This window comes from Cervus elaphus, chromosome 23 (genome assembly GCF_910594005.1).
Source record: "Cervus elaphus chromosome 23, mCerEla1.1, whole genome shotgun sequence".
Classification (NCBI taxonomy): Eukaryota; Metazoa; Chordata; class Mammalia; order Artiodactyla; family Cervidae; genus Cervus; species Cervus elaphus.
In genome coordinates this window covers 77,016,390-77,287,024 of record NC_057837.1, presented here as the reverse complement: position 1 = coordinate 77,287,024, position 270,635 = coordinate 77,016,390, and the positions used below count along the sequence as shown (strand labels likewise).

Genomic DNA, 270,635 nt, shown 5'->3' with positions numbered 1-270,635 from the left:
GGGCTGGAGGGCTGGAGGGCGGGGTGTCCACGGAGCCCCTCGGGCCTCTCGCCTGCCGCCCTGAGAACGTTGGCTGTTCTCCAACTGAGCTGGGAGCAAGCCGTGGAAGGTGAGCGCAGAGAACAGGCATGACTTGGAACTCACACAAGGTCTTCATCCTCAGCTATTAAATGTTGGGGTCGGACTGTTCTTTGCCACGGGGCCGTCCCGGGTGCGAGAGGGCAGCTTGGCCGCACCCTGGCCGCCACCCACTGTCAGCTGTGACAACCAAAACGTCCCAAGACGTGACTGCGTGTACCTCAGGGGTGCTGGGCAGATCGCCCTGTCAGCCTGCGAGCGGAGATGGTCAGGGAGTGAGGACACCCGTGAAGAGGGGCTGCTGCTGGGTGTCGGGGAGCAGCCGTCGGTTCGGGGTCTAGCTGGAAGCAGGAGCAGGGAGCACGCAGCTGTGGGATCTGAGTGGGTGGGCGTGGAGCTGGGTCTGGACTCGTGGGTTCTGGGTGTCACTGGGCTGTGGGCCCAATGGGGTGGGGACTTCCCTGGTGGTCCAGCGGTTAGGACTCTGCCCTTCCACTGCGGGGAACGTGGGTTCCATCCCTGGTCGGAGAACTGAGATCCCAAAAAGTCCTGGAAACTTGCCACAACCTCTGCTTACGAAGCGTTTTGTGTTTACCCTCGTGATCGCATTTGATTCTCAAGACTGGCACCCTTGGGAGCCCCAGTTACTGATGAGGACACAAGGCCCAGAGAGGCTGCCTGACTTGCCTGAGGTCACACAGCCAGTCGGGCGTGGGGATGGAGAGGAAGCCAGCTCAACCCAGGGCCCAAACCCTGGTCTGTATCCAGGCCCCTGGTGACTGGCTGGGTGGGGGTGGGGAAGCAGGTTTTATTTTTCTAACTTTTTTTCCCCCTAAATTTTCTTTATTTTCTGAGGTTTCTGAAAAGAATGTGTTTCTCTTTTGTATTCGAAGAGAAACAAAACCCAGAAAGGGAGGTTTTGGCTTGGTTTTTCACCAGACACTCCTTGTGAAGCTATTCCCTGATTCCCCCACAGAAGAGCTGACTGGCTCCGGGTCCCGGGTTCCTAGTTAGCACCATTGCCGGTGGGCAGACATAAGGAAACAGTCTTCAGGGAGGGCAGATGAGCATGACTCTCAGAAGAGAAAATAGGCCTCCTCTAGGATTCTTCTAAGAGCTCATCATCTAGAAAATACTTGCCTGAAAAAAAACAAAAGAAAAGAAAATACTTGCCAAAGTCCCCGAAGACATGTATGGGGTTGGTGTCTACCTCAGTGTGGTCTGTGGTCGTGACAACAGGCAACAACCTAAAAGTTCATCAAGGGGAGCCTGGAGAATAAGCCAACATGCCTTCCCTGGGTGGAATACTACACAGCCGTGAAAAAGAACAAGGCCACAGGCAGGTTCCCGGAATATCATTGCTAAGTGAAACAGCGCAGTGCTGCGGTGTATGTCGTGCGTCTGTGCTCAGTCGTGTTTGACTCTCTGCAACCCCGTGGACTGTAGCCCACCAGGCTCCTCCGTCTACGGAATTTTCCAGGCAAGAATACTGGAGCGGGTTGCCATGTCTCCCTGACCCAGAGATCTCTTACGTCTCCTGCAGCCGCAGGCAGATTCTTTACCCCTGAGCCACCTGGGAAGCCCTTAATACTATTTGTAAAACAAAAACAAAATAGGAAAGAAGAAAGATGTGGATTTGTTTGTGGATTCCCAGACAATCCCTGGAAAGTACCGGAAGACACTCGTAACAGGGGCAGACTGAGGGTCAGAAGCAGGAAGAAGACTTGGCTTTTTCTTTTCTTTTTTTTTCCCCCTCCAGTTATTATTATTTATGAATACAAAATAGTTCAGGCCAACAAAGAAACTATAAAGAATAGCATCCCTACCACCCAACCCAAGAAAGAAAACATGGAGACGAGTGGGACCCAGCGAGAGAACATTCTTCCTGGCTCATCGGAACTGCCATCCTGAACCTGCAATTTATCCTTCCCACGAGTGTCTTCACTTCCCCACTCCCTTAGCGCCCCTTGACTTGAACTGAGTTTTGTGCTTTGTTTTCTGTGTCGGTTACCTCTCGCCCCAGGGATGCAGAAAATTAAAAGAAGTCTTCTTGCATTGTCACCCCTCCAGACTCCCTCGAAGCTCCCGGAGCTCCGGTTTCCTGGAACACGGGGGCTGTACCCTCCGTCTGGGCCCCCGGAGGCCCCGCGCAGAGCAGAGGAGCTGGCGGGAGGGCAGAGGCAGCCCTGGGCACCGCGGCCCCAGCCCACTCGCCGGGCTTCTGCAGGCCCGGGGCGTGGAGCCAGCAGGCTGGAGCCAGGCGGCCTCCCGGGCCTCCTCACAGCCGCTTTTGATAAAGCCCCTCTGTGCGCGGGGTGGGGGGGCCCCGGCCGGCTGGAGCCAGCTCACATCTGGAGGCCAGCACAGGCCCGGGGCAGCCGGCGCGGCTGACAGCGGCGCCACCCCGAGCCACACGCCCAGCGCCGGGTAAACAGCCCCGCGCCCACCCAGCAGCTCACCTTTCGCCCACAAGGCCGCCTTTCTTCTCGGACCCCGGGCCGAGGCCACCGCAAACATTCCTCCAGCACGAGGCAGAACAGGCCACTGACCTCCAGGCCGGGCCGAAATCTGAATCTAGGCATCAGCTGATGATGGAGAGTGGGGCGGGGCTGTGGGAAAGCACCTACTATGTGCCTGGTGCCCAGCGAACTCATTTCGGGCTCACTGCTGCCCTGGGAGGGGGAACAGGTGGTTGAGAGCATGTGCGTTGGCCCTAAAAGGCCAGGGTGCAAAGTCCAGCTCTAGCTGTGTGCACTTGGGCAAGGTACTCTACCTCTCTGAGCCTCCTCTGTAAAATGGAAATTATAAGAGTGCCTCCCCCAGACTGTTAAAGAAGTTACCCTGGGCGATTCCCGGCAGCCCAGGGATTAGGATTCTCTGCTTCCATTGCAGTTCCCCCTGGGTGGGGAACTAAGATCCCACATGCTGTGTGGCACAGGCCAAAAATTAAATGAAAAAAGAAGCTACCCTAAGTTAATTACTGAGGATTGTGCCTGGCCTGGCTTATACGTGATGGATCTTCTGTCTCCTCTGTCTCTCATCCAACAAAGCTGTACTCGGGGTGTTCTGCGCTGGATACCAGGATTAAGATGGGGGAAAACTGGGGGCCTCGGCCCTCCAGGAGCTGTGTCCCCGCTTAGCGGACAAGGCTCCTGCCCAGCCACCTGAGGGACATCTGGGGCCAGCCTGGGCTCCAGACGGTGGTAGGGGCAGACCATCAGGCCAGGGCTCCACACACACCCCTTTCTTTGGGGAGCATGACCCAGGACCCACCTGGGGCCTGCAGGCCTGGGTCCTCATCTCCTGTGCCAACAGGTGGCAGAAAGTGGCCAGGCTTCCTGACTTTGGGCCTGGTGAAGCCTCCAGAACACCCAGTTCTGCCTTTTCCTGGCGGTAAGCCCCTCACTGTGCCCTGCTGCCCCATGACCCCCATTTCTTCACCTGCAGGGACAAGGGCTGGGGACCCCAGCATAGCTACCTCCTGACTCTCGATTTCCTCACCTGCCAGAGCGGCAAATAGCACAGGTACCAGTAAAATGCCATGGGGCTGGGGAGGGCTACGTGACGGGCACAGAGCCTGGCACAAAGGGAGAGGTCTGATTCGAAGCCGGGGAGGCTTCCTGGAGGAGGCCACCATGCTTCCTGGCGGGAGTGTGGTGGGGGGAGAAGCAGGAACTGAAGGAGGCTCAGGGCGAGAGACAGACAGAACAGAGCGTCTGCAACATACACAGCCCATACTGCCCCCGAGGTCCACAAGAGCCAGGTCCCTGTTCCAGCAATTGCCAAGGTCAGTTCTCTGGCCATCCCCATTTCACAGATGAAAAAACCGAGGCTCAGAAAGCAGAAACAATTGATTCCCTCAGGGACTAAAAGTCAGAGTCAGAATTTGAGCCCAGGGGGCCAGAATGCCTCCCTCCTTCCCTCTCTTCTTCCCTGTTTCCTCACTTGGGTCTTCACTGCAGCCCCACTGTGCGCTGGACTCAGAGCCGAGCAGACCCAGGAGCCCCATCCCCACGTTGCTGTCCACCACCAAGCTGGGACCGTCCCTGGCCCCCTCAGGGCCTCGGTTTCTCCCCTCTGAGGAATGGGTTGAACTCCCACTCCTGGCCGGCTTGCTGCCTCTAGGCAGCCGGGCGGGCGGGCGGGGGTCCTCCACCTGCTGCGGCCCCCCAGTCCCCCGTGAACCTGCTCGCCAGGCTGGAGCCAGCCGCCATCTGGAGCGACGGGCTGTTTATGGAGCCGGGCGGCGGGGGCCCTGGCCCTGACCTGGCCAATCTGGAAGCGATTAGCAGCCCCGGGGCTGGGAGCGTTTGGAGTTCTCATCAGCGGGTCGGGACCACCCCCTCCAGCCCCCACACCCTGCACCACCCGGAGCCAAGGCCGCTCTGGGGGTCTCTGAGGAGCCCCGTTTCTTGCAGGGCACTCCAGTTCGGACCTGCTCCAAGGCCTAGAGCTCTGAAAACCAGGCGAGACTGGGCCACACACACAGGCCAGGACGCAGGGGTGGGTGGAGAGGGTGGGGGTGGGGAGCGCCAGGGCCTTCCTGGAGGGAACCTCAAGCAGAATTGCTTTCTGGCATGTTTGATTTTGAATATACATACAAGCACACAGAGGAAACACACACGGAACTCAGCACAGAGGGTGTAAAAGCATAGAGTGAAAAGTCAGAGTGGCTCTCCGCTCCCCGCAAGTCCACACTCCCTGCACCGAATCCAGGGCTTTCAGTGACTCAGATTTCCTTCTGAGAGGCTGCGAGCATCTACACACACAATTTAGTTGTTCTTGCCTTTTTCTACAACTGGCAGCCCACTTTACATTTGGTCCTGCCTCTTCTCCTTTGGATTAGTCCGTATTTCTACCACTAGGAGGTAAAGAATCTGTCTGCAATGCGGGAGACCCGGCTTCGATCCCTGGGTTGGGAAGATCCCCTGGAGGACATGGCTACCCACTCCAGTATTCTGGCCTGGAGAATTCCATGAACAGAGGAGCCTGGAGGGCTATAGTCCATGGTGTCACAAAGAGTTGGACATGACTAAGTGACTTTCACTTTGCCAAGGTATAATAACCATAATGTTCACAATAATAATAATGGCAGCAAAGTTTCCAGAGGATTTACTGTGTGCTGGGCATGGTTCCAGATGCTTTACATGGATCAATGAATGCATCAAAAGAGTGAAGTGATCCTATTAGAAGTCCTAATCCCCATTTTGTAGATGGGGAAACTGAGGCACAGAGTATCTAGGCACCTGCCCAGTGCCACACAGCTATGCCTGGCAGAGGTGGGATTCAGACCCAGGCAGGCGGGCTCCCAGGTCTGCGCTCCAAAATTCTTCACCATCCGGCCCCTCCCTCTGCTTTCTGGGTAGATGTGGTGGTTTGACGGGTGACGGGTGATGTACCACTGGGCTATCTCCGTCTTGGGCTGGTGCTGAATGTGCTGTGAACACCCTCGTGGGACGTCACACCATGTGGAGCCGCAGGGCGGTCCCATCTCGGAAGTGCCTGGCCAGACATGGGGTGAGCAGTGCAAGGGCTGACAGCCACTGCCCAAGTGTTGTCTTGGTGGTGATGCTGGAGGTGATGGTGATGATGCTGGAGGATGATGTTGGAGGTGATGCTGGAGGTGATGCTGGAGGATGGTATTGGAGGTGCTGCTGTTGCCTGATCCAGTTCCCCAGAAGGAGGGAGGAAGTCTCAGCTGCCACATCCTGGGCCTGTTTCCAGGGAAGATCAGGACACCCTGTTTCCGGGGTTACTTGACCTCCCTCCCTCCTGTTTTCTGATGGGTGGACAGGACTCTAAGCTCCCCTCCGGTCTGCCTGCCTCCAGCCACCATGCTCCCCCAGTCCCGGCTGCACGCTGCGGCCAGAGTGATGGTAAAACCTAAGTCAGGTCCGGCCTTTTCAGCACCCCCCGCCCTCTCTCTCCTCCCCCCATCCAGGCCAAGCCAGAGGTGGGTCCCCGAATTGCCATGCCCACTCCCCCACCTCCTGCAGGGGCCAGTCCTGACCGCTGGGACACCCCCCACTCTTCACCTGGCTTCCTTTCTCCACATCCCTCTGGTCTAAATGCACAGCCTTCCCCAAGTGCCCAGACTGAGGCAGGCAGGGCCTCCCCTGACCAACCCCCCCAACAACCTGGGCCCTGAGTATCAGCTTGACTCACACTGTCTCTGATGGCTATCTCTACTAACAGAATATCGACAGAGATTTTTGCCTGTTTTCTTCGTTTCCATATCCCTGCAGACTGGAGCATTAGTAGGTGCGCAAAATATTTGAGGGACTTCCCTGGTGGTCCGGTAGTTAAGACTCAGTGTTTCCAATGCAGGGGAGTTCCTGGTCAGGGAGAAGACTCGGTGTTTCCAATGCAGGGGAGTTCCTGGTCGGGGAGTTAAGACCCCACATCCTGTGGAGTGAGGCCAAAACGTTAAAAAAAAAAAAATTACTGACAGGGTGAAGGTGTGAACGAACGCGTGAGTCGGTGGGGAGCCAGGGTCTGGGGGCAGATCGCCTGTGCTGAGGTGGGTGGGGTCCGGGCTGCGGCCCCCGGGGAGCGGGAGAGGAGCACAGCGGGGAGGGGAGGGAAGACAAACGCTCCCAAAGCGCCTACTGCCTCAGGGCCTGCAAGACCCACTGTACAGATGAGGGAACAGCCCCCTTCACTCACTCCGTGCTTCAGTCTCCAGGCCCGGGCTGGGGGCAGGGCGACTCTGGGTTTTCAGAGCTGGCGGGAAAGGCAAACCCAACAGGAAGGGGGACGGAGTGAACCGGAACACCTGAGCGCCGCCACGCCACAGTCAGCCGCGGACGTGGCCGCTGGTACCACCCTGAGCGAGCCTGGCACCAGCGGCGGCGCCCTGTCCCCTCCTCTGGAGGCTCAGGGGCAGTAAGGACCAGCCGGCGCCTTCTTGGCGCCTACTGTGGTCCAGGCCCTCGTGGGAGCCTGACACTGGCAGATAGCTCAGTTATGCCCACCAGGCCTCCGAGGCAGGGAGCCCTCTCCCCCCGCCTTACATAGGTGAAGGGGCCTGCCCAGGGACGCGGGCCAGCCAGGCAACGCTGTGACGCCGCACACAGGCTCCCGAAGGCCGGGCTCAGGATGAAGGCCCCTTCGGAGGGAGGGCGCAGGGGACGCCCTGGGGGTCTCCCCGGGCCTCGGTGTGTTTCATTTCTCTCTTGGAGGTGGGGATACAGATGCTCATGCCCCATGCCTGAACTCCTGGTGCAAGCTGAAAACAAACCACCGCAGCATGCAGCCACGCGGCCCCACTGCCGAGAGTGACTCAGCGTGGATACGGGGCTGACCTTTGACCCAGTTCTGGCTGACCTGGGCCTGAAACCAGCCTGGGTAAGGGGGCTGCCCCCCAGCTTCTGGGCCCCCTGGCTCTCAGTGACGCAGCTGTGGTGGCGTTTGGCAACCCGGGCTGCCCGCAGTTACGACAGCCCAGCATCTGGCTGCCGGGGGGAGAGCAGGGCGGGCGGGGAGCCCCGGGCCTGCCCCTGCCTGCTCGGCTGACCCCTCCTCCTGGCAGCCCCTCTCTGGCTCCATCTTTCCTGCCCTTCACCAGCTGAGGTCACAATTGCTCAGAGACCAGAGAGTCTGCGCCCTGAGGGCAGGAACCTGTGCTGTCCGCACCCGCAGACAGCTGGTGCTCCATAAGTACTTGCTGAACGAGCAGATGAAAAGCTGGATAAACGAACTGCAACCCCTCCCTCCCTCCCTTCTTTCCTTCCTTCCTGCCTTCTCTCCACATATAGTTACTGAGCACCTACTACGTGCCGGGCAACCGGGACCCACTGGCGAAGGGAACAGGCCAAGATGCCCATCCTCGCGGAGCTGACGTTCTAGAGAGGATGCCGGTCATCCACGCGGTCATCCTGCAAACAGCAGCTGGGGAAGCAGCCACACACCTGCTGCAGGTGGCCGGACCCCCGGGGCTGGGAGAGGCCCCTGGGGAGGCGACCTGTGGCGGCTCCCTGGGGAAACACCGCTACTATTGCTCGTCCGCCGGGAGAGCCGGGGAGCGAGAGGCACGCACGGTAAACAAGAGGAAGCCCTGGGGTGCGGACCGGCCCTCCCAGCCCGGAAGGGTCCCTGAGGAAGTGACGCCCTGAGCACGGAGCCGGATCCCCGCGACCGCGAGGAAGCCGATTCTCTCCCCAGCAGGGGCAGCAGCCTGGCAAAGGCAGGAAGCCTGCCCCACCCTGGGAAGCTGGTGGCTCTGCACGGGATGGCCCACTCTGGCCTGGCTTTCTCCTTTGGCAGAAAGGGAACAGTCCCCCCCAGCAACAAACAGGGGAGTCGGAACGCTCTCTGGGAGCCTTTCAGAGGGCTGGGCGAGGCACTTGATATAAAGTTTTCTTTCCTTTTTTTTGCAGTATAGCTGCTTTACTATGTGTGTTAATTTCTGCTGTCCAACAAAGTGAGCCAGCCACACGTGTGCCTACATCCCCTCGTCCTTGGATTTCCTTCCCATTTCGGTCACTGAGGTGCCAGGTCAGCGTGAGCTGTATTCTCCCTGCCTCTCCCACTAGGCTGTGAGCACAGTGGGTGCTCAGGGCACTCCTGTGGGTTCAGTGAGCCAGTGAGTCTCGGCTTCCTCATCTGTGTGATGGGATGATGCTTTTGTGGACACAGGGAAGGAACGAACCGCTCTCTATAGCTTGCGTTGCCTCCTCTCCGCAGATCCTGGGGGTGGGTCAGGCCTCCGGGGACCCCCTCAAGTCCTGGAAGATGACCTTCTCTGCGGGCTGTGGGAGACAGAGATGAGAGGGTAGACCGCACAGCCCTCCAACTCTGGACGTGGAGGCAGGATCCTGAGTGCTTAGGAGGAAATGACAGGCCGCCTCATTTACAATGGAAGGAAACTGAGGTACAACAACAAAATAATAAAACCTAATGCGTGCGCGCTGAGCGCTTACAGTAAGCCAGGCACTGTGCTGAGCCCTTTGACCCAAGTTCTTTCATTTAATCCTTCCAACAACGGTCACCGTGGGAAGCTGAGCCTGGGACCCCTATTTTACAAGTGGGGAAAGGAAGACTCGGGAAGGTAAGTCAAGGCCATACCCTCTGTGAATGGAGGACCTGAGGTGGGCACACAGATCTGGCTCCAGAACCCAGAACCAAAAACCTGGGATGTCTTGGGGGAGGTGAAGGGACGAGATGAGGGAAGCCTGGCAGGGACGGAAGATAAGCCCTTGTCTGGGGGCCACGGGCAGCGGAATAAATGATTGCAAGAGTGAGGCACCCCGGATCAGTTCCACGTCCATTCTACCCTGGATGGCCCAGGGCAGTTTGCAGAAGCCCCAGTTTCAGCCCACCCCAGCAACCTAGAATCTTCTCTGCTTCATTCATTCACTCATTCATGCAATCATTCAATCAACCGAAGACAAAGTTCTGGATGACACAAACATACCCCTGTAAACAATAAATGTAAATGGCTTGAATGGGTCTATTAAAGCACAAAGACTCTAGTATGAGATCAAAAATCAAAATCTCTTCATTTATTCGTGGACCTAATATTTATTAGATGCCTAAAATATTCAAGGTCCGGTTTTAGATTCTAATGACAGAACCTAAAAATAAGATGTCTGCTGGTGGAAAAACACCGGGAAAAGGTGATCCAGGGAGAGAGACCCAAAGGTGCAAAAAACTGTGAGGCTGCGATGAGCTGGAGGAGGGAGGAACAGAAGTGGGGGCCCTTGTGGCCGGAGCGCAGCACTGGTGAGCACGGGGAGTGAAGCAGGAGAGGCCTGCCAGGTCGGGAACAGACAGCAGCGGCAGCAAGCAGGGCCCAGACGCAGAGGACCTGGGTCCTTCTCACAGAGAGCTCCCCCCTCTCCCGGCAAGCCCAGCTGGCTTCTCGACTCTTCCCATCTGGGAGCCCTCCCTGCCCCCCAGACGGGGCCAAGATGACCGGGCACAGCCCCCTCTCCAGGAGGCGACATTGTGGATTGGAGGCCTGTTGGGTACCAGGCTCTACCGTTTGGTGGTTTCCACACTTAATCAGTTCATTAAGTCCCACCACCAGGTTCGCATCCTCCCATTTTGCGGAAGAGAAAACTGAGCCTCAGAGAGGCTGGGTGGCCTGCCCGAAGCCACACTGCCAGGCAACGGCAGGCCCGAGGCTTGGACTCAGAGCATCTGACACCACAGGCGCCTCCGGCGAAAGGAAGTGGAGCAGCCTCAGCTGGCTGTGTCCTCACGTGGGTCTCCTGACCTCCTCGACCTCAGCCCTCCATCTGGGAAACCACGGGCCAGGTCAGTGTCAGGACTTTGATGACTCCCTCCCTCCCGGCAGGGGAATTCCCAAAGTGTTGAGTTAGCATTTCTGATTCCATCCCCACAATGACTCCATTTAACAGAGGAGGAAACTGAGGCTCAGAAGGGGCAAGTGATCCTCCGGGGTCACAGCCTTGGGACTCCCGAGGGCCTGGGACTTTCGCTGAATCTGTTCACTGGGACTCCCAAGGATGCAAAGACTCGGGGGTTGAGTGAGGAGGGGCGAGGAACAGGACACACAGACAGTGAGGGAGAGAAAGCCTGGAACACAGGAGCCCAGCTCCCAGCCTCTGCCCCTTACTGCATCCTGGGGAAGACAGGGGCCAGGCCCCTCGGTCCGGATTATTTCCTGAGAGCGGGGAGGGCCACGGGAAGTCTCCCCACTCAGGTCCTGCCCAAACAGGAAATGCCAGGCAGTTCCCCCACCCCCATCCCAGGGCCGTGGGAAAGCTTAGCCTGGGATTCCAGCACCTCCAGCAGCTCTGGCCCAGCCTCAGTGGGGAATCTAGCCTGTAACAGGGCCTGTGTGACCTTGGGCAAGGTCGTCCCCCTCTTGGGGCCTCAGGCTCCCGCTCTGTAGTCACAGAGTTCTGCCACCTCCGGGCCATGTGACCCCAGGATGGTGGCTGTGGCCCGCTGAAGTCGAGCTCCTCCTCCTGTAAGACAGGGGAAAGGGCACAGAGTGTTCCCCACCCACTGAGCCATCGTCACCCCAGGCGAGCGTATGACGGGGAGGCCTTCGGAAAGATCCCTGCAGCCCTCTGCGAAAGATGCCCTAGCTTCCTTAGGCTCAGCAACCGCAGCAGGAACCTCTCTGCACCTCACTTCCCAATTGGTACCCAATTTGTACAAGGGGCAGAGCCCTGAATCACAGGAATTGAATGTCAGGAGAACGGATCATGGGGGTGGAGGGTGGCGGTCATTGATTTCAGACCATGGGAGAAGGTAGAAGGAAGCAGATTCAAGAAAGATAGGGATGCTGGCTGGCGGGGTTAGAAGGGTGGCTGGAGCGTGTGGCCTGATTACTCACTCCTCTTTCCCACTGAGAAAAGACAGCCAGGGACTTCTCTGGTGGTCCAGTGGTGAAGAATCCACCTGCCGATGCAGAGGACACAGGTTTAATCCCTGCTCCGCGAAGATTCCACATGCCTGTGCCTGCGAACCAAAACTACCGAGCCCCTGCACCCTCGAACCCGGGGGCCGCAACCAGAGAAACCACAGAAATGAGAAGCCCAAGCGCTGCAAGTAGAGAGTAACCCCCGCTCGCCGTAGAGAAAGCCCACACATCAGTGAAGACCCAGGGTGGCCAAAAATAATAAATACATTTAAAAAAATTTTTTTTAAGGCTGTCAGAATAGTGGCGGATGGGCCCGGTGGTCAGGGCTGCACCCACCCCTTGGGGGCTTGCAGAGCTCTAACAGGGGGCCGCGGGGGAAGGGAGACGGGCCTGGCACAGGGGTGACGGTGGCTCTGTTACGTCCTCCTGGTAACAGGTGCTCCCAGCTGCCCGGCCTTGGAAGACGAGTCCTCGCTCCTTCCCAGCCCAGAGCCTCCTCGTCAGCAGCTGTGACTCCGTGGAGTCAGCCGAGGCCGGCAGCTCAGAGAGGCAGAGCAACTTGCCCTGGGTCACACAGCAGAGTTGCTACCACGCCTCCAGTCCTCCCTGGAGAAAACGGGAGTCCCAGCGAAGAACACAAAGGGAGCCCACGGGCCCTAAAGAGACTTAGGGAAACTAAGGCGCCAGAGAGGCTTTGAGGCGGTGAATGTTATGGGTTTCTGTATTTGGGCGTCTCCACCTCCCAGTGCCAGGCATGTCCCGGGACAGAAGAACCTGGGAAATGGGCTGAAACTTCCATTCCATCTTACAACCAGTGCCAAATCACCACATTTCCCAGAAGCGGGTTTCTTTGTGGTAAAGTATAATAGAAGGCGTGGTACAGGTGAAGGATCCCGGATATGGAGCCAGTGCCCAGAGCAGGGCTTGGTAAACTGGGGTTATTGTCTCTATTGTTATTAGAGAACTGCTACTTAATCCCTCTGAGCCTCGGTTTCCTCATCTGTAAAATGGGTTTAACCATCCCTACTAACAGAGTCCCATTGAGGATTCCAAGAGTTATCCCACATAAAGCACTTACCATGTGCCTGGCTTTCGTCTTCTACTATTTCAGTATCCCAGTGCCTGGCACATAGTAGGAGCTCAATATATCTTAGCTGGGTCATTATTATTATTATCAACCCGACTCCAGCTGTCTGAGATCTTGGGCAACTCACCCACTTCCTGCCTTGCTCAATTTCACTTTCCTCCTTCATAAAATCGAAATAACAATAGCGCCTGCCTCCCAGAGCTGAACAAGGATCCATTCACGCATTCCACAAACACTTATGAACCGTTTGTTTTTAGGAACAGGGGATATAACTGGGAGCAAAACAGAAAAAAAAAAAAAAAACAAAACCCTGCCCTCATGGAGCTGACATGCTCTCGGGGCAGACAGACAACATAAATCGGTATTTTATACAGTGTGTTAGAAGCTGATAAGAGCAGTCTGAACACAGGCTTCAGTAGTTTTATGTGGTGAGATTGGATGGGAATGAAGGGGAGGGTGGGGGAGGCCAGGCTGGGCCTGTGGGTTGCATGGGGTGGGGGTGCTCTCTGGGCGGAGTGGGGGCCCCAGAGGGTTCTGAGCAGAGGAAGGATGTGGTCTGACCCAGGTTCTCTGGCAGAGGGTGGACTGTAGGGGGATGCAGGAGGGATTCAGGGGGATGAAAGGGAATGCAAGGGGATGATGTGGGATGCAGGGAGCCCCGGATGAGGTCACTGTGATAATCCCGGCAGGCGGGGACCGGGCTGGACCAAGAGGGGAGCTGGGGAGACATGGCAGAATCCTGGGTCTGTTTTCATCCTCCAGGGGATTTTCATCTCTCTTTGTCTGCTGAGGAAAGAGAGCCTCAGAGAGCTGGTGAGACGCCTGGGATTCCAGAGCCAGGCCAGGCCCCAGGAGGCCCCGCCCGAGGCCTGGGAAGTGCTGCTTCTCTCGGGGTGGCTGGGGGGGGCGGGGTGCGGGCGGGGGTGGCCTAGACAAGCTGGGACTCCTCGCTTCTGGGGCCTCCCCTTGCCCAGACCCGTGCAGGAGGAGCGGTGGAGGGGCTCAGACCCTCACTCTCTGCCCCACAAACCTCAGTTCGACCTGCTGCCTGGGACACGGCTGCTCCACTGGGGTGCCTGAGGATTGTTACCATCATCTTTAGATGAGCAAGAAACTATCATTATAAATTACATCACTAAACTTCAGGCTCTGGGATGTTGAAGCAGCTAATATCATTGTGTGTGTGCATGCTCAGCTGCTCAGTCGTGTCTGACTCTGCGACTCCGTGGACTGTAGCCCGCCAGGCTCCTCTGTCCGTGGAATTGTCTAGCCAAGAGTCCTGGAGTGGGAGGCCATGCCCTTCTCCAGGGGATCTTCCCAACCCAGGGACTGAACCCGTGTCTCTTGAGCCACCTGCATTGCAGGCAGATTCTTTACCACTGTGCCACCCAGGAAGCCCAGATATGACCATTAACCCCATTTGAAAGCTGAGGTCTGAGTTGTCAGGATGGGGGCCGGGGGGTCACTGCCTGAGGTCACACAGTGGCAGGACTGGGGCTCGGACCCCCAGATCCTCGGTTCCAGGGGCTGAGCTCTTGTCAAAGACGCAGAACGAAACAAGCTGCTCAGAGGTTCCACTTAGCCCCGTGGATGAGGAAAGTGGGGGCAAGGAGGCCGGGACAAGCCCGGGGACCCATCCTCCGCCACACAGAGACCCTCGAGCAGGCCAGAGGCTGCTTCCCACCAGCTGGGCGGCTCTGGGCCCTACCGGAAGTCGCCGGAGCTAGGACAGGCCCGCGGCTTTGATCAGCTTTACGAGCCGTGGCTGTTTATGGAGGCCCAGGCCCCCACCTCCTGCCGCCTGGGACTGGGTCTTGTCACCAGCACTCTGGATATTGGCAGTCCCCCGAGAGGCTGCCCGCCGGGGGTCCTGGCCCCACTTCCTCCAGCTTGGCCCCTGCCCTGCCCCTTGGCCTCGACCCCTGGGAACAGGGCGGGAGGGTCCCGGAGGGTCCCCTCGGGCCAGATCCCCTCACACAGGGGCCTCCTGGTAGCTCCTCTGCAAAGGCCAAGCGAGCTCTGAGCTCTGGCCGCATCTCAGGCCCTTTGCCCCTGCCGTGGGGCCGGCCGCCCGGAGCCCACCAGCCCTCCTGGAGCTGCTCCTCCTCCAGGCCGCCCCTGCGCCCCGGTCACCTCCTCAGAGAGGCCTCCCTGGTCCCCGTCTAAAGCAGCCCCCACCTCGTCACCCTCTAACACAGCCTTCCTTTCATTCTTCATTGCCTGCATCACTGTCTGGAGGTGTTTTGGGCCCCAGCGTGGGGCTTGCGGGGAATCTGAGTTCCCTGACCAGGGATCGAACCCGCGCCCCCTGCAGTGGACGCAGGGAGCCTCAGCCACTGGACCGCCTGGGAAGCCCCTGAAATTTTCTGGCTCATTCTTTTCGCCTGTGGGTCTTCTGTCTTCTCCTCCCGGACAGGGCCCTCACGGGTCCCACCCACTCCCGTGTCCCCAGCATGGCTCTGGCACACAGTAGGTGCCCAGGAACGTTTTCTTCAGGGAAAGAATGATAAAGTCCATTAGGGGGCGGGCAGCCTGAGGCCCCAGAGCATTCCTCAGGGCCCCCCGCCCCTCACATGTGCCTGGAGGACTTTCGGGCACAGATGCTGCATACAGGGGGAGTTTCAGCCCTGCTTTACGGATGAGGAAACAGGCTCAGAGGACTGACTCGACTTCCCTGGCGTCCCCAGCCTGAAGGAGCAGGCCTGGGGTGCTCCGCAGGACCCCCTCCCCCAGCCCCTTCTTATGCAACCCTCAGGCCCCACCTCCCTCCTCCCATCCCCCCACCTCCCTCCTTCCCCTCCCCCCACCGCACCCCCAGCCTGGCTCACGTCTGTGATGGCTCCCGACAAAAGCATCAGAGGACAGGTGTCCGACCAGCCAGGCCGGTTCTGGGCAGACGTGGGGGCACTGCCCGCCCCCACTCCCAGCGATGCCGAGAGTGGACACCTGCTTCCACACCTGCTCCCGCTCCATCACCCTCACTCAGGCCCTTCAAGTCCCCTCAACGCCCATGACCATGGATGGTTTTGGAGGCCCCGGGGTGCCTGCTCCCCACCCCCCCAGCTCCCCATCTGTGCTCTATGACCTGGGGCAGGTGGACCCGTGCCCTGCCCGAGGAGAGAGCAGCAAATTCCCATTTTCCATCCTTCCAAGCACCCACACGCTCTGGCGGGCTGCCTCTCCGCTGACTCCAGCCAGCTGGGGAACCTCGGGGTGCTGGGGCGGGGAGCATGTGGTCACCTGCTGAGGGCAGCCCGGTTCCAATTTTCACACTTTACGAGGATTCCCAGCCACCCAGGAGGCAGTTTCTGATCATCCTTTATTCCAGCTGGGACAATGGCCGTCCGGGCTCAGAGAGGGCAGGGCGTTTGCCCAAGGTCACACAGCAAGCAAGGCTAGGACCCTGGTGTGTGTGCCTTTCCTGTTCTTCTACCTCGTCCCTCCTTGGGCCATCGAATATCACTACAGCCTTGGCTGAAAACCTATCAGGCATTTAGCAAGGTCCAAATTCATTGAAAAACACTTGTTCAGCAGATACAGATTTGTCAGGGCCTGGGCTGGGTCTGGAGATGGAGCAGAATGAGACAGACGCCAGTTCCCGGGGGATGATCTTCCAGTGAGAAGACAGAATTAACAAGCTAGGGAAGAAACCAACCCAATGATTCAGACATGATAAGGGTGACAGATGAAAGGGACTTCAGAGTGAGGTCAGTTGCAGGGCGCTCTGAGGAGGGGAGGTTTGGACTGAAACCTGGAAGAAGAGAGCATCCAAGTGGGGAGGAAACAGCGGGGAGGATGTCTGAGGGATGCGGGGGCCTGGGAGACGAGGAGGGAAGAAGGGGTGCTCACTACACAAAGCAAGATGGGCCTCAGTTTTCTCACCTGAACATTAGGCTGAGCTGCTCCTGTGGTCACAAAAGACCAGGGGCCTTTAAAGAGTGTGGAGCCTGCCCTCCTCTGTCTGCGGGGTCTTCAGACCCCCTCCTGCTCTGCGGGGAGCCTTCTCGTGCTTTTCCGTCTTATGAAGGGTTAGGCAGAGGGCAGGGCCTGAAACAGCAGGATCTGGGCTCTGGAATCTTGGGTGAGCAGATGGCCCTCTGGGAAGCTCAGTATTCCCATCTGTAAAATGGGCACAGCCCTGCTGCCCCACCTCCTGGGGCCAGTGGCCAGGTTTCAGAGGATGGACCCTGCACTCGGCAGCTGCTCCACTTAACAGGGCTCCGATCTCCTTCCTTGGGGGTGGGGCTGGGCACTGCTCAACCCAGTGGAAGCTCAGACCTGCTAGGCGGCCGGACATATGAGCTCAGGCCCTATCCTGCTCAGAGCTGGAAGGTTCTCAGCCCTGGGTCAGGCCCAGGGAGCCAGCCGCTCCACCTGCCTGCTGGGGTGAGTTGCCAAGTCTGGGGCTACCAGCGTGGCCACCCCTGAGGTCCAGGGTTGGGGGGGGGTGCAGGGCAGTCTCTACCCACCCAAACAGGGCCCTGGGAGAACCCGGATTCCCAGCATCTAAACTGCCCCGTCCTGCAGATGAGGAGACTGGGGCTCAGAGAGAAGTGACTTGTCTGAGGACTCAGAGAGACAGGGCTCTTGTCATGTAGCCCACAAATATTTATCAAGCACCTGCTATGTGCCAGGCCAAAATAAATGAGCAGGGATTAAACAGACAAGCTCCTCTTTCGTGGCCTTCAGTCCCATGAGAGAGACAGACACTGAGTCCTTCAACAGTGGTGCCCACCAGGCTTTGCAGAAAAGCCTGGGTTTGAACCCAGAGCTGTCACTTATTAGCTGTGTGACCTTGAGCAAAGGACTTAACGTCTCTGTGCCTGATTCCTCATATAGATAATGGGAGATAATAGTAAAATGCACCTCATAGCGTTGTTCAGACTCCCCTGATGGCTCAGACAAGAAAGAATCCACCTGAAATGCAGGAGACCCGAGTCTGACCCCTCAGTCGGGAAGACCCCCTGGAGAAGGAAATGGCACCCCACTCCAGTATTCTTGCCTGGAGATTTTCATAGACAGAGGAGTCTGGCAGGCTACAGTCCATGGGGTTGCAGAAAGTCAGACACAACTGAGCAACGGACATAGCATAGCTTAGGGCTATTCACAGTTCTTACATAGGGAAGATGCTATCTAAAGCTATTGTTTTCTGTTCTTTCATTTTACAAAAATTTATTGAGTGCCTACTGTGTACCAGGCTCTGGTCTGGGAGCTGGGAACACAGATGTGACCAAGATGACAGTCACTGATCTCAAGGGGTCTAGTTTGAGTCCAGGTGTCTGACTCCCAGGCCAGCAGCTTCCAGCCCCACCACCTCCTCCAGGAAGCCTTCCATAATGCCCCTGGCCTGCTGAGAGCTGCCATATTCTGGGATTCGGCAGACCAACTCCGACACCAGCCCCTCCACCCACGGGTGCCCAGAGCCACTCACCAGCAGCTGGCGCTTGCCTCAGGACGGAGGGCAGGGCCTGAGCGCTGGCAGGATGTTTTATCCATTAAGGTCCTGACAGATGCCAGGAGACGGGTGGGGTGGAGGTGGGGGTGAGAAATGACTTTTGCAGGCAGGACAGTGCCTCCCCTGTCCTGGTCTGGCTCTCCCAGGCGGTCCCAGGCCTCCACCCCATGTGTCCTCCCCTGGGCCCGGCCCCAGAGAACTGAACACACAGGGGCCTGGAACTTCTCTCGGACACACAGCAAGCTGCCCTCTGGCCTCAGCTGACAGACAGAGACGAAACACTGGGGGCCCTGGGATCAAGTCAGACCCACAGAGGGACAGAAGAGTCGTTTCGATTCCCATAGGCTTTGAAACAACGGCAATTCCTTGCCCCAGATTGCCGTCAAGACCCAGACTTCCCAATTCCCAGGGCAAGGGGCCTACCTTCCTGCAGGACAGTGAATCTGCCCACCAGCAAGCCCCCGTCAGGCCCATCGCCCGCCCTCTGCTCATTTCAGCACCTGCCTGTGCACTCACGTGTCTCCATGCACGTGTGTGTCGGTCGCTGCACACACACTTGTCCCTACATACGTGTGTCTGTCTGTCCTCGTGTGTCTACCCCGGAGCACTCACTTCCTCCTGTACACGCGTGTGCCATCTGAGCACACGTGAGCGCATGCTGTCTCATCCGGGGCTCTGGCTGAGCTACGTGCTTGTAATTGCCCCCACCGGGCACGCGCTAACCCTGGTCTGCCTTGCTCACGCTCCCCATGAGCCCCCCGGTTGCTCCAGCACCCCCACTGCCTGTGAAAGCCTGCTGTCCCCTGGCTCCACACCTTCCAGGCGGGCCTCTGACCCCATGCGGACACCGAGAAGCCTGGAGAGGGTGGGTGAGCTGAGCCCCAGCCCTCACTCTGGGGCCGAGGCCGCCTCCTGTGGCTCTGCGGCTATTTGGGGGACATGGAGGAGTGGGCTCGGGGCGGGGTACTCAGCCTCCTGCCCTGGGGATGAGACTCATCCCTCCCAGCCCCGCCTGTCTGCTCTGATGCAGGAACACGGCTGATGCTCTGGGGTGCGTCGGCAGGCAGGGTCCTGCCCATGGCCCCGCACCCACAGGAACCCAGACACTTTCACGGACCACATCACAATCACAGGAACACTCATCACATCCAACCCCATCAGACACACAGCAGACATACGACACTCAATACACACCTGACCCGGAACAGACATGACACATGTGACACATGACACATATGACATGTGTCACATATGACATGCGAACCTGCGCGTAAGCAATCACACCGAATCCCAGACACACCACACACACACATGCACACTGCAGAGGCACCAACAATGACAGAAGCACAAACAGCCCCAAAGGAGGCACACAACACAGATGCACAGATAGAAACATACACCACACCTGGACACACCCCAGGTGCTCACGTCGCAGACACGCACTCACACAGGCACCTGCTGTTCAAGGGCCCCCCAGCGGATCCAGGCTTCCACCAGCACCATGAGGAGCTCTGTCACTCCCGTCCTCCCTGCCTGGCATCAGCGTCTTCCAGGAAGCCTCCCTGGATGGCCCCCAGCCTGCCCATGTGACATCACCCCACAGCCATCCCTGCTCTCTCCTCCTCTCACAGTGGGTACCCAGGCTGTGCTTGCAGCATCTTATTAATTAAACAGTTTCTTTCACACCTAACAACAGGATGAACTGGACAATAAGGCCCCTCTTCCTACACCTGATGACCAGTGGGATGCCTTGGGAGGGCAGGGCTAGAACCTAGTACCCAAGGACAAAAAAGCCTGGTTCTGCCCATCCTGCTCCTTATGCCCCTGTGCCTTGACTTCCCCAGCTGTGAAATGGGGACAATCAGAGTTGCTATAAGAATGACTGAGCTGATTCCTGTAAAGGCTCAGAAAACAGATGGGCCCCAGGGGCTCACTGCTATGCTTAGAGTGAGTGTTACTTCCCTCTTCACAGGCAGCCTGTGCTTGCAGCTTTTTCTGGGATCTTTCACTGGGGCTTCTGAGCACCTCGGGGTAGGGACAATGTTTGTCTCCCGCCTCACTATTCCAGCTCAGTAAATGCTGGTGGAATGAATGGACACATGAGGGAAGGAATGAAGGAAAGAGTGAAGGAAGGGATGAACCAGTCCCAGGCCCTGTTACAGCTGGCCCAGCTTGGGAGGCAGCAGGAAGACCATTTGGCAGGATCAGGCCCCAAACAGCAAAGGCTTGGCCCAGAATACCGGCAGATGCATCTCTGACGGTGGGGGTTTGCTGCTATAAATCTGTTGGAGAAGGCAAAAATATTCTTGGAAATCCTTAAATTGCTTGAAATGCACGGAAGACTTGTTCTTCCACCCCGTCTCTCCTAACGTTCCCTTGGTTATCTGCTGTAGCCACACTGGCCTCCTGGCTGTTTCCGGAAGACATCGGCCACGTTCCTGCCTCGGGGCCTTTGCACTTGCTGTTCCCTCCACCTGGCATCCTCTTCCTGACCCTCAGGTAGCTAGGGGGCCCCTCTCCCTCACCCCCTTCAGGTCTCTGCTCAAATGGCACCCTCTCCGTGAGGCCAGTCCAGCCCGCACTCCAGCCCACCACTGAAGGCAGCCCCTCCCTGCTCAGCTCTGTTTTACAATGATGTCATTGGTCTCCCACTTCTCTCCACACCTCTCACCATAACCTGAGGCTGTTCTTTTGTTTGTTCCCAGGCTCAGTGATCAGGAACCCGCCCGCCAATGCAGGACATGTGGGTTCGATCCCGGGGTCAGGAAGATCCCCCGGAGAAGGAAATGGCAACCCACTCCAGTATTCTTGCCTAAAATCAGTATAGTATTATACAGGCTTCCCTGGTAGCTCAGTGGTAAAGAATCTACCTGCCAACGCAGGATTTCAGGTTTGATCCCTGGGTCAGGAAGATCCCCCAGAGAAGGAAACGGCAACCCACTCCAGTATTCTTGCCTAAAATCAGTATAGTATTATACAGGCTTCCCTGGTAGCTCAGTGGTAAAGAACTTACCTGCCAATGCAGGATTTCAGGTTTGATCCCTGGGTCGGGAAGATCCCCCAGAGAAGGAAACGGCAACCCACTCCAGTATTCTTGCCTAAAATCAGTATAGTATTATACAGGCTTCCCTGGTAGCTCAGTGGTAAAGAACTTACCTGCCAATGCAGGATTTCAGGTTTGATCCCTGGGTCGGGAAGATCCCCCAGAGAAGGAAACGGCAACCCACTTCAGTATTCTTGCTTGGGAAATCCCATGGACAAGAGGGGCCTGGCGGGCTACAGTCCATGGGGTCGCAAAGAGCCGGACACAGCTTAGCGAACAAATAACAAGTCTCTTTATGAACTCCTTCAGGCAGGATCTTGCTTTATTCAGAGTTGTAACTCAAGCACCCAGAACACTGTCTGGCGCATAGTAGGTGCCCAATATACATCTGTTGCCTGACTAAGCAAACAAGAGAGAACACAGGGGAATGGAAGGCCCTGGAACAGAGGGCCACACACAGAACACAAACAGTGTGTTGAAAGGGACAGGATGCACCTCGACAGCCCAACGCGCCACAGCAGAGGCAGGCTAACCCTCACGGCCTCAGCGGTGCCGGACAGGACCAACACCCCTCCTCAAGCCATCATCCAGACCCTGCTGCACTGGGTCTGGGGGTCTTAGCTCACCGCCTCCCCCCAGCTATCCTGCCCGGGGGGTTTTTCCGCCCACGTGGTCCCTGTTCCTGCCCAGCTGGACAGGTCAGGTGTGGTTTCTGGTCTGGGCACCAGGGCACTGGCTCCCGTCTGGGGTGATTCCTGCTGACTCACTGGCCGTGGCTCTGGACAGGATCCCGTGGGCCTGATCATGTTGGGGGTGGGGGGAGCCAGGGGCCAGAGGGATGAGACACGAAGTCTCTGCGTGTGTGTCTGGGTCGGGGTGGGGGGGCACGGCTGGACTGGCTACAGGCCGCTTCCCTCCCGCGCTGGTGGTTTCTGCATCACCTCTCTCCCCCGCAAGGCTCTGAAAGGCCCCCTCCACTGAGCCACCTCCCAGACCCGACCAAGGCCCTGGTTAGCCTCCTGATTATAAAAGAGAAGGTGAGGAGAATTAGGGTCGCCCCCGCCCCCCTGCCTAGGGAAAGGCTGACTGGTGGGAAGCTGCCCGCTGCCCAACACAGATTCAAGCCTGACCCTGAAAGCCCGGATTCCCTTGTGGGACCCTTGTGGGTCCTGGTCCAACGTTTGGGCCTCATGTCAGGGCAGGGGGGACGTAGGGGGACCCTGCCTGCCTGTCTGATCCCAACCCAAGCATTTTCCGGGCACCCCTCTCTCCCTAGGCTTCTCCCTAATGTGTCTCGGAGACAGGCCAGCTCTCCCCCTAAATCTACCTGGAGTCTGACCATATCACCCCACTTCTGCTGCCCTCTCTGCTCAGGACCCTCCTGGGGCTCCCCCCTCACTCGGAGCAAAAGCCAAATCCTTGCCATGGCCTGCTTACCTGCCCACCCCATCCCCTCACTGACCTCTTCCCCTCACACCTGTTCTGTCCCAGCCATACTGGCCTCCTTGCTGCTCCTTGGTTCTGCCAGCTACGCCCTGCCTCAGGGCCTTTGCACCTACTGTTCCCATGGCCTAACTTCCTTCAAATCTCTGTGGCATCACTTTCTGAAAGAAACCTTCCTTCCCCACCCACCAACACGGAGGCCACTCCCTCTGGCATCCTGGCTCCACCACCTGTGCCTGATTCTTCCTTCCTGACCCTTATCACAGCTTTTTTTTTTTTTTTTTTTTGGCTGCACCATGCAACATACAAGATCCTAGTTCCCTGACCAGAGATCGAGCCAGTCCCTTGGAGTGTTTGAGGCAGAGGAAAGAACAAGTGCAAAGTCCCTGAGGCTGGAATCTACAAAGTCAAGAGACAGAAAGAAGGGCTTCCCTGGGGGCTCAGGGGTAAAGAAGCCACCTGCCAATGCAGGAGACACAGGTTCAATCCCTGGTCCAGGAAGGTCCCACGTGCCGCGGAGCAAAGCCTACACAGCTACTGAGCCTGCTCCAGCGCCTGGGAGCCGCAACTGCGGCAGCTGCTGAAGCCCGCACGCCCTTGAGGCTGTGTTCCACAACGAAAGTCACGGCAAGGAGAAGCCCGTGCGCTGCACCAAGAGAAAAGCTTGAGCGGCAAGGAGGACCCAGCACAGCCAAAAATAACATTCATTAGTGAATTAAAAAAAAGAAACAGTAAGAAGTTCATGAAGCCACGTATAATATGTGCGCATATGGGGGGCGGGGATTAGGAAATTTGGGGATAGAGTTTGCTGCCCGTAAACCAGGGAGGTACGAGAATCTCGCCCTGACACCCCAGGACCCCCTTGTATCTGACTTGCTCCTGACAGAGGGTTTTTCCTCGGTCCCGCCCCGAGAAACGTCCAAACTGGGATCTCAGCTCTTGGTTCCCCCTCCTTCCCCTCCCCCGGCCCGCGGTGCTGGCAGAGCCGGGAAACGGTGACTCAGGAGTCTGGCGGGATGGGGCCTCCCTCCCCCAACGTCCGTCCGGGCAGGCGGCCGGGCAGGAGCCAGCCTTGGCCGACACCGGGGGGCCCTCCCGCCTGACGCCCGGCCAGCCGTGCTCTGGCCGGGGGAGTCCTCTCCGCCGCCGGGCAGACACTCCACGTGGACTCCTTCTGGCGGCGGCGGCGGCAGCCCCAACCATGTAACCCTCCCGGCAGCTTGTGGCGGGGGTGGGGTAGGGGGGCGGTTATCCCCACTTTCCAGGGGGAAAACTGAGGTGCAGAGAAGCTGTGACGCCCGCCAGAGTCACAAAGCGGAACTGGCACCCTGGGGACCCAGTGCTGGCAGCCGCAGTGCCCAGCTGGCGAGTCTAGGGCAGGAGGCTGGGTGGAGTGTAGACAGACCGCACATTCCCCGGGCACCTCCCAGGCAGGACGGACCTGGGCTGCAGACCTGACCTTGGATCCCAACATCTCCCTAGCATCAGAACCGGGGTCTCCCATCTCTCGCTAACCCCCCAGTCCACAAACACTCACCAAGAAACCACCAGGCCCAGCATCCAGGAAGGAAAATAAGGCAGCAAAAGGGACACTGGGTGCTTCCTGGGGTGCCTTTACCCCCCTCCCCATTTCCTCATCAACAACCTCCCACCCATCAGCCAGTGACCTCAGCCGGACACGGTCACTTAGTTGTGCAGAACACGAAACTTTTTCCCAGCCTTCCCCGAGGAAGGCAGTGGTGGGTCAGAGGGTAGGCTCCATCCGGTTCCTGACTGTCTGCACTCAAGCCCCAGCGTAGCCTCTTAGCTGTTCACCCTGGGGCTGGTGTCTCCACCTCTCTGGGCTTCAGCTTCCCCATCTACACAGAAAGGCGTATAATAGAACTGCCTCTTGGGGTCATTTTTCCTGTGGACTGAGGCAAGGGCTTAGCACACGTTCCCGTGGTTCTCCGAGTTTGCCAGCCCGAGTCTCTGCTGAGTTCAATCAAGAGGCTCAGGGACCCCCAGCCCCGAGCCCGCATTGAAAGCTCATCTGTGAAATTTCTCAGTCACCCCTTCCATCCCATTAGAGTTACATGTCCAGGTTAGATTTTTTATTCACTGGCATCCACATAATAAACCGAGTTATTATTATTTCTGGCTTAAAATGCGGCGTGGTTCTGGGGACGTAATGGACCCAGGCTATGTTCTCTTCTGATGAGGTGGCGTCCAAGCATTTTTGGAAAAGCGCATGCTGTTTTCCCATCCGAAACATCCAGCGTCACTGCGGACGTGGGACTTGAAGGTGGACGCGGCTTCCAGTCCTGGGCCCGGCACTTCCAGCCCTGGGGCGTGTTGCCCCCCGAGCCTCTCTGGAGAGGAGATTCTGGGAGTCCCCGACTCCCTTCTGCACCCCCCAGCCTCACTCAAACCAAGAGCATGAGATCTCAGGGCTGGAGAAATCTCTTCCCCGTGTGTCTGAAAAGGCATGAGCATCACAACATTCTTAATGGTAACAGCAGGGGTAGGCTTCTCCCATCCTTGTAGCTACCATCTGAGGGAATTTCTGCCCTAAACACCCCTGAATGGAGAAACAGAGGCCCAGAGAGGTGAGTCAGCTTGCCCTAAGACACACAGCCAGGAAGAACTGAGGGGGACTGGCATTCAAGCAAGTCCGACAGAGAAATGCCGCCCTTAACCGCTTTCCTCAGCTTCCTCTGTAGATGGACCAGAGACAGCCCTGGCCTCCCTCTCCTTCTGTCTCCCAGTTTCATCAGTTCTCATCAGTGTGAAGTTAGCTCATGATTTCCACTTTCTGAGCCTCAGTTTCCTCCTCTGCGGAATGGGGGCAAGGCACAGCCTCCCTCATTAGCTGGTTGTGAGGATTTCCCAAGGTCATGGACGCTTTAAAAACTGCTGAGCTGACGGTTCCTCAATAAATTAAACATGGAATTACCGCATGACCCAGCAATTCCACTCTTAGGTATATACTCAAAAGAATTGAAAACAGATGTTCAAATGAAAACTTGTACACAAATGCTCACAGTAACACTATTCACAACAGACAAAAAGTAGAAACAAATGTCCATCAGCTGATGAATGAGTAAACAAAACGTGGTACATCCATTTGTTGTTTGGTCGCTAAGTCGTGTCCAACTAAGACATGATTTAGTAACCCGCCAGGGTCCTCTGTCCGTTGGATTCTCCAGGCAAGAATCCCGGCGTGTGTAGTCATTTCCTTCTCCAGGGCATCTTCCCAACCCAGGGATTGAACCCGGGTCTCCTGCTTCGGCAGGTGGATTCTTCACCACTGAGCCACCAGGGAAGCCCGGTATATCCGCACAATAGACTATTATTCAGCAGTAAGAAGTAATGAAGTATTGATGCATGCTACAACATGAATGAATGTGTGAAAGGGGCCAGACACAAAAGGCTACACGTCCTATGAGACATTCGTGTGAAATACACAGAGAAGGCGAGTCCACAGAGACGGAAAGTAGGTTAGTGGTTTCCAAAGACTAGAGGGAGGGGGGAATGGGGAATGACTGTTTCATGGGTCCAGAGTTTCCTCTTGGAGGGATGGAAATGTTCTGGAACTAGATGGTGGTAATGATTGCACAACGTCGTGAATGCTCTAAATGCCACTGAACTGCGCACATTCAAAAGGTTAAAATGGTAAATTTATGTGTCTGTTGCCACTCACACAACATGCTGAGCCCAGTGCCTGGCGTACAGTAAGCACCCAGCGAAAGTTAGCCAGGATTATTATCTTATGTCAAGAGAATCTCGTCGTGCTCAGGGCTTGGGTTCCAGACTTGGCTTGTGAAGCTTAAATCAAGTCAAAACTACAGTCCACAAACCCCAGGGCCTGTGTTTCCTGCCATCCATCAGCGGCACCCACGCTCGGGTCCTGTGGCCAGATTTTCCATGCCACGTGATAGCCAGTAGGTAACGCTACCCAGCTGACATTGCAATTACGCTCAGAGAAAGACAGTGCGTCCCTATGCACCCGATACATAGAGACTCTGATGCCACAGAGCAGTGAGTGCTATGAGAAAGAATGAAATGAGGGCTAGCTTGGCCAAGGTCATCAGAGAAGGCTCCTTGGAGGAGGTGACTCAAGAAGACCTCTAACTGTGACCTGCTCGGTCCCACATGATTCATCCCCAACTCTCTCAGCCCCACCAGGCTCCCTCTGGTTCACTGCGTTCCAGCAACACGTTCTCTCACGGTCACCTGGCATGGTCTGTTCCCAGGACCTCTGCACTTGCTGATGGCTTTGCCAGGAGCCCTTTCCCCATTACTGTCTGGGACCTGCCGCTTCTCATTATCCCTGTCTCTTCTCAACTGTCACCTCCTCAGGGAGGTCCTCCTGGACTGCTCTGTCTCAAGGGGTCCCCAGCAGTCACCTTCTGTTGCTTCCTCCCGCTTTATCTTCTTCCTAGTACTCTTCCCACTTGAAACTATGTTTTTATGTGTCTACTATCTGTCTCCCCTGTTAAACCACCAGCTCCATGACAGCAAGGCTTTGGGTGTGTCTTATTTTCTGGTGTATCCCCTCATGGCCCATGCCTAGAACCGTGCCTGGCACAGAGTAGGTGTTCAAGAAATATCTACAGAAGTAAAGTATAAATAAATCAATGAGTGAATGTGTGAGTGAATGAATGCCTCTTTGCAGAGTAGATGGGGTTCAGCCCAAAAAGGAGCTAAGACTTCCCAAGGGCATGCGTTGGGGACAGGGTTGACTCCAGGGGTCCCCTCTCGGTTCAGGCCTCAGCTGGGGTGTCCATGAGTCCCTGCTTGTTGACTAGGGGCTATGGTCAATATAGCTCCAGTGGCCGCAGCCTGATCTGTCTCCCTCCTTCTTGACACCCATTCTGCCCACACAGTTTGGGGGTGCGGCCCATCCAGCTCCCCAGCCACGTCCTGGCCTTGACAGCCTCCAGCCCTGGGTGGCCCACAGGGATCCTCCCCAACAGGTGACATCTGGGGCAGGGAGAAAGTGCAGTTACCAATTTGGTCTTGTGTTCCTGAAACTGCTCTCCAGGAAGTGAGTAGGGGGTGAGCGGGTCAGTGGGGCTCTACTGAAGGCACCCCCAGCCCCAGTACTTGAGGCTGGGCCCTCATTCAGGATATCCAGCTGGACAGGCAGGTGGACACAGTTCTCTGAGCCTCCACTTCCTCGTGGGTGAACACAGGTGATAGCTCTCGCCTCACAGGGCTGTCTGAGAAAGAAACGGGGCATGTGAGTAAAATGCCTCACACAGGGCCTGCCATGGGGCTGCACGGGGTACATTTACCCTGATAGATAGCACACGGGATATACTTACCCTGATAGATGGCACGCGGGATAAACCTACCCTGATAGATAGTGCATGGGATATACTTACCCTGATAGATAGCACGCGGGATATACCTACCCTGATAGATACCACGTGGGATATACTTACCCTGATAGATAGTATGTGGGATATACTTACACCAACAGATACTGTGCAGGATATACTTACCCAGATAGATACTGCATGGGATATACCCACACTAAAAAAATGACTTGTTGCTTATCTGGAATTCAAATTTACCAGGGCGTCCCGGGTCTTTTGTAGCTGTCATGGATCTTGTTTTTGTTTGTGCTATATCTGGCCACCTTAGCCTGGCACGAAATGTATTCACCAATATTCAGTGAACGAATGAACGGAGCTAAAGTATATCAGCTGAAAGAATGAACAGCTGAAGCAGTGATTGAAACACACAGTCATTATTACTATGGTTGCCGTTGTTTTCTCACTAATGGCTCAGAAGTTCCTGCCTCTGAGAACATTCTAGGTCCTGTCCCAGGCCCAGGCCAGGGGGGGAAGTCGGGGCTTGCAGAGCAAAGTGACTCAGCCAAGGTCCTCAGGGCTATTGCTCCTGAGGCAGACCATCTGCACCCCATACAGCTCCCATCCTCCAAGGATGATAAAACGCACCCCAGCCTGAATCTCAGGATAACCCCACCAGGCTGGGACAGCTGCCCTCCCCCGCCACCGACGAGGAAACCGAGGCTCAGAGAGGCAAAGGGACTCATCCATGCTCCACCCCGGGACCCTTCTCTCCACACCGGGGGCAGAGCCTGGAGCCCAAGAGCCACAGCTGGCAAAGCTCCAGGCTCGGCTGGAGCTGGTGAGTCCCACGGCCCCGCGCCCGCCCTCCCTGCCGCCGCGGGCCGAGGAATTACTCAGCCCCAGCTTAACTCCATGAAGGAAATTCCTTCCCCTGGCAGGCTTCCCACAGATCCCCAGCTCCACGGCCGGGAACTGCCTCCCCGAAGGCCCGCTCACCTCCTGGCAGCACCAGCAGATGTGGAAACCCAGGCTTGGCTCTGAGCGGGCAGACCGTGGGCGGCGGGCGGGGCTTGCTCCAGACACAGCTCTGCCAACGCAGCCAGCGAGCTGGGCATTTCATTCAAGCATTCAGCAAACGGAGGGGCCAGGCGCCGGGCCCCGTTTTGGGGGTTGGCTGTGGGGGAAAAGCAGGGTCAGATGATGAGTGTTTAAAAAGCCCAACAGCACAGCAAGCGCTCAGGTATCTATCTGTGCTCCTCTTCTGAGCACCTACTGTGTGCTTGGCACTAGCTAGAGCCCCCTGTGGCCTGTGAGGGAGACAGGGTCACACCAGGGAATGAGAGCAATGAAGAGGCTAGATGGACTTCCCTGGTGGTCCAGCAGTCATGACTCTGCGTTCCAGGGCAGGGGGTCCACGTTCGACGGCTGGTCAGGGAATCGAGGTCGCGTGTGCGGCGTGGGGTGGACAAAGAAAAAAAGAGGGAGAGAGGCTAGGAAGCTGCTCAGACCGGCTCAGGATGTGGGGATCGGTGTTCCAGGGTTATCTCACGGGACCCTGGTGATAACCCTAAGTGGAGGACTGTTAACTATCCCTGTTACTCAAAGCAAGGCTCACAACAAGGGCTAGCGCCGGCTTTAACATCACCCATGTTGAGGGAGAGTGAGCCATCACAGAGCACCTTTCAGTGGGTCAGCTCCCTTCACTGGGTGTCATTTATTCACTCAACAAATATTTAGTGAGACTTACCACGTGCCAGGCAATGGGGACACAACAGTGAACAACACCACTTCAAGGTGGAACTTGAATCCAAAGCATCAAAGGACTAGGAGGGCCCCTCCTTCAGGGCCGCAGCCTCAGTCCGCTCCGGTTCAGAGGGGGGCAGCTCCCTAGCCCCCGCCCCTCTCCTGTAACTTTCAACCTTGACCTTCAAGGGCCTCCAAGGGCATCCTCAGGCAGTGTCCTATGAATTACCTGCATGTTCATCTCCACCCGCCCTGCCCGCCGTGTGCAAACACACCATGAAGTCCTGGGGTCCGCATTTGAATACGGGCTGCTGACGGCTGCTGAACCAGGGCCCTAATGCAGCCAACCAGGCCTGGAGCAGGACTGACGGAGGTCACCCAGGCAGAGGTGAGCAGTGGGCTGGAGTAAACAGTGTTTCATCTCAGACAGGAAGGAGGGGTGGGGGGAAGGAAGGAAAGAGGGGAAAGGAGAGGAAAAGGAAAAAAGAAAAGGGAAAGAAGGAAGGAAGGAAAGGAAGAACGAAAGAGAAGAAGGAAAGGAAAAAGAGAGAAAGGGAAAGAATCCTCATCTGGCCAAGCTTGCCCAAACTGAATGTAGGGCCAGACCACAGCTCTCATTTCACCCCTGATTTTTCTGCCAGAGGCAGGAAACATTCTCCCTCGGGATGATCAGAAATAGCTGAGTTCAAAAAACGAGGCTGGGTGAGAGAATTCCAGGCCAGGAGGAGGGACTGACACCAGGCTCCATGGAGTCTAGGGGTTCAGGGCACGGCCGCGGGCGCCGGTCGGCCTGGGTTCAAATCCCTGTCCTGCGCCTGCCTGGCTGTGTGACCCTGGCTTTGGCCTCAACTTCTCACCCACAAAGCGGGAACCACAATAGTGCCAGGCACGGCGGCACCTAGGTATTCCGTTTTCATCCTCAGCACTTGTTTTTTCCTCCATTTTTCCTGGCTTACTGTCATTCAAACTCTCTACTCGTAGAAGCAAGACGAACTCCAGGCTCCAAGCTTCCACTCAACCAGCCCCCCCAATAGAAAGCACTGCATTATTTTTGCTTCCAGCTAAAATCCCAGGCCTGCCTCTCATTTGCTGGGAGGATGCCGTGCTCTGATTGGTCACTGCTGGGTCACATGCCTTACAGGAAAGCATTGGCCCCGCCCCAAATCCCTGGACCCAGGATCAGGGAAGCCGAGTGGGTGCTGGTTTAGAACCAGCTATAAGCGTCCCCTAAGGGGCCCATAATGGATAACCATTCCAGAAAAGGCGGACTTTCTATGGCTGGCTCATGTTGATGTATGGCAGAAACCAACACAATATTATAATTATCCTCCAATTAAAAATAAAAAAATTTTTAAATGAATAACATAAAAAAAAGGAGTGCTTAACACATGTTGATCCTAAGTTTCCTGACAATCTCCTTTGAAGAATATCCCTTTGGGGAGGGGAACAGATGGGTCAAGGCTACCCAGAGCCAGCCTCAGCTCCCGAGCCCCACCCCCCGTGCCCCACCCCTGCCTCTCTCCCATCTCAGCCTCTAGGAGAGGAAAGGTAACAGGGATGACTTCCAGGGCACCTGCCTTGAGAACGGTCCTGTCCATTTCCTCATCTCTGAGCCTGAGGGGAGGGATCATCCCTTGAAGCCCAGAGAGGTTCAGGCACTTGCCCAAGGTCACACAGAAGGGAGGGGGGAGCCGGAGTCTGGACCTGGCGCTGCCTGAGGCCACGCAGGGCCCGGAGGCGAGGCTGGGTCCTGCCACTGGGCAGCCCAGGACAGAACAGGGCTTGGGGGAGACGGGCCCCCATGAAAGGTGGCCTGGTTTGAACCCAGCTCCGCCCCTTAACTCATGTGACCGCCCCCCCCCCAAGGTGAGGTGAGTGCCTTGGTTCTCTGGGTCTCGCTTGCAAAATGGCCCAAAGCCCAGGAGATCCACAACCCCCACCCCAACCCCGACGTTCTCAAGCTGCATGCTCACAACCGGCACTGTACTGAAAAGCTGTCCCCAAGCCTGGCTGCTGCGGTGAGCACCTTACCCAGATGAACCTTTGGGATTGCCTGGAAAAAGAGGTGCTGCGTCTGCTGCTGTTGTTGTTGTTACATTCCCTCCACTTTACAAAAGACAAAGTGAGGTACAGCGGGGCGTGACTGTCCCAAGGCCACACGGCCAGAAAAAGACAGAGCAGGGATTCCGACCCAAGCCAATCGGTTCTAGAGCCGCCTCCTCACCGTCTTCCAGTGTCCTGCTTGCCATCAAGTCTAGCTGCCATTACATTGGTATCTGCTTAACTTGCAGAAGTCGGGGTCCTGCCCTGACCCGAGAAACAGGGCAGGCAGCAAACTTCCCATCCTCAATGGCCACCCTGCTGGGAAAACTTTCCCCCTGGGAAAACGGAGGCACCCGAGGTTGCACGGCGCTGGGCTCAGCCACGGCTTCTCACGGCAGCCTGCCCCAGAGCCAGCATCTCTTGGGTCACTCCCCAGCTCACACACAGTCTCCCTCTCTCTCACACACACATGCACGCGCACGCACACACACACACACACCCTCCCCCGCCTCCCTCGGCTCCACGCTGGCTGCAGGACATTTGTTACTGTGTCAGTTCCAGCTCCCGCCCTGATGGGGGGCCGGCAGGCAGGGGGCTTCCTGGCGGCTCTGGGAGGGAAGAATGCGCCCCTGCCCCCCACCCCATATGGCCTGCATCCCGGCCCATCTGCTTTCCATTGCCTGGCGCGGCCACTGCGGGGCCGCCGGCACCCGCCCGCAGGGGTGCGAAGTTTATGTGGCCAGGCCTGGAGCCGGCGGTGACAGGGCCACACACGCTCACACAGACACACACCGGACACCCCCCGCCAGCCCTGATGTGTGCTCACACACACAATCCATCCCTCCATCCGCCTCCCAAGGCACGCACCCATGTTCTCATACACCAACCAAAAGCAAAGATCCCCGAACAGAACACTCCAGAGACCTCCAACTCCCACAGGGTCCCCCAGAAAAGCAACATGCACGCAATTCACTCCCAGAATTGACCCCCCAACGTACCCACCAACAAATCCACACACAGACTCACACATGCCATCCCTCTATACTCCCCACCCGCTGACACGCACACACCAGCACCCCCCCAAAGGTGTCTTCCACATACACACACACCTGCCCTAACCCCTATGACACCAACACAAATCAGTGACTTACACACAGACGCGGGTCCCACAGAGGCCCCAAGGCACAGAATGGCCACTCCCCTGTTTCACAGCCCGCTTCCCCCTCCTCTCCAGCATCTCCCTAACCTTGGAGGGGTTAGGAGGGCCCAGACCCTTGTGCTGGGCATCTGACATTTACTGCCCCGCCCCATCGTCCCTCCTAGAAGCTGCTGAATTTGGACCCAGACTCCAGGGACTCTGTATCCAATGCCTTCTCTAGAACACCTGAGTCTGTCCCCACCAGACTCACCTGGGCTCCCGGGTACCTGGACCATCTCCAGCAGACCTCATCACTCACCACTACGTGCAGGGGCCCACGGTGGAACTCAGGGACCCAAGAAATAGGACGGGGAAAGAAGGGCACATCGTTTTTTTTATAATCGTTTACTTATTTGGCTGCGCTGGGTCTGTGTTTCTCCGCTGCGGGGCTCGGGCTTCGCACCGCGGTGGCTCCTCTCCTTGCAGAGCACCAGCCGTGGGTGCGTGGGCTTCAGGAGCAGTGGCGCACGGGCGTAGCTGCTCTGTGGCCTGTGGGATCTTCCCGGACCAGGGATAGAACCCGTGTCCCCTGCATGGGCAGGCAGATTCTTTACCTCTGGACCACCAGGGAAGTCCAGAAAGGTACATCTTTATTAGCCAACTGAAATGTGGCATTTCCTGCCCGTACAGGTGGACTTGGGAAACGAACCTCAGCAGGACTGTGGCTTTGTCGCTCAAAACCACACAAAACACAAAACAAAACAAAAAAAAAAAAACGACAAAAAGAAGAAACCACAAACAGTTCCACATCCCTCTCCAGTATTGTAGAAATAGTCTTTATCCTCTTTTCAACTTCAAAATTACCCTAGTTATTAGGCCCCGTCTTATCATTAAACTCGTTAGCAAAGAAGTACGGCTGTCACCATATCAAACATTTGACTAGTTCAATATAACTGGCTTCCTTTTCATCCCGTACACTTTAATTTATAAATTGGAATCTAAATTTAGAAACAGAAACCAGGTCCACGGCATGAAAGCAGGCAAGAGCCCCTGAACCAGGTCCAGGGACTATATTATTTCACATTTTTATTATCATTGTACCTTGTTATGGTAAGGACTACAGTGAGCATGGGCAGCTTGCCCAGGCTCCCCCAAGCTCCAAACGGCTGAGCTGGGATTTGAACCCGGACAGTCAGGCTCACCTGGAGCTCTATGTTATCCTGTCTGTTGGAAACACAGGGTCCATGCCCCACTGCCAGGAAGAGGATCCCAGGGTCTTGGAGGCCCCACCAGATATACAAGCCAGCCTGGGGACCCTGGGAAACATCCGGCTGGCCCAGGGCGGATCCAGCCAGCCGCCCCAGCCAGAAGGGAGCCTAGCTGCCTTTACAACGTGTGAGATTTCTCACCAGTGGCAATGACAGCAGAATGGGCTCCCAGCTCCCAGCCCACCCCACTGCCACGGGGGCTGCTGCTGCAAGTTGAAAACGAGCTTCCCTCTGCAGGGCCCCAGCGACGGGAACAGCCGGTGGGCCCTGGAGCCCTCTGTTCACCTGACCCTCTGCCTGCCTGCAGCTCAGGAAACCTGTCCCCTACAAGCCAGAAAGAGTCACCGGAAACAAAGGGAAGGCTTTCTTGGTCCTCCACTGCCTGGCTCTGTCCATCCGTTCATTCAGTCCTCATTTATGGAGCGCCTACCTACTGTGGAGGAGAAGGGGAAGGCAGCGGATGAGATGGTTGTATGGTATCACCGACTTGATGGACATGAGTCTGAGCAAGCTCCGGGAGTTGGCAATGGACAGGGAGGCCTGGCATGCTGCAGTCCATGGAGTCGCAAAGAGTCGGACACAACTGAGCAACTGAACTGAACTGATTGTCCTTATTTATTGAGCACCTACTATGTGCCAGTCTGAGAGCAGAGGCTACAACTGTGAACAAAATCCCCATTCTCTTCCTGCTCATGGGGAGGTGGAAGGCTTAAGAGAAGAAACACGTGAGCCAAAAGGTGTAAAATACAATGGCAAGGCACAAATCAGGGCCAGAGGGCAGGGAGAAAGTGCTGGAAGTGGGTGTGTTTAGACAGCAGCCTGGGAAGGCCTGGCTAAGGAGGTGACCTTTGAGCAGAGGCTGGAGGAAGCGGGCTGAGAGCCGTGGAGTTGTCCAGGTGGAGGGAGGAGCAGGTGACAGGCTGCCGCCACCTGGCTGCTCTGAGCTCTGCTTTCCGCCTCCTTTGAGTCCCAGTCTGAAACTGGGCCTTCAGGAGCTTGCCCTCTTTGCAGTTACCCCCATTCCGGGGTCACCTGCTTCCCTTCCTCCCTCCCCCCCCCTCCTCCTTTCACCCTAAGGGCCCAGGGTATTAATTACATAAGCACCTGTGTGACTATTCCTCTCCCTCTTTCCAGGGAATCCCTTGTCTCCCCCAGGGGAGTGGAAGCCCAGGAGTCCGCAGGCTGGGGGTGGAGGTGGCAGCGGTCCTGCTCCCTGCTCTTCCCCAGCCTCTGGTCCAGGGCCTGCCCCGTGCCCATTTGACAAACGGGAAGACTGAGGCTTACAGCAACGCCTCGGCTGACTCTTCCGGGAGGCAGCTCTGCGGCTGGGCCCTCGGCTGTGTCAGACTCCAGGTCCTCAGCCCGTATCCTTAAGCTGACGGCCTCTTCTTCAGGGACGGCCCTGACTACAAGCCTGGCTCCGGTCTCACCGCAGGCGGCTGGAGAACAGCCCCCAGATCCGAAATGTGCAGCCCCTCCTGAATACCTCAGCCGCAACTTGTGGCCGATGAAATCATAAAGTTAATAGTACCCATAAATTACTAGCTCTGTCCAGGGCTTCCCATGGGCTGGACACCCTTGCATCTATCAACCCATTTAATCCTCTCCTCCCCCACCCCCACCCCATCCCCCGCCCAGCACGCGCAAGACAGGCAGGGCCCACTTTACAGACGGGGAAGTCGAGGCACAGAGCAGCAAGGCGCCGGGACGGGAGGGCCAGCGGGGCAGAAAGCGCAGAGCCCCAGCTCCCTCCACCTGCAGGCCGCCACGGCCACGGGCGGCGCGGTCCCGGGGGGCCCGGGGAATGCACGGGGGCGGAGGGCGCCCGCAGAGCCCGGCTCACGTTTCCGGCCAGGCCCGCAGCCCCCACCGCCCCCTCGCCGCCGCCGCTGCTGGCGGCCCCCTCATTAAGGCGCCTTGCCTTCCACCTCCGAATTTTCCACGCAGGGTTAGCCTGGCGACGCGCTGTCTGCGGGCCCCATAAAGGCCGCCGTGTGCTGCATTCGTCTCGCTGGGGGCCGGCGGGGGAGGGGGCCGCGGCCTGGAGGGGCGCCCGGCGGCCCGCGGGCGGGGCTGCGCCACGGAGGCCTGGCCGGCTCCTTGCAGAAAGGGCCCCCTTCCCGGGACGAAGCCTCGAGAATTCCACATTCATAAACATCCATTAAAAAGAAAACCAAACAACAACCAAAAAAACCCAGCCGGAATTGATGGAGCCCTGCTCACAGGGCCGAGAGAGCTTCAGAACCCGCCCATCCCCTGACACCCTCCTAGCAAACTCGAGGTGGAAAGGCTTCTCTGAGCCTCGTTTCCAAGAGGGGAAACCAAGCCCCGGGAGCTGAAAGAAACTGACCTGGGTCACACAGAAGGGTGTGGGGTCGTTTTAATGAACCTGTGCACTGCTCAGGGCTTCTCCGTGGAGCACCTACTATGTTTCAGTATTGTTCTAGAGACTGGGATAAGGCAGTGAACAAAACACAAAACGCCCCACCCTCCTGGGGCCGAAATTCCAGTAGGGGAGCCAGACATTGGCAAATAAACACCTAAAATAAAGTGTCAGATGGGGAGTGCTGTGGGGAGAAGTCAAGCAGGAAGTGGGGCTGGGAGTGAAGGTGGTGGGGAGGGGCTCTGTGAGGGGGGTGGGGAATGCATGAAATGGCTCATAATAGGATGGTCAGGAGAGGTCTCTTTGAAGGTTGGAGTCATGCGGACTTCCATTAGCTAATAGAAGGGTATTCCAGGCAGGAGAAACAGCATGTGCAAAGGCCCTGAGGCAGGAGCATGCTTAGCCAGCTTTTTTTTTTTTTTTTTGATCATTTACTAGAGGTGTCTCTCATGCATTATTTTTTTCCCATTCCTTCCAACCCCTCTGGCCAGTCCAGGAATTTACATAATTCTCCTTTTCTAGCTGAGGAAATTGAGGCTCAGAGAGGTTAAGAGGCCCCCCTCATGTCCCCCAGCAGGTTGGTGGCCAAGGTGGGATTTGAGCTAGGGTCCCTTACACCCGTAATGATGTGGTCCATTGATGTGACATGGGGCCAGCCAGGTCTTAATACCCATCTTCTAGGGCTGGGACTGGTCAGGGCAGAGGAGGGACGGAGGGAGGAAGATTTCAGAACAGTGTCTACCCGGCCCCTGTTAGTGGTGGGAATCCCCCAGTGGCTCCTCTCCGTGTGAAGATGCACGCAGTCACTAATACCTAGGTGGTCTCAGAGGAGGGCAGCGTCTGGACGAGCTTGTCTGAGCCGCCAGAGCCTGGTGCGCACAGGGTCAGAAGACAGGGCAGAACACGTGGCCCGTGAATCTCTGTCTGCCCGCGTGGTTTATATCCACGTTTGTTTCCAGGGCGCGCGCACACACACCACCACCAGCAGCCTGCATTTCTGTTGTCAGGCGGGTCGGGTGTCCTGGGAGGTTGGAGTTTCTCAGTCATGTCTGCATCTGAGGAGAGTGGGGTCCTCGCATGAGGAGGTCCCCCAGTCCTGACCCCTCAAACTGTGTCCGTCTCACCTAGTTTCTCCTCTCCAAGCATCTCGGAACCAAGAGGCAGCTGTTCTGCCTGCGACGACACCAGCCTCCTCTGCGTCGTTATCCCCTCCACTGCACGAGTTCACGTTTCCCTCCCATGCCGGCCGGGACGCCATCTGAGTCGCCTTGCTTTCCCCGGGATTCCCCCGGGCATTCTTCAGCCTCTTTGCGCAACAGTGTACCAGGTTTGGTTTTTACTCCCATCACTTAGGAATTCAGCCCCAGCCCTCCGAGAGCTGCCCCTCTCCCCCAGCTCCTCTCCAGCCTCTCCTAGGTTTCTGCATGAGTCAGTCCATCACTCAGGAGACCCTTGTGGGCTCAGACCCATTTATCTGCTCCCCCACTTATCAGGCAGTGCCTCCCCGCCCCCCGACATCCCTCAGCTCCCACGCTCATCTTTCCTGCCCGGTACACCTGGGGTCCCATCGCTGCACTCCATGATCGGCGTTTTCCTTCCAGCTGTGGTCACGGTTTGGGCCAGCGTGAGCCGGTGTCGGGCCTGTTTGTCCGTGTCCCCGCCACCGTCGCACACCCACCTGCAGAAGCGGTCTCTTCCATCCCGCCCTTACACACACCTGTGCTCAGAGGAGACGCAGCTGGTGGCCACCTTCACCGCCCTGGCCTTTCTCACCCTCCTCCGTGCGGCAAGACCCTCCTGCCTGCCGATGTCCTGGCTTCCGGGATCCAGGCCAGCGAGTCCGGCCAGCTTGGCCGCGTCCCCATCTGCCTGGTGTGCCCGAGTCGCTGCTGCAGCGACCCCCGTGCTTGCGCTTGTGTATGAGCAACTGGCATTAACAGAAAACTGGCATTAACAGAAAACTGGCATCTCTTCCTGCAGAGCGCTGGCTTCAGAAGTTGCGGGTCCCAGGCTCCAGAACTCAGGCTCAGTGGTCGCGGTCCATGGGCTTAGCTGCCCTGCGGCACATGGGATCTTCCCAGATCAGGAATGGAAGCCGGGTCTTCTGCAGTGCCAAGTGGATTCTTTACCCCTGAGCCTCCAGGGACGCCCTTATCAGTCCGTTTTATTATCACAGTGACTAGTAGTCCATTTTAAACTTCGAGCAAATTGGGAAGATCCAATTCTCTCTGCCGTCAGCTGCCCAGGGACTCCTTCCCAAGGGCACCACGCTGCAGAGATAGCCTCTCTCAGCAGATGCATGGGAAGGACAGTGGCTTTCTGGGTCCGCGGCCATGAATTCCCAGACACATTTTTCAGTAATATGTTCTCAAGATGGAGCTTTTACCCAGGAGTCATGATTTGGGCAAATTTAAAACGTCCTTCCTTTGCAGCTACTGAAGCAGTTGCATGAATAGCCAATAACTCCAGCACGTTTCTCGTAGGGCGTTGTAGCCTGAAGGCAGGAAATAGCATGGAAAGTATGTACCTAAAGCCCTCACAGGATGTCCACGGTTTTGAAGTTTGATTGGCGGGGACAAAGGGCCTTGTGGGTTCCTCATTTTCCCTAAATCTTCCCTCATTTTCTAAATATGCCCCGATACGATTTTTTTCCTAAAAGACTCCTGAAAGAGGAAATGAAATAACTGAAATACATTACATTCTCAAAGGTTAAATTCTTATTATGAATTTTATGATTTGTTATGAGAGCTAGCAAACCGCATAATGGTACAAGTATTAGAATTAATGTGACTGCTCTGTTACTGTCGTTTAATTATTTATAATCATTAGCTGAAGGAAAAAAAATGACGCTTCATCCAATTGTATTTGGATTTTGTATTAACCGTCAGTTTTATATGCTTCGTTTTGGTTTCTTTGAACTTTCTTGTTTTTAATACAGTTGGCCACATTCACAATAATTATTAAAATAGAACCATGTTTTACTCCTTTATAGTAAATATATGTGTGTATTTCAAGTGAGTGAAAGACTTTCAATCAACAGAGCCCACAGGAAGATATGCACTCAACTGCCCTGCAGGCTTTTGAGAATGTTTGATGATAACTTTGAGAAGCAACCAGTAAAGTGAAGCACAAACCTTGTTCATACCCCTGACGAGGTGTCACGGTGACAGCATGTTCACATACTGGCAGGTCAGGCAAGAGTGACTGAAAATACCTGAGAGAAAAGTGTTTAGTTCTTTAGGACAAACGGGGCCATTGTCAGCTTTTGCTTGTGTGTGAATGCATGACAGGAGTTTCTTAAAATAATTCTCATCTTTACTACACCACAGGGACACAGCTATGGTTTTCTCTATTCTGTATTCTGGTTTTAAATTTTATTTTATTTATTTACCTGCTGTGCAGTGTAGCATGTGGGATTTTAGTTCCCAACCAGGGATTCAACCCGCGCCCCCTGCAATGGAAGCTCAGAATCTTAACCACTGGGCCACCAGGGAAGTCCCCTATTTTACTTATTTTAAACAATGCTCTGTCTCACCTTTGATCATCAACCTCCACCCCATCCCCATTCTCACTAATATTTTTTCTAAGATTTTTTTTAATATGGAACATTTTTAAAGTCTATTGAATTTATTACAATACTGCTTCTGTTTTGGTTTTTTGGCCGCAAGGCGTGTAGGATCTTGGCTCCCCTGACCAGGGATCAAACCCGCACCCCCGGCATTGGGGGTCTTAGCCACAGGACTGCCAGGGAAGTCCCCACTCTCACTAATAGTTTGAGTCCCCGCGTGTCACCCCTTTTGGCCCCCAGTCGGCCACAACAGAGACATGACTCCCCCAGAACCTACTCCATGGCCGAGCTCTGATGTCGGTCCTCAGGAGTCAGGTGAGGCCATGAGGGACCCTGGCCTCAGCTCCTTCTCGGTCAGATGTGGTGAGTATCTCTGACCGCTCAGAGCTGCTGTGAGGATGAAGAAAGAGGACCCACGAGACGGGGCAAGGTGATGCTGGGACAGAGTCACCCCATTGTCACGTTTGTTCAGATCCAGACTGGCTCCCTCAGCTCCAGTAGCCACAACAAATCGAAAACCTGATATTCTATCGAACTTGTCTGACTTTGCTTAAAATAATAGTAATACCTAATTTTTTCCCAGCCTTTACTCCATACCGAGCACCTTACCTGCTTTAGAGTTTTCAACCCTCATATGAACCACGTTACAGATGGAGAGACTGGGACACAGACAGAAGTCCCATGCCCAAGGTCACAAGGCCCCGTGCCCAAGCCAGGGAGTGGCAGAGCTGGTTTGCATCCTAACACTTGCACATTAAGCCACAGGGATGAAATGATAGCAGTAGAACTGCCAGCCAGTGCTTCCAGCACATATTACAACTCTTTCTTCAGTCTATCTACCAAATGTATCTGATAGAGAACTTGTATCCAGAATATATAAAGAGCTGTCAAGATTCAATAAGAAAGGAAACCAATTTTAAAACAGACAAAAGATTTGACTGTTGTATATCTTCACTAATTAAGATCTAGGGATTGTGAATAAGTGTGTGGAAAGAGGTTCAGTGCATTCTAAAACCACGATGAGAAACCAGTAAACCGCAGCATGGCTAAAATCTAAAAGGCTGGCCTTGTCAAGTGTTGGTGAGGACGTGGAGGAGCTGGAACCCTTGTACACTGCTCCTCAGAAGGCAAATTGGTGCAGCTGCTTTGGAAAATGGTTTGACAGTTTCTGAAAAAGTTAAGCCAATGCTCATCATTCAGTCCAGCAATTACACTTTTAGTTCACCCAAGAGAAATTAACACAGATGCCCACGCAAAGACTTGTCCATGTCTGTATCAGTTCAGTTTGCAATCCAGCCCTCAGGTCTCTTCCATAGAGGCCACCAAACACAGGTGCTAACACATGTGTATTAATGCTCAGAATGTTCTAGAAGGGCCTCTCTACCTAGAGGAATTCTTTCTCACCTCATGGGGCCCCAATTTTTTTTTTTTTTTTTGGCCAACTTTTACATTTTAATTTTTCTGATAAAGCTTTTTATAATTTTATTTATTTATTATTTTTGGCTGTGCTGGGTCTTTGTGGCCGTGGGAGCTTCTCACTGTGGTGGCTTCTCTTGGTGCAGAGCACGGGCTCCAGGGCCCTCGGGCTTCAGCAGGTGCAGTTCCCGGGCTCTGCAGCACAGGCTTAGTTGTGGCTCACGGGCTTAGTTGCCGTGTGGGGTCTTCCTGGACCATGAATTGAACCTGTGTCTCCAGCATTGGCAAATGGTTTCTTTACCACTGAGCCACCAGGGAAGCCCCTGAAAAAGCTTTCTGAGGACAAAAAAAGATTAAATAAGGACCTATACAGTCAGACAGGTCTGGGTTCAAATCCTTGCTCGGCCATTATCACCCGAGGGGCAACGTTGGCAAATGCCTCCTCCCTCTGGGACTCAAGTCTCCTCATCAGCAAAGTAGGGATGTGATAGGAAGAGCCTTGTCTCCCAAGGGCTGTTGTGATAACCTTCACGGAAGGGCTTTAGAAGCAGTTGCTCCACCTCAGTGAAGATCCCCCAGAGCCTCTGCCCTTCCTCAGGCCTGGGTGAGGCGGGGGAGAGGGAGAGACCTCACCCTCCCTTCCTCCAAACTCCTCTGTGGCTCCCTAGTACCACAGTCTCCACCAAGGTCATCACAGCCTTCTTTAATTAATTCGCCGCCTCTTTACTGAAAGCCTGCTCTGTGCTGGGCCCGGAACCGGGTGCTAGCCCGCCCTCTCGGAGCTGGTGGCTGGTGGGGGAAACTCACTGAGGCGAGGGGAGGGTCCCCGGGGAGGCAGTTGCGGGGCTGGGTGGGAAGGTCCATAGCGCGCAGGGGGCTGTCCACTCGGTTGCTCGTGGGAACCATCGAGGTCAGGCCTCGGGCGGGAGGAACACGGGGGTGGGGCAGGTCGGGGGGCGCTCCGGCAGCGATGGCTGGGGGAGGCACCAACAAGAAGAGAGCTCTAAAGAATTCCTCCATCTTCTCTCCACCGGCCCTCTCTTCCAGCCAGTCGTGCCAGAATCCTTCTTCCGCCTTGTCCCCTCTTTCGGTCGCTCTCCGACCCCGCCTGGTCCAGCCCACGCGTAAACGCACCTCCCCCCGTTTTTCCTCAGCTGACTCTCCAGGCGGAAGCGGCTGCCTGCAGGTGCCTCCTCTTCTGTCTCCCGCTTCCTTTCAGGCCCCTCGATCTAGTTCCCACACACAGCCAAGGGGAAGTCTCTCCTCCGCATAAAATCCCCTGGCAGCTTCCCATGGCTTAGGATAAGATCCAAACACCTGGCCCACAATGCCCTGCGGGGTCGGTCCCCGCCCGCCTCTCACGCCTTCTCGCATCTCTCTCCCCGCTCCAACCACACTGAACCACATCATGAACACACCAAGCACGTTCTGACCCCAGGGCCTTTGCACTGGCAGTTCCTCCCGCTGCAACTTCCTCTTCCCACTCAAGTTCTGTTTGCCAGACTCACTCTTCTTTGCCATCTTGAGACACCTCCCCAGATACCCCTACCCCTAAGCTGGCACCCTCTTGCTGTCTCATGGCACGCTGCAGCCTTGCACTCCCCTCCCTTAGATGTCAGCTCCCTGAGAACAGAAGGCAGCCTCTCTGCCCCTGCAGCGGGAGAGCCTGGGCCGAGGCCTGGTACGCAGTAGGTGCTCTGTGCAGGCAGGACCGAGTTCCAGACCGTCTGCGGACCTGTCCTCTGCTGAGAAAAGAGACCCGGATGGCAGAGTCAGAGCTGAGGCCCACTGGGGACACCTCGGCCTCTGCGTCCCAAGGTGGCGGGCCCGACCAGCAGAAATCACCCTGGCCTTGGGGCAGGGCTGACCTCGGTTCAAATCCTGCTGCCTAAGCAGAATTACCACAAGAACCCAAACCCCTTTGCTTCCCACGAGATTAGCTTATCAAAAGGTGTACTTTATATTTGGCAGCTTATTACATATCAGTTGCATATACATATGCGTATTTATGCGCTGAAGTGGCAAAAATAACAAATGCATGTGTGCTCAATCATTTCGGTCATCTCTGACTCTTTGCAGCCCTATGGACTGTAGCCTGCAAAGCTCCTCTGTCCCTCTGTCCATGGGATTCTCCAGGCAAGAATACTAGAGTGGGTTGCCATGTCCTCCTCCAGGGGATCTTCCCCACCCAGGCATTGAAACTGCATCTCCCGCGACTCCTGCATTGCAGGCGGATTCTTTACACTTAGCCCCTGAGGAAGCCAAAATACCAAACAGAAACCAGTGATAACGAAACGCTGGCGAGGATGTGGTGCCGCTTGAACTCTCCCGTGGATTGCTGTGGTCCACACAAGACCTGCTGGGGAGTGTTCACAGCAGCCCTCTTCATTAGAGCCCCAAAGTGGAGACAACCCATATCCAGCAGATGAATGGTAAACAATATGTGGTATATCCATCAGTGGAATCTTCAGTTCAGTTCAGTCGCTCAGTCGTGTCCAACTCTTTGCGACCCCATGGACTGCAGCACGCCAGGCTTCCCTGTCCGTCACCAACTCCCGGAGCTTGCTCAAACTCATGTCTCTCAAGTAGGGTATTACTGGGCCATGAAAAGAATGAAATGCTGACACGCTACAGCATGGATCAACCTCAAAAACAGTCTGCTAAGTGAAAAAAGCCAGTCATGAAAGAACACATGCTGATTTGTATGATCCATCTGTATGTGTCGAGAATAGGCCATAGAGACAGAAAACAGATTAGGGGTCTCCAGAGGCCGGGGGAGGGAGAAATGGGGAGTGGCTGTTTCTTTTTCCGGTGATGAAATGTTCTGGGATTAGAGGGTGGGTTTGGTTGCACAACTTGGTGCATGTACTAAAAACCACCGAATTGTACCCCTTGGTGGATGAATTGCATGGTGAGTTGCAGCTCTATAAAGCCGTGGCAAAAAGAAAATCCTGGTGCCACCAGAGATCTCACAGCTGTATGTCTTTGGGAAAGTCCCCTGCACTCTTCCTGAGCCCAGGTTCGGCCTCTCTCATCAAAGGATTGAGCAACTCACGGCCGGTAAACAGACATGCAGGGTAACCATCCACGCTTTCGGGGAACAACGGCCCCACTGGGGCTGGAGGACGGGCTGCCCACAGACACACAGGATAAGTTCAGCCCACGGGCAGTGCCCGGGACGGGTGACAGCACTTAGCATCACCCTGCAGCCCTCAAGTAAGTGACAAGGTGAACGGGATCACCAAGCGTGACTTCCTTCACCCCGGGGACATCGCCAGCTATTGAATGCCGTTCTGTGTGTGGGTGTGTGTGTTCCTGTTCAGAAAGAAAAGCACATACTCGTTATAGAAAATTTTGAGATCTATGAAGAAAGGAATTGAAACCCCAGCAAACCTGCCATCCTCAGAGAACCACCATTGACCCCCAGACCACATCCGTCCTTCCCCTGTTGACCCCCAGAGCACATCCGTCCTTCTCTATGAAGGCAAAGACGGAAAAAGATGAAGGAACATTTTTGTGCATTGGCTCCTTTTCAAGTCAACTTGTGAACATCTAGTTTATCTGTGAAAATTTTGATTGATTGATTGATTGTAAATCAGGGGTCTTCCCTGGTGGTCCAGTGGCTAAGACTCCGTGTTTTCAATTCAGGAAGCCTGGTTCGATCAACGGTCAGGGAACTAGACCCCACATGCCGCAACTAAGACCCAGCACAACCAAATAAATAATTATTGAAAAAAGAGAGAGAGATGCTCACCAGGGAAACAACGATAACATGGCAGTGGAAAAGGTTAAAAATTATATAAAATAAAATGCCCTCCTCTTCTCCAGCACCTCAACCTACCCGCAGAGATGATCACTCTGGGCCATGGGTACACGTCTTATTCTTCTTTTTCTTTTCTTTCTCTCCTTCCTATCAACAGTTACTCAGTGAGAACTAACCACCCATGCATTTCTTCATCTCATCATTCAAGAAATATTTGAAGTGCTTGTCAGGTGTCAGACATTTGTCTTTCTCAGTCCACATGCTACCTACACAAGGTGTTAGTCCTTCAGTCACATCCGACTCTGCGACCCCATGGGATTCTCCAGGCAAGAACTCTGGAGTGGGTAAGCCGGTTCTCGTCTCCAGGGGAGCTTCCCGACCCAGGGATAGAACCCAGGTCTCCTGCATTTCAGGCAGATTCTATACCTTCTGAGCGGCTCGGGAAGCCCTACCTGCATAATACATAGTTTAATGATTGCATGGACATTTATAAAATCACTGCAAAGTTCTAAGGATACCACATGGACACCTTGTGCTGGCCACTGGGGTTCTTCACGGTGTACCGCTCTTTTGAAACGTGCAGGTGGAGTGTGTTTCTGTCCTTTTTATTTTATGATTGGGCCAGGAGTTGAACACGTTTTGCTGATGTGCAAAGGGGGAGTTCAGAAGGGCAGGGACTCATCTAGGATCACAGAGCGAGGCATCGTTGGCACTCAGACCCACAGGGCAAGGACTGAGCTTCTTAGGAAACCCCCTGCCCAGCCCCAGGTCATTTCCCCAAGGTAAAAATGGGTTTCCTTGGGGGATTCCCGCCCCAAGCATCCCCCTTAGGTGATACATGGCGCTCCTTTCTCCCTGCTGTTACCTTTCAGCACCGCTAAAATGTTTATTTCAGGCCATGTGCCTGTGTGTGCTCGGCCGTTGTGGTAACTCTTTGCAACCCCACGTACGTTAGCCCACCAGGTTCGTCTGTCCATGGGATTTTCCAGTCAAGAATACAAGAGTGGGTTGCCATTTCCTCTTTGGGGGGATCTTCCTGACCCAGGGATTGAACCCAGTCTCCTGCGTCTCCTGCATTGGCAGGCAGGTTCTATACCACTGAGTCACCTGGGAAGCCCATTTCAGGCCATAGCACCAGCTGAATAGAGTCAGATTTGACAGCACCTGTTGCCCTCACCGCTTCCCTTGTGGCTCACCTGAGGCCCTTGCAGACTATCCCACAGCGGGGTAGGGGACACAAAACTTCACAGAGGGTCTTCAGCTCCGCTGGACACTGCCTCCTGGCCACTCCAGGCTCCAGGCGACACAGGATGCCAGACCCTGGGAGTCAGGCCTCGGACTTCGGTGAGGGCCAGGAGATACAGAAGAGCCAGCTTTATTAGGATGATCCTCTATGTGACCTTTGGAAAATACTCTTTTGGAGCCTCAGTTGCTCTATCTGTAAAATGGGCATAATAATAGCCAGTGTTTACAGAGGCCTTTCTCTGTGCCAGGCCCCAGGCCAAGCAATTTATAAGTATTCATTCATTTAATCTGTTCAACAACCCCCAGAAGGAGGGGCTGTTCTTCAGATGAGGAAATGGACACAGAGAGGTTGAGCAATATGCTCTAGGTCACACAACAGGCAGGCCATGGAGGAGACATGTGAACCCAGGGAGTCTGGCTCTAGAACCTTATACCTGTATGGCCTAGGGTTGTGCAGATGAAACCAGGTAACCTGTGCAAAACAGATAGTGAACCATCATGAGATGTTTACTGGGCTTATTATTATCGTTGTTGTTGTTGTTATTTGCCTGACTGATTGCTCTTCGCCTCACTGAGTCTTTATTTCCCTCAGTTGCTGAAAAATCTAGACAAGGCTTTGTTCTTGTCCCCTACCCATTCCTAAATGTTTCTCCAATGCACCCTTTCCTTGGTCTCATCTACTACCCCCTCCAGGGGGTCTGTGCTGCTAGCTTTAACTTCCCATGGGATCTTCCCAAAGAATATATCCACTCATGTTTCTCCCCTACTCAGACCCTCCCATGCCCTCCTGACTGCCCTCAGGAGAAGTCCAAAATTCCCTCCTACCTGGCCCTGGCCCTAATCCCCGCAGACCCCACCCTCCTGGCGTCTAGTCCCTCTCACATGTCTGAGACCAAGGAAGGGCAGAGTTTTTGTCTAAAGACTTCTATTTCCCAAGAACCACAGAGACAAAAATCCAGCTCCCCAAATCTCTTCTCTAGGGTCCCCCTCCTCCAGGCCAGTTTCCCAACTCCCCCTCAGAGTTCGTTGGTTGAATAATAAAAAGAATAAAAAGTTCCCAGATTCATTCCAGGCCCTGAGAAAAACTCGCCACACCCTTGGCTGTAATCACCTGTCGGGAGTTAAATTGTATCCCCTCTCCACCAAAAAAAAAAGAGAGAGATGTTTAAGTCCCACCCCCCAGACGTATAAATATGACCTTATTTGGAAATAAGACTCTCCTCGTGGCTCAGATGGCAAAGACTGTCTGCAATGCAGGAGACCCAGGTTCGGTCCCTGGAAAAGGGAGTGGCAACCCACTCCAGTACTCTCGCCTGGGAAATCCCACAGACAGACGAGCCTGGCCGGCTGCAGCCCATGGGGCCACAGGATTGAACACCGCTGAGTGACTAACACTTTCACTTTCACTTCTTTATTCAGTTCAGTTCAGTCGCTCAGTCGTGTCCTACTCTTTGTGACCCCATGAATCGCAGCACGCCAGGCCTCCCTGTCCATCACCAACTCCCGGAGTTTACTCAAACTCATGTCCATCGAGTCGGTGATGCAATCCAGTCATCTCATCCTCTGTCGTCCCCTTCTCCTCCTGCCCCCAATCCCTCCCAGCATCAGGGTCTTTTCCAATGAGTCAACTCTTCGCATGAGGTGGCCAAAGTATTGGAGTTTCAGCTTCAGCATCAGTCCTTCCAATGAACACCCAGGACTTATCTCCTTTAGGATGGACTGGTTGGATCTCCTTGCAGTCCAAGGGACTCTCAAGAGTCTTCTCCAACACCACAGGTCAAAAGCATCAATTCTTCAGCGCTCAGCTTTCTTCACCGTCCAACTCTCACATCCATACATGACTACTGGAAAAACCATAGCCTTGACTAGATGGACCTTTGTTGGCAAAGTAATGTCTCTGCTTTTTAATATGCTGTCTAGGTTGGTCATAACTTTCCTTCCAAGGAGTAAGCGTCTTTTAATTTCATGGCTGCAATCACCATCTGCAGTGATTTTGGAGCCCAAAAAAATAAAGTCTTCACTGTTTCCATTGTTTCCCCATCTATTTCCCATGAAGTGATGGGACCAGATGCCATGATCTTAGTTTTCTGAATGTTGAGCTTTAAGCCAACTTTTTCTCTCTCCTCTTTCACTTTCATCAAGAGGCTCTTTAGTTCCTCTTCACTTTCTGCCATAAGGGTGGTGTCATCTGCATATCTGAGGTCATTGATATTTCTCCCGGCAATCTTGATTCCAGCTTGTGCTCCCTCCAGCCCAGCATTTCTCAGGATGTACTCTGCATATAAGTTAAATAAGCAGGGTGACAATATACAGCCTTGACATACTCCTTTTCCTATTTGGAACCAGTCTGTTGTTCCATGTCCAGTTCTAACTGTTGCTTCCTGACCTGCATACAGGTTTCTCAAGAGGCAGGTCAGGTGGTCTGGTATTCCCATCTCTTTCAGTATTTTCCACAGTTTATTGTGATCCACACAGTCAAAGGCTTTGGCATAATCAATAAGCAGAAATAGATGTTTTTCTGGAACTCTCTTGCTTTTTCGATGATCCAGCAGATGTTGGCACTTTGATCTCTGGTTCCTCTGCCTTTTCTAAAACGAGCTTGAACATCTGGAAGTTCATGGTTCACGTATTGCTGAAGCCTGGCTTGGAGAATTTTGAACATTACTAGCGTGTGAGATGAGTGCAATTGTGCGGTAGTTTGAGCATTCTCTGGCATTGCCTTTCTTTGGGATTGGAATGAAAACTGACCTTTTCCAGTCCCGTGGCCACTGCTGAGTTTTCCAAATTTGCTGGCATATTGAGTGCAGTGATTTCACCGCATCATCTTTCAGGATTTGAAATAGCTCACCTAAAAAAAAAAAAAGAAAGAAATAGCTCAACTGGAATTCCATCACCTCCACGAGCTTTGTTGGTAGTGATGCTTCCTAAGGCCCACTTGACTTCACATTCCAGGATGTCTGGCTCTAGGTGAGTGATCACACCATTGTGATTATCTGGGTCGTGAAGATCTTTTTTGTACAGTTCTTCTGTGTATTCTTGCCACCTCTTCTTAATATCTTCTGCTTCTGTTAGGTCCCTACCATATCTGTCCTTTATCGAACCCATCTTTGCCTGAAATGTTCCCTTGGTATCTCTAATTTTCTTGAAGAGATCTCTAGTTTTAAGTGGATGTAATGAAACTAAGATGATGTCGTATGGGGTTAGGGTAGGCTTTACCTCCGGTGACTGATGTCCTCAGAAGAAGGAGCGCGGCACACAGTCAAAGGAATAAAGGCACAGAAGTCCACGTGAAGAAGGAGGCGGAGATCATAGCCTTGCAGGGAGCCGAGGAGCCTCCTCCAGAAGCTGGAAGAGGCAAGGAAGGATGTACTCCCTCTAGAGCCTTTGGGCTTCCCAGGTGGCTCAGTGATAAAGAACCCACCTGTCAATGCAGAAGACCCAGGTTCCATCCCTGGGTCAGGAAGATCCCCTGGAGGAGAAAGTGGCAACCCACTCCAGTATTCTTGCCTGGGAAATGTCATGGACAGAGGAGCCTGCTGGGCTGCAGTCCACGGGGTCGCAAAGAGTCAGACTTGACTTAGTGACTAAATAGCAAGCGCCTTTGGAGGTATCATGGCCCAGGTGATGCGTGACTTTGCCCTTCTGTCTTCCAGAACTGTGGCAGAATAAACTTCTGGGTTCCCCCTGGGCGCCAGCCATCCCACACAGTATGTGGGCTCTTAATTTCCCAGCCAGGAAGTGCAGAGTCTTAACCGCTGGACCACCAAGGAAGTCCCAAATTTCTGTTCTTTTGAAGCCACCCGATTTGTGGTGATTTTTTATGGCAACCAGGCAGGCAGTCACTCAGGTGTGTCTGACTCTTTGCGACCCCATGGGCCCTGCAGTCCACCAGGCTCCTCTGTCCATGGGCTTTCCCAGGCAAGAATATTGGAGTGGGTTGCCATTTCCTCCTCCAGGGGATCTTCCCCACCCAGGGATCAAACCCACCTCTCCTGTGTCTCCTGCACTGGCAGGGGGATTCTTTACCACTGGGCCGCCTGGGAACAGTACGCCAGCCACAGGAAGCTAATGTATCTCCCGGCTGTGGGCACCCAGAGTGGGCCTCAGGCCCAGGGTACTGAAGGAGGTTGGGCCAAATAACCTCTTGCCAAGTGGGTGGTCCTGCCCTCAGGAGCTTCTAGTCTGGAAATTTTCCTGGTCCTCAGGGACCACACAGCACACGCCACCTCACAGGGCCCCGTGGAGACGGAACTCTTTTCCTGGTCCTAACCCGCCCACCCCCTCCATCTACACACACCTTTGAATATCTACCTGGCTGGAGAAGGATGTTGAGGTTTCTATTAATAGAAGACCAGTTAAAGCACAGAATGGGACCCTCTATTCGAGACAGTCTAGACAGGCAAGTGTAGTAAGCAGAGACCCACATGATGTTCCGCTTCCATTTGAAAAGTTTTAATTACACCCACCCAAAGGAAGAAGGAACAAAATGACCATGATAATAAAAGAACTCAGCGTTTGGGATTTCCCTGGTGGTCTAATGAGTAAGACTCCGAGCTCTCAACACAGGGGGCGTGGGTTCAATCCTCGGTCGGGGAACTGGAGCTAACACACAGCACCTGAAGATCCTGCAGGCCACAACTGAGATTCCACATGCCACAACGAAGGTGGACGACCCTGTGTGCCACGTCTAAGACCCAGCGCAGCAAAACAAACAAACACATACAAATCGATGTTTAAAAAAAAAAAAACTGTTTTAAAAAGAAAAAGAATCAGGGTGTCAATCCAAGCTCTGCCATTTGCTTGCTGTGTGACCCTGGACAAGTTACTTAACCTCTCTGAGTCTTGGTTTCCTTTTTCGCAAGTCCGTTGTGAAGGTTTAAGGATTCATTCTATGCGAGGTACTCGGCACAGGGTCATAGAAGTGCCCCATAAGGATGGTGGTAATGATGTATTTCCTGGGGACACACACATGTTCATCATTCACTCAGCACGGTTCCACTGGGCGTGCTCCTCCCGTAAGAGAGACATAAACACCAGAGGACTGGACAATGAACAAAGCAGACACCGTTTCCACTTGCATGGAGCAAATATTCTGGTGGGGAAGACAGTCAAAGGAGAAACTGTGACTAGAGAAATATATGGATTGTCGGATGGCGACAAGTGCTATGGAGAAAAATAAGAAAACAGGGCGGGGGTGGGGGCTGGAATGTAAGGAGGGGCGGGGGGTGGGGGAGACCAGCTATGTGGCTTCTCTGGGGGCTGAGTCCTCCTGGCAGAGGAACAGCAAGTGCAAAGGCCCTGGGGTGGCAGAGGGTCCCTCATGGCTAGAAGGAGGGGGTGGGGGGGAGGGGAGGGGTCTATAGATGGTGCAGTCCCCACTTGTGGGCCAAGGCGAGGGCTTTGGCTTTTCCTGGGAGTGAGATTGGAGCCATATGTACATGTGAATATATGTGTTTATTTGTTTAACCTAGAAAGATGTCAACTAGGCACTTCACAGAGTCACGATGGAGACAGTAAGGGCATCAGGGTAGGGTGTGTGAATCACACATCCCTTGAGCCTCATATCTACTCTTTTCACTTTTTTTAATGAAAGAATAAGTCCCCATAATATTTGTGCAATTGACCATTTGAAAGCAAAACAGCAAGGACCCAGATCTCTGTTCACCAGAGCACGGCCCCATCCCAGCTCGAGGGACATCCATGAGTAAGCCACTGGACCACTAATGGGGCCCAGATGTGCCCAGAGGTGGCCCTGGCCCCAGACCTGCCTGCCTGGACACTCACACGGAGTTCAGCTTTACAGCCAGTTTATTTCCTGGACTCGTTTTAAAGAAAAACCCAGGGGAGGATCTCGGGGCCTGGCCAGCCCCTGCTGTTCCCCACCCAAGCTCTCCCAACCCACAGCTCTGAGCTCCTGCCCAGAGGAGGGCAGTTCTTCCCTACAGTAGAAAGCCAACCAGTAAAAATAGAAGGAATGATGGAACTAGAAAAGTCACCATTTGGCAACCACCATAGTAATAATTGATTTAGGCAGAAATCACCAGTGAGGGCTAAACCTCGTGGGAGGAAGCTTGAGGAGTAACAGGATATTCACATGGTCCTGGAATGTCTCCCCGCAAGATACAGATTAAATACAAAAAGGGAGAAAGAGGAACTTTATCCACCTTAACCAAGCGGTCAAAGGGGACATCACCAGGAATGGGACAGGCTGACGTCATGTGCTGCGTGATAACTTGCCCTGGGAAGGGCACAGCCCGACCGCTGTGGTTCTGCCTACAGCACACAGCCGATTTTAACCACAGGGAAGCGTCAGGAAAGTCCAAACTGGGGGACATTCCATGAAAGACCTGACCCGAACTCTTCAAAAATGTCAGTCACAAAAGACCAAGGAAGGAGTTGTTCCAGAATAAAAGAGACCAAAGAGACGGGACAAGGAAACTTGAGGGGTGATCTGGCTCGCTCCCCACCCCCACCCACTAAAGTGCTATGGTGAACATCACTGGGACTTGGGGAAGCTTGATTGTGACTGTGGATTGAATAATAGCGTTGCACCAATGCTAAGTTGCCCAATTTTGATCATTAAACTGTGGTCATAGGAAAGAATGTTCCTGTCCTTAAGAAATATCCACTTAAATAGTTAGTGGTAAAAGGGCATCATATCTACTGCTTCCTCTCAAATGGTTAAAAAAAAAGAAGTGGGAATGTGTACGTGTGTATACAGAGAGAGAAAAGACAAACTTGATGTTATTTTGAAGAATCTGATGGAAAGATTTCAGTTCATTGTACTTTCCTTGCAACTTTTCTGTCAGGTTGAAATTATTTGAAAATAAAAAGTTTTAAAGAAATGTAAGACACCTGTCTCCCTTCTCTCTACTAATAGTCTCTATCTGCCCCATTTCACCCCTACACCCACCTAGAGACCTAGGCTTTGATGGCTTTATTGTAAATCCTCCCAGAGTTTCTGTAGGCAAATACAAACAAGAATGAAGACCATGCTCAATTCCACCCTTCTTCCCACAAAAAGGAGCATGGTCTGCATGTAATTTTTTCCCCTTAGCTAAATGTGGTTGAGTGGGGGCGGGTCCGCATCACGACAGAAGAACCGTCGCCCATTTGATCCCTAGTCCCGCCACCCGGTCCAACATCTCCTTTAAAAAACCCCCAGGAACTCACTCTCACCAGCGTTCAGGTGTGCCTGGCACAGGCCTAGACGCCCAGCCGTCACACATTCTTCGACCCAACCTTGCCCGAGGCCTCCACCCCTCTGGGCCGGCTCAGCGTCATCCCTCTTGCCTTGGGCCTTTCCCTGGCTCCCAGCTCTTGTTTCTTTCCTCTTCTGACTTGGCTAAGCCCATTCTCCACCAGGATGGGGGGAATCAGTGTCAAAGAAAAGCAGCCCTCAAGGCTCCTCCACTTAAAATGCCTCCATGCCTGCCCTGGGGCTCAACCAGGGTCTGATTCCTCCTCGCCACTGACTTGAGCACTGCAGGACACGGACCCTCATCAACCCTCTCGGCAGGAGGCCAAGCTCACTCCAGCCTCGGAGCCTCTGCACTTGCTGCTGGCTCCCGAGGCTGGAGGTCTCGCTTCCTCCAGGCCTCCCCTGGAACCGGCTCTGGGCTCGGCTCTCCCAGCCTTATCAGAGGGCGCCCCACCCCATGCGCTCCGGAGCACATGCTGTCTTTAATTCCATCTTGGCACGTCACTGTAGGAAAGCAGCTTGTTTATTTAGTCACTTGTTTGTTTTCTGTCTCCCCTACTAAAACATGAGTTCCTTGAGCCCAGGACTGTCTGTCATCTGTTCAGGGCTGTAACCCCGGGGCCTCGAACATGCGGGGCTCACTCAAACCAACTGAATGGACATCCCTTTTCTGTCTCGGGGGAGCAAGGCCCTATCATCACCCTATTTCAGAGGCAGAAACTAGAATGTCCATGGGTCTGAGAGGGCTAGAGCTTTGCTCCAGGGCCTACGAGCCAAGGGGGCGTGAGTCTGGCTCTTGACTCCCGGGATAAGGGGAGTCCGGTGCACCCCCGTTGAATGCCGGCTGGGGGTTCCCATGAGGCCCACCCCTCGGGGAGTGTGTGAGAACGGTTCTTCATCCCCCACGTGTCAGCACCTACTGTGGGTAGCTGGACGCCCCCCAGAGACCTGGGGCACAGTAGGCCCTCAGCACATTGATGCCCACCCCTCACCCACCCCCAACTCCTTGACTTCCCTTCAGGGAGGCCGGCTACAATTTGGCGATTGTTAGAGAACTTTTTTTTTTTCTCTTTTGGGAGGAAAGCTGCAAGTCATTAAGGGCTGCTCCCGGCCTGCGGGTCACCATTTCCTGTTTAGAAGAAAGAATCATCTCTCCTTTGGAACACGAAGCTCCCCCACCCCCGGCCTGGCTCTGGGGCTCCGGGGCGCCTGCGACGCCGGCCCCGCTCAGCTCCCCGCAGGAAACGGGCACCTTCAGCACCTTTTGTGCTTGAAAAGGACACTCATTTTCTCCTGGCCCCAGGAGGGCCCCAGAGGTGAGGTCACCATGCGAGCCAGAGGGGAGTGAATTATCTCAGTCCCGGGACGCAGTGCTGACCGCCTTCCCGTCCTGTCCTCGAGCAGGAAGTAGAATGACCCCTACCCTTTGGCCTGGCTTCTCACCCTCCCGGCTCCAGCCAGCCAATTTCCTCGCATCAAAGGCCATTTGGTACCCAGCAGCCAGACAGAGGTGTGGGCCTGCCAGGGAGGCCAGAGCGGGGCCCGGAGCCCTTGGAAACAGGAAGGACATCCTCTGTCCCTCCTCGCTCACCGCATTCCACTCTCATCTGGAGCAGCGGCCGCGCCCTCTCCAGAAGACCTGCCGGGCTGGGGAAGGCCCCACAGCAGGCCTGCTTGATAAGACCTGGGAGCCAGCTTCCTTCCCTGGGAGGCTGGTCGGCTGGAGAACAGAACAGGGCCACAGAGGATAAGAAACCTGCACGCACAGCCCTACCACCCACCAGCCCGCAGGTGTTTCCCGACCTCCGCATCGGACAGGACATCCACGCTCCGAGGAAAACCCACCTGCACAAACAAGGTCCCCCGGCAAACCCAGATGGCCAAAGCCAAGACCGCGGGCCGTCGGGAGCCCGCGAGCACCCTGCATCCCTGCCCGTCCTTCCTCCCTGAAGGCCCTTGAAAATACCCCCGCGGCGGTAAAACCAGGTAGAATTTTTATATATAAATTATATATAATTTATAAAACCAGATAGGTAAAGCCAGGTAGACTTTTTATATATAAATTAACCACTTTATTGAATATCAATAAACCGTACATATAACTATACAAAACGTTTCCTTAGTACAAAATGTCGCTTGCGATATAAATACCAGTGTACCTTTAAAAAATTGTAAACATCTTCCTCCCAGGCCCACCTGTCAGGCCCCGAAAATAGTTCTGGGAGACACAGTGGTGGGGCCAGAGCGCCCCACTCGGGCCCCCAACAAGGGAAGGCAATTATTCACAGTCCCTTTGGACACGTCGTTAAATTGCCCGAGAAACAGGTGCCACCATGACACACAGGAGGCTGAAATAGCTGCCCGGGTTCGCGGGCATCCTGGGGTCCAGAGGCGCTCCTGGCGTCAGGGGGCACCCCCGCGGGGCACCTGGGGGTGGCCACTTGCATAGTGAGGCGCACCTCCTGGAGGGGCGGGCTGGGGATCCCTGGAGGGCAGGCCGGGGCCCCCTGAGGGGCGAGCTCCGAGCAGCTGCGCAGAAAGGCCAGCTCCATGGACGCTGGAAGCAGCGGCTGCCAGGAGGGGTCCCTGCAGCAAGCCCCCCCCCCCCCCCCCGACAGGAAGCGCTCCCGCCCCTCCAAGCCTGGCAGGGCATCCAGAGGACCAGGAAATGGTCCCCAGGGTCCAGCCGGATGGCGGAGCTCAGGAGCGGATTCTGTGGCAGTGATGAGGAGGCAGGGTCCTCCCTTCTGGATCGGGGGGAGGCCGCTCCGGGCTGCAAGGAGGGCCCGGAGAGGCGGAAGGAGCCTGAGAGTCAGCGCGGCCCCCCTGAGCAGCCGGACTCTTGGTGCTTGTGGAGCAGGGACATTCGGGAGAAGGTTCTGGAACATGTCTTGCACTGGTACTTCTTGACATCCGAGTGGGTCTGGAGGTGAGCCCGGAGGTTGGAGCGGTCGGCGAAGGCGCGGCTGCAGTGGGGGCAGGAGAAGGGCTTCTCGCCTGGGGAGAGACGACAGGAGGGGTTGGTGGAGGCGTGGTCACTTGGGAGGACAGCTGACGTCTGCTGACATCCCCAGCCACCCCCAGCCTCTGCCACCCAGCTCACCCCAACCTTGAAGGGCTCCCATGACCCAGAGAAGCCAGAGGCCTGGATTCAGCTGGGAGCGCTGCCACTTCCCACTGTGTGGCCCTGAGCAAGTCAGCGGGCTCTGAGCCTCCGTTTGCTCATCTGTAAAATGGAGCCGTTCAGCCCCCACGCACAGGGGTTGGTAATTGAGAGAAGGCGAATCAAGTACTTTTCCTGCCCTGCCGGCAGGAGGAAGTGCTCAACAACGTGGCAGCAACAGCCGCGTGTTTGCTGAACGCTTTGTGCCAGGGAAGGTGGAAGCACTTCCCGCTATCTCATTGAACCCCACCTTCATCCTGAGTTGAGGGATGGAGAAACTGAGGCACAGGGAATATGCAGGGTCTCAGAAAGAACCAAGCAGCCCGACTCCAGCACCCTTGGTTTTAACTACTACAGAGACTGCCTCTTAATTAAGGAGGCTGAAATGGGTGTTTCTTATTATCACCCCTGTATTGCCTTCCTGAGGGGACAAAGCTTAGCTTAAGAGTCAGCCTAAAAACCCCCCTCCCCAGGTCACCCCTTTTCACTGCTTCCCCATCACTGGGATCACACTCAAGAAAAGTGTCAAGTCTGTCTGTCTCTCCATCAGAGAGAGCCCCACCCCGAATCCATTCCAAGCTTCCAACCCAATGCCCAGAACCCCCAAGGGGCTACAGAAATCTTTTAACCTTATGACTTTTTAAAAAAGAATCCCCCCTGAGGCCCTCATGCCACCTGCCCGGCCAGGCTGTATTGGGAAGAGTCTTGCACTCAGGGCTGGGAACACGGCAGGAGTGCAATAACTGCCTGGACAACAATGTCTTTTTTTTAAATAAATTTAAAAAAAGGTCTCAGAAGAGCCTGACTCCTCAATCACCACCAGACAACACCATTCAGCTTTTCATAATTCCTGTCCCAATCAAGAGACTATAACTCACATTCCAGAAACCTTACTGCAAATGCTGTTTCACTTTTCCTTGGGGCTGCGTTTCCCAAATAAAGCCAGAAGAGTAACTCATTAAATAAATACTAATCAAGCCTCTAACTCCACGCCAGGCACTGTTCTATAATACTGAATACTCTTTTCCCAGAAACGACATTCTCCTCCCCTCCCACTCCCCAGTGTCCCGAGGCCAAGGCCCCCTAGTTAAACCCCGGTGCTAGAAGTAAGAGCTGGGAATAAATGAATGCCGGCAGCCCCCCTGGGTGCCTGGGGGCACTGCGCGGTGCAGGGACACCAGGGACCGGGCCACCGGCAGAGCGGGGCCGGGGCCAGAGGGCTGGGGAACCTGCTCTGCCATGACAGGAGCGCCTCTGCACACCAGGCCCCAAGGGTCTGATGACTGCGTTCTACAAGTTCTTCCTCATTCACACCCTGCTCTGAGAGCTCCGGGCCTGGGCTCTGCAGACCTGTAAGAGCGGATGCAGTGCCTGGGTTCCCCGCTTCCCCTCGCCCCCCCTCGGGCGAGGCGCAGGAGCCCTGACTGCGGCCTATAAAGCTGGGACTTGGGCAAGTGGCGGCCTTCTCTGTGCCTCCGTTTGCTCTCCGCTGAGATGGGGGTCAGGACGGCCCAGCTCTCAGGGCGGCTGCTGGACTGACTGCCGCGACACAGGTGACGAGAGGGGCCCGGAGCACGTGCCTCTTTATGTTACGTGTGATTAGACACAAACCTGGACAAAGGGGCCGGCTGGATGGGATGGGATGGGATGGGATGGGATGGGTGGGTGGGTAGAGGTCTGTGTGCAGAAGCGGGAGGCCCCGCAGGCCTCCACCCCGCCACCCCGACCCGGCCACGTCTTTCTGGTGCTCCTGGCGTGTGAAATCGGCACCAGGCCGGCGGGGACAAAGGCCGCCGAGGGGGGCAGTGTACATGCGATACTCCCTGGATTAAAGGGGCCTGACACGCTGCGGGCCGGCAGCTGCGGCCCGGAACAGGTGCTGGGCACCGCTGCCCCGGGCACCTGCTCCAGCCCCCAGCCCCCGCCCCCCAGGCGCACCATTAAGGCGCACAATGGGAGGCGAGGAGGATGGTGCTGGTGCATTTCAACAGGCTTTGTGTGTCTGGGCCGTGCCTTTACATGAAAATAATGTCCGAAAGGGAGGGGAGAGAAGCTGGGAGGCTAAGGGGAGCATCGGAGGGCTTCCGCTGCCCCCAAATAGAGACCCCGTCGCTGGGCAGCCACTGAGGACACAGGTCAGGCAGTTGGGCCTTTACATGTTAAAATCAGGGCTTTTGTGCACCAAGGAAGACACTGCAGCCATGGGCTGCAAGCTCTGGAGGTTGCCTGCCTCCGCCCCCACCCCCCAGGAGGAATGACATCAATAATGCCTGCAAAATGCCAGGCTTCGCACACCACCTCACTGACCCTCACGGCTCAGAGGTCAACCCCTGGGCCAGGAAATGCCAGAACAGTCTCCAACCTGGCCAGGCTGACCCCCAAAACCAACAGTCATGACCCTTGAACCCTGTCTCTGAAGAGCAGCAGCCCCAAGCAGAGAGGCCTCCTCCATTCACACTCTGAAAAGGTGGAATGGTTACTTTTCTGCACTTCCGGAAAGCTAAAGGCTAGGATGGGTTCCATCTCACAAGTTTCTACACATTTAGCATTACAGTTTTTGAAATGCCAAGACATAATTGTGTTTTCTGCCAGCAAAGGAGTTCCTGGGTCTGCATGATGGGATTAAGTTTATCTGTTCAGCGGTGAGTGGGGGTGGGGAGAGCAGGTCTGAGAACCACCATGATCCTATAACAAGTTATTATCAAGTGAGAAGCAGCCACTGAATCCAGACTGCCCCCTCTACAATACTACCGTAACCCACTCTGTATGATTAAGTCAGAATCAGAGATGCTCAGAGTTAAATCCCATACATACATACACACACACACGGCGTGTACCAACGACCATCTTTGCGCCTGCTGGGCACGTCTCAAGCATTTTCCCAGGTGCTTTCTGTCCCAGGTGTCTCATTTAACCGGCACAAAAACCTCACAAAGTGTTCTTATGCTCATTTCACAGATGAGGATACAGAGGCTAAGGGAGGTGAAACACCAGCCCAAAGTCTGGGGAGGATCCCAAGGCAGGATTCAGAGCGGAGGCAGGTGGGCAGGCTGACAACATCCTGTCTGGCTGGGGTGGGGGTGGGGGTGGGCTGGGGGAGGGTGGAGCAGGGCGGGCCCCTTCACACCTGGCCCCAACAGCAAGGTGTTACTTATACCTTTCCCCTATCCAGCTCCAACCCATTTGGCTGAGAGGAACTGAGCCTGCTGAGGGACATGTAAAAGTTATCTACTCAGCCCAAGTGTTTAGCTGATGAATGATGGCATGTTTCTGCCAAACTTCAGAGTCAGGCCCCCCAAACTCTCGAGCTAAGAGTCAGGAGACGGCGGGGGCCTCGGTTCCCACAATCCGAAAGTAACAGCAAAGCCCATCTTACCAGCACTGGCAGGGAAGGCAGTGAGAATGGGGGCCGGGGGAGGGACTCACCGGTGTGGGTCCGGACGTGGCCCTGCAGCAGCCAGGGCCTGGAGAAGGCCTTCCCGCAGGTGCTACAGACGCAGGGCAGCGTGTGGCTCCGGATGTGCATCTTGAGGGCACCCAGGCTGAGGTACTCCTTGTTGCAGTATTTGCAGTTGAAGGCCTTGCGAGACTGGGGGTCCTTGGCCACAGAGAGCCCGGTCAGCTGCTTGGGCAACTGGCCCAAGCCTGGGAAGGCAGCATAGCCCTCGGCCTCCAGGGAGGAGGCTGAAGTGGACGAGAAGGACGAAGGAGCCGGAGAGGGTGGGCTGGGAGGCTGGGAACCTTTCCCGCTGTCCTCGTCGGACAGGGAGGTCAGCTCGCCAGCCTTGGGGATCTCCTGGGGCAGGAGAGAAGCCCAGCCAATGGGCTGGGCTTGGGGCGCCAAGAGAGAGTCCCAGATGAGCGTCGGCAGGGAGGCGGTGGGATTGAGGACCTCGGGCGGTGGGATGGCTGCCAGCAGGTGGGCTTGGTCGTAGGGCTGCTGGAAAGTGAGCTCTGAGCGGGGACAGAGAAGAGGGCAAGGTCAGGCGTGAGCTCAGTCAGCCAGCAGACATCAGCCTGATGTGGGCCAGGGGCTGAACGGGGCTGGTACTCAGTGCTTATCAGATGAATACCAGATTCACGACTAGGACCAGCAGTCTGAGCCCCTCTTCACCCTGGTCACCTGGTTCTCCCACTTCAACCGCCAGCTCTTCCCGGAAGAATCCCCCTTCCCTAGCTCTGACTCAAAGGGGTCATTTCCAGGTAGGTCTCTATCCTCCTGAGTTACCCAAGTACCCAGCTTGAGACCAGATGCCCAGCATCCTGGCCCCTCATCTCCCCAGCTGCCAAGGCACCACACCCCTGGGACCCCTGTCCTAGGCCCCCTTCCATACACATCTCTTCTCCCACACCCTCCCCCAAATCCTCTGGACTCTTTCGGAGCCCTCGGCCCGGCGTCTGTCCAGGTGGAAGCCTCCTCGTCTCACTTTTGGGAGGGGCGCCCCTCTTCTCGGCGGCTGGTAAGTTTCAGTTTCCTCAGCCCAAGACCACCGCCCTCCAAAAACCCTCTCCACATCTCCCGGATCCACCTGACCCGAGCTTATTCGCACCCAGGCTGTATTTTTTGACTCGACTCTGGCCCCTCGACTTCGTCCCCAAGCCCCCTGCTCCTCCAAGGGTTCTCCTCATGCAGCCTTCGCCTGCCTCCCCCAAACTCCCCTGGGGTCCGGGCACACGGTCCCCTCACCTGGAGAAGAGTCATGCAGCTCACTGTAATTGGGTCTCCGGCGGGAGCCGGCAGACTTCCTGACGAGGAAAGAGCGCGGCATGGTGGCCGAAGCAGCGGGCGGCAGGGGCGGGGTGGGGGGGCGGTTCTCGCCGGATCGCGCCGGGATCGCAAAGCCCTCCACCCGCGACGCCGTGCAGCTGCGCTGTGAGTGGAGACGGGCCGCCGACTCCCTTAAGTACGCCAGTCGCGGGTGGGCGTGGCCCGCATCGGTCACGCCCCTTTGTCACCCCCGCGCCAATCGAGACGCGCCTTCGCCAGAGGCCCCGCCCCGAGCAGGTGCGCTGGGGGCTGGCGGGGCTCGCGCCGCGTGGCGCTGGGAGCCGGGCGGGGCCGCGCGGACGCCGGGCCTCGGGCGCGTGCATGGGCGCCCGGCGGCAGGCTGCCGGGGGCGGGGCGCTGGGAACCCCTGGACGAGGCGGGACCCCCCTTCGGGACTCGGGCGCCCGGGCCGGCTCGGCGCGGCACGCTCTCCCGCCTCTGGCGCCCTCTGGCGCCGCGCGCCGCGGGTCTGGGCACCTGACTTTCGGAGACCGCCACCGCCTCGGAGTCGGAACGGGGAGGGGGGTGCCTTGGCCCGAAGGGTGCCTCGCAGAGAGCGTGGGATTGAACAGGCGCAGCACACAGTTCGGGGGTGGGGAGAAGCAATGGACCCCTCCACGTGGCTGCTGACAGTGTGCAATGCCACGGCCTTTTTTTTTTTTTTTTTTTTGCAAAGCTAACGGGCATCAGCTAGAAAAATGCACATACTGACTGTGCTCACTCACGAACCAGGCACCCCTCCCGGCGCTGGGGAGGATACAACCCTCAACAAAACACTCGGGGTCTCTGCTGAAGGGTCGCTCCCCCCCTGCCCCTCGTCAAGTGGAGGAGACAGGCGAAGTCAGACAATTCCAATGCAGAGGGAAGTGTGTTTCGAAGCGGGGGTGGGACCACAGGGCACTGTGACAGTCAAGAGGCAGGTCATTTGACCGGGGGTCGGGGCAGCCTCCCACAGGAAGTGAAGAGAATGCCGAGGGGAGAGGCCTGAGGTTAGAGGCAGTAACCATCTCAGAGCCATTGAGAGCTTCTCTCAGGATGGGGGTGGGGTGGGCAGGGCGGCGGGGTCAGGGACTGGAGGAGTCTGGACTTTGCCCCAGGGGCACTAGAGAGCCAACCAGGGACCTGTTTGGAGTTTGGTTGAGAAAGATTACTCTGGGCAGGTGGGAGAAAGAAGTGGACAAGGGCGGAGCTCAGGTAGTTGCCTCACTCCTCTGGGGTCATCGATACTGTGTCTAAAGAACCTGAGGCTAGGCTCCAAGGGGGGGACACTGACTGATTCAGCTGTGGGGTGGGCCCAGGGGAGGGACAGACACCTCACCCCCAGCTCTCCTCTGGGCCCACCAGCTGTGAGGGCCATGCCTGTCCTGGACTGGGGATGGGGTGCAGGCCTAAACCCGCAGGTCTCTCCAACGTGTTCCCACCTGTGAAAACCTGTTAAGTCCCTCCACTCACCACCTAGCATGAAAGCAGGGACAATTGTCTGGATCGTTAGGTGCTGTGAACAAAACGATCATCCTTACCCAGTTCTAGCTGGGGAGGGGCGGGGAGGCAGGGGAGACAGGCCACACACAGTCACTGCGAAGAACAGGGCCTCCTTACGTCTGTTTACTTCCCTTCGTGATTTTCCACCTACATCCAGAGGGAGGAGTAACGCCATGTCCCTCTGCTCCAAACCTCCTGTGTCCCTATCTTACACAGAGCAGAAGCCGAATTCTTCACCGCCGCCCTCCACCTGCTGACCTGACCTCTGCTGCTCTTATCTTGAGCCGCTCTGCCCCTCCCCCTGCACAACGATCCACCGCCTTCTTTCTGCTGCTCCACATCCCAGCCCTTGGCACCTGCCGTTCATCTTCCCTGCCCGGGAAATCTCTCTTCCACCCGATCTTCACCAGAGTCTCTTTTTGTCTTTGTTTCATCAGGAACTTCGTAACTGTTCAGCCTCATTAGTAAGGAGAGAAATGCAAATTAAAACCACAATGAGATACTATTTCACGCCCATCAGAAAGATAAAAAGTTAAAATTTGGTCATAGCCAGTGTTGAGGACGTGAGGGCAGGAGGACTTTGGCTCCATGCGGGCGAGAGTGTCATAGGTATGAGCCACTTCGGAAAAGTTTCGCATCAGTGAACAACAGGTGACTCTCCTAGCATTCTACGCCCAGGCCTGCTGCCTCCCAGGGGTTCTCAGCCCTGGCGGCAGATCCCCCCAGGGAACACCAAAGCCTGGCTCCACCCTTGCAGCCGTTCTGATTCAATCACTCTGGGTGGGACCCTCTGATAGTAGCGTTTTTGAAAACTCCTCAGGTGATTCTAGTGAGCAGCCAAGGTTGAGAACTGCTGCCCAGCCCTAATCCCAGAAGAAATGAGAATATTTCTTGCACCCTCATTCATAATAGAAAAAAAACAAAAAACCAAACTGGAAACAACCCAAATGTTTATCAACAGTAAAAAGGATTATAATGGGATACTATACAGTGATAAACTAAAACTCCATATAACAACAGGGATAAATCTCAAAAACATGTGTTAAGCAAAAAGAACCAACTCAAATACAGTTAGTTGGATTTACACAGTTCAAAAGCAGGTAAATGAAACCCTTTATTGTCTAGGAATGTACATGGAGGTGGTAAAACTATAAAGAAAAACAAGGAAATGTTTACTGCAAAATTCTGGAGGGTGGTTAGCTGGAGGAGGTGCTTCTAGAGAGGTTTTGATAATTTCTGGGGGTTTTTTTGAGGGGGTTAAAACTTTTTTTTTTTTTATTGGAGTATAGTTGCTTCACCATGTAACAGCAAAGTAAATCAGTCAGAAGCATACAGATATCCTCTCTTCCTTGGATTTCCTTCCCACTGAGGTCACCACAGAGCATTGAATAGAGTTCCCTGGTTCTCATTATTAGTTATCTATTTTATACATAGTAGTATACAAATGTCAACCCCAATCTCCCAATCCATCCCAGATAATGTTCTGTTTTAAGCACAGAAGATGTTATCATTAGTCTTGAAACTGTACAATAGGCGATTTAGATACTTGCTAAGAATGATATGTTTAACACATATTTTAAGTCACCTGAAGGGAAGCATCTCTGATAATCCTAGCCAAAGTATCCTGCCTTTCAGCATATCTTTTTTATTCCATTGCCTGCATGCTCAGTCATGTCCAACTCTCAGAGACCCCATGGATGTAGTCCCCCAGGCTTCTCTGTCCATGAGATTTCCCAGGTAGAGTGGTTTGCCGTTTCCTCCTCCAGGGGATCTCCCCCACCCAGGGATGGAACCTGTGTCCCGCACTGGCAGGTGAGGTATAAGGTGCCAGCGGGGCCTTTCTGCATCTGGGCAGTCCCTTCCCTTCCTGGCGCTTTATCCTGCCGGTTCGCCCACACGCCCCTCCCTCCCAGAGACGGCGACGTGGGAGGGGGCTTTGGGCGAGGCGAGGCCCAGGGGCTGCAGGTCAGCTCCCGGGGGTGCGGTCCCGGCCGACACTGGATGCTGCGGTGTCTGGGCCTTCCGGAAATGGACCAGCTCTGCCCACCGCCCCCGCTCCGCCCTGCGCCCGGGGCCGCGGCCCTGCGGCGCCCTCTGCTGGCTGTCCGGTGGGGCTGGACGCGCACGCCGTGGATGGGGATGAAAACTGGTCCGGCTGCCATGAAGAGCAGTCTGGGAACACTGCATAATATCAGGACGAGGTGGCCGAGTGGTTAAGGCGATGGACTGCTAATCCATTGTGCTCTGCACGCGTGGGTTCGAATCCCATCCTCGTCGGCTTGTGGTTTCCACACCTTGCCCCAGCTTGGGCTTCCCAAGTGGTAGCTGTGGCTTTTAAGAAAAAAAAAAAGCGTCTCCTGCATTTAAGGTTCCATCAGGAAGATCCCCTGGAGGAGGGCGTGGCAACGCACACTAGTATTCTTGCCTGGAGAATCCATTTCCCTCCGCAAAGGCAATTAGTTCCCCTGGAGGAGGGCATGGCAACCCACCCTAGTATTCTTGCCTGGAGAAGGCAATTATTTTTACCAGCGTCTTGTATGTCCTCCCAGAGATAGTCTGTATAGAGACAAGGATATATAGATATATATATATGTGTGTGTGTGTGTGTGTGTATATATATATAATATATGTATATATATATTTGTGGATGTTAATACCTACACCCCTTTTTATGTAACACAAACGGGAGCCTATACTTTACCTACTTGCTTTTACCTCTCAAGTAACTGCATCTGCATGTCTTCAAAGTTGTTCCATATCTTTATACTTAGCTCCCGTAACCCCTTGCAGGGCTGTAGACTCTTTCATTGTGTGGGTTATACCACAATCACACAGTTTATCTAACAAGGGGACTTGTGATAGGCATTTCGATTAGAATATAATTTTTTGCTACTACAAACAAGGGGGCAATTTCAGTGAATGTCTTGTATACACATCTTTGACCTGAAGTGCAAAGATATCTTATAAAAAAATATTGAGGGGATTCCTTGGCAGTGGTTAGGACTCTGGGCTCTCATTGCCCTGAGGGTCTGGGTTCAATTCCTGGTCAGGAGACTGAGATCCTGCAAATCATTTGACGTGGCAAAAAAAGTTGTTGATACATTTGTCCAAATGTCCTCTAACAAGCTTAAACTAAATTATACTTCCACCAGCAGGGAGTTGGGGGCCCTTTTTAAAACCTGGTGGAGGCAGGGTGTTGTCAAATGTTTTTTTAATCTTTTTGCATCTGATAAGGGAAAGTGAGATCGCCTAGTTACAATTTGCATTTACATGACTGGGGTGGAGCATTTTTCGAAGCCTGTGTCCTTTTCCTTTTCTCTGGGTCCTGAACTGCATCTCTGTCATTTAGTCACTGATTTGATGAACTTCCTAATCAATAATAACTCTTTGTATATTAGGCCAGCTGACCCTGTTGATTAGATCATTAACCGCTGAGTGGATCAATCAGAGAGTTAATCTCGGCCGGGAAGAAGACATTGTCCAAGAAGAATTCAATGAGTGAATCAAGGCTCAATCTCCACCCTTACCCTTGATTTAAAAAAACAAAACCTCTTGAGTATCTCCCACCTGCCTGGACACAAACAGTGACTCAGCCCTGAGCCTGACTCAGAAGTCACCATCTCAGAATACAAAAGGGTTTCAAGGGAAGTTTCTGGGTCCAAGTCTATTGGGCGTGGCCCAGAGCTGGGGGCTCCAAGATGGATAAGCCTTTTTTGTTCCCATTTGCTGAGCACCTGCTGTGTGCCAAGTTCTGTGCGGGAGCTTCACCCACTTGGTGTCCCGTTAGCATCCCCAAGTGGTATTTGACACTCTTGGGGAACAGTTAATACATCACAGTGCAGACAGATTAGCCATCTGTCAGAAAGGAGAAAACTCTAGATGTAATGGAGTGGAATCACATCAAGACATGAAGTGATAAAAAGCCAGGTGCAGAACAGCATGTACAATGTGATGCCATTTGCATAAAAGAGGGAGAAATATGTGAGAATTTCTTAGAAATACGGAAACAACCATTGGCAGGAGAGCTGGAAACTGGTCTCCGGGGATTGTCTCTGCGGAGGGGATCTGAGTGGCAACCAGGCAGGGGGGGAGAAGAAGGTCTATTACATGCCCTTTCCTGTGTCTTGAAAAATTTTTAAAACATTTGCAAGTATTAACCTCATTAATTTTTAATAGGGTAGCAAAAGTTGTCCATCACAGATGATCTGTTAAATACATCAGTCCAATCAACGGAATACTTTGCAGCTGGCAAAACCTCAAAACCTGTCTAAGAGTACAGAGGGCCTCCCAGGCTCCCATCTCTCTCATAGGAAAAGTCAAAATACTCACGATACCATGAGGCTCTGTGGAACTGGGCCCCTTGTGGCCCCTCTGAGCTCACTTCCGGGATGAGGCTGCAGCCGCAGCAGACCACCCCGGCCTGAGAGACCTGCTCCAGCCTCATGCTCCCTTTCTGTGGAGTAGCTCCCCCGGGGACGGCCACCCAGCTCACCTCACCTCAGGGACGTCTCCTCTGGCACCGTGTCATCCCCTTTGCCCTTCCCCAGTCTCTCATACTCCTTACTCACCCACCCACCCCAGTACTCAACACATATCTGAGACCCTGTGTATTTTGTTTATTTTGCTGATTGTCCGTCAGACCAGAGGGTGGCAAACAACAGCCCCCAGGCCAAATTCAACCTGTGGTTTATTTTTGTATGGCCCTTGAGCTACTAATAGCTTTAAAAAAAAGAAACCACTGGATGGCCAGGGAAGTCCATGAACAGCTGTTAGAAACCTTTTATCGATTTGAGGAAAGGGAGCTCCATCCAGGCAGGAAGGATCTGTCTGGTTCACTGCTGTGACCTGAGCCTGGTTTGCAGTAGGCGCTCAATAAATTTTAGCTGAATGAATGAATGAACTGATAACCTTTTAAGTGAAAACAAAAAGTTCAAGTGACCAGAATATCTCACAGGCTGCCTGCTGTGCAGAAGTTAATAAATAATACCTACACATAGGCCCACCCAGACTGTACAGTTAGACCCGAGAATCTGATTACGCCTGAGGAGGAAAGTAGACAGGGGTGGGAAGGAGACTCTTTTTCTCCAAACTGTTTTGGTTTTTTTTTTAATTATTTTATCATTCTTATTTTATTTATCTTTATTTTTTTGGCCATGCCATAAGACATGTGGACTCTTAGTTCCCTGATCAGGGACTGAACCTGCAACTCCCTGTGTTGGAAGCATGGAGCAATCCCTCCAAACCATTTCTGAAGGGTATGAATGTTTTATTTCAGACAAGAGCAGGCGGATTCGGGGTGGTATGCCTGTAGACTCAATGTCTATTTCAGATGTATGTCACCATTTCAAATAAAATACTTTTTCATGAAAAAAATTCAACCACAAAACCCAGGCAAATTTTAACTGCCTGCCGCTGAGACCTGGTTTCTTCATCTATTGAATGAGGATAGTAAGTAGGGTGGCCAGCCAGCCCCACTTGCCCAGGACTGCGGAAGTTCTGGGATGTTCCTGGACACCCAGTAAGAGGTGATCTCCCTGGTTAGAAGGCAGTCGTCCAAAGCCTTGAGGGTGGCAGGCAGATGTGTGGGATTGGGTGGGGCCCTGAAGCTAGACGTCTCTACACCTGCCAGGCCAGCTCCGTACCTGGAGGTCCACTGACGCTCCAGACCCGACACGGGTCCCTGGGGTCTCACGAGGGTGCAGTGCGCATCTTGCCCGGCTAATCTCGGTGTGTTTGCCAGGGGGCAGCCATCCATTATCTCACGGAGTATCTGGAGCACTAATTTGCCTTGGCAGCCTCGCCCCTCAGACTGCACTGATAGCAGTCCTGTTATCTCCACTTCTGGGCAGAAGGCTGAACCTGTTTCCAGGAAAAGCCCCAGGGCTTCCTCTCTCCCCACCTGCAACCACCTGAAGACCTTTGTGCATCTCTGGACTATTGAGTGTGGGAGACACTGCCGAGGAGGGGAAAGTGAGAACAACCATGTCCTTAGGTTAAAGGCTCTCGGCTCACAAGATGCTACCCAGCCTGGGGCTCATCTCCCCCTCTCCCCCCACTGCTCACCTGCTCCAGCCTCTGTGGCCTTCCTGCTCCCTCTTCACGCAGGTTCTTTCCCACAGCAGGGCCTTGGCCTTTGCTGTTACCTCTGCCCAGAACGCCCTTCGTTGGATCTTCCCAGAGCTGTTCCCAGCTCATCCGTCACCTCAGAAATGCTCCTGTCATTGCCCTCTGCCCCTGCTGCCACACGAGCCCATCTGGACGCCCCGGCAAGCCCTGAGTGCTAGGCAAGGTTGTCATTGTTCAGGTCACTAAGTCACGTCTGATTCTTTGTGACCCCATAGACTGCAGCCCGCCAGGCTCCTCTGTCCTCCACTGCCTCCCGGAGTTTGCTCAGATTCATGTCCACTGAGTCAGTGAGGCTGTCTAACCATCTCAGCCTCACCTGTAAAACAGGCAAGATTATCAACCCCATTTTACAGATAAAGAAACCGAGGCTCAGAGAGGTGACATGCCAACATGCTCAAGTTACAGTGAGCAAGCAATGGAATGTCCCTGGCTTAGTGGGTTAGGATTTTATAATAAACCAGCCAGACAGAAACAAGCCCCTGCGCCCCTGGAGCCCACAGGTGAGGGGGGAATCTGCCAGCCTGAGGGACCCGGGTGAGTCAGAGCGAGACCCCGAGGGACCCCACGCTGAGGTCACAGGGACGGGCAGGTGAGAGAGGGAAGTGAGAAGGCATTCCCGGCAGACAAGTGCTCCAGGATGTGAGGGTAGTTCAGGCGGCAGAGGCTCTGGGCTGAGCGAGCCCCCGGCCCCTTGGGCCCACTCCCCCAGGAAGCTCCAGCTACCGTGGACCCGAGAGTAGGCACGTTCCGGCCTCAGCAGCTTTGCATGTGATATTCCCATTCTGTAAATATCTTCCCCTCAGGTGGCCCTTGCAGTTCTTGGGATTGCCAGTCTTTTTTTAAAATTAGAAATGTCCAAATGGGAGTTTAGAAAACTGTGGTCTGGGGACTTCCCCGGTGGTCCAGTAGCTGTGATTCCCCACTCTCAACGCCCAGGTTCCACCCCTGCTCAGGGAACTAGATCCCTCATGCCGCAACTAAGTTTGTGTGCTGCCACTGACGATCCTGCGTGTTGCAACTAAGACCTGGTGTAAATAAATAAATACTTTTCAAAAAAAAACACTGTTGTCTGTTTTTAATATTTGTATTTAATATGTTAACACTTTAAAGACATGTACATACACCTTTGCAGAGCACAAAGCTGGGGTCCTGCCTGGCCCTACCCACTGTGGTTGTGTAATCCTGAACAGACCCCTTCTTTAGAACTACAACCACCACATAGATTGGGAGCTAAAACCTGAACAAGCCATCTCAGAAGCCCTCCTCGCAGGCACGTGTACACAGACACACACACGCCCTCTATCTTGACTTCACCTTGCTGTTCTCACTGAGTCTAGAGATAGGGTTGCCAAACAAAACACAGATATCCATTGAAACTAGAATTTACAGGGTCTAGGATGGTTATGCACACACTGCTACAATTAAAATGGATAAGTTACAAGGACCTACTGCATAGCACATGGAACTCTCTCAGTGTTAAGTGGCAGCCTGGATGGGAAGGGGTTTTGGGGGAGAATGGGTACATGTACATGTATGGCTGAGTCCCTTCGATGTTCACCTGAAACTATCACAACACTGTTAATCAGCTTTACCCCAAAGTAGAAAGTTCTAAGTGTGGGGAAAAAAAATTAAAAAAAAAAAAAAAGAATTTCACATAAACCACAAATAAGTTTTCAGTATCAGACTGAAGGGACAGACTCCTTGATCTGAAATTCAAAGTTAACTGGCTCTCTAGTATTTTGGGGCTTCCCCAATAGCTCAGTGGTAATATCCACCTGCAACGCAAGAGATGCAGAACAGTTGGGTTCAATCCCTGGGTCGGGAAGATCCCCTGGAGAAGGGAATGACTACCCACTCCAGTATTCTTGCCTGGGAAATCTCATGGACAGAGGAGCCTGGTGGGCTACAGTCCATGGGGTCGCAAAGAGTCGGACAGGACTGAGCATGCACACGCACTAAGGGCTCGAATTTTTATTTGCTAAATCTGGCAGCTGCTTAGAGACTGGCTCTACAGCACCCAGAGTACCGTCCCTAACCAGTCCCCCGGTGGTGATGGGCAATCCTTTGCTCACCGGGAACGACAGTCCCGTGAAAATCCTTCCACAAAGGACGCTGACCTCATCTACAATTGTATCTATGGGGTGTGTTCCTAAGAGTCACTTAGTCACTCTCTGCCTGGATTCCTGTGGCCAGGATGTCAGGGCCTCCACACCTTAGACCCGCTCCCTGTCTCCCCAGACAGCAGCCGCCTTCCCTCTCCCGGGCTCTCCCTCGACCTTGCGCTTTCTCCTTGTCTCTCCATCTGTCTCTTTCACTCTTTCTCTGGGTGTCTCTGACTCTTCTATCTTTCTGTCTCACCTCATGTACGTTTCTTTCTGTCTCCCTGGACTCTGCCTGTCTCAATCACTCCGTCTTTCTCTGTATTTCTGCCTCTCTCAACTTCTCTTCATTCTATTCTTCTCTATATAAAATACTCAAAAGCTTTGAATTTTTTAATAAGGAAATTAAAACCATTATTTTTAAATTAATTAGTTTCAACTGGAGGATTACTTGACAATACTGTGAAGATTTTTGCCATACATCAACACGCACTGGTCACCGGTACCCACGTGTCCTCCCACCTTGAAACTACCCCCGACTTCCCTCCCCACCCTATCCCTCTGGGTTGTCCCAGAGCACTGGCTTTGGTGCCCTGCTTCATGTAAAGCTTTGAATTAAAAAGAAATTAATTTGGCTGCATTGGGTCTTAGTTGTGGCTCGAGGAATCTTCATTGCACCCAAGATCTTTTCGTTGTGGCCCCCAAACTCTCTAGTTTCAGGATGAGGGTTTAGCTGCTCCATGGCAAGTGGGATCTGAGTTCCCTGATGAGGGATCCAACCCGTTTCCCATGCATCAAAAGGTAGATTCTTAACCACTGGACAGCCAGGGCAGTCCTGTATATAAAGTACTTAGATGAGTGGGCAAAGATATATTTGGAAGGATGCTCACTGTAGCATGGCCCATAACATAGCTATGAAAATTAATAAAGGGTTATTGTTGTTCATTTGCTAAATCTGAATGATTTAGTCTCTTTGCAACTTCATGGACTGCAGCATGCCAGGCTTCTCTGTCCTGCGCTATCTCGTGGGGTTTGCTCAAGTTTATGTCCATTGAGTCAGTAATGCCATCTAACCATCTCCTCCTCTGCCACCCTCTTCTCCTTTTGCCTTCAATCTTTCCCAGCATCGAGGTTTTTTCCAATGAGTTGGCTCTTCACATCAGTGGGCCAAACCTCACTAAAATGGAGTTGGGAGGCCAGAAAAGGGAGCTCTCATGCATATACCACTAGGAGTCAATACAGACCCCAACAGGAGATGTACCTTGCATCTGTGGTAGGAAGGGACACTATTTTACTACTGCCAGCAGGAACAAGAAAGATTATCTCCTTACTTGTCAACAGCTTGGCCACTGAGAGACTGTCACAATGCAGCCAATGACACGGCACTGTCCTTCAAGCTCCCAGTTTCCTCCAAGGGCCTTTTTGTTTATAACAGCCCCTCCCAACTTCCCCTTCTCCTCTGTAAAAGAGTTTCCTCTCCTTTATTTTACTGGACTTGCATTGAGTTTGCCACCTGTGCATGTCCCAAGTTGAAATGCTTTGCTGTTCCTGAATAAACTCATTTTATTGGTTAAAAACAACTGACTGTGTTATTGTTATAGGTTAACAGAGTCAAACTGGAAACCTAAATACTCACTGATAAATAAAAGTAAGGCCCATCCTCACCAGGAGGGTCATGCAATCATTAAAAAAAAACACTGATAGACTGTGGGGTGGGATGAGGAGTGGTTTCCACTTTCTTGTTTATATTTTTCTGCTTTACCTGTCTTCTATTTTCTAAACAATAAGCATTATAGTTTTTTGTTTGTTTGTTTAAGGGGACCCTGGTGACTCAGCAGTAAAGAATCTGCTGCAATGCAGAAGATGCTGGAGATGCAGGTTCAATCCCTCGGTCAGGAAGATCCCCTGGAGGGCACGGAAACCCTCTCCAGTATTCTTGCCTGAAGAATCCCACGGACAGAGGAGCCTGGTGGGCTACAGTCCCTCAGGTCACAAACCGTCAGACACGACTAAAGCAACCAAGCAGGGATTATAGTTTATCACACTGTACTGTACATATTTGATCTTTATCATTTTATGTATTTATACACAGGGGCACACTATTTTTTTCTGAGCCATTTCAGAGTAACTTGGAGACATCATGTCCTTATATCATTTTTGGGCAGCTGCTCTGCATGGCATGCAGGATCCTACTTCCCTGACCAGGGATTGAACCAGTGCCCCATGCAGTAGAAGCAAGGAGTCTTGACCCCTGGACCACCAGGGAAGTCCCATCACTTCCTTTAAACTCTTCCACGTCTTATCTCCTAAGAACAAGGACGTTCTCTTATTCGACTGTGGCATAACTCTCAAAATCAGGAAATCTCACACTGATAAAATACTGTTACTTTTCCACAATCCCTATTCAAGTGTTAGCGATTGGTCTGTAAACATCCTTTAGAGCAACCCCCATAACATCAAGGATCCAACCCGGGACCATGCAGCACTGTAGCTGGTTGCAGCCTCTCTGGTCTTCTTCAATCTTGACACTTCGGAAGAGGTGGAGCTGTTTCGTAGACTGTCTCCCAGTATGGATGACTTGCCTGATGTTTCCTTACTGTGTGTGTGCTCAGTCATGTCTGACTGCGGCTCCAAGGATCGTAATCTACTGGCTCCTCTGTCTGTGGGATTTTCCAGGCAAGAACACTGGAGTGGGTTGCCATTTCCTTCTCCAGGAGGTCTTCCTGATCCAGGGATCAAACCCAGGTCTCCTGCGTTGGCGGGCGGATTCTTTACCACTAGTGCCACTTGGGAAGCCGTTCCTTACAATTAGACTCTAGTTAAATGTTTTTTCTGTCGGGACTCTCAGAAGTGCTGCATCCTCCAGCGTGTCCCATCAAGTCACCCGTGATTTGTCCCATTATCAGTGATATTAATTCTGATCCCTTGGTAAAGGAAGGGTCTGCTAGGTTTCTCCACTGCAAAGATACTAATTCTCAGTATTCACTTTTACTGATTTATTTTGCTGCACCATCTTAGTTGTGGCACATAAGATCTTCAGTTGCAGCATGTTAAGATCTTCAGTTGTGGTATGCAAACCCTTACTTCTGCCATGTGGGATCTGGTTTCCTGACCAGGGATCAAACCTGGGCCCCCTGCGTTGGGAGCATGGAATCTTAACCACTGGAGTACCAGGGAAGTCCCAAAGTTAGTAATTTTTCCTTTGTAAATAATTTGGGGGGTGATCATTTGAAACCACACAGTCTAGATGATTTTTATAAGCAGAATTTTTATAAGCAGAAAAGACTTTACATCATTCAAGTCTTGCAACCTGTAAGAACTGAGCTTGCCCACCCGATTCTAACCATCAACGGAGCGGCTGCCCTAACCCAGCTATTATACAACAGAAGTGTTGTAAGACTAGCCCGTCTTACAAGATAGAATTTCCTACACTAGCCTAAGGATGGCTTCCCAGGTGGCTCAGGAGACCGGGGTTTGATCCCTGGGGCGGGAGGATGCCCTGGAGAAGGGAATGACAGCCCACTCCAGTATTCTTGCCTAGGAAACCCCATGGACCGAGGAGCCTGGCAGGCTGCCAGAGGGTCGCAAAGAGTTGCACAGGACTGAACCTAACACTGGGAGCCTAAGAATGCACTTTACCTGAGGCTCTTCCTAAAAGAGAGATACCTAAGCCCCACCCACACCAGCCAATCAGCATCTGGTAAGGGAGAAGCCTGAGAATCTACTGTGTAGCAACGGCCTCCCATGTAATTCATATCTTCAGGGCAAGTTTGGGAAACACTAATAGTAGTGTTTAGTCATCAGACATTTACAGCTGACTCTACACATGGACATCACCAGATGGTCAACACCGAAATCAGATTGATTATATTCTTTGCAGCCAAAGATGGAGCTCTATACAGTCAGCAAAAACAAGACCGGGAGCTGACTGTGGCTCAGATCATGAACTCCTCATTGCCAAATTCAGACTTAAACGGAAGAAAGTAGGGAAAACCACTAGACCATTCAGGTATGGCCTAAATCAAATCCCTTATGACTATACAGTGGAAGTGAGAAATAGATTTAAGGGGCCAGATCTGATAGACAGAATGCCTGGTGAACTATGGACGGAGGTTCATGACAGTGTACAGGAGCCAGGGATCAAGACCATCCCCATGGAAAAGAAATGCAAAAAGGCAAAATGGTTGTCTGAGGAGGCCTTACAAATAGCTGTGAAGAGAAGAAAAGCAAAAAGCAAAGGAGAAAAGGAAAGATATTCCCATTTGAATACAGAGTTCCAAAGAATAGCCAGGAGAGGTAAGAAAGCCTTCCTCAGCGATCAATGCAAAGAAATAGGGGAAAACAAAAGAATGGGAAAGACTAGAGATCTCTTCAAGAAAATTAGAGATACCAAGGGAACATTTCAGGCAAAGATGGGCACAATGAAGGACAGAAATGGTATGGGCCTAACAGAAGCAGAAGATATTAAGAGGTGGCAAGAATACACAGAAGAAGTGTAGAAAAAAGATCTTCATGACCCAGATAATCATGATGATGTGATCACTCACCTAGAGCCAGACATCCTGGAATGTGAAGTCAAGTGGGCCTTAGGAAGCATCACTACAAACAAAGCTAGTGGTGATGGAATTCCAGTTGAGCTATTTCAAATCCTGAAAGATGATGCTGTGAAAGTGCTGCACTCAATATGCCAGCAAATTTGGAAAACTCAGCAGTGGCCACGGGACTGGAAAAGGTCAGTTTTCATTCCAATCCCAAAGAAAGGCAATGCCAAAGAATGCTCAAACTACTGCACAATTGCACTCATCTCACATGCTAGTAAAGTAATGCTCAAAATTCTCCAAGCCAGGCATCAGCAATACGTGAACCATGAACTTCCAGATGTTCAAGCTCGTTTTAGAAAAGGCAGAGGAACCAGAGATCAAATTGCCCACATCCTCTGAATCATCAAAAAAGCAAGAGAGTTCCAGAAAAACATCTATTTCTGCTTTATTGACTATGCAAAAGCCTTTGACTGTGTGGATCACAATAAACTGTGGAAAATACTGAAAGAGATGGGAATACCAGACCACCTGACCTGCCTCTTGAGAAACCTGTATGGAGGTCAGGAAGCAACAGAACTGGACATGGAACAACAGACTGGTTCCAAATAGGAAAAGGAGTACATCAAGCCTGTATATTGTCTCCCTGCTTATTTAACTTACATGCTGAGTACATCATGAGAAACGCTGGGCTGGAAGAAGCACAAGCTGGAATCAAGATTGTCAGGAGAAATATCAATAACCTCAGGTATGCAGATGACACCACCCTTATGGCAGAAAGTGAAGAGGAACTAAAAAGCCTCTTGATGAAAGTGAAAGAGGAGAGTGAAAAAGTTGGCTTAAAGCTCAACATTCAGAAAACTAAGATCATGGCATCTGGTCCCATCACCTCATGGGCACTAGATGGGGAGACAGTGGAAACAGTGTCAGACTTTATTTTGGGGGGCTCCAAAATCACTGCAGATGGTGACTGCAGCCATGAAATTAAAAGACACTTACTCCTTGGAAGGAAAGCTATGACCAACCTAGACAGCATATTAAAAAGCAGAGACATTACTTTGCCAACAAAGGTCCGTCTGGTCAAGGCTATGGTTTTTCCAGTGGTCATGTATGGATGTGAGAGTTGGACTGTGAAGAAAGCTGAGCACCGAAAAATTGATGCTTTTGAATTGTGATGTTGGAGAAGACTCTTGAGAGTCCCTTGGACTGCAAGGAGATCCAACCAGTCCATCCTAAAGCAGATCAGTCCTGGGTGTTCATTGGAAGGACTGATGCTGAAGCTGAAACCCCAGTACTTTGCCCACTTTATGGGAAGAGCTGACTCATTGGAAAAGACCCTGATGTTGGGAGGGATTGGGGGCAGGAGGAGAAGGGGACGACAGAGGATGAGATGACTGGATGGCATCACTGACTCGATGGGCATGAGTATGAGTAAACTCCGGGAGTTGGTGACGGACAGGGAGGCCTGAGCGACTGAACTGAGCTGAGCTGCTGGGGTGAGGCCGAGCACTGCACGGTCTCAGGAATGAGGAGGAAAACAGCAGCGGCACTGCTGCTGCCCTTCAGTTGCTAAGTCAGACTCTCCTGCAACCCCATGGACTGTGGCCCACCAGGCTCCTCCGACCATGGGATTATCCCAGCAAAGTGCTGGAGTCGGGAGCCATTTCCTCTTCCAGGGGATCTTCCCGACTCAGGGACGGAACCTGAGTCTCCTGCACTGGCAGGCGCATTCTTTACCCCTGAGCCACCGGAGAAGCCGCTATGCTGCACCACGGACTGTCAATTACTCACCCTTCCCAGCCTCTACTCCATCATCTGTGTAATGGGAATGCTATCAGCACCCCTCCTGCAGCGCTGGAAGAGGATTCAATGAGATTGACTTTTCTGGAGTATCCTGAATGCCTGGTTTGGGTCACCTTTCGGGAGCTAAAGGAGGGAGGATTAAATAAAAATTACTTGAGGGATGTCAGGAACCCGGGATGAGGATTACCACTGCCGTTATTCCTGTTCTCATGACGTCCAGCCGAGCCCTCACATGGGATATTCAGCAGGTACTGTGGACCCTGAGAGCATCCAAGGATGACATCGAGGGCGTGGGCAGGGCAGGTCCCCACCAGCTTCTTTTAGGCTCTTTTTACCACCCAAATTCTGAGCTGGAGTCACCACAGAAAAGGGAGTACCATTGTAAAAGGGCTCCCTTTAAATTCTGGCAATATTTATGGAGTCTACTTGGAGCCAAGCATGGAGGACAGTGGCGCACCACACAGGTCTGGCCCTTGCCGTCTAGAGCTTCATGTGGGAGACAGCCATTAAAACAAGTAATAGCACAAATGATAATTTAATGAGGTGTGAGCTTCCAGGCAAATAGATGTTCAGAACATTTATTCTGATAATGTACATTCAGTAGAGCTCCCAGACTTCCACAGGTGTGGAAGTGTTAGTCACTCAGTTGTGTCCGACTCTTTGCAACCCCACGGACCATAGCTCACCAGGCTCCTCATCCATAGGATTCTCCAGGCAAGAATACTGGAGTGGGTTGCCATGCCTCCTCCAGGGGATCCTCCCGACCCAGGGAAGGAACCCAGGTCTCCTGCACTGCAGGCCCCTTCTTTAACTGAGCCACCAGTGAAGCCACACATGTAGAAGGAGCCTACATAAATCTATGTAACTCAGAAGGGGAAGTACTTTCCAGATGTCCCACAGCCACAGGCAGAGTGCAGAACCAAAATAGGCCCATGACCTCAGAGCTTCGCATGGGGAACCCACTACTGCGACGTCTTAAGGCTGTCACTAAGGCATCTGAAGTCTCGTTTCATGTAACAGGGTCACTTCTTGCCTCACTGGAGCTCCCAAACGTGTGTCTGTGGTGGAGGACGGTGGGGACAAGGGTGGCAGGAAGGTGGGTCTGTTCTCCAGAGAAGGCAGGCCCGGTAAGGCCAGCTGGTGAAGGGTCAGAGCTGACATCAGAGCCAGACGGGACTCACCCGTGACAGACAAGAATTTCCCCTTAAAAAGCACAACAGTCTTCCAGAAGCTCCCCAAGCCCAGGCTTCAGCAAACTGAGGTTAGTAACAACAGGCATTACAGGGTACCAGCTGGATAAATCATGAAAATTTATTTATATTTCACTTTAAAAGCCAGAACATAACAAATGTCACTTTCTGGAAAGTCATCTTATTAGAAATACATGAAGTGCACTTAATACAATGAAATCCGTTTCTTGGTACCATTGTGAGACCACCATCAGGTTCTCTCAAATGAAGGTTTTGTTAAATTTCCCTCTAAACTTAGGCTGAGATGATCTCATTTCAGGAGGGTCAGAGCAAACTTTCTCCAGAAATTACAGTGAAGAAGCTGTAACAACGCCTGGGCCCTCCCGAGCGACAGCACATTAGAGAAAGTTACTTTGCCCCCACAGGACCGCGTCCCTGCTGGTTCCTGAGCACACGTGATCTCAGTGGCAGTGAGGATGAGGCCCCCAGCAGCAGTGTCCAGGCCCAGAGCCCTGGGTCACCTGCAACTTCAGCCACTGACCAGCAAAAATATCCCTATTCAGACAGGAGGTCTAACAGGGAAAACTGAACCTAAATACAGGACCTTCTGGTCTACCAGAGGCTCTGCTCCTCCAGATGAGACAGCCCATGGCCTTATTTATTAACACTGGTGAAACAAGGTGAACTTCAAGCTTCTTGAGCTGTTAGCAAAGCAAGTTTCTGGCAGACAGTTTCCATGACCAACTGCTCCCAGGAGGTGTGCTGTACCTCCTGACCTGCGGGTCTCGTCACAGAGACAGCAGGTGGGGAGGCCGGACTTCCCCTAACCCCTCCGCCTCAGAAGGTAGGTCTTCGCACACTGATTGACGTGTTGAAACCAGTTTTATAAGGAAAAAGTGTGTGATAGGAAAGCAACCCTCAGGTTAATCTAAGTTGCCAAATAAAAGATGAAAGAACTAGTACCCACTGGGGCCCCAGAACTTCTTACTCATCTGAGGACTCCTCTTGTGCTTCGAGGACAAGAATGTAAGCAGGTTCCCAAATAGAGAGGCAAACATGAACAAGTCATTGGAAAATAACTTATTAGTTTGAAAAAAATCAGAACCCAAAGCTGTGGCCCTCCCACCTCACTTAAGTTGACCCTTCTCCTCGTTTAGTAATAAATGGAGTTTAAGTTTCCTAAGTCAGAAATGCTTCTTTTCACTAAAAATATGTGGTTACACCTTACCCTAAAAAGGCACCATGCAGGCATTTAAGGTTGAACCAGTTATTCCTAAGGGTGTGCAGGAATGGTAGGAAAACAGCACTCATCAAAACTTCCAGCATCAGACCACGTTAAGCTCAGAACATTCACTCCAACGGGACTTGTGAAATGTTTCCCATGAGGTAACTCCAGCTTCTGGCAGCTGCTGCCAACGACCAACAGGAACTCGCACTGCACGGGAGCAGCTCCATCACCCACGAGACACATTATTGCCAGAGCTCACAGACCCCTCGACAAGGAGAGAGACGCTCGTCTCATTTGTGCTATTCATGACCCAGGAAAGGTCCTGGTTGGCTCGGAGGACCTGAGAGATCGACACAGGACGGGAGGACCGGGGGGGCGGGTAAGCTGGGTTCCCTTCTGGAGAGGAGACAGAGGCTCCGCCGAGCGGCTGAGGAGCAACATAAGACCAGACAGGCGACACAGGTGAGCACAGCCCAAAGGAAGGAGGGCCCGACCAGGGGGCCCGTTCCCCGTGCGGAGTGACCCTGCCCGAACACCAGGCCCACGCCAGGTCTGCTGCACACTCAGGAGGGCGAGTCACGTTTCACACACGTAGCCGAGGCTGGGGAACACAGCCTGGGCGGGCCTGCTCACTGGTCGATGATGGAGCGCTGCAGCACCTGGTTTATCATGTCTTCCTCATCCACGTCGTAATCCTGCGGACAACACAGACACTCAGCAACTGTTGCAGCTGAGAGGACTCACTTGGGTCGGAGAAGCAGGGCCATCTAAGCAGAGCTCTGGAGAAGGGCCAGGGCCCAGCTGCACGGTCTGCGATGCCGGCTGCCTGACTCCGGGCAACTGCTTTACTTCCGGGCCTCGGCTGCCTCACTCTGACCAGGAATATGCCCATGGCTCCCTCAGACGGGCGGGCAGCGAGGACCGGCGAGCACCTGCATGAAGCCTGGCACAGACCAGGTGCTCAGGGCTGGAGTGCCCAGGGTGCAAACAGCCTCTTTGACTCAAGGAGGCAAAGCTACCTACTTGGGCTTGACTTGGCAACTGTATTCACCTTTAACAAAAAGATGCTAATTTTGAGGTCTGAATTTCAGATACTTTATTAGGACAAGAATAAATTACTCTTTATGACAACTCAGGAAAGAGTCATGCTTTCCGTCTTAGGTCCTGAAACACAGCCATTGAGACTGAATGCTATTCTCAAATCCTAACCTGACACCTATATATGTAAATAAAAGGTTTACTTGAGACAACTAGCTAGATTTCTGTCACCATAATGCCAAGACAACAGTGTGCCCTTCAAAACCACTCAGCTCCTGGGAAAGGATATAAACTTGATGACCATGTTTGGCTAGTTTTTTTTGTTTTTTTTTTTTTAATTAAATTATTTGGCTGCACCGGGTCTTCATTATGGCACACAGGGGAGTATTCAGTTGCAGCATTTGGGATCTAGTTCCCTGAACAGGGACCAAACCCAGGCCCCCTGCATTGGGAGCATGGAGTCTTAGCCACTGGACCACCAGGGAAGTCCCAGTGTGTTTGATTTGACCTGAAGGACTTTAAGAAATAAATGTGGGACACTTCACATGAAATTCTGCATTTCCAGCTTCTTGGTATTGGGGCAGGAAGGAACCTGGCAACACAGTGCCGGGCTCCGCCCCAATCAGCTGGAGTTGCTGGCAGCATTATGAGTCATATACACTGTCCAGCTTGTAACTCCCTAGGAGAATCACTTCCATGACTTGCCTGGACCCATGGGCTTCTGAGCTTAAGGATCCCAAACCAGGTTCTGTAACAGCTAGAAGCCACATATGAAGAAAGTGGATACAAATGTAAGGAAGTGGCTATTTCCTTAAATGCCACAGAGCTGTCATCCCAGGGAGCCCATCACGTCAGTGACAACCCCCCCGCCCCCCGGGGGCCTGCAGTTCTCAGGTCAGAGGATGGAGGGAGGGAGCCGTGCGGCCCGCCGGGTGGTGGTTAGGAATCAGAGCCCGGGCCGCAGACTCACCACGAAGGTGTCGTAGGAGAACTGGTGCCGGCGCTGCAGGTGCTCGATGAAGTTGGCGCTGCGGTAGTTGGGGTCTCCCCAGGGCATCGAGGCACATATGGGACACACCTTCCGGCAAAGCAGCACAGTGTTAGGGACTGGTTTAGGCACTTGGCACCTGAGCAGACATCAGCCCTCTGTGGACTGTGTCCGGTCACCTTTCTTCCAGGACAGCTTTCCTGACTCCTGGCCCAGCACCTGTCACACCCTCAAGGGCACATTCACTTCCCAGAAGACATCATCAGTCTCCTGCTGACAAACAGGCAGGGCAGGGTGTGGGTGGTGGGGAAAGGCTTAAGCCATGATCCCATCCGTTTCTAAACCCCTACTAAGTAGAGAACAGGGTGTCAGCGTGTCAGACCATGAGGGGCCCAGATGGAGCCTTCCAACCCAGTGGGCAAAATGGTAATAAAAGCACCAAGAAAACCAAGGAAATGACAGGTGAGCAACATCCCAAGAAGTAACATGGTCTTACACGCTATTTTTTGTTTTGTATTTTTTTTTTTTTTTTACACGCTATTTTTATAAAGTAAATGTTCAGATGAAGGGGCTCAGGGTGAAAAGCCTTCACACAAGAGGCTGACTCTGGCTTTGAAGAGTCAGAGGTACTGGAAAGACAAACAGTATGTGGCAAACAGCCAATCAGTGTGGCTAGGATGGAAAATTCCTGGAGAGAGGCAGAGAGGAGTGGGAAGGGGGAGAACCAGACATAAGTGGTCTGGATTGGAAATGGCATGTCACCATTTACTTTGCAAGGACGATATGGTGACAAAGGGGGCTGACACGAGAAGCATGTGACATGATGGGCGACTCCTCCAGTGAAGAGCTGGTGCTGAGGAGCAGAGTACGGTCGGGACCAGAGTCTGAGGAGGAGACGTCCGAAGGGAAGGGCTCAAACACTGACCCTTAATGAGTTCTGCAGAAGGAGGGCAGAATGGGGAGGTGCAAGGGCTTTAAAGAGATGAAGCAATCAGAGGGATTTCAGGAAGCCAAAGACGGGCGAAAAGGAGAGAAAATTGAGCTGTAGTATCAGATACTGCAGAGCAGTTTAGCAATACCTATCAAGATTATGAATATACTCAACCTTTGACCAAATTAATACGTATCTAAGACTTTACTAATTTTTTTTTTTTTGGTCAGGAAGTAGAACTTACTGATGGCCTTGACTGAGGAAGGGACAAGGCCTTGTCCAGGGGGCCATGATTAGGGATGAAGCTGACCCTAGAGCCATCTGGGATGGGCCCACTTTTCAGTCCCCAGGTTTTCAAATTCATCTGCATTAAACTTAGCAAATTCCTGCTTCTTGAAGATATGGATCTTCTGGTGGCCAGGGGAACTTGAACTTGGCCTTGAAAAGGGCTTCAATCACATGCTTCTTGTTCAGCAGCTTGGTGTTGATGGACATAATGACTTGGCCAATATGGGCTCTGGCCACTGTGCCTTGGGGCTTTCCAAAGGCACCCTGCATACCTGTCTGGAGCCTAGACTGGGAACAGCATGAGGCCAGACAGGAATGTCCATGGGAAAAGCCCATCTCAAGGTCCCTTAGGGCAACCCATCCAAGCAACAGGCTGCACACACTACCAAGGAGGATGCTGTCTGCGGTCACTGTACGCCAGGCCCCGGAGAAAGGAGCATAGTTGGCTCAACTGGCGGCAGTTTAAGACTTTACTTCACAGACATACAAAAATACAGGCAAAGGTGAGTCAAAATCCATGGCAATCTTTTCAAATGCACCATGAAAAACTTCAGAACTATAGGAAATAATAATTTAATAAACTATTCCTTATCCCCAACACCTAGATTTAAGTGTAGCACACTTACTTCAGCAATAAATGAAGCATTTAAAAATAAGATACAATTCACCCATAACTCTTGCAGAACAGTCCTAAAAATGTGTTTCCCTTTACAAATACAATATTACTTATTATCTCACCCATCAATCAACCATTTTTTAGCAGCAATTAATATCCAGTATTTAAATTTTGAGTCCTTAAATTAATATCCAGTCCTGACATTTGTCAATAAGGGACCAGTTAAATCATGGTACAGACCAGTAATGGAAAACTGGCAGCTCATTAAAAAAGAATCCGATCCACGTGTACTGATGTGAAATCGATGTCAGAGACGTCGGTTACAGTGTGCAGAATGCGCCGTCACTGGCATCAAAGGGGGGACAAGAAAGGAGGACATGCATGAGTCATACTTCCGATCGAAAGCTAGAAATGTGCCTGGGTGACACAATTTGGTACTTTCCACACACACAGTGAGCACTACTCAGAAGCCACTGGGTAGCCCACAGAGGTGCCTCTGATGCCGTGAAGATAGAACTGGTTTAAGTGCCAGGATACTGGGTTCCAGTACTGGTTTTGCATTAACCAGCTTCATCCACTTAGCGTGGGTAGCATTTGTGGGCTTCCAGAAATGAGTGCAGGGAAGATGGTGGCAGGAAATGAATGAAAGTATCTCTGTCATTTGATTTAACATCCGTTTTAGTTTTTTTTTCCGTTTTAGTTTTCATAATTAGCAACATAGTTGAGTTTACCTGGCTAACTTTAAAATGGAAAATGGGTAGTGGGGGCAGGTGGTGGTGGCTGTGTATCTGTGTCTAAGCTCATTTGCTCTTTGAATCAGTAATTAGTTATTAAGAACTGTAACTAAAACATCTTGAAGCAGCAGCCGAAAACTTGGCTTTGGGGCATAAAATAAATGGGAAAATAGAAATGAAACTAGAGAGACAGTTGTATTAAGACCCCGTCTGGCAATTATATTAAGAGGGTAGGGTAACACTGCTGAGATGGACCAAATTTGAACTTTTCTTTTTTTTTAAGAAAACCACATGTCAGCCTAGATATTTAAATTAAATGTCAAAGACTGATAAGCACTTTCCTAATACTTCCATCTAAATCCTCTTTCTCCACAACTATGAAGAAGCTATTCAAATGGAAAACAGCAACTTTATGTAGACACTTGGCAGACACCAGGAGATCCAAATTAACATTACCAACAATGGGAGCAATGGACGTCACTTGACTTCCGTGATGTGTACGAAGAGGATAGAGTATGTAATCATGTAATCATGAAGAAACAGACAAACCCAAACTGAAGGACAAGCTACAGAACAGGTGGCCCACCCTCTTTAGAAAATGTCAAGGTCATGAAAGAAAGAAAAACTGAGGACTAAAGAGACTCAACATTCAAATATAACACAGATCCAGGATCTGTGGGCTGGGGAAAATTGCCTTGAAGGACATTTCTACTGTTAAAATTTAAACATGAATTGCAGATAAGGTATTAGCTTGTATCAATATGACGATTCCTGAGTGTGAAAATTAAAACACACAAAAAATGTGGTTTTCTAAGAAGATATACTTCTTCCTAGGAGATACGTGCTAAAGTATTTAGGGGCAAAGGGTCATGGTATCTGTAACCTACTCTCAAATGCTAGCACAAAATATGTATACAGAGTATGGTTAAGCGAATATGGTAAAAATTTAATCTGTGAGTCCACCTGAAGGGTACATTAGAGTTCATTAACTAATCCTGTAACTTTTTGTAAAGTTTGACTTTCTCCCCCATAAAAATTTAAACAAAACCCACAAAACAAAACAACTCAAGTTTTCTCTTACCACAGATTTGGTGTCCGTGCTATGGGATAACTTGCAGTGTTCCACAAGTCCTTCTTGATCAAAATTCTTCTCAGGACAGTAAGGACAAGGAAAAGTGTAACGGTTTGGGACACTTCTGGAAGATGAAAGGCAGGAAAAAAGAAGAAACTTCTCTGTGAGTACCTTCCCACACAATCTCAACCACTGTCCCCTCCCCAAGGAGCAAAGTTCACTCGATGTGTCAGGACGGGGATTCTGGTGATCCTCTGAGTCAGGTCACATGTTTTGAAAGTAACAGTCTAGCCCGCATTTAAAGTGAACATGGGAGCCCTCCATAACCACCCCAAAACAAAAACTTACACCAGCCTAACAATTACACCTCTGCTTTCCAAAACTCATGAAGAAAGACATCCACCGAAGAGAGTGATAGAACCATTTACCTTGGCTGAAGAGACGCGTCCTTGGTGGTGGCCTTCACACCTTCCATGATGTAATTCTGGTATTTGGAACAGGTAGCCACATGTGCCCGGATCTTGGACAGGAAGAACTTAGGTGGGAAGAATCGGAGCCCACAAGTTAGCTGGGATCTTGTACCCAATCCAACATAGTCCCAAAGCAAAGGCAAGACGTAAACTAGACCTATACTGCCCTGGCGAGGCAAAGAACCTCACGAGACTCCTGGCTCCACTGAAGGGACTGAAACTCTGACTTTTTTTTGCAGGGTTTCTATTAGTATCAAGGCTGATGTTTTACTTGAGCAAACCAGGATATCTGCCTCCACTCGAAAAGCACCCTCGGAGAGGTTTGTTTTATTCATGATATGCTCTCTGCTCACAGAGACACTCTAAACCCAGTGAAGTGTCTAAAGTTTTCTACCCCAACACTTAAACTAGTCTCCTTTCAGCATGCCAAGAACCATATTCCATTATAAGTGCAGCAGAGAAAAGTGATGATTTACATAAAAGGGATAAAGGCCAGTAATCCTAGTTAAACAATAATATTCTGTCACCAGATTGTGATAAATGAACTTCTTACCAAAAAAAAAATAATAATAATCAGATTCTGAATTCTACTTCATTAATAAAATCTAGTCTTTGCAACACAGAAAGACAAAAGAAAGCCCAGAGTAGAGTGTTTCATCATAGGTGTTCTAAAAAGAGAAAAAAAAATTAAGGAATGAAAAATGAGGTAGAAGGAAGATAAACATTTCTGGAGGTAGAATACACTTGGAAATAGAATATAACCACTAATCTTTACAATGAAAGTCAAAAGCATACAGGAAATTCTTTTAAAAGTAAGATGAAGTAACAAGAAATTTTACTTCAGTATCTTAAGTTTCTAAATCAAAAGAAACTGTAAGGAAAAATATGTTTCAGTACTTGCACTCTGGCTTACCATGATGCTTCTGTCTGTCTTATCTCCAGCTAAAGAACTTGACTTCAAGCTGCCAGTCAAAGAGCTCCCAGTTAAAGGGGATGGGAAATAGCTCTATTCAGAACTACAGCCACTGTGTACTCCTAGTGCTAAATCACTCTGAAAGGAGAAAACGGTAAAGGGACATCCAGTCTATGGCTGCTCACACTAAAGTGTTAAAGTAATGAAACTGACATGCAAGGATGTCTGATAAGTCAGGAGGTGAAAAAAACTTTTCAAAAGTGTAAAGAAGCTGTAGAAATATATATTATAGTAGGATCCTATTTTGTAAAAATCCTACATCTATGTTTGTATAAAACCCACACCTGTGTTTGTCAGAGAGCAGAAAAATGTTTTGCAGCCTTCTAAATTGAAGTATTTTTAAAGAGGTAATCTCCGGAGTGGAGAACAAGCCTACATTAATTTATATATTTGTGCTGTCTGGAATTAATGAAATCACAATTATTTAAAACCCAATAATTCTGCATATATCTCTTTGGAAAATAAAATAGTATTTCTCCTGTGCAGTTATAATTATTTTAAAATAAACATTCTTGACTCTAATATGGTCATACAAAAAAAGAACATGGATGCATTTCAAATACTGGACATCGCTATTATCAAATGTCTTCTTACTGACCTTTGTACTACAATTCCTATTTGCCAAGTGCCAAAAGCTGAACAAGTTTTACGTCTGTAGTAAAATACATCACAAAATTTCCCCTCAAACTCACTGCAGCAGGTAACTTTGAGGCACTGACTTCATTTTATATTTTAAAAAATGGAGAAATATCACTGTCATATTCTAATTAAATTTGTGTATGCTGCTTTGGGAAAAATGGGTCTGTTACAGAAAAAAAATTGGGATAACTGATTTCTATGGCTTTCAAAGCTAAGCTATGTAATATGCTAAACCAACTCTTTAAAAGAAAAAAACCAAACCACACAACCAATCAGCTTACTAAAATGCAACAGCACGGCCATGGCCACAGACAGCCAGCATGCACATGTGCTGTTAGTCACTTAGTCACGCTCTAAGTTCAGAAACAAGGTGGCAACAGCTCTATGTTTTACCCATCTTACAGAAAGACACTGACTCTTCCGTTTCACTTCCACATACATTTTTACGGCAGCCATGGCAAGAAGTCTCTGTGCTCTCAATCTGCCGCTCGAGCTCCACAGCTCGGACGCCAGGTGCCAGAGTGCTGCGACACACCCCACAGACAGGCTTCTTCGGCTTCAGACATTCCTGCAGGCATGCAGAGCAAAAGCTAGAACAAGACATACAGAGAACCTGCGTCATGCATCGTGGAGACAAAACAACAAAAATGGACAAACTTTTCAAAATGACATCAATGGATAATGAATTAAAAACTACTCGCTCTCTGCTCTTGATTCAGTCCTTCTGGGCAAGAAAAACGGTGGCGGTAGGATCGGGGAGGTGGGCAGTGTTCCTTGCAAAGAACACAGGTCCAACAGCAAAAATAAACGCAAACTATCATGACACATGGCAGAAGGTGCTATGGCACAGTCTTCAGTCCTTAGTCCTGGCCACTGAGGGATCTTGCTGGGGTTTCCCAAACTTCAGTTTCTCTTCTGTGGAGACTGCAGTACCTACCTCTAGAATTTAGGGAGGATGGATTATGTATAGTGGACTCTTAGGACAGTGTCTAGCACATATGAAATGCACCATAAAGCAGGAGCAGCCATCAACAGAGGTGAATGCAAAGCACTATGGAAACACAAAGTCAAGAGCAGCCAGCTGTAACCAGAGAAAGACAGTAGTGGTTAGACTTCAGACAGCATACATGAAAGAGCCTTAGAAGAGTTCAGCGGTAGAGGAGGGGAAGAATATTTCAGGCCCCTGGACTTCTATTTCCTTACATGCATCGTGCATATTTACCACTCTGCCTCATAAGCCCCAGGTACTTAAAGTGAGGTATCAACCAAACCAAAATCAAGTTTTAGAAACATAACTCTGGGATTAGCATGGACAATAGAGTTGTCAGGTTTTTTTTTTTTTTTTAGATAAGAAAAGAAACCAAATAGATGGCCGAAGGCAAGAGATCATGAGGGCCTGACTGAGGCAATAAAGAATTCAGGAAATGATTCAGGGGTGGATTCAGGAGGACTTTCCAAATTTACTGAATTTGGAAAAGAAAAGAAGTTAAAGATGACCAACTTTCTGTACATCTGAAGCCTAGACAGGTGGTAATACTGAGATAAGGTACAGAGAAAGAAGGAATAACGAGGCATGAAAGTAGCCCAGCTGCACTTGCAACCTCAGAGATCTAAGGCAAGATAACAAAATCTGCCAGGAAGAACTCTGGATATATAATCAAAGGTAATCTGTATATATATATTTTTTACTGTCTCTAAAAGTTTTCTACCTTTTTGTCATTTAGCTAGATGTTAATGCGGTTTTAGCTGTGACTCAGAGATCAATGTTCACAAGCCACTCTGCCTGTCATGCCTAACAAACAAGCTTGCTTTTAAATGGCCCCTGTATCTTGGACAGACGTCCCTGGTGGCTCTGTGGTAAAGAATCTGCCTGCCAATCCAGGAGACACAGGCTCGATTCCTGGGTTGGGAAGATCACCTAGAGAAGGAAATGGCAAGTCACTCCAGTATTCTTGCCTGGAGAATCCAATGCACAGAGGAGCGTGGAGGGGTACAGTCTATATGGTCGCAGAGTCGGACATGACTTAGCAAGTAAACAATGTTGGTCTGGCTTTCAGTTTCCATTTCCTACTGATGGGCCTTTTTCAGCCTTCTAGATGCCCCACCCTTCCTGTTATAATGCTCCTAGACAAGTCCTTCTCTTGGGCACCCAACCACCTGCCAGTCTCCAGCTATACTCCACTAACGTGGAGAGGGATGTAAATTCAGGGCCTGAAATAAAATTTTATAAGAACTCAATGCCCCATGCAGCTGGAGCTGCAGTGATGCTGTTTTCACACACAAAAGGTAGCAAAAATCAACCAGGCAGAGCAAAAAGCACTCAGTGGGAGCTAAGGGAGATGTGGGGGCCCTCACAGAGATCCCACCATCTGTTTTCAATCAGCATCGAACTGATGTACACGTGGAGCTAGTATGGTGAGTATAGATAAGAGCCAAGGTTTGAGTATCAGTACTGCCCCTTGACCTCTGACCTTGGAAAGGTCCACCTGGCTCAAGGAAACCTCAAATTTCACTGCTCTTTAGTTGGTAAACTGTGCTGGGTCAAGTCTCTTTATAGTGTTAAATGTAAATTAAATCCACTGAAGTAATCCCAAATTAGGTAAACCTAAAGAGGGCCGATTCACAGAAAAGAGGATTCAACTTGAAAGCTATCTAGGGGCCACTTCAACTCTCACAAAGTGTGCTTTCACCAGTTTCTTAGTTAATGAGGCCTTCACCTGATCACTCCCCCGTCCCCACTCACACAGGCTTTATCTCTGTAATACTTTCTCAGTGGACAATGAGTTTGACTGACAAGGGTCTGAACACGCCTAGTGTTTATTTATCATCAACTTAGTGGACTGTTAACTCTGAGGGCAGAATCACCTTGTTTCTTAGGATGTTCCCCAATCTGGCACATAGTGTGTATACAAGTATTTTTTAGCTAGTTGAATATAAGATTGGAAGATAGTTGCTCAGACACTACATTGGGCACTTGGGACAGAAAGAGGTGCAAAACACTGCCCTCAAGAGCCCTAAGTTTTGCGCTCTGAAAGGCACGAGGAGGAGTCCTCCGAAGAGAAGCAGGGAGGTAACTGAAATAGGGAGAGTGACAAGGGAGGTTACCAGAACTGGGCCTTGAAGTCTGGAAAGGATCTGGGGCGGTGACGGGGGAGGGGCTGAAGGGGCAAGAAGACTTCCAGGCTAATCGAACTGCAAGCAGGAAGAGCCTGAAGCTAGAAAGAGTTTGGTGTCCTTGTAGGAGCAAAAAAGCATCCGGGTGGCTGATGAGCCCTGGGCAGGCAGACACCCGCGGTCCATCAGCGGAGAGCAGACAATGGTGAGCCGGCCCTGAGGGAGCCTCGGTGCCCTCACCTGCAAAATGGCTGCCACGTCCCTCCCCCTGCAGGACTGCTTCAGGAACAAGAACGCCCAGCAGGTGCCTGCTGTGCCTCCCACCCAACGGAGGGGCCCCAACACCAACCCCAAGCGATGCCCACGGTGAGAAGCGCTGGGGGAGGCCACAGGGCAAAATCCAACCCCCAGCAGCAAGAGGCGGGCAGCCACACTTTCTACACTTCTTTCCACTCAGCCGTTTTGCGGGTCTGATGGAGCAAGGCTTCCATTCAAATTTGGCCCATTCTCAAAGCCCACCCCAGAGCCTGTCACTGGACATTCTCACAAAAGCTCTTTTCGTCCTCATAAGCAGTCTCTAAGCAGTATGGAGGCTCTGAATTTCAAACACAGCGCAACAAACCTCGTACGCCCGTGGCAACGCTGACAACTGCTACCTGCCAGCTCCCGACCCCTTTCCCGTGAAGGGCAGACGGGTCAGGTCTACTTCAGGACTCCCCTTTTGTCCTTTCGGTCCAGTCGACCGTTTCTCCAACTTCCGAGCACATCGGAACTGCCGGGCAGAGCCGGGCACAGAACACAGCCTAACCGAGGGGCCACGGGCAGCCTATACTCACGGGGACCCGGCGGGCCTCGGGTTCCACCAACCCCCCAGCAGGGTGCCACTCCGCCATCACGCGTGCGAGGAGGGCCGGGACACAGCGGGCGCTCAACGGAAGAGTCGGACGCTAGGGAGGAAGCGGGGCGGAAGAGAAGAGCGCCCCGCCGACGTCCACGGGCCCCAGGGAGCCCCGCGGAGACGCGCCTCGAGGCCAGGCCTCCCGCTCCCGCCCCCGCCCGGGGACCCTTCCTGCTGGGGCCTCACTCCTCAGCTCCATTTTCCTCCCAGTCAGAAGAATCCCCCTCCCCACCACCACCCCGACCGAGCCCCAACCCGCCACTTACATGTGTCCGCAGGGCACCTGCACCGGCTTCTCGTACACCTCCAGGCACACGGGACACGTGAAGCGGCCCAGGGGGTCGGCCTCTGCCGTGGGTCCTGCTAGCTGCGCACCACCATCACGGGCCTGGGCCTGCGCCTGCGCCGCCATCTTGCCGCCGCGGAGCGCCGCGCCTCAGCGGCCGAAGAGGAGGCCGAGGGGCGGAGCGAGAGCGGCGAGGGGCGCTCGGGGCGTGGCTTATGGAACGTGTGCCGGGCTGGGGGCGGGGCTAGAGGGCGGGCCACGTCTCCCGGGCCCTCGGACGCTAGGGGAAAATGCAGACCCGGATCCAGAGACTGGTATGAGTGGAGGAGGGTTTGTGCTTCAGCCACTTTTGCCCAAAATTTAAATGGTTGTTGCGATTACTTAATATTTATTCATGCACTGTTCCTTAATCTTTCTCTTCAGTCGGGTTTCAGCAAACAAATTTTACAGGGAGATTTGATATCACCCCCAATCTACAAATAGAAAATCAACACCACTTCTTTCCACAAGGCACGGGAACAAATAAAATAGAAACACTATACTTTTATGAATTCGTGCCGGATACTGTTGACACAGAAAAGGGAGATTTAAGCATGATTAAAGAGGTGTTGAAGACAGGCTATCACCACATTGAGACTTCCTAGTGAAAGCAGAAGTAATAAAATTATTTAATATTGTCTTCACATGCCTCCTGGCTAGGGGGTCCAACTCCAGCTCTGTAGAAGATGGGGAGCCTGGGGTTTGAAGAGATAGACTAAACCTCAATCTTGAAAGAAGCAGGCCTAGAACCCAGATGTTTTGAATCTCATCTTTCTTTACTTCCCACTGCACTGAATTGGCTCTCACATACAGCCCGTTATAACAAAAGCTGCATTTTTTTTTTTTTAAGGCAGGCTCTGCTAACAGGTCTGTGCGGTTTTCTTAACCAGGAAAGTCAATGATCAATTAAACTCTACCCTGTAAGGCCACAGAGGCCTCACAGTGAAGAGTCTGCACAAGACAAATGAATCAGTTTCCTAAACCAGGTTAACTGAATGCACATTTGCACCTCCTTTGGCCCATTCCCAGTCCTCTGGATTGACTCTGCTTGACCTGCTGGCAGCAGGAGGATTATTTTTAACTAGCCATACGGGCCATCTTTTCACTAGCCAGTAACTGGGTGTGTGGGCAGCAGCCCAGGAGAGCCAGTGCTTTCATTTTCCCATTTTTTTTCTTGTTCCTATGCCAGGCACTGTGCATCTGACATCTCCCCAGCCCAAAAGTGCTCTGTCTCCTCTCCAGGAATGGGGGTGCTTCTGTGGGGGCAGAGGTGTGTTGTAGGTATTTATAAGCTTTTGTTTTGGCCTTGTAACTGCCGCCAGACCCTGTGCTGTGGGCAGGGAGGGTGGTGAGGGCAGGGAGTCCCAGACTCGGGCTTCAGATCCACTGAGCGCCTCCAGCCTGAGCTCTTGAAATGAACTTTCCACAAACTCGTCCATCCCTGACCCACCTCTTGAGAAACCTGCAGAGTTAGAGCTGGACGTGGAACAACAGGCTGGTTCAAAACCGGGAAAGGAGTACGTCAAGGCTGCATATTGTCACTTTGCTTATTTTACATATACAGAGTACATCATGTGAAATGCTGGGCTGGATGAAGCTCAAGCTGGAATCAAGACTGCCGGGAGAAATATCAATAACCTCAGATGTGCAGATGATACCACCCTAATGGCAGAAAGCAAAAAGGAACTAAAGAATCTCCTGATGAAGGTGAAAGAGGAGAGTGAAAAAGCTGGCTTAAAACTCCACATTCAAAAAATGAAAATCATGGCATCTGGTCCCATCACTTCATGGCAAAAAGGGGAAAAATGGAAACAGTGACAGATCTTATTTTCCTGGGCTCCAAGATCACTGAGGACAGTGACTGCAGCCATGAACTTAAAAGATGCTTACTCCTTGGAAGAAAAGCTATTACAAACCTAGACAGAGTATTAAAAAGCAGAGACATTATTTTGCTGACAAAGGTCAGTATAGTAAAAGCTATGGTTTTTCCAGTAGTCATGTATGGATGTGAGAGTTGGACCATAAAGAAGGCTGAGTGCCAGTGTGGGGGTGAGCGGGCGGCGGCGCGGCCGGGCCGGGGGAGCGGGCGCTGCCCGGCGGCCTCAGCATGGAGGACGGCTTCTCGAGCTACAGCAGTCTGTACGACACGTCCTCGCTGCTCCAGTTCTGCAACGATGACAGCGCTTCTGCTGCCAGCAGCATGGAGGTGACAGACCGCATCGCCTCCCTGGAGCAGCGAGTCCAGATGCAGGAGGACGACATCCAGCTGCTCAAGTCGGCTCTCGCCGATGTGGTTCGGAGGCTGAACATCACCGAGGAGCAGCAGGCGGTGCTCAACAGGAAAGGACCGACCAAAGCAAGACCACTGGTGCAGACCTTGCCTTTAAGAACCACCGTCAACAACGGCGCTGTGGTACCAAAGAAAGCCAGCGGCTCCCTGCCAGCCCTGCCGGGGGCCAGGAGAGAAGCCGCTGCGCCCGCCACAACCAAAAGTACCATCAAGAGGACCAGCTCTTCCGAACGGGTGTCTCCTGGCGGTCGAAGGGAAAGCTATGGGGATTCCAAAGGAAACCGGAACCGCACGGGATCCACCAGCAGTTCTTCCAGTGGCAAAAAGAACAGTGAAAGCAAACCCAAGGAGCCAGTCTTCAGCACAGAAGAAGGATATGTAAAAATGTTTCTTCGTGGACGCCCTGTTACCATGTACATGCCCAAAGATCAAGTGGATTCTTACAATTTGGAAGCAAAAGTAGAACTGCCAACCAAGAGACTGAAGCTGGAATGGGTGTATCCTTTATTCATTAAGTCTGACCTGAAGTCGTCAGTTGATGAGTGCTTTTTTTTCAGTTGTAGAAACCCATAAAACCAAACCGTGATGGCAATAAGTTTTTAAACCCAAAGAAAGAAAGAGGGATTGCCTGGAAGGAAGGACTAGCATTTCCCCTCAACCAAGTAGGGCTTTGGCCAACCTTGGGAATCTAACTTAACAACCTTGGGAATCTAAGTTAACAGTGACTAGGGACTTCCCTGGTGGTCCAGTGGTTAAGACTTCGCCTTCCAATGCAGGGGGTGTGGGTTCCACCCGGGATTGAGGAACTAAGATCCCACATGCCACAGGGTGGGATCTTAACGTTGTAAATCAACTATACAGCAATTTAAAAAAGAAAAAAAAACAACTTAAAAAACAGTGACTAATTGAACATGAGTATGGACTCAGTACTAAATTAATACAATACAGTCTATGGCTTAAGTTAAATGGACACATAGCATCAATATAATACCACTGGAAAAAAAAGAAAAAGCTCTCATAAAATCTAGGCCACAGAAATCTGAGTCAGCCATATGACTAGCATTCTTGAAACAAAGCTGCTAGAATCTTCATAATAAGAGGCTTGGGAAAGTTGAATGAACTACCAAGGAGGGAATAAAAGAAAGACAAGAAATAGAGCCTGTGAAAGAGGGTGAAGTGTTGTTTTTTGGGGTTTTTTTATTTTACTATTTTGTTTTACTTTAGAAGCCCACAGAGGCCACCTTCCAGTCCATGCAGACTTTTAAAACAAAGAGCAAAAATCCTTTCTTCACCCTCAAACAAATATTTCTTGAATACCAGTTTAATGCCAAACCCTGACAACAAATTATGTGAAGTTGGTTTAAACTGAAGCTATTGTCATTTCAGTTAGAAGAATTACTATCTGAAATTATAAAGTCATATTCCTTGGAATTTTTTTAGTATTATTTCTGTACCTAAATTTCTCAAAACATTTTTTTATTTTTTCGGATTCAGATGTCATAAGTGTTCACCTGCACCTATTTTGCCGTCTGTGTTGGCACATAAAAAGTGATCCCATTCTTCTTTAAGTCAGTAATTGTTTGAATTGGTTAAATCAAATCTGAAACACATTATTCAAGACATAGTTGTTCAACTTACTCCTAACTCATATTTTAAAAGGTGTGAAACAGTGGAGTTTGCAGCAAATAAATGGTTGTTTTTCACATCCAAGTTCAAAAAAAAAAAAAAAAAAAGAAGGCTGAGTGCCAAAGTATTGATGCTTTCAAACTGTGGTGCTGAAGAAGACTCTTGAGGGTCCCTTGGACTGCAAGGAGATCCAGCCAGTCTATCCTAAAGGAAATTGACCCTGAATATTCACTTGAAGGACTGATGCTGAAGCTGAAGCTCCAATGCTTTGGCTATCTGATGCGAAGAAAAGACCCTGATGCTGGGAAACGTTGAAGGCAGGAGGAAATGGGGCGACAGAGGATGAGATGGTTGGATGGCATCACCAACTTGATGGACATTAATTTGAGGAAGCTCGGGGAGGTAGTGAAGGACAGGGAAGCCTGGTCTGTCTGCAGTCCATGGGGTCACAGAAAGTCGGACACGACTCAGTGACTGAACTACAACAATGAGAAAGAAGAGGACAGGATTGAAATAATAGTATATTAATGGTGAACTTTGGGGTGCTTATTTTTCTAAGCACTTTACATGAATCTGCACAGCAAGCTATGACAGGTTCTACTATTTGCATTTTTCTGTGTGCTTAGTCTCATCCAACTCTGAGATCCCAGGGACTGCAGCCCACCAGGCTCCTCTCTCCATGGGATTTCCCAGGCAAGAATACTGGAGTGGGTTGCCATTTCCTCCTTCAGGGAATCTTCCTGACCCAGGCATAGAACCAGCGTCTCCTGTGTCTCCTGCCTCAGCAGGCGAATTCTTTACCACTGAGCTATCTGGGAAGCCAATTTGCATTTTACAATCATGCAAATCGATGCACAGAGGTATTAAATCACCTTTTAACACAGATGGAACACAGGAATCAGGATTTTCCCCGGCAATCCAGTGGCTAAACTTCCAATGCAGCAGGACCAAGGGGAACTAAGGTCCATATGCCGCAGGGTGAGGCTAAAAATGTTAAAAAGGAACAAACTACCAAAAAGGAGTGCCAGTCGCTCTCAGACTCTTGTATGCATCGGAGTCACCTGGGGGGGATTCTGAAAATAAGTTTCCAGCGTTTCGAATTCAGCGTGGCCCAAGGATCTGCATTTCTAACGCTTTCCCCAGGTGGTGCAGCTGCTGCTGGTCGGGGCTCCACTTTGCGAACCATTAACCTACTTTATACCCCATAGCCTCGCCCCAGTCAGTGCTTCTGTTGTTGTTGCTGAGTTGTGTCCTGTTCTTTGGGACCCCATGGACTGTAGTCCACCAGGCTCCTCTGTCTGTGGGATTTTCCAGGCAAGAATACTAGAGCGTGTTGTCATTTTCCTACTCCAGCGGATCTTCCTGACCCAGGGATCAAACCCGTGTCGCTAGTGTCTCCTTCATTGGCAGGCGGCTTCTTTACCACTGAGCCAGCTGAGAATCTAGTACAGGTGGTTCCTAGCCCGCAAATCAAGTAACCCTCAGAGTCTTATCTCTCAACTTCAGGTCACACGTAAAATGTATTTATTACTATGCTTATCTGAAGTAGGTAGAACTTAACACCATTATGCATTTCTACATTTATTAATCTATGGGTAGATAATTTCATCTCAACGTAAGCAGTTCAAGATTGCCAAATTGTTAACAGAGAGCCGTAGGAATTCCCACCTGCACCACTAGGGGGCGAACGAGTATCTCACAGGCTCACCGCACCTGGCCCAACTAGGAGGAACAAGGCTTGCTTGTTCTAAATCTTCCCGGTGGCTTAAAATATCGACTGCCCCTATCCTTTGTAGCTTACTCATGGCAAATAGATGGGGGGGGTGGGGGTGGGGGGTGGGGAATGGAAACGGTGGCAGACTTTATTTTCTTGGACTCCAAAGTCACTGTGGACGGTGACTGCAGCCATGAAATTAAAAGATGCTTGCTCCTTGGAAGAAAAGCTATGACAAACCTAGATAGAGTATTAAAAAGCAGAGACATTACTTTGCTACAAACGTGTGTCTAGTCAAAACTATAGTGTTTCCAGTAGTCATGTACGGATGTAAGAGTTTAACCATAAAGAAGGCTGAGCACCAAAGAATTGATGCTCTTGAACTGTGGTGCTGGAGAAGACTCTTGAGAGTCCCTTGGACTGCAAGGAGATCAAACCAGTCAATCCTAAAGGAAATTGACCCTGAATATTCACTGGAAGGACTGATGCTGAAGCTGAAGCTCCAATACTTTGGCCACCTGATGTGAAGAACTGACTCAGTGAAAAAGACCCTGATGCTGGGAAAGATTGAAGGTGGGAGGAGAAGGAGACGACAGAGGATGAGATGGTTAGATGATATCACCAACTCAATGGACATGTATTTGAGCAAACTCCAGGAGATAGTGAAAGACAGGGAACTCTGACATACCGCAGTCCATGGGGTCGGAGAGAGTCAGACATGACTGAGCAACTGAACAGCAACAACTTAGGATGGAAGCAAAAACCAAAAAGGAAAAAAATACTGGGAAAAAAACAAAAGAACACAGTCTTGGATTGCCAGGACTTTTAACATGAGTGACACTGGCATGTAAATGTCTATTTAACCAATAACTTCTATGTGTCAGGTATCCTGAGAGGTGGTGGAATTTGGGTAGTGAACGATTCAGCTCTAAAAAGGAAAGACCCAGGAGGATGACCACATAAAAAGGCTGCTTCCAGAATATTTTTGTTCATCAGTCACTCCACCAGCTCATTGCTTTTGCACAGCATTTTACAATTTGTATTATATCAAGCCATGCAATGAGGTACAAACAAGGTTAATCCAGAAAGATCTGATAATGACTAAAACTAAAAAATGGATATTATGGTTGCCCCCGGGAATGTCTAATCTACTTTCTGTCTCTTTGAATTTGCCTACAATAGGCATTTCTGGTAAGTGAAATCACACAATGTTTGTCCTTTGGTGACTCGCTTCCTTAACTTAGCACAGTGCTTTCAAGGTTAATTCATGGTGTAGCATTCATCAGAACTTCATTCCTTTTTAATGGCTGAATAACATTCCATTGTGTGGAAATACATTTTGTATATCCACTCATAAATTGATAGACACTTGGGGCCTCCCTGGTGGCTTAGACGGTAAAGAATCTGCCTGCAATGTGGGAAACCAGGTTCGATCCTTGGGTCGGGAAGATCCCCTGGAGAAGGAAATGGCTACCCACTCCAGTGTTCTTGCCTGGAGAGTTCCATGGACAGAGGAGCCTGGCGGGCTACAATCCATGGGGTCGCAAAGAGTCGGACACACTTAGTGACTATCGCTCACTCTCGCTTGGGTTGTTTCCACTTTGTTGTTGTTTGATTTCTTTTTGGCTGCACCACATGGCGTGCGGGATCTTAGTTCCCCGACCAGGGATCAAACCTCTGCTCCTGTGGTGGAAGCACGGAGTCCTAACCACTCAAACTCCAGGGAATTCTTTTTTTTTTTTTTTTTTTCCTTTTTTACAGTGGTGTCATTTCTCATAGGCTCCCTTTGTTGGCAGAACTAGGAAGTATATATATATATATGTTTTTTTCTAAATACATGTAACTATTTTTGACTGCGCTGGGTCTTCATTGCGCGTGGGCTACTTGCGGCGAGCGGGGGCTGCTCTCTAATGGCGATGCTCAAGCTTCTGCTTGCGGTGGTTTCTCTTGTTGCGGAGCAGAGGCCCGAGGGCGTGCAGGCTCCAGTAGTTGTGGCGCATGGGCTCAGGGGCCCTGTGCTATGTGGAATCCTCCCATGCCAGGGATCGAACCTGTGTTCCCTGAGTTGGCAGGCAGATTCTATTCTTAACTACTGGACCACCAGGGAAGTCCCTAGAAGTATGTTTACACACAGTGTTTATAATTGAGAAATTTCACTTAGAAAGCTGGACCTCTAGCTTCTCTTCAGAAACCTGAATATCTGATCATCATCAGCTGGGAAATTAGCAATAATCAGCTGGCAGATGGTAGGGGTTCAACAACATTTGTTTTCTCACTGAAGTATTTATTGCATGCTTACTGCGGGCCAGGTACTAGGTTGTATTACAGTTCTACTAATTTCTGGCACTACATAGTATGAGATGATAGTACTCTAGTAGCTAGTTACACCCACTGTATATACTTGTAGGCAGCGGAGTTTCAGTTTCCAGTCCTCACTTTTGACTGCTTTCTTCCCTCCAGCTGGAAGGAAAGCTGGATACCCTTACACATCCAAAGCCCATGTAAATGCCACCTCCTCCTTGGGGCTGTCCCCAGAGTGCCGTCTCAGATGTCACTTCTCCATTCTCTAAGCTCTTTGTCCTTCTCACAACATTCATCACCTTCTCTCCTGAGCCATTGGTTTTTAGTTCAGCCTGCTGCTGCTAAGTCACTTCAGTCGTGTCCAACCCTGTGCGACCCCATGGACCGCAGCCTACCAGGCTCCTCTGTTCATGGGATTTTCCAGGCAAGACTGCTGGAGTGGGGTGCCATTGCCTTCTCCGTAGTTCAGCCTACTCCAAACTTATTAATCTTCTATTTCTGGTAAGAAGACTGTACACTCTTTGAGGGCAAGCACTGTATCTGTCTTTCTTGGGTCTGTCTCTGTCTTTAAATCTAACATCAGTCCTGGCACATTGTAGGCATTAGATGAAAATTTCGGTTAAAAACAACTGCTGTTGAACTCTCTGATGGGTGCAGCGTAGTGTGGCATGGCATGGAGTAGTAATATAATTGTAAGCAAAACAGACATAGTAGTTTTGTCCTCAGAGAGTTAACTGACTTCTAGCAGAAAGATATTAATTAAAAACATATAATTTGTATTTGTAGACTGATTTGAAAAACATGATCTCTGTTTGCATTATTGTCCCCAGCTGGCTTCATACATACGCACCCTTAGAAAATATATAGTATTGGTTGATGTTGTGTTTCCCATTTCAGGGTATTGCTCTCTTTTTTCCTTCCAAAATATATCTTGCAAAGTTATGTAGGGTTACATCATCCTTTTAAAGTGATAGATAGTAGTCATTAGTATGGCTACACCAGATGGGCATTTAGAATGTTTCTGGGTTTTGTTTTTGCATTACAAACAATAATGCAACAGGTCTTTTTGTATACTTCTGCTTTTTCTCTGGTAGATTCCAAGAAATCAAATTGGTGGGTCATAGGCTTGCTTTTCTTTTTCACTTTTTGTTCTACACATGCCTATGTCATTAGAATTCATACAGTGCTTTTGTGATTAAAAAAAATACGCTAAAAAATAGAAAGAAGTAGGTAGATGGTTCATGTTGCTGGCTTTTAGAAAGTAGAGGTGCCTGATCACTGTCACATGACTGTTACATAATCCACTAACCATTATGTAATAAAATCTGGAAATGTTCCTGCGATTACACGTCACCAAGCAGAGAAATCTCAGGCCTCCAGCCCTGTTTTCAAGATGAGAAATATGTCTCCCTTCAGAGATTTTGGTATTTTTCTGCTACAGAATGTAACACCAAGAATCAGTGACCAGGGTTTCCTACCAGGAAAGCTTCTTAAAACTTTTGTTTTCTTTTTGGCTGTCCCCAAACCACAGAGCTGGAAGGACTTGTTAACAGCCTCATGCACTCTTGTAATGGTTTCCAAAGTACAGTTTTGAGTTGTTGCAAAGGCAGAGTTTGGGTGGGACAGTTTTTCTCAGCTGGAATTCCTGTAAACACCGTCACCTTAGGAGTGATTAAGACAGGAGCTTAAATATGAGCTGGTAACAGCAGAAGTACACAAAGATCTAAAGCGATGCTCAGATAGCAACAGATAAATACAGTAATTGCTACTCTTTGAATACCAGGTTGTTGGTTCTCCAAATCCTCTCCAGGCACCATCTCACTGACTCCTGAGACAAGACCCACTGACTTTAGCCGGGGACACCAAGGCCTAGAGAGAGAATCTTGCACTCAAGCAACACCTGTTGGACAGCTCCTGATCAGACACATGCAGAGCTCATGGGAAACACATATATTATGAAAGACAGGGGGCTTCTCTGGCAATCCAGTGGCTAAGACCCTGCACTTCCAATGTAGGGGGCAAGGGTTCTATCCCTGGTTGGGGAACTAAGATCCCATGCGGCACACGTCATGGCCAAAAATGTTTTTTAAAACTTTTTTTTAAATTATGGAAGATGATGTTGTGGGGTGGGAAACCAGGGGAAGGTGGGTCTTTGCCTGCAGAAATCAGAGAAAACTTCAGAAAGGATATGAGGACTCAGTTGGGGCTGGAAGTCAAGAAAACAAGGAAGGGAAGAAAAGAAAGGAAGAACATTCATACCCAGTGAACGGCATATACAGGCACAGAGGCCACAGTGGTAGAAGAATATGGTAGGTACAGAGAGCCAAGACCATGTTGGAGAAAGAGAACTTGGCATGTTGTGCGCCCCGAGTCTTCAATAAATATCTGCGGTGAGTTAGAGAGATAGAATGAGTGGTTCAGTGGTAAACGTGTTCAACAAAGTCTTGAGTACGTGCTGAGCACTTTGCAAGCACTAAGGGTTGAGTGAGTGATGAACCACCAAAGCAAAATTCACAGTTAACATGGTATGTGTGTGTATAAGCTAAGTAGCTTCAGTTGTCTCACTCCTTGCCACTCTATGGGTTGTAGCCCACCAGGCTCCTCCGTCCATGGGATTCTCCAGGAAAGAATACTGAGTGGATGCCATTTCCTCTTCCAAGGGATCTTCCTGACATAGGGATCAAATCTGAGTCTCCTAAGTCTCACTGCACTGGTAGATGGGTTCTTTACTCTGGGAAAACCATCAACGTGATGGGTGGAAAACAAATCCATGAAGTGAAGTGTGACAAGCCACCAGAATTGATGCCAGTGTAGTCTACATGTAGGTGTCTGGCAAAGTGACAAACCAAGGAGACAGTATTTGCCTTGGCATTCCTCAATGCTGCTTTCCATTCAGGGAAGTTGAGGGCTGAGAAAAGTCAGTTCCTTTGACTTACCCAGATTTTATTTTATATTTTATTATTTATTTATTTTTTGGCCATGCCATGCAGCTTGCAGGATCTTAAGTTTCTAACCAGGGATTGAACGCAGTCCCTCAGCAGTGAAAGCATGGAGACCTAAACACTGGACCATCAGGGAATTACCAACTTAATCAGATTGTTAAAACAGTGTATTTAGATTATTACACTAATGCAACTACTGTGGTGTTGGAGAAGACTCTTGAGAGTCCCTTGGACTGGCAAGGAGATCCAACCAGTCCATCCTAAAGGAAACCAGACCCGAATATTCAGTGGAAGGACTGATGCTGAAGCTGAAGCTGCAATACTTTGGCCACCTGATGCGAAGAACTGACTCACTGGAAAAGCCCCTGATGCTGGGAAAGATTGAAGGTGGGAGAAGGAGACGACAGAGGATGAGATGGTTAGATGACATCACCGACTCAATGGACATGATTTGGGGGAAACTCCCGGGAGTTGGTGAAGGACAGGGAGGCCTGGCGTGCTGCAGTCCATGGGGTCGCAAAGAGTCGGACACGACTGAGCAACTGAACCGAACTGAATGCAACTACTTTAATAACTTTAGTAAGTGACTTCCATACTCACTTGAATCCCAGGAGGCGATATATTATTATTGCATTTATAGGTGAAAAAGCTGAGGCTCAGAGAAGTTAACTAGTCCAAGGTTATGTTGCTAGTAAGTGGTAAAGGCAAAACTGGAACCCTCGGTTTTAGACACAGCCTGTAACATTGCCAGTCTCCTCAAGGCTGGATTCAGTCTCACATGACACTGGGCATCTCATTTGCTTTTTTTAAGCCTTGGTATTTCCACCTGTAAAATGGGGGTGAGGGATCCAACTGTCAGCTTCTACTCAAGCGCGGTCAGGAGCTCAGCTCGCAGATCGCATGGATAATGGGGAAGACCGGGAGCTGGAGGCCGCGAATCTCTCCATCTGAGTTCATAGCTCCAAGCTACCACCTCCGGGCTCCAGCCAGGTTCCCATGACAACCCGGCGAGCCGCCATCCTGGGACCGACGGCGTGCGTCACTTCCGGCCCGTTTATTTCCGGGTCCCAGCCCCAGACCCGCGGCGGCGGGCCTTTAGGCCCCGAAGCGGGACGCCGCCGCTTCTCTGCTCACCCTTCTGCCTCAGGTTTCTTCTCCGCCTCCGGCGAGCGTCGGCCTCTTCCCGGCCCAGCGCGCAGCCGCGGCCCGGCCTCCCTTTGGGCCCGCCTCCAACGTCACTTCCGGACTGAGTGCTTCCGGGTCGCCGCGGCCCCAGGGTACTGGTCTCGGTCTCCCGCAGCCGGCCGGAGCTCCGAGCGCCCAGCCGGGCCCGGCTCCGGCGGCGGCCGCGGCTGCTTTCTGCTCACCTCGGCCGGGGCGTCCTCGGCGGCGGTGCCGGGGTAAGGACGGTTCGGCCGCGGGCGGAAACGGCGTCTGGGGCTTCCCTGGGCGGAGGGGGCGCCCGATTCGGCGGGGCTCGACCGGCCCGGGAACGAGGTCCCTTCGCAGCCGGCGAGGGGGCGATGGGCGGGCCCGCCTTTCCGGCCCTCCGGGGGCCTGGCTGCTCCTCAGGATCCCCGCTCCCCCGAGGGCTGCCTCGCAGCCTCTTGGGGACCGGCGGTGGGAGGCTCGGGGCAGCTCAAGAGGAGCACCCCATGTTCGGCGACTGTCGCGGCAACAAGACACCCCGATTCCAGCCGCAGGCAGTTATCGCGCAGTTGGTCCTCAGCCCAGGCTCCGGTGGCAGACCGGGGTTTGAACTCACTATGTGACCTTGGACAAGTCACTCCATCGTCTGAGTCTCAGTTGGCTGGTTAGTTCAATGGGGAGTGAAACTGTCTGCTCGGGGCCGGTATGGGGATGAAGGGAGATGCATACGAAGCACAGCCTCTGGCATACAGCAGGCGTCCAATAAATGATGCGTGCGTGCTCAGTCGCTTCAGTCGTGTCCGACTCTTTGCGACCCCACAAGACTGTAGCCCCGCCACGCTCCTCTGTCCATAGGATTTTCCAGGCAAGGATACAGGAGTGGGTTGCCATGCCCTCCTCCAGTGGATCTTCCCAGCTCAGGGATGGAACCCGGGTCTCCTGCCTTGCAGGTAGATGCTTTACCCTCTGAGGCACCAGGGAAGCACCCCCGCCAATAAATGACAGCTGCTCTCCATTCGGCAGCAGTCCCTGGGGAGGGCCCGAGATTGGGACTAGGGTGTTTTTCACAACTGATGTGCCCCTTGGAGGCTGTAGGAATTACCAGATTGGGAATAGCAGTCTCCAGCTTCTGTGTGATGCAGGGAGGGGAGCCTGCTTGCTCCAGAGCCCCTCTGCCAGCGGCAGCTGCCACTGGGGAAGCCCAATTTCAGCATTGGCTGAGGCTATTTTCAGAGGTCGGAAGCCATCTCTCTGGGATGGGGTTGGGGTGTGGGGACCCTCTGGTCTTTTCACTGCCAGTGGAAGGTTGCCTAGGATGTGTCTCAGGGGCCTGGGGATGAGTGCCAAGGAGTGGGGTGCGGAGGTGGAGGGGGTTGATGGGCACTCCCCTTGCTGCTGTTTGGAGGCCCAGGGAACTCTTGAGCGGCCTGAAGCTACACCAGGGATCTGTAAACCTGTGGACTGGGGCAGTGCCGGGCCCAAAATAGCTTCTGCCTGTGCAGGGAGGAGGCAGCCTTCAGATGCTGCTTGGGGAATGTTTCTGCTTGAATGGGCCAGCTGAGGTAAAGCCAAGCTCATGCTTTGCTATCCAGAATCATTTCAGTTCCGTTCAGTGAGGTTTTAAACAGATCCAGCTTTCCTCTGAGATGTTTAAAAAATAATTAGAATGCCACCACCCCCCGCTCCCGACTCCAATCTCTCTCTCTTCATTGCTTTGCTTTTCAAAGGGGGACCCAGATTGTGGGTGCAGGAAGGTGCTGACCAGGTCTCTTGGCTCTGGACACCCGCCTGATTCAGTTAGGGATGTTCATGGTACCATGCTTTTTTTTTTTTTTATCCTTCTGCCAGCCTGGCATGTCTTGGCATTCCAGTCCTTGGGTTGCTTGGAGAAATTAACGGCTTCTGTCACTGCGCTGTCTTGGTATCCTGTAACCACGCTGTTTTTGCAGAGAGCGTGTTTTTTGTTGTTCTTGCAGAGTGCTAGGAATAAATTGCTGGCTCTGTGCTCAGAAGAGACACCAGCTATGACCAGCTACAATGCAGCCTGTATTCTCAGAAAATAAATTCAGGAGGGATGATGTCAGCTGCTTTACCACTGGCCAGGCGCTGGTCAGCCTCCCCTCTCAGCCCTCGAGCTTACGTCACAGAGAGATCTGTGCTCTTCCAGTCCCGCTCCGTGTGAGAAGATGGGAGTCTTGCTGTGACCAAAATTTTTAGAACTCAGCTCCACGGGCCCTGCCATAGGGCGTCTGCCTTAGTGGAGCCCTTCTGAGAAGAGCTGTCCTGCAGCCAAACGGCTGTGCCTGAAAGCAGCGCGGCTCAGAGCTTGAGTCAGGGTTTTGGCATCAGACCCGGGTTCAGGTCCCCGAGCCCCTTCTCCCTATCCTCGTGGCTTAGGGCGAGCGACTTGGCCCCTCTGCACACGCACGCCGAGTCGCTCAGTTGTGTCAGATTCTTTGCGAGCCCATGGCCTGTGTCCCGCCAGGCTCCTCTGGCCGTGGGATTCTCCAGGCAAGGACACTGGAGGGGGTTGCCATTCCCTCCTCCAGTTGGCCCCTCTGAGCCTCAGTTTTTTCTTGTTTAGCCTTGGGGTTGTCGAGTGGATTTCGCTGATTTTCACGGGGCACTTAGCAGAGGGCCCTTCAGTGCTAATCCCTTGGTGAATGGTCCTTATGGTAACCACAGATGAGGGAGGTAAAGGAGGAAGACCCCAGGCCACGGGGCCGGCCGCCCCAGGTTCACATTCCAGCTCTGACCTCTTCAGGCTCTGTTGAGCAGGTGGTTTAATGGCAGAGCCTTGCTTTCTTTCCTCATAGAACTGTGAGGACTAAACTGGATGATGCAGTTAAAGTGGAAAGTCCGAGGCCTAGCACACAGTAGGACCACGATAATTGTTCCTTTCCTTCTTGCCTTTCCTCAAGGATCTTGTAGCATTTTCTTTCACCTGTTTCCTCACCAGTGAGGCTGGTTCGAGATTCCCCTTAGATATGTTTCCCGCCCTTCACTTTAGGACTTTGAATACCAACCGGGCTGTTTGCAGCCCTTTTGCTTGTTTATTTGCCAGCCACAAACAAGGGTGGGGGCTGTGGTGTGGTTCCAGCACTGAGCAGACGCTGAGCTGAGCTTGAGGGTGGCTGACTCTGTTTAGAAAAAAATAAAAAGTCAGTCTCTATTGGCTCAAGCCTGACTTCTTTGGAGAAAAATCACAGCAGTGTTTAGGAGGCTTGATGTTGCTCTGTCTAAATTGTTCTCAGATGTACTAAAAAACAGTCCCTGGGGCCAGAGGCCGGATGGAAGCTTCTTTTGGATAACCAAAAAAATGGTAAATGCATATGTTTTTTTTTTTCTTTTTTTTTTAGCAAGGACAGTGATGTCTTCTCTCAGGTTGCAATGCAGTTTTATTTTTAAAGCGAACACACATACTTTGATACTGAGCGGTAAGCCCGTTCAGTTAGAATTCAGGGCAGAGCTCTGTCTTCTCAAACGCTGTGCCCTCCTGTCCCCTGCTTACGCCGTGTCCCCTCGACTGCACCAGCCTGGGGCCTGGCACCAGGGAGGCCTGCATATTGCTGAGCTCAGGAATCATGGGGTGGCGGGAGGAACATAGCTTTCCAGTCGTCAGGCAGGCTCAGAACCTGGGGTCCGCCTTTTCCTAACCGTGAGCTTACATGACCCCGTAGCAGGTCGTGTCATGGAGCCTTGGTTTCTTCCCGCTCCTGCTGACCTTCCAGAATTCTGGGGAGAGCTAAATGAGAAGCAGGAGCATCGTGAATGCTGACGTGCTTTGCATCGTGCATTTTGCCCGTTTTATCAAATACCTACTGTGTGCCAGGTGCTGCGTTAGGCATCACGGTGAACAAAACAGGCATCGTCCTTGCCTTTGCAGGGTTGACTGCTTACTGGATATTATTGAGGAGAAGATAGTAAATGAATAAAGTTGAAAATTTTCCAAAGTTTTTTTTTTGGCCGCACCCAGTGACATGCAGAACGTACTCCACCAGGGATCGAACCCACACCCCCTGCAGTGGAACTGTGGAGTCTTAACCACCAAACTGCCCAGAATGCCCAAAGTTGATGATTTCAGCTGGTGATTACCTGAGGATAATGGGATGACGAGGGCCAGGCAGGTGTGATTTAGTGAGCTGGGGTGGTCAGGGAGTGCCTTGGAGGAGTGATGGTTGGTTTGAGACCTGAATGATGAGAGTGAGCCCACGACAGGAGGAACTAGAGGAAGAACATGCAGAGGAACAACATGTGCAAAGGTCCTGAGATCAGAATGGACTTGATGTGTTTGAGGAGCAGGCAGAAGGGTCTGTGTGGGTGGACCTTAAAGGGAAGGGATGGCTGTTCTGAGGACCACAGAGACCTTGGGCAGGAGGTCCCTCACCATCTCCCACAGCCAGCAGGACCCCACCACACACACACACACACACACACACGCTCTGACAGCAGCAGGTTTTTATGAAGCGTGTGCCCTGCCCTGGCACTGTGACCTTTTCTGAGTCACTCGGTCACAATCTCTGCACCCACAGAGCTTGTGGGCAGGAAAGGCAGGACAGGTGAGCGTGAAAGCGTATGTCCACCCCAGTGGGAGATTTTTGGCTCGCTCTGATCCCGCCTCCTGAGGACGCTTGGCAGGCGTTGCCCCTGCCGGCACTGGGCACGCCTGCTTGTGTACCTGTGGGCCTGCTGTGAGCGGGCGTTCTGGAGAGCGCGCTTTTCCTTCCCTTTCCGTGGCTGTACTGGGGCTTCGCTGCAGCACGCGGGCTCTTTGTGGCGGTGCACAGGCTTCCCTGGTTACCCCGAGGTGTCTGGGGTCGCAGTTCCCTGACCAGGGATGGAACCCTCACCCCTGGCATCAGAGGGCAGGTTCTTTACCACTGGACCACCGGGGAAGTCCCTGAAGAGCTTTCTCTACTGACTGCAGAGAATCCTTCTACCAGCTCTGGACTGTAAGAATTATTAACCCCCTTTTTCAGATGAGAAAACTGAGTTGAGTACTTGGCCCAAGTAACCTGGAGAAGTAGATCCAGGGTTCACACCCAGGCAGTCCAGCTTTGAAATCTGTCTGTAACCCCTGTGGGCTGTGTTGCCTCCCCTGGCCCTGGCAGTATCCCTCGATGAATACAGGTTTGCTGCAGCATTGTAGAGCCAAGAATATTGATGGATCTGTGCCTGTTCTACTAACAAGTGGCCAGGGAGACAGCAAGAGTGTGTGAATCCTGTGCGTCCAGCCTAGAAGGTTCTGTCCTCTCCCAAGAGAGAACCGTAAAAAACAAAGGTGGGGTGGGATTCCCTCGAGGTCCAGTGGTTAGGACTTCCAATTTAGGGAGCGCGGGTTCAATCCCTCGTTGGGGAACTAATATCCCAGGAGCCACAGGGCACCACCAAAACCCCTGCCCCACAGAAAAACAAAGGCAGATCAAGGGACTCTCCAAGAGTCAGCAGCCAAAGTAGCCTTTTTTTTTTTTTAATGATTACAGATGTGATCGTGTTCTGTCCCCCTTGCTTTGAACCCCTCAGGGACTTCATGGGGCTCTTTGAAAGAAACGTCTGACTCACTGCGACCCGGGGACTGGGATCCTGCTGGTGTGGGCAGCCCCTGTGCTGTGACCCTCCTCCTCTCTCTGCGTCAGCCTCACTAGCCTTCCTGCTGTTCGCGTGCAGGCTTCCTCCTGGCCTCAGGAAAGTGGGGTGTGACGGTGAAGGGCATGGGCCTTGTAGCAGCCGGCCTGGGTGCTCACCTCAGCCCTGTAACTCTGGGCGCGTTCCTTAGTGTCTCAGTTTTCCCATTTGTAAAATGGCGATAACAATACCACCTACCTCCTAGGGCTGCTGAAGACAGGATGAGTTAGGATGTGTGGGCACCTGGCATGTAGTAAGCACTCACGGTGTTAGTCCGGGACCTCCCTCCTTGCCAACACCTCACCCTCTGGGTCTAACCCTCACTTTCTCAGGGGCTTTTTAACCCTCCCCCACCCCTATGAAACCAGGTTCAATGCCCCGATCATATTTTCCAGCAGAGTCAAGGACCTTGTCTGTCCTATTCCCACTGCAGTGTGGCACGCCTGTCCGCTGAGTGTGTTGGAGCCCTGGTGTAGCTCAGGCCAGCTCTGCTTCTGGCCTGGCCTCGGCGGCCACTGATGGGACGTGGACCATTTCAAGGAATGACGTGCTTCTCGTCTTCCCCTTCCAGAGCGTTCTGCGAGTCCAGGCAGGCAGCATGTCAACACGTCTGGCAATGTTCCTGCCTCTAACCCAGAAGCCATGAAGGAGATAAGGTAGCCCCCGTCCCTGGATCGGATTGGATGGGGAAGCCCAGTTCAATGGATGCAAAATACAAGGATGACTTGTTCCGGAAGTACGTGCAGTTCCATGAGGGCCAAGGGGACGCCACCCCCGGCAGTGATGAGTCCCTGCGGGCGGCAGCCTCCGCCCTGCTCAGCCTGCACAAGGCGGACCCCTTCTATCGATTCCGGCTGATCCAGTTCTATGAGGTGGTGGAGAGCTCCCTGCGCTCGCTCCGCTCCTCCAGCCTGCGGGCCCTGCGCTGCGCCTTCGGCGTGCTGGAGACGGTGGGCGTCAACCTCTTCCTCTGCCCCTGGAAGAAGGAGTTCAGAAGCATCAAGGTGAGGTCTGGGGACGGGCCCTGCACGCTGCTCTCCCCTCTTGCGCCTTCCTGTCCATCTTGGGAAGAGGGTTTGTGCCCGTGTAATCTCCTCCTTCCTCTGCTTGGGCCCTCCCGGCTTCCCCACTGCCTCTGAGATGAGGGCCAGAATTGCCCACCTGACCTCCCCGCCTAGTGCCTTCTCTTCACTGGTTCCCCAACCCTGGCAGCTCACATCTGAAACCATGCGGTTGGAAAGGTGGGCAGCACCCAGTTACTCAGGGCGTTGGCGCCCGGGGCAGGAGCTGGAATTTATCCTAAGGGGGCTGGGATCCGGTTTCTACAGGAGAAGACTCCTCCCGGCAGTTGTATGGGAGGTGGACCGCAGGGAGACCTTTAGGAGGCTGCCGTGATCGAGGGAGAGAAGGATGCGGGGGGAGGAGGAACTGGAGACGAGAGTTCTGAATCATTCCAAAGGCGGTGATGGCTCAGGAGACTTTCCCCCGGTTCAGGCTACGTCTCACCGAAATACCAGAAAGGTGTTCTATCCTTGCTCCTGGGGGTTTCTGCCTCTGACCCGATTCCCTTTCTGCATTGGTGTTTGCCCTGCACCTTCCCAAGGAGCAGGGCCCCTGCACCCCTTGTGGAAGGCCAGTGGCTTTGCTCCCTGCCCCGCGGGGTCATTTCCCTCAGACCCCTGCGCTGAGCTGTTGGGGAGCAGTAGCCTCCACCTGCCGCCCTGAGATGGCCCTGATCCCCGCTCCCCACGTGCTCATGTGCAGACTGTGTGGGCCTCGCCCGGGTACAGTCTCTGCGGTGTGTCTGGGAGAGAAGAACCCACCTCTGCTCCTCTGCCCTTCCCTACCCTAGACCTACACGGGCCCCTTCGTGTACTACGTCAAGTCGACGTTACTGGAGGAGGACATCCGAGCCATCCTGAGCTACATGGGCTACGTGCCCGAGCTGGGGACCGCCTACAGGCTCAAAGAGCTGGTCGAGTCGCTGCAAGTGAAGATGGTCTCCTTCGAACTCTTTCTGGCCAAGGTGGAGTGTGAGCAGATGCTGGAGATCCACTCGCAGGTCAAGGACAAGGGCTACACAGAGCTGGACGTGGTGAGTGAGCGCCGGGGCAGCGCGGAGGACGCGCGGGGGTGCGCGGAGGCTCTGCGGCGGCGCGCCGAGGCCCGCGAGCCGCTGTCGGCCTCCATGGCGCGCATGGTGCTGCAGAAGTCGGCCAGCGAGCGGGCGGCCAAGGACTATTACAAGCCCCGCGTGACCAAGCCCTCGCGGTCGGTGGACACCTACGACAGCTACTGGGAGAGCCGGAAGCCTCCCCTGAAGACCTCGCTGAGCCTGCGGAAGGAGCCGGCGGCCGCCGAGCCTGGAGATGAGCTCAAGGACGAGATCGTCCGCCCGCCCCCGTCGCTCTTGACCGTGGCCAGCTCCCCGCACGGCGGCGCCGACGACCTGCCGGCCCCCGCGCCCAGCAATGGGCTCGGCCTGCTGCGCAGCCCCTATCTGCCCGGCTCGGACGACGTGGATCTGTACACGGACGCGGAGCCCCGGGCCGCCTACCGGAGGCAGGACGCCCTGCGGCCCGACGTCTGGCTGCTGAGAAGCGACGCCCACGCCGGCTACCACAAGCGCTCGCCCCCCGCCAAAGAGTCCGCCCTCTCCAAGTGCCAGAACTGCGGCCTGGCCTGCAGCACCGCCCTCTGCCAGCGCTGTGACAGCCTGCTGGCCTGCTCCCCGGCCGCCAAGCCCAGCGCCTTCCCCGGCAAGGCCTCCGGCCACGACAGCCTGGCCCATGGGGCCGCCCTGCGGGAGAAGTACGCGGGCCAGACTCAGGGCCTCGAGCGGCCGCCGCACCTCCACTCCAAGTCCAAGCCGCCCGCCGCCGCCACCTCCCGCTGTGGCTTCTGCAACCGCCCGGGGGCCACCAACACCTGCACCCAGTGTTCCAAAGTCTCCTGCGACGCCTGCCTCAGCGCCTACCATTACGACCCCTGCTGCAAAAAGAGCGAGCTGCACAAGTTCATGCCCAACAACCAGCTGAACTACAAGTCCACCCAGTTCTCCCATCTCGTGTACAGATAGACGCCGCCCCGCGCCTCCTGCTCCAAGGGCTACGCCTCCGACCTTTCTGGTGTCCCGGGGAAGCAGCGCTAAGGCCTAGATCTCAGAAGCAGGGCCCAGCCCTTGGCCACGCGGGTATTGGGGGCTCCTGGGGCCGGCCACCCCACGTGGGAGTTCCCTTACCGATTCAGATTATTTCAGCTGATGGCTGCTCTGTTGTCTGTCAGGAGGGAGGGTGGCGCTTCCATTGGGATTCATTTTTGCTAATCTCTCCACTCCCTGTTCCATTTTTGGGGGGGTTTTGTTTCTTCAAGATAGTTTCTATCTCTGGGACTCTTGCCGACCACTCACTCCCACGGCGAAGCCAACTTGGATTGGGAAGGGCCCCCTGGGTCGCTTCCAGATGCCCACCTGGAGCGGTGAGCTAGAGGCCTGTTGGCTTGTGAAATGAGCCCTCCTGCCACACCGGGCCTCCTCCAGTGGCTCATCCCTCCGCCGCCGTCCCCAGACACCGGGACCCCCGCTGGCATCCCCCACCTGCCTTCCCTGCCTTTATGCGTCAATGGTGACCCGAGCCCAGGATTCACTGAATGTCATGCTGTTGCCTGCAAAGCTCAGCGCAGCCGTGGGGTCTGTGAACTTGGCCCTCCGCTCTGCAGTGTGGACCTTCCACCACGGCACTGACCCCCTCCACCCACTTCTGTTGTTTGCACATCCTTTTCTTTCCGTACTGTACATAGATATTTTTGAGATTTATTTTTAAATAAATATTCAACTTGCCGTGTGTTTCAAAGTGGTGAAAACATTACCGATGTAGCTATTTATAAAGATGCCCCAGGTTCTTTAGTCTTCCAGGGGAGGGGCTCATGCCCTTCCACCTTGCCTCCCCTCGCCGCAGCCCGAAGGTCAAGTGGAGCGTGCGGGCGTGGAGGAGGAACAGAGATGATGTCCCCTGGGCTCGTGGAGAGCCGCTGTCTTCCCTGCAACCAATGTCAACACCTACCTCCAGTGCGCACCTCGGGGGGCTCGTCCGGGCTGAGAGGTCTCTGCACCCGCAGACTGACCACCTGGTGACAAGTCGGGAACCTCACGCTGTGGACCTCCAGCCTGGTCTTCGCTGCTTGCTGAGACCTTGCGCTGCAGTCTCCTCGAGTCTCAGTTCAGAAGGAAGAGGGTTTGGGATCCCCACCACCCCTCCACCTCAGTCCTCTCCTCTTCACCTGTTTCCGGGACTCTAACCTACAGCAACCCTTTTGCACTAGAAGTGGGCAGGAGTCGGCGTGCGCCCAGCAGACAGGCGTCTCCTGAGATTCTTAGCCGAGCCTCAGCGCTTCGAAACCCGAAGGCCCCTTAAACTCCTTATGTGAATTAACTGACCCCGGATTATCCTTTTGGGTTTCAGAGCAGGAGCGGGGCAAGAATCTGAAAATAGAACCGCTTCCGTGTGAACTAACAATATATTTTAGCCATAAGTGTTGGTGATGTACAGAATGTTATGGGAATTGACATGCAGTGGGTTTTCTGATGGGAGGAGGTATTCAGCTCCTGAGCACATTTCCATCTGGCTGAATCCTGAGGCCACTGTGAATTTGCTGATGTTCTTCCAACTCAGTTGAGAGATTTTAAGGTTTTCAAAATCTTCTATGGCTCTTTTTTTATATATATATCTAGTAGATCACTTGTAGATATTCCATGTGTATATAAAGCTGAGTTTCAACCAACTATTACTAAGGCCCTCCCCCTTGGGGGCACCCATCTGTGATGTTCTTCTTCCTTTTCACATTTCAGACGTGTCAATGCCTGTCCCAGTCCTGACTTTTCCAGTTTTCCATTTTCAGACAGCTCTAGTACTACACTAACTCTTAACCAACCGTGATGCCACGTAACTTACACAGCAGACAGAAGGAGGAATAACCCACTTGTTCTGGAAGAGAAAGTCCAGTGTGGGTTATCGTCACGGAAACACTGTGTTCGTGGGTTGGAATAGGAAATGCTGTGACCGTGCTCCTCCGCAGTGTGTATCTTAATTGTATGAGGTTGCTGTGATTGAGATAAATAGATGCTAATTTAAAAATGCAGATGTTTTGCATTTGATTTCTACCAAGAGTTGAAATGTTGAGAGATGCTTTAAAAAATAATAATAAAGTGTCTTCCATTGTTAATGAAGTGTTTGGGGTTTTATGTCTCTCCTCTCTGCCGCTCCGAAGTTTGGGTTGCTTGGGGTTTTTTGGTTTTTTTTTTTGCTGTTTTTATTTTTTGTTCAAGGCATGTTTTGTTCTTTAGTGACAGGACTCACATTTTCTCCTCCATGAAACTCACAAATGGTAACACGCAGCATCTGAGTGCTTGTTCTGTGAGACAGACTTTAAAAAAAGAAAAGATGTGTGTGTTTCCTCCAGCTGCTCCAGGCCTCCCGCTGCGCGGCCTTCTCTAGTGGGGGCGGCCCGGGACTGCTCTGCAGTGGCAGGGCGCTGGCCACTCTTCTTGCCGAGCGCAGGCTCTCGGCGCCCACGCTTCCACGGTTGTGGTGGGTTGGCTCAGCTTTTGCAGCACAGGAGCTGAGTTGTCTCCTGGCATGTGGGATCTTCCTGGACCAGGGATTGAACCCGTGTCCCCTGCGTTGGCAGGTGGATTCTCTACCACTAAGCCACCAGGGAAGCCAAGCCAGGCATTTTATACGCTGAGACTTTTGAGATCTCATGTAACAGTCTCAATCCTTCCAGAAGACAACCTAAATCCCATCTTACAGATGGGGAAACCAAGGTGTGCAGAGTTCAGCCTTGCTCCCTAGGAGTGGGACTGTAGACTCCAGGAGAAATGATTATTAGTGGTGACAGACAGGAGTTAAATAACAGTGAAGAGTGTTGTGTTTAAAAAAAAAAAAACAATCCCATTAAAAATTTTTTTGATTCCTTTAAACTCTTCAAGGAGGATCCTGGTCAGTGTAATGCTAGCTTCTCTCTAAGAAAGAGAAAGCGGGGCCAAGAATCTTTAGCAGAATCTTGGGTCTTCAGTGCCCCTCTATTCAGGGCAGACCATACTACTTCCCCATTATAGCAACGATAGGAGATTACTTTAAAAGTCAATTTAAGGTTTTTTTTTAAAATGAAGTTTCCAGAAACTGATATAACATGGCAAATCAACTAAACTTCAATGAAAATAATAAATAAATAAATAAATAATGAAGGTTGGCTTAACGTACGTGGCAAAGATCTTCAGGGCAGTGTAAGAGCAGCTGTGGTCTGGGGACGTCCTGTCTCGATGCCCTGGTGGGGTGTCTGTGCCACCACGCTGCCCACTCTGGGGGCTTGGCCCCCACAAGGCTGCTCAGCTGTCCAGGAAGAGACTGAACAATTCTCTCCATCTTTCTCACTGGCTGAACAAATATCCAGGCCTTGGGCCAGACGAAGGCCCAGGTGCTGGGTTTGATTTCAGCAACAGCATAGGAAATGGCACTGCCGTCCTGGCTTCCTGGAGATGAACACCCAGCCTGGGAGAGCTAAGGAAGCCAGACACTCGCTCCTGATGCTCCTGTATCTATCTAAGGGGAGCAGAGACGCTGAGCAGATTGCTTGATTTGCATATGTAAATGACGAGCATATTTAAGCATCACCAGGCCCACCAGCTGTACAGATTACCACGAGCCTTGCTGCCAGCTCTGAGCACCGACCTGTGGGACCCCACACGCTCAGAGGGATGGAGCCGTGGCTGACATCGCCAACTGCACTCTGATGGTTGCTCACCCGCCTGCCCTTGTGATGAAAGCCCAGAGGTTTAGACATCTGGCCAGCAGGATAAAGACTGCCTTTCCCAGCCTCTCCTGCAGCTGAGCGTGGTCATATGGTTAGTTCTGGTCTGTAGGATGGAAAAATGCTGTGACTTCTAAGACTTGTCCTTCAAAGAAAGAAGCTTGTGCTTCGCACCCTGACTGTGCTGGCTGGGATGGAGCAGCTCTGTGAGACTCTGAGGCAAAGGCCAAGGCAAGGGGGGCATGGCGAGCGGCTGGAATGATGCTTAGGAAGCCACCATCTTAACCGGCCTGCCCCACCTATCTTCAGATTTTATATGCAAGAAATAAACTACTCTCTTGCTTAAACCCACTTTTTTTTTTTCCATTTGCTCATTTTAGAAAACTTGATTTACAAAGAAAGCCAGACTAGAGTAATGATGCCACATGTACATTGAACCCAGGGCTTCAGTCGTTGAATGGTTAACAACTTCCGGCCAACCTGATTTTTTCTGTACCTGTCCATCCACTTCCCCGACTCCTAAATTCCTTGGAAGCAAATTCCAGACATCTGTTTCATTTATGAACATTTCAGTTCGCATGTCTAAAAGACAAGGACTTTTAATACCCTGACCATATTTAAATTTTTATAACAATTCCTTAATTAAGCAACAAATATCAAGTCAGTGTTCCCAGGTCTAGTTGTCTCCTAACTGCATACTTGAAAACCTGCTTGCCCTGGGGTCCCAATAAGGTCTCGCACTCCAGTGGATAGATCTTTAAATCACCTTTATCCTAAAGGCTGTCCCCTTGGAGGGACACTTCTCGTTCTTTTTTTTTTAATTCCTCTTGGAATGTATTTGTTGAAGAGACCGGATTGTTTGTCCTTTAGAGTTTGCCAGAATCTAAATTCTGCTGATGGCAGCCTCTGCTGCTGTTTATCAAGTTCCTCTGTTCTCTCAGCCTCCTGAAAATTGGCAGTTGCATCTTCTTTTCTTTTTCAACTCCTTACTGTTTATTTGAACATATTGTACAAAAGTAGAAAAATAAACATTTCTTCTGCAGCTCCATCAATAAGGGATGAGAGAAAGTAACAAGGCAGGATTGGGGCTTAGTGAATAAAGAGGGTCAGGGTCCCAGACAGCGTAGGGCTGGGTCCAGGTCTTCAGACACGCAGGTCTCCACTCGCCACACCTCTCAGGTCCCGTATAAGGAGGTGGAAGGGATTGAACGGGACAGAGGCCTCGAGGCAGCCTTGGGACCCCATCTCACAGTCTCCTGGAGATGCCGCCAGTGGTGCAGGCGGCCCCGGGGCGGGAGTCCTGCCCTCAGCCGAGCCAGGATGCAAGCCTGGAGCTCGGGGCAGACGTGGCGTGGCATGCGCAGCGGCTGGTCAAGGACGCCCCCCAGGGACGAGTGGGCCGCGGCCCCCAGGACCTTGAGCATCAGGACTAGCTCCCCCTCGGAGGCCACAGGGCGCTCCACACCTGCAGCTGCCTCAGGTCCTGGGGCCCAGGGAAGGGGCGAGAGCTGCAGCTCCCGTTCTTCAGCGAGAGTGACTCTTCAAGGCATCCTTGGCTCTCTTGAAGCCCTCCGGCTCCCGTGGCAACAGAGAAGGGAACCGGCCCCCGGGGCAGCCCATCCCTGCCACGGTGGGCTTGGACGTGGGGACAGGGCCTGCTCGGGCCAGGACCAGCGTCACGATCACCAACGCCAGGAGCCAAGCTGCAGCCACGGCTAAATCCCAATGGCTTGTCTGGCCCCAGGGCTCTGCTCTTAGCCAGGCTCACGGGGCAAGCCCAGCTGATGTGTGTCAAGTGAAAAGGGAAAGGGAAATAGAAACCTCCACTTGGACTGCAGAGGGGCGAGTGGGTGGGGCCGGTCGCCGAGCCAGGTGAGCCCGGGCCTGTGCCGGGAACAAAAGAGAAACTGAAATTCAGTCGCAGAAGAGAACTTTGTTTCTGAGAAGTCCCTGTGCCTGGAGAGACTCTGGGTTAGGACTCCTGGGGAATGCCTTTAGCTCACTGACTTTGGGGAGCCTCCCAAATGAGGCTGACGTGGGTGGAAGGATGGGAAACTGATTCAAGGACTCTCACACTGGGGCAGGGACGCAGAGCCGATGGGTAAGACTGGCTGAGCAGCAGAGATGGGGCATGCTCTGAAGGTGCAGAAGTTTTAAAGTCCGCCGTGGCCCTCTTTTCTACCGCTGCTTTTGTTACCTATGCTTTTGGCATTAAATCTAAGGAATCATTGCCAAATCCAGTGTCTTGAAACTTCCGTTTTCTTCTAGGAATTGTTTTTTAGTTTCAGACTAAAACTAAATTTGGATCTTTAAGCCATTTTCGGTTTTGTGTATGCTGCAAGGGAAGGGTCTAGCTTCATTCTTCTGCATCTGGATATCCAGTCTTCCCAGTACCATTTGTGGAGACGGTCCTTCCCCCACTGAGTGGTCTTGGCAACCTTGTGGAAGATTTTCGGACCACGTACGTAAGGGTGAGTTCTGGCCCCTGTGTCTGTCTCTAGGCCAGTGCCACACTGTTTTGATTACTGTGGCTTTGTATGTAATGTGTTTTGAAATCAGGAAGTGTAAGCCCTCCAGTGTTGTTCTTCAAGATGGTTTTAGCTATTTGGGGTCCCTTGAGATCCCATTTAAATTTTAGGATTTTTTTTTCCCCATTTGTGCAAAAATGCCATTGGGGTTTTGATAGGGATAACATTGAATCAGTAGATTGTTTTGGGTAGTATGGACATTTTTAATGATATTCAGTTTTCCAACTCATGAACACAGGATGTCCTTAATTTGTGTCTTCTTTCATTTCTTTCAACAATGTTTTGTAGTTTTTGGTGTACACATTCTTCACTGCCTTGGTTAGATTTACTCCTAAATATTTTATTCTTTTTGATGCTATTGTAAGTGGAATTGTTTTTGTTATTTCCTCTTCAGATTGTTCATTATTTGGGTATAGAGTAATGAATAATATAGAATAATGTGTTGATTTTGTATCCTGCAACTAATTTTTTTATTAGTTCTAACAGGTGTGTGTGTATAAAATTTTTAGGGCTACATGTAAGATCATGTCATCTGAGAACGGATATAGTTTTACTTCTTTCTTTCCAATTTGAATACCTTTTATTTTTTTTTCTGCCCAAATTGCTCTGGCTAAGACTATCAGCCCTGTGTTGGATAGAAGAGGCGAGAGCGGGCACCTGGCCTGTTCTCAGGGAAAAACCTTCAGCCTGTCACCACTGAGCATGACGTTAGCTGTGGCATAGGTGTTTGGTACATGGCTTTTTATTACGTGGAGACAGTTTCCTTCTATTCCTAGTCTGTTGAGTGTTTTTTTATCACGAAAGTGTTGAATTTTGTCAGATACTCTGCGTTAATTGCAATGATCGTGTAGTCTTTGTCCTTCATCCTATGTGCTATATCACCTGGTAGTTGACTGTTTCTTTTTTTTTTTTCTTTTCGGTAGTTGACTTTTGAGGCTTGCTCATCTGTGGGTTGGGTTTTTTGTTGTTGTAAGTACACTTTATAGATGTCTTGTTTTCATCAGGAGGCACATGGTGTTGAGTTCTCTCTTTGGGATATGAATACCCTTTAAGGCTGTTACTCAGTACTTAGATCCATTATTTAGCGGGAGCCTGCAAAATGGAGATACTACAATTGTAGTCTTAATTGTTCGGCAACTGGAATACTTCTATAAAAAGAAACTTTTCTGTGGTGGTGTGAATCGATACCTGGGACAAAACCGCATAAAACTAAATACATGGACACACATACACACAGGAGATCATGTAAAACTGATGTAAGCGGAACAAGGTCTATGGATTTTACCGGCTGTACCAATGTCAGTTTCCCGGTTGTGGTATCACTCGATAGCTGTGCAAAATGTTACCTCGGATAGAAACTGGGTGCAGGGCACGTGGAACATTTCTGTACTATTTTTGCAGCTTCCTATAAATCTACCACTTAAAAAAAAAGGTAAAGGAAAAGAAACATCCCTCATCAACTATTTTGCTACTAGTGATACAGTTTAGGAAAAGCAGGATAGATGTTTACTTCCTCCCCTTTATTTTGACTTAGAATAATGAGCTGGTGCCTTAGAACCCGCTAACTGTGACTGATTTTTAAACTTCTTTTCTATTGGGGTATAGCCGATTAACAATGCTGTGATAGTTTCGCTTCAGAACAGTGAAGGGACTCAGCCAAACACATGCACGTATTCACTCTCCTCGAAGCCCAGTGAATGACTTTTAGAAAGTATTGTTATGAACTCATTGATTTCAGTATATCTTAAGTATTTCAACGCACTCCATTATTATTGACTCTCAAGTCCCATCTTTGTTCGGTGGGAACCTCCTTAGGCTCGCTCCCGAGTCCTCTTGACCTGACCCTGAAACCCCACTTGCTTCCTCTCTGTCTGGTATGACAGGGGCTCCAGGTTCACCTTACACATTTCCTGCCCGAGTCCTGGAATCAGAGGTTTCTCCAAAGAGCCCTGGGTCCTCTCCCTGCGAAATGACGTCAAACCCAGCCCAAAGAGCCTCAGAACATGTACTGTCTCCCTCCCGCCCGAGCTCCGCAGGGAGGTCAGTTCCAGGACCGGTTAATCCGACAGAGGCGTCTTCCTGCTCAGCAGGTCGGCGAGGCCATGCCTCGTGTTAGAGTTGCCTGAGTTGCCTCTAACTCAGGTCTGCATCCTCACGTGATGGGAGACAAAGGCCAGACACAGGGAAGAGGGTGCTTCCCTGCTGTGAGTGACCGATTTGAGTGTGAGGAAACGGCTGGAAGTTCCCTAAGATGTTGCTTCCCTCTCCTGCCGGGACTGGGCCAGAGGTCTGTTCTCAGCCTCCTCAGGTGAGGCAGCGCAACGACCAGCAGTGGCTTTACCTCCGCTCGGCTCCTCTGTGCTGGTCACAGGGCCTTCAGCTCTGTGTGACCCTCCCCTGCAGCTTTCTGGCCTCTCAAGGAAAACCCGTCTTCCCTGGCTTCTTGCTCCCCTTCACCCCGAGTGAGTGCTTTTTTGGACCATGAGAAGGTTGAAATGTGAGTGAAAACACCCGGCTTCCCCAGGTGCCGTGCTGGCTCCCGTCGCCCTGACCCCAGGGCTCTGTTCCAGGTTGACTGGGCTCAGCAAATTCCACCTCCCAGCCTCCGCCGGCCACCAGGGCCTGGAAGAGCCTGCTTCCTATCTGCCAGAGTTCCCACCGCTCCCGGGCCCACTGGCATCACCCTCGCAGTTTCACTAGGCGGGAGAAGCCCTTCTCTGAGCCCAGTCTCTGTCGCAGGGGGACGGGAGCTGAGGGCCACTGGCACGCCCACCAGCCCTGCTCCCGACCTAGTTCCCCACTGACGTAGGCAGGTGTTGATGTGGCCACGCGGTTGGCAGTTCAGGTTCCAGAAGGGGCCAGGATGTGATAGGCTCTTTTCCCCGCTGCCTCCTTTGGCCCAGGGGCGGGAGAGGTGGGGTAGCATTGGGGAGGCATTGCAGGGTCAGGCGGGACCAAGAGGTCCAGTCCTGGCCTCCCGCCAGAAGGCTGGTCCTGGGGTCAGGACAGGTTCCCTTGCCTGGTTTCGTTTATATCACGTGTTTTATGTTTGCACCTGTGACCAAAGGCTTCCCGGGATGGCTCAGTGGTAAAGAATCCGCCCGCCAGTGCAGGAGACTCAGGAAACTCGGGATCCATCCCTAGGTTGGGAAGGTCCCCTGGAGAAGCTGGCAACCCACTCGTCTTCTTGCCTGGAGGAGCACCCATGGACGGAGGGGCCTGACCTGAGCCCTTCCCACAGAGGGGCTGTGCGCTTAGGCCGCTCAGGATGGCTGCTCTCTTGCTCTTGGTACGTCCCCTGTCTGACCAGCCCCTGCTTCCCTCACATGACTGTCCAGTCCTCTTAATTACAGGGCTTAATCAGATCCTGCTGCCTTGGCCCACCTGACATCAGTCCCCCACCTATAAATGGTAGCCGCCTCCTCCCGGGGGCACTGAAGGCCGCCGCTGTGTTCTGCCCACCAGCTGCCGTATACGGTGGGGTATGGCTCCACGACCCCTTGTGTAAGATCCCTCCATCTGCCAAACCATTACACCTTCCCTGCTGGCTCAGACGGCAAAGAATCCGCCTGCAATGTGGGAGACCTGGGTTCCATCCCTGGGTGCGGAAGATCCTCTGGAGAAGGGAAAGGGCTACCCACTCCAGTACTCTTGCCTGGAGAATCCCAGGGACAGAGGGGCCTGGTGGGCTACAGTCCCTGGGGTCACAAAGAGTCAGACATGACTGAGCGACTAACACACATGACAAACCACCGGTGTCTCTGCTGCTGCCTCTGGGCGTTGGTCTCAAGGCTTTTGTGGGCCTGTGGGGTGCAGCCCCACGGAGACAGAGGCAGGGCCCCCGAGCCCACGCTCCTGCCCATCACCCCCCACTTTCTGCACCCACTTCTGGCCGAGAGCGCCGGGCCATGTTGACAGAGCCGGGCCTGGGGGTGCGTGACCCCTGCCTTTGCAAAGCCGCGGGACACAAACACAGAAAGTGACCCAGATTCAGCAGCATTCGTTTTTATTTCTAAAGAAGCATCCAGTGACATTACTGTTTTCCGTCCACCCCTGAACTCTTACAGAGCCCAGTGAGACGAGGCAGGGGCTGGAGCACAGCGGGCCCCCCCACCTCTGACCCCGCGTCCCCTCCGCAGCCCGCAGCCCCACCACGAGCAGCAGATCACTCAGAAGACAGGACCGGGCTTACTTGGGGGAGGACAGAGAAACAAGGCTGGCCTTCCCCACGGTCCTTCTATCAAAACAGAGTGCTTTAAAAAATCCTTCATTTTTACAAAGAAAACTACTCAAAAGAATACAAGATTCTGATTAACCTTGAACACACCAAGTTTTGCAGGAGCTGTACTCGAGAAAACGTTCTAGATTCCCATGTGGCACAGTGGCAAAGAATCCGCCTGGCAAATGTAGGAGACGCATGAGACGCAGGCTCGATCCCTGGGCGGGGAAGATCCCCTGGAGGAGGAAATGCCACCCCACTCCAGTATTCTTGCCTGGAGAATGCCATGGACAGAGAAGCCCAGGAGGCTACAATCCATGATCACAAAGAATCATACATGACTGAGCACGCGCGCGCGCCCACACACACACACACACACACACGTACGTTCACCCACACAGCCACACACCTCGAGGAGGCCCAGCGAGTAGCGAGTAAGGTGCCTTGCCCGGCCTGGGTGCTGTCTCAGCTCCTCAGAGCAGGGCTGGGCCTGGAAAAGCGGCTCTCGCGTGTGGCTGGCGGGCTTCTTGGATGGGCCCCCAGCACCGGCAGGTGACCTTTCTCTTCCGACCACCAAGCTGCATGCGCCCCGTCAGTTCCGCGGCCTCAGGGGCCCACGGCTGTGCTCCGACCACTCAGCCTTCTCGCCTGGAAGCCGTGACACTCCCGCCGAGCAGCTGGGTGAAGACCTGCTCTCGGGTGGGAAGCGCCACGCTTCTGTTTCCCGCCGGGATTAGGGACCGTGTCATCTGGGATGAGAATCGGTGACGTGGGGTGGGCCAGGGGCCATGAGAAAGTCTGCTTTTGTCTGTAACACAGGGCAAGACGGTGGAAGTCCCTGAAGATCTGACTCCATTTGTGAGGGAAACGGCAGGAGATTGGGCGGCAGGGAACTGCCTGCTCGTTCCCAGCCTTCACTCTGACTGCTGTGTTTTCATTTAAAACATACCGTCTGGGGCTTTGGAGACCAGGCTCCTGGAAGAACACCTTCTCAATGATCCTGGCTGCTCCATCAGGAACCTTTCAGATTTGGTTTCCTACCCACCGCCCAGCAGGAGACACCTGTGCCTGCGTTCTGGAGCCAGTGAACGGGGAAGCCGAGAAGGATCTTTTCCTCTTTTTGGCATTTAAAGTCTAACTGGCGGCCAGTCACTGCTGAGAGTCCTCCTCATGCCAGAATCAGGGACCAGCTCCAAGGCCAGACCCACCCTCAGCCAGGCCTGCGCCTCGGACTGCCCCCAGCCCGGCCCACCCTGGCCCTTCTCACCAGAGCAGAAGAGCGATCCTGACTGCCTGCCCGCTGGGGGCTCTGCCAAATGTGTGGGCCCCTGTGGGCTTGTGGACCTGAAATCCCATGGGGCCACCTCTGACGCTGGCTTCAAGGAGAAGGCACCCCACTGGAGGATTTTCCACATGCCGCTGCACACACAAGAGTCTGCAGGCAAACGAGGCCGACCTAGGGGATGCAGGGGCTGCCAGGGCCCCGCCAGCAGCCCAGTCTGAAGAGGTGGCTTGCCTGAGGTAGGCGGCCCTTTGGCCTGCCCCTGGGCCAAGGGTCTGAGCCCCAGACGATGGGACTGAGCCACCTTCAGCCAGGCCTTGCGCCAGCCCAGCCCAAACATGACCTCTGGGGGACCAGGAAAAGCCAGCTTCTTTCCCTGTTAAGGCCTCACGCCCCAAACCTCCAAGTACGGTTGTTTCCAGGGGTCCTACAACCACAGAGCTGCTTGGGGGGCCTTGGGATGTGGGATTATTGCTGCAGGACTCCCCAAGACAGCAGGTCTTCAGAGTTCACTGGCTAACCACCTTTCCCAGAGGCACTCACTGACTTTGCAGCCTTCACCTCTCTCTAAAGTTATTACCTTCTCTGTGTGCTACAGATCTCCTGTCCCATGGCCTAGACCTAATAGGAAGCATGTGTGAAGTTGGGCTTTAAAAAATCTCCTGGGCATTTACTGCCCCAAACAATAGAACTATTAGGAATGGTAAAGACAAAGTCGCTCAGTTGTGTCTGACTCTCTGCAACCCCATGGACTATACATACAGTCCATGGAATTATACACCCCGGAATACTGGAGCGGGCAGCCTGTTCCCTTCTCCAAGGGATCTTCCCAACCCAGGGATCGAACCCAGGTCTCCCCCATTGCAGGTGGATTTGTTACCAGCTAAGCCACCAGGAAAACCCCAGGAACGGTAAAGGCAGACAGCAGTTTTTGATTCTCAGGCGACGACAGCTGAAAGAAGTCCACCAGAAAAACCTCGCCACGGGCTCTGGCCTATGCAAAGGTGAACGCGCAGAACGCTGAGGAACACGGGCTCCCCGCATCCCCGCGGGCTGCGCTCCCACACTGCGAAACCTCGACTCGGCCAGCAGAGGGCAGCAGCGGCCCACATAAAGTCCAGGCTGGTGCCCGGCCAGACCAGGAAGGGTTCCCCGGCAAGCACCTCCACACAGCCAAGCCCCGGGGAACTTCCACCAGGCCCCTCACGTGCTTCTCTACGGAGTGTCCTTCTCGGGTCTCAGCTAAAAGTGGGAGGCCCGGTGAGACTTGGTGACCAAGGGCACAGTGAACGGAGAAGGACCTGTTTCCATATCTATGTACTCACAGCCGAAAAAGAGTCTTTTCTGGCAGGCTATTGAATTTACAATGCAACTTACACCTCAAGATCTGACTGAATTTCAAGGCGGGTGGGGAGGCAAGTTACTGATGAACTGAAGAATGAGAGGACAATCCGGTCTCTGAGGCCTGCTGCCCTCCCCCCACCCTGCGCATGGACAGAGGTCCCCTCCACTTCATCTTTTACTTTTCCACCAACAAGAAACCGGAAATGATGGAGACCGGAATCAAGCCTGGCATTAATCTTCCAGTGGGGAGATTAGGTGAAGTAAAATAATCCTATTTGGCTCAAATTACGAGGTTAAGGTGGAATGTGACAAAATGAAGTGATCACCTTTTAGCAGTCAAGTACAGATTTACTTTTCATGCACAAAAAGGAAGCCATGGGCTGTCCGCCTGCCTGGCTTCTCACCTACACTTCCGGGGAAAGGGGAAGGGTGAGGGCAGGGGTCCGGCCTTGCACGCAGGGCACGTGAGTCCTGGAAGGTCCTGAGGTCCGTCCCTCCTCACACCCTGAGCCACCCTGCCTGGGGCGGAAAAGACGGAGACAGCTCTGCTGCCAGCCCAAGGTCCACGCTGGCCCACCGGGTCCCCAACAGACCCAGGGACGTGCTCGCGATGAATTATACCACCCCAGGGGGCGCTGAGTTCCGAGGCTCCAGCTGGGACTCTGAGCCACATATAGAAATTGCCGGTGGCCTGGGGATGCACAGAGCAAGCCAGGTAGAGGCGTGTTAAAGGGCCGGTGACGGGGGTGGATGCGGGCAACTCAGTGACCATTCATCTGGTGATGATGGGCAGCTCACACCTTGAGATGGCCCAGGGGCCGGACCACGGTGCTGTGTGTGTGTGTGAGAGAGAGAGAGAGAGCAAGAGCGCGCGAGCGCGTGCAGGCGCCCTTGGGTGAGTCCCGAGGTAGCAGTAGCTGCTCGCGCATGGCAGATGAGGCGCGGATGTATCCGGCTCCAGGCCACGGGAGTCCCGGGAAGCGGATGCATGGTGGGCAAACAGGACCCAAGACGGCAGAGAACAGGGAGCGGGAAAGGAGATGCTGATGAGCTGACGGCGCAGCGGGTCACCCGCGGTTGGGGCCCAGGGAAAGGGGCCTGGGCAAACGAGGACCACTGAGCGAGGAGTCAGGTCAGGGAGGTACTGCTAGGTTCTCACTGCTCCGTCAAAGTGCGGCAACTTAAACCGAATTCAGACAGCGGCTGCAGGCCCGCACAAACCTGCGCCTCCACGTTTCCCCTCCAGAGGGCGTTCTGAGCCCACAGAGGCTCACTCACCCCCCAAACCAGGGCTGCAGCTTTCAACGAGGCTCCAGGGCCTGTGCGCGCGCGGTTCCAGTGTAAACATTCACAGCATTCCCAGAGGAGGCGGGAGCCGCCTGCCGCCTGGGGAGACAGCCTGTGAGGTGCCAGTCGGAGGTAAAACAAAAACGGTCACTCGGTTTCTCCTTTTCACGGAGCGAGAGCAACATCACGAAAGGGAGGGCGAGGTTCTGAGCCCGCCGCTCGGTGAGAGCCGCGGCACCGTGACGAGGTGCGGGGAAGCGGCGGCCGGCTCGCGGCCCCCCGGCAGGGAAGGGCTCTGTGAAGAAGGCAGCAGCCAGGGATGGCGGTGACTGGCACCGCGCTCCCGGGACACCCCGCACGGCGGGTTCTCTCGGGCACCTCGCTGGACAGATGAATGCTCCCTGGCTCTGGAAGCAACAGGAAGAATCTACCTGCACGGGGGCCCTCCAGTCTGCGGGCCGCGGTCAGGCTCAGTGAGGAGCGGGGAGGGGGCGCTGCAGGGCAGTCGGCTGGCCCACAGGGTCCGGAGTCCTGGGCTGGGACGACCCCGGCCCGGGTGTCACCCTCCTTCCCTCCGCCCTGAGAGCGGAGAGCTGCCCGTGCGCGCGTCTGAGGCCTTGCGGGGTCGTCCGGGGCGTCGCTCGATCACAGCAGCTCCTGCTCGTCGTCCTCCGAGCCCGAGGGGCCCTGGCGCACCTCTTCATACCACTTGTTGGTCAGCGTTTTCATCTGGATGCGCCCGTGGTGGAGGTCCTGGGGCGGGAGACGGGCAAGCCCTTGTCAGTGGGTCAAGGTCAGGCTCAGGGGCAAGGCAGGGAGGGACAGCTGCTTTGTGCCTCGTGCGAGGAGACGGCAGGCAGGACGCACGGGCAACTTCAAAGTGCTAACTGACGGTGAGCAGGCTGAGATTTTTCTTTGTGGGCAGGAGGTAAGGGAAGGTCTCACTCAGAACAGGAGGTGGCGGCAGGATGGTGCGATGTTAAAAAAAAAAAAAGAAACCTGGCCTCCGGAATCAGACCTAGCTGGGCTCTGCTCTCAGCTCTGCCCCGCACTGGCTGTGTGACCGCGAGGGGCACTGCACCTCTCTGGGCCTCAGTCTCCCCGGCTATCAGGGGAGACAGCTCACTGCGTCCACCACGTGGGCTGGTGGGAGAAGGAAATGACGCCATCACGGAAAACGCCTGGCGCAGCGCCTGGCTCCCACTGAGCGCTCACGTGCTCAAGGCACCCTGACGCCGCAGGAGGAAGGCGGGGCTCAGAACCAGGGCGGAACTGCAGCTGGGGGAACCCCAGCCCCGGCCTGCACGGCAGGTGACCCTTTCAGCAAAGCAGGCCCAAGCTAGCCCGGGACGGGGCGTCAGTCCCGGTCACCCAGAGGCCAGCAGTGCCCGGAGGGAGGGATGGAGCGAGAGCCCTGGGCCTCGGCCACGGCAGGGCTGAGATTCCTCAGCTGGGTTCGGAAGCTGATCAGTGTCCCAAGTCTACCATCCGGGGAAACCAAACTGTGTCAACAAGCCCACTATTAAACTAGGACTAAACAAGGCAGCAGAGGAGAGACAGCAGATGCCCAGCCCCACAAGCCTATCCAGCCCTCCAGTCTGGGAAGGAGAGAAAGCCGAGTGGGAGAACGCCCCCACCCCGCCCAGCGCGTGGGCCGCCCCTGCCCACCCCGCTCCGGTCCCTGGCCTGCGTCCCACCTCCTGGGTCAGCCGCCGTGTGAAGAAGGGGTTCAGGTACTTGGCGTCCAGCCACAGGAAGCCCTTGAGGTCCTGCCGTCTGATGTAGTGGGCCTCGTACTCCTCCTCCGTGAGCTCCGACAAGTGCTCCGACTCGACGGTGTTGCCCTGTGCGGGAGCGGAGGCAGCCCAGGAGGCGTCAGCTGACCCTGCTGGGAAGCCGCACACCACCCAGCCTAGCTCGCAGCCCTGCGCCCCGGGCCCCTGGGTCTCCAACCCTAACTGCAGCAGCCCCGGGCCTCCCGGGAGCCGGAAGGGAGGCAGGAAGGTGTAGGAACACGGTGGACACCCGGGGAAGTCAGATGGTGAGGAAGTCAGCAGCTTGGGGCTGCGGCTTGGTCTAAGTTCTCTGGCTTCCTGTCGTGTGCAGTCAGGGCCAGGAGCCGTTCCAGGCTGTCTCCGTACCAGTGAACTGAACAAGGAGGCGGCTTTTGTTGCTTTCTGCCTGCAGTGGCCCACTGAGGGGAGTTGGGGGGGGGGGGGTTGCTGGTCACGTGGAGAGAGGGCAGAAGCAACAATCCTAATGGGACCTGGAGAGGGAGGCGCAGAAGGACCAGCCACCCTCTGCAGGGGCCACCAGAGGCAGTTCTGCACCCCTGCCCCCAAGCACAGTGCCCCCCAGGTGTAGGAGGTAGGAGACAGGGAAGGCGCAGTGCTTCTCACACTGGGGCCACCGCCAGAATCGCCTGGAACTTGGGGAGCCATAGAACACAGGGCCCACTAGGCCCACCTGCAGCTCCTGATTCAGCAGGTCTAGGATGGGACCCAAGAATTTGCAATTCTAATGAGCTCCCACTGATGCGGCTGGTCCAGGAACCCCCACCTTGAAGACTGGGGGTGGCAAGTGTGGTTAAGAGTCTGTGGGACCTCAGCTGTGTGCCTCAGTGCTCTCATCTGCAAAATGGGGATCATGAATGATGACCACCTGCTTCCTGCAGGTTATCAGGGAGACCCAAGGCAGTCCAAACAAAGCACAGGCACCACAGAAAACAAGCCCCGAACGGCAGCTGCTTTCCCTCCGAGCGCACATCTTGGTTCTGTTTGAGGTGGGCTTGGCCAAGTGCGGTGCAGTTCCTGGCAATGGGTTAGAAATGCAAATTCTTTGGGCCCCTGCCCTAGACCCGCAAGACCCTGGAGGCCCCCACTAAAAGGTCTGAGAACCTACACTTAGGCTTTGGTTAAAAGCAGACAAGACTTGGAGGAAGGGGTGGGGGAGGAGGGCTGCTGAGAGGGCGGGGCGCTCTGAGCCTGAGGTCCTCTGAAGGTGCCGCCCTGCACAGCCCTGGCTGCAGAGGCCCTGGGCAGACTGGAGGCCAAGGACCCCCAGACTGTGCTGGACTTTCTCAAGTGACAAGTGGGCACATCCTTTCCCCATCTTCTGGCTGAGGATTTCTGTGCCTTCCATGACTAAGTCAAGTTACTGATGGCCTCCGAGAAAGGATCTAGAAAATGATGTGTTTCTGGAAATGTGTGCAGAGCAGAGGACGGTGCAGGAAGGCAGGACCCCTGTCAGGGCTCTGCACCCAGGTCGAGGGAAACACAGGCGGGAAGACACCAGGGCAGTGACTCCGGGCACAGGGGATTGGAGGAGGCAGGGGCGAGCAGGGGCCTGGGGGCCTTAGGCTCCCCGCAACTCGCCCTGAGCACCCCAGCCCCAAAACAGGCCCTCTTCTGTCCCGGGCAGTGTGCCTGCTCCCCCGACCCTCCCAACCACTGTGAGAGCCTCCCTCCTCTCACGCCCCAACAGGAGGCTACTACTAAATGCTGGGGGGTGAGGCGATTTTGAAACCTTCGTCCAGTCCTGGCCAAGAGGGTGGGGTGGTTATTGGCAGGGGAGGGGCGTTACTGGGAGACCCCGAGAGGGAGTTCTCGTCCGGCTGCCACCTACACATCACCACCTCCGGGGTTTCGCGAGGCTGGCAGACAACCCACCGCAAAGAGGCAGGCTTCAGACCCTGAGTCCAACCTCCTCGGTGTGGAAGGCGATGTGTACACAGCTCGTGTGTGCGTGCACCATGCGCGTGTGTGCGTGCCCACGGGCCGGGCACCCTCAGAGCGTGTCTCGCCCCCGCATTCCCTGGCGGTGCGCAGGGACCCCCGCCCCCGCCCTCGCCGCCCGGCACTGACCATCTTCTCTGTCTTGCTGAGGTTGACGTCCTTGCGGCTCCGGCGGCGTGCCTTGGCGTCTTCGATGTCCACGAGGCGGATGAGCGGCATGGTGCTGCCGCCCAGCAGCAGGATAGTGAAGAGCACGATGACGATGGTGGTGGTGCCGATGAGCTGCCGCTTCTCCATGGGCTCCAGGTCCAGGTGGAGGCTCAGGGCGTAGGGGATGGCGCCCCGCAGGCCTGGGCGACAGGGAGGGGACGAAGTGGGGCGGGGGACGCCATGATTCTCGGGGGATCTGAGTCCAGCCCGGCACCGCGGCCCCTCGGACACTCTCCCGCACCCACCGGAGCGCGCAGACTCAGCCTGTGCGGCTGCGGGCTCTGAGGGGAGGGGCCGCAAACACGGGGGCCTGGGAGATGCCCTCCTCCGTCCCCGCTTTACACGGCGGCAGCCAGGCTGCCCAGGTGAGAGGCTCTGTCCCGGCCGGGCGGCGCCAGGTGCATCGTGGTACAGACCAGCCCTCCCGGCGGGGCGTGGGGGGTGGGGTGGGGCTGCACAACCTCATCGGAGCCTCACAGGAAGCCCCAGGAGCGTGGTCCTGTCACGCTCACGGCACACAGGAGGGCCGGGGCTGCCAATGAGGTGTCCTCCCAGGGCGACGTGCTCCACAAGCCACAGCCCAGAATACCATCTGTCCAGCGCCCAGGGGCCCGAGGATGCTGCGCCTGTGCGCGGGGAACGCGTGTGGGCCTCCCCTTGATTTCCTGTTTGGTCTCTAGGAGGCTGCTGGCTGGGCTGGGGCATGGATGCGCTGAAAAATGCAAGTTCTCGCTAGAAAGTTCCTGGTGCCGTGGATAGGGGACAGGAGCTCCCCGAGTGGCTGGGAGGAGAGACACCAAAGAAGGACTCAAGCGAGGCTGAGGGCCCTAAGGAGCAGGGTGGGGGAGGAGCGGGAGGGCGGAGCACAGAGACAGGATCTGACCCAGACGCAGCGGCTGGCGCATCACAGTGCGATCCGGCGGCTGCTGCAGGCAGCACCGGGACAGGGCCTGACGCCGGGACACAGCAGAGAAAAAAGGGTGGATCTAAGAGAGACACGGGGAATGGAAGCTACAGGTCCCAGGAGAGGGAAAGTGTGGGTGACCAGGGAAGGGAAGGGCCCGGAGGATGCCCAGCGGGCTGGGCAGGCGGTCAGGAGTCTGGCTCCTGGGCTCACCCCCGGCCCCCGCCTGTCCCCGCAGACTCCCAGACAGGGTGGAGGAAACAGACACAGTAGGGCCTGCCCTGACGGTGGCCGAGGATGAAACGCCTTGGCACAGAATAGCATGTGCGCACAGCAAACACGCAGAGGGAGTCACACCTCTGCCATAAAACAAGTTATTGTCTCTTGTGGAAGAAAGGGGGCTGCTGGCAAACAAGCAGGTTGGGCAGGAAGGTAGGTTCAGTCCTAGACCATGAGCTCACAAGGGCTTCGTGACATCCAAAGAGGATGTAGACACTGCAGTCTGGATCAGAGCAAAGGCCGGGTCAGAGGAACCAGCTTGGGGAGGAAGGGAATTTGAGGCCACAGGACAGGTGGGCCTGTGAGGGCTCAAGAGACGAGGCAGGTCTGAGACAGAGTCCTGGCCGGGGGGGGGGGGGGGGGGGGGCGGGCAATGTTGACTGAGGTGCTGGTGGAGGAAGAGGGGAGACCCCCAGGGAGAGGAGGGAGGCCAGGGCAGGCTGGGAGGCCAGGGAAGAGGGGAAGCAGGGATCCCCAGTCAGAGCGCAGGCTGGGGAGGAAGGAGCCCCAGACTGAGAAGGTGGCAGGGTGCAGTGGACCAGCGCCCACCAAGTCTGGCGGCAGGAGGCTGCTGGTGACTCAGGCAAGGCCAAGTCCAGCCTGTGGACTGCTGGTGAGGACCTGGAGAAAACGGGCAAGAAAAGCTGGCCCAAGAGGTCTGGCCACGATGGGAACAGATGGAGGGGTTTTGGCTGAAGTTATTGGATTTTTGCTGGGAAAAGGAGTCTGTTTAACAGTTGAAATGATGGAAGAGCCCACGGAGACAGGTTGAGGATCCAGGAAAGAGGGAGGGACTCAAAGCAGAGAGGCCTTCACGGCCTCAGAATGCCTAGGACCAGGATGCCTCCCCGTTTAAACCACCCCCACGTCCCCCAGAGGCCTCTCTCCATACTTCCCTGCCCCCAAAGAGCTCACGTACCTGGAAAATGCCTCATACATTTCTTAGATTTTTTGGGGGGGGGGGGATTTTGAAGACCTTGGATCAACTAACTCCCTTACAATTTTCTTTCCCCTCACTGGCAAAAAAGATTTAAGAAAAAAGTGTCCTTCACTATCTACACATAAATACACACTTAACTACCTGCATGTCCTCCACACACACACACACACACATAATATATATACTTGAAACAAGATCTTTTGAAAAAGAAATCTTCAAGGAATGTAGAGATATGCTGTTGGATAGAAAACAGCCTATAAAGCATATTGCTATAACCTGAACTCGCAAAGAAATAAGTAAACTTAAAAATGTCTACAGATCCAGTACTTTAGGAGCCAAAGATTTATGGAATCATTTCCATCCTTTACAAAAGGAGAATGTGGGACTGAATGGCGATTGAAATGGCCAAATAAACTATCAGAACTTAGTGACTGAATAAAAAATAAAAATCCACATCTAGCTTTTCACTTTCATGCACTGGAGAAGGAAATGGCAGCCCACTCCAGTGTTCTTGCCTGGAGAATCCCAGGGACAGCGGAGCCTGGTGGGCTGCCGTCTATGGGGTCGCACAGAGTCGGACACGACTGAAGCAGCAGCAGCAGCCTGCAGTACAAAAAGGTTTAAACTTTAACCTTTTAAGCACTAGACTTCCCTGGTGGTTCAGTGGTTAGGAATCCGCCTGCCAATGCAGGAGACAATTTTTGATCCCAGGTCCCAGAAGATCCCACATGCCAGGCCTAATGCCTGTGCTCGGCAACAAGAGACGCCACCGCAATGAGAAGCCCTCACGCCACACCTAGAGAAGCCCGTGAGCAGCAATGAAGACCCAGTGTCATCAAAACATAAATAAATACATAAATAATAAAGTTAACTTCAAAGTATTTGAGCCCCTTGTGACTTCAGCCTGGAAAGCGTGCAGGTAGAGCAGTGCCATGCACAGCATGTGATGCTGCCCTCGGAACGGGGGAGGGGAGGGCGGGCAAACCCCAGCCCTGCCCCCGGGACCCTCGGAACAGGAGGGTGGGGGGCAGGAGGGTGTGTGGGGGGGCAGGCAAAACCCGGCCCTGCCCCCAGGGCCCCTCAGAACAGGGGGTGGAGGGGACCCTGCCCCCAGGCTGCTCGACCCCCAGCAAGCCCTCTGCCCAGACCTGGGTCTCCCCGTCTGTGGGGCAGACACACTCCCGTGCTGGGGGCGCTGTGGGGAGGGGCGTGGCCCATGAAGGGCCTTGCGTGGATTTTGGGGGCTGATGAGGCCCCCTCGGCTTGGAAGGGCTCCAGGGACAGCCGCGTCCACTCTCCAAAAGGCCAGTTTGTGCCTTCACGACACGGTCTCCTCCACGGCTCACTTGAGACTGGACTTACCACTGAACCACATGATGAACATCATCTTCGGAGTGATTTTATGGTCACGGAAGAAATTCAGGAGGTAGGAGAGGGGGAAAATGTTCACCGCTCTACCAAACAGCACAAGCACCTGCGAAGAGCAACAGAGAGGTCTGACAGGGAAACCTCCGGTCCCTCAGGCTTGTCGAGGTGAACACAGACCTGGTGACACCCCCGTGATAGAGGCAGCATCCCTCTGTCACCAAGGACATGAGCTCGATGCTAGGTAGAGATGCGGGGATGCCAGTTTCTACGTGTGGCAAAGGATTAGGGCTCTGTATGTTATGTTTCTACTGTCAGAAAGAGAGGACTAACAAGGTATCAATGATGGCTTCAGCAATGCCAAGAGGGGTTAATTTAAGGGCCACCCGGCTCCTCTGAAGGTGCCCGGCTGTGTGATGGGCTAGTTCTGGGGGGACAGACAAGGTGTTCCTGCCTCTCCTGTCGGGGCCCCACTCCTCGGGGAAAGGAGGGAAGACGGCCTACCCATGCCCATAAACGCTGCTCCCTGAGCACAAGGAATATGCAGGTAGCTTCTAACAGGTCACATACACCCTGCCAGTTCCTAGCCACCTCCAAAGGCAGGTCGATTTTAACAAAATATCGTTTTATGTAAAGTTCAAATCTTATCTAAGTGGCTTTTTAGAACTATTTATTAATTTTCTTCTCTTTTCTTCATCCTGGTTCTCACTACCACTAACTTGTACAGAACAATATAGCCATAAGCTATATTATGGGGAGTCTAAGTTTATTCTTTTAACCAGCATGAATTGAGTGTGCTTTGGACTGTGTGCCCTGGAAAGTCAAATTAACAATAATTGCCCCCAATCACCTAACATTTATATGCCAGACAATGTTCTAAGCATTTTATATGCATTCTTGTTCAATTCCCATCCTTCCAAAGGTCTTATAAGGTAGGTGTCACTGTCTCTATTTTAGAGACAAGGAAACTGAGACAGAGAGGTTAAGTATGAAGTAACTGGTCCAAGTTGACACAGGCAGGAAGTGGTGGTGCCACGTCCCCCAAACCTGGCTCAGTCCCCAGTGCCCACGCCCTTGACCTCTGAATGAGCCTAAGGTATTCCATCTGAATGGCACAGGCTGCCTCCAGGGCGGCTGGGCCAGACTGACCAGGTGCTGGGGGGGAACCCGAGTCACCACCCAGGCACCCCCTTCATTTCTCTTTCCCTCCTGGCCCATGGCTGAGATCGCCACCTCCCTGTTTCACCCTCTGAGGTTGAGTCCTCCACCCCCTGTTTTGTGTTCCAGGTGTGGCCAAACTGGCCTCTTCCACCCAGCGACCACACTAGAGGCTATCAGACTTTCTCTAAAAGACTTGGGCTTCTGTTCTCTTGTCCTGAGTAGATAACAGGGACAAAAGCCATGAGGTCGTGCTGACTAAGGCAGAAGCACCCAGACTGCAAAAAGAAAAACATCTTTCTTCTTCCGGCTCCTTATCCTCTCTGCCTCAGGCTCCCCACATGCCAAACAGGAAGACAGCCTCACTGGCCTGCACATGGTAGGTGACAGTGATTTAAAAAAAAAAAAAAGTCTGCCTCTCAGTAGCTGTGTCTTGCTAAGTGGAGTTGTTAATAAAAGTTAACTCAGGATGAATTACTCAACAAGTAACTCAACTCAACAAGTGTGCTTTGCAAGTGTCTTAACAGAGGGTCTAAAAAGACAACACAGCGATCCAACTCGGGACGGGAGTATGACTCAGCAGGAGGACCTATGGGAGATGGGTTCACATGGAGGGCACAGACACACAGGAGGGACACAGATGAGGGGCCTGGGACACAGGCGAAACGCCTGAATGCTCGCCATTCACGCCGCTTCCATCAGGTGCCTGAGGGAGGTGGACCTTTCTTTTAAATGCTGAAACATTTATTTTTCTCCCGTTTCCCAAATCTGATTTTAATTCAAATCATTAAACTTCTATTTTCCTTTCTTAAAAGCATATCTTAATTTGTCTTCACTGCCAGCACCCCTCTCCTGTCCAGTTATAACACTTTCCCAAGTCTACCTGATGATAAGAATCACTGGGGATGATGATGCCTCAGGATGAATCTCCAGAGGACAGAAGGGTCCTGGAATCTTTACCTTGAACAAGTGTCCAAAGTCACTCTTACAAATGGACACATTTGAAGGAAACCATAGTAAGAATTTGGTATATTCATTATAATTATCTAGAAGAAGTAGAAAAGAAAAAGAAACTCATCCCCAGTTTGCCACCATCGTGAATATTTGATATATTTTCTTACAGATTTTTTTCTTCTAGGCATACTGTTTTTACATGGTTATAATCAATTACACATTCAATTCTGAAATCGGCTTTTACCATCTAACATTAAAAACTGGTATTTTGTGTGTGTGCGCATCTGTATCCCACTCCACACAGCACATGGGATCTTAGTTCTCCAACCAGGGATCAAACCCGTGCCCCCTGCAGTGGAAGCATGCAGTCTTAACCACTGGGCTATCGGGGAAGATCCAAAAGAACTGATAATTTCTGAAGAAGACTTAACTATTCAGGGCTTCCCTTGTATTTCAGATGGGAAAGAATCGCCTGCCAATGCAGGAGACCCAGCTTTGATCCCTGGCTCAGAAAAATCCCCTGGGAAAGGAAATGGCAGCTGGGGAAGGAAATGGCAGCCCACTCCAGTTCTTGCCTGGGAAATTCCATGGACAGAAGAGCCTGGCAAGCTACAGTCCATGGGGTTGCAGAGTCTGACACAACTTAGCGACTATACAATGCAACAGGTCACGTAAAATTAAAAACCAAGCAAAAATCCTTTTCTTGGGATATTTATTTAATTTCACCCTTTCCCATTTATTGTATGTTTATGATTTTTTAACGAAAAGAAACTTGCAACAGAGGTTGTCTATGTAGCTGTTGACTATGACCAGTTAACAGTTACATAAATGAATCCAGAATATGTGGTTACTGATCTACAAATAAGTCATTAAATAAAAAACAAGGAAAATACTTACTATGCACCAGATGACAAAGGAAATTTCAAACTTGTGAGGGAAACTAAAAATGGACAGGCCAAGAAATGCAAACACACATGTTTCTGAAACAAACCAAAGAATGGATTATTCAGCCTCAACTATTTTCTTCCAAGACAGGACGGGCTTGTTATGCAAACAAACATTTCAGAAGTCAATCAGAATCCAGTATAACACTGTGCTTATTTTCTGGAAAGTCTTGGTCAAGCTTGTCCTTAGATTCTCTCATTTTTTTTTCTATCACAACAAGCAACATGTGCTTGCTATTCAGAATCTCCTAATTTAATGAGCCAGCTGTCAAATACCCATGCAAATAAACATTTTCCCACCTGGGGATGAGGATAAATATATGAATCTGTCCACTTGCCGAACACTGTGATCAGCAAGGATCCTGACTGCGGCAAAGCGGCAGAAATTCCGAGCAAAGTGGCTGCAGACACCACGTGACCAGTGTGAAAAGGCCCTTTGTCAACTTCTTCGCCAGAGCGGACAAAGCCCGTGACTGACTTCACACATTTAATGCCACCACAAAGTTTAGAAGGCTTACACCCTGCAGGATTTGCAGGAAGAGATACGTTTCAACCCCTGGCTCCCCTCCACAAGTCCAAGAGAAGCTGACATTTACTCTTGCCGTACAAGCAGCCACTTGTGTATCCTAAGAAAAAGTACCTTATAAATTTCTAGCACTAGGCTCCCTGCTTAGACTGTGACATCCTCCAGAAGAGCGCTGGAGCCAGGGAGACAAAGACCCTATTTTAAAAGCTGAACATCATAAAACATCAAGGCTGTTTTAAAATATTTTAGCAATGGTGTTTTTTTTCCTTCTTCAAATGTGTATCCCTTTCGACCAAGTCTACAAGCTGGAGAGTATACATATCCTTCTCCTCCTTGAATGTTTTTCTTATCAAATATTTTTGTCACCTTTAGAAATCAGCTCATTTAGAAAACATTCCGATCTAAGTAATGCTGTTCTCCGGTAGCATGAATACGATTATGTGGATAAGTCATGGTTAAAAATGAATCTCTGATGGATATTTAGACTGATTCTATTTCTAGTATTCAGAAAGCTACAACAGGGACTTCCCTGCCGTCCCACGGTTGACTCCATGCTTCAAATGCAGGGGCTCAGGTTCCATCCCTGGTAGGGAACTAGGATCCCATATTCCCGGGTGCACCTCCCCCGACCTTCCCCAAAGAAAGAGCGACAGCAAACACCCCTGTGCACAAGCTAAATGCCTGATGGTAGAATCACTGGGTCCAAAGAACACGTGCCTCTGAAATTCTGACTGAGGCTGCAAATGACTCTCCTAAAAAGACGGCATCAGTGCACACGCCCATCAACAGGGCCTGTTTCTATACACTCCTGTCAGAAGTGGGGAAGCACCAAATTTAAAATCTGATGGGTTCAAAATAGAATCTGATGGATGTTTTGCTTTACATTTCTTTGTGGTGAGACTCAGAGTCGTTGGCCATGACTTTCCAAGAAAGGTGTGGTGCAAACAATACCCACTGGACTAGGAAGGGACAGACTGGCTTCCAGACTCACTTCTTAGCTACGAGACAGTGCTCAAGCCATTGGACCTGAGCCTCCCTGTCTGTGGCATAAAGTCTCTGCACAGCTTGCCCGTGACCCCTAGCCTGTGACAGTGTGGAATTACCGCTTGGATATGAGACAGCCCACCGAAACGCCACGGGCGGTGCTGACGATGACAAGCAGAGGAGTCACCTGGGGGCCTTCACTCCCAGGTATAAACTTGGGGGGTCCAGGTTTCATCAGAGTTTGGTGCTGCACTGAGACTGCTGGAGAGAAACATCAGTGTGGCCCTGACCCCTCCCTCTAACGCAGGATCGGCCAACACGTCCTTCAAGAGACTTGTGGACCAAGAAATGCTTAGGAAATTTTGGGAAATGCTCTCTCTCTTAGAGATTCACAATGCACGTTAGCTGAAAAGTCTCAGGGTTCGGAAACTTGTTCAACTTTTTTTAAAATACGTATTTATATATTTATTTCTCTGGCTGAGTTGGGTCTCAGCTGTGGCACGTGAGCTCCTCACTGTGTCGCGCAGGACCCTGAGTCACGGTGCATGGACTGAGCTGCTGGGTGACATAAAGATCTTAGTTCCCCGACCAGGGATCTCACCCAAGTCCCCTGCACTGGCAGGTGGATTGAACCACCAGGGAAGTCCCTGTTAAGCTTCACTTACCCCAGGATTTCCCAAACTCTTTTTTGGACTACGGAGTCTTTTTTCATTTTTTGGCCGTACCTCGAAGCACGTGGAACTTCCCCGACCAGGGATCGAACCTTGTCCCATGTAGTGGAAGCACGGAGTCTTAACCACTGAACCACTACAGAAATCCCATGGAGTGTTCTTTTCACCTAACTCTTATGAATCTCAGTTCCAAGGAATAGATTTTTTGGAAATGTCACTTTCACATATGGTAAATGTACACGTCTCAAATATTCATAATTATAGCAGTTCTCACTTTTTGGTCTTAAAGTTATAGGAATCAAAAGTTCCACCTGTTAGGTATTAGAACTCCTTATGGAATGTGAGAGCCAGAGTAACTAACAAGAGATAAGGGCGTGCGGTATCCGGCCCTGAGGGATCATGCTGCCTCTTCTGCCAGGGAAGATCTCAAGGGACCCCCAGAACAGAGGCAGGAAGGACAAGCAGCTCTGGGAGGCCCGCACGCGACTGCAGAGGTCGAACTCACCGCACAAGAAGGCCACGGTCCGCAGGGTTTGCTGCATGAGGATCTGGGTGACCGGGGACAGGTTGTGGTGCGTGTAGTGTGACATCACAATGCCGGAGAACAGGATGGCCATGATGCCTGGAGGGGGACAGAGGGCAGAGCGCACAGCCATGAACACAGCAGAGAAGCACCTGCCATGTGACACGCAAATCACGCCTCACACTTCCTGAAAGTCCTGCAGCCTCAAGTACTAGGTGTTTTAAGAAAAACGAGAAGAAAATAGTACCTGAGGCTTCCCAGAGGAATGTTATGGGCCCAGCTCTCTGGCAGCTTCATTACCAGCTGGGTGACCGTGGGTCAAGTTTCTTCCCCTCCCCAAGCCTCAGTGTTGCCAACTGTACAGTGGGACTAATCGAACCTGCTCATGGAACTCTTAGGAGGGTAATGAAGAGCAGCCACGCCAAGTGCCCGTCATGAGCCCAGGGCAGAGCAGGTGTGGGCTGTCACTGTCGTGAGTGGATAGAAGGGGGGCAGGTATCACTCTTGGGGCAGAAAGGGAACATAAGGAATCTGGGTATAAAGAATGGGTGGATTTTTACTTTGCTGTACTGTAATTTTTCAAACAGTACATGTTTATTTGGCTCCACTGGGTCTTAGCTGTGACCCCTAGGATCTTCAGCGCGTCACGTGGCCCTTCTGTTGTGGCACACAGACCCTCAAGCTAAGGCGCGCAGGCTCAGGGGCTTAGTGGATAATGGGCTCTAACTTCCCCGATCAGGGATCACACCCAGGTCTCCTGCATTGCAAGGCAGATTCTTAACCACTGGACTACCAGGGAAGTCCCTGTCATACTGTAATTTTGAATTTTCCCACGGTCACCATGAATTAACCTTATACTATGAAAAGAAAGATGTTTTTCTTTTTCTTTTTTAAGTGACGTGTTTTTTCTTTAACGGTCTCCACGAGAGCATCTACAACTTTGCTTGCGCTCTGAGCATGTGAGTTTCAGCTTCTGTCCACTGCCCTAATCACTGCTGAAGCCACTTAACACAGGTTTCCTCTGTGTGTTTTCCTGGAGAGGCAGCAGCAAGGAGGTCTTTATTTCACGTAAAGAAGCTGAGATTTTTACAAAGCCTTTAAACAAGCTGCCAAGATACATGAATTCCAAGTCAAACTCTATAAGCAAAAACGTAACTCACTTCTGCCATTTTGTAGAAACAGATTACCAGCTAACTCTCCAGTTAAAAATGAGTGAAAAAACACAGAACTGCATTGGAGATGTTTCAACTGGTGAGCCTGCTGTGTAAACGACACTTTACAAAATACAGGAAAACCCCACTCTTCGTGGCACTGAAAAGGTATTTGCTGGCCGGAGAGAGAGCAGAAGCTGGAACATTTCATCTCCTGGACCTTTTAGGAAACAGCAAACTCCTGTCTGCTCTTTCCTTGTCGCCCCAAAAGGAGGCGGGGCTGGGAAACTCCAGCAGCGCTGCCCACGAGCCACCCCTGACGAGCTTGGAGAAGGGAAAGGAGAGGGCGGCAGACGTCTTTACTTGCGACTTAACAGCAGTGACGAGACTCTGGAAGTCAGGAGCCATTCTGAGCCTCTGCTCCACTAGATAAAACACGACAACAAAACCTCCGACTGTCCCCTCGATTCACCTGCTCCTCTTGGTAAGTTCCTGCAGGCGAGCACCCGAAGAGGAGGAGCTCCTGACTCTGCACCCAGACCGTGGACACCACAGGCAACGTGAGGTGGAACAGAGGGACAGCCCAGACCGCCGAGGCCGGGGCAGGCACACGGCACAGCTCACTTCAGCTTCTGTGGAACCGCTCCCAGGAGTCTCTTTTTCTTCAGCACAATCCAGTGCTAGACGGTTCTGGCTTCTGGGCTCTCAAAGGGCTTTGTTTCTCTAGCCAGCTTCAAGAAGGGTTCACTGCAAATTCACTGCAAAGCCAAGACTTGGGGGTTCTCACCCTGAAGGAAAAGTCAACCCCAGAGGAGCCTGAACCACGTAAGCTGTGAATCACAACCACGGACACTGTGACAGGAGTGGGCTTCCGCCCATACTGTCATTCTACCCACAAAGGTGGTCACAGCCCTCGGGAGGCCCGACATTAAATAGCCACTCCGGAAAGTCCCACACTCAGGCTTCCCTGGTGGCTCAGATGGTAAAGAGTCTGTCTGCAGTGCAGGAGACCTGGATCTGATCCTTGGGTCAGGAAGATCCCCTGGAAAAGTGAATGACTACCCACTCCAGTATTCTGGCCTGGAGAATTCCATGGACAGAGGAGTCTGGTGGGCTACAGTCCATGGGATTGCAGAGCTGGAGACAACTGAGCAACTAATAGATGGGGAAACAGTGGAAACAGTGTCAGACTTTATTTTTCTGGGCTCCAAAATCACTGCAGATGGTGACTGCAGCCATGAAATTAAAAGACGCTTACTCCTTGGAAGGAAAGTTATGACCAACCTAGACAGCATATTAAAAAGCAGAGACGTTACTTTGCCAACAAAGGTCCATCCAGTCAAGGCTATGATTTTTCCAGTGGTCATGTATGGACGTGAGAGTTGGACTATAAAGAAAACTAAGCGCCGAAGAATTGATGCTTTTCAACTATGGTGCTGGAGAAGACTCTTGAGAGTCCCTTGGACTGCAAGGAGATCCAACCAGTCCATCCTAAAGGAGATCAGTCCTGGGTGTTCACTGGAAGGACTGATGTTGAAGCTGAAACTCCAATACTTTGGCCACCTGATGCGAAGAGCTGACTCATTTGAAAAGGCCCTGATGCTGGGAAAGACTGAGGGCAGGAGGAGAAGGGGACGACAGAAGATGAGATGGTTGGATGGCATCACCAACTCAATGGACATGGGTTTGGGTAGACTCCAGGAGTTGGTGATGGACAGGGAGGCCTGGCATGCTGCGGTTTATGGGGTCACAAAGAGTCAGACTCGACTGAGCGACTGAACTGAACTGAGCAACTAATACTTTCACTTTGCAGAAAGTCTAAGACTCCAGGAAGTCAGATCTGACAGTGAAATGTGGAAACTCCCTTGGGACTGAGGCCACTGCCTCCTGGGAAACAAGGAGACAGGCTCAGTGCAGAAGGGGTCAGGCTGGCCACGTGAGTCTGGTGCACTAGACCAGGGGTTAGAAACCCAAACTCAGGGGCCAGACAATAAACATAAAGATTAAAACAGTAAGTGGGTGTGTGGTACGTGTGGAAAGAAGGCACAGGCCCATCTATAAAGGGATGACAGCAGCTCTGTGGATGGGGGCCGAGTGCCGACCAGTCTTCCTCTCCTTCTGGTTTTTGAGAGACGCCAGAAATCTGCTTCTTAGGAAATCTTCCAACGTTTTTCCTTCTTTTGCTGCACCACACAGCCTGTGGATCTAGTTCTCCAACCAGGTATTAAACCCACCCCCCTGCAGTGAAAACACTGGGTCCTAACCACTGGACCTCCAGGAATTCCCAGAAATCATCCAACTTTTAATGACAGCAACTCACTCAAATGTTTAAAACTTTCTGTAGAGATAAACCCCATCTGGGGGCTGAATTTGGACCAGACAGAAATGGGCTCTCTGGCCAAGGAAAGAGTGGACAGCCAGCCATGACCCACACCAGTCCAGTCTGGGCTTAGGGGGCCTCCCAAGTTCCGGGGGCTGAAGGAGAGAGTCAGGGTCAGCAGTGGGTGCCAAAGCCCCAGGGTCAGCGCACATGCCCTCCCTAAGCCCAGATGACATCACCAACCAGAAGACCCTCACCCACTGCAGCTGCTCAAAGACACTGAATGGGAAGACGGTGCCAGCGGGCTCTGTCCTGGAGATAAAAGACCTGAGAACTTAAGACCTGGAATGAAAAATCCCGACACGTTCACTTCTTTCAGAAGGCAGCATTTAAGGAAGTGGACAGCAGCAGCAAATGGTCAGCCTCATAGAAGGAAGGACGGGAGAGAGGGAGGGAGGTGGGAGGAAATTCATTTCTAGTCTCAGTTAAACCCATGGTTTCGAATGTAATTGAGGAATAAAGGGATTCAAGTCCAAAAGGCAGGAGTTGAAAGAGCATCGTGTGTAATTTCTACTGCACTGACCTTTACTGTGGGTAAAACACACTGCGCGTCTTGAAGGCTAAGGCCGAGTCAAGCCCGAGTCAGTTTTGCTAAAGACCCAACCAGAGACATATCGCACTGTAACATCTGAACACAGAGGTGAACAGTAAAACAAGAGACTACTCATTCACACCGTCTGCCCACAGGCACTACTATTAACAGCTAGACGTGCAGACCGCCAGCTCTTTTACCATGCTGTTGTAAAGCTTCTCTCTCTCTAAAAAGTAATAAACAGGGTCATGTTACAGGTATGGCACCTATTCGTAGCACAGCGGTTTTTAAAAAGTCCTTCAAGTGCTCGCTTCGGCAGCACATATACTAAAATTGGAACGATACAGAGAAGATTAGCATGGCCCCTGCGCAAGGATGACACGCAAATTCGTGAAGCGTTCATATTTAAAAAAAAAAAAAAGTCCTTCAACATTCAGCTTTGCCTGTATAACAGAACCCCAACTTCTTTCCAGGTCTGAGAGTCCTGTGCAGGTTGGGGCATCTGCCCCTCTGGCCCAGCCCCAGTCTTCCTGCTCTTCCTGGAGCGAGCCCAGCTCCGCCCCGCCACCTGGGACCCATGGCCTCTGCTGCCGACCCCCGCCTTCCCTGGCACCTCCTGAGACCGCCTCCCTCTCGCGACGCGGGTCTCAGCCCCACGCACGGCACCGCTTTGAGGACAGCTTCCTGACCCCCGCCTCGGGATGCTCCTGGCCCGCTGCTGCTCTATTACGTCACTCTGAGTTCTCTGTTTCACGTCGTTTCTTTTTAAAAAATTATTTATCTATGGCTGCACTGAGTCTCCGTTCCTTCCCTCGGGTTTTCTCTACTTGCAGCGAGCGGGGACGACTCCTCGTTGCGTGCACAGGCTCCAGGTGCCCGGGATTCAGCAGTTGCCGCTCACGGGCCCTAGAGCATCCGGGCTTCGGCAGTTGTGGAACTCCAGCTCAGCAGTTTGCAGCTCACGGGTTCGAGAGCTCGGGCTCAGTAACTGTGGCGCGTGGGCTTAGCTGCTCTGCGGCATGCGGAAGCTTCCCGCACCGGGACGGACATGTCCCGAGTCAGCAGGCAGAGTCTCACCTACTGCACCACCAGGGAAGGCCGGGGGCCCTTGTATGATCACATCCTCCACTTCATACAAGGAAGTGGAGGCTCATACTGGTTCAGTCTGCTGTCTGAGATCACACAGCTAATGAGAGGTGGGGCTACGATTCCAACCAGGTCTGTCTGGTGCCCTTAACTGCTGTGTTCTAAACACACAGATTTACACAGGGAGCGTGGCCTCTGAGACAGGAAGGCCAGAGCAGAGAGAGAGGAGTGGGCAGCCTCAGGGCTGCTTTTACAGTAACGGGCCGGTCCCCTCTTCTCTGAAAACCCTGCGTGACAAACATCCCACCCACAAAGCGAGGGCAGAGCCAGCCTGTTACTCAGAGGTGAACAAGCGTGTTCTTGGCTCTCTTTGGCCCCATTAGCATGCAGAGCAGAAGTCCCTAAGGAAACGAAACTCCTACAAACAGAAAACACTGCCTCTCTGAAGAAAGGACAAGAAAAACATCCCCTTGTTTTAATCACAAATTATCAAAGGACGCATGAAATGTATGTTTGCCAATAGGTACTCAGTGTTCCTCTCAAGGGGGGTGGGACACGATTTAGAAAAATCGTGTAAAAACAGTGAGTCACTAGAGCCAAGTGACTCACAGGCAGTATTCATGTAAGCGCCAAAAGATAAGAGAAGCACGGGAAGGCAGGACTGGGATGGAGTTATCCAAGAGAACTGGCTTGGTGTTCAAAACAAACGAGACCCTGAGGTTCACAAGCTTCTCCAGCGAGAACAGCCAGAGCCCTCTCTCTCCTTCCTCCTTGGCAAGGCCTTCTCGCAGAGAACCCACGCACGACACCAGACACTGACCTGAAGGAAAGAGGATTCTGTTCAACAGCAGAGGAGGAACAGAAAAAAATTTCAAGAAACCAACAGAAATGTACTAAATTTGATAAAAGCCATAAACTTTACATAAACCATAAACCCATGAAGTTCAAGAAATCCCAAGAGGAACATGAGACAAATTATATCGAGGCATATCAAAATCAAATTGCCACATACCTATATCAACATGGCTAGCTTTTAGAATTAAAATTAAGTGTTGGTGAGGATGTGAAGCAGCTGAAACTCTTCCATACATTCTGGTGGGAATGCAAAATGGTCCAGTCACTCTGTGAAAACACCTGGCAGTTTCTGACAAAGTAAAGTATACACCTACTGTAAAACCAGGCAAATTTACTTATAAGTATTTATCTAAGATTAATGGACATATACACATTAATAGTCAAAATCTGGAAAACCCCAAACGTCCTTCGGATGGTGAATGGAAAAAACAGCTCAGTGAGAATGTATAAACTATGGATACAGCAACAATGTGGTGTCTCTCAAGAACATTATGATAGCTGAAAAAAGTAAGTCACAAAAGACTACATACTACATGATTCCCGTCATACGACATTTATATTCTGGAAAAGGCAAAACCATAGTGAAAGAATGCAGATCAGTGGGTGACAGCATCTGGTGACTGCCCTTGGCAGTCAGACCCCATGCTTTGAGTGAAGGCCTTTCAGAGGGCTTGTTTTGAGAAAGAGGCAACCTGGGAAGAGATATTTTGATCTCTGCTACAGGATGGCGGTAAAGAGAAAAAGGTGACCACGGGAACACTTGAGTTCCTGCATCCAGCCAGGTCTAAATCCAGACTCTCCCTAGAGATCCAGGAAGCCCTTTTTATTGCTCAAGCTCTTCTGAGTTGTGTCTTATGACTGAAAGTGACCCAAGCGACAGAAGCTCTTTCTCCAGGCTGGACAACGTGCCGTCCACCCCCGCAATCCAACGCCCTCCATCACTTACCCGAGAGAGAGATCCCTTCTGCGAGCCCGTACGGAAGGTAGGCAAAGATGATCATCATGCCAAACTCCAAGGAAGGCGTTTTCCTCAGGTCAATGTGCTTCAGCACGTAAATGACAACGGTCAAGGAAAAAGAACCCAAGAACCCTTACGGGTGATCTAGAGAAGTCACAAAACCACGGCTTTCCAAATAGAAAGGGTAAACATTGGATACAAAGATGTGGGAACACCTCAAGGTAACGAGTGAAAAATCTGTCGTTACAGACTTTTTCCTCAGTAGGGAGGACTCCTGTTTTACGGAAGGGAATCTGACAGAATACTGAGAGATGTAAATTCCTGAGACAAGCAACAGGGGAACATTATAGTCACCCAAGTCAACTCCTTTGGAAATGCTGACTTGGAGGGCCCGGGAGCAGCAGGGGCAGAGCCGGGCCGGCAGACAGACTGAGCACAGCCCACTCTGCCAGGCTGCTCCCAGGGCCATGACCCCCTCCACGCCTCCTCCTCCATCAGACGAGGTCACTACGGGGTTCCCAGAACCGTGGGGACCAGTGCGCTGCTGCAGGACCTTTATAAACCCACGCTCCTGTGACAGGAGAGTCTTCTACGTGCTCTCCTGTCGTTGGCAGGCCTGTGCTGGCGCCCACAGCACCCGTCTACTCGGCTTCAATAAGGCAGAGGTGCTCCCCCTCCTCCACCCTTCTAAAGCAAGCAATAAATGCAGAGGAAAATACTGAACTGGAAAAAGTCTTCTTTTCCATTCTGTTTATTGGTACAATATGAGAAGCTGTCAGCCGACTCAACAGCGCCTTGAGACTTCTGGACGTAGGAACTGAAGGGAAAATTCAACAGGACGGCAGACACATGTGCCTGTCTGAGGCAGAAGCTGCTTTTCTGTCCATCTGCAAGACAGACTGCTCACGGAGGAAGGCCAGGTGGCCATCTCCCCGAGACGCACACAGGAATGGTCTGGGGCCTGTTTCTGTTTTAAACACGACAAATTTTCTACAGCAATAAAGGTGTCGGTGGCCTTAACAAGTTTCTTTGTTTCTCTGGCTGGAAGAGCTTGTGGGTTGTTAAGCCACAAAATCAGTGCAAATAACTTAGATAGAGCTCATTTTGAAAGTCTCTTTCCTGGTTCATCCAGATAAATAGTTTCAGTGGGGTAGAGATCTTCTCAATTTGACATTTTCAAAGGAAATTAATTTCCAATTTTCTTAATGTGAAAAGTGAGATGGCAGAAAATAAAATTCATCTGAATACAGTTTTCATACCCTGGGAACTGAGGAGACCCCAAAATCAGATCTGATATTCAACCATGTACATGTTTTTTTAAGCTTTGAAAAGTGACATGCTACATTTCATGTGTTAAATTTTAAAATCCTTGAGTTTAAAGTGCTCTTCAAACCAAAACTAAGCATAAAAACCCTCCTTAAATATGACTTTAGTCTACTGGAGAAAATGATGAGAGATGGATGTAATTAGGAATAATCTTCCTGGCCACGCGTGTTCATCATATTAAAAGGATATCAATGCAGATATTAAGCCAGTGAGGGTACCAAGTGCCGCAGAGCCAAAGAACATTTTGAGGAAGTAGCCAAGGGCTTGTAAAAAGGTCTGCCACCCACTGACATCTGACATATTTTTTCTTGTTAAACCTTCAGCTGTGCTAGGAAATAAAAGAAGTTAAAATGTTATAGACAAAGTTATTAGAAATTAACTTAGGACTCAAAGCTTAACTTCTTGCTTAATCTCTCATTCATTCATTCCATCCTTCAACCTGTTTGCCAAACATTTGTTCATCTACTTTGTTCCAGGCACTGTTAGTTTCTGGGGGTCCAGAGATGAGAGCAGGTCCCTGCCCTTAGGGAGTCAAGTAGTCTAATAAGGGAGAAAAACATGGGGGCACGTCCCTGGTGGATCAGTGGCTAAGACTCCAAGTTCCCAGTGCAGGGGACCCAGATTTCATCCCTGGTCAGGGAACTAGATTCAGCTGAGTTCTCATGCCGCAAGAAAGATCCCATGAGACAAACTAACACCCAACACAGCCAAAAATAAGAGACACAGATACATGCACACAAAGACAGGAGCTAGGACCATCTCATGTCAACTACAAACGGGCACTTGCCAAGGGCATTTGCCGTCTGCCTCTGTGCAGACGGAACCCTGCGCTGCTGACCCGCAACACACACCCCCTGCAGGGACTTCAGGGTGAACGAGGCACTCTGTGCTCCAGGGAAATTGGTGGAACAGGTCTTCAGATAGTTATTTTCAGGAACTGATTTCATGACCCCAATCCTTGCATCTCCTCGTATCTGGAGCACTAAATCCCTTCATGATGACATCAGCTCCTCGTGACTAGCAGAAAACCTTCTGTCGAGTAAGTGCCTGACTGCACTGAATGCGCCTTTCACCAAAAACATAAGCTGACCTTCCCCCAATGCCTCTTTTTTGAGTGTTTTTTCCCTCCACTGCCTCTTTGGAGCAGTTTCTCAGAGCTGGCTGAGGTGCCGTCTCCTGGGCTGCAGTCCTCATTTTGCTCCAAATAAAACTGAACTCGCAGCTCTCAGGCTGGGCATCATCTTCAGTCAACGTCAGGAAAGAGCAGAGGAGACACACGGCGGCACCTGACTCAGACAGGTTCTCTATGACACACGGGCTGGGTTTCGACTCAGGCTAAAGAAGGGTTAGCGAGGTGAAGAAATGAGGGCGCGCACTCAGGGCAGAGGAAAGAGCACATGTGGAGGCAGGGAGCCCCCAGGCTCTGGCAGCACACAGGTGCCCCGCTTAGCCACTCAGCCGTGTCCGACTCTGCGGCCCCATGGACTGTAGCCGCCAGGCTCCTCTGTCCATGGGATTCTCCAGGCAAGAACACTGGAGTGGGCTGCCATGCCCTCCTCCAGGGGAATCTTCCTGACCCAGGGATCGAGCCCAGCTAAGGAGCTGGTCTTTTATCCGGAAGGCCCGGAGGAGTCACGGGAGCGTTCTTAGGATGGAGTGGGGGTGGGGGAGTGGGGCTCCTGTGAGATACAAACCTGAAACTGAGGCTGTGGCATGAAGCCAGGTAGAATGGAGCCGCCTCAAGAAGACATGTCTGTGGGTAAGGCCCAGAGTGGGGACTGGAAGGGGTTAGCAGGAAGAACGGAAAGGACTTCCCCTTCACTATTAAGACAGCAAAGTAAAATGTCAGCAGTCATTACATTCAATTGTTGGTTTCATCCCCAAAGGTAAAACCGTTTTACCATTAAAATGTTTATTCCTGTTAAGTATCTTCCTCCTGCTGATTACACCTTCTCTCAAATCCATCCACTTCCCTCCCTCCCTCCACCATCATCCTCCAGTCCAGGGCTTCTCTCTCTCCGATCCTTGCATATAAACATCCTGCTCTTTCTAGGAGAACCCAACACTCAGGGGCCTGAATTATCCTTGAAAATGCACATCTGATCAGGTTACTGTGTGTTAGTCATCCAGTCATGTCCCATTCTTTGTGACCCCAAGGACTGTAGCCTGTGGCCCACCAGGCTCGTCTCTGTCCATGGGATTCCAGGCAAGAACACTGAAGTGATTGCCCTTCTCTTCTCCAGGGGATCTTCCTGACCCAGGGATTGAACCCAGGTCTCTTGCACTGCAGGGGTATTCTTTCCTGCTGAGCCAGCTGGGAAGCCTCAATCAGCTTACTGGCCCGATCAAAACCCATCCTCAGCCTCCTGCTGCTTTTAAGAGGAAACCCAGTCTGGCCCTGATCCTCCCCTCCACACCTCTGACCCCACCTTCTCCTATTCAGGCCGGGCCCCACTGCCACCGGCACCTCTCTGCAGGTCACGTGCCATTCTTCCTGGGCTCCAGCTGACTCTGGTTTGTTCTCAGAACCCAGGGTCAGTGACCCTCCCTCAGGGACATCTGCCTTCCCACAGGCCGGCCCACTCACAGGCTCTCCTGGTGCCTAACCTGCCCTCCACAGCGCGCCGAACTAGTGAACCATCCCACGAGGACCACGCCTGCGCCCGCCTTACTCACTGCCACACGTCCAGGCCCTAGCGCAGAACCCAGCACACAGAAGGTACTCAACAAACTTTTGCTGAGTCAGTAAACAAAACAAAGACTTGTCTAGAGTAACTAACATTCGGCCTCATTAATCAGTGTTTCGTGAACTGGTATCGTTTTTTAAGAGTTGGTTTTTTTTTTATTTATTTATTTTTGGCCGTGCGAGCAGGGGCTCCTCCCTAGTTGTGGTGTGCGGGCTTCTCACCGTGGTGGCTCCTCTTGTTGTAGAGCCTGGGCTCTGGGGCGAGTGGGCTTCAGGGGTTGTGCTGCATGGGCCTGAGTTGCCCTGCAGCATGGGAGATCTTCCCGGCCCAGGGATCGAACCTGCATCCCCTGCACTGGCAGGTGGATTCCTGACCCCTGGGCCACCAGGGAAGTCCTGAGTTGGTTTAACGTTTTTGGTGGTGGGGCGGGGGGGAGGTATTTTTTTTTCGCTGTGCTGGGTCTTCGTTGCTGTGGGGCTTTTCTCTAGCTGCACCAAGCTGGGGCTACTCTCCAGCGGTGGGGCATGGGCTGCTCAGTGCGGACACAGGCTCTGGGGCTCACAGGCTTCAGCAGCTGTGGCTCCCGGGCTCCAGAGCACAGGCTCAACAGCTGTGGCGCATGGCCTCCCAGACCATGGATTGAACCCGTGTCTCCTGCACTGGCGGCACTTTCTTTACCACTGAGCCACCAGGGAAGCCCCAAACTGGCATAACTTTAAAGCAGGATCATCTCAGGAAGTCCCAGGCGGCCCGGTGGCCAGGACTCTGGGCTCGCACTGCTGAGGGCCTGGGGCTCCATCCCTGATCAGGGAACTAAAATCCCACAAGCTGTGTGGTACAGCCAGTTTAAAAAAAAAAAGGGGGCAGGATAATCTCTGATAAAAGGATGGCTTGGTCAGATAACCTCAGCCTTTTGTGGTGATTCACAGCACAATATAACATAGTAAAGGTTTTAAAAAGTCCTGCAAAAAAAGAAAACTAACTTTTCTCACATAAATGTTTTCCAAACTCACTCCAATCGCCCCCATTCCTGTTCTTTCCCAGCAGATCGTGGCTTAACATCCCACCGAGGGGAATGCTGGGAACCAACAGGGCTCTTATTGGGAAAGTGCTTTTGAAGGCAAACGGCACCTCTAGCTCCCAGATGGATCCACGGATGACGTGAGTACTGTCCTGCTCTCACCCTGTTTCATGACCACAGCTACGATGCTGGCTGGTGTCACTGCTTTCTTTTCCCGCAAAGGAGGCTGAGGTCCAAAGACAGTGGCTAATGGGTGAGGTCACAACAATGGTTAACAGCAGACCCCAAGCCAAGGCCAATGGTTTCTGAACTCATGATAAATGAAGAGAGAATTCAGACCTTTTGTGGCCTCAAGATTTTGTGCATTTTATTTTTCTTCAGGCCATGTTTCTCACACCTTAAAGAATAAAAAATAATACTGATTCAGGATCCATTTCATGAGCTTTAGCTGCAGCTGGAAAGAACAAAGGTTTCTACAGCAATTATTTTAAGAGTAGACTGTCACAGCAACAAATCAAAGCTAAAAATAATTTAATTAAGGTTAATGAAGGAAACAGGAGATACTTAGTTTTTCTGGCGTTTATGAAAGTGAAAACATTAAAAAAAATGGGGGTAGTTCATCAACATCTTCGGTTACAAAGATAAATGGATCATCATCAGATCACTTTGAAAACAGTCATTTATGAAGCATACATTAAAAACAAGATGTGATTCTTCCTTGTAATCAAGGAAAGCTGACAACACCTCCCTCCTACAAGGCAAACACAGGCAGGCCTGCCACGCCCCCCTCTCCCCTACCTCCCTCCTCTACCTGAAAATGCCAGTGGGCTCACAGTCAGAGAGGCTGACGCAGGTCAGTGACTCCTGCCCCAACCTGTGCACCAGCATCAGAGGAGGTGAAGGTGGGAAACTACCTATGCATGTGCCCACTGATCCAATTTTGGGAACTGTCATCAGAGGTGATCCTGGCCTTCAAAAGTACTTTTCCAGAAAGAATGTGTGGCTAGTTACAGTGACTCCCTCCTTTCTCATTTTAAAAAAGAAAGTATCTCCTAAGCTTTGGCCTTTTTTTGTGGCAAAGAGACCTGGAAAAGCTCAGAACTAAGGTTCTACCTCGAGAGATTTAGGAAAAAAATAAATCAGAGACAAATCAGTTGAGTTTAGCTCCTAATCTATAAAAATAACTCATGATGTCACCTCCAATTTAGGCAAAATTCTTTTTTTAAAAAAAATTATTCGTTCACGGCTGCGTCGGGTCTTAGCTGCGGCACACGGGCTCCTTGCTGCAACGCGTGTGCTCCTTAGTATGTGGGATCTTGGTTCCCTGGCCAGGGGTCAAACCCACCTGTCCTGCACTGGAAGGTGGATCCTGATCTACTGGACCACCAGGGAAGTCCCTTGGCAAAACTCTTTATCACAAATATTCAAATGCACAGCCAGGACTCAAGATAAAAGTAAAGACCAGAAAGCTAAGCAGTTTTCAAAGCAGATCTTAAAAAAAAATTATTGCCATCAGATTATTTTTTAAAGGTCTTACAGCATGATATATGATAATCTCCTAATAAAGCTATAAAAAGTTTTAAGAGAAACGTTAAAAAAGCCAATAATAGGGAACTGGTCAAAGAGATCATGGTAAATCCATAGAAGGAACACTCTACAACTGGTCAAATGATGTTATAGAAGACTATTTTATCAACTCTGTTCAATGGAAACGTTACAATACAGTATATACCCATCTAAATAGAACACAGTTTGAAAAGACCTGATGCTGGGAAAGATTGAGGGCAGGAGGACAAGGGGACGACAGAGGATGAGATGGTTGGATGGCATCACCGACTCAATGGGCATGGGTTTGGGTGGACTCAGGCAGTTGGTGATGGACAGGGAGGCCTGGCGTGCTGCGGTTCATGGGGTCGCAAAGAGTTGGACACTACTGAGCGACTGAAGTGAACTGATACATCTACCAAACTGTTAACTGTAATTATCTCTTGGGCGTTACAGTGCATGTATTGTTTTCTTTTTCTTCTTCCTTTTGGAGTTTTCTAAATTTTATATGCAGAATATATGTATTATTTTAGAATATATACATATATTTCTGTTTTGTTTAAGGTCTGGTGAGCCCCTCTTTCAATTAAACAACATTTGGTAAGTTCTTCCTGCAAAAGGAGGACAAAAACAGACAAACAAGAAACAACAGCTGGGGACAAGGGCAGAAGATGAAAGGATCTCACATTAACAGATGGCAGATGCTTCTGTTTTTAAAAAAATATTTATTTGTGGCTGTATTGGGTCTTAGCTTCTCTCTAGCTGTGGTGTGTGGGCACGTAGGCTTTGTTATCTTGTGTCATGTAGGATCTTAGTTCCCCAATCAGGAATCAAACCCACATCCCCTGCATTGGAAGGCAGACTCTTAACCACTGGAATACCAGGGACGTCCCCTAATGGCAGATGCTTTTCACATAGTGTACTTACCTAGTCCATCCTCAACTTGAACCCTGGGCTGAGGCACTGTCACCCTTACTTTAACGTTGAGACGCCAGTGGCTCAAAGCGGTCAAACAGCGATCAGTAGCCATCACTGGGACTGGAACCCAGGTCAGTCTGACTCCAAGATCTGGGCTCTTCCCACTATGAAAATGTTCTTTTATTCCAACACAAGAATTGTGAATGTAGTCTATAATGAGGCTTTTAAGAAAACCACTGAGTGGTTATGCTTTGCAAGGAATCCCACAACAAAGAAAGGAAGTCCAAAATCAGAAAAAGGAGAAACTAATCTTTAACAGGATACATAGTGGCCCCTCAAATCCTCTTGGCTCATCTCTGACACCCTGCACAGGGCTCTCTTCTCCAGCAGTTTTGACTGTCTGCATGTTCTCTGGGTTTTGGTAGAACTGTTGGGCTCTCCTGGCCGTACCTGTTAACAAACACCACAGCTGCCGAGTGCTAGGGCAAGGAAACAGCCCCGCATCCAATAAATGCATGAGATGAACTCAGACCCTTTGCCCAGTGACTTTTAAAAAAATATTTATTATTATTTATTTGGCTGTGCTGGGTCTTAGGTGTGGCATCCAGAATCTTTAGTTACTGCATGTGGGATCCAGTTCCCTTGACCAGGGATTGAACCCAGGGCCCCTGCCTTGGAAGCAAGGAATCTTAGCCACTGGACCACCAGGGAAGTACCCGCAGTGACTTCTTGACACTTCATGACTCACCTACACAGCTACTATCAACACGGGTAGTAATACCAATGAACAACTGAAAAACCCCGCAGTTTCCAAAGCAGCCTTCACACTAGAGCAGCTTAAGGCAGGATGTCCGTCAGTATCATTACCTTATCTTATAGTGGCGAAGAGCCGGTGCCCAGCACTCACAAGTGGGAGAACAGGGCCACTGCTGACTGTTTTCATCTGGAACAATCCTGTCCAAATGCTGATCCCTCAACTGGCTGCTCGGCTGTCCTCTGGGGACTCATCCCAGACCTACTGAATCAGCAGCTCTGAGGGTGTCGCCTGGGAATGCGACATTTAATAAGCACCCCGGTGATGCAGATGACAAGCTGGGCTTAATTCAAAAGCACTGCTAGGGACCTCCCGGGCGGTACAGTGGTTCAGACTGTGCTTTCAATGCAGAAGGCACGGGTTCGACCCCTGGTCGGGGAGCTAAGATCCCCTATGCTGTGCGGCAAGATCTAAACAAATAAATAAAAGCACTGCTAAGAGGTCGGTCCTACAGGGCGGATTCTCCTCTAATCACCCGGGGCCTTGACAGTATTCCTGAGGCACAGGAAGGTTTGTCAGGACAGAAGGATGGAGAAGCAGTGAACCACTCAGCCACAGGGCCAGCAGCTGTACATGCAGCTGCATGGAGACATCTGCCTCCAACATGAGGCCCTTTAGTTCCGTGGCTTGAAGAAAGCAGACTTACTTGGTCAGGACAATGGAGACTGCGTCATTGAGAATGCTCTCTCCAAACACCAGCATGTTGAGCACTGGGTCCACATGAAGGGCGTTGAAAATAGCAATAGTGGCCACTGGATCAACGGCAGAAATCAGGGAGCCAAATGCAAAACTGTGGAGAAGAGAAAACGACGGGGCAACTCTGTAATGCTTTAACCCCTGGTCCACAGAGTAAAACAAAGTCAAAGACTATTGAGTGTAACAAAGCGGGACACATTGTAGCTGAAGGAACTACAGAAGATGGTGTCTTGTCTTCCACTTAAAATACCTGCTGATTGACACTTGTGGGTGGAGCAGTGAAAGGTCCACTCCACAAGGAGCTGTAAGGAGTGGCCTGGTTTTCCACCTCAAGAACCGAGCCTTCACCTTGAGCAGGGACAGAAGGAAGGCTTCTGCTTAAACACGTGACGGACATCCCAGCCTTCTTGGTCAGGGCAGCTGGAGCCATGGCCCCCAAAGGGCCCATGTGCTCCTGGGCCTGACCTGTGCTTTGCCCCTTGTCACCAGGCCACCAGAGTACCGTCTGTGACGGTCACCAGCCTCCACTCAGATTTGCAACATCTGAGGAAGTGCCGAAAGTCCGCAGCACTTCCAGCGTGCTCCAGGGGCCGGGCGGCATGGGTGGCAGACATCAAAACCAGGGCTGCCTCCCACCAGGCCAGTGCTCTCACCCCAGCAACCAGGAAGGTCTAATTCCTCCAACACACATGCATTAATCGCCTACTTTGTTTCAAGCACTGAGGCTAATAATAACAGCAAATACTTATGTGGTACTTACCATGTCCCAGGCACTGTTCTAAGCGCTTTACAGACAGTAACTCAATAATCCACACAGCAACCGTATGAAACCAGTTTGCATCTCACACTGCCCCGCTTACACAGGAGAAAACTGAGGGACGATGAGGTTAAGGACCCTGCCCAAGCAGGATGCAAACACAGGCCAGCTGACTCGGAGTGGGGGCTCTGACCCGCTACGCCGGACACAGCAATGCCCGGGGCCGAGACCAGCTCAGGAAACGGCCAGTGCTACACAGGAAGTCAGGGTGATGGGAGTAACGTGGCAGGATGGTGTGGGTGGGGACCCCTCAGAGCGGGGGGCCAGGAAAGGCCTCTCTGAAGAGATGAGGATCACTGAAACAAGGGCCTACGTGACAAGAAGCAGGTGGTAAGCCAAGGCACTGGGGGCAGTGACCAGAGGAAGCCCCCTTGGAGGCAGAGCAAGCTTGGTTGCCTGAGAGGCAAAAAAGTGAGCCTGGCAGCGGTGTAGTGAGCCAGAGTGGCTGGGACACGGAGGCAAGGCCAGGTCATCCCTGGGGGCTGCCTAAGGGGCTGGGACGGTTATTCTCTCACCCGTGTGTCTGTTTCCCCAAGAGTTCTTGCAAGCCTTTGATTTCCTCAAAAGGCTACGCCTGGCACTGTTTTCCTGGAGCCGTCAGGGGACAGTCTCAGGCCCATCCACCCACTTCCCGTCCTCCCTTCTGGGAGGGAAGAGGGGCTACTTGGCCTGGGGACCAGGGCGTGCTGTCCCCTGGATATTCCCGGCAGCTTCTGTGCTCATCCAGCTCTGAGCTCAGGGAGAGGAGTGGCTGGCAGGAGGGGACTCCTGGCTGCCTGGCCAGCTACAGAGCTCTTCATACATCAAGAACCCAGCCTTCTGGTTTCCGTGATAGTGCCCTGGGAGCTGGGTTAATGTGCACTTACACGGGACAGCCTGCTCACTTTGAGGATGGTCTCCAGGTCCCAAGCTGAGGAGCAGACCCTGAAAGACAGTCTCAGCTCAGACTGCAGTTCTCAGACTTGCCCTGTCCCCACAGAGACTGTCATGCGCTTTACGAGCTGTGACTTTACCTCTTGCCCCCACCGTGAGCGCCCAGGCGGTGTGTTCTCAGGATCTGAACTGCTCTTTGGGGAAGGCAGGCAGGCGGAAGGGAGGGAGAGGTAATCCCACCAACCCAGGAGGCTGTGAGCTGCTGGCGGCTGGCCTTGATGCCCCCGCTCTGCAGCCCACAGAGGTTCTCTCTCTTCTTTTAGTCCCACTCTCCTCACCCACAGAACATAAAAGGGCTTCAAAGGAAGAAGAATGTCTAAAAACTATATCTTGGGGACTTCCTTGGTGGTCCAGTGGTTAGGACTCCTCAATTTCACTGCAGAGGCCTGAGTTCAATCCCTGGTTGGGGAACTAAGATCCTGAAAGCAGTGAGTTGCAGGCAAAAATTTTACAAAGTACATCCCGAAGTGGGGTGGGGACCTGGGAGCCGTGGGTGGGTCGTGCATCGGGCACTGACTTTGTGTGGCTCGGCCGGCCCTCCCCTCGTCCTTCAGGGGGCACCCACAGCCCCAGTTCCAGTGAGCGCCCTCCAGCTTTCCTTTGTGGAGCCCGGCCCCCTCCACCCTCCAGCTGCGGAGGTTTGTGGGCTTCGAGGAGTAGGCAGGGGACCCAAACCTGGTCAGAGGACCGTCAGCAGGCATCTTAACAGGTCACCAGGAATCTGGCTAGCCCTCCTGGCAGGGGTGGATGAAGTGAGGGGGACCGTGAGCCTGGAGCCTCTGGTGCGGCCAAGCGGGGTGAGCATGCCCGCGGTGAGGCTGACCAGGGAAAGGCTGAGCGACGACAGTGAGGGCAGGGGTTCCGGACACCGGGTCCCCAGAGGCTGTCGTGCAAGAAGCTGTGACTCTGGGGACACTTCAGTTCCATGAGTCAACAAACTGCTTTTTTTTTCTTTTTGCTAAAACGAGTTGGTGCCGGGTTTCACTTGCACTAAAGAGGACTGACTGCTGCTCTCTGCAACAGTCCCCGTGGCATCCTGACCTGGGAATCCAACAGCGGGAAGGGGAAGGTGGACTGACGAATGGGCACAGGGATGGAGAGATGGCCAGACCTGTGTTACAGCAAATCTAGCTCAGCAGTGACTGTGGGATGCAGGTGGTCGGGTGCAGGCAGCGCCTCCCCCTTCCTGGGTGTCTGAAACTCCCCTAAGAAGTTAGGGGAGACGCGCCTGGCACAGACCGTAGAGCACGTGGCTTTGGCTGTGAATCTAAACTAGGGCACAGTGCTTCTGACAGAGAACATGGGAAGGCTGAACTATGAACTGTCTGGGTCATGGAGAGCTCTGCCTCTAAGCGGTCACTGAACTTTGCCCTCAGCTGCTCCACTTCACACCTCAGGATCCAGTCTTTCAAAGGCCAGGAGCCGGAAGTTCACCTGAACAATGCGTTTTCTTGAGTCTGTCATCCCCGAAGACAGGAAGGTCCACAAAACAGAAAGAAAATGGACTGGGGTGGTGAAATAATACAGCGCGCATCTACGAGGGAACTCGCTTTCTGGTAGAAACACCCATAAAGTAAAATCTTCTGTGCAACAAAGTTAATTTCATGTTTTCTACAGTGCAGAGGTCCACGCTTGACCTGCATGGTGTTTTATTTTTATTATGATTTTAAAAATTACTCTATCATTTATTTTTTTGGCATGGTGTTTTAAACTGGATTAAGTTGCCAACATTTAAAACTGGAAAAATTCCCTATTAAAATCTAGAAACTTGGCCTCTTTTGAATTAAAAAATTAGGTATCTAGTCATTCTGGGCCCATGTTTCTACATAGTAATTACCAGATGCAGCTAAGAGGTGGCGGTCCCCTTCAGACAGAGTGGGCTCCCTGGTTCACCACCGTCACCAGCTCTAGACACACACCTGGCCAGCTTCCTTCTGTGAAGGGTTCCACCAGGCCCTGCAGCTGTGTGGTTTATAACCGCGAGCTAATTTCCCCCAGAGGACACCCCCTCCCACCCCCACAATCTGCGCGACAGTCACTTTCTAACAGGAAAGGAAGTGTCTGCCCACAAAGAAACTCCACCTGGATCTTACTCTGCTTGTCGAAGGGCCAATCCTTTTATTCCTCACTTCCTGAACATCCCATCCACCCGTTCCATTCAATGTCACAAGGATTTATCAAGTATTTTTTGTGTCTCTAACCAGCTGTCCCCAGACAGGCTGAAGGACTGAATGCTATGACATCTGCCTTTACAGCCTCTGAGCTTTGAGCATTTCTTTTCAGTTGCAAAACACCTACAAAATACAGGCCATCAGTTCTGCTCTGCTTCCTGCTCCCTGTGAAACAAGAATGCGTCTTTCCCTCCTTGTTTATATATCGAGACGATCTTACAACAAAAGCTTTGACATCTATGTCCCTGGAGAGAAAACGAGATTGGACTTGATGTTATCGAAGGCACATTTCTCACGAAAAGGGCTCCAAGGTGCTGCTGTAGAGGCTGAGCACTCTCGCTGGTCCAGTGAAAGGGCCCCGGGGCTGAGCGCCGGGTTCAAGTGCCCCAACCAGGCCAGAGAACAGAACCCAGTGTTCTTGGCAGAGAAACACAGAGACGGGTTGCAGTCTCACTGGCTGTCTCAGTGAGGGGAAACCAGGTCACACTCTGTGTGTGCACTTTTTTAGCACTAGATCTGGTACCTTCCAAGAGACAGCTGCCCAGGTTGCTTCCTGCTAAGCCGATTATGGAAATTCCTGGACTGGGCTCCTAGACAGCAGCTCTGAGTGTCTGACAAGTAGCTTCAGCCTGGGGAGGGTGCCCACAACAGAGGCCCTGCCCTGCCTGCTTCCACCGCCCCCTCCCCGCTCCCTTTAGTGGGAATCCCAGAGTAAAGACTGACACCTCACCCCTGACTCCATCCCAACCTGTCAAGGAGACAAATTTCCATTATGGCCATTGAAAAGCTCTAGAAATGAGCTGCAGGTGATCTTTAATAAAAAAAGGACAAATGTGTAGTAGCCTGCAGAGTGTGTGTGTGTGTGTGTGTGTGTGTGTGTGCGTGCGCACACATGTGTGCGTGCGCGCCAGTTAACGAACCAAGAGTTATTCCCTTGAAAGCTGAAACTAAATCATTTCCATCAGCAACTCTCTGACTGCAGATCTTCAAAATTCTTCAAGATAGTTTTGATTCATTTTGGAGATACACATTAATTCAGAATAGATTCTACAGCAGAAATCATCAGCCAAACCAAGAGACACAATAGAGAAATCAGGAATCAATACGGAGAAAACTTTCCCCGGTAAGAAAGTACAGCCACACAGGTGTTGCAGTACAAAAGGTTTACCTGTCTGTCATGTTGAGTTTAGAGATTACATCAGCCTGTAAAATAAAACACACAAACACAGACACACACAAAAAAAAACCCCTGGAGAACAGCCAAGAAGATTAAAATGTCCATTAGTGTTTTATTACAGACTAATAAGGACATTAATCTTCACTCCCCAAACCACTTGAAAAATACAGAAAACTCCTAAGTTTTAGTTTAGGCATGCATCTGATCATCATACATCAAAAGTATGACAGAGAATGCTACATTCCTCAAGCCAAATTAACTAGTTTTCTTCTCTAAAGTTTATTCTCCTTTGATGCTGGAAGCTGAACAATGAAGAAGGCTGCATGACAGACAGATTTATTCTGGTGCCATCGAGGCAGTGGTAAAGGTGAAGATCAGACGGAGCCAACAAAAGAAGCAAACACATCTGACACACATAAAAGAAATCTGCCAGTCACCCCAAGGCCTGAACTTCAAACTGCATTTGCAGAACTGGGGTCGACAAACTTTCTACAACTGACCGTACTGGAAAAGAACTGGGACATGCAATAGACATGCATAAGGCAAAGCCATAGATACTACTTTCCTAGGTAGGTCTGAATTAATTAATTCAAATTAATTTGAACTCAAAATACAAAGCACTCAATTGATGACACTGGGAACTGCTTTAGGAATGGTGGAGAATCCAGGGAAGATAATTCTACAGGACAGCTTGGAATGGAGTGAACACATTCACAACCATTTTTGATTTTTAAAATGCAAATTTTTATTAAAGAAACAGAAATTTAACTTTGCTTCAGTCTGATAACATAACTGATATTGTTATAATTTGAAGATCTTGATGGTATATATTCTGCTTTATTTTTAGGTATTCCAACTTAAGACAATATTGGTTTGCAAATATGATCAAATACTTTGGGGGATTATGGAAAAGATTCACTCAATTCCAGACAGCAAAGCTTCTCGAGGATGCTGAGAAACAACTTGAGCACGCCTTTACTGTGCCTGTTTGACTTTGGATTTCTTTGCAGGAGTATTTACCTTGACTGGAAACCCAGGTCCCATCAGGTGTCCCTACCCCACTTTCCTGCACAAGCTCTAAGAATATAAGGTTTGCAAGGTTTTTCAAAGATATTTTCCTTACCTGGCCCAGAAAGTAAATTCCTCCACCTACAACAAAAGCGGAAATTGCTGTACCAAAAACAGCAAATAGGGTGATGGAACCAATATTTTGAAAGAAATTACCCTGTTTGAAAGAGCAGAGATGAGAGAAATGATTAGAAAGGCTGGTCTGGTCAGTGAAGTCACGTACACCACAACTGGCCCTGCTTACATGCTTGAATCTCTGTAAAGGGCACCATTACCCTCCGGGGTTGGCAAGCTGGAAACCTGGACACCCTCCCTCACCCCCACCTGCAGTGCAGAGCCAGTCCCGGGGAGTCTGCCCTCCCCACGTCCCTCACATCTCTGCTTCTCCCCCCTGGACTACTGCACAGCTTCATTAATAATAAGTTTCAACCATCCCTGGCCTTGCCCTCTGCTCTTCAAGGGCTTCCAGAATGATCTTTGCAAAAGATAAATCTGATAGTGCTGCCTTCACTCTGACCCCCATTTCCACTCAAAATGTACATAAAACGCAACCAAAGCCTGGATGGTTCGATCCCTTCAAAGTCTCCAACTTCCCCTTTGCTCTCTGGGTTCCCAGTCACACTGGTAGCTTTTTTTTCCTTTTTAATTTATCTGGCTGTGCCAGGTCTTAGCTGCCGCACACGGGATCTTTGATCTCCATTGTGGCACGCAGGATCTTTAGTTGCAGCATGTGGGATCCAGTTCTCCGACCAAGGGATGGAACCTGGGCCCCTGCGCTGGGAGCTCGGGCCCTGAGCCCCTGGGCCACCAGGGAAGTCTCCTCACTGGGAGCTTTTTTTCTTCAAATACATCGTCATACTCTCTGGGCTTGGCCCACTCCTCCTTCCCCTCTGCTTACTGAACCGTCAACATCCAAAGGCCTCAGGACATTTTTTACTTTCCCTGAGGGAAGCCTTCTCTGATCCCTCTGCCAAGTCAGATCGCAGCCTATGTTCTTGATGCACAATGCCTTTTCTCCTGGTAGCACTTGCCGCGGCTGAAATGTGACATTTACTTAAGTCATTACCTGACTGCTATCTGTCCCTCCCACTAGGCTGCAGGCTCGGGGCGGGCAATGACCACGTCTGCTCTGGTGCAACACAGTCACTGGCAGACGCCCGTCAGATGGATGATGCCCAGAGAACAGGTACTGAAGGAATTAGCTGTGCTTCGTGTTTGATCAAAGCCCAAAGTCTATATAATGATAATTTTTTCAATTAATTAAGAAGAGGTACATTACTATAAAGAATGTCAAGGTTATGTCAATGTTATAGGTTATACTATCAGAAACTCCTTTTTTGCTGTCCACATCTTTTAAGCAATTTTATTGCACTATTAGTGAAACAGAGTGAAATAAATATGACAAATATATTCCCATCTATACTTGACAGCACTTAAGAGAAAATATCTGAGTACAAGCAGTAGTAACATCTTTCACATATCCATTAAAGTTAAGAAAAACAAGTTGTTTATTAGAATCCTGTGGACTCTACTTGGGGACAAGGCCAGGGAACCTTGATGGCCTTTGACTGTGGGCCTGAACAAGGAATCCCATTTTTTTTTTTAGTCAGAAATTGTCAAGCCACAGACAAAAGGAACTGATACTTTTTTTTTGGCCGCATCATGCAGCTTGTGGGATCTTAGTTCTCTGACCGGGGACTGAACCAGGCCCTTGGCAGTGAAAGCACTGAGCCCTAACCACTGGACTGATACTTTAAATCTAACTTCAAAAGACCTTAGCTCAACACCAAGAGCCCACTAAACCTATCTCCTTCAGGAAGTATCTTTGCTTCATTTTTTGCAATTTTGATTTGGCTGCCCACGATCTGACATTCAATTACTTTGGCATATCAATCTTTAGCACACAAAGAACTTTAAAATAACTTAAGGCAAACACAATGATTGGGTTCTTCCCTAAACAAGACTTTCATCTATGAGTTTTTCTTTGCAAAGAGCTGTTTTGTTTTTTTAAGAACAGATTACACTACCTCTTGGTCTGTTTGTGTGTGTTTAGTTGCTAAGTCATGTCCAACTCTGTGACCCCATGGACTGCAGCACCCCAGGCTTCCCTGTCCTTCACTATCTTCTGGAGTTTGCTCAAATTCATGCCCATTGAGTCAATGATGCCATCCAACCATCTCATCCTCTGTCGCCCCCTTCTCCTCTTGTCCTCAATCTTTCCCAGCATCAGGGTCTTTTCCTGGTGCTTTCCTGGTGGCTCAGACGGTAAAGAATCCATCTGAAAGGCAGGAGACCCAGGTTCGATCCCTGGGTCAGGAAGATCCTGGAAAAGGGAATGGGCACCCACTCCAGTATTCTTGCCTGGAGAATTCCATGGTCAGAGGAGCCTGGCAGGCTATGGTCCATGTGGACAGAGGAGCCTGGCACGTTACTGTCCATGCGGTCGCAAAAAGTCAGACATGACTGAGCGACCAACACTTTTGTCTGTTTACAGGGATCTAATTCTGTTGTAACTTATGTAGTTGGCTAATATTAATCTGAATATTGAAAATTTACCAAAATTCAATTTACCCCACTATAAGAACTTCCCTTTGCTACATAAGGCAAATTCATCTGCTTCTTTCCGACATAATTAATGTTCTATTCTTTATATGGCACTAATAATTCAAAGAACCAAATAGCTGCCTACCTAATGCATATCAATTGATGATAATCATATGGAAATTTTTAGTCCAAACTCAAACTTACACCAGCAAATACAGCAATATTAAAATAAAACAAAGTCAACTTCCTATTCTTCAGGGACAAGTGCCGGCAGTGGACAGAAGTCTCTAAATTCACACTTTCAACTCACATTAGTCCCTGTCACATAAACTGTCACATTTTCCGCTGGAAAGTCATCTTCAAAGAAGTTTTCTCTCAAGAAACTATTTTCCTCAAAGTTTGAAAAGTTTATTTCCCCCTCCTCTGAAAAAATTAGAAGATAAAAAACTTTACATGTGCTAATATAATAACCAGTGTCATGTTTTTAAGCAAAAAAATCATTTTTGGGAGTTCCAGTTCAGTGGTTAGGACTCAATGCTCTCACTGCCGAGGGCTCAGGTTCAATCCCTGGTCAGGAAACTAAAATCTCACGCCAAGCAGCACACCAAAAAGAAGATAATATGTACCCGACTTTCTTCAGTGCTGTCGTGAAGTATTTTCATAGTCCACTCTCAGTTCTTTCAAGATTTGTCCACAAAATTAAAGAGTAAAGGACACTGACCTTCAAATCCTTCTTGCTTGTTTTTCTAACAATTATTTGATGTCAGTTTTACAAGATATAGGATTTTTTTAAACACTAAATTTCTTGTTCTTTTTTCTTTGGATTAATACACAGTAAAATGGTAACTAAAAAACTCCGGACTAAACATCTTAATTTTGCTTTACTATTCAGGAGGAAAACTAAAGATTTAATTTGTATGTTTTTACTAAAACTCTCACGACAAATTTAATTCTCAAGTTTATTATGTTATTAATATTATTTACTTTTTATTTATTTATATTTGGAGTATAACTGCTTTACAATGTTATGTTAGTTTCTGCTGAACAAAGTGAATCAGCTGTATGTATAAATATATCCCCTATTAAATTCTTATTAATTATTGCCTAGAGGCTCTGATTCTTTTTGATTTCCTGGACTGAAGCTTGCCAGGCTCCTCTGTCTATAGGATTTCCCAGGCAAAAATACAGGACTGGGTTGCCATTTCCTTCTCCAAATAATAACTAGTCAGGTTATAACAGATAATACAAGAAGCACTACCAATTATTTAATGTGGTGAGTGGTGCTTTGCTTACATCTTTCCATCTAATGTAAATCTCAATGCAACCTAGGAGGTAGGGTTTGGGGATCTTTTTGGTCATTATTTTTAATTTCTACTCTACTCAAAAGGGGGCATCTCCCATGGCTCAGCAGCAAAGAATCCACTTACAATGCAGGAGCCACAGGTTTGACCCCTGGATCAGGAAGATCTCCCGGAGGAATCTCCAGGGTGGCAACCCACTCCAGTATTCTTGCCTGGAAAATCCCATGGACAGAGTAGCGTGGCGGGCTACAATCCACGGGTCACAGTCAGACAGGACTGAAGCGACTTAGCACGCAGGCACTACTCAAAAGGAACCCATAGGGGGCAGCGCACGACTAGACCTAGGTCTCTGGGTCCAAAATCAGGCTCTTTTCCCTTTCCACGGACAGGCCAAACCTTGAGTCCTTCCAACCCTCATATTGTTTTAAAATCACATTTACAAAATAACTGTTGTACTACTAGTATTTTAAGTTGAATCACCTTATTTCAAAACTTAAATACACGAATATTTAAAAAGAACTCACAGACAAAGAAAAGCCTAGGGTACACAAAATGAGAAGCTCCTGCTTTCTCCTGGAGGCAGAAAGCGTCCAGCCGGAAGCTGGAGGACAGAGACCAGAAATGTCAGAGCAAAGCAGAGAACCGGGCAGGGCCAGATACTGCGCTGCAGGGTCGGGAGCCAAGAATGGGCAGAGCAACTGTGGGAGTCAGTGAATGGGCCAGAAGGAGCTCGGAAGCCTGGGGGGAAGGCCGCGCTCTTGTCTGGAGAGGAGGAGCAGGGCCAGGGAGGGGATGGGAAGGTGGGAAGGAACAGGGTCCGGGGCTGAAGTCCGCTGGGAGTTGAGGCCCAGAGAAGGGCCTGAGGGCGGAGACTCTGAAGGGTGGGTGGGCCAAAGGAGGGAGAGAGGGAGAAACCAGCAGGCCTGGGGCACCCATCCTGTCATCGCAGGACACAGTCTGACTTTTTAGCATGGGTTAGTCTGACTCTAAGAGGAGTGAGTATAACATCCATGTGCCATTAAAATCACTTTGGGAGATTTTTCTGGTGGTCCAGTGGTACAGAAATACACCTTTCAATGCAGGGGATGTGGGTTTGATCCCTGCTCAGAGCCAAGAGGCCACATACCTCGGGGTAACTAAGCCTTTGTCCTGCAACTACTGAACGTCAACTAGAAAGAAGCCCGTGCACCGCCACGAAAGACCCACGTGCCTCAATGACAATCCCGCGTGCAGCAACTAAGTTCTGGCACAGCCAAATAAATACATATTTCTAAATTGGTCATCTCTAAGCAAAGCACCCCTCTAAGGAAAACACTAGAAAGCCACACCGCCTGAAACCATGAGAGCAGCCCACCGATCGTGTTTGCTCCTCTTTACAAGTCAGGCGCGAGGGTCCAGCTTCCACCTCATCCCCAGGCTGTTCACACAGAGCCACCGCCGCTGCACTAACGCCCCGCGCCCTTAAGGACACACAGGAGCCCCCAGACCACAAGCACTACTGCGTGCCCGAGTCTTACCTTGTGCAACGAGTATCCTGACTCAAATATGATAGGTGGGAGCAAGAGGAGGAAAAACATATTTGGACGAAACATTTCTTCCTCCTGCAAACATAAAAGGTGTATTTTCAGAATAAATATATCAGTGAAGAGCCAAAGTCATTCTTCTCTCGGAACTTGGCCCAGTGGAAACATACAATGTTTAAATCACTCCCTGATGATAAAACCAAACAAAAGCAGTGACAAAACAAACAAACAAACATACAAAGGCCTCAAAGAAAACCCGCATTTAAAAATGTAGAACAAACTACTTTAAAGGTGACCAGAAAAATAAGCAGCAGAATGAGCTGCTTCCAATGTACAGCAGTAGGCTCTTCATCCTACTAAGGAAAGTAAATTAACTTTAATATAGAAAACATTTCAATTCAAAGAGAACACTTTCAAAAACAAGTCCACAAATTGGAATTCCTCCAGGGAAGAGGTAACGGTAAGCCCTAAAACAATCCACTTAGAGGGAGGGTAAACCCCACTCATGTTTAAAATAGCTCTGCCTTTTCTCTGCCTATCAGAGACAACTATGCCATTTTCCTAAATCTGACTGTGATGAAACAGTTCTCACCTGATGCCCCTGCAACTTGGGACGTGGCTATAAAGTGAGCCCCTTGCCAGCTTTCAGATTCAAACATTAAGTACCATTATGAAATATATTTTTAGAATATGAATATCTTCAGGGACAAAGTTACCCTAACTTTGGGGGGATGAAATAATAATTTCATCTTCTATATTAATACAGCTCTCTTCTTACAAACCTACAGAAGGAAGGAAGGAAGGGATGAAGGAAGGAAGGGACAATGGAAGGAAGGAAGCTCTAACTGTGGTGGATTGGAGGGAAAATACATACTGGTTCTCAAACCCAAATGAGGACAAGTAATACAGTCTACTTAAAACTGAAAAATCAGGACCTTTTCAAAAGAAAATTCCCAAGCCACAATCTTGACAGTTTGATTTCTTGTCAAAATCCCTAGTCAAAAGAATGATAAATGTATCCTTACAAATGTATGGCTGTTACCAGAAGGACTTAAAATGACATTCGAAAAAGGCTCAAAATAGAAGCAAATGATGATTTCAGAAAATGCCTTATTAAGTCTTAAAATAACAGCCTGTATAACAAGCTCATGACTCAGACTGGGGCCATGTGAAAAGAAATGGGCCGACCTCTGTGATTTGTGGAGCACCCTACCCACAGGCTCTGTGTGGTAGGACCGGCAGAGACTCTCAGTTTCAGAAACTAAACTTCCCCTGGGAGAAAGGAGAGCCCACCCGCAGCGGGTTCACAGCATCCTCTATCCCTAGTTTGTGTCCACCGGGAACCTCAGAATACGACCTGATTGGAAAATAGGGTCTTTGCAGATGAAATGAAGGGCAGAACCCAGTTGCGATCTTGCTGGGTTAGGTGGGCCCTGAACCCAATGAGAGTGTCCTTAAAAGAGACAGAGAATGATTCATAGACACAGAGATGAAGGCACGTGAAGGCAGACTGAGGCAGAGAGAGGAGTTATGCTGCCACAGCCAAGGCAGGCCCGGGACCACCAGGAGCTAGAGGAGGTAATGAACGATTCTCCCCGAGGGCCTGGATTCCCTCCCTGAGGAGGCGTGGCCCTGCCAACACCCTGACTGCAGACTTCTGGGCCTCCAGAACTATGCCTGCACCACCTCTGCTGTTTCAAGCCACTCGGTCTGTGCTGATCTGTTACAGAAGCCCTGGGAGACACACACGCCACCTGACGGTGACTGTGTCACAGAGAGACCCCAGGTTCCTTTGGCAACATCTCCCCTCAAGGGGCCTGAGGCGGCACGTGAGCAACGTGTGTCAAATACCACCGACCCCACAGGCTGAGAAAGTCAGCCGGTTCTGACTCTCTTTCTCAATCCCAGTTAGTCGGACGCATCCATCTGGGGCCACCCGGCTAAGCCTGTCTCCACCGTGCCGATCCGTCTTCTTGACCAAGAGGGCAGGCTTGGCCTCAGAGGCTTCAGCAAGCAAATGTACCACTCTGTTTTCATATTTATTTATAAAAACAATATTGGCTCCCCACTTCAAACAGTATTATAAAGTCTCCTTATTTAAAATAAACGTTCACCAAGGTTCATAGCAGCATCATTCAATGACAGTCAGAAGGGGGAAACAACGCCAGGGCCCGGCAGCAGATGAACGGGTGAACGGAAGTGTGGGCTGTGCCCACCACGGAATGTTATCCAGCCATAAAAGGACAGAAGTGATCCTACAGGTTACAATGTGGATGAACTCTAAAAACATCACGGTAAGGAAAAGCAGCTAGATGCAAGAGGACAAATATTTGCATGATTCCACTCATTCGAGGTACTAGAATAGTTAAGTTCATAAACATAGAAAGTAGAATAGGGGCCACTAAAAAACCAGAAAATGTTAAAAAAACAAAACAAAACACAGAAAGTGGAATACAAAGCAGGTAAAGAGGAATGGGGAATTGTTTAATGGGTAGGGTTTCTGATTGGGGTGATGAAAAATGTTCTGGAGATAGTGGTGATGACTAAATAACACTTGAATGTATTTAATGCCATTAAACTGTAAGCTTAAAAACGGCTCAAATGGTAAATTTTATGTTCTCATTTTATCACAATAAAAGCTTTTAAAAAACTGTTGTAAAAATGCACATACCTAAACAAGCAGGCTGACTTAAAGAAATATATTAAGCCTATGACAACACAGGCAGAAGGCTGCCCAGCGGGAAAGTTTGGAAACAGAACAACAGGGGAAGAAAACACCACTCCAGCACCGCTTTTCTCTCCTCCCCCTGCTCCCCGCAGCACCAGGTTTCCAAACAGGCCCTGCTTCCTGTTGGCTTTCCACAAACACCAGCTCCTCTGGAGAGCCGGCCCTACTGTCTTAGCCTAAAAACCTCACCCTTTTCTGAGGTCAAGCACTGGCTGCCTGAAAGGCTCCTCAAAGCATTTCATTGCATTCACCACTCAAATGTGGTTCACGTGTCTATACTACTAAACATGTTATTATTCTTTAACTTGAAAACCAACACACGCTGAAAAATATATTTAATAACTCTGAAGCATAGAAAATTAAAGGATAACTCTTTTCCCAGTCCTGCTCAGAGCAGGGCTCACCCATTCACAGGCTTCCCTGGGGTACCCCGCAGACCCCAGGAAGCAGCTGCACTCAGCGATCCCTGCTGGGGGGAGCGTGGGCCCAGGGCTGAGAGAGCGTCCGCTTCTTCCAGAGACGCCAGAAGTTCACATTTTTACATGAAATTTCTAGAATTTTATATAGATTAATAATATTTAAAAGAAAACTAATGATTTTTAAACTGGTTTTAAATTGATTCCAATTTCGATCAACTGATTTTAAATCAACAAAGTGTGTCGGGGGCAGTACTTACACATCAGGCTCTATCCAAGGTAAGAGTGGAGAAAGGGTGTACGGTCTGTGCTCCCTGCCCGAGAATGTGCCACTGTGAGGTTAAATTGAACCAGCTGCAGGAATGCCAAGCTTTATATACAACGCGCTCCAGTGGGGCCTGCCCAGTCCCTTCCCAGGCGGAGGGGAGTTCTAGAAATATGCCGAGCTCAATACACATACTGAGAATTCATTTAACACATACAATACGTCCTGAATACTATTATTATTTTATAAATGTAGACTTTCTTTTTTTTATTGGCGTATAGTTGATGTACAACATTGTATTTGATTCTGATGTAAACTGACTCAGTTTTACATATATATATTCTTTTTCATATTTTTTCATTATAGATTATTATAAGATACTGACTATTATTTATAACAGTTTCAAATTGCACTTTACCTCAGACTATGAGGCTCGTTTTGCAAATTTTATATTCTACAGCTCCACAAGTAAATTAACCTTCACACCTAGGAGCTGCCTCAAAGTAGGGGGGGCTCAAATGTGAATTTTTACCATACAATTCTTTTAATATTTTGAAATGGACCATATTTCCCTTCACAAAATCAGTTTTGCTAAGCTCCCTACTCAAGTTTCAACCAGTCTGTGGACCACAGACGATGGTCACACTCTAATGACCCCTGAGGGAACGGAAGGGTAGATCATCCACAGAGTGAGGACAGCGTGGTGTGGTGGGGAAAACACAGAACGCATGGGCCCAGAGGGCCTGGGCACGAGCGCCAACTCAACTGCTCTCCAGCTCTGTGATGCGGGCCGTGTCCCAGCCCCGCGAGGTCACTTGCATCATCTGTGAAAATGGAGCTAACGTGAGGCCCATCTAACTCCATGGCTGTCATGAGGATGACAGAAGCTAGTGTATGACGCATGCTCTAAGGCCTATAGTGCTGGGTAGGTAAGTCTTATTAGCTGCAGCTGTTAGAACAGAATTAGGAGAAATAAACACTGTTTAACATTTAATGCTTGGAGAAGGCAATGGCACCCACTCCAGTGCTCTTGCCTGGAAAATCCCATGGATGGAGGAGCCTGGTAGGCTGCGGTCCATGGGGTCGCTAAGAGTCGGACACGACTGAGCGGCTTCACTTTCACTTTTCACTTTCATGCATTGGAGAGGAAATGGCAGCCCACTCCAGTGTTCTTGCCTGGAGAATCCCAGGGATGGGGGAGCCTGGTGGGCTGCCGTCTATGGGGTTGTACACAGTCGGACACGACTGAAGCGACTCAGCAGCAGCAGCAGCAGAGGTCTGTATACAGCAAGGGCTTCGCTGGTGGCTCAGGCGGTAAAGAATCTGCCTGCCAAGCAGGAGACCTGGGTTTGACCCCTGGGTTGGGAAGATCCTCTGGAGAAGGGAATGGTCACCCATTCCAGTATTCTTGCCTGGAGAATTCCATGGGCAGAGGAGCCTTGCGGGCTACAGTCCATGGGGTCACAAACAGTCAGACATGACTGAGAGACTAGCATACAGCAAGGTCATCTAAGATTGTAAAAATGCACACAAATACCAAAACATGGCATTGAATGCTTCTTAACTCAAAACTATGAGATTTATGCTTTTTCAGAAAACTCAGATGAAAAGATATCAACCCTAATCTACTAAAATGTTAAAAAATCAATGGGACAATATAAACTTCACAGTCAAGTAATGATAAGAAGGCCACCATAACCATCACTGTCACTAAAACTAAGAACCAATCAAAATTGTACTTATGTTAAAAAAAGAACAGTTGGGTAAACCTACCTTCCAATTTGCCAGTTTTTTAAACTCTATAATTTTTATAACGGCTCCCATGAGAATACCTAGAAGAGAAAATGTACAGATTAACAAAAAATTTAAGACATAAGAAAGATTCCTTGAGTTTATTTTTCTAAAGAAATTGACTACTATTACGTCTGAGTGGCTTTTATGAATTTCTGCAAGTTTTGTGTCTGAAAACATAAGAATGGAAATTAGCATGGAGTTTTACGAATCATATGAGTTTCCCACCTGCATCTCAGGCAAACCTCCTATAAGGAAGTCTACAAAAATCTGGGGGTGGGGAGGAGGGGGTGGAGAGGGGCAAAAAAAGCTTCACAAAACAAGACCAGAGGCTAGTTTGCCTGGCATGGAAGACTTAGCACTGCCCATTTTTGCTTTACCCACTCATTTTCGATGTAAAATGGCAGAAAGCTAGATTTGCCCTGTTACTGCTCATTCCTACCGTCTTCACAAAGGAATGAAAGATCACGTTCTCAGGCTCAGATGGCAGCACCACGAAGAGTGTTTAGTTAGAGATAAAGTCCTGATGCTGAAAATAACCTAAAGGAAAGGTTCTGTGAAATTCCCGGAACAAAACAGGCCATCTAAACTCAGGCATGTTTCCACAAAGCTGACAGGCTCATTGCTCTCTCATAAAGAACCTACCAAAAATAATTCTCGAAGAAGCATCACAGGTATAATTTATGACTGCTCTGAGATTCCTCACTAGATAAATGACTCTTGACCCCGTGGGCGCTTTGGAATCAGCAGGGGAAATTTTTATAAGATGAAGACATCTGAGCAGAATTTGGGACCTGCAAAACCACCACCTCTGGTACAGGGGATACAAAGCAAGGCTGAAGACCACCGTCACAGACACGTAAAGATAAAGTCTTCCCTGGTGGTCCAGTGGTTAGGACTCCGCGCTTCCAATGCAGGGGGTGCAAGGTGGATCCCTGGGCAGAGAACTAAGATCCCACATGCCTTGTGGCCAAAATATAAATAAAAAAGACTTTTTTTTTTTCCCCCAGAGGAAGAAGTTTTTCTCCATCAACAACAGAAAGCTGAAGAAACGTACCTTATTGGGTGGGGGTGAGGAGAAAATACGAGAACATAGAATTTTATTAGGAAAAGAAGCTGCACAAATGGTAACTGTCATGGGGAAGGAGGGGTTTGCGGTGAAGAGAGGAAATGAGTTCATTTTAACTTTATAAATCTCTGTACTATTTGTACATTGTTATATATTAGTAGAACAACAATAAAACTTTTGATCAAGTGGAATCAGATAAAATCTGATAGATTTGGGCTATAAAGGGAATAATGATCAATGATATTTTCAGAACAGTAATCATACATTCCTATGGGCTTCCCTGGTGGCTCAGACGGGAAAGAATCTGCCTGTAATGCAGGAGACCTGGGTTCAGTCCCTGGGTCAGGAAGATCCCCTGGAGGAGGGAATGGCAACCCACTCCAGTATTCTTGCCTGGAGAATACTGGACAGAGGAGTCTGGCGGCTACAGTCCACGGGGTCACAAAGAGTTGCAAACGACTGAGCAACTAACACTTCCACTTCCAACCAGACACTCACTTGCTACGTGGTATGAAAGCACTTATTCTAACCTTTCTCAAAGTTCCCCAGTTGCTTCCTTTTTCTCATCTTTTTAAATTGTGTATATATTTTAAGGAGCTTTCATACTAATTTTTTAAATTAACCAAATAGTTTATGAATCCTTTGTAAAATGTTATAAACAAGAAAAAAGTCTCTTGATGAAATCCCACCCCCTGTAGCTCTCTGTCTCCCATTCTAAGGTAACCAATTGTCTTGGTAAGTCTGGGGACTATTTCCGCAGACCCTTTCTCCACCCTCTTACATATTTATATTAGCCACACAGTTCTAGAGTGTGTGTATATGTACATACAAGGTGCAGCTGTGAGCATTTATATAAAAGGTGCTGTATCTTTCTGTTATTTGCTACTTTGCCAAGTGTTAAGATCAGGGGTTACTACACACAGATCTGCCTCATTCCTTTTTAACAGCTCTACAGCGTAGCATAAACATGCCAGAGGCTGAACAGACACTTCTCCAGAGAAGGTCCACAAACGGCCAACAAGCACAAGGAAAGACGCTTCACACTGTTAGTCATTAGGGAGACGCAAATGAAAACCACAACGAGACATCAGTTCATACTGATTAGGATGACTATCATTTTTTTAAAAATGGAAAAATAACAAGTGTTGGCAAGGATGTAGAGAAACTGGAACACTTAATATTGATATATCGATGGTGGGCATGTAAAAATGGCACAATTGCTATAGAAAAGTTTGGCAATTCCTCAAATAGTCAAAGTTACCATATGACCCAGCAATTCCACCCAAGAGAACAGGAAACTTGGATGTTCATAACAGCATTATTAGCCCAAAGGGGGAAACAACCCACATGTCCACCAACTGATGAGTGGATACACAAGATGTGGTATATCCACACAATGGAAGGTTATCTGGCAGTACAGAGGAATAAACTACTGATACATGCTGCAATGTGGGTGAATCTTGAAAACATGCTAAGTAAAAGAAGCCAGACACAAAAGACATCTTTTATGATCCATTTATATGAAATATTCAGAACAGGCAAATCTATAGAGACAGAAATTTTTCCTGGACAGTATTAAGGATGACAGCTAAAGGGTATGGGATTTCTTTTGGGGATGAAGAAATGTTCTAAAATTGCTGTAATGGTTGCACAACTCTGTGAATATATTATGCTAAAGCCCTGAACTTTTACAGGCTTTAAAGGTTACGTTTAAATACAGGTTACATTTAAGATGAGTAACTTGTATGGTATGTGAATTATATTTCATAAAATGGTTACCCCATCCCCACCCCCCAAAAGCCAGATTCTAATAACTGTAATTCCCACGGTTCCGATTCATACGAAATGTCTAGAACAGACAAATCTAGAGATAGGAGGTAGGTTAGCGGTTGCCAGGGGACAAGGGAAGGGGAAAATGAGGAGTGACTGCTAATGTGTAGGGAGTGTTTTTTTTTAAATAAATGTATTTATTTTTGGCTGTGTTGGGTCTTCGTTGCTGTGTGGGCTTTTTCTCTAGTCAAGGTGCAAGGGCCTCTCATTGCAGTGGCTTCTCTTACTGTGGAGCAGGGGCTCAGCTGTTGCGTCTCCCGAGCTCCAGAGCCCAGGCTCGATAGCTGTGGTGCATGGGCTTAGCTGCTCTGGGGCATATGGGATCTTTTCAGATCAGGGATCGAATCTGTGTCTCCTGCACTGGCAGGCAGATTCTTCACCACCGAGCCACCAGGGAAACCCCAGAGAGTATCTTTTTGAGGGGATAAAAATGTTCTGGAATTAAGGGAGATAGAAGTGAGGTTGCACAACTCTGTGGGTATACCTAAAAGCACTGAACTGTACACTTTAAAATTTATGGTATGTAAATTCTACTTTAAATTTTTTTAATTTTATGGAAGTAGAGTTGATATACAACGTCATGTTATTTTCAGGTGTATAGCATGTGATTCAGTTATACACATATATATTGTTTTTCAGATTCTTTTCCCTTACAGGTTATTACAAAATACTGAGTATAGTTTCCTAGGCTATATGGCAGGTCCTTGTTGGCTAGTCACTGTATTTATAGTAGTGTGTGTTAATCCCAACCTTTCTAATTTATCCCGCCCCCTCCCCCTGTATTTTTTGAAAGTCACTACTTTTTTTAACATTCCTCCCACGATGGCTATCTCCAGCTGTTTACCATTAACAGCTGCAGTGAGCATGCATGTACATGCCTCTCTTTGAGGATTTATTTCCCTAGGGCAGAACCAGAGACGATGAATGGCATGAGCATTTTTATCCCTGAAACTGCTGCCAAACTGTCCTCCAAAATGGTTATGCCGATTTACACCCCTGCACCAAAGCATTGTCACCAACCCTGGAAAATCATCAGCCTCTTCTGCCAATATGACGGGCAAGAAACTGTACTTTTAAGGTTTCAGTTTGCATTTACAGCACATCCTGCACTCAGTAATCGTTCCCGATTACGAAGGAAACTGACCCTTTTTCCATGATTTCAGATTCATTTTCAAAGCTAGTGTTTTTTTTGTTGCTGTTATTAAAACCTCAACTTTCTTTTTCCCTTGTAAATGTATACCAAACTTTAATACTTACAATAAAAGCTTTTATAATTACACATGAAGCAATCATATCTGAGAGTCAGTGATTATTCTGTTGCCTAAGCTTGTTTCTGTATTACTATTTATGAGGCACTGGAAGCTTTGTAAAATACAGTATGATGTTATTATTACTACTAATACTATGACATGAGTAGTCCTTTTGAAGAGTCCTAGGACTTAACTATGGTGCAGCATCAAATTGGCCAACTCCTCCTTTACCTTTTGAGATTGAGGTTCAAAGTTAGGTCAAATCAACCTAGTATACCAAAGAAATTAATTTATACCACACAACCAGACACCCTAGAAATAACACCCTAGCTGCAATTTTGTACATCCCTATCAGTAAAAAGAATTTGAGCATGTACCTCCAAGTTACAAATTTTTATATTATTATTACTAAAACAGTGCTACTTCATCACTGTATTTTAAAATAACACAAGGAATTCCATGGCAGTCCAGTGGTTAGGAGTCTGCGCTCTCACTGCCGAGGGCCCAGGTTCAGTCCCTGGTCAGGTCAGGACTCACAAGCTGTACAGTGCAGCCAAAAATTAATAAATAACACCAAAAATAGAGACTATGAAGGAGATTCAAATTAAATAGAAATGTAAATTCTAATATCTTCTTTTGCCCCAATGACTCTTCATATATACACCTGATTATGGATACCACTGGATTAATTCAAAGGATCAGGAGCAAGTCATAATTATTTGTTGAGCCCCTTCTCCCAGGATTTGTTGCTTTATTCTTTTAAAAAAAAAAAAATTGTTTGGCTGCACCAGGCCTCAGTTGCAGCACGCGGGACCTTCGATCTTGGCTGTGGCATGCAGGGTCTAGTTCCCTGGCCAGGGATCAAACCCAGGCCCCTGCACAGTGAGTGTGGAGTCTTAGCCACTGGACCACCATAGAAGTCTCCACTTTAAGTTATTCTTAATCCTCAAGAGAATGCTTCAGGTAGGAAGGCTCAGAGAGTTTACCCAGCTTTCTGACAGCTCAGGGCCAGCAAGTGACAGTGGACTGCAGGCTCCCGGGTGCATTCTACCACCTCTCGAGGCTGAGACACACGTAGACTGCACCACGGCAGCCCACCTGCCCTGCTGCTACGGATAAACATCCCTCCCTCTCTCTCCCAGGGTGCACTGCTGGTCTACCATCATCACTGTAAACCACAAGTGTTCTTGAATATAAGCATTATCAGAAAATGCTTAAAATATATTAAGTGTAACAATCAGGTTACAAAACAGGATGTAGAACAGGATCCTAGTTCCCTTAAAAAAGTAGAAATATATATGTATACATATATATGCACACACACATGTATTTATTATTTGCATTGTGTTAAAAAGAAACACACATATATTGCAGTGTTAGGCACTGTCCTACAGTATACAATGCTTATTACTTAAGCTCATTCTCACCACTATCCTACAAGGTAATAGACCATAATAATATAAATGATAATAATATTAATAACAGCAGTTAATAGTTACTGACTACTTCACACGTAGGCATTACACTGATTTCTATGCCTCGCCCTGTTTAACATCGCCAGTCCTATGATATAAAGGCGCTGTCACCAGCATTTTACAGAAAAGGAAACCAAAGGCCAAGGACCGGCATCACCCAGCTAGTAAAGAGCAGGTCTAGAATTGTTTTAAAATTTGAAAGCTCCAAACGAGTCTGCAGTGAAAACTTAAGTTTCCGTCCCACCCTGTTTTCTTTTCTCCTTCTTGGAGGCCACCAATGTTACCAGTTTCTTGGTTATACTATACATTTCTGCTGAGAGGTTCAGTACATTTAAAATTATATACATGCAGGGGGCTTCCCTAGTTGCTCAGTGGTAAAAAAAAAAAAAAAATCCACCTGCCAATGCAGGAGGCACGGGTTCGATCCCTGATCCGGGAAGACCCCACGTGCACGGAGCAACTGAGCCTGAGCTCTGCGTCCGGAGAGGCAACGACCGGGCCCACATGCTGCAACTACTGAGGCCCGCGTGCCCTGGAGCCCGTGTTCCGAAACAAGAGGCCGCTGCAGTGAGCAGCCCGAGCACCGCAACTAGAGAACAGCGCCCCCGCTCGACACAACGAGAGAAAAGCCGGGGCAGCAACGGAGACCCAGCACGGCCAAACAAACAAAATTTAAAAATCAAATCACATCATATACGTGCACAGGCATGCACATACAACATAAACCTCAAGTTAAATGGTAGTACGGTATCAGCTTTTCTAACTTACCACCACCTCTTAGAGACTATTCCATATCAACACATAGAGAGCTTCCCTGCGCTTTTTGTTTCTCAGCGGCTACAGTGTATTCCACCGCGCCACCCAGGGGTCTGCCCTCGGCGTGGACGCGCAGGGGTCTTCTGGGCTTTGCGCTCACTGCCGTTCCCATCTGAGCAATCACGTCATTTCACATGTGTAAAGGGCACCCGCAGGCAAACCCCTGAGGAAGGGGGTGCTGGGTCAGAAGGCCAGGCATCTTAAATGTCGTGAAGAGCTTACCAGCTGGTAAACCCGTAGGGCCGGCCCAGTCCCCGGCACGGGGCCCAGCTGTGTGGCTGCTAAGGGCTCGCAGCCATCCCCTTCTCCAGACAGGTGCCCTGAGCTGCTGCGAGGCAGCTCATCTGGGAAGTTGTGCCCGCCGCACGCCCGCTCACAGCCACTGACCACCTGACGGGGCACAGAAGTCCCGCCCCTCTGCTTGAAGGAGAGACAGAGGCTGCTGGGCCAGGCCAGGCGAGGGCTACCCTGCGGCCACACCCACCGTCTGCGCGCTCCCTCCCATCCTGGTTGACTCCCTCCTTACAGACTTACTCCTAAAGAGCACCCCGCAATACATGACCTGTCCCAAGCCCTGTCTCAGGTTCTGCGTTTAGGAAGCCACTTGGGACCACCAGTTCTAGGAGTGGAGAGGTCGCGGGAGGCACACTCGAGGGACGGGGTTCTGGAGTTGGACCCCTCCACAGCTGCCCAGCAAAGGACCCCAACACTGGAGGTAAAACACTGCTCATCCCTCACCGAGCGTAGCAGGGCCATTGCTGAGACTTTCATTGCGGTGGACTGGGTCATGACTGCTGGAGGAGGCAGGGGCTCATGTAACATTTCTTGTGTTAAATAGGTTATGGCTGAAATAATAACTGTAAGAAAAGGAGTGGGACTTCCCTGGTGGTCCAGTGGTTACGACGCCACAGGTTCAATGCAGGAGGCACAGGTTTCATCTCTGGACAGGGATCTGAGATCCCACACGCTTCAGAGCAGCCAAAAAACAAACATAAAAAGAACAGAGGAATTGCGGTTGTTGCTGAGTGCCACTGATGCTCTGAAAAGAGAACACGAAAGGCTGAAACAATCACCAAACTCAAGCAAAGGGTGAGAGTCAGAGGGCCTCCTGGGCAGCACTCAAATCGGCCCTCATCTTCTACAGTCGGACGGTCTCCAGAGCAGAAGACCAGGCAAGTCTGAACCGCAAGAGTGGCAGACCTTCAGAGAAAGGTGAACTCAGGAAGACAAACCTCCCACACCTTCTTGTAGCAGGGCTCCGATAAGGGAGAAGTGGGACTCAGACAGGTGGGATGGGGAGCCTGGAGATGCACACAAGTACCTTTAACCTGCAGGCTCCCTTGGACCTTCCAGAACCTTCCAGAAGAGGCCCCACCACCCTGCTGGAATACAGAGTTCCCAGGCTACTTAGGTTAACTCCTGCTGCCTGTCATAATATACCCCATGGACACAGACCATTCAGGTGTTCAGGACAACACACTGGTCCACTACTGACCTCATGCTAATCTGATAAGCACAATGTGGCAAAGGAGATGTCTTGGTAAGACACAAGGGCTTCAGAGGATGGAGAGTTTGGGGGGCCTGCCCATCTGGGAAGTTGTCGGGGGTCAGGTGGTCTGGAGCACGCCAAGACACTGTCTCCAAGGACAGGACAAGGTCAGTAACTTCTACTCCAATAAAGAAGCACAGTGTTTGGGAGGCCTCCCCCAGGTTTTGAAGGCAATACACCCCACACATGAGAAAACTACTTCCACCCATTCACTGCTGTTTAAGAGGCTGCTGGTTTTGAGTGAGGACCAGAAGAACCACCGGCTGCAGCTCAAGCAGTTCTGCTGCTTCCACCATACCATTTGGCTGACTCCAAGGAACCGGAAGTATCTGCTAGAAAGGGGGGCCAGGAAGCCCCCAGAGGAGGGTCTCTCAGCATAGATCCCTGGGGTTCTGGAGCAAAGTCATGCCACATGCAGAAGAGAACCATACACCCCTCTGAAAACCCCCAAGGGGAAAGAACCCCAACAGCTCCTGGCAAGCTCTCGGGCCGTGGCAGAGACAGAGCCCCCGAGTATGGGGCATCAAGTGCCCAGGCAGCCAGAACTGTCCTTCATAAGCTGGACTGCCACATCTACCGAGTTAGGAGGCCAGACAGGCCCAGGAACCATCCATTCTAAGAGGGCATTAAAGATCAGACTCGTGTGGGTCCACGAGGCACATACTGCAAAACCACACGTCAAACCAAGATACTTGCTCTATGACAAAGGAGGTGCAGAAGTGGGTTGTGACCACGGACATCACACAGTCCTATCCAGAAGCTACCAGCTAGAGTGTGGTAAGTGGCCTCTTAAAGACGAAACTGAGGCACCAGCTTGGAGATGACATGGGTGAGGAACGGAGCACTCCTCTAAGATGCAATGTACTTCTTAAACCACTACGGGGGGTTACATACCCAAGAGGCAAGCGTGGGTACAGCACAGAACGGGAGCACCACCCAACACCACTCTCAGGGACTCACTCACGAGTGGAGATTCCTACTTGGAGGATTCTACTTCACTTAGCCTGAAAGTTTAGGCTCGGTGTGTTGAAAGGACCTGGCTCCCAGAAGGGGACGTGGCCACCAGGGCTCACACAGGAAGAGTTAGCAGCAGAAGCTGCCCCACCACTTTGGGCTCTGTGTGCCAACAGACCAGCCGGCCTGGAAACCCTCCCACCCTGGCAGCGATGACTGAGGCTGATCGCCATGAGACAGGTCTGGCCACCACAAAAATGGGTGGAAAGGAATACAATTACTGAGGCAATATGTTTTTAATCACAAATGATATTTTAAAAATACCGTTAGCACATTTTGTCAGCTATAATCATAGAATCACTTATCTTATAATAAGGCTGATTTTGAAATTCCTGTCCTTGATGCTGCCACCTATACTAACATAGACACTCCAAAGATAGTATTCTGAAAGACAGAAGACTTGCCAGGAAGAGGAGAATCGTGTCCTCAGGGCCGTCTCTGTTTTCTGGGGAAGTGCTGTTTATACAGTTTTTGTTTGTTTTGGGCTGTGCTGGGTCTTTGTTGCCACGCCCAGGTTTGCTTTCTCTAGTTGTAACAAGCGGGGGCTACTCTCTAGTTGCGGCGTGCAGGCTTCGCGCTGCGGTAGCCTCTCCTGTTGCTCGGGCTTGAGGGCACGCGGGCCTCCGGAGTTGTGGCTCCTGGGCTCTAGGGCACAGGCTCAGAATCTGGGGCACACGGGCTTAGCTGCCTCTGGGGGCTCGTCCCAGACCAGGGATGGAACCCATGTCTCCTGCACGGGCAGGTGGATTCTTTAGCACTGAGCCACCAGGGAAGCCCTGTACACACACATATTTAAAGGCAGCCTTCTTTTTCAGTGGAATGTTCTTTCTTTCTAACCCACTGAGAGCATGTATGTGATGAAAGAGGAAATGTCTAGAAGTCAGCCCAGAAAAGCAAGTTTCAGAATGCAATCCTTTAGCAACCTTTCTCTTCTAAATTTGAGACTACTTCACTGTTCTGTCATATCTGAAAGATTCAAGTGTAAAATGTAACTTTTTTTTTTTTTTTTTAAATGTAACTTTAAGATGGAAAAAATGCTGAACCAAGAGAAGATGGTCAGAAAACTAGGAGGGTCAGAGCAAGAGTCCAGGCAAAAGGGCAAGTATTATACTGCGCTAATGGCAGTGAAAGAGCAACAAGACGTTCCAAGAATAAACTGTCACCTCTGATCCATGTTTCCAGAAACAGAGGCTCAGAGTCTGTGCTACCATCCTGCTTGGAATGCAACAGCCTGGAAAATCTTGAGAGTCTAATGCGATCATTTTGTCAATTTGACAACAAAATGTGGCCTCTACCTCTAAGACAGCTACTTTAATGCCAACAAGTGAATGCCTGTTCTCTCTCTAATAAAAATCAAAGCACCTAAGGTTCAGGGAGCGTCTGCCCACGGGCAGCTCAAGCTGCATCGCCGTCAACTCTCACTAAAGCGGTTAACACTCACAGCTGGGATTCTCGCTTTAAGTTTTCTTTAAAAAAACAAAAATTTTTTTACAACTTAAGGAAAATCAGAAATACAATCACTTGTATATGCTATTTTCAGAATTATTCGGGGTCAACAACTCAGGAACTGAGTGATTTTTTTTCAACTTCCACTGAAAACTTCCTAGACAAAAAGAGCCCTACTCAAAAAATTACAATCTTTTAGTCAAAACAAGGAGTTAACATAACTAAAAGCACAAAATTAAGAAGACTGTGACAAGGAAGCACATTTGTGTATTTCTATTTACTCATTGAGTCAATCAAATCCAGTTACAAGTTAAAACTTGATTTGTCTGCCAGTAGTATTCAGGCTAAACCCTGGCATGCGTAGTCAAATTTCCACTCTTAACCCCATTCTGGCCTTTCCTCACTCTACAGTAAAGTATGACTAAGAAAAAAAATCTACTCCTGTTTCTGCTATATATATCAGGACAGTGGACAGGATAATTATTTATTTTCATTCTTTATCAATTTCAGTCCCAAATATATAAACAGTGAATCAGTTCTATATGGCCAATAAAAATAAATATATGAACTTTACTAATACCTAGAAAGAACAGGAAAAAGTAAAGAACACAAAAAATGGTATCAACTCAAACCAAGTCAAGTCATCTGATGGATATGTGTACTTCCAAGCATAGTTTGGAGAAAAAGAGGCATGATAAGAAGAGCTGGTTGTCAAAAAAATAAAAGGATTTTTCTTTTTTGGTATAGCTATTTAAATGTGCCCAAAAAATTTACTTAAAAAGGCCCAAACTACAGAATTCCCTAAGTATAGAAAGCATCTGAAAGTTGTGAACAAGGGTCAAGGAAATATCTTTAGAACTTTATGCAGATATATGCAGTTTTTGTAAAGAATGAAAAAGTCTCAAGATTCACTTGAAAATATAATAAAATAGAAGAGTAGAAAAGCACTATTTAGAATATAGATAGTCCTTTTCTTTTTCTTTTCTTCTTTAATATTTTAAAAATTTATTTACTTACCTGCACCAGGTCTAGTTGCGGCATGCAAACTCTAGTTGTGGCATGTGGGACCTAGCGCCCTGACCAGGGACTGAATGCAGGCCCCTTGCATTGGGAGCTCGGAGTCGGAGCACTGGACCACCAGAGACGTTCCCAGACGGTCCTCGTCCACACCATCGGTTTCTTAGGAACTCTGAATGCCTAACACAAAAGGTCAGCAATATCTCTAAATGACTGAACAGTAACTTCTGGTTAGAAGAAGTAGGCTAGGAAAACTGATCCCTGAGGGAATGAAAACCCCATTTTCTCTGGCAGTCCTTGTCCATACCAACAGTTCCTTAGGAACTCTGAATGCTTAACACAAAAGGTCAGCAATATCTCTAAACGACTATGGACTAAAAAGTAACTTCTGGTTGAAGAAGCAGGCTAGGAAAACTGATCCCTGAGAGAATGAAAACCCCATTTTCTCTGGCAGCTGTTTTGGCACAAAAATTGGACATTCTTGAAATATTGGGTATCTCAGTATTTTGTTACACTTTGCTCCAGTATGAGAAAAAAATTTTCCTCTCATCTACACAGCTTTATGAATTATAGGACTATTTTGAAAGCTCTGTCAGCATTTCTAAATTCTAACCAAATGCCCTCTTATATAACAAAAACTATTTTCTGGACCCCCACATGGTCCCTAGAAGTGCTCTTAGCATTCCAATCACCTGAGTTAGAAAATCAGTACTAAAAGTAAGGTGGACTTTCCATCACCCCCCCATTTCCTAAGACCTGGCTCTTCCGGCTACATTTATTTGTATAACATCGGTGAAGAAATAAACTCTGTGGCCGGACAGGCTGGGCTGACCCCCACCATCCCTCCACCACATGCCCGGTTCTGGGTAGCCATCTGCTGAGTTCATCCTACAACTTCTGGTGGGACCTGGGAGGACAGGAGGCCACCTCTCCCACTGTGACCGCCACTGCAAGGAGAGTAAGCCTGAAGCTGGAGAGGCTTACCGCGGGGAGAGAGCCTGACAGTGAGGCCAAAAGAAAGGCAAGCACTGCTGAGAAACGGGGAAAGCGGAGCCCAGGAGCCTGGATCCAGTTAAGTCTGAGGCTGGCGCTGCCTGTGGCTTTTTTCATGCCCTGAGCCAGTGGGCGTGCAACTCCACTACCCCACCAATCTGTTTTCTTTGAACCTTTGTGAACTGATTCTGTCCACGGGATGGAAAGAGTCCTGTATCAGTTAAGATGTTCTCCTCTGCAAGTAAAAGAAGACCTGACTAACAATGGCTTAAACAATAGATGTTTATTATCTCATATAACGGCAGCTCTGAGACAGGTGGTTTCAGGGCTATCAACTCAACAGAACAGTGCAGTCGAGAACCTGAGTTTTCCATCCGTCCCCTTGGCAAGCCCTAGCATTCTGGCTTTGTCTTTGAGCCATGATGACTGCAAGATGGCTGCCAGTGCTCCAGACATCACATCTTCATACAACAGTATCGAAGGAAGGAGAAATTTCTTTTTACCAGAGAGAAAAAAGTTTTCCAAAACTCATCACCCTGGCCTATTTCCCTTTGATCTCCTTGGCCAGAACTTGGTCTCACACTGTCCGTTGCCTCCACCCCTCTCAGACAATCACTGGTAAAAGATAATGCAATTTTCATGATGGCAAAGCCCAATCTTGACTTGGAGGGGCCTACCTTCCTTAAATGCACTGTGGCAAGACACTAGCTCCAAAACGAGGATTCTGTTTTCATGGAAGGGGGAAATGGCTTTGGGTATGCACCGAACAATACCTTCTGTGAGTCCTCATACAAGCACTGGTGTTCAATGACCTGCCGTTACTGAAACACTCAAAAGACAGTGAGGAACCTGACATTTCAAACCAAATTATAAGAACCACCGCTTTAATTTCCATGTGCACCATACCTAAATACATAGCAACTATAGTTCTTATTCTTAAGAAACTATGTAAACTGACCACAAAACTGTAACTTCCTTGACTGGTTTTTTTAAGTCTTTACTGGATGCCCAAGAATAACAGGTATTAGCTAAACAGGTTATTTTCAATGTGCCCAGTATCAGGAAAGGAATGTCAGTGAATAATCTTCCTCATCTTAGAGCTCTAAGGCTCTTGTTAGCTAAGTTTGTTAGAATCTGCCAGGAGGTGCATACCAAGAGCCTATTCAATAGAGAACAGGAACTCTTTGAGTAAAACTGATTTCTAACTCTTTACTGAAGATCAAAACTTTCTAGTGGTACTTCTTCCTTAAAATATGACATCACCTGGGGCTATGGGGCTTAAAGGAGACGACACTGTGAAAGCTCACAGCCCAGAACCTGGCACTTAAGGTACCATGAAGTCCAAGGAAGATAAAGCAAGGGCTGAACCAGAGTTGTAGGAGTGCTGGTGGGGGAAGAATGGACAGAGTCTGATCATTCATTTATTTATTTAAAGATATTTTTGATGTGGACCATTTTTAAAGTCTTTATTGAATTTGTTACAATACTGCTTCTATTTTGTTTCGGTTTTTTGGCCTCAAGGCATGTGGGCTCCTTAGCTCCCTGAGGAGGGAGCAAACTCACATCCCTTGCACTGGAAGGCAAATCTTAACCACTGGACCATCAGGGAGTCCTTGATCATTCATTGCTAAAGTTAACCTATGCTGTGCTACGCTGAGTCGCTCAGTTGTGTCCAACTTTTTGCAAACCCATGGGCTGTAGCCCACCAGGCTCCTCTGTCCATGGGGATTCTCCAGGCAAGAATACTGGAGTGGGTCCCCATGCCCTCCTCCAGGGAATCTTCACAACCCAGGGACTGAACCCAGGTCTCCCACACTGCAGGTGGATTCTAAACCAGATCTAAGGCAAGGAACATTAACTTATAAAGCACTAAAGGTGATAAGGCAATATTAAATATCAGTAGGCAAGTGGAAATCAGTGAAAGTAACAACAATGTAGTAAGCTGACTACTAACCTTTAGCTAACCTTAGTGAAACCCTATTTACTACCGTGTAAGCCTCCCCACCCACATCTTGACTTTAAAACTTCCTGAACCGTGAGGCCGCTGCGTCTTCCTTCTTCAACACTTCAATGAACTTATATGTGAGCTCAACTGTTATTACACTGATTCATATACTCTCAACTGAAGCTAATTACCTTTCAATAAATTGCCACAGGAAACAAAAGAGGGAAATATAAGTGAGGTAGAAGGGAATGCCCTCTGACGACTTTAGATCTGACGAACGGTTAAACCTTAAAGTGAGAATCTCTTCTGGCTGTAAAATTCAGTGATTCTATGAATTAAGTGTCAATTACTCACCTCAGTGGAGTGACAGCACAGCCTAGCCGTAGGTCTTAGAGTGAACAGTGTGAATGTTTATTTCCAAACATAACCTAAACCAATGCTGTATTAGGAAAGAATTTCTAAATACACTAAACCAGATCTACACGGCAAAGAAAACTTATAAAGCACATACAACTGTGCGTGCATGTGTATTCAGTTGCTCAGTCGTGTCCACCTCTTTGTGACCCCATGGCCTGTAATCCACCAGGCTCCTCTGTCCATGGAATTTCCCAGGCAAGAATACTACAGTGGGTTGCCATTTCCTACTCCAGGGGATCTTCCCAATCCAGGGGTTGAACCCGTGTCTTTTGCATCTGGTGCATTGACAGTCAGATTCTTTTACCACTGTGCCAACTAGGAAGCCTGTCATGAGAACTGTATATATAAAATTAACTTATAAAGCAGTGGTGATAAGACACAGATATCAGCAGTAGGCCACTGGAAACTAGAAATAATCACAATATAATAATCTGAAGAAAGTCTTGGATGTGCCCTGAGGGTGGTTCCAGAAGTAGAAAGGGCTCTTAAGCATAGAGTGGGGCTTCCATGTGACTCTTAGGAGGTCATCAGCACTCTGAGCCCCGAGTGTACTCATCTGTAAAATGGGATCATAACACCCTCATGGCAGCTGGCAGAGAAGATGAAATGAGCTCGGTAAGTACACCACACCTCATGTGCTTGGGAGCACTTGGGAAGCACTCAAAAAATGGTACCATTACTGCCTTAAGTACAGGATAGCCATTAAGCACTTACCTAATGAGACCACAGCAACGCTCTCTGGCAAGAAATGTAATCTGTATCGGATCAGTAAATGCACCAATATGATGCAGATAGCTGTGGGAAAAATTAAGACACTGTTAAAACAATCCAACTTTGAATGGAAACACCAAGCCAAAGGCAGCAGTTATTTCTGGGAGGCTGCCAGGGAAATGGACAACTGGCAGTGACACAGGAAACTTCAGCTCTATTTCCAATTTCTTATTTCTGAATCTGGAGGTAGTTCGTTACATTTCACATGTTTCTTTACATGCTTGAACTAGCTGCTGCTTTCCAGTTGTTGAAAGAGCAATAGACACCTATCTTTCTTCTGAGTGGTTAAATCTCATACAAACATTTAAAATTATTCAAATTTCTCTTATTCTGAGAAATGATCCTCAACAGTGAGGAAGAAGTCAATGAAATCAATCACTTTTATGCAAACACAGCTGCAACAGACTATATGTTGACAGGAAGTATTTTGTTGCCATGTGATCCATGCTCTTTCAACACAGAAGGAAGTCAGAGTGTTTTACAAACAGGACAAAGTTAATCCTAACCTGGTGATAAGAACATAGAGACCGAGAGGTGGGGTGTCTGCTCCCCAGCTGGGCACTGGGGCTTCTACCGGTTGAGGGCTTGCCATGAGCCAGGGACAGCACTGAGCACTTTCCAAATGCTCTCTCAGCTGACCGTCAACACCCCCTCTGAATGAGCTGTCATCACCTCTGCCTCCTTCGATTAAAGATAAGAAAGCTGAGATTGAGTGAGGTTACACCACCAGTGGGTGCCACCGGCCTGAGCTTGATTCCAACCCTGTCCCCTTAATCCCTGGCACCCACCACCCCCTCCTGGCAGCCTTCATCCTCAACCAGGAAAATGAGAATAATGTCTGACTTTCCTCACAGGGGTGTTTTCATGGAAGGAAAGAACCAAAAAGATGTAAAACTGTTTGAAAAGAATAGGTATTTCAGACCAAAAAAAGCACACGTTCACATAAATAACTCCTAAATGTAATTTCAAGACCCAAGTGTTAGTGTGCATGTCTTTTTCTTTTACTAAGCACCTGGGTGGTACGCCATCTCATCAATCAGAGTATTATATATATAGTAATAAAAATAAATGAGTTGCCTTTTTTTGTAAAAGGAAATGTTCAAACAATCTGCATGACTGTGAACGGGCCACCCTCAGAGCCCACGTTGACAAATTAGATTATCTTTAGTCCCACCGAAAAGCACCAGGTGGCCAGAGAAAGGAAACAGTTGTAAATATGGAAATTTTGTCCTCGTTTCATTCTGTGCTTTAAACTATCAATCTGTGGTGTTTTATTATAAATATTTAGCCTAGTTAGAAAAGTCCTATATTAAATACTAAGAGCAAGAAAAAAGTTCCAATGCATAAGCTCAACATGGAACCAACGAGAATGCCTATTGTATAAAAATGTAGACACACGAGCACATAAGTAGACAGAAATATATAGATCTAAGGAGTTGAATCAGTTTCTGCTCTTTCTTTGCACCAAGCTGGATGACAAAATTTAAAAGCTTCTCATAAATCATTTAACTATCGGAAGCTAAAGAGGAAAAGAGGGCCTCCCTTGGCAGTCCAATGACTGAGACTCTGCACGCGCAGCGCAGGGGGCTGGGCTCCATCCCTGGGCGGGGACCGCGGTCCTGCAGCATGCAGCGACTGCGGCCTGGTGCAGCGCCCCCACCCCAAAAACAAGAGCAAAGGAAGAGCCGTCTATCACCAGAGAGCTACATATAAGGACGAGCAACGCCACAGAATGGTCTCCAGCGATAAATAGGAGAGCCGCAAGGACAACCCACAGAATGACAGGAAATATTTGTTGGTCCTATGTCTGATAAAGGTCTAGTGTCCACCGTACATAAAGAACTCTTACGACTCAACAACAAAAAGACAACACAGTTTTAAAATGGGCAGAAGACTTAAATAGACAGTTCTCTAAAGAAGATATGCAAATGGTCAATAAACACATGAAAAGGTACTCATCCTCATTAATCAGTGGAAAAATGCAAATCACAACCACAATGAGATACAACTCGACAGCCTAGGACGGTAACAAGGATGGAGAGCAACTGGAACCCTTGTGCACTGCTGGTGGGGATGAAAAACTGCAGTGACTGTGGAAAAGCTTGGCAGTTTTTGAGAAAGGTCCTCACAGAGTAACCACTTAACCCAGCAATCCCTTTCCTAAGTACATAAATCCAAGAGAAATGGGTTTTTATAGGCCCACATAAAAACTTTGACAAAAATGTTCATAGCAGCAGTATTCACAACAGCCAAAAGGTGGAAACAATCCAAATGCCCATCAGTTGATGAAATGGATAAACATGTGGACTATTATTCAGTCCTAGAAAAGAAGGGAATTCTGACGAATGCCACATACAGATGAATCCTGAAGACATTATGTTAAGTGAAAGAAGCCAGACGTAAAAGGCCACATATTGTATGGTCCCATTTGTATGAAATACCCTCAGTAGGCAAATTCCTAGAGACAGCAGAACAGTGTTTACAAGAGACTGGGGGGAGGGAGAATGCGGAATGGCTGCTTTTAACAGGAACTAGGTTTCCTTTAGGGGTGATGAAAATGTTCTAGAACTAGATCATGGTGATGGTTGCCCAGATTCAAATTACATTGCTGTGAATGTTATAAATGCCACTAAATTATACACTTCAAAATGGTAAATTTCATGTCTATTTTACCACACACAGATTTTTTCTTAAAAACAAACAAAAAAAGGTATATGCAAAAAGCACTAACATGGGAAGATCTCCGAGCCATTCTGTGAGAGGAAAAGCCGAGCTATAGGCCCCCTCTTACATTAAAACAAACTCCAACGGTATGTGCCTATTTGCTTATGAATCTACATATGTACAGGAGAAGGCAATGACACCCCACTCCAGTACTCTTGCCTGGAAAATCCCATGGATGGAGAGCCTGGTAGACTGCAGTCCATGGGGTCGCTAAGAGTCGGACACGACTGAGCGACTTCACTTTCACTTTTCACTTTCATGCGCTGGAGAAGGCAACGGCAACCCACTCCAGTGTTCTTGCCTGGAGAATCCCAGGGACAGGGGAGCCTGGTGGGCTGCCGTCTATGGGGTCACTACGTGTTAGACACAACTGAAGTGACTTAGCAGCAGCAGTACATATACACATACAAGCACACATTTTCAAGTACACTTGAGAAAATACAGAGCAAGGAGGAACAAAACCTTCTGTGTGATATGGATGGTATGAGCACCACAAGTTAATGTATTTCCAATTTTTCATGCCTGAAGTTTTAATTACGGAAAATACACTGAAACATAAGTCAATTTTAACAACTCCATTAAATTTTATGGCCCATAAAATGTGTCAAATGATGCTAATAGTTAACTCCAGTGCAAATCAGTAACAGTGACTCACCCCTGTCACTGGAGTCAAAGGTCAGCAAAGGACAAGTGTAGGTCAGCTGATCTCAAACTTCTTAAAGTCAAGATTACATTTCTGGCATCCTCTGCACACAAAAGTCACAATCTCATTTGACTTGACTAAAATAGTAAACAAAAGTGGTAAATCTGTTCCAGGTTAGGAACTCCTGAAGTCCAGAATAACTTACGGACTATTTCCCTCAGTTCACTAGTCTATATATTAAGTGATCTGGCAAGTTATCTATTAATAGCCATTTTTTTTCCTTATCAGATTTACATTGTGTGGACATCTAATCAGGAATAAACATACAAGATACTTAGTAATTTGTTGATATACAAGAAGAGAGGGAAAACCTGCCTTCAAATTTACATAGAAAGCATTCCATTCCGCTAACACATGCTAACCTACACGTGCAAACTGGAGACACCAACTCATCAACTGATCAGGGGAAACAGAGACCACCTGGCCACCGTCAGAGGCTTCTGATGGGTTTGCAGAGAAGACAGGAGAAGGCAATGGCACCCCGTCCAGTGCTCTTGCCTGGAGAATCCCATGGACAGAGGGGCCTGGTGGGCTGCAGTCCATGGGGTCGCTAAGAGTCGGACACGACTGAGCGACTTCACTTTCACTTTTCACTTTCATGCACTCGAGAAGGAAACGGCAACCCACTCCAGTGTTCTAGCCTGGAGAATCCCAGGGACGGGAGCCTGGTGCACTGCCGTCTACAGGGTTGCACAGAGTCGGACACCACTGACGTGACTTAGCAGCAGCAGAGAAGACAATCCAAGAGAAACATGCAGCACAACTAACTACAGCTCAGCCCTTCTTGGCCTCAAAGATGTACAAACACTGGGCAGCATTTTATCTGGATTAAAAAGCACATCATAAAAACCTGTTTTGTGATCTCTGGCACAAGCTAATCCAAGATGTTCCACACCCTGAAAGTTACTATGAAAGTCTTATTTCTCACCATCTTGTGAAAAAGGTGATTACAAAACAGAAGTGTTCTTCCAAGGCTTGCCTTTTATATCCCCTAACATATCATGCTGACAACAGTGTAAACAGACTAACAATACTCCTTCAGGATTAAGGATTCAGGTACTAAAGACTTCTTGGTCAAGACAACAACGGCTTTTCTTCTTAGTATTCAAGTACTATAACAAAAGGGGGAAAAAAGAAAACAAGAGTCCTTGATTGTTGAATTAATCCCTGAGAAGTAGAATTACATTGACAGAGTAAAAAATTACTTGGGCATATCCAATCTAACTGGACACTGTACACTTGTGGTTTGTGTACTTTTTTGGAAAAAAGCTTTTTTAAAACTATTTGGGAATTCCCTGGTGATCCAGTGGAGAAAACTCTGCGGTGATGCCAAGGGCTTGGGTTTGATCTTTGGTCAGGAATTAAGATCCCACAAACCATGCTGCATGGCAAAAAAAAAAAGTTTTAAAAAACCTATAAAAGGATGAGTTCTGAGATTTTAAATTATTATCTTAGTAAAATTATTTAAGTCTAAATATAAATGTGAAAGAAGTTACACTTTTCTGCAAAAAAATAAACCAAAAACAGTCCTAATAACCATCAGAGAAATATTCTGGACTCTTACATTTTTTGTACCTTCTATTCTTCTGAAAAGATCTAATTAGAAATATGACTCAATATAATTAAAGAGGAGTAGAAAATGTAAACGTGCCAACTTCACTTTATAAACAAGTTTGGAGAGTCCTATTCGAAGTTATTTCTTTCTTAGCTGATCCAAAGTGGTTGTGCAGTTTCAACTGGGTTTTCTGGTCTAAGACACTTGTCTACTGTCCATAGTGTCTGCGAAGCAACTTAGAAATTGCCTTTTATCTAAACTTCCTGACTGATGTCTGGCAACCTGAATATTAGCCTCTAGTCTCCCCTAAAACAGATCTGTCAATTAATTTAAACTCTCTGGGCCTAAATTTCTTCACCGGTGAAATAAGAAGGTTGAATAAAATGAGATCTTAAGTCTGACAGAGTGAATCTCTTTAAAGAAAAATATCACATGAGTGAACAGGGGCATAGGTAGTACACAGATATGGCAAAAGCCATGACCACAGTTAACAGGAATGACAGGTTAAAGAAAACAGTGTGTTAGCACAAGGGTGTCTGATCTTTTACTCACAGCAAAACTCTTAACTAAGTGAAATTTTGCACGGAAGCCGAACGGACACAGGAGACAAAATGCGGCTCTGGTCAGAAAGTCAGATGCTCTGCCGTTTGACCCCCGACCCCCACCCACAACGTCACACAGACACAGAGACTCATGAACAGAATCTGAAATACACTGATGTTCAAGGTTCTTTCCAGATCAAGAATTCTTTAAGTCTTTCTTTCAAAGGATATCTAAGATAAAGATGTTCTTCAGAATGACTAAGCTCAATGATTTTATAAAGAAAAAGGACGATGGGATGAAACAGTTATGGCATCATGAACTGATCAGTGACCCTCCGTGTAATGAAGTGAAAGTCAAATGAGAGGCAGACTTGACAAAGTCAACAGAAGCTGATCCGGGGTTAACCATTCAGACAGCACACACGGACACTCAAAATGCCAGGGGACGGTGTTTCCTCGAACACTGGCCGAGGACCTGCACTCACCGAGGACGAGGAGGCTGAAGAAAATGGTCATGCCGCTCGACTGCTCTTCCTGCTGAGCTTGCTCCCCTGTCTGCACCGGGAGGATGGGCTTGGCAGGGGTCGGGAGCACCAGTTTCGTAGTGACCACCAGGGTGGTATGAAGGGTGACATTGAAACCTTCATGAGTTGTGTTGGGGAACCTGTTGGAGAACATAAAAAACAGCAGAATTAGACAAAGGAAAGAGGGCCCGGAGTGATCAACACACACACAAACCAGAAAGAGAACCTTGGCATAGAGCTCTATGGCATTCACAAGTCTTACAACCAAGAGGCAAGCCTTAGAGAGAAACTGCTTAGGAAAATTCCTGCCTGCTGCTGCACGAGGGTGCGGCTGGCCTCAGGAGCACTGAACACAACCACTTAGAGGTCAGGGCCGGGGGGAGTCAGGGCCAGTGCAGAACCAACTCTGCCTGCTCTTTGGCGCTCAATGGGGGATTTAAGGACTGAGCACAGCACAAACGGGGACAAACTGGAGTCTCACCACATTCCAAGTTCCCGCATCAGTTACCAAGTGCCTTTACTTCTCTAGCTTACATTCTTTCCCTTAGATTGAATGTGCAAGTTGAAGAAGCCACTGATTTCACTCAATTGTTGATTAGGTCTGAATGCCCTGCCCTACTTTACAAAAACCTGAGTTCAATGGCCCAAAAGTAATCCCCTCTGTAATACCCGGCTCCGCCCTACTACTGTGTTCCTCACAGCTATCTCCTCACTTTGTGTTGGGATTGTACACTAGTGATATTGACATAATAACCATTGTAGCTGTGATTGTAACAACTGATGTTTTTGAGTACAGCTTCATTCTGGGGACTAGGTAACATACAAACTTGCATTTCCCAAGTGTTAACAAGCCTGAGGTGCACACTGCTCCTTTCTCTTTTTTTAACCTGTGAATAACAGGCTCAGAGAGCCTGTTGGCTTAACGTGGTCAGTATCTCAGTCAGTCAGTGGCAGAACCAAGCCAAGTTTGAGTCCAAACATGAAATCACTGAGCCGTACCACCTCTCTTGCTTTGTGCTGCTGAGGCCCAGTTTAGTGTCTGACAGTGAACACGCTCAGTAAGTAAGCTAACTAAATGAAACGACCACTAGGCTAAAAGACAGACAGAAAAGTTGTCAGGCGAGGGAGTCAAATTTCAACTGTTGGCTTGGTTCCTTGTTAATTTTTATACACTCCTTCCACAGAGATGGGCATCTATAACATGCAACAGACTGTGCCGGGCAGGTATGCAGAAAAGACTAAAAGAGTGGTCCTTCCCCAGAGGCAACTGAAGGACAGAGACACCTCACTCCCTTTATCTTACACAGCCAGCTCCCTTGCTCTCTACACTCCAGCCTTCCTTCCTTTCTGTCCCTCAAAAGGCACTAAGCTCTTTCTTGCACCTGTCTTCCCTCTCCTATTCCTCCTTTTGGTCGCTAAGGTTTCATCCGGCCTATCACCTGTTCCTGAGAAGCCTCCTCCACCCCAATACCATTCCGCTTCCTTCAGAGCACTCAAATCATCTTGTCTATTTATGGTCTTCTCTTCCCACGAGAATGAAAGCTCCTTGAGAGGGGCTCCTGGTCGGTCTCCTCTACCATGTGACCAGGGCCTGATCGAGAGTAGATGGCCACCAGTTTAATGAATAAATGGATTTCATTGAAGGAAACAAGAGAAGAAAAAATGATCGTTACAACGGAGGACGGGACTGGCTACGTAAGGGGGAGGGGGGGACTTTCTGGAGGCGGCGGAGAGCTGCGTAATCAGCAGATGACCGAAAAATGGGAAAGTGAAATCTGGGGTGCGGTTTCCGCAAGGCAGCTTCGGAGATCTACGATGAGCGGCCGATACCTAGCCAAAGGGTCCAACCTCAAAGGGGCTGCGCGGCCCAGGCCCGCCCCTCCCCCTGCTCGCAGGCGCCAGCACGGTCAGTCCCGGCCAACCAGCGCGAGGAGCTCCGCCTTCTGGAGCCGGAGGGCGGCCTGAAGGGCTCGCTGTCACCCGACGGGGCCCAGCCCTGCCGCCTCAGCCGCCCGGGAAAAGCCCACTCACTCCTCCTCCGCCATCTTCTCCCCAATCCCGCGGAGCCTCCGAGACCACCGAGCGCGGGGCTAGCAGGGCCCGCTTTTGCTTCCGGCTTCCGCTGGAGGCGCGGGCGGGCCGACCGGCAGGGGGGCGGAGTCTCGGCTGCACGAGGCCGGCATTTCTGTCCCTTCGTCTCTATGGCCGGAGGGTGGGAGGATTCGCGTGGGAGGACCCCGGGGAACTTTCAGGATGAGTGGCGGCACTTCTTTTGGCCCCTCTGGCCCTGGGAAGTTCCGGCTGTTCCCTTCCACAGGGTTGGGACGTTTTGGGGAAACTCCTGTGAGGTGACTGTGACTCATCCTGAAACCGCGCGCTTCCCTCCCAGTGTCCAGGAATTGACTGTAGTTAAAGTGGGACGGAAGCTTCTAGAGTAAGCTGGGCAGAGGGACCCCAGGGGTATACTCCCCCAGTCTCAGTTTTCCCCAGCCCGAAAGAGGACTAGCCACCTGGGTTTTGTAGAATTGTGCAGTATTCTATCTGTAAACATTTATTGAGTTCTGACTGTATGCCTGTCTTTAAAATAGAGGATGATGATCTAAGAATGGATCCTTCATTCATTTGTTCATTGTCTCAACAGATAATCAAACGCCTATACGCGGTTTCAGGTGGCTCAGTAATAGAGAATCTGCCTACCAATGCAGGAGACACAAGAGACACCGGTTTGATCCCTGGGTGGGGAATATCACCTGGAGGAGGATAGGGCAGTATTCTTGCCTGGAGGATCCCATGGAGAGAGGAGTCTGGTGAGCTACAGTCTATGAGGGTCGCAAAGGGTCAGACAGGACTGAGCATGCAGGCACGTGGTTAGCGTCGTGGTCTTTGTGGGTTGGAAAAGAATTTCCAGACACCAGGCAGAATGAAAGGAGAATAAAGTTTATTTCCAAGGCCCCCCTTGGTTTTTTTCTTTTTTTTCTTCCGTTCGTTTGTCCTTGGGAAACCACAGTTAGCAGTGATCTGTGGGGTTGGGGAAACAGGAAAGAACAAAGTGAAGTTGGAGGGGTAGGAAGGCCCCCACCCGGAGAGCTGGTACCCTCTTGTAAGGCTTTTGGCTTTGATGCCAGCTCTGCAGCCACTTCCCTTCCTGGTTTAAACCATCGTAGCTCAGCAGCTGTGATAGGCATTTAAACCCTTTTTCTGACTCTGCTGCTCTTCCTTAAGCTTTTCCCACTGCAGAGGGCCTAAACATACACAACAGAGGCTCCAGTGAACCTTTTAAACTTAAGTCACTCCCCTGCTCAAAAGGTACCCTGTCTTCCAGACTCAATCAGAGGGAAAAAAAGGTGGAGACCCAACCAGCCCCCTCTGCCTTGTGAGTCAATCCCCGCCCCTCATACTGCAGACTTTCCACTGTGGTCACAGTGACTTCCTTGGGGGTACCTGAAACACACCAGCATCACTTCTGCCTCTGCACTGGCCAAGCCCTTGGTCAAGAATCCTCTGGGACTTCCCTGGTGGCCCAGTGGCTAAGACTCTGCGCTCTCAATGCAGGCGGCTGGGGCTCCAGCCCTGGTGAGAGAACTGCATCCCACACGCTGCAGCTGAGACCTGGTGCAGCCAAATAAATAAAACCTTTTAAAAAATAATACTCAGCTCCTAGGTTGCTCCTTGACACCCACCTTTCCCACATTCTGTTTACCCTTTTCTTGTCCAATATGCTTTCCCTGACCAACCTGTCTAAAATCCAAGCGCTCTTCCCTTCCCTACGTTCCCTAGCATTCTTTTCCTTCATAACCCTGAACATATGATATATTTTACTTATATGTTCATTTATTGTTCTTCTCTCTGTGAGAAGTTAAACTTCTGAATGCCAAAGTTTTGTTCTCTTTTATTTCCAGTGCCTAGAATAGTACCTGGCATAAAGTAGCTACTCAAGAGAAAAATGACCCTTGGACTTCCCTGATGTTCCAGTGGTTATGACTCTGCACTTCCAATGCAGGGGGCGAGAGTTTGATTCCTGGTCAGGGAACTAGGATCCCACATGTATTGGCCTAGCCAAAAGTAATTTAATTTAATTTAAAAATGAACAAATAATCCACTTTGAGTTTATTTTTGTGTATGGCATTAGAGAGTGTTCTAATTTCATTCTCAGAATAGGAGAAAATATTTGCAAGTGAAACAATCAACCAGGGATTAATCTCCAAAATATACAAATGGCTTCTGCAACTTAATATAAAAAACAAACAAAAAAAAAAGCAAAACATATAACCAAATCAAAAAACAGGCAGAAGTTCTTTTTCTTTTTTGGGGGGGGGGGCAGAAGTTCTAAAGGAGACGTTGTTGTTCAGTCTATTTGTCATGTCTGCTGACTCTGCAACCCAATGGACTGCAGCACACCAGGCTTCCCTGTCCTTCACCATCTCCCAGAGTTTGCTCGAACTCATGTCCATTGAGTCGGTGATGCCATCCAACCATTTCATCCTCTGTCGCCCCCTTTTCCTGCTTCAGTCTTTCCCAGCATAAGGGTCTTTTCCAAAGAGTTGGTTCTTCGCATCAGGTGGCCAAAGCACTGGAGCTTCAGCTTCAACATCAGTCCTTCTAATGAATATTCAGGACATAAAGATGGCCAAAAGAAAACATAAGGATGACCAAAAAGTGCATGTTCAACATCATTAAAGATTAGAGAAAAGCAAATCAAAACTACGGTGAGGTGTTACCATGTGCTGTCAAAATGGCCATCATCAGAAAATCTACAAACAATAAATGTTGGAGACAGTGCAGAGAAAAGGGAACCCTTCCACTCTCTTCATGGGAATGTAAATTGGTATACCCACTATACTAAAAATAGAACTACTGTATGACCCAGCAATTCCTGGTCATATACCCAGAGAAAACCATAGTTCAAAAAAGATACACACACCCCAGTGTTCACTGTAGCGCTATTTACAATAACCAGGACACAGAAACAAACTAAATGTCCATCAATGGAGAAATGGATAAAGAAGACATGCCACATATATATATATATAATGGAATATTCAGTTCAGTTCAGTTGCTCAGTTGTGTCCGATTCTTTGCGACCCCGTAGACTGCAGCACACAAGGCCTTACCTGCCCGTCACTGACTCCCGGAGTTTACTCAAACTCATGTCCATTGAGTCAATGATGCCATCCAACCATTTCATCCTCTGTCGTCCCCTTCTCTTCCAGCCTTCAATCTTTCTGAGCATCAGGGTTACTCCGCCATAAAAGAACAAAATGATGCCATTTGCAGCAACACAGATTGTCATAGTGAGTGAAGTCAGACACAGAAAACCAAATATAATATCACTTCTATGTGGAATCTTAAAAAAAGATACAAATGAAGTTATTGACAAAACAGAAGTAGAGTCACAGGTGATGAAAACAAATTTATGGTTACCAGGGGACAAGTAGGGGAGAGATAAATCAGGAGATTGGAATTGACATATATACACAACTATTTGTAAAATAGATAACTAGTAAGAACTAGCTGTATAGTGTAGATATTCTATAACAGCCTGTAGAGGAAAAGAATCTTAAAAAGAGAGTGGAGGGACTTTCCTAGTAGTCTAGTGGTTAAGAATCCGCCTTGCAGTACAGAGGATGCAGGTTCAATCCCTGGTTGGGGAAGTAACATTCCACATGCCTCAGAGCAACTAAGCCCACACTGCAACTACTGAGCCCGACACAGCCAAATAAATACATAATTTGAAAAAAAGAGTGGATATATGTGTATGTAGAATTGATTCACTTTGCTATACATCTGAAACTCACACAACACTGTAAATCAACTATACTCCAAGAATAAAGTTTGTTAACTCTAGAAGTGTTAGGAAACGGGAGGGATTTGGAAAGAGGAGTGCTGTGGAGAGTCCGGGGGGAGGCAGGGGTGGGGAAGGATGGAAGATCTCAACCAGGAGGCCTTTGCAATAACCTGGGAGAGAGCTGATGGCGCTTTGAACTAAGGTGATACCGTGGGTATGGCAGGAATGATTGGGCTGTGGGTGGGTGTTGAAGGCAGGATTTGTGGATGGACTTCGGAGAAAGAAAGGAGTCGAGAATGATGTCAAGTTTTTGGCCCTTGAACTGGGTGGAGAAAAGATCTATCTATCTGGCTTAAATTCTCTGCCAAAAGGATTTAAGCTCCCTTGACGCTTGTTGTCCAAGCTGACTGAGAGAATGGGCTCAAGATCAGCCGATGTTTGCTGTCCTTCCTGTGGGTGTGGTGCTGGGCTATTGTTTCCTCAATTCCTTACTTTTCTTTCAGGAAGGTATTATCATTAAAGCACAGAGACATCAAACTACTTGCCTAAAGTCACACAGCTAGCAAATACTGAGCTGGGATTCAGTTCAGTTCGGTTCAGTTCAGCTGCTCAGTCGTGTGATCCCATGGGCTGCAGCGTGCCAGGCTTCCCCGTCCATCACCAACTCCCAGAACCTGCTCAACCTCATGTCCACTGAGTCAGTGATCTCTCTGAGTCACATTTATTAACCGAGAGCTCAAGGCTGTCACTTCTCTTCTAGCCCCAGAAAACCCCACCTGGCTGGAGTTGGGCTCCCAAGGGCTGGAGGTAGCCTTTTTTGCACCAGGCTGCAGGCTGTGGGCCAATCACGGTGAACACAGGGCCCTGAACTCATTGAGGGCTGCCCATTTTTCTTTTCTTTTTTTTTCTGTAATATCTTATGGAAAAACCTGAATAAACTTTTTGGCCAGCCCAATACTCACCGTGCCAGCCACTGCTCTTGCCGCAGGTCCTGCTATCAGGGCCAGATCCGGGCTTCGTGCCAGTCACGGACATACTGCCAATCTCCAGGGAGGCTGGAGAACACCCGCTCTCGGGACTGTGGGCCAATCCCAGGTCCTTCTCACCGACTCCCGGGGATGAATCTAAACTCTCCGGTCACTGCCCTCAGGAGGGTAAATAAAGCCTTTCCTCACGCAGCTCCAGGTTCCCTGTGCCATGTTAGCAGAGCAAGGGCAGGCTCCAGGGTCAGGCAGCCCCGGCTCTGCACCCCAACTCAGGACCTGTTGGCTTTATAGCCCTGGGATCCCCCTGACACCCTCAGGGCTGCAACGTCCTATCTTAGTTTTGGACAGAGCCCCTCTTTGGAAGGCTGTTGTGAGATTGGAGAGAAAACACTAGCCTTGGTTCTCTGTTCTCTGTGCCCTCTTAGCCCTAATTTTCCTCTTTCTTGGCTATTTAGGTCTCAGCCCACATGTCACCTCCTCAGGGAGGCCCTCCCTGAGAAGTCTAAAGCAGGGGTCAGCAAACTTTTTTGAGTAAAGAACCAGACAGTAAATATTTTAAGCTTTGTGGTCATTCTGCTTTGTGGCAACTCAACCCTGCCATCACAGTGGGGAAGCAGCCATCTCTGATTTAAATAGGCATGGCTGTGTGCCAGCAAAACTCTGTAGATATTGAAATGTGAATTTCTTGTGACTTTCACATGTCATGAACTGTTCTTACTATTTTTTTCAACCATTTAAAAATGTAGAAAGCAGGCTTCTCTGGTAGCTCAGAGGTAAAGAATCTGCCTGCCAATGCAGGAGACACGGGTTCATCCCTGATCTGGGACAATCCCACATACCCCGGAGCAACTAAGCCTGCACTCCAGAACTCAGGAGCCACAACTCCTGGGCCCCTGCGCTGTAACTACTGCATCCTGAGCATTCTAGAGTCTGTGCTCCTCAGCAGGAGAAGCCGCCGCAGCAAGTCTGGGAATTGCAACTAGAGAGGAATCCCTGCCCGCCACAACTAGAGAGGAGTCCACGCAGCAAGGAAGACCCAGCACCGCCCCAAATTAACTGATTAAATTATTAAAAAGTATGTTTTAAAAATATAGAAACCATTCTTAAGTCACAGGCCATATGAAAACAGATAGCAGTCTGGAATCTGGCCTGCTGTGGGCTGCCAACCCCGGTCTAGTCTTTTTTTTTTTTCTTTCCAGCCATGCATCACGGCATGTGGGATCCTAGTTCTCCTCCCAAGGATCGAACCTCTGCCCACCCCATTGGAGGTACAGAGTCTTAACCATTGGACCGCAAGGGAAGTCCCACCCTGGTCTAGTCTTAAACGTGTTTCTGAGACACTTGTAGCTGTCAGATATTTTTCCCCCTTCTTCCCTCCCTCCCTTCTTTCCTTTCTTCCTGAGTTTGTGTGTGTGTGTGTGTGTGTGTGTGTGTGTGTGTATACTCCCTGGACCATCTTTTTTTTTAATTAATAAATTAATTTTAATTGGAGGCTAATTATTCTACAATATTGTGGTGGTTTTTCCCACGATGTGCTGCGATGAACTTTGGGGTACATGTGTCTCTTTCAATTCTGGTTTGCTTGGTGTGTATGCCCAGCAGTAGGATTGCTGGATTGTATGGCAATTCTATTTCCAGTTTTTTTGGGGAATCCCCACACTGTTCTCCATAGTGGCTGTACTAGTTTGCACTCCCATCAACAGTGTAAGAGGGTTCCCTTTTCTCCACACCCTCTCCAGCATTTATTGTTTGTAGTCTATCCTGTCTTTCTTCTGACCTCTAGCTCTCCTAACATTTCTTGAACACCTACTCTGTACCAGGCATTATTCCCAGTGCATTATGCTCAGTGATTTATTTAATCCACTCAACAACCCCATGAGGTACACTGATTCACCCAATTTAACACATGTGGAAACTTGAAGTCTTATTCATCACTCTGTTCCCAGAGTTTAGAAAATGCTGAAGCTGCCAACAAAACCGAGGTACCAAGGAAAAGGGGTTTTTTTGGTCAAAAAAAAGGAAATCAAAGTGATTACCACCAAATGGTTATCAGTCGAGTTTCAATCAGAGAAGCAGAACAAATAGGAAATATTCATTAAGGGATTTATTGTAAGGAATTTTCTGCAAACAGCATAGATTCATTATAACTCTGTAGGTTATAAGTGTCATGGGGGTATTTCCCTGGCTGTCCCATAGTCCATGCTTCCAACTCGGGGGGTGCAGATTCCACCCCAGGTTGGGAAGTTAATGGGGAGTTAATCCTTCATGCCGTGAGATGCACCAAAAAACAAAAAAAACACCCCAAAATGTCATGGTCATCGCTTCATCTCTGACTCTGACTCTCCTGCCTTCTCCCCTTTTGTGTTTACATTGAGTCCATCCAGATAATTAGAAGGATCTCCCCATCTCCAGGTCAAAAGATTTAACCACCTTAATTGCCCCTTGTCATGTGATATAATATATTCACAGGGTCCAGGAATTAGCACGTGGACATCTTTGGGAGGTGTTATTCTGCCTACCATGCCATGGAAAATTAAGTTCTGTGTTGGCTTTCTGTGTAATTTCTCTCTCTCTCTCTTTTTTTTTTTTTTTTACTATTTGGTATTATTTCATATTCATTTACACACTGGGGAGAGTTGTGGATAACTTCTTAAAGCCTGCTGACATCAGTGTTTTAATCTGGCCCTGGCCACTTAGCATTTAGTAGGCACTAGAGTTACAGGCACAAATGAAAAAATTGAGTTTGTAGAATTCAGTGAAGTCAGGTGCAATAGGTATGCTTAAGATTAGGTGAAAATGTACAGATTCCAGTTCTATCATGGACCACTGGATCTTGGGCCTGGAGCCTGGGAATCTGAATTTCTTCTTGGCTCTCCCCAGCTCTTCTCAGACTCTACTGGTGCCTGCTCATAACATCTTAGAGAGTCCTTCTGCAGCTTATGGCTTCCTCTCAGCACAGCACAAGCCAGCTGACTGGGCAGCTGATGCTCCCAGAGCAGCCCTCAACCAGTGAATGGAGAGAGCTGGAGGATAAACACACTCACTCCTTTGCCCATTGGGTAAGACAAGTCTGAGGTCATATTCTAGTTTCCCAGAATCCTCCAATGGAATTAAGCTGCCCACAGTGGTGACCCACTAGAACACACACGTGCACCCAGAGCAAGCCCACCTTCATATCGTGGGTTCTGCCTCCTCGGATTCAACCAAATGCAGGTCAAAAATATTTGAAAAGAAAGATCCCAGAAAGTTGCAAAAGCAAAACTTGAATTTGTTGTGCACTGGAAAGTATTTACATAGCATTTATTTAATATATTGTGTTAGGTATTAAAGTAATCTAGAGATGATTTAACCGAGGATGTCCTTGGTTACATGCAGAAGCTATATCATTTTATACAAGGGACTTGAGCATCTATGGATTTTGGTATTCATGAGGATCCTAGAGCCAGTCCTCCTAAGGATACCAAGGGAGGACTCTGTGTGTGTTTTTACGTATTTATTCTTGGATGATATAAATGTCCAGGAGTTCACTTTGTTTTGAAAACCTGCTTTGAGGATATCTCATGAGTTTTGACCCGTGATTCTCTCTTTGTGGTTTCTTCTTTCAGACAAGACTTACTCAAGGAGGTATTTTAGAATTTTGTCCTTATTGAGCAACTTTTGTTATTCATTTCTAATTTTATTATACCCAGTAGTATATACTAAACGTGTTCTGCTTTTATGGCTTCACAGAGATTTAGTTCATTGCCTAATTCGTGAATAACTTTTGTGAAGTACAGAGAGAAACAATAAAATTTATTTTTAGAGTAAAAATATTGATGTGTCTATAGTAATCATATTATTTAATTCTATATACATTTAATTAGGTTTTTAGATCTAAGAAGGTTTTGAATGCATAAGAAATGAAAGAATACCTTTCATAAACATTAACATTCTGTATAATAGACAATGCCCCAAATACCTTTCTTCCTAGTTTAATAAAAAATATATACTTTTAAAATACAAATACAACTTATAAATGGGACTCTGAACAAGTTTACAATCATATCTGAAGTGTCATTGATACACAGTATTGTGTTAGTTTCAAGTATACAGCAAAGTGATTCAGTTATACATATTATTTCAGATTATTCTCCATTATAGGTTATTAGAGGATGATGCTGTGAAAGTGCTCCATTCAATATGCCAGCAAATTTGGAAAACTCAGCAGTGGCCACAGAACTGGGAAAGGTCAGTTTTCATTCCAATCCCTAAGAAAGGCAATCCCAAAGAATGCTCAAACTACCGCATAATTGCACTCATTTCACACACTAGTAAAGTAATGCTCAAAACTCTCCAAGTCAGGCTTCAACAGTATGTGAACCGTGAACTTCCAGATGTTCAAGCTGGATTTAGAAAAGGCAGAGGAATAAGAGATCAAATTGCCAACATCCATTGGATCATTGAAAAAGCAAAAGAATTCCGGAAAAACATCTACTTCTGCTTTATTGACTACGCCAAAGCCTTTGACTGTGTGGATCACAGCAAACTGGAAAATTCTGAAAGAGATGGGAATACCAGACTACCTTACCTGCCTCCTGAGAAATCTGTATGCAGGTCAAGAAGCAACAGAACTGGGCTTGGAACAACAGACTGGTTCCAAATTGGGAAAGGAGTACATCAAGGCTGTATATTGTCACCCCGATTATTTAACTCATATGCAGAGTACATCATGCGAAATGCTGGGCTGGATGAAGCACAAGCTGGAATCAAGATTGCCCGGAGAAATATCAATAACCTCAGATATGCAGATGATACCACCCTTAGAGCAGAAAGTGAAGAAGAACTAAAGAGCCTCTTGATGAAAGTGAAAGAGGAGAGTGAAAAAGCTGGTTTAAAACTGAATATTCAAAAAACTAAGATCATGGCATCTGGTCTTATCACTTCATCGCAAATAGATGGGGAAACAGTGGAAACAGTGAAAGACTTTATTTTGGGGGACTCCAAAATCACTGCAGATGGTGATTGCAGCCATGAAATTAAAAGACACTTGCTCCTTGGAAGAAGAGCTATGACCAACCTAAATAGCATATTAAAAATCAGAGACATTACTTTGTCAACAAAGTTCTGTCTAGTCAAAGCAATGGTTTTTCCAGTAGCCATGTATGGGTGTGAGAGTTGGACTATAAAGAAAGCTGAGCGCCGAAGAACTGATGCTTTTGAACTGTGGTGTTGGAGAAGATTCTTGAGAGTCCCTTGGACTTCAAGAAGATCAAACCAGTCCATCCTAAAGGAAATCAGTCCTGAATATTCATTGGAAGGACTGATGTTGAAGCTGAAGCTCCAATACTTTGGCCACCTCATGCGAAGAGTTGATTCATTGGAAAAGACCCTGATGCTGGGAGGGATTGGGGGCAGGAGGAGGAGGGGACGACAGAGGATGAGATGGTTTGATGGCATCACCAGCTCAATGGACATGAGTTTGAGCAAGCTCCGGGAGTTGGTGATGGACCAGGAAGCCTGGTGTCCTGCAGTCCATGGGGTTGCAAAGTGTCAGACAGGACTGAGCAACTGAACTGAATTGACAGGTAATTATAAGATATTCAACATAGTTCCCTGTGCATGCATGCTGAGTCACTTCAGTTGTGTCTGACTCTTTGTGGCACTATGGACTGTAGCCCGCCAGCCTCCCTTGGTCCTTGGGATTCTTCAGGCAAGAATACTGGAGTGGGTTGCTGTGCCCTTCTCCAGGAGATCTTCCCAATCCAGGGATCAAACCCAGGTCTCCTGCATTGGCAGGTGGATTCTTTACCATTAGTGCCACCTGGGACAATTTCCTGCGCTATAGAGTAAATCCTTGTTGCTTATCTATTTTATATGCAGTGCTGTGTATCTGTCTATGCCGTACTCCTAATTTCTCCCTCCCTCCTTCCCCCCTCAGTAACCACAGATTTGATTTCTGTGTCTGTGAAGTTTACAACCACGTTGATTTCAGAGTCCTAAAATTAAGGCTGTTGATGTTCTCCCTATAGACTTTTTAAAAAATGTATTTTTTTTTAAATTGAGCTGTAATTGACAGACAACATACCTATACTGACTTCTTTGTCTTCCACTTCTGTACCTGGGCAAACTAAGACATCCCCTTCCAGAATTTCTTACGATAATCACACTTGGTAACAACTGCTGGGGATGATCCTGTTTTTAAAAAAAATCCCTGTGCTTACCATGAGGCAGGCCCGACTCTTGGCATGGGGAACAGAGAGATGAGTCAGGCTTGGATCTCTAAGGAAGGAGGAAGTGGGATTTCAGCAGGTGTTCAGAGCATCATCTTGACATTAACCCACTGAGACTTGGGGAAAGAAGGCCACCTAAGTGCAGACTTCTACTTTTTTTTTTTGGCTGCACCAGGTTTTTCTTAGTTGCTGCAGGCAGGATGTTTTGGCATGTGAGATCTTCAGTTGCAGCATGCAGGATCTAGTCTCCTGACCAGAGATGGAACCTGGGCCCCTGCACTGCGAACTTGGAGTCTTAGCCCCTGCCACCACCAAGGAAGCCCCTGGACTCCTACTTTTGCTATACCCCTTGAATCCACCTGTTCAGTTCAGTTCAGTCGCTCAGTCGTGGCCAACTCTTTGCGACCCCATGAATCGCAGCACGCCAGGCCTCCCTGTCCATCACAAACTCCCAGAGTTTACTCAAACTCATGCCCATCGAGTTGGTGATGCCATGTAGCCATCTCATCCTCTGTTGTCCCCTTCTCCTCCTGCCCTCAATCCTTCCCAGCATCAGGGTCTTTTCCACCGAGTCAACTCTTCGCATCAGGTGACCAAAGTATTGGAGTTTCAGCTTCAGCATCAGTCCTTCCAATGAACACCCAGGACTGATCTTCTTTAGGATGGACTGGTTGGATCTCCTTGCAGTCCAAGGGACTCTCAAGAGTCTTCTCCAACATCATAGTTCAAAAGCATAAATTTTCGGTGCTCAGCTTTCTTCACAGTCCAACTCTCACATCCATACATGATACTGGAAAAACCATAGCTTTGACTAGACGGAACTTTGTTAGCAAAGTAATGTCTCTGCTTTTTATTATGCTATCTAGGTTGGTCATAACTTTCCTTCCAAGGAGTAAGCGTCTTCTAATTTCATGGCTGCAGTCACCATCTGCAGTGATTTTGGAGCCCCCAAAAATAAAGTCTGACACTGTTTCCACTGTCTCCCCATCTATTTCCCATGAGGTGATGGGACCAAATGCCATCTTCCAACAACACAAGAGAAGACTCTACACATGGACATCACCAGATGATCAACACTGAAATCAAACTGATTATATTCTTTGCAGCCAAAGCTGGAGAAGCTCTATACAGTCAGCAAAAACAAGACTGGGAGCTGACTGTGGCTCAGATCATGAACTCCTTATTGCCAAATTCAGATTTAAACTGAAGAAAGTAGGGATAGCCACTAGACCATTCAGGTATGACCTAAATCAAATCCCTTATGACTATACAGTGGAAGTGAGAAATAGGTTTAAGGGACTAGATCTGATAGACAGAGAGCCTGATGAACTATGGACGGAAGTTCGTGACATTGTACAGGAGACAGGCATCAAGACCATCCCCATGGAAAAGAAATGCAAAAAGGCAAAATGGTTATCTGAGGAGGCTTTACAAATAGCTATGAAATGAAGAGAAGCAAAAAGCAGGGGAGAAAAGGAAAGATATTCCCATTTGAATGCAGAGTTCCAAAGAATAGCCAGGAGAGACAAGAAAGCCTTCCTCAGCGATCAATGCAAAGAAATAGAGGAAAACAACAGAATGGGAAAGACTAGAGATCTCTTCAAGAAAATTAGAGATACCAAGGGTACATTTCATGCAAAAATGGGTTCAATAAAGGACATAAGTGGTATGGACCTAACAGAAGCAGAAGCTATTCAGAAGAGGTGGCAAGAATACACAGAAGAAGTGTAGAAAAAAGATCTTCACGACCCAGATAATCACAATGGTGTGATCACTCATGTAGAGCCAGACATCCTGGAATGTGAAGTCAAGTGGGCCTTAGAAAGCATCACTATGAACAAAGCTAGTGGATGTGATGGAATTCCAGTTGAGCTATTTCAAATCCTGAAAGATGATGCTGTGAAAGTGCTGCACTCAATATGCCAGCAAATTTGGAAAACTCAGCAGTGGCCACAGGACTGGAAAAGGTCAGCTTTCATTCCAATCCCAAAGAAAGGCAATCCCAAAGAATGCTCAAACTACCGCACAATTGCACTCATCTCACACGCTAGTAAAGTAATGCTCAAAATTCTCCAAGCCAGGCTTCAGCAATACGTGAACTGAGAACTTCCAGATGTTCAAGCTGGTTTTAGAAAAGGCAGAGGAACCAGAGATCAAATTGCCAATATCTGCTGGATCATCGAAAAAGCAAGAGAGTTCCAGAAAAACATGTATTTCTGCCAAAGCCTTCGACTGTGTGGATCACAATAAACTGTGGAAAATTCTGAAAGAAATGGGAATACCAGACCACCTGACCTGCCTCTTGAGAAATCTGTATGCAGGTCAGGAAGCAACAGTTAGAACTGGACATGGAACAACAGAGTGGTTCCAAAAAAAAAAAGGAGTACGTCAAGGCTGTATATTGTCACCCTGCTTATTTAACTTCTATGCAGATTACCTCATGAGAAACGCTGGGCTGGAAGAAGCACAAGCTGGAATCAAGATTGCCGGGAGAAATATCAATAACCTCAGATATGCAGATGACACCACCCTTATGGCAGAAAGTGAAGAGGAACTAAAAAGCCTCTTGATGAAAGTGAAAAAGGAGACTGAAAAAGTTGGCGTAAAGCTTGACTCCACTAGGTTGACAATTAAGGGATTTTTTTTTTTTAACCCTTAAGGACTGGAGAACAGGAGAGGAGACAAGAGTGAGGACATTTTGGAGAAGAGAAAGCACACAGATTAATCAGCAGAGCTGAGAAGACCCAAACATCAGGGAGCAGTGGGGAAAGTCAAGGCCAACCTGACTTACCCCCAGAAATTCCTCCCAAAGCGTCAGGAGTTGGTGGCACCAGGTAACTCTGAAAGTAAAATTGAATGGGCAGGGGAGTGGGCCTCAGAGTGGAGGCTGGGAAATAAAAGAAATTGCCTAAAAGTCTACTTAAGAAGCAGTCAAATTTGAAGATCCTCCCAGCCCCTACCCAACTCTAGGTAACTGGGCACCTATCTCAGCAAAAGGCTGGAGGTTTCTTCTTTGGAGGCAATAAAACAGAGGGTCTAGGGGTGGGGACCCCAGCACATTTTAGGGCAGAGGTACTATGTTGAAAACAGGCGGATTAAGTGAAATCTTGTGTCTTAATTTCCTGAGAGTGCTGTAACAAATTACCATGAACTGTATGGCTTCAAACAATAGAACTATATCCTCTTACAATTCTTGAGGCCAAAAGGCTGAAATCAAAGTGTTGGCAGGGCCATCCTCTTCCAGAGGCTCTGGGAGAGAATCCAGCCCTTCTCTCTTCCAGTTTTTGGTGTCTGTCAGCATTCCTTGGCTTGTGGCCCTATCTCTTTCTGCTCCGTCTTCGCACTGCCTTCTCCTCCAAGCTCCTCATCTCCATCTGCCTGTCTCTTAGAAGGACATTTGTGATGGCACATAAGGCCCACCTGTATAAGCCAGAACTATCTCCTCATCTCAAGAGCCTTGACTTGGCACTTCCCTGGTGGTCCAGTGGTTAAGACTCCATCTTCCAATCTGGGGGTACCAGTTTGATCCCTGGTCAGGGCCGGTAACTCAGCAGTAAAGAATCTGCTTGCAGTGAAGGAGACGTGCATAGACCCAGGATAGGTCCCTGGGTTGGGGAGATCCCCTGGAGGAGGAAATGGCAACCACACCAATTTCCTTGGCTGGAAAATTCCATAGGGGAGCCTGGCAAGCTGTAGTCTATAGGATCACAAAGAGTCAGACTTGACTGAACACAAAGCTCAAGGTTACAGTACTAGCCCACAGATGCTATAGTGTAAAAAACTAAAAAACAGAGAGCTAAGATCCCACATGCCTTGAGGCCAATAAACAAAATGTAAAACAGAAGTAATACTGTAACAAATTCAGTAAATACTTTAAAAATGGTCCACATTAAAAATACATATATATGGTCCATGGTTTTTTTAAAAAAAAAGTCTTAACATCGTAGTTGCAAAGACCCTTTTTTTACAAAGAGTTAACACTCACAGTTTCCAGGAATTTAACACGGAATCTTTGGGAGGAGCCTTTTGGGGCCTGCGTGCTGAGATATCCTTCCCAGTCCTTCACCACATCTGCAGGGCTGGCCCCGAGGCTCACATCAAGGGCCAGGCAAATCATATGAAGCGGTCTTCCCCAGGCCATTCCACTCCAGGTAGGAGACTGGAAGAGTCTTCTCCAAAAAAAATCTGGCCAGACTGAGAGGAATCACCTAAATACATTTTTATTTATTTGTTTTTATTGAGTCATAGCTGCTTTACAATGTTGTGTTAATTTCTGTCATTACCTAAGTATGTTTTAACATCAGGAGAATCCCAACAAATGGCCCAGTTCAATATCAACAGCCCACTTCCCAACATGTACAGTGATCAGCTTCTTGGTCCCCTACTCTTGAATATGAGCAGAAAATCAAGAAATATCAGACACCTGAGAACACCCTCTTAAATGAAAAATTGAGACCATCGCAAATAGAGAAAAGTAACTAAAGGAAATAGACACAATACAGGAAGGGGAAAAAAAAACTGACAAAAATTGAAAAACAACTTTTCAGAGAGTTACCCTGAAGCAAGAAAAAGATGCCATCAAAAGTGGGAATATTTTAAGGGCTTCTTGGAAATTAAAACCAGAGATATTAAAAAATTAACAACAGGAACAGAAGATAAATGTGAGGGTTTGTCTCAGAAAGTAGAACAAAAAGACAAAGATAGAAAATAGGAGAAAAACGAGAAGTTGTTTAGGGGACCAGTCTAAAAAAATTTCATATCTGAAAAACAGATTTTTATCAGGAAAGAAGAGCAACAAAGAGAGGAATCACCAATAAAATAATTCACAAAAATTCTCCAGAATGAAAGGACATGCGTTTCCAAATTGAAAATCTTTACTGAGTGCCCAGCTCACTGAATAAAAATAGATTCATAGCAAGGAACATCACTGTAAAATTTTGAAATACCAAGAACAGACTTGCAAAGGGAAGGGGAAATGGGTCACGTTTAAAGTAATGAAAGCAGAATAATTTTGGACTTCTCCTCAAAAACGCAGACATAAGAAGGCAGTGGATTAACACCTCCGAAAATCTGAGTGAAAATGACTTCCAACCTAGAATTCTCTACCCAGCCAAACAATCATCAAGGGAGCAGAAAGAATAAAACCATGTTCAGATATGGGAAGTTGAAAATCTTCTACTTCCCACACGCCCTTTCTCGGGGAGTTACTGGAGGCTGTGCTACACCAAAAAGGGTGTGTGTACGCTTGCAGAGGTGTGTGTGTGTGGTCAGACAAGGAAGAACAAGACCCAGAACCCAGAAAACAAACCCAGCACGTGGGAGAAGCAGACGAAATTCCCAGCTGATGGAAAGGACATCCTCGGACGACAGTTGTGCGCCAGAGGGGGTAACTGGTCCAGGCTCTGGCAGGTCTGAAGGCTCCAGGGAGACGTCTTTACAAAGGTGAACACATAGAGTTTCTGATGTATTCAAAGGAGCTGGGAGGATGCTTGGACCATTGGCAAATAACTTGGAGTTAAACTGATAACAAATACTGAGAAAATGAGGTCAGCTTGGGGTTGGGGGGGAGAACAAGATGATAATCAACTTTAAAAAAAAAAACACAAAGCACTGTGGGGAAAAGCTAAAGGACATCACAGTTTGCCATGGCGTTCAATGATGAATGGTATTTATGTGTCACAGTTATGTAAATAGTAAACACTGGTCTCACCAAAATTACCATATACCTATCCTGAGAGGATGGGGGAGCCGGAAGCGTGTAAACCTATGTGTTGGGGCCAAATATAGAGAAGGAAAGAACAGAACCCTCATATCCAAGAGTGGGAAAGCAGATTACTTTTTTTTTTTAATCTTTATTTCTTTATTTGACTGCACTAGGTCTTAGTTGTGGCATGTGGCACCTAGTTCCCCGACCAGGGATTGAACCCAGGCCCCCTGCATTGAGAGCTCAGAGTCTTAGCCAGTGGATTATACTATGAGGGAAGATTCAAGCAGATTATTCTGAAAACCGAAAAGTTTAGAAGTGACAATCAGTAGAAGCATGTTATTTAGAGAGATGAAATTGAATATTTAAAAATTTAACTAAAAGGAGTCAGAGTCGTTGCCTTTGGGGAGAGGAAAATGGGAGGGAGAAGTGAAGTGAGGACTTCTGTTTTTAGGAAATTTGATACTTCAGTTCAGGTGCATGTGTAACCTTGATCAAATAAAGTCTAAAAATAAAAAAGGATAGGTTCATTATACACTAAAATGTTGTTTTGATAATGATTGTGTCTGCATTGTGTACCTTGGGTATCCCCCCCATTTTCCTAACTTATTATTATTTTAATAATTTTTGTCTGCAAATGATATATGGCATGAAATGAGAAAAAAAATAGGATCTTTTTAAAAGGAGAAAGGAAAAAAGGTCTGCTTGGGGGCAGCCTGGAAACCAGTGTTTCCATCTGTCACCAGGTCTCAAAGCAGGGGCAGTGAAGAGGATACAAAGGTGGATGGGAGGCGGGCTGGGGAGGAAGCATTGTCAGAGCTTGATGACTCATAGAATGGAGAGGCGAGGCAGTGTCACAGACAGAAATATCAAATAACCATGGCCTTGACTTCCTGTTTTCAAATAAATATGACGAGTTGGCATGTTTCTAGTTTATGGAAGATGACTGGCAGTTACTAAATGTTCCTAGTCACAGCGCGGTGTCAAAGGGCTTTGCTTACATTCTATGCTTCTGCTTTTACTCACCTGTTACTTACTTTATGTGGCAGTCCAAGTGGTCCTTTTTTTAAAAAGTTTTTTTTTTTTTTTTTTAATTTATTCGGCTGTGCCAGGTCTTAGTTGCAGCACTAAGAATCTTTCGTTGCTGCGTGCAAACTCTTAGTTTTGGCATGTGGGATCTAGTTCCCTGACCAGGAAATCAAACCTAGGTCCTCTGAATTGGGAGTATGGAGTCTTAGCCACTGGACCACCAGGGAAGTCCCCTAAGTGGTCCTTTTAAAGCATTTGTCTGATCACATTTCTCTTTTGCTCAAAACCATCCCTGGCTCCCCATTGTACTGTGAGCAAAGCTCAGAGTCCTCTTAGTTATCTACAGTGCCCAGTTTGGTCTGCTTTCTGCCCCTGCAGAGGTCTCTGATCTCTTGTGTCTTTTCCTCTGCACCCCAACTCTATGGACTTCAGTTCATTGAATGTGCCAAGCTCATCCCCCAAACTCAGGACCTTTGCACTTACTGAGCCTTCATCTACTAAAACCTTCTTGTTGATATTTATATAGAGCCTCCTAGTCATAATTCAGGTTTCATCACAAATGTCACTTTGGGGATTTCCCTGGCAAACCAGTGGTTAACACTCCACATTTCCAATGCAGGAGGCTGGGATTCAATCCCTGTTCCGAAAACTAGGATCCCGCATGCCTTGTGACATGGCCAAAACAAAAACAAATGTCACTTCCTCAGAGGGACCTTCAGAAACCACTTTGCCCACTTGCCCCAACCAGCTACTATCTCCTGCACATTTTACTTTCTTATCTTTCAATGTGCATATCACCATGTGAAATTATCCTGTTTTTCTCTTTTTAAAATGTTTTTAAAATAGTTTTAAGATGTAATTCATATAACATAAACTTTAGCATTCAAAAGCATATAATTCAGTGGCTTTTAATATATTTATTATGTTGTGCTACCATCACCACGGCCTGATTCCTAATTGTTTCCATCACCCCAACAAGGAACCCTGTACCTGTTAGCAGTCATTCTCTCCTCCCCCCATCCCCTAGCAGTAGAAACTAATCTACTTCCTGTCTCTATGGGTTAACTATTCTGAATGTTTCATACAAGTAGAATCATATATGTGTCATTTTTGTGTCTGGCTTCTTTCACTTAACATAATATCGTTTCTTTTAAAAATTTGCTTCCTTATTATCTATCATCTCCTTTAGACTCTCAGAAGCTCTGATACCTCAAATAGTGCCGGTATAGGTCATTACATGTGGATTAAGCACCTATTATGTGTTAGGCACACAGTAGCACAAAAAATTCTCTCCAAGGAAACACTCTTTAGTCTTTCTTTTTTCCTAAGGAGTCTTTAAGCCTCCCCTCATACATCCCCAAGGCTGTATGTGTGATGGGTCAAGGCTCAGTGGGCTGGCTTGGGGACGTCTTCACCTTCTTTTTATAAAAAATGTTTTGTTTATGTATTCATTTATTTGGCTATGCCAGGTCTTAGTCGCAGCACTTGGGATCTTCGATTTTTTTTGTTGTTGCACCATGCAAACTCTTTGGTTGCAGTATGTGGGATCTAGGTCCCCAACTAGGGATTGTACCCCGGCCCCCTGCATTGAGAGTGTGGAGTCTTAGCTACTGGACCACAAGGGAGGTCCCAAGTCTCTGCTTTCTTGATCCACCAGACATGATCCAGCTCCCTCCAGAAAGAGACACCTCACATCAGCATGGGGGCCCCAACCAACACTGAAACAAAGACAGGTCCCAACCGAGCACCTGCTTCTAAGGGGTTTCCCTGTCCCTTTGATTCTTATTCAAGACAAATCTATGGGACAGTTAATCTAGTCACATTAAATAGCAGTTTGAAGAGACCACGGGGCAAGAAATATAGGAGACGTCTGGCTGCAGAGAGAATACCCTCCACAACAAATCAGCAAGGAAATTAGGACCTCACTCCTACAACTGCAAGGAACTGAATTCTGCCAACAACCTAAACAAGCCCGGACATGGAGTCTTCCCAGAGCCTCCAGCTATGGACACAGACAGGCTGCTGTCTAGACTTCACTTTTGGGACCCTGAGCGTGGAACACCGCAGAGCCTGCGTGGATTTAGGACCTAAGAACTCTGAGCTGGATGTAATTTAAAAGAAAAACAAAAACAAAAAATTCACTTTGCTGCCTGCGGTTCCTCCCTAAATGTACGTTTGCTTTGAGGATCGCAGGGCTGGTTGGCTCATTTGGGCTGGTGGGTAGACCCAGAGGCTATTTAGAATAGGAGTTAAGAAACTAGGTGCCGGAGCCAAATTTCCAGTGACCAGACCCCAGCACTGCCACTTGTTACTTCTAACATCTCGGGCAAGTTACCTGTGCCTCAGTTTCCCTCAGTGTACTGTATTATACTGTATATTTTTAGACTAGAGTATTATTTTTCGATTAAATGAACTGATATTCATGAAGTCTTGGACCATGAAGTTCTAGGACCATGCCAAGAACATGTTTCTTAAATAAATGTGTCACATACACACACATACACCCACCCCCCAGATAATATATGTGTACCTAATGGGGCAACTAGCTGCAAGTAATTCTGTTCTGCTCTTCGTTGGTTCTCCTGGGTTGGAAATACTGGTTGTGGTGACATCTAACCACAAGGTCTTTTGGTTTTGTTTTTAACCTCACTTAAAGACCAAAAGGGAAATTCTGTTTCCCAGTAGGAGAAAGGTAGAAACATCCCAGTTATCCATTAATAGAAGAGTAAATGCAGACGCTCTAAATGATGACTTGCAGCTATGGATATTAAGTTAGGAAAGGCCTGTGCTCTGCCCTGGTTAAGGTCATGGGCCTTGAAGCCAGACTATCAGTGTCTGAATCCCAGGTTGACCACATATGGCTGTGTGACTTTGGCTAACCCACTCAACCTCTCTAGGTCTCAGTTTCCCCATTTGTAAGGTTGTTGCTGTTCGTTCAGTTGCTAAGTCGTGTCCAAGTCTTTGTAACCCCAAGGACTGAAGCCCGCCAGGCCTCCCTGTCCCTCAGCATCTCCCAGAGTTCGTGCTTATGTAAGTGTTTGTCATCATGATAGTCCTTATCGCACAGAACCATTGTGAGGATAAAATGAAGTCATACACGAGCCCTGTCAGTACTCAAAACGCCTTCGCTACTACCGCTTAATAAATTAAAATATAGCGCAAATGAACTTTAGGGTTCAAACATATTTCTATGCACTGAAAAAAATCTAGGAGATAGTTTATAAATGGCTCTAAAATTGTAACTGTTTCCCACACCCTTCTTCATGCTTTCCTGTATTGCCCGGAAAAAAAAATTAATATTAGTAAGCCAATGCTACTTTTGTAACCAGAAAAAAATTTTTTCAAGTTAATTCCATTTGGGGGTGTGGGCCTTAATAACCAACTCCACCCTGCACGGCAGAGGCCATCAGTGCATTATTTGCCTGTCCTCGCCTTTTGTGTTTGAAGACTGTTTTTGCCTGGGAAATTTTTGCGAGAACACGAAGTTAACCTTATTTACTCAGCTTCTCTCCCAGTGAATCAGCCTCTTAAAAGCTGGGCAGGTTCTCCATCCCCCTGCCTGATTCTGTTGCAGGGGAGGAAGTACTGACTCACGCATCCTCTGGTTCATCTGGCCATTTATTTCACTTACAGTCATTCAACAGGGTTGGGAAACAAACATGGCCCACCCAATCAACAGAATTTCATGGGTTCGTCTCAAAGACCAAGACTGATTCATATCTATTACCCTGGAGAGATGCTCGCGCTCAGTAAAAACAAACCAACTACAGAATGATATTTATTCAACAAGTATCAAATACTTCACCCCTCTGTTCAAAGCACTAAGAACACAGCAGAGAAAAATCCCTGCCCTTGCAGAGCAGAAACTCTGGAAGCAGAGAAAGAGTTCACAGGAAAAAAATAAGTTCATCTAGGAAATGAAAATTACTATGATGCAGGAGACTGAGAAGGAGGAAGGACTCCTTAGGTGGCATGGTCATGGGAGGCCTCTCTAAAGAAGTGGTGTTTGAACTGAAAATATACAGTGATTCCATTTGTGTGAAATGTGCTCCTCTGTGTGTGAGAATATGTCTGTTTACTATAAGCATAGAATACTTCTCGGGACACTAAGATGATTCAGGCAGGTATGGTCCTGGCCTCAGAGGACTATCTCCTTTTTCTCATTGCCTGCGTCAGCTGGACTGGGCTCCACACTCATTACTGCAAGTAATGGAACCTCAAACTAGTTTAAAAGAGGATTTTTTGGTTCACATAAGGAAAAGTCCAGGGATATCATGGGTTCAGGCTCAGCTGTATTCAGGAGCTTGATGATGTCAACATGTCTCTGCCTCCCTTCATCCCCCAATCTCTGCTTTCCCTTCCATTGGCTTCACTCTGAGGCAGGCTCTTCCCATGAGGTGACCAAGACGTCTTCAGCTTCTGTCCTCCCAGCTCGTGATCCCAGGGAGAGGAGAGCACCCTTCTCCCTGACAACACCGGCAAAGTTCTCAAGCTGCCTGTCATTGGTTCACTTTGGATCACATGCTTTCCCTGAGCCAATCACATTGGCTTGAGGGATGCAAAACTCCAGGTGAGGACAATGCTCTTGGAGTCGAAATGGAGAGTCTCCCTCACCTGGACCACATCTACTGAGGAGGGGGAAAAGACCACCCCAAAAGCATTGTCAGCACAGATTGAGCATTATCTTTTTGCCACGCAGTAATGACATAGGATGGGGCTTCCCAGCAGGCCGTCAAGAATCCGCCTGCCAGTGCAGGAGACACAGGAGACGCGGGTTCAATACCTGGGTCAGGAAGATCCCCTGGAGGAGGGAAATGGCAACCCACTCCAGTATTCTTGCCTGGGAAATCCCATGGACAGAGGAGCTATAGTCCATGAGGTTGCAGGCTATAGTCTATGAGGTTGCAAGAGTCGGATGCAACTTAGCTATTAAATCACCATTACCACCCTGTGACCTAAGTCTGGCCAAGGGGAGACATTTGCCAGAGGCATCTTAAGAAGTTTGTCCCCACTCTTTCAGGAGAGGGTCTGGAAGTGACCCTATTTTCCTACTGGGCATGAAAGAGAATGCCGGTAGCTCTGCGAGCTCTTGGCAGTCATTCTGCGATGACAAGGAGAGCCAACATTGTGGACGGCAGAGTGGAGAGACCTAAAGAACATGGGTCCTTCGTGATACCATTAGGTCACTAGAACTATCTCTGTCCTGCAGCTGATCTGAGCTGGGTGCCCCGTGAGGGGAGGCAGGATAGCCTGTTCTGGTTAAGCCAGTTTGAGTTTTATTGACTCCTTCTTTCTAGCAAAAGGCGTTCTAGTGGACTTATTGTGGATTTTTTAATCTTTATTTCACAGATGGGGAGACTGAAACTCAGAGACATCGAGGGGGTTGTTTAAGGTCACACAGCATGCCAGGCTTTAATCCAGAGTTTGTCTGATTCCAAACTCATCTCACAGTGTGATTTCTACACAGTAGTAGCTTTCCTTCTGCTACACAATAGTAGCCTTCCTTCCTTCCTTCTGCTAGCCTTCCTTCTGCTATACTTTTTTAAGCACCAAGACGCTGAATCCTCACAACTATTCTGTGCAGTAAGTGCTTTTATTATCCCCAGTTTGCAGATCAGAAGCATCCACAAGGGAGGGAGGTTGTTTAGCAGATGGACTTTTGGATCCCAGGCTTTCCTTTCAGGTTTATGATACAGAGCCAAGGGCAGATAATAGTCAAGTGGAAAGGGAGGGGAGTAGGGTTGGGGAAAAAGGAAATCCTGGAGGCTGTAAAATGCAAGGATCTTATTTCAACCCTGCTGAAGTATGGAGCCAGGATTGGGAAATAGAGCCCCAGAAACTCTCTTGAAATTGGCTCTTAATTCATTTTAAATTTGGTTTAAAAAAATTCATGTAGGGAATACATTACCATTTTAGAAAAAAAAATGGAAATAAAGGCACATAGCAAAATAACATGATTTTAGAATCGTACCAATATTGCAGCTGTGTAATTGTTGACAGTTATGCTTAATCCCTTTGTGCTTCTGTTTTCTCTACACGAGGAGTCAGGAAAGCCTTTCTGAGGAGGCAGCATTTGAGCCAAGGCTAGAAGCATGAGATGGAACCACCACTGGGAGAGGATTCTAGGCAGCGGGAATGGCATATGCAAAGGCCCTGAGGTGGGAGTGAAGTTGGCTGATAGGAAGGTTAGCACGATGGCCAGTGGGGTTCATGAGAGACAAGGGAAAGGGGAGCTGAAGGAGATGAAAGTCCGGGAGGGAGAGTCGGATCACAGAGAGGGAAATGGCTTTGGGGACAGGGAGCTGCCCAAAACACAGGTGAGCAGCCAGTAATCCAAGCAGAAGGCTTATTAATTAGCATCAAGCTTCTGGGAGGAAGGGCAGGTGAGAGACCCTGCCAGTTAGCCGGTACATTTTCACCAAGCGTCTGTTCTCTGCCAGGCCCTGCCTGGAGTTCTGGTTTCCAGGAACATTCGCTTTGAAGATCAGAAATTCAGGGGCAGCCAAGTCTACAAAGGGGCATTTTTCCAAAGAGGACACCTGACTAGCCAACAAATGGATGGCAACATCCTCAAGAGCCCTCCAAAGCAGGCAGCACGGGTGAAACACCAGACATTTCCCAGCTGTGGACTGGCAACAGTTTGAAAATCAAAAAACACCAAGTTGTAGAAGAGTGGTTAACAGCTCAGGCTCTGAAACCAGCTCATCTGGGTTTTTACCATGCTCTGCTATTTCTAGCTGGGTGCCTTGGGGCCAGTTACGTCCCCTCTCTGTCTCCATTTCTCTGTCAAATGGGGATGATAACTATCTTTAACTTAAAGTTTCTTAGTAAGGTTACATGAGTCACTAAAGGTTAACTGTTGAGAAAGGTGCTTGGCACACACTTACCGCCATATGTGATGGTGGTATTGTTGTTCGTGAGGAAGTGGGAAACAGAACTTTTGTATACTGCTGTTTGGCCTTGGAAAGGCATGCAACCTGTGGCCAGCAATCCCTCTTCCAGATACCCACCCTAGAGCAGCTCTTACGCAGGTAAAGTAGGTATGGCAGCTTCACCCATAGTAGGACAAAAATGGAATTGACAGAATAGGAGTCAGTGGGTGAGTGAGTATAATAAACTGTGACATATCCCCATAAAGGAACACCAGTGAGCAATAAAAATGAATAAACTAGATCTAAAGAGGTCTTAGGGCTTCCCTGGTGGCTTAGATGGTAAAGAGTCAGCTTGCAATGCAGGAAACCCAGGTTCAATCCCTGGGTCAGTGACAATCCCTTGGAGAAGAGAATGGCTACCCACTCTAGTGTTCTTGCCTGGAGAATTCCATGAACAGAGGAGCCTTGCAGGCTATACAGACCATGGGGTCACAAAGAGTTGGACACGACTGAGCAACTAACATTCTCACTTTTCAAAGAGGTCTTAAAAACATAATGTTGAATGAGAAAAGAAACTCTCAGGGACTTCCCTAATGGTCCAGTGGCTAAGACTCCCTTCTTCCCATGCAGGGGGCTCAGGTTCGATCCCTGATCAGGGAAATAGATCACACATGCTTCAGCTAAGACCCAGCAGAATAAAAAAAAAATTTAAGAAAAGAAAATATACTTCCAGAAGTAAACTCTTGGTATGATACCATTTATGTAAATATTAAAGCCACAAAACAACTTTATACAGATAGGAGTAGCAGGGTGATATTAAACATTTAATAACTGGCATGACCCAAGCACCGACCAAGCAGAGCAGAGACTGACCACGTGGGCCCCAACAGGTTGTCCAGAAGTGGCTTCTTCATGTTCATAAGCCCCTCCCAGCCTCCCCGCTCCTCTCCTGTCCGTTCTATTGCTTATTAGCTATGCAATGTCAGGCAAGTTGAGGAATCTCTCTGGGCATCAGCTTTTCCATCTGTAACCCAGGAATAATAGGGACAAAAGTGAACAATGCATAGTTCCCATGTGCCAAAGCCTTATTATCATCGTCATAGTAACCATCTGTGTTAAATTCTATTATTACTCCAGTAGGTATATGTGGAAACTGAGGCATAGATGGGTGGGGCTGAGAAATTTGCTCATGGTCTGTAGACCTTAACCTATAGGATTATTGCAAACATATAGTCAGTGATATATGGCAAGAGCTTAGGGAAAGGTCTAGCACTGCATAAGTGCTCAATGACGTCCACAGTGATTATTATGTCACTGCCCTGCTCGCAGTCTTCACTGAATCCACCACAGGCTACAAGGTCATGGTCTTTCCCCTTCCCACCCCTCTGTCTTATTCACCTGTTTCCCCTTGTTCTCTGTTCTCCAGTCAACTGGCCTTCTCTCAATGCCTCCTACACCCCTCACCTCCCCTGCCACTGGGCCTCTGCACATCTTTCCTCTCACCTGAAATGCTGTTTCCGCCTGCTCTTGTTTTATCTGCTTAGCCTCTAAACACCTTCACAGCCACATGCAAGGACACCTCTTTCAGGAGGCCCTGTTGAAGTAGGAGGGGTTCTCCTGGTCTATATTCTCATAACTATGTTTTAAGTTTTTTTTTTTCTTTTGATGTGGACCATTTTTGTAAAGACTTTATTGAATTTGTTACAATATTGCTCCCGTTTTATGGCTGTTGTTGTTGTTTTGCCCCAAGGCATGTGGAATCTTAGCTCCCCGACCAGGGATCAAACCCATATCCTCTACAAAGTCTTAGCCGCTGGACCACCAGGGAAGTCCCTATGTTCTCATAACTTTAAACAAATGTCCCTTAAGTAATACTTTTCCCTCCTGGAATTACTCCTTCAGTGTTGGTCTACCCCACTCAACAGTAGCTCTTGGAAAACAGGGACGTTTTCTGACTTTATTGTTGTTGTTGGCCTGTGGCGGGCAGTACGGATTGGCTAGCTCAACACTTGTCCCAATCCCCCTGTAATGTGGCTTCTTGTGCTGTAACAGCTAGAAGTGAAAAACTAGATTCCTCAGACTTCTGTGAAGCAGGTGTGATGCATGTGGCCCTGGTTCCCCTGGTAAGCCTTAGAGGCAGAAACAAGCTGCGGGGGTGCCAGGTGGTGGAATCTTCTGGCAAGCACCGTGGTGGAGATATTGGGTCCTTCCAGGGAGTCATAGTGGAGTTCTAGCTCCAGCCTCAGCTCCCTACATCCTGAACAGGAGGGGCAGAGATGTTTCTCTTGGAACAGTTCAGCTGTGACGTTGTTTATTTCTCCTGGCTTTGATGCTCCTGGCTACACTGGGGTTATTTAGCATCCGTAGTACTGCTTAATACCTTTAATAAGTCCCCCATCGCCTAAGCTGGCTATCGTTGGTTCTGTTGTTCGCAACTTAGAATGCCTTGCTCAAGAATTATTGGTTGAATGAATGAGTGAGTGAGTGAATGAATGATGACCTCTTGGTTACTTCCCTGTTCCCATTGATTTTATCCTCAAGTACTAACATCAAAAGCCCTAGATGGTTACTGTTCTTTCAAAGGTCAGGGACAGGAAGATGACGTGAAATGTCTTATCACTGGCAGGCCTTGTAGATGAAAGAAATTCCTAGGAAGGAACTGTGGCTGTCCCTGGGGGCTGGCAGGGGAGCTGGCTGGAGCCTGAGGATGATCGGACTCTGGGGAAGGATGGTGTGTGAGGAAGAGGGAAGAGGCTGGGTGGATCGCCGAGCTGTCCCAGGTCCATTGGGGTGAGGGTTCTCTTATTGGGGATCACCATAGGTCAGTGCATGTACTGCGTTTCAGCTGAAAAGCATGTTAGAAAAATATAGTCAGGAGCCAAATATTTTCTAAGAAAGCTTAAACTACATGTCAGCCAGAGTACTTTTGGCTGTGAGTGACAGAAAACCAATCTCACGAAAGGCTTAGGTTGGGTTCCAGCAGAAGCAGATCTGAGACAAGGATTTGTGTGCAAGTAGTTCATTTGGGAGATGATTCTGGGATGAGCTGGCGGTGGAAGAGTGGCAAGTGAGACGAAGGAGGGAAAGAAGCCAATAGAAGGTGAGTTACTGAGCAGGGATTCGTGTTGCGTAGCTGAGGCTAGACTCCACCGCGGGACGCTGGGACGCAGAGTGGAACACACTTCAGAACTGTCCACTCAGGGGGCGAGTGAGTCCGGGTATTTGTCCACCAACTCCCGTCGATCCTTGGGGAAGGTGAACCCCCCAACACTCTCAGTCTGTTTGTACTAAACACTCGTGGGGGACGAAGCTCTTAGAGAGCTCAGGGGCTGGGAACTCGAAGCCACGAGGTCACTGGGCATTGAAACAGTGATTGCCAAGGGCATATGGACAGAGGATCAACATCATCTGCTACAGTGTCCTAAGCCAAAAAATAAAATTAAAAATAAAAAATTTGGCTCATGGAGAATAACATGTCCCAGGATATGCCGGCTTCATGGACAGCTAAATTCAGAGGGCTTATTAGTTATCGGGACTAAGTCTCTCTCTTCCTCTCCCAGCTGTGGTCACCTTTGAGCTGTAGGCTCTCTTCATACTGGCCTAGCACAGCAGAAAGAAAACAATGCTCTCCAGTGATTCGAGCAAAAACGCATTGGTCCACGTGGGCCACATGCCCACCCCTGAACCAGTCCCTGTGGGCAGAGGGGGCGGTGCTGACCGGCTGCTTCAGAGCCTCCAGTGGAGTCAAGGATGGGATTAGCCCCATGTACCTCATATGGACAGGGAGCAAAGAAGGGGCCTCCCGGGAAAATCAGGGTGCTGTTAGCAGAGGACGGGGCACCGGATACTGAGAAGGTAAACCAAGAGGACAGGTGTTGTCCAAACTCCCCGTGGAGAGACAAGGACCAGCCGCCAGATAGCGAAAGGGACTTGCCCAGGCCCATTCAGTCAGACAGTGGCAACCTAGTTTCCTGTCTTAACCCCCATCGTTCACCACAAGCCGGCGGCCTCTCAATAAATAGGATTGGTTTATCCAGTGCTAACCCTTTAACATCCTCCCATCCTAGCTGCTTCTCTCAATCCACGAGAGCCCCGTGTGACTCTGACACATTTCTTCCTGCTTTTGTTAAATAAATATGTAATCCCCCATTTTTCAGGCAGAGAAACTGAGAGGTTTTTTTTTTAATGGTATTAATTCAGAGGTTAGCAAAGTTTTTCTGCAAAAGATCAGATAGTAGATATTTTATACTCGAAGGCCACTGAAGTTCTCTTTGGCATAGTCCTCTTCTCCACCTCCTCCTTCTCATTTCTTCAGCCCTTTAAAAGGTTAAAACCATCTTCAGCTGCAAGGGCCCACAGGCCAGCTTGCCCATCCCTGGTATAATGGAAGAGCAGCAATCCCTGGTGTCCCAGAAGGTGGGCTCTGCTGCTGTTCTAGAGAAAATCCCTGCATCTCTGAGTCTCAGGCGCTCAGCCTTGAAAGGCAGGCCATGCTCCTTCTCTCCAAGGCATAAAATCTGAGAAATAAAGATTGTGAATATATATATATTATGAATATATATATTATATAGTTATAATATATTATATAATACATAATATGTACTCTATAATGAGTGAAAACTGGGAACACAAAATAACCATGACTTACCCAGGGCAAAATTGTTTTTGCAATTGAGATAAAATACACACAGTGCAGCATTCACCATTTTAGCCACTTAAAAATGTATACTGCAGTGAAGACAGCAGTTTTTTTCTTTCTTTTTTCAGTCTATCTTGGGTCTGCGTGGGTATGAGTGCTCCAGAGCCAGGATGCCGTGGCCCCATGGAGTGGGGGCCCAGCTCCTTCTCCCTGGCTGCTCCTCCATCCCTAGGGAGACATCCTTGGTCACAAGGTCCCAGATGGCTCCCCACTTCCCCACTGAAGTGGCTCTGCCACTTCAGCCCAGCTGGAAGGGAGCAGCGAAGGGCAGAACATTGCCCAATCCTTGTGAAGGACAGGACCCGGAAGTAGATCCAGGGGCTTTGTAAGGGAGGAGCTTTCCATTAGCTGTATCTTTGTGCCAGGACTCCACCTCACTACACAGAAGCCTGGGATCTGTGGGAAGCTGTGTGTCCAGCTAAGAACCAGGCGATCTCTTATTAGGACAGAGTGGGCCAGAACTGATATTGAGGGGATCATCCATAATCTTTGCCCAAAGCATCTGGCTCAAAGAAGCTGTACAAAAGATAACGGCTATTGTTGTCTCTTCTTTGAAAAACTCAGAGGGTGAATGTGAAAGGTGCACATAAATACTGGATACTAATACTGTCCCGAATTAGACTTTAGAATCAACACAGGAGGGTTTAAGTCTCTATTTTCATGCCTTCCTAGGCTGTGTGACCTCTCTGAATCCTGCTTTCATCGTTTGTCAAGCAGGGCAAAAGTTATACTGTTCACAGGAAAAATCATTAACATAAAGCTCAAGTGCAATGTCCAGCCCAAAGCGGGTGCTGGAAAAGTGGTCATTATATTGATAAGAAATGTGTATGATATTTGTGGTGAGCTCAGAGATCAGACAGGCCTGGCTTCAAATGTGGACTCTTGTACTTCCTAGCTGGGCAAAGTCGGTAACCTGCACCTCAGTCTCCTCCCTGTGAAGTGGAGCAGTAACAGTACCAGCTCACTAGCTGGGTTTCAGGCTCCAAGGAATCGCTGACACATTGAAACCAGTGCAAAGAGAGGTATTATCCCACTGTCCCCTTTCCCATTTTGAGCTTGCAGAGCAAGAGGCAGGCTGTCAAAAGACTGTTGCTGGTCTTCCCTGGTGGTGCAGTGGTAAAGAATCTACCAGCCAATGCAGGAGACATGGGTTCGATCCCTGGTCCGGGAAGATCCCGTGTGCCACAGGGCAACTAAGCCCGTGGGCCACAGCTACTGAGCCTGTGCTCTCGAGTTCGGAGCTGCGACTGCTGAGCGCATGAGCCACAACCAGAGAAAAGCCCACACAGCAACCAAGATCCAACACAGTCCAAAGTAAATAAATATATATTTTTTAAAGGCTGCTGTTGCAAACATAATTTTGTGCAAAGAAGTCATACATGAGAGAATTAATGCTGTGTTATGCCAATTCATAACGTCCGTGCGTGGGTGCTCAGTTGCTCCAGCCACGTCGCTTTTCTCTGTGACACCATGGATTGTAGCCAGGTTCTCTGGTCCATGGGGTTCTCCAGGCAAGAATATTGGAGTGGGCTGTCACCTCCTTCTCCAGAGGGTTTTCCTGACCCAGGAATCAAACCCACATCTCCTGCACTACAGGCAGAGTCTTTACCGACTGAGCCACTAGGGAAGCACATAAAGTTTGGTTACCATTCAGGGTGGCGATAGAGGCTGGCAGAGGGCTTTGCAGGGACTGGGAAAGCTCTGAGTCTTGGTCAGGGGGCTTGTTACCCTGCTGTGTTGCCTTGGTGAGAATTCATTGAGCTGTCACTGGTGTGAGCACTTTTCTATCCGTAGGTTACCCTTCAATAAAAAATTTCCTCCAGAGCATAGCTGTGGTCTATTAGAAGCCAGCCATGGCTGAGGGGCACAGATAGGGACATCCTTCCTTGCCAGCCACCACAGTTTCTGTTTCGTCTTGAGGTACAGGCGTCAGCTTCCCCCTCAACCTAGACTTTACCCCTGGAGCCTCAGGCCGCAAAGTTCCCTTTCCGCTGCGTTGTGGCCTGATAACCACATCCGGGGCCAGTCTGGAGCCAGCCAGCATGACTGCCCAGGTTATCAGCTCCTGGACTGTGGGATAGACTTGTTGAGATAGGGGAACTTCAATAAGTCACCTGGACAGCAGCCTCATTTCATTGATCTTACAGATGGAACTAGTGTTCAACCTTCATTTCATTAATCCAGACATTATGTCTGTAGCTCTCCACAAGATTTGTGGTTGGTTTTTGTTGTTCAGTTGCTAAGTTGTGTCTGACTCTTTGTGACCCCATGGACTGCAGCATGCCAGGCTTCCCTGTCCTTCACCATCTCCTGGAGCTTGCTCAAACTCATGTCTACTGAGTCGGTTGTGGTTGGTACAAAGACATTTCATTCAATCATGCCATAAACATTAATTGAGCACCCACCAGGCACTGTGCTAGATACTGGGATTGCCTCTGTAGAGAACAGAGACATGGTCCCTGCTTTGCTGGAACATTCTATGCAATTAACTGACCTGCTTTCTTCACAAGTGTTAATGTCATAAAAGATAAAGGAAAGCTAAGGAATCAATCCAAATTAAAGAAAACCAAAGAGACATAATAACTAAAGGCATAACATGGTCTTGAACTGGATCCTGTATTCGAGGGGGGGAAAAATGCTGTAAAGGTTATTGTAACAATTGACAAAATTGGAATATGGATGGTATTAAAGTATTATATTGAGGTATATTTCCTGAATATGGTAACCGTGCTTGGTTACTTAAAATAATATCCTGTTCTTAGGAAAGATATGCTGAGATAGTAAAGGGTAAATGGGGCATGATGTATGTAATCTATTCTTAAATGGTTTCCAAAAAATGAATCTAGTAATGAATAAATATTCACATGAAGAAAGAGAAGATGATAAAGCAAATGCAGCAAAATATGAAAAACTGGTGAATCTGGGTAAAGGGCATCCTGAAATACTCTGAATTATTCTTGCAACATTTCTATAAATTCGAAACTATTTTGTAACCTGTAATTGTGGTTGCATCTGGGGTGAAGAAAGGAACAGGGAGGAAGGAAGATTCACTTTTCTATCCTTTTGTACTTTTTAGAACATTACCTAGTCAAATAAATAAAGTGTAAAAAAAAACGAAGTTTATTTATTAGATACATGTTTTAGACACTGTGCTACTTCTTATGTACTCCAGATAATTCTCATTTCTTCCTCTCTACTATGACCATGCACAGAGGAGAAAACTTAGTCTCAAAAAAGAGAGGTGATTCACCCAAGGCAGAACCCAGAATAAAGAATTCAGCCAGGTCAGTCTCATCTCAAAGGCCTCAAAGTCGGTTGAACAGGATCTTTGTCTGTCAAGAGAGGTTTCTCAAAACCTTCTTCATTGTTTAAAGGAAGAGAAAAGTGCATCTGGTTCTTACTTTGTGGGTGTGGTTTGTCCATTGTGAAGATTAATCAGGGGTGTAGCTATTTGACCAATTAGTCACTCAACAAACATTTATTAAAAAGTTTTATTGGGCTCAAAGGCAGAATGAGCATGATTTACAAGTACAGGGAGGTATTAGGAGTTCTAGAGTGTTCTGAGGTAAGTAAGGGGACGATCGGGAAGCATTTCTGTATAAACTGCCCGAAGAGATTTCAGAAGCTGACTCTGCAAATGTCCAATAATTTGAGCTGAGTGTTTTTTTTTCTTTGTCAATAAATGCTTTCTTACCTATTTCATATGAATAGCTTGTTTTCCTAAAATCGCATGAACTTCAAAACCCAAACCACTAAGAGTCAAAGAGGGAGCTCTCAGCCTGGGGTGTTAAGCAGTTGCAGCAGTGCTGGGTGCTCTGCTAGGGGAAGTAGAGTTGCCTCAGAGGGCCCTGATCTGCTCACTCAGAAGTCCCCAGGCTGTCTTTCCCATTTCCTCACAAACTCCTATTTGACCAGCAATTGATATTTTTATTAATTACGTGACATGGGTTAACTGGTGACAGCTCTATAGCTCTGCACTGTGACAGTATTACGTAACATAATGAAGACTTGTTGTGTGCTAGCATCCCAAGTGTGAATTTACTGAATTTATCTCATTTAAGGCCTTCCCTGGTGGCTCAGATGGTAAAGAATCCACCTGCAATGCAGGAGACCTGGGTTCGATCCCTGGGTTGGGAAGATCCCCTGGAGGAGGGCATGGCAACCCACTCTAGTATTCTTGCCTGGAGAATCCCCTGGACAGAGGGGCCTCTTTATAGGCCTATAAGGGACACACTACTTTATCACCATTTTACAGATGAAGAGATTGAGGAATGGAAAGGTTAAGTACTTTGCCAAGGACACGGAGCTGGCACACGGAGGAAGCAAAAATCAAACTTGGCAGCCAACATGGTCCCCCAATACTGTGGGTGTCTGTGGCTCACACCTACCCGGAATCCCAGTTTTCCTTTGGAGGTTCACCCACTCTCACTTTGGACCACGTGGTTTGAGTGAGGCTGACCATGCCCCTTGGCTCTGGAGTAGATCATGTCACCAGTCCTGGCCCATCAGAGCTAGGCCACAGTGATTAATTCAAAGGTGACCCCATGGAGAAGGAAATGGCAACCCACTCCAGTATTCTTGCCTGGGAAATCCCATGGACAGAGGAGCCTGGAGGGCTACAGTCCATGGGGTTGGAAAGCATCAGACACGACTTAGCAACTGAACAAAACAACAAGGGCTAGGAGTGATGGGGGCAAACTGGAGAGTGATGGTTACAGGGTATGCGGTTTCTCTTAGGGATTATGGAAAGATCTCACACTGGTTGTGGTGATGGCTGCATGATTATGTGAATATAATAAAAACCATTGCACTCTAAGGATGGAACAAAAAAACAAACACCACAAAGGTGACCCCAGCAGGGTTGATGAGAACCATCCCTCAAACCTTTATTAGAACTATGTGGATGGGGGACTTCCCTGGCAGTCCAGCAGTTAAAGATTTTGCCTTCTAATGCAGGGAGCCCAGGTTTCATCCTTGGTCCAGGAACTAAGATCCCACATCCTGCTTGCCGTGTGGCATGGCCAAAAAAAGCAAAATAAAAAACCTGAAAATAACAACAAAAAACCTACGTGAAAAAAGGACTCCTCGGGGTGGTTAGGATGGTAAGAGGGAAGCAGACTAGATTACTGAGACCATCTTTCTTACCTGCTTGAGAAGGAAGGCAAGAGAGCCCAATCTGAGCATGACAGAGCCCTCACTGACATTGCTTGAGTCCTAGATCCAGCCATACCTGAAATGTCTACGAGCTTTTCCATTGCATAAGGTAATATATTCTGTTTTCCTCCCCTGTTTTGTTGGCTCAGGCTAGTTAAGCACACAGTAGGAATAGATGTTCAAACAGCAGTGCTGGTTTTGCTTATAGTCACAGGCCCATCCCCTTACTTTTTTTTTTTTTCCCCCTTACTTTTTTAAAAAACATTTTTTTCTTTAATAGCTTTGGTGGTGTGTCATGTGGAAGTCACTCCATCGTGTCCAATTCTTTGCGACCCCATGGACTGTAGCTCACCAGGCTCCTCTGTCCGTGACATTCCCCAGGCGAAAATACTGGAGTGGGTTGCCATGCCCTTCTCCAGGGTATCTTCCCTACCCAGGGATTGAACCTGGGTCTCCTGCAATCCAAGCAGATTCTTTACTATCTGAGCCACCAGGGAAGCCTATTGAAATGTAATTCACATTTGGTGTACATCAAAGGGGACTGGAATGCAAATGTAGGAAGTCAAGAGATACCTGGAGTAACAGGCAAGTTTGGCCTTGGAGTACAGAATGAAGCAGGGCAAAGGCTAACAAGAGTTTTGCCAAGAGAACGCACTGGTCATAGCAAACACCCTCTTCCCAATAACACAAGAGAAGACTCTACACATGGACATCACCAGATGGTCAATGCTGAAATCAGATTGATTATATTTTTTACAGTCGAAGATGGAGAGGCTCCATATACTCAGCAAAAATAAGACCAGGAACTAACTGTGGCTTAGATCATGAACTCCTTATTGCCAAATTCAGACTTAAATTGAAGAAAGTAGGGAAAACCACTAGGCCATTCAGGTATGACCTAAATCAAATCCCTTACAATTACAGTGAAAGTGAGAAATAGATTCGAGGGACTAGATCTGATAGACAGAATGCCTGAAGAACTATGGACAGAGATTCATGACATTGTACAGGAGGCGGTGATCAAAACCATCCCCAAGAAAAAGAAACACAAAAAGGCAAAATGGCTGTCTGAGGAGGCCTTACAAATAGCTGAGAAAAGAAGAGAAGTGAAAGGCAAAGGGGAAAAGGAAAGATATACCCATCTGAATGCAGAGTACCAAAGAACAGCAAGGAGAGATAAGAAAGCCTTCCTAAGTGAAAAATACAAAGAAATAAAGGAAAACAATAGAATGGGAAAGACTAGAGATCTCTTCAAAAAAGAATTAGAGATACCAAGGGGACGTTTCATGCAAAGATGGGCACAATTGAGGACAGAAAGGGTATGCACCTAACAGAAGCAGAAGATATGAAGAAGAGGTGGCAAGAACACACAGAAAAACTATACAAAAAAGATCTTCATGACCCAGATAATCACGATGCTGTGATCACTTACCTAGAGCCAGACATCTCGGAGTGTGAAGTCAAGTGAGCCTCAGGAAGCATCACTACGAACAAAGCTAAAGGAGGTGATGGAATTCCAGCTGAGCTATTTCAAATCCTAAAAGATGATGCTGTGAAAGTTCTGCACTCAATATGCCAGCAAATTTGGAAAGCTCAGCGGTGGCCACAGGCCTGGAAAAGGTCAGCTTTCATTCCAATCCCAAAGAAGGGAAATGCCAAAGAATGTCCAAACTACCACACAATTGTTCTTATTTCACATACTAGCAAAGTAATGCTCAAAATTCTCCAAGTCAGGCTTAATCAGTACATGAACTGGGAACTTCCAGATGTTCAAGCTGGATTTAGAAAAGGCAGAGGAACCAGAGATCAAATTGCCAACATCTGTTGGATCACAGAAAAAGCAAGAGAATTCCAGAAAAACATCTTCTGCTTCACTGACGATGCTAAAGCGTTTGACTATGTGGATCACACCAAACTGTGGGAAATTCTTAAAGAGATAGGGATAACAGACTGCCTTAACTGCCTCCTAAAAAACTTGTATGAAGGTCAAGAAGCAACAGTTAGAACTGGACAGGGAACAGAGGACTGGTTCCAAATTGGGAAAGGAGTACATCAAGGCTGTATATTGTCACCCTGCTTATTTAACTTCTATGCAGAGTACATCATGTGAAATGCTGGGCTGGAGGAAGCACAAGCTGGAATCAAGATTGCCTGGGGAAATATCAATAACCTCAGATATGCAGATGATTTCTATCTCTACACACTTGTGTACACTGGACATTTTATATAAATGACCTCATGTACTATGCACTCTTCTGTAACTTTCACTTAGGGAATTTTCAGGGCCCATCTGTGTTGTAATATTCGCCACTACTTCATTCCTTCTTGGGCTTCCCTTCTGGCCCAGCTGGTAAAGAATCTGCCTGAAAAGTGGGAGACCTGGATTCAATCCCTGGCTTGGGAAGATCCCCTGGAGAAGGAAAAGGCTACCCACTTCAGTATTCTGGCGTGGAGAATTCCATGGACTGTATAGTCCCCTGGGTCGCAAAGAGTCGGACACAACTGAGTGACTTTCACTCGCTCATTCTTTCTTATTGCTTGATAAGATGCCCTTGTAAGGGTGTATCACATTTTATGTATATATTCATCAGTTGCTGAGCATTTGGGTTGTTTCTGCTCTTGTCTATAATAAAGAATATTGCTATGAACCTACTTGTGCATGTTTTTATGTGGACATATGTTTTCCATTCTTGGGTATGTATCTGGCAGTGGAATGGCTGGGTGATATGGCAGTTCTATGTTTAACCTCTTGAGGAACTGTCATCCTGTCTTCCAAATGACTGTACTATTTAACATCTCCACCAGCAATGTGTGAGCGTCCTGCGTCCCCAACTTACTTTTGCTGTGTAACTCTAGCAAGTTGTTTCAGTTCTCTGTGCCTCAGTTTTGCACATTTGAAATGAAGATATACCATGGCTGGGTGATACGGCAATTAAAAAGAGATCATGCCTGTGAGATTTAGGGCAAATCTCTTAAGTTCTGGACTTCTTCTCTTTTTTAATAGTAAATTTTATGTTTATGTTTATTTTACCACAGAAATGGGGATAGCAAAAGCATTTCCTTCATCGAGTTCATCTGGGGAGGAAAGGGGACTCAGTTGCAAGACTCAGGACACACTCAGTAAAAGATGAGGTGGCGTTAGTGGTAAAGAACCCCCCTGCCAATGCAGGAAATGTAAAAGACGCGGGTTTGATCCCTGGGATGGGAAGATCCCCTGGAGGAGGGCATGGCAACTCACTCCAGTATTCTTGCCTGGAGAATCCCCATGCACAGAGGAGCCTGGCGGGCTGCATAGGGTGCAAGGAGTCAGACACAGCTGAAGCGACTTAGTACGCACACAGACCTACTTAGAGCGCGGTTCCCTCTTTCCAGTTGAGCAAAACTCGCCTGCTCGTCTGTGTCCTATGCACCAACCTGTATCGTATGTATTAATGCTCCTGTGATTTTCAAGTCGGAATTCTTCTGCCTTGCGAAACCCTGGAAGACTTTCAACCTAATCTCTGGTGATCAGCTGACCTTAAGGAACACACAGTGTTTCAGTGGGGTGACGTGATCTGCTGATGAATGACACACTCTTTTGGATATGGAAACTGTGCTTGAAGCAGGAGAGTGTGAAAACCTCATGACTGGTGAGTGAGATGGGGGTGGGGACGTGGGGGAAGGGGTAGGGGAGGGCTGGATACAATCGCAGTCCCCTGAAGGCATCCCGCCTTTCTCTCTGATCTCACCTCTCCCTCTCCTTCCTCCCACAGTGCCCATCAATCAGAGTAAATCATTCACATTTTTCTGGAAGAAGCAACGCTCTCCAGGCCTTCCTGCATGCTGTTCCCCCTGCCAGAAGTGCCCTTTCTGCTCCTTTCTTCCTGCTACCTAGTATAGTCCGGTTCATCCTTGAGTTTGCAGATGTGAACTTCTCCAGGAAGCTTTCTGAAGTGGGGATTTTTTTTTTAATAGCAAATTTTATGTTTACATATACTTTAGCCCCCCAAATTTTTAAATAGGAGTATGATTGCTTTACACTATTGTTAGTTTCTGCAGTATAATGAAGCTATATACTATAGCCATATGTATACATTTATCCCCTCCCTCTTAGACCTCCCGCCCCCCCTTACCATCCCACCTACCCCTCTAGGTCATCACAGAGCACCTGTGCCGGACAGCAGCTTCCCACTAGCTATCTATTTCACACGTGGTGGTGGATATATGTCCGTCCTCATTTTCCATTTCATCCCACCCTCCTCTTCCCTTCCTGGGTCCACATGTCCGTTCTCTATGTCTGCGTCTCTATTTCTGCTCTAGAGTCTAGATAGGCTAGAGGCGATCATACACAGTGAAGCAAGTCAGAGAAAAGCAAACATCTTATGTTAACACATATATGTGGAATTTAAAAAAATGGTATGGATGAACCTTTTTGCAGTGGGAATCTTTCATCTTGCCTATGCAACACTTATTTCCTCTGGGTCAGATAACAGCATCTCAATTTCTCTTTGGGGAGCCGTTGCCACCCTATTTCTTATGCATGGGGTTCAGATGTGAGACCCTGGCTCCATAGGTGAGCCTGGCCAATGAGCATATCCGATTCCCCCGGCCACAGTGATTGGCTCCTGTGGGAGCCAATTGGGTGGGTGTATCATTCCAGTGAGGCCAATGAGACTCCTTCCCAGGAGTCTTGTTGGAATTGCTAGGAGAGACAACTGTTGGGGTTGCCAGTTAACAAGAATTTAGCGAGCTTGGAATTGCTACTGGCTATCTTTGCCACTTACAGAAAGCCTCTCTGAAAGTCAATCCGAAACAGAGGAAAGCGGAGCTGAAAAGAGGAGAGAGAGATGAAAGGAGAGACAGAGGTATATATTTTTTGACATCGTTTGAGTCCCTGGAGTCATGCCTCCAGGCATTTTTGCAGCTTGATTTCTTATAAACTCCTCTCCCACTTATTTCACTAGTTTGGCGAGTATTCTTTCACTTACAACATAAGTGTGTGCATGTGTGCTCAGTCACTTCAGTCCTGTCTGACTCTTTGCGACCCCATGGACTGTAGCCCACCAGGCTCCTCCATCCATGAGTTTCTCCAGGAAAGGATATTGGAGTCAGTTGTCATGCCCTCCTCCAGGGATCTTTCCGACCCAGGGATTGAACTCGTGTCCCCTGAGTCTCCTGCATTACAGGCAGATTCTTTGCCCACTGAGCCACGTGGGAAGGCCTACAATGTAGACACACCTGAATAATTCTCCCCGATTCCATACACACCCTTCAGCTGGGACACCCTTTCTGGGCTCTGACACAGTTCCATTTCCTCCATTTTCATTGCATTTATTGGATCACATCCTAAGACCTCTTTGTTCGGCTGTATCCCCCAGGAGACTCAATGAACCGCTCTGCCTGGTTTGCTGCTGTATCCAGAGCACCTAGCCAGGCCCAGCACCTGATGGCACCTCAGTACATTCAACGTTCATTGCTTCTTTAAAAAAAATCACACACTGGGGATTTCACACAGTCACTTTGCGCTAGAAGATGCTGGGTCCCAGGCCTCTGCACGCCGCACCCCATGAGCCAATGAAACTAGACTAAGAACAAAAGGAAAAAAAAGTGGCCTGTAACTGCACCCTCCATATCTTCTAAGTCTGCCTGTGTACCATTTGATGAGTCTGCGGCCTGGAGAATTCAGAGTCAGACACGACTGAGCGACTTTCACTATCACTTTCATATGCAAACACTCATGAAACCATCTCATGATCAAGGTACTGCTGCAATCACAGCCTGGGATAAAAAGGTAACACTCTAATGCTGAAGATGAGAGAAAGGGAAACAGTCTTGAGAGCTTCCATCAAGATGATCGGATCCTGCCCTCATCATTTCATGGAGGAGAAACCACACCTCAGAGAAGGCTCCACAGATTACTGAGCAGAGTCAGACAGCAAGCCACGCTGTCTTGGCTGAAGATCCCATGCCTGTTCCAGAGCCTTTTCAGGAAGTCCTTCCCACCTGCTCACTTTTTCCTACCTCTGGTAGGTCTGGAAGGGTTCAGGACACAGGTGACAAGAAGTCTACGGAAGTCCTATTCCTGGTCTGGAGATGTGGGCCCCAACAGGAGTCATCTCTACCCCCAGAAAGAAGGTTTACTGGATGAGTAAACATGATGAAATGGAAAGCCTGCCGAGGGCCTGGCCAAGAATTTGACTTTCTGCTCCCTAGAAATTGATTTCTACTAAGCCAAGACACCGGTCATCAGATGGGAATGGCATTTCATCATCCTGGCCTTTGTTGTTGTTGTTCAGTCACTCAGTTCTGTCCAACTCTTTGTGACCCCATGGACTGCAGCACACCAGGCCTCCCTGTCCTTCACCATCTCCTGGAGTTTGCTCAAACTCATGTCCATTGAGTCGGTGATGCCATCCAACCATCTCATCTTCTGTCGCCCCCTTCTCTTCCTACCCTCAGTCTTCCCCAGCATCAGGGTTTTTCCCAATGAGTCTGCTCTTCGCATCAGGTGACCAAAGTATTGGAGCTTCAGCTTCAACATCAGTCCTTCCAATGAATATTCAGGGTTGATTGCTTTTAGGATTGACTGGTTTGATCTCCTTGCTGTTCAAGGGACTCTCAAGAATCTTATCCAAACCACATTTTGAAAGGTCACCAGAAACCCAGAGGTTAAAGTCTTTGGGACATAGTTCCCAGACTAGACCATCCCTCTGACATGACAGCGTGGGAGAGGAATGTGTTACGGGGACCCAGTGAACCAATCTTTGGAGAGCATGACATTGTACGTGAGAATGTGCAGCCATGACTTCTGAGAACACTTCAGTCGAGAAAGATGTTGGGTGAAGGGCCTCCCAAGCGCCATCCAAGTGACACAGAGGGGACAGTCTGGAGAAGCTGCAAGGGGCTGCATTGTTCATAAACAGGAAGTGGGAACCCGTTTGTGTTTCTGCTGCTGAGGACAGAATGAAAACGAGTGGGCTTGGGTTTCCCTGATGGCTCACAAGTGGAGAATTTGCCTGCAGGTGTGGGAGATATGGGTTAGATCCCTGATCTGACAGGATCTCACATGCTGCAGAGCAACTGAGCCTGAGCGCCTCAACTACTGAGCCTGTGCTCTGAGCCCAGGAGCCACAACTACTGAACTACAGTGCTGCAAACGCTGAAGCCCGCATGCCCTAGAGCCTGTGCTCCTCAACAAGAGAAGCCACTGCAGCAAGAAGTCCATGAACCACAACTAGAGAAAAGCTCTTGCAGCAATGAGGACCCAACACAGGCAGGAATAAATAAATAAATACATTCAGTTCAGTTCAGTCACTCAGTTGTGTCCGACTCTTTGCAACCCCATGAATCGCAGCACACCAGGCCTCCCTGTCCATCACCAACTCCCAGAGTTTACCCAAACCCATGTCCATCAAGTTGGTGATGCCATCCAACCATCTTATCCTCTGTCGTCCCCTTCTCCTCCTGCCCCCAATCCCTCCCAGCATCAGGGTCTTTTCCAATGAGTCAGCTCTTCGCATCAGGTGGCCAAAGTATTGGAGTTTCAGCTTCAGCATCAATCCTTCCAATGAACACCACTGATCTCCTTTGCTGGTTGGATCTCCTTGCAGTCCAAGGGACGCTCAAGAGTCTTCTCCAACACCACAGTTCAAAGGCATCAATTCTTCGGTGCTCAGCTTTCTTTATAGTCCAACTCTCACATCCATACATAACCACTGGCAAAACCATAGCCTTGACTAGACAGACCTTTGTTGGCAAAGTAATGTCTCTGTTTTTTAATATGCTGTCTAGGTTGGTCATAAATTTCCTTCCAAGGAGTAAGTGTCTTTTAATTTCATGGCTGCAATCACCATCTGCAGTGATTTTGGAGCCCAGAAAAGTTAAGTCAGCCACTGTTTCCACTGTTTCCCCATCTATTTGCCATGAAGTGATGGGACCAGATGCCATGATCCTAGTTTTCTGAATGTTGAGCTTTAAGCCAACTTTTTCACTCTCCTCTTTCACTTTCATCAAGAGGCTCTTTAGTTCTTCTTCACTTTCTGCCATAAGGGTGGTGTCATCTGCATATCTGAGGTTATTGATATTTCTCCCAGCAATAAATACATAAAAAAAAAAATACCCCCAAGAAACAAATGGGCTTGAGAAGATCAGAAGGAAACACCAACCGAGGGAGACTGTAGAAACTCTGTCTCTCATTGTAGATTTTAAAAACATGAGTTTTTTGTTTTTTTTTTATCATTTTAGGAACTACTTGATTACGGTCATTTTTGAAAGCAGAAGCCCAGTTCCCAGATGGGGGATCAGGACCACTATGGTAACATCACTTAATACGATGCAGTCAAGAAGGGATAAAGCCAGGAAGTTCATATTTATTGATTGTAATATGCTACTCAAAAAAAAGATCACAAACTAATTCATAGTAACATATGCACAGATACACACAAAATGAATCTATAATTTTCTATAGGTCTGTATGGAAATGCACAGGTATCTTTGGAAAGATCCCACCCGTGCATTATGGTATAAGTTACCTCGCTCCATGACGGTTACAAGGAGAATGTACTTGTGTATCACTTATTATCAAAAATGAAAAACGAAGCTTAACAAACAAAAGCAGAGCATGTTCTTTGTAGTAACGAACGCAAACAATTCAAAAGTGTGTAGTTAAAAATGTGAATTACCTTGCCCCTCCCAATAAGTATTTGTTGAATGAAGGAATAAATGTCACAACCCAAAATAGTTGATGAAGGAGTGATTAAATAAGAGAACAGTTCAGCCCAGAGAGATCTCCATTCAAGGTGACCTCCCCTCGCCGACCAGCCCCCAGGAGGCCAGCTGGCTTCCCTGAAAGTCTGGGCCTCTGGCCAAGGTTTTCTTTCTTTCTAGACCAGAGCCCTTTCTGGGAGTCCTCTTCCCCCTGAGCCTTGTAGAATGACTCACGGGGACTTTTGTGGACAGAGTCCCCTGGTGACCGGAGCGTCACCTCCTGTTCTTCAAGTGGGTGGGTTCGGAGTAGACGTCTCAGAACGGGCTGATGAAGGACGGGGCTTCCCGAGTGCCTGTGTGACCCGCGGCTGAATGCTGTCCCCTAGCAATCAGCCTCCAGGGGACCGTCAATCCCTAGTTGTAACAGTCCGCAAGGAGACACTGCCGTCCCAGACAGTGAACCCAAGGTCCAGTCCTGCCAATTAACTTGCTTCGGGGTCTTTCCCATCCGTAGAATGAGGGGTGTGTGTGGCAGACACTGGTGGTTGCTTGTCTACTAACTCCTGTCCCTTTCTCCTTGCTCCCTAGACCTCAGTGGCGGGGGGTTGGTTGGCGTGGGGAGAACTGGATCATCATGTGTTTAAGGGGACAGTTGGACCTCTCCCCATTCCCATCGTTTCTGTGTCCTAGTGAGTGTGCACATACACGTGTGCATCTTTGTGTACACACATGAATCTATGTAGTCCAAGCGACTCATTTTATGCACTTACTGCGGTATAGTTGCTTTATAATGCTGTTCATCTCTGCTGTGCAGAGGAGTGAGTCAGTCATACACATACATACATCCCCTCCTCCTGAACCTCGCTCCCTTCCCACACCCCTGTATCACCTGGCTAGGTCATCACGAAGCACGAAGCTGAGCTTCTTGTGCTTTACAGAAGGTTCCTGCTAGCTATCGGACACACGGTAGTATATACGTGTCAATACTGATCTCCCTGTCTGTCCCACCTCCCCTTCTCCCACTGGGTCCACACGTCTGTTCTTCACTTCTGCAGCTGTATTCCTGCCCTGGAAATAAGTTCATCTGTATCATTTCCCTGGATTCCACGTATGCACGTTAATATATGACATTTGTTTTTCTCTGTCTGACTTACTTTACCCTGTATGACAGACTCTAGGTCCATCCACATCTCTACACATGACCCGACATCTCTACATCTCCTTTTCATGGCCGAGCAATATTCCATTGTATATATGTACCACATTTTCTTTATCCATTCATCTGTTGATCGACATTTAGGTTGTTTTTAGCAATCCCACTACTGGGCATATACCCTGAGAAAACCGTAATTCAAGAGGACACATGTACCCCAAGGTTTATTGCAGCACCAAGGGAATCATTTTAACACCATAACATCCCCTTGGGAGTCATGCAGCTAGGGTGTAATAACTCTCTTCTGTGTGGTTTTGGACAAGTCACTTAATCTCTTGGTGCCTCAGTCTCTTCTTTAAATTGGGAAGAGTCCTTCCATTCTGATGTTTGCTGTGGGCCTTAAAAGTAAACCAGCTCAAGGGCCCAACATCCAGCAGGAGTTAGAGTAACAGTTCTTAGACAAACCCTGTTGACTTAATTCCCTGTTTGACGGCTTCTTTTTTTTTCCCCCCACAGGAAACAATAAGTGACAATCAGTTTATTCACTCCATTTGCTAGTCCCACTTGGGATATGTGTAAGTTATCATGTTGCAAACACATTTTGTTCAGCAAGCAAGCTCATTTCAAAACATTAGGGGTAGGTAGGAGGTGAAATATCTCTCTCTGATAGACAGAGTGCCTGATGAACTATGGACAGAGGTTCGTGATATTGTACAGGAGACAGGGATCAAGACCATCCCCATGGAAAAGAAATGCAAAAAGGCAAAATGGTTGTCTGAGGAGGCCTTACAAATAGCTGTGAAACGGAGGGAAGCAAAAAGCAAAGGAGAAAAGGAAAGATATCCCCGTTTGAATGCAGAGTTCCAAAGAACAGCCAGGAGAGATAAGAAAGCCTTCCTCAGTGATCAGTGCAAAGAAATAGAGGAAAACAACAGAATGGGAAAGACTAGAGATCTCTTCAAGAAAATTAGAGATACCAAGGGAACATTTCATGCAAAAACGGGCTCAATAAAGGACAGAAATGGTATGGATCTAACAGAAGCAGAAGCTATTAAGAAGAGGTGGCAAGAATACACAGAAGTGTAGAAAAAAGATCTTCACGACCCAGATAACCACAATGGTGTGATCACTCACGTAGAGCCAGACATCCTGGAATGTGAAGTCAAGTGGGCCTTAGAAGCATCACTATGAACAAAGCTAGTGGATGTGATGGAATTTCAGTTGAGCTATTTCAAATCCTGAAAGATGATGCTGTGAAAGTGCTGCACTCAGTATGCCAGCAAATTTGGAAAACTCAGCAGTGGCCACAGGACTGGAAAAGGTCAGTTTTCATTCCAATCCCAAAGAATGCTCAAACTACTGCACAATTGCACTCATTTATTTATTTATTTATTTTTAGTGTGTTTTGATTTATTTATTTTTTTGCCATGCCCCACAGCATGTGGGATCTTAGTTCCCTACCAGGGATCGAACCCAGACCCCCTGCGTTGGAATGCGAGTCTTAATCACTGGACCGCCAGGGGAGTTCCCCCGAGGAGACTTTTTAATTGCCTTAGAACAAACAAAGCATCAACCCTGGTGGCTCAGAAGGTAAAGAAGACACTTGGGTTCAATCCCTGGGTCAGGAAGATCCCCTGGAGAAGTGAATGGCAATCCATTCCAGTATTCTTCCCTGCAGAATCCGTGGATAGAGGAGCCTGGTGGGCTACAGTCCATAGGGTAACAAAGAGTCGGACATGACGGAGCGACTCATACACATCAGCAAAGCTGCCCACAACATAAAGGCCATCCCCAGTTCAGTGAAAAGTGAAAGTGAAAATCGCTCAGTTGTGTCCGACTCTTTGCATCCCCATGGACTATATAGTCCATGGAATTCTCCAGGCCAGAATACTGGAGTGGGCAGCCTTTCCCTCCTCCAGGGGATCTTCCCAACCCAGGGATTGAACCCAGATCTCCCTTATTGCAGGTGGACTCTTTACCAGCTGAGTTATCAGGGAAGCGCTTCCCCAGTTTAGTAAAACAGAGTTAAGAGTGGGGCGTGGGGAAGGTCGGAGAGCCAGAGAGAGCTCTGTTATCTGTGTAAAGGCTGATGGGGAGGAGGCAGCAGTGCCAGCATCTCTGTGTGTGACCCACTGGGAGAAGCCCGCTGCCTGCCGGGCGTTGCCAGGGCCTCTACTCCTGGCTGTGTTGTGTGGCAAGCTTGAGGTTAATACATAGATGGTATCTGCAGCTCAATGAAAGTGACTCTGTTTTCTGAAGTTGCTGGTTTACCCCTCAGCCATCATTCACCTAGACAGCATATTAAAAAGCAGAGACATCACTTTGCCAACAAAGGTCCGTATAGTCAAAGCCATGGTTATCCCGGTAGTCATGTACGGATGTGAGAGCTGGACCATAAAGAAGGCTGAGCACCAAAGAATTGATGCTTTCCAACTGTGGTGCTGGAGAAGACTGTTGAGAGCCCCTTGGACTGCAAGGAGATGAAACCAGTCAATCCTAAAGGATATTAAACCTGAATATTCACTGGAAGGACTGATGCTGAAGCTGAAGCTCCAATACACTGGCCACCTGATGTGAAGAGCTGACTCACTGGAAAAGACCCTGATGCTGGGAAAGATTGAGGGCAGGAGGAGAAGGGGACAACAGAGGATGAGATGGTTGGATGGCATCACCGACTCAGTGGACATGCGTTTGAACAAACTCTGGGAGATGGTAAGAACAGGGAAGCTTGGCGTGCTGCAGTCCACGGGGTTGCAAACAGTTGGACATGACTTAGCAACTGAACAACAAGGTCATTCACAACGTGAAGGATTCACCTCATGGCCCAAAATGTCTGCCTTAGTTCCAGCCATCATGTTTCCATTCTTGCTAGCAGTTGAAAAAAAAAAAAAAGCTCACCACCATCTATGAGGACATAGTTTGAAAGTTACACACACTATCCTTACTTTCATCTCATTGACCAGATCATAGGCACATGGTCACAGCTAGTTACTCAGGGAGACTGGGAAATGTAGTCTGTATTCCAGTGTCCATGTGCACAACTAAACCTCAGGTTTCTATTATTCATGAAGAAGAAATAACATGAGTAATCAACTGCTTTTCATTTCCCCAATTCTAGGTTCATTGGGAAAGAATGAAAGGTATTTCCTCGACTCTTGACTCAGAAGTTAGCCAGGATTTTGTGATTGAAAGGCCTGGATATTTTTTAGCCCCTGGATGGAAATAACAGGCCATTCTTTCCCTAGGTCAGAGTCTCAGATTGCGATGGGCAAAACAAGCTACACTGAGGGGCCTGGAGGAGCTTGTTCCAAAGCAGAGTCTCGGGCCCCAGTCCAGGTGACACAGTCAGAGTTTTGGGGAATCGGACCTTGGAATTCGCCTTTTGGACAAGTGTCTCCAAAGGCTGAGAAAGTTAGGATTCTTTTAGTTGTAAATGACAGAAAGTCATCTGAAATTGACTTATGGAAAAATGCAACTTACTGACTTAAGTAACCGAAAAAGGACTGGCTTAAGTAACGGAAGAGTTCTGGCTTCAGGCCTGGTTGGATCATGAGCCCAAGTGAAGTTGCCAGATGCAGCCTCTTGCCATCTCTTGGCTTTGCTCTTTGGTACATTGGCTCCCTTCTCAGTCACCACTTGACAAGATGGTAACCAGTAGCCTCATCTTGCCGGATTAAAGTCTGGTGGGAAAGAGGATCATTTCCTGGAAACTCTACTGAAGTTCCAGTATTCACTCTGATTGCACTGATGTAGGTCATGGCCCATCTCAGAGCTAATCCCTGTCACTCAAGTATGCCAGCGCTTTGATTGTCCAGGTCTGGTCATACGTCTGTTGGGATAGGGCCAGCCTCACCTGAACTGCAGGGGCCAGACATGGGGGAGGGGAAGTTAACCAAAGAAATACTGGATGCTGTGCGCAAACAAGAGTTGAATGCTAGACAGGCAGGGCAATTGTTTTCTGTGTAGAATCACTGTCCTAGGTCCTATATCTCCCCAACCTGCCCAGGGACTCTAGACTTCTTGGCACCCTCGTGGGTGGGTACAAGCTGCCCTTTGGTCCACATCACAAAAGGAGAACTAAGGTACCCAGTCAGGAGACTATCGAAGCATGAAGCAGGCTTTATGGATTCCTTTATTCCCCTTCTTCCTTGCCAACAGAACCTAATTTTTTTTTTTTTTTTAGAACCTAATTTTTGATGGGTCCAAGCCAGCCATGACTATCCTGTCCCCCTTTGTCTTAGTCTTGGGGTAAGCTTAAGACTCAGTCCTGGCTAGTGAGGCAGGAGGGTAAGTCTGCTGAGGGCTTCTGGGAAGGATTTTCCTCCGTGTTAAAAGAAAGAGAAGTCCTGTCAATGCAGGAGACACGGGTTCAACCCCTGGTCTGGGAAGAGCCACTAAGCCCGTGTGCCATAACTGCTGAGCCGGAGCTCTGGAGCCCAGGAGCTGCAACTACTGAGCCCACATGCCCTAGAGCCCATGCTCTGCAAGAAAGGAAGCCATCGCAATGAGAAGCCTGCGCACGGCAACTAGAGAGTAGCCCCTGCTCGCCAAAACTAAAGAAAAGCCTGAGCAGCAACGAAGACCCAGCATAGTCAAAAATAAATAAATAAAATTATTTTTAAAAAAGAAAGAGAAGCTTTCTCGCCCAATCTCTTTTCTTTCACAGATGTCTTCTTATAGCTTTTAGATGTTGTTGTGACATTTGGAGCTGCAGCATTCATTTTGAGATCATGAGGGAAAGATCAAGGGACTCCTCCAAAAGGTGACTCATTGTCCTAACACTGAGATGCTGAATTATCTAACCCTGAAGCATCCCACTTGTTACCTTGTTACCCAAGATAAAAAATATCTTCATAATTTAAGGCCCTCTTAACAGATTATAAAGTATCTGTAGCCCAAAGCACCCCAATAGATCTACCTATGTGCTAAGTCGCTTCAGTCATGTCCACCTCTTTGCAACCCTATGGGTTGTAGCCCATCAGGCTCCTCTGTCCATGGGATTCTCCAGGCAAGAATACTGGAGTGGGTTGTCATGCCTTCCTCCAGGGGAATCTTCCCAACTCAGGGATATAGAACCTGGCCATATTATCCTAAGCAAGTTATACTCCTCTTTGAGCCTCAGTTTCCTTATATGTAACAAAAGAGGGTTGATTAGAACTCCCTCCTAGGATTCTACTGTCATTTTTCATATGACACCAACCTTGTCAATTCTTTGCTTCTTTTCTTCTAACAGGAAAAAAATGAATAAAAAGAATTAATAATAGAAGTAAGTAGCCACTGACAATTTTGGAATCATTCATTCAATAAATATTTACTGTTCACCCATGTTTACCAGGACTCAGCTGGAAGGAGCTTTATCCATACTAGTCTGAACCACAAACAGAAAAAGTCCGGAGGTAGGTTTAGCTTCAGGTAAAGTTGGGTGAAGATCCTCAAGTGATAACACATGGAATCTATGCCTCTCCCTTTCTTCATCCTGCTTTTCTTTCTGTCGGCTTCATTTTCTGGCAGGTCCTCTCCACATTGTGGGGAGATGGTTGCCAGCAGCTCCCAATTTGCAAACAACCAGCTCAGTAACAGAAAAGGAACGATGGCTTCTACCTTCCAGTTCTAGCGCAAATCCTGGTGTGGGCTCTCATTGGCCAGGATTGGGTCATGAGCTCATACCTGAACCAATCACTGTGGACAGGAAGGTGAATTACCTGGATGGGGGCCTGGATCATGACCCCACCCAAAAGCCAGAAGGTAGTGCCTGTCCTGGACTGTGTATCAATCAGGGGAACAGAGTCACTGTGAGTGACTATCCCATAGGACAAGAGATTTAGTATAGGAAGTAAATCTACACGTGTGGGAGGAGTAGGGGACTGAAGGCTTGGAAGAGGACTCAGAGGTTCAAATAGGAGTCACCAGTCAAAGTGAGAGATCAGGAAAGTTCATTGAGAGATCTATGGGAAACAGTTGTCTCTGTAAGTCTGTAGCCAAGAGTCTGGCCATGGGCCTAAGCCTTTTGGTCAGCAGGGCCAGCAGTCAGGAAAAAGAGCTAGAAGCGCCATAGTGGCGAGCAAGGACAAGTCCACCAGTCATAAAAACTGACAGTTACAATCTAGTTTGAAAAGTGCTTTAACAGAGGAAAGCATAAGGTGCAATGGAGTCATGAGGGCTTGCTGAATCCTCTCTAGAAATCAAGGAGGTCTTCCTGGAGGAGACAAAAAGGAATCTGCTCTGGGAAGCCAGGAGGCAGTGAGACAGGAAAGGGGTAGGGTGCAACCTCTAAAAGAATGTCATAAGCTTTTCAACAACAAATATAAATAGTATGTATAATATACACATATTTTAGAAAACTTACGGATTTTTGCCTAACTAAAAAACTCATCACATTTTGATTCCACATGTTTGACTTAGTATGGATAGAATGCTATATTTCTAATTTAAAAAAAATAGATATGCAATAAGCAACACAGATTTACTGTACAGCACAGGGAACTATAGTCAATATCTTGTTATAACCTCTAATGGAAAATAATCTGAAAAATAATATATGTTATGTATGTATAACTGAATCACCCTTCTATGCACCAGAAACATTGTAAGTCAACCATACTTCAATAAAATATATTAAAAAAAAATTTTTTTTAATAGGAGTAAGAAGGCAAGAGGTTTATAGTAAGTGGGAGGAGTGTTGTTCTTATGAAAGATAGAATATGGGAGACAGCAGAGTTGATCAAGGGAGCTTCAGACTCCAATGCAGATGCGACCAAGTCTTTATCAACACCTTGGGGAGCTCCAGAGCAAAGACTGTTGATTAGAAAAGCCCCAGGTAGGACAGAAATGGCCAGCCCGGGGAATTCCCTGGTGGTCCAGTGGTTTTAAGAATCCACTTTGCAATGCAGAGGATGCCGGTTCGATCCCTGGTGGGCGAACTAAGATCCCACATGTCACTGGGCAGCTAAACCCACAAACGACCACAACTATGGAGCCGCATGTCACAGCGGGAGAGCCTGTGTGATGCAGCTGAGACCTGAGGCTGCCGAACAGATAAACAAATAAATATTAAAAGAGAGAGAGAGAAAGGGCTAGCCCAAGTCCCCCACGATACTCAATCATTGCCTGGGGCCACTCAGGAAGGGACTGGCCTTGGCTATACCAGAGACACTGCAGCTGGAGGCTGTCCGCTCACCGCACTCTTCACAGGGGAGCAGCGTCTTCTTCCTTGAAGCTGTGTCCCTCCAGGGCTGCTCCAGGGAACCTGGGACCTGGTCTGGTTGTATCATAAGAAAGTCAACTTTGAGGTGAGAAATCTGTTTTTGCCCAGATCAGCATCAGCCTTGACAGACGGAATCAGAACAACTGTGAGATTAAGCTCAACTCAGAAATTGAGATTTTTAGAAAAATATTTTTTCCCCACACATAGACTATTTTTATTATGGTAAAATCAGAAATTACACACATGCACAAAAAAAAAAAGATTTTTAAAAAATCGGTCATAATTCTTACACCATTGATGAGGATGAGATTAATAAGATAGCATCAGGTGACATTTACGGGGTGGTGATTATGTGCCAGGCAGTGTGGTAAACAATTCATATTCCTTACCTCGTGTAATCCCAGCTCTGCCGCTTGAGTGTGTTACCTAGGGCCCCTATGCCTCGGTGCTAACATCTGCCGAATGGGTAGATATGACAGTATCAACCACAGGGGGTTGTTCTGTGGATTCAGTGATGTTAATCCATGTGAAGTGCTTGGAATACGACCTGGCTCAGTAAATGCTCAATAAATATTAGCTGTTCTTTTCACCACAAGTCCTCATTCTTTTAGCCACAATCCTGAAATTCTTTTAAAAAGCAATGAAAACCAACAGCTTCCCAAAGTCCAGTTGGTGCCAAAGCTCATCTGAGAACAAATCCTCACATGATCTGAGGTTATGTACAGGCTTGCTGAACCCACTTGGTGTGAATATTCAGGAGTTTCCCATCAATGGGTTCGACTACTTTTCTGAAATGTAAAAATTTCCAAATTTTGAAATGCTGATTTCTGATAATGGTTTGTAGCCTCCTGCTCTCAATCCCCATGACAACTCTGTGAGGATCAATAGCCTCATTTTATAGACAAGGAACCTGAGGGTCAGAACCGCTATGTGCCTTGCCCCGCCCACCTGCCTAGGAAGTGAAAGAGTGAGGATTTGAACCCAGGCCAACTGACTCCAGAGCTTCTGTTTGGGGAAATTTTTTAAAAAATAGAGAGTTGTTTCCTTTACTGCAGGACTTTCCAGAAACTTTAACCTGCTAATATGCTCTGTAAGTCTCCAGGTGGGGCTTCTAGGAGGTGGCATTCCCCAAACTCATAGAATGTGGATGTCAAGGTCATTTTTGCATAGGGGATCTCCAGGGTGCTAACACTGCAAATGAGGGAGTCCCCTCCGAAGAGATAAGAAGCCTGTGCTGGCCAGGATCATGGAGGGGCCAAACCACGTGCATTCGGGCCAGCAGGGGAACCCTTGGCAACTCCCACCCTGTCACCGACTGACTATGTTTGACCTTGAAAAAAAAATTCCACATCCTACTTGTATGACAGACGACGAAACCGTCTTGAGATTCCTCAGCCCACCAGAAGCATTTTGGTGGGGTTGGGGGGTGGGGGGCTGGGCCGTTCAGCACGCGGGGTCTTAGTTCCCGGACTAGGGATCAAACCCGCGCCCCCTGCAACCTGTGTCGGAAGCACGCAGTCTTAGCCACTGGACATCCAGAGAGCCCTTTTTTTCTTTTTCCACCAGCAGCATTTTGTACAGTTTTTGAAGAAGAGGAGGCAGGCTAACGCACTTGAAGTAGATATTCAAAAAGAACTCCAAGGGGGTGCAACTGGTGCCCAGTTCCTGGAAACCCTCTGAAGCTGGGGTGGGGCTGGCGGCACTGCTCTCTGGCAGGAAGGCAGTCAGGAGACGTTCTGAACGTCCCTCAGGCTTGCCCTGTGAAGTCCCAGATCGCCTTCCAGGCCTTCAGTAGCTGAATCTGTCAACATCGCTTTTTTGGCTGTCTTACCATTTTAGTAAGGACTGGGCTGGCCAGATTCAATTTATTTATTTCACGCCTTTAAAAGAAATGTAAAACTCAATTGTTACCCTAGCTTTTGAAGTTTTATTTTCCAGTTTTTGAAATGCTAAAAGCTGACCCTGGAGAAACAAAATTCAAGCAGAATGAAAATATCCAGAAAAAGCAAGTCTTCCTTTCATCTTCTTCCCCCTGCCTGCCTCCTGGTCCCTTCCCCACAGTCATTCATGGTTACACTTACAGATCTCCTTCCAGGTAAACTTGAGATATATATAAGCGTATATTATTGTATCTATTGAGATGCTTTGGGCTGCAAAACATGCAGCCTACAAGCATACGATTTACTTGGAAGACGCGTGGAGGTAGAACAGTTTTTAAGCTGGTTCTTTTAAGGTTAGGATCCCCAACCTCCAGGTCCAACCAGCACCTCCTTTCAGATCAGGTATTAGATTAGAAATAAAGTGCACAATGGATATAATGCTCTTGAATCCATCTCCCTCCTTCCCTGATCTGTGGAAAAATTGTCTTCCATGAAACTTGTCCCTGGTGCCAAAAATGTTGGGGACCACTGATTCAGGTTCTTTCCCTCTTTCTGCTCTGGCCTTGGCAGTGTGACCTCTGGCCCTGCACTTTTGAGCCTCGATAGCGGATGAATCAGGAGTGTGGGCAATCGGAATATTCTGGAAGCCACTCCTATGCCAGGACAGCCGGCAGTACTTTGGCTCTGCAAGGAAGAGCTTTTGAACTCTGTGGTCACATCCACTGGACCCAGACTGAATGTGTCCCCAGTCCAGCTTCTCTTTAGCTGACCCCACCCCCGAATGCCCATGCTTCCCCAGTGCCACCTGGTGCCAAGGCAGGGAGCATGGAGGAGGTGGAGAGACAGCCATCTTGATGACAACAGTTAAAAGTCCTCACCTTGGGCCTCCTGGTGGCTCCGTGGTAGAGAACCCTCCTGCCACCGAAGCAGCAGATGTGAATTGCTCGTTTTGCTGCCTATTTGAATCACGGGCATCACTCCTGCCTCACCCACTCCCTCCCCCTACAGGGCCTTAGCACATGCTGTTCCCTCTGCCCAGAATGCTTTTCCCTTTCCTCTTTACCTAATTAATGGCTATCTGTCCTTCAGATCCTCCAACGTTTGACTGTAACTTTCATGACGGCAGGATCATTTTTGCCCTCCACTGTGATCCCGACAACCAGCACACACAAATTTGATGTAAATATGTGTTCAGAGAGTGAGTGAGTGACTCAGTGAAAAAGTGAGGTAAGTGGGCAGTTAATGCTGAATCATTCAACAAATGCTCTGTAAGTGAGGAAAATAATTACCTAAGTCGCTGTATCACTGTGGGAGTTCACTATGTTGTACATGTAAAGTACCCGGAGTGAGGCCTGGCTGTGGTGCTGAGTAAGGATTCCTCTTAGCACTATTCTGTGTCGTTGCCATGGTTATTTCCTGTAGGTGTTCTTGCAGCTTCCTGGGGGGATCAGGCCCTCTTCTCCTGCTGTGATTGGATGCTTCTCTGGGGACCCTGCAGAGCTCCACCCCGACAACTGGGTCCACTCGTCCATCCAAGCACTTTCATCCATTCCCCAGAGGCAAGGATGGGTTCCGTCCGGAGGGAACACATTCTTGGTGTCCTGCACTACTTCTGGGTCTCGGCTTCAGAGTACCTCATCTGGATACAGAGTGTCATGAAGACATTAAGTGGCACCTAACAGTCCATGGTGACTTTTCTCTCTGAAACAGGGGAGGGCACCCCAGGAAGCCGTGCTTCAGTTAAGTTCAGTTCAGTTCAGTTCAGTCGCTCGGTCGTGTCCGACTCTTTGCAAACCCATGAATCGCAGCACGCCAGGCCTGCCTGTCCATCACCAACTCCCGGAGTTTACTCAAACTCATGCCCATCGAGTCAGTGACAACTACACAACCCTGTCTTCAAGCCAGAATTGATTGGATAAAGGTGGGTACCTGATTAGAGGAGCCAATCAGATCCTCTCTCCTGTGGATTTGGGATTATGACCTAATGATTTTGTGGTGGTTGCTTAAAGAAAGGGGTCATGCACTAAGGTGCTGTGAGGCTGCCATATTTGGTCACAGGCTTAGAGAAGAAGGTAGAGGGGAAGAGAAACAGAAGTGATGGAATCTGTGGGCAGGGTGACAGAGGAACACAAAATACGCTGCCACAATTCCTGGTGGTTTTTCAGATGCTAGTTCGAGAAATGTCTGAAGCCACTGCCCTTCCTACTCTGTTGTTTGATATAACCCTGGTTCTCCCATAAAGATAGCTGGGTGATAGAGTGGACACCTATCGTCTTAGCTTTTGAGATCTTGATTCTCCCCTCTTTCAAAAATAGGACTTTGATTTTCCCAGGGGAACTACCTCCGCTTTACTTTCTGTCCATGGTGTTCAGCAAAGCTGATTCTATCTTCATGTGGCTCTAAGCTGGCCCAATCACAACATTTTTTTGTTTTCAATCACAACATTTTATCCCCTGAAGATGATAAGGGACTCATCTCAGAAATGAACACAGGATGCAGCTAGATCCAATGAGACTCCGTTTTGGAATGTTAGGAGCAGTGAGAAGACAGATTCTCTTGACCCTGCAGTTGCTGAGAGGGCTGGAGCCACTGGTGCCATGTTGTTCCCAGGAGGAGAGGTTCGCCTCTGAGACGGAGGGAACGTACCTGCAGCATCATTTTAGCCTTAGATCCAGCTGTGCCTGAAGCTGGTCTTTTCAATTAAGTGAACCAAATGACTTCTCTTTTTGCTTAACCCAATTTTTTGTTGGTTTCTTCTGTCACAAAGGAAATGCTCCTCCTTTTCACTTGAGCTAGTGATGATTTTGAAGGACTGATGCTGAAGCTGAAGCTCCAATACTTTGGCCACCTGATGCGAAGAACTGACTCATTTGAAAAACCTCTGATGCTGGGAAAGATTGAAGGTGGGAGGAGAAGGGGACAACAGAAGATGAGATGGTTGGATTACATCACCGACTCAATGGACATGAGTTTGAGCAAACTCCAGGAGTTGGTGATGGACAGGGAGGCCCAGTGTGCTGCAGTCCATGGGATCGCAAAGAGTCGGACATGGCTGAACGACTGAACTGAACTGAACAGTGATGATTTAAAGATGTTGGATTAGGATTAGAATTGAGTTTCTGTTCTGATGACCATGCTTCCACTCCTTCCCCAATGACTCTCCTTCTCCTCACTTTCTATTTTGAGAAACTGTCTGGGAACAAGAGAACTTGGAACTCCCCTTCATCAAATGATGACAATTTTAACTGTATCTCTGAGGAGGGGATTATAATCAGCCAGAAGTGAGGAGAGGATCAATGAAGGCAGTGTTGTACAGATGGGGAAACTGAGGCTCAAACAGGTGAAGTGACTTGCCCCAAATTAGCCACATAGTGGATAGCCGATCTGAGATTTGAACCCTGATCTATATGACTGTGCAGCCTGACCTTTAACCACCAGCTGTCCTACTCAGCAATAAAAATACGCCCATGCTCCACCACCTGCTAACATATACATGGAAAGGCTCCCAACTGATGCTCTTTGACCTGCAAATCTCAGGTCAAAGGTTTATTTTAAGAACTGAAGATGTGCGTCACAACACGGAAAGTTAAACCTGGAGATACCGTGAATGTCTCTGAAAGGAGATTTGATCAATTATGATATCACAAATTGTGCTAGGAAAAGCTATATTTATATATATTACATGGTTGTAGTTAAGATCATAGACTCTGGAATCAGACTTTCTTGAGTTCAAGTCCTGACTCTACTGTTTACTAACCATAAACAGCATATGTGCATGCTCAATCGTGTCTGACTCTTTGCAACCCCGTGGGCTGTAACCTGCCAAGTTCCTCTGTCCATTGGATCCCCCAGCCAAGAATACTGGAGTCGGTTGCTCTTTCCTTCTGCAGGGGATCTTCCAGATCCAGGGACTGAACCCTCGTTCCCTGTGTATTCTGCATTGGTAGGTGAATTCTTTTACCACTGAACCACCTGGGAGGCCCCTTTCTGATCATATACTCTTAAGTTAATTTATTTGACCACTATGAGCTTCACTCTCCTCTTCTGTAAAATGGTTATAACAATGGTCCCCACTCCAGAGCAGAGGGTGCTAGAAACATCACTGGGTGTAAGCAAATGTGGACTCTGGAATTAGATTCTATGGGTGAAGCTTCTAGTCCTGCTGTTTAATTTCTCTTCTTTCCCCATCTGTAAAATGAGCCTAAGAATAGGATTATAGTGATCAGTGAATACATACATACAAGTACAGTGCTTTGGACAAGGCTTGGCATAGAGCAAGGACTTAATAAATGTTAGCTATGGATAGGGAACGGTCCTTGCTCCTCCTCAAGGAAAGACTCACATGACAATCTGATACGTATCTCTGAGTTCTTCTACACGAACTAAAGCTCCCATCAAGATGGGGGATGATAACTTCAGGCTGACCGCAAGCCCTGGACCCCAGACTGGTTGAAACCAGAAAGCTGATGATTGAGATTCTTGGAACACCATCCTGTTACCTCACCACCAACCAGTCAGAGGAAGATAACACATCCTACAGACCTCCTCTCAAATTTTCTTATAAACATTCTTCCCCCCCAAACCACAGGGGAGTTCAGGCCTTTGGGCACCTGTACTCTGCATGGCTCTTGCAACAAACCTTTCTAAGCTCCAAAAAAAAATTTTTTTTTAAAATACTATTATTAGTATACCTGCTAAAGTCTTATAGGGGTATCCCGGGTGTCACTAGTGGTAAAGAACATGCTCACTAACGTAGGAGACAGAAGAGACAAGAGTTCAACTGCTGGGTCAGAATCCCAAGGACAGAGAGCCTGGCAGGCTACAGTCCACAGGGTTGCAGGGAGTCAGACATGACTGAAACAACTCAGCATGCATGCACGCACACACAGTCTTACAGGGTCACCTGTACCTACTTTTTACATATTCTAAGTGTTCCCCTCAATGTGATAACTGTTAATGTTCTGGAGCACTTATATGTGCCAGATACTGTGTTTAACTCTGTATTGAGCCTGCTGCCTGTTTGTTTGTTTACCTAGATGGGAGATTTATAGTTTACTTCTCCAATGATATATTTATGGTTGAATATAAATTAAAAGCCTGCTTGCACACCAAAGCTGGGTCCTTTGGGTGGATATCACCTATGTTTGTATACCTCTTGAGCTAAGATTTCCTTTTTTTTTTTTTTTGAGCTAAGATTTCTTTTCACATTTTTAATAGTTTACAGAACTCAAAAGCTGAAAGTTCCCTGGTTGGCCTAGTGGTTAGGATTCCAGGCTTTCACTGCTGTGAACCAGGGTTCATTCCCTGGTCGGGAAACAGATCCAACAAGCTGATCAGCATGGTCAAAAAAAGTCAAAAGCCGTATGAAAATGATACGAAATTCAAATTTCAGTATACAAAAACGAAGCTTTATCAGCACACAGCATGTCTATTTGTTTTCTTGCTGCCTATGGTTGCCTTGGCCTCTGATGGCAGAGTTCAGCAGTTATGGCAGAGACTTTGTGGCCCTCAGATGTTTACTAAGTGACTTTTATCTAAAACGTTTGTGGACCTCAATCTTACTTGGGTCTTATAACATTTTTATCCCCTTGGTACCAATCCCATTTGAATCTGCTCTCCTGTTTTTATTTTCTTTCCATTAAGAAGAGGAATCAGAGGTTATGCCTGGCCCGGGGTCATTCTCCAGTTCATCCTGATACTCAGATATCCTGGCTTCTGAGTTCAGGGCCTGCCCAACGAGCTAGAGTAGACCCTGATGCTGGGAAAGATTGAAGGCGGAAGGAGAAGGGGACCACAGAGGACGAGATGGTTGGATGGCATCACCGATTGAATGGTGAGTTTGAGCAAGTTCCAGGAGATGGTGAAGGACAGGGAAGCCTGGAGTGCTGTAGTCCATGGGGTCACAGACAGTCGGACCCGACTGAGCGACTGCACGACCGCACTGAGCTAGAACCTTGCTCCTTAGCCGTGCCTGAGACTCGCCCTGGGAATCCCCCAGCTGCTGGCCTGGCCCGTCAGCTGGGTTTCAGCAGAGGCAGGACCAGCAGCGTCTCCTGGTCTAGAGACTGCAGCGTCTCCTCAGATGGCCCCGCGGGGCGCCTCGCCAGGCCCTTTTTTCCTCTGGAGCCCGGCCTGGCTCACACAGGCTGCTCTGTGAGGCTGTGGGCAGGCGGCCTGTGTCTCCAGCAGTGTTCAGTTACCCCAGTGACATTCAATTGTTCCTGGGAGAGGAGGCCCGCATTTGGCAGCTCCTAGACCTAGATTCCAGGAAACCTCTGCCTGACTCCTATTCCGTTTGTTTCCAGTCAGCAAGTCGGCCTGTATCGCTTTCCACTGGGTTGCGTTAAGTCCGCCTGCCACTCTTGCTGTGTCTCTCTTGCTGTCCTCTTTATGTCATCCAGCTCACTGCTGGTCGGGGAGGAAGACCTGGGAGGGACCTCACGGGAGGGGCAAGAAGCAGGCGTGTCACTGGGAGTTCCCTGCTGGGGACACACCCGCAGCCCAGATAACAGATCCCAACGGCCGCCTGGCCGAGCCCTGAAGTCTCCAGGGCTGCGTGTCTCACCCAGGCTCTCCGCTCTGAAAAGAGACCCCCGAGACGGCAGTTCAGGCCTGCAGGTGACGGGCCCACTCCACACGGTGGTTTACAGGAGCTTGGAAAACCGAAGGTGAACACACAGCTCGCCCGGGTTCAAATTCCGGCTGTTGCCACTGTGTGACTCTGGGCAAATTACTGAGCTTCTCTGTGCCTCAGTTTCGGTATCTGTACTATGGAGACAATAATAAAACCTCCCTTTATAGACTGGAATAAGAATTGAATCACTTAATAATACATGTACAGGGCTTAGCACAACGCCTTGTACATACTAAAGGCTCAGTAAATGCAAGTGATTTTACTATAATTACAGTAACAGCTATTATTATTTTTAAATTTTTTATTGGCGTATAGTTGCTCTGGAATAAGAATTGAATCACTTAATAATACATGTACAGGACTTAGCACAACGCCTTGTACATACTAAAGACTCAATAAATGCAAGTGATTTTACTATAATTACAGTAACAACCATTATTATTTTTAAATTTTTTATTGGCGTATAGTTGCTTTACAATGTTCTATTAGTTTCTAGTATACAACAAAGTGAATCAGCCCCATGTAAACATATATCCTCTCTTTGGATTTCCTTCCCATTTAGGTCACCTGTGAGCACTGAGTTTGCTATGCTATATAGAAGGTCCTCATTAGTTACCTATTTTAAAATAGCTATTATTATTGATATTCACCAGAGAGCAAAGGTCACATTTGTGCCCAAGGAGATAGGAATGATAACATTTATTGAAGCATTATTTTTAATAATGGCAAATGGAAAGCCGTCTAAATATCTCTCAGTAGGGAATGGCTAAACAAGTTATGGTAGACCCACTCTGTGGGTTTCTGAGCAGCAGTTCAAAAGAAAAGGGCAGATTTACAGAGCCTGATGTGAAAAGACTTCCGAAATATAATGTTCAGTGACAAAAGGCAAGAAGCTGAAGGATACACAAACAGGAACATAGATGTAAAACACAAATATGCAAACAGTCTGTGAGTAACATTCACATGTAAATAAACAGGGAAAACGTCTGGAACTGTACTGTCTGAGATGGTTGTCAGTAGCCACACGTGGCTATTTACATTTAAATGTAAGTTCATTTTAAAAGTTTAATTAAAATTAGGTAAACAATTCAGTGTCTCCATGGCATCAGCCACACCCCAAGTGCTTAGTAAGTCACCTGTAGCCAGTGGCTAATACATTGGACATTGTGGATACAGACTAGCTCATCAGTGTAGAACATTCTATTGGATGGTGCTGGTCTAGATGGGTGAAAAAGCCAAACTGATAATAGCGGTTGCCTTGGGAGGAGGAGGTCAGGGTCTCATTTATTCTTCTATTTATTTATTTCATTTTTTGGCGGCGACATACCACATGTGGGACCTCAGTTCCCTAACCAGGCATTGAACCTGCATCCGCTGCATTGGAAGCAGGGAGTCTTAACTACTGGACCTCCAGGGAACAGTGTTCACTGAGCGCTGGCTCTGTTCCCGCACTACACCAGGACCACAGCTAGGAGCAAAACAGATCAAACCATTTGCCCTCTTGGAGTTTGCCAGTGGGTGATGTGTCAAGTGGAAACTGAGGCTTTGGTGAAAAGTAGAGCAGGCTCCTGGATAAAGAATGTTGGCAGACGGCACGGGGTGATTGTTAAAAGACGCTTTTTACATTTACCCCAATTTTTAAAAAATGAGGAGACTGCCTTACTTGTGTAATTAAAAATTTATAAAAGGAAACCAAAGTACCTTGGCCCTGGAGAGAAGAAACCTGGGTATCTGCCCCAGTTCTGCCCCTAACCCTTGCACCCTGTGCCTAGTGGCTTAAGCTTTCTGGCCCCATCTATCTGTCTTGATGCGCCTTAGATAAGAGCTCTGAGGCCCCACTTCCAGCCTCTTTATCCTATAGTTGATGTTTCTGCCAGTCTCTTCATCTGTCCAGGAAACCCATGGATCACTGGCGTCCTTTGGAAGTGTTAACACGTAAAGACTCTGCAGGAAGCTGTTGCAAGAATCACAACAACCCAAGAAGGAGAAGGAGGAGGATGGGAAGGAGGGGGCTGAGGAGGAGGACTGGGGAAGTGGGGAGACCACGCGCAGTCAGCAGAGGCTTGGATCTCCAGCAAACTTAGCCTGAGAGCTGCTTCAGCACACCCAGGTTAAATCCACACAGAGTTCTTGTTATAGTCGTGCAGACAGACCCTTCATAATCGAAGCTAATATCTGTTGAGATTGACCATGCTGCAGGCACGCTTTCTGTGGATTAGCTCATTTCATCCTCACGATAGCTTTACTGAGGTCAGTGTAATTTATCAACCCCACTTTATAGATGGAAAAAACTGAGGTTCCAAAAAACTAAATAACACCCAATTGTTAGGCAGAGAGGCTGGACTTTTCAACCCAGATGTGTTAACCACTATGCTTCAGCACCTGTGTCTTATAGTCAACTAGAACACAAAACAGAAGAAGTCAAGGTTTCTGCTTGTTGAAAGCAGTCCCTGCATGTATTCTGGGGGCATAGATCAAGTGGAGGTTAATTCTGATTGAGTGTTGTATCTTCTTGCTTCTGCCCTTGCCAGCCACTCCCCACTAGCCAAAGGAATCCTCAGTCAGATGGTGACCCTCCACACAAAGACTGCCCGGCTCCCAGCTCACTCAGAGTAAAATGCTTGTCATGATCAGCAGGGCCTTCTGCGATGGCCCCCAGCCCACATCGCTTCTGGTATCGGTCACTCCCCTCCAGTCACATCGGCTGCCTCCTTGCCTTTCCCACCGGCAGCTGGGTCCCTTCCCTGGGCTCCCGTGGGAGCTGTAACCTCCCAGGACTTCCTGGAGGAGGTGAGCTCTGAGCTGAGCCTGGCAGGGTGTGTGGGTGTATGTTAGCTTCAGAGAGTGGGAGAAGAGGGGAGGTTTTCAGAGAAACGGGGGTGTGGGGGGGCTGGAGAGAGAAAGACAGGGAGAGAGAGGCTCATGTGAGGGACACAGAGAAAACCAGTGAGGTCCATGTCCCTGAGAAAAGAAACAGTGGGAAACGGTGAGGAGGACTGAGAGGCTGGGGCCAGGCCACGCGGGTCTTGGCCAAGAGTATTCGGATTCTCTCGAGGGTCCCTGGGAGTTATGGGAGCGTTGGAGCAGTGGAAGGACGCATTCAAATTGTCTGCTTTTCCGATGCTCGCTCAGTCCTTCCTGGGGGCACTTTGCAGCTCATGACTTGCCATCTGGTTGGGTTCCAGGTGACTGACTCTCTGTTCCACCTCTGTCAGTAACTCTAACTATATATATAGTTTAAAATTATGTCTTTTTCCCTCCTGAGGAATGTGTTTGGGTGCGTGTTAATTTTTGTTTTGTTTTTAAGTGCAGTTTTAAGTTAACAACAAAATTGAAAGGGAGGTACAGAGATTTACATAGACTCCCTCACCCTACCCCCTGCCATGAGTAGACTTGCCCATTGTCAACATCACTGGCCAGAAGGGTTCATTTGTTTTTCTTTTTAATCAACGATGAACCTACATGGCCACTTCATAATCACCCGAGGGCTACAGTTTACCGTAGGCTTATAGGTTTGCCCTTATTGTAGATCCTATGGGTTTGGAGAAATGCACAATGACATATGCACCTGTGCTAAGTCACTTCAGTAGTGACAGAGCCTGTGCGACCCCGTGGACTGTAGCCCATCAGGCTCCTCTGTCCCTGCGGATTCTCCAGGCAAGAATCCTGGAGTGGGTTGCCATGTCCTCCTCCAGGGGATCTTCCTGACCCAGGGATGGAATCCGCATCTCTTGCGTCTCCTGCCTTGCAGGCAGATTCATTCCTACTGAGTCATCAGGGAAGCCCTCTTGTCGCCATAGCTCTGCCTTTTCCATAATGTCACATAGATGACATCATACAGTATGCGGCCCTTTGAAATGCGTTCCTTTCACTGAGTAATATGCATTTAAGGTTTCCACTCTTTGGCTCTTATGACCATTTATGTACAGGTTTTTGTGTGGACACATAGTTTCACATATGTTTTGAGCATACCTCAGAGTGAAACTTCTGGGTTGTGTGGTAACTCTATGTTTAACCGATTGAGGAACTACCAGATTGTTTTCCAATGTGGCTGGCCATTTGCATTCCAACCAGGCTGTGTATGAGGGCTCTAACTGATAGCTTTTTATACTTTTTTTTCCAGTCACACAACTATATGATCATATATAGAGAAAGAGCTGAAGAAAGGTGAGGATAGGGTGACCAGCGGGGATCAGAGGGGAAGGCTGGTTAGTCCCTGATCCTGCAGGGTCTATAGGCCTCAGGGAGGTGTTGAATTTTCTTGTGACTTCAAGGAGCGGCTATTGGAGGTTTTTAAGCGGGGAAAGAGCATGAACTGATTTGTATGTGTGTGTGTTATGTGTGTGTTTTCATTATTTCGACATTTAATCCATTTTACCCATTTAATAAATGGCTAATGAATGATTTACATGGTTCCCTCCCCCTGCAACAAGCTTTACTGTTTATTTTCATGCAAATACAAACATATAGTCTTGCTTTCCTACTGTTTTTATATACAGTAGATATCATCACACTTATTTTTTCACATGACAAAGTATTTTAGAGATTTTTCCTTATCAGTATATAGAGAGATTCATTTTTTTTTTTTTTTTTAACTCCTGCATCATATTCTGTTACTGGATGAATCAAAGTTTATTTTAGGGCTTCCCAGGTGGTGCTAGTGGTAAAGAACCTGCCTGCCAATGCAGGAGACATAAGAACCATGGGTTCGATCCCTGGGTTGGGAAGATCCCCTGGAGAAGGCATGGCAACCCACTCCAGTATTCTTGCCTGGAGAATCCCATGGACAGAGGAGCCTGGCAGCTATAGTTCATAGGGTCGCAAAGAGTCGGACACGACTGAAGTGACTTAGCAAGCATGCACGCTCCTCTCAATGGGTAATATTTTTTGTTTTTATTTTGCTTTTGTGACCCATGTTTTTTTTTTAATAAATAATTCCATACAAATGTCCTCTCACACATATGCAGAGTTCTTTGTAGGACGAATTAGCAGAAATGAACTTGCTGGATCAAAATGAATATGCATTTACCGTTTTGATAGATTTTTCCAAATTGCCCTTCAGAGAGGTTGAGCCAATTGATACCCCACCAGGAATTATGAAGGTTCCTGCGGCCTCAAACCCTATGGCTCAGTGTGTTATCAAGCTTCCGGAACTTTGCCAGTGTGATAGATGGAGCATGGTGGTTCCTGTAGTTCCAATCTGCATTACTTAGAAGGAGACAGGCTGAACAGCTTTCCATATGTTTAACAGCCATTCGAATTTCCTTTTCTATGAACTGTTTACATCGTTTGTTCATTTTTCTATTGGGTTTTGTCCATTTTTCTTATCTGTCTCTATGAGCTCTTCTTACATGAAGGAGAGTAGTTCTTTGTGGGATGAGTGGCAAGAATTATTTTCTGGCTTGTCATTTGTGTTTTGACTGCATCTGGTGGGTTTTTTTCTCTCTCTTTCTCTCTCTCCTTGCCATAAGTTTTTTGTGTTTTTTTTTTTTTTAACATAGTCAAATTTATCAATCTTTAAAAAAAAATTTTTTTTTTTTAGCCACACCGCACAGCATGAGGGACCTTAGTTTCCCGAACCAGGAATTGAAACTGTCCCCGCTGCAGTGGAACCGGGAATCTCACCACTGGACGGCCAGGGAAGCCCTCAATCAATCTTTTCTTTTATGGCTTCTGGACGTTGAATCATAGTTAGAAAGCCCTTTTTCATATTTTTTTTTTTAGTATTTATAGTTCCATTGTTTATATGTTTTCAGTTCAGTTCAGTTAAATCGCTCAGTCGTGTCTGACTCTTTGTGACCCCATGAATCGCAGCACACCAGGCCTCCCTGTCCATCAACAACTCCCAGAGTTTACTCAAACTCATGCCCATTGAGTCGGTGAGGCCATCCAGACGTCTCATCCTCTGTCGTCCCCATCTCCTCCTGCCCTCAATCTTTCCCAGCATCAGGGTCTTTTCCAATGAGTCAACTCTTCGAATGAGGTGGCCAAAGTGTTGGAGTTTCAGCTTCGGCATCAGTCCTTCCAGTGAACACCCAGGACTTATCTCCTTTAGGATGGACTGGTTGGATCTCCTTGCAGTCCAAGGGACTCTCAAGAGTCTTCTCCAACACCATAGATCAAAAACATCAATTCTTCGGCGCTTAGTTTTCTTCACAGTCCAACTCTCACATTCATACATGACCACTGGAAAAACCATAGCCTTGACCAGATGGACCTTTGTTGGCAAAGTAATGTCTCTGCTTTTTAAATGCTATCTAGGTTGGTCATAACTTTCCTTCCAAGGAGTAAGCATCTTTTAATTTCATGGCTGCAGTCACCATCTGCAGTGATTTTGGAGCCCCCAAAAATAAAGTCTGATACTGTTTCCACTGTCTCCCCATCTATTTCCCATGAGGTGATGGGACCAGATGTCATGATCTTGGTTTTCTGAATGTTAAGCTTTAAGCCAACTTTTTCACTCTCCTCTTTCACTTTCATCAAGAGGCTTTTTAGTTCCTCTTCACTCTCTGTCATAAGGGTGGTGTCATCTGCGTACCTGAGGTTATTGATATTTCTCCCAGAAATCTTGATTCCAGCTTGTGCTTCTTCCAGCCCAGAGTTTCTCATGATGTACTCTGCATATAAATAAGTTATATGTTTTAAATTCTGCCAAATGTTCTCCTGTCTGTCTCATTTGCTGTTCTCTCTAGCAAACCTTCAGTTCATTTATTTTAACTGTTACATAGTATGTCATTATGTGACCAATAAAACCACTTTTCCCCCCAACCCCCCTAATAGCGAATTTAGGTTGCCTGTAATTTTTCATTATTACACTCTGTGCTACAATGAACACCTTTGTATGTATGTCCTTATGCTCACTTGCCAGAATTTCTTTGGAGTGTGTATCTAGAAGTAGAATTCCTGTCAGTCTCTGGATGTAAAACAGTATCTGATTCTGGCTTTAGCTTGTATTTCACTGTCCTGTCGCTACACTGGGCATCTTTTCATGTTTACGGTCCCCTCAGATTACCTCTGCTCGCAGAAATGCTTTCCAAACCGTTTAGTCCTTTTTCGTTGGGGTGATGGTCTTTTATTCTTACTTATTGATCCGTAAGAATTCTTTATACATTCTGGATATAATTTCTTTGTTAGATTGATTGTGAGTATCTTCTCTGGCTTGTCACTCGTCTTTTCCCTTTGCGGGGTCTTTTGTCATAGAAGGATACTCAGTTTTGATGTATTAATAGTACAACAGGCTGATCTTTTCCTTTGTGTCTTTCATGCCTGGTTTAGGAAAGCCCTTGCTCTCCAAGATCATAAAGATATTCTTTCATGTGTTCTTTTAATCATTTTAGAGTTTGAGGGGAAAAAAAATTCTTTTGAAATCTAAATGATGCCCAAGGAGATGGAGGTCTTTTATGTTCACCGAAACTGGGTGTGGGCTCAGAAAATGGAGGAACAGCTCTAAGCTCTGACCATCCTGCGGCCTCTCACTCAGGGCAATATTACATCTGCTGTCATATGGGCTGATTGATTATGGCCAGGCTCTGGGATGTTTAGATCCCAGACTCAAATGATCTCTCACTGCCTTTGATCAAGACTCCTCATCCCTGCCTGTGACCCTGGGGCGTAGCTGCGGCCGCAGCTTCTCCCTCCGGCCCCCATCACTCTGCTCAGAGCACCGCTGCGGGCTCAGAGGATGCGAGAGGGGAGAGGCAAACACAGCTGTTTTTCCTTTCCGAGACTGTGACAACATCTGATTGCTCCAGACACCTGCCACAACATAATGCCCTTGGCTAACTGGCTTTCCCTGTTGCGGACATGGGTGGCCTTTCCTCCAACCAGGGGGTGGTATTTGGAGCTGTATCCGTCTCCTGGGAGTTGGGGTATTTTTCTCATTCCAGCAGAGAACGAACTGAGCTCAGCTTTGGAACGTCAGCGCTCTGTTCAGAGGCTGGGCTGGCAGCGGGCAGCAAGTGGGTTGGACGTGAGAGTCCTCTGACCTTCCCACGGGAACTTTCCAGCGACTTTCCCATCTAGGGTCAAGTCGTTTTAGGATTTTCCTAGTCCACTGGCACTGTTACTTTGTAAGGCCCCATTCACATCCTGCTAAGCAGGACAAAATGCCTCCCCATGGCTCAGTAGATATAATCAGAGGCAACCATGTGAGTTCAGAGGCAGATGACTAGCGGACTAACATTATATGTGTTGTTTTTTATGGTTATGGATTTCTGGCTGTGCTGGGCATTTGTTGTTGCGCTCAGGCTTCGTTCCTCTAGCTGTGGTGAGCTGTGGCTCCTTTTTGCTGGGTACATGGACTTCTCACTGCAGTGGCTTCCCTTGTGGAGCACAGGCTTCAGGAGTTGGGGCACACAGGCTTAGTTGCCCCAGGGCGTGTGGAATCTTCCCGAACCAGGGATCAAACGTGTGTCCCTTGCATTGCCAGGCGATTCCTGTCCACTGTACCACCAGGGAAGTCCCTAATATTATATTTTGTAGGTATTTTCACTAAATGTTAATTTCATTTTCTGCTGTTTTCTTTATATATTTTGGAGTCGGTGTTGGCCTCAAACATCTTTATGCGCCCTTGAAATGTTTAGGGACTCTGGGCTCTGGCTTGCTCTGACTTTTGGTGTTCCTTGGTAAAACTGCCCATCCCCCAGCTTTCCTTCCTAAGATGAGATTTGCCAAGCCCACTACAGCCTGCAGAATCCCCAGACACTCACCAAGCACTTGCTTGTGTATTAAATAACGAACTGCTTCCAAACCCTCCTGTGTGTAACATCAACATCAATCTCTACAAATGTAGAGATTCTTTGTCTTCTCAGAATCAAGGAGCATTTGCTGGACTCCCTTCATCTGTGCAAAATCTTGGAAAGTGTTCTGAATCCCCTCCTACATATATAAAATCAAGAGATATTTGCAGACTGCTCCCTCCTCTGTGTGAAATCAAGGAATATTTACAGAACACCCTCCTATCTGTAGCATCATTAACTGCACAGAGTTTCCTGTGTTTGGTGCCATGCAATCTTTACAGAGCATCCCTGTTCTAGGTAGAATCCGGGGAATGAACATCCTTCTCCAGGTAGAATCATTAATTGCTTGCAGATCCCTCTCTGGGATGACCAGTGGTTTGCAAAACACCTTGGAAAATCAAGGGAGAGTCACACAGCTCTTTTCTATTTATAGAATTATGTAATATTTGTAAGTTTCTCTTCCCAGGTATGAAATTATAAAATGTTTACAGAGCTCTTGCTGTGTATAGAATTTTAGGGTGTTTGATCAACTTTTCCTTCCTATATATAGAATTATGGACAGTTTTTGAGGAACATTCTTATACATACAGAATCATGGAATGTTTGCAGAGCCCCTTTTTGTGGTTTGAATCTTGTACTGTTTGCGGAACACCTGCTTCCATAAAATCATTGGATGTTTGCAGAGCCTCTTTGCGTATCATTATGGAATGTCTATAGACCTTCCTCATCCATTTAAACTCAAGGAATGTTAGCTGAACCCCCGTCTCCTGTGTAGAGTCATGGATTGTTACCTAAGCACACTCCTTGGTATAGAACTTGACATATTTACTCTTCATCCCCACTTATACCTTGGAGGTAGGGAAGAGATACATGGCCAGGTCATGGGGGGTGGGTCTCAAAGGTCAAATGAAGGTTATGCTTTCTTCTATAAGCTAGAGAGAGCCATTGAAGTTTTTTGATAAGAAGAGTGGCATGATGAAAATTATGTTCCAGAAGTTTAATATACTGAAGGAAATAAATGGGATAAACTGAAAGGTGATAGCTTAAAAAACATTTTTCAAAACAAAGTAAAAATTAAGGTACTGATGCATTTTTACTAAGTGTGATAATCTATAGTAAACACTTTGATACATTAAAAACTCATTCTCTGTTGCAAGGGTTAGCAAACTACAACTCATGGGCCGAATCTGGCCCACTCCCTATCTTTGAAAATAAAGTTTTATTGGAACACAACCGCATATCTATGGCTGCTTTTGTGCTATAACAGCAGAATTAGGTGGCTGTGATAGAGACTGTATGCCCTGTGAAACTAAAAATATCTGTTATCTGGCCCTTTACAAAAGAAGTTTGCTTACCCATGCTTTAGAGGGAAAAGAAATACCTTGAAACATTTTTAAAATGATTAAATGAAAGGGGTAATTTTTTGTTTTCTTACAGCAGAGTCAGTTGAGTTCATAAACAGTTTTATTCATTTAACCAATAGTTGCTAAAATTCTACCACGTGGAAGGCCCAGATTTAGGCACAAAGAGTGCGAAGATGAAACAGAGACATTTTCTTGTCCTCAAGGAAATGTATAATCTAGGCATAACAGTCACAGCACTCACACAGAACCAGCTGTGTGACCTTGGGCAAGCTCCTTAATCCTAGACTTCAGTTTCTTCTCCTGTGAATGAGGGTGATAATATCTACCTCGAGATGTTGTTGTGAGGATTAAGTAAGTTCCTATTTTACACAGTGCTTAGAATAGCACCTGATACAGACTAAGTGCCATTTAAGTACTCGTTTTATCATGTACACACACGTGCATATACACCCACATGCTCATATGTGCCTATAAAACAGTGTGATTGGTGCTCTCATAGAAGTGTCTATGATTAGGAGAATTTTATGTCAGGAGGTAGTTCAGGAAATAGAAACCACTCCAAGTATTTTAGTCAAAAACAGATTTTTAAAAAACAGATATTTATTTACCCGGGTCTTCCTTGCAGTATGTGGAATCTAGTTCCATGGCACAGAGTCTTAGCCACTCGACCACCAGGGAAGTCCCCCAAAAGGAGCTGATACAGGATTATCGGTGCTTGCAAAAATGCCAGAAGGGCTTGAAGAGTAGTCAGGGTGACTTAAATTTAAGGTTCCTCCACCACGCCTTGCTTCAGAAGTCACCAAACTGCTGCTGTTCCTGCCATCACCACTCACCTCCTACTCCTCGCACCCTCCAAACTGGGGACTAGATGGTGGACCTCACTGCCCATACTCCTCCCGTCTTCTAGGACTGGCTGGTCAGCGGTCACAGCCACAGGGAGAGGACCACTGCCTCCCTCTCACCCTTCAGATTTCACGCAAATGCATCTAGTTGACAGAGCTTAATTTACCACTGACTTCCGTGCTGCAGGAGAGTCTGGTAAATGTCATTTTAAGCTTTTGAGCCTCTTGCAATAGAAGGAGAGGGAAATGGAGGTCAAGAGCACCCATCTGAGTATCCAGATCCAGAATTCTGGGAGATTTCATGATAGGGAAACAAATTTGAGCTGGGTCTCAAAGGATGAAGACAGATGAGAACCCAAGGTTTCCAGGAAGCAGAAACAAAGCATGTAGAGGCATGAAGGCATAAGAAGGCTTAGTATAGTCCGCAGATATCTGTTGTTGTCGCTACTCAGCATCTATTCCACTAGAGCGACTGCGCAGTCGGTCTGCCTCTGGGGAGTCACCCTTTTCCACCATCAGCCACATGGTTCACATGAAGCTCCTCCTGCTGCTCGGCTCTAGGCATGGGCATGTGACCAGGTCCAGCCAATCAGCACACTCCATCCCCTTAGTCACAGCGACAGGTTCAGGGATGATCATGTGACTGAAAGCAGACCAATTAGACTTGATCACAAATACTCTTTTTTGGGTGCAGATTCCTTGCTATGGGGACCACCTTCTCAGGGGCTGGTCAACAGAGGAATCTGATGAAGCCAAGCCAAAGGAAAGCAGAGCTAAGATATGGAGAGAAATTGTCTGCTGATGATATTACACTGAGCCCTTGGATTCAGCTCTGCCTGAAGCCATGTAAACTTGCCTCAGGCCATTATAGTCATGTAAGGCAATAAATTCCTTTTTCCTTTAAGCCAGTTTGAGTTGAAAGTCCTGACTTATACATTATGTCAAAAGAGTAGTTTACTAGTATCAGAGCCATTACATTAAAGATTTTACAGCAGCATTATTTATGGCAGCCTCCAACTCAAAACTACCCAAATTTCTGATAACAGCTGATTGGATAAGAAACTGTGGAATACTATTCAGCAATTAAAATGAATGACTTGCAACCTCACTCCTCAATATGATTGAATCTCAAATATAATGCTGAACGAAAGAAGTCAGACATAAAAGAACATGCTCTATGATTCTACTTATACAAGTGGGAATCACTGATGTTCTTCTTAAGTGCTTGTTTAATGGGCATATTCAGTTTTTAAAATTCAGTGAGCTATACATTTGTGATATGTGTATGTTTCTGTGTGTGTGTTATACTTCAGTTGAAAACAAAACAGAAAAACCTTAGCAAATAGAAAACTGAGGGGACAGGGTTGGGGGAGTGAATGGCAGGCCAGGACTAGGTGGATTCATGACTGAAATTATGTCATCAGGACTCAATTTCTTTTTGTTACTTACATCAGTTTCTCTCCACATGCTGTCTTGAGCCCCAGGCGCCACATGTTGATAAAATGGCTGCCATTGCTCCAGCATCACAAATTTTCATATTTATGTCTAGCATGAAGGGGAAAGTTGGCTCTCCAAAAGTACAAATTTAAATGTCTAGGAACTGGTCTCGCTGGCTCTGATGGGTCTACCCAACCCTGAACCAATTATTACTACCAGAGGAATACAATATTCTGACTAACCAGGCTGGCTTACCTAACGAGTCAGAAATGGAGTTCAGAGTTCAGAGAACCCCACAGACTGAAAGCAAGAGGAGGAGGAAATTGGAGCTGTTGCAGAAGTGAATGGCTGTTAACTAGCTAAAAAAATAAGTTCAGTAAATACTGGTACCTACACTTCTCCTCCTCCTCCTCCCCTTTCTTCTCATAGCATTTAGAAAAATGCCTGGCACCTACTTTGATAGATATAAATCACTTCTATCACTGGACACTCAAAAGCGACCCAGGCATGCCCTAGGCCAGGCTGTTTAGGGTAGAAAAAATAGCGTCAGAATGTAGAACAGGGGTATGAATCAGTCTTTTGATGGCAAAGCCATAGTGCTCTATAGAATTAATGCTACTAGAGAACTTCTGCTAACTTTTTATGCCAGTTCCTCCTATCTTACTCTCTTTCTTCAGAGGGATTTCATGGCAGAGGGACAGAACCCTGGAACAATCTCATCATAGAAACTGTGGGTGAGGCAGGAAGTCATGAAATCGTTGTTCACTGCTGCAGAGAGTGTAAATTGGCACACCCATTTCAGAGAACAATTTGGAAACAGTTCATCAGAAGAGGTGCATTCCTACTGCTCAGCAAACTGCACTCACATGAATGTGCTCTGGAGAAAGTCTTGCCCTCGTGCGCAGGGCACACGCAGAACGGCACTGTTAAAGATCCTATTGCTATGCAGCAAACCACCCCAGACTTCATGGTGTAAACGAGGATGACTTGACAGCTGGGGGCAAGACTGTCTGAAGGTTTGCTTTCTCCAGTATCTGGTGACTGATGCTGCCTGGCAGCATGGACCTCTGCCAGGGCCTTGACCCGGGCACCTGGACATGGCCTCTTCACGTGGCCTGGACTTCCTCACAGTGTGGTAGCTAAAGGCTCCAAAGGTGGGTGTTTCAACCAACACATCAGAAGCCGCATTTCCTCAGAAGTTATGTGCACTTTCATTTCCACTTCTTTTTCTTGGCTACAAGTGATTCACAATCCCAGCCAGATTCAAAGGGAGGCAAATTAAAGAAAGTTCCGGAAGAACACGGGAATGGGAAATATTGTTGAGGCCACCTTTGTGAGTGACATCCCGCCAGAGATGCTCATTGCAGCTATGTTTGCACTGGGCCACCATCCCTTATCCAAACCCCTTGGGGTCTGATGTGGTTTGCAATTTTGTAAGAATCTCAGAATTTTGAAAGGTAATATGGTATATACACTGAACATTTTGAGTGGTATGGTATATACACTGAGCATTTGAAGTCCTTTGAGAGGACTGGGTCAACCTCTAAGTAAAAATCTAAATATTTGCTCATATAGGAACACAGGAATATTCATATTAAGTGCGATAAAGACTA

At 49.1% G+C, this 270,635-nt stretch overlaps 4 protein-coding genes, 2 long non-coding RNA genes, 3 other non-coding genes and 1 pseudogene across 18 annotated transcripts; 4 read left to right on the top strand and 6 right to left on the bottom strand.

The window, feature by feature from the left end:
- The first annotated feature begins 8,449 nt into the window (after positions 1-8,449).
- On the top strand, positions 8,450-11,794 carry LOC122681729. 3 transcript variants are annotated; one of them, XR_006337091.1, is made up of 3 exons: positions 8,450-8,574; positions 8,764-10,338; positions 11,412-11,794. It is a non-coding gene; the product is annotated as an uncharacterized LOC122681729 (long non-coding RNA). The 3 variants fall into 3 exon arrangements; XR_006337092.1 differs by lacking the exon at positions 8,450-8,574 and having other exon boundaries at positions 8,790-8,950; positions 9,078-10,338; positions 11,412-11,792; XR_006337093.1 differs by lacking the exon at positions 8,450-8,574 and having other exon boundaries at positions 8,790-9,127; positions 9,638-10,338; positions 11,412-11,790.
- Positions 11,795-55,625: 43,831 nt separating this feature from the next.
- On the bottom strand, positions 55,626-61,541 carry SNAI1 (snail family transcriptional repressor 1). Its single transcript, XM_043884480.1, has 3 exons — positions 61,366-61,541; positions 60,105-60,632; positions 55,626-56,512 (listed from the first exon to the last, which is right to left on the bottom strand). Exons 1-3 carry the CDS (start codon positions 61,445-61,447, stop codon positions 56,328-56,330), a joined length of 795 nt encoding a protein of 264 aa, XP_043740415.1. The 5' UTR covers positions 61,448-61,541; the 3' UTR covers positions 55,626-56,327.
- Positions 61,542-65,123: 3,582 nt separating this feature from the next.
- On the top strand, positions 65,124-65,205 carry TRNAS-GCU. The gene has a single exon. It is a non-coding gene; the product is annotated as a tRNA-Ser (tRNA).
- A 13,582-nt stretch (positions 65,206-78,787) lies between these two features.
- Positions 78,788-92,133, bottom strand: RNF114 (ring finger protein 114). The gene is made up of 6 exons (XM_043883072.1): positions 91,940-92,133; positions 88,101-88,251; positions 86,008-86,114; positions 85,589-85,703; positions 81,921-82,028; positions 78,788-80,607 (listed from the first exon to the last, which is right to left on the bottom strand). The coding sequence occupies exons 1-6, from the start codon at positions 92,083-92,085 to the stop codon at positions 80,542-80,544; spliced, it is 693 nt and encodes a 230-aa protein (XP_043739007.1). The 5' UTR covers positions 92,086-92,133; the 3' UTR covers positions 78,788-80,541.
- LOC122682311 lies at positions 83,488-83,618 on the bottom strand. Its single transcript, XR_006337327.1, has one exon. It is a non-coding gene; the product is annotated as a small nucleolar RNA SNORA70 (small nucleolar RNA).
- An 11,967-nt stretch (positions 92,134-104,100) lies between the features above and the next one.
- On the top strand, positions 104,101-114,865 carry SPATA2 (spermatogenesis associated 2). Of its 2 annotated transcripts, none has more exons than XM_043883070.1 (3): positions 104,101-104,271; positions 110,217-110,649; positions 111,498-114,865. In XM_043883070.1, exons 2-3 carry the CDS (start codon positions 110,329-110,331, stop codon positions 112,722-112,724), a joined length of 1,548 nt encoding a protein of 515 aa, XP_043739005.1. In that variant the 5' UTR covers positions 104,101-104,271; positions 110,217-110,328; the 3' UTR covers positions 112,725-114,865. The 2 variants fall into 2 exon arrangements, with proteins under 2 accessions (XP_043739005.1, XP_043739006.1); XM_043883071.1 differs by lacking the exon at positions 104,101-104,271 and adding an exon at positions 104,284-104,684.
- Positions 114,866-117,595: 2,730 nt separating this feature from the next.
- Positions 117,596-124,555, bottom strand: LOC122681132 (annotated as a pseudogene).
- SLC9A8 (solute carrier family 9 member A8) lies at positions 122,970-196,909 on the bottom strand. Of its 6 annotated transcripts, none has more exons than XM_043882860.1 (16): positions 196,679-196,907; positions 194,609-194,787; positions 188,543-188,623; positions 172,990-173,048; positions 167,802-167,885; positions 162,495-162,596; positions 161,363-161,397; positions 156,224-156,367; positions 148,782-148,920; positions 147,255-147,360; positions 140,287-140,403; positions 137,554-137,636; positions 134,542-134,653; positions 130,976-131,196; positions 128,810-128,956; positions 122,970-127,865 (listed from the first exon to the last, which is right to left on the bottom strand). In XM_043882860.1, the coding sequence occupies exons 1-16, from the start codon at positions 196,690-196,692 to the stop codon at positions 127,758-127,760; spliced, it is 1,731 nt and encodes a 576-aa protein (XP_043738795.1). In that variant the 5' UTR covers positions 196,693-196,907; the 3' UTR covers positions 122,970-127,757. The 6 variants fall into 6 exon arrangements, with proteins under 6 accessions (XP_043738795.1, XP_043738798.1, XP_043738794.1 ...); XM_043882863.1 differs by lacking the exon at positions 196,679-196,907 and adding an exon at positions 196,478-196,661; XM_043882859.1 differs by lacking the exon at positions 196,679-196,907 and adding an exon at positions 196,087-196,420.
- LOC122682262 lies at positions 144,671-144,777 on the top strand. The gene has a single exon (XR_006337283.1). It is a non-coding gene; the product is annotated as a U6 spliceosomal RNA (small nuclear RNA).
- Positions 196,910-197,583: 674 nt separating the features above from the next.
- On the bottom strand, positions 197,584-201,816 carry LOC122681141. Of its 2 annotated transcripts, none has more exons than XR_006336881.1 (3): positions 201,395-201,816; positions 198,100-198,256; positions 197,584-197,665 (listed from the first exon to the last, which is right to left on the bottom strand). It is a non-coding gene; the product is annotated as an uncharacterized LOC122681141 (long non-coding RNA). The 2 variants fall into 2 exon arrangements; XR_006336882.1 differs by having other exon boundaries at positions 197,619-197,665; positions 198,089-198,256.
- Positions 201,817-270,635: the final 68,819 nt, after the last annotated feature.

Bases quoted from the DNA above. Each gene is read 5' to 3' on its own strand.
- RNF114 (XM_043883072.1), bottom strand. From the start codon at position 92,085: ATGGCGGCGCAGGCGCAGGCCCAGGCCCGTGATGGTGGTGCGCAGCTA. The intron at 88,252-91,939 runs GTAAGTGGCGGG...GTCTTGTTCTAG, and splicing joins CAGGTGCCCTGCGGACACAT to CTTTTGCTCTGCATGCCTGC. The intron at 86,115-88,100 runs GTATGTGGAAGT...TTCCCACCTAAG, and splicing joins GCCATGGCTGCCGTAAAAAT to TTCTTCCTGTCCAAGATCCG.
- SLC9A8 (XM_043882859.1), bottom strand. From the start codon at position 196,121: ATGGTATTGGGGTGGAGGAGGCTTCTCAGGAACAG. The intron at 167,886-172,989 runs GTAGGTTTACCC...TTATGTTTGCAG, and splicing joins AAAAACTGGCAAATTGGAAG to GAGGAAGAAATGTTTCGTCC. The intron at 140,404-147,254 runs GTAAGTGATGGA...GTCCCCCTCCAG, and splicing joins AGAAGGGATCTCTCTCTCGG to GCATCATGGCCATCCTGTTC.
- SPATA2 (XM_043883070.1), top strand. From the start codon at position 110,329: ATGGGGAAGCCCAGTTCAATGGATGCAAAATACAAGGATGACTTGTTC. The intron at 110,650-111,497 runs GTGAGGTCTGGG...TCCCTACCCTAG, and splicing joins AGGAGTTCAGAAGCATCAAG to ACCTACACGGGCCCCTTCGT.
- SNAI1 (XM_043884480.1), bottom strand. From the start codon at position 61,447: ATGCCGCGCTCTTTCCTCGTCAGGAAGTCTGCCGGCTCCCGCCGGAGA. The intron at 60,633-61,365 runs GTGAGGGGACCG...GTCCCCGCTCAG, and splicing joins GCTGCATGACTCTTCTCCAG to AGCTCACTTTCCAGCAGCCC. The intron at 56,513-60,104 runs GTGAGTCCCTCC...GTCTCTCCCCAG, and splicing joins CCACGTCCGGACCCACACCG to GCGAGAAGCCCTTCTCCTGC.